Below are 217,101 nucleotides of genomic sequence, written 5' to 3'. Positions count from 1 at the left end.
TTTGTCTTTGTTGTTTTAATGTTTACTGGTTGTGTAGCACTTTGAGATTTGTTTGAAAATGTGAAGTACATTATAAAGAAAATGCATTATTAATATTATTAAACATAAACAGGAATCTTAAGCAGAGAGTGTTGGTCAATAACTTCTTAATAAAATAGGTAAATAACTGCTTTCCCCTCGGTTGTCACATTAAAAATTAACTATTGTGCAAACATGCGGCTACAGTGAGGTTGTTTCAGGACAGCATGAAAAAACACAGACCTCATTAAATGTAATAAAGGTAGGTTTGTTATTATTATATGTCAACGTTTGGTAATGGCATTTAGCAATATATTTTGAATACAATAAAAATAGGTCCAAATCTGGTAGGTCTCCATGCTTTTGTAAGAGAGTATGTGGCGTAACTTTCAGGCAATGCAGCCTTAAAACACCTGGTCTGTCTAGTATTTAATTTCACACCTGCATACCTCGTTTTAACTTTGTCACCACTTCAGCAGTTTGAAAATAAAGCTTTTTAAATTTTTTTTCATTTTTTGCTGAGTTCATGGGACGCGGACGCAGACAGCTGGCCTTTCTCCTCTCAGACAGTCAAAGAGCAGCTGTGCTTTTGTCTTGCATCCCTTCTCCTCCCGCTCCCCCGCACCTCTGCTACACAACCATGAAATCCTTTTAGGACCAAGGAGAGACAGGCATTCTTCTTCACGCGGTTGCCCCCATTGGCTTCCCCTCTCCTTGAAGCCTTTTCAATACAACCTGTAAAACTTCCACCTTCACCAACTGGAGTTAATTAGCAGCATGCAATGTTGTACTTGAGTTGGTCGGTAGCATTTATGGGGATAAGCAGGTTGTGCAGATGCATCAGAGCCTTACCAGCTGCTAAGGAGCTCCCACAAGTAGAAAGCACATTACTTATTACTTATTTACTGTATTTAAAATAATATTAGGTGTGCTATTTGTTTTGTTGACAAATACTACATATATTTAATTTCATGTCTTGCAGCTTATGTTATCATCAACATTCTCTGGGGGTGTGAAGCTAACTGAAAGCACTGCTCTGCTAGAAGCACTGTTACCCAAGGTTTTTTACTCGAGTTTTATTTTAACACAATCTGACCCAGAAACAGCTGACTTGGGTGGAATTATAACAGATGAGGTGATTTGTGTGCTCAAACAAGTCTCTCACGTGTAAAATTATTGTGTCAAGGTAGCTAGCAGTTTTTCAGTCAGTCACTCTCATCTTTTTTGTTAAAAATTAAACTCCTAAACAGAACAATGAACACTTGAATTTAAACAACACATTTTCAGGAGCCTGTGATCAATACATGTTATATATTTTTTCTTGAGTTTCCAAACTATATATAAACTTTTTTGGCAGTTTTTGCTAATTTGTGCATTGTGTCAGCATAGTAACTAGTACATGTAGGACACCCCCAGCATGATGCCACTGTAAAGTTTCAATATGTTGTTAAAATGTGAATACCAAACTGTACTTGGAGCAACAGTCTACCTATTTGTCCAGTTAGATCATAGACCTTAAAAATAAAGCTGGCATTATCAAATTCTTGCACTTAATAGGTACATACTATGGGACCATTTGTTTCCATACAGATGTTGGTGCTTTGCTTGAAATGTGACATTTAACTACATGTTAAATTGTACTACATACAATTCCAAGCAAACCAATAACATCACCATGGAGACAAACAGGTGCATAACCACGAAAGTTACATAGTGTATTTTAATCAGTCATTTCTCATGAAATGTATTGTGGCATGAGCAGTGTGGGGAGCATTGCACTTTTAACACCTGGCCTACATAAAAGTCCTTGAGTGATGCTTTGAATAATAACTAGCTCTTGCATAGCTTTAAGTGTCCTTACCCTAAGTGTCAAAAGATATCCAACATTACACTTAATAGTTTTCAATGTATGGGCACACTATTGGACAGTGTTGTTTTTATTTTTATTTAATTTTTGTGTCAGGGTACAAACCGTGCCTTGAAGCCATAATAATGATGATTAAGATGATATAACAAATCTCCAACCCATATTGCTATGTTGATAGGAACAATGTTGTATTTACATGTACATAGACTTACATGTGTTTTGATGGACCTGACTTACCTTTTAGATATTTGTTGAGAATGTATTGTAGTCCATAGAAGACTGTTTTCTCATATTTGACTTTTCTGTTCTTGCTTGGGTCTGTCCTCTTCTCACGACACTCAAAGTAGGAATATACTTTACTTGTGTTGGGAGGGTACTGTTTGTAATGGGTGACCTGCAAAATATAAAAATAAACAACAATGAGACAGGAAAGACAAGAAAATTTACAAATATGTATATGAAGAATGTATCCTGGCATTTCAGAACTCAACTCATCATTTCAGCCTCAACAAAGTATAGAACTAAAAAGATCTGTAAGTTGGGAGATCTGTTGAAATTTCTGGGTTGAAACAGAACTGCTCAATTTGAAAAGATCCTTGTTTCCAGCTCCCAGTTGCAACACGAGCTCCAGATTTCAATGTGCACCTTTTTGATAACACTATTCATGGTCAGTTTTTCAAAGGAATTTTATCTGCAATCAATGCAAACAGACCCATTTGAACAAAAGCCAGAGCATTTGACATTCACAAACCTGATCAACTCACTAAAATGTAACACTTGAGTAAATTCTGTTTGGTTTAAAATGACGATACCTGATTTTTTCCCCATGTATCTGGGAAAAATGTGTCCAGTACAGATATACCGTATAAGCAGGTCAAAATAAGTCTGCGGTGTACTGTCTGCATCTAATCTAAAGCAAACATTTTATTGTCTGATAATCAGAAAGTGAGCGTGAGCATGCTAGTTGTTTTTAGCTTTACTATCAAGAGCACACAACTTCTATTTTCCACATTTCTAAGACAGTTAAAGGTGCACTGTGTAACTTTTCTGGTGGAGGGTCCTCCCCCTGCTCGTCTCCATGGCGATATTACTGTTTTTGCCTTCCAGAGTATGATAACAAACTTGGTAATCATAATGGAGGCAGGTTGATGGTCAGATCGAAGGAGAAGGAAGCCTGCACTTGGTAAAAATTCATGTTTGTAAGGTATGTTTGACACCGGTAATTCAACAAATGCAAGGAAGACATGTTTAATGCCCTACTTTGGAACATTCCAGGCAAATAAATAAAGGAAGTAGCAAATCCTACACCTTAGAAGTTACATAGTGCACCTTTAAAATCTGCTACAGCACCTTTAATAGCGCTCTTCTAATCTGCTGTCAGATAGCTGATGCTGAAATAAACCAACTAGCAGTAAAACATGTTCAGGCATGTTACCGAGAGGGAAAAAAGTGGACACACATGCTTCTGTAATTCATGTACAGTCAACAGGAGCCTAACCCTATCAATTAAATGCCAGGAGTCGAGGGATTTCCACAGCAGCCACAGCAGCACAGAGGCATTTTAGGGCTGAGCTGTGATTACAGTAAACTCACTATTAAGTATAAGCGTGGAAAGTCCAGCCGACCAGATTCCAAATATGAAAGAAAAGCATTGTTTGTGAATAGTTGAGCTTAAAGGTGCATTGTGTAACTTTTCTGGTGGAGGGTCTATCAAATGCTTGTCTCTATGTCTATGGAGAGGTTAATGCTTAGTTTGGAAAGTTTCATGGCATTAAACGTTTCCATCTTCATAGAGACCAAACCAGACCAAGTCACAGGTCAGATCTGTGGAGAGGCAACACCGCTCACAGTAAGCTAGAGCTGTTTAATGTCAAACGGTGGGACATTCCAGGCAGATCAATGGCATATCCATAGAAACAAGTTATGTAAGTGTGAACCAAAATTAGAGCGGACTTGGGAAGAATTTATAAAACTTAGAGAAGCACTTAAAGAATGCAGATCTCTGCCAAGAAAATAACATGTCATGGTTCAAACAAGCAACGATTTTCAACATTCTTCACTGCATTTCTAAACAGACAAACCTATATTTCTAAAACATCTTCAGTTTTTCTTTTAGACAAGACATGTTTTAAACCAGGACTTCCCAGTTATAGTCTTTATCCTTCATTTAAACTCAAAACTTGTTTCATTAACATGTAATCTATACTTCAGTCATCAAACGTCACACTAATTAGACCACACCTTTTTGACAGGTACTGCAACATTTTTCTACTGTTAATTTAAGTTACTGGTCTAAAAGATCACGAACTCCAGGAGAGGTTTCATATTTTTCAATCCTGGAACTTTCTAATTGCTTCGACATTTACCTATATTACCTTATTTAAAAGGTGCATTTTGTAACTTTTTGGTTGGGGGTCTGTCACCTGCTTGTTTCTATGGATATGTCATTGCTCTGCTTGAAATGTTCCACAGTATAACATTAAACAGCTCCGCCTTACATTTATTCAATTACTGGTAGTTGTATAGCTCAAAAATTCCTACAAAAACAGACATTCTGACTGTGAGTGGGGTCGCCTCTCCACTGATCTGACCTGTAACTCTGGTTTGGGCTCCATGAAGATAGAAAAGTTTAATACCACACTGTGAAACATTCCAGACAAAGCAATTACATCTCTATGGAGACAAGCATTTGACGGAATCTCCACCAACAAAGTTACACAATGCGACTTTAATGTCTGTTTCATTGTTTAATTTTCAAACTGCATTTCTGCTAGAAGACAAACTACTTTAATCCAGTGTTTTCTATACAGCCTTGAATGGTGACTACTTTGGAATATTCAGCTAAAAATACCCAAAGAAAAAAGTAGTATGAGTCATGAAGCATTTGGAGTTGAAGAGAGAGAAATGTCAATGAACTTTTTCAGAGCTGTGACCCTGACGTGTCCTTTCCTTTGGGCTTTCGAGGACTCAAAATAGACTCCCAACATGACACTACGCTGTTCCACCACTCGTGTTTATGTGTATACACATTACACATTAGTAATACACAAGTACTGATAGTAACACTTGGCAGTAGGCACACACAGCTGGTATTTCAAATAGCACTATATAACGTTTGATGTCATTGCTTTGCTTGGAATGTTCCACAGTGTTGCATTAAACTTATCCATCTACTTAGAGACAAGCAGGTGACTCTACCAGACCAAACTACATGTCAGATCTGTGGAGAGGAGAGCCCATTCATAGTAAGAATGCATGATTTTGAAGGTATTTTTAGCAAGATAAACACTAGGGATGTAACAATAACCAAAATATCGTGATGTCGAATTGTCAAATGTCTCAATAATATCATGGGCCATCACAATATATCTGCTTAAAATTATTGCTATGGTGCAGCAACAGCTAAAAGAAACAGATGGGAACTGCATACACAATAATTCTTTGCTGTTTCATTCCAGTTTACATGACAAAATAACTGTTATTAAGCATTTTTCAATCTTAGTGCTTTGGTTTATGACAAAACCAATGGCTTGTCAAGGCATGTTCAAGGCAAAAGTAATATATTCACAATTTTGTCAGCCTCTACAAAATATCAAAATAAATATTGTACTATATCGTAGTAAACTGTTTTATATTGCACTGTTGAACATACCAGGAAAAACAAAAACGACTCATCATGATCAAGCAAAATTACAGTGTTTCACATATTACATGATGAGAACTACGGTCACACCCTTTTGTTTAATTTTGGTCATCATAGCCCAACAACAAGGTGAGCAACACGTTCAACTTTTGATTATTAATTAAACTATTAACTTCCTAAGCCATAAAACATGCTACAGAATAAATGAAGTCTGTATGTGACATTCAACGCACGCTCAGTAATGCTGTTAACAATGCGTGTGTGTTATACAGTGTAAATCTCCAGTCATAACCACGTATTCAGGGATGCCATCTATCTACTGTCCCTCCTGTTATTGTGCTGCATATATGACAGTCCCCTCACACTACAATGAACCAGTCACTGCATGTTTCCATACAGTGGCTTTGGGAATGGGCTCCTCTTTTCTATACAGACTCCAGCACAAAGCCAAAGAGGTGCACTTGTTTTTGGTATGTAAAGTGAACAAAGTACAGGCCCACGGGTCGGAGGGCTACTACCACAACAGAGATTATTACGCAGTCATGCATATTACGCCACGTTTTATTCATGCTCAGGTGGTCTTTGAGAAACAACAACAAGACGGCCAATGTAGTACAGAAATCAAAGATGTAAGCGTTCTGATTGTTAATTTATGAAAAGAACTGAAATGTATGAAATCAAAACAAATGATTGGGTGTTCCTTCTCCCAAATGAAAATGGGTGGAAAAACTAAGAATATGCAGATGTGATGATAACAGTGACAACAATACAGTATTTATCAGTTTACTGCAAAAACAGAATTAAATTAAAGATGCACTGTGCAATTTTGGGGTATGGGGTCCGCAAACTGCTTGTCTCTATGGAGATGTTTGCTTTGCTGTGGTTACACACTGTGACGTGCAACTTATTTAACATGCATTTATTCAATTTGATGTGTTTAAATAGCTAAGTGTTGCATTCTTCATATTGTTACATAACTTTGATGTCATACTAAAGATCATTCCAGAAAAAGCATTAACATCTCCATTAGGACAAGCAGATAGGGGGCCCTCCAACCACAAAAAATTATACTGTGCACCATTAAGAGTTAATTTATACTCATACAACGAATGAAAGTAACAGGGTATGTTCTGGTTCATTCACTTTACAGAAAAGGTGCTTTGAGTAAATGTAAAATGCATGAAATTGTTAATTATGTTAGTCTTATCTGTAGAGGATTCTTATGATGGATGCTTCTCCCACTAACCAAAATGTCTACATTTGTATTCGATACAGTCTCAAAAAAATTGTGTAACTACTTAGTTCATTAAGACAATGAATGCAGAAACAATACAGAAACAATACAGAAACCAGACAAAATGGTATGGTATAGTTTAAGGTTCATAATCATCTGGTTCGCCACTGAACTCCAGTTTACTGTACTGACACTCGCTGCTTTGCCTGCATCACTAATACTCAATTACTTTGTTTTGCAAATAAAGCAGCACGTGCAGCTGAGAATTTACTCGATATATAACATTACCGAGTCCTTGAGGCATTTTAGAGTTAAAGAAAAATATATGGTCTCCAATATAAGACAGAAAGAGAATTGACTGTGCTCTTTTAAAACTCCAATTTACGTGTCAAAATACCAACAAACAACAAAGAAAGACAGAAAACACCACCAGTGGTTCAAACAAATGTTACACTGGAGGATGTTAGATAAACAAGTGAAAAATAGGACTACTATTACTACTACTACTACTATTTTCAAGGCTACTATGTTACTGAGGCATAGAAATTTATCACAGAATTGTATGGCTGCCCATTCTTTACATGACATTTTTGTAAATGTAGTTGCAATGTAGCTAGATAATTTCTTACATAAACAAAAAATTGTTCACCTTCTCTTCTAGGCTTTACGATACATATAACCTATAGTCTTCATGTTATGTGTACTTACTAATTTGACAAAGAATAGACTAAATAAGCAAAGTATACACTACTCTACTATGACACTGACTGCATAGCTCTAATTTTGTAAGGGTGGCGCACAGAAGCAAAGCACTTCATTCCTTATCACGGGATGCACCAATACATTACTGGTATTGAATATCGTTGATACTGACAAATAAGCTGGATCGGGTATCAGTTCCATGATATCCTGGTTGGACCTATAATTGGATGTAATAAGAGGTATTTATTTACAGGCCTAGGATGTCTCTTAATGTTTGAACTTTTATTCAAATGAAGCTGGTCAATAGTGATGTGATGGATAAATAACAGTTGCATAACACAGCGAAATATCTTGTAATAGTGTTTTAAGGAAATAAGTGTCATTTTCCATCACTACACTGGTATTGTTTAACATCAGATATCGGTATATACTAGAGGTGTAACGATATCCATGTCTCACGATACGATATCGTCACAGTATGAATCTCACGGTACAATATTTATTGTGATATTGTTGGAAAGCTCACGCTATGGTGGGGAGGCTCACGATTAGGGATGTAACAATATCCAAATTTCTCAGTACAATATTTTCACAATATACATCTCATGGTACGATATTCATTGCAATATTTTGTGAAGGCTAACAAAAAAATGCTACTTTTTCCTCTTAAAATGCCTTGACAAAACTTAACCCAAAGAACTAAAACTTTAAAATGCTTAGAACTGTTATTTCTTCTTGTAGTCCACACTGAAATAGAGCAAAGGATCATGGTCTATGTAGTTCCTTCTGTCTTTTTTTTAGCTATTGCTGCACCATAACTCTTAATTTAAGCAAAGAGACTTGTAATTCGATATATTGTGATGGTCCACCATATTATTGTGAGAACTTTGACGATACGATATCGCGATATTTCGGCTATTGATACATCCCTAGTATATACGTAAAGTCAAAGTATCAATATTGGTATCGGAAATGAAAAAGCAGGATCAGTGCATCCCTATTTCATTCATTCATTTCATTCACAGTATCACATGACTATATTACATACATATACATTATTATTTTATAGGAGAACATACAATATATTTATATATTATGTCACTGAGTGCATGGTGCTAATTTTGTGTAAGGGTGGGACTTAAAAAAAGCATTTCATTCATTCAGCCTCATCCTTCTCATCTTCACAGCATCACATGACTTTATTACATGGCAACCGGCCCAGCAGCAAACACATCTACGTGCAAAAGGACACAAACCACAAGGCGGACTTTTAACTCCACTGGAATACCTTCACCTTTCCTTGTTAACCATCCGATACGCCTAATTTATCTCGCCTGACCGGTCAACTTCACTCAATACAGTGAACTAAAATAACCTAGCTGCGCGATCCAAGGCACGGAGTTTTTACTTTCGGTTTTGTTTTATGGTAAAACATGCGTAATAAGCTCCACTAGGGTGACTAGTAAAGTAAATGAATGAGTAAGACGGGATTTCCAAACATGTGCGGCGCAGTGTATAGATCCACCACTGAGCACTTGCTAGCAGCAGGCTAATATTAGCTTTTATAATATCAAGTCCCGTGTTGGTTGAGACTGCGAGCTAACAGGCTAGCCCATTCAGCTAGCAGGGCGCATAGCGGAGCCTTGGAGATGACTGGAGCCGCGGCGTGCTGCTATTAGCTAACCAAAATAGGGATGCTTTCGTTTTGAATGAACACCTCGCTTGGATCGTGTACTGCTAAAGCTCTCTCCTCCTCTTCCTCCAGCGCTTTAGGCCCCGCTTTCAGCCCACAGACACCGGTCACAGAGAGCGCACTGTGATGGCCTCAAGATACATGATGAAACCACCTTGACTTTTCTAAAACCATGTCCATCCATTCTCCTTCCGCCCAGCCAAAAAACGCAAAACAGACACATTTGTTACCTTGTATGAATCGGTCGCTAGCATTATATTGAAATCGGTGTCTCCGCGCTCCATCTTTCTCCTGTGGGTGCTGTGAGTCAGTCGCAGCTGTCAGTAGTGTGTTGTGTTGCGCGCCGTGCCACTGCTGCTGCCGGTGCTGGAGCGGGGCAGGGGGGAAGGACGAGGGGGACAAACCGGGAGGGGCGAGGGGCGGGCGGGCTGGCGTCATCCGCACCCCGGCCTCTTTTCGGACGCTGTCGGCTACTCTCGGCGAGCAGCCATGTGACCTACACGTGACTCCCACCAGCCAAACACAATGCAGTAAAGATCGTGTACATGCGTAAAGTTGGATAAACAGAGCGCAAAGTTAGACAATTAAAATCATCAGATACCGCAACACTTAAAAAAAAATAGCCAATCCACGTGTTACACCACTAATTATTATGTCGACTAATAACTTTATGGGTATTTTGCTGATCTCAAATCTGCAGTAAAACATTACATTGTTACACCTCTTCATTCCCTTCACCTGCGTTTGGAGACGCACAGTCTTGCACTTCGCAGTAATACCACGAAGAGGCAGTGTTGACTTGTTAATAAATTTAAATTTATCAATCATAGCAGGAGGAATTTATTTTCTGAGTAAAAACTTGAAAATATTAATACATTTATGTTATTATCTACTTATTTATCAGTTTGGGTTTGTTTTTGTACCACATAGCCAACATCTGATCGTGCGCATTGGCACTATGGTCATACCTGGTGCCAGAGAAGTGTGCAGAGATTTACCGGGGCGGTGTGAGATTCTTGGCCGCTCGAGTGATGTGTTTTTCGGCCAATGCGTCCGCGTACTGCCCCTGCGAGGGCGGGGCGAACCAAGAACTGTGAGACATTTCCGTGTGTAAATAAATTGAAGTTTTGGGGAGGTGTTTTTGTAGAGAAACAAGTGTGTTACTAGGCAGGATATATATGTACCACTCTCGGATCACATGATTTTCAGAAGACAAATGCAAGGCGGCACTTCTCATGGAGGAAGTACCAACTAAAGCCATGTCAAGTTGTGAGGACTTTTAAATGTACTTTTCTTTGCGATGTGTATGCGGGAAAAAGGAGCTAAACTGGAGTATACACGTATGCTGAAGTTAAAGCGAACTTTCGACCTGCACAGAGATGTGGTGTGTGATCTGCGCAAGAAAGAAGCGTCAGTCTGCAGAGTCAAAGGTGAGGCAGGTGTCCACTTGGATGGACAGCACACAACAGTAGCCTGCAGCCATTGTAGGTTAAATCTCTACTGACAATATGAATACTCTCTGCTCCTGCTTTGTGAACATACCTGGTGCATGCTTAGTTGGAATGTGTAGCTACTATTTCAAAGTCCTGTATTACACAAAATTAACTCTTGTGAGCTTTAAGCCATGTTACAATGGTGTTACCTCATCAAGAACATATCTGGAGTTGTGTTTTGTTTCATTCACACGTTTGAGTAATCCTTTATTAGTCTGTCTACATCTTTAAAACTCAAAATGCACTTTTCCACCTTGTGATGTCATGAAGCGGTAGTTTCCAAATTAACAGCTACCTTTTGCCTTTTGTTCAATTGGCAGTTCCAGATCTGAAATTGTCCAAATTGTCCAAATTATTCTAGTGAAGGTCTATGGGGTTTAAAAACACAGTGGAGCACAACCTGTATTAAAACATGACATCAGAAAAGTCAGAGTTCAGAGTTCTTGAGAGAAGAACTCTGAGCTAAATATGCAGGGTTTGTGTATTAAACATGTGTGAATGAAACAAAACACAACTCCAGATATATTTGTGATGAGGAAATATATAACTTAAATCAAAAAATAATTTATTGTGTCAGGCCTGGAAACCTTCAGTCTTGTCTGAGTACAATTTTGCTATTCCTCGTCTTGTCTATCACCTGCGGCATTTGAAACACAAAGTTAGTTAGAGTTAGTTGCAGTACGTTCTTATACTATAAAATCATTTTCCTCCAAGAAGTATGTGCTGTACAGTCATGCACCTGTGTTCATCTGTTATTGTTCCTCCACAGAATACTCTGGAGAGGTAGACGCGCGTATTCTAAACATTGAGTGTGATGGGGGCATCCTTTACTCCTGGAAGGTACGAACTAAAAATAATCTGTGTTACACCCTATTGGACACATTCCCTGATATGATAACACATGGTAGTGATGTTTTCAATAACCGTATTCGTACATACATTTCTTCTAATTTTCTGCTTGACTTAAACCTCTTTGACGTTGTAGAAATCCCTGGGCCCTCTGGTAGAGTATGAAATGCGCCCCATACAACTGCATCTTCTCCACGGCATACATTTTTAATGACAGAGCTGCATAAAATCTAGTTGTGGGTTTTAAAGGTTAAGTCCACAGATAGTCCTTTTTTTTAGTAAGCTGCAAACCAGCCATTTTTTGGTTTCAGTCCAAGTGGTGTCATTTTAAGGTCTGTAAGATGCATCAGAAAAGCAAAATAGCGTTAAAGGTACACTATGTGATTTTTCTGTTGGACAATCTGCTACCTGCTTGTTGCATGGAGATATTACTTTGCCTAAAATGCTCCACAGTATGGCATTACACTTGCTTAATTTTATTTATTGCTTAAAAATACCATGAAAAATTCCATTCCTACTATGGGTGGTGTCACCACAACATGGTGTCATCTAACATGCCTGGTGGTGTCACCTGCTTGTTTTTATTTCTGGGGAGAGATAAGTTTATTGCCATACTGTGGGATGTACCAGGCAAAGCAATATACTATATCCATGGAAACAAGCAGGTGGTTACATAGTTCACCTCTTTAATGCAAAGGATATCAGTAAAATTAGTAAAGATGTAAAAAACAAAAATGGCCGCTTATAATACATTTTACAGATAAATACTGTATTATACTGCAATTTCTTTTCTAAATAGCAAATCAACAAACCACATTTTGAAGAATAGAGTCCAAAACTGAAATAGACTCCAAAACTGAAAGGTTTGCTCTCAGAGTTTGAAAAGGTTTCATTTTATCATTGAAAAATTAGATGTCAAATGACTAACTTGAAGTGAAGCAGTTTAGGTTAATCAGGAAGGTCAAAGCAAGTAATGAACAGGTCAAGCATGACAATTTTCACATGCCACGGGAGCCCAAACACCATCAAAATTACGTGGGTTTTTTGTCTGTCTTGTTTAATCAGTTTAATGATTCATTATCTTTGAAAAAAATACCATTCATTTTCTACATGCTTGCAGGGAGCCACAGGAACCACCAGAGTTGGGAAATATGATCCCAAAACAAAACAAAACAAGGTATATTTATTAAACCATAATGTTCAATATGTTTTGCACAATGTTTATGTGGGAGTGTTTTAGTGAGACATACATCCTGGAGTGGTTGTTTTTGTTTTTCTCCACAGCTCTTGTATACCTTTGACAAGCAGGTGTGTGTAAGCAGCTGTTCCCTGAATAAGGAGGAGACACTGTTAGGTGAGTTTGCTAATATAGAAAATATAAACAGATTTTTGCATTCATTTAGCTTGATATTGTTATTTGCTACTTAATACAGTTATAAAACCTATTAAAGGTGCTCTATGTAACTTTTATATTCTAGTCTTATTCTTGTCTTTGCTTGGAATGTTCCATAGTTTGACATCAAAGGTTCACTGCGTAACATTTCTAGTGGAGGGTTCGCCACCTGTTTATCAGGTTAGCACCAGGAGGAGGCCCCGGGGAAGACCCAGGACACGCTGGAGGAGACTATGTCTCTGGTCTGACCCGGGAACGCCTCGGGGTCCCCCTGGAGGAGCTGGAGGAAGTGTCCAGGGTGAGGGAAGTCTGGGAGTCCCTCCTTAGACTGCTGCCCCCGCGACCTGGCCCCGGATAAGCGGAAGAAAATGGATGGATGGATGGTTTGCCACCTTTTTATCTCCATGGAAATGTTATTGCTTTATCTAGAATATTCCACAGTATAGATTAAACATATCTATCACGAGGGAGACAAGCAGGTCACAGCACTACGCCTTATTACAATCCAGATCTGTGGAGAGTCGCTCTTGTTCACAGAAGAAATTAATGTATTTTTGAGCAAAAGAAACACATGTAATGAATAAATAATAAATGGATATGTATAATGTCATAACATGGAACATTCCAGACAAAGCAATAAAAATCTCCATGGGCACAAGCAGGTGGTGGACCCTCCATCAGAAAAGTTGCACAGTGCACCTTTTAAGTATAGCAGATCTTTGGCAGTTTTTGACTTAACAACATGAAACTTGACACCACACACACCTGTCCTATTAGGATGACACCCCGAGTGGTTCAAGAGTTATGCTTGGAACAGACAGACAAACCAAGAGGAGGAGATACAGACAGACATTCCTTGCATTAATTGATAGATTTTGCTTTTCATTATGGTGTTTTTTATTGCTGAAAATGAAAAATCTTGAAAAAAAAAAAAGCATCCAGAGCGAGATGTGTCATTCAGATCTAACCTGAAACTTGAACTGGTGAGACTACCTGCTTTCCTCCATTTAAGTTTAATGCCATACTGAGGGTAATTTCATATATATATATATATATATATATATATATATATATATATATATATATATATATATATATATATATATATATATATATATATATATATATATATAGGCAAGGCAAGTTTATTTGTATAGCACAATTCGTACACAAAGTAATTCAAAGTGCTTTACAGAATAAGAAATACATTAAAATCATAATAAAAACAAATCAAAACATAAATAATCATGAAGATTAAAATTAAAAAAGAGAGACATAAATTGGAGAGAAGAGTGCGGAATGAAAACCTTTCAGTTATATGCACAGTTAAACAGAAATGTTTTGAGTCTGGATTTAAACAGCGTCACAGAAGAGTCTGTCTCACATGTTCAGGAAGACTGTTCCAGGTTTTAGCTGCATGAACCTGAAACGCTGACTCCCTTTGTTTAGTCCTGACTCTGGGCACCAGCAGGAGGCCGGTCCCTGAGGTCCTCAGAGTGCGAGATGGTTCATATGACACTAACATGTCACAGATGGACTTTGGTGCTCGGCCATGGAGAGACTTGTACACAAGCAGAGCTGCTTTATTCTCTGAGGCACAGGAAGCCAGTGCAGAGACCTGAGCACAGGACTTATGTGCTCGTACTTCCTAGTTCAAGTAAGGACCCGAGCTGCAGCATTCTGGATGTTCTGCAGCTGTCTCACAGCTCGTTTGGAGAGACCAGTGAGCAGACCATTACAGTAGTCTAACCTACTGGAGACAAACGCATGGATAAGTTTCTCCAAGTCTGCTTTAGACAGTAAACCTTTGATTTTTGCTATGTTTTTTAGATGGTAAAAGGCTGCAGATGTTATTATATATATTATTATATTATTATTATATATATATATATATATATATATATATATATATATATATAGATAGAGAGACAAGCAAGTTTTAGACCCTCAACCAGAAAAGTTGCATAGCGTGCCTTTAAATGAATACTATTATGTTTTTGTTTATAATTTTACATCTTATATAGCTTGTTTTCCAACCTTTAAAGGTGCAGTGTGTAACTTTTCTGGTAGAGCGTCCATCAAATGCTTTTCTCCATGGAGATGTGTGCTTTGCTTTGTCTGGAATGTTTCACAGTATGGCATTAAACCTTTCTATCTTCATAACGAGTAAACCAGACCAGATCTGTGGAGAGGCAACCCTGCTCATAGCCAGAATGCCTTTTTTTTCTAAGTATTTTTGAGCTATAAAACCACATGTAAATAAATAAATAAATAAATAAATATGTAAATGAACATAAAGTAGAGCAGTTTAATGTCATGCTGTGGAACATTCTAGGCAGAGCAGTGACATATCCATAGAAACGGTCGGACGGACCTCCAAGTTACACAGTGCACCTTTAAAAACACTGGAGTAAATATTGCTCTAAAACCAGGAGACTGGCAAAGAATTAAGCTACTTTGAGCACTTTTATGTACATAAACGTAAGAAAAAGTCTAATTTAATTGCAAAAATGTGATGGATTAGTGGAAACTAGCTGTAGACTGTTCTATAGCGGACTGTATTGAGCCTATTGATTAGTTAATTCTTCCCAGAGTGAGAGAGGAGAGGAGGAAAGTGTGAATGAATAAAATTAAACACAAACTGGAGTGTTTAAACAAGGAAAGAGCATTATTACGTACATCAGAACTTACAATACTGTGGCTCCAACATTATCTAGATACTGCAAACGTATAAAGGTGGCACCTGTCTGTATACATCATTTATTGTATTTTTTTTCCCATTCAGCTGTGAGTCTGGCACAAAATACAGCAGAAGTTGGCGGGATCAAACCAGGTACTATGTTGTCTCCATTAGGGCTGCACAATCAAATCGAAATTGCTGTTTGCGCTGGCAGAATTATCAACTTACAAAGGTAGCAATTAATTAGATAACAGTGTGTCCTCTGTAGAGAACAAAATATCCTGCATTTTTATTGGAACCTTCTAGTTTAGAGTTCTGCAAACCCATGGTAATGTATTATTAGTATTATGAGTTCACTTGTCTTTTCTCATGTGTTAATTCTGCTCGGGGTTGTTTACAATTTGCATTTCTACATTTCAAGGTGAGACACTGCAGGTGAAGAGGAAAAAATCTTAAATTTAGAGATGTCTGTTTGAAACTTTAACTGTTTATGCACAAATTGAGGGAAAATAATGTATTACACTTTGTCATAATGTAATGTTTTTATAAAAACGGCTAAAAAGTACAATTTTAGGGACATTTAAAACAGAAAGTTATATACAAAAAAAAAAAATAGACATAGGGGATTGTGGATATCTCATTTAATATTTGGAACTGAAAACTTGCCAACAAATTCTAATTTCACCTCACTTTAATAACTTAGACTTGGAATATGACATGAAAAAATTCTTCTGTACATTCCGTTCAAATCTTGTTAAGTACACGACTGTAAAGTTTGGTGCATGTACTGTAAGTGCTACTTTAAGGGGTGATCCTTGTGTCCCTACAGGGGGGAAATGCATTTTGAGAAAACGGCCTTTGAAGTTAAGATGTCCCATATAACTCTATGGCTGCAACTTGATTAAATTAAATATTAAAACATCTTTCAGCGCAGAGTGGGCGATTTGGTTGTTTCCACATGAAAGCTTTTATGCTAAGAGAAAAAAAGATCAAAAAACAAAAAATAATTGAAAAAAATGTTTTGCCTGTAGTGTTTCCACTTAAACATAAATCAGACATCTTAGTGCTATACTTGTCCAACAAATACTTTCATGTCTAAAAATGATATAACATTATGTATATTGCTGTTTCATTCAATTTTTCTTTGCAGTGGTCAAATGCCTCACCCTGCTCATAGAAATCCACCCCATCAACAACACAAAGGTCCTGAAGGCAGTGGACTGTAGGGTCAAAGTTCAGGTAAGCTTTGTATAAAATGGCTGCTCAAATTCACTGTTTTTATGACATCCACCAGCTGACGATGCAGTCTCGGACCGTCATGACTATAGAGTGTCATTCTGTATTTATTACAAGTTTAAAGTACAATAGCCTCAAGATGACATCAAATTTATTTTCTTCTTTTCTTCTTATTTATACAGGCTGTCTTCCCATGTTGTTTTATAGATTGTTTTAATGGTAAATGCAGGTTTTATTGAGCTAATCTAGAGAAGGGGGTCACCAGCTACTGCTCTGTGTCTCAAGCTTGAGCCCAGTTTAGTCTAGCTTGGTTTGGTTCTAGTCCTGGTTTAGCTTCGGTCTAGTCTAGTTTAACTTCCAGGTTTAGTCAAATTTTAGTCCCAATTTTTATGTGGTTTGTTTACAAGTGTTAAAGGGCCTATACTGTATTACACTATTTTCTGGTTTATACTATATTGTTGTTTCCTCATCACAAACGTACCTGGACACAAAACACTCTTTTCCACCTTGTGATGTCATGTGGTAATACAGAAAGTGCTCCTCTGTGTTTTTGAAACCCTTGGGCCTTAACTAGAATGATGTGAATAATTTCAGCCCTGGAATTTCCTCTTTTCTACTCAACTAAAGGTAAAAGGTAGCTGGAACAGAGCATTTTGAACTTTGGAAATGTCGACCGACTAATAATAAAGGGTAACTGAAATGTGTGAATGAAACAACAAACAACTCCAGATATGTGTTTGTGGAGGTAACAACATTCTGACATGGCTAAAAGCTCACAAGAATCAGTTTTGTATAATATAAGAGCTTTAACTCCTTTAACCTTGGAAGCATATTTGTTCAGGTAGACTCAAAAAGGGAAAAAAAATGCAAAGAAAGTTATTTATGAATCTGTACTGAACAAACCAAAAAATCTAAAGTTGGTTGAAAATTTTAGCTTGAAACTCATTCTTCTTGCAGCTTGGCAGGTAAATGAAAGAATCACTTTATATAGACCCACTGCACTAGCCTGATACGACTGTGTAACTCTTATTGACAGACACGCTACCGCACACTAGAAAATATACCAAATTTCCATATATTCCCACTTATCCTTTGCATACAAGCGCTTCAGTTTATTTGTAGACAGGCTTTAATGTACAAATCCTGTAAAGCTATATCACATTGCGTTTAATGATGCACAAATTGGCACGTGGATAGATATACCGCTTTAAAATGAGAGAATTAGCATAGCACACCCTCCATCTGCCAGCCCCAGCTCACCGCCAACTCATGTTCCCTTATGGCTCTGCACAGTTCCTCCATCAAGAAGAGGCTGACAGGAGATCAGTGCTGGAGAGCCACCTGCTGCTGCTCACTGAAGATGGCTGTAAGTCTATGTGGCCTTAACTTCTCATTGGGGTTCGGTGATGTGATGATTTAATAGGGTTCTGCGGTTCATGACATTTTAATTGAATCAAGAGCTGTTCTTTTTGAATTGTCACAGAGATGATTGGGACTTTTTGATTGACAAGTCTACAGCTAATCCTGTGGCAGTGAATGCATGCGGTTTAGAGCAGAGGTGAAACTTCAGATCAATACCTTGGGATTTACTATGTGTTAAATGGAGCTGCAGCGAGTTGTGATATAAATATAAAATAAAATATTGAATGAAAAAAAAAAACATTAGGATTTTGAGCCATATTACTCATCCCTAATATGAGGTATCTATTTAAAGGAACTGCATGTAGCCTTCACTCTTATTAAAAAATACTATAATCACAGCTAAACCTGTGTTGCCAGGGCCTAAATCTGCATACTGGTATATAGGATTAGTACATAATGAGCGTGGTACATGGAGGTACGTCGTCCACCCACTTCTCCCGACGTGAGATATAAAAAAACCCAAACAAATACAAAATAGCTACAACTTAAATGTCAAACAGGAGCTATTGGCAATGGTGAAAACAACCTGCATAGGCTCATGATATATACAGCACTGTCCTACAGTGACCTGCAACATGAGGGTCCAGGACTAAACCAGGACTAAACCAGGACTGAACCAGGACTAAACCCGGACTGAACCAGATCTAAACCAGACCTAAACCAGATCTAAACCAGGTCTAAACCAGGATTAAACCAGGATTAAACCAGGACTAAACCAGGACTGAGTATCGGGACAGGTCCGGAGGTGTGCTCGCATATACCGTCGGGTGACTGCAGGCGAAAGGACCGGCACAGAGCTCCGCGCCCCACGGGGCTATGTGCAGCTGTCGCCCAGTCGTGCTTTGTAGACACCATGCTCCGCGAGCTCGGGGTTCTCTCTCTCTCAAGTCCAAGATTAGTCCTGGTTTAGTCCTGTTTTAGACCCAATTTAGTCCTGGTTCAGTCCTGGTTCAGTCCTGGTTCAGTCTTGGTTCAATCATGGTTTAGTCCTGGTGTAGTCCTCATGCTTCAGTCACAAATCGCATACCCCCACTTAAAAAATCTCCACTACACCACTGTATGAGATGTATGCAAGTTTTTTTTTTTTTTTTTCTCAGTATATGGACATCAGGTTGCAGCAGTAGAGGCATGCATTAATGATTGACTGCAGGTCCTGGAGTTTATGTAGTCAAGATTCAGAGTCCTTTAAGGTTTTAAACCAAGTGAATTTCAACATACTGGCAACCCAAATGAGAGACTTACGTGTTCTCATTCTTACTGAATAATCATCTTTAGAACCTAAATATCAAATCATAACCTTAACCACATGGCCATAATGTCCAGTGTTTTTGTAATTAAGCATGACAGTTGTTATCAGTAAAAGCTATATTTTATTTGAACATGTTTATGCTTTATCTGAGGACACAGTTAGGTCATGTTTATTGAATTTAAAATAAAACACATCTTACTTAAAGTGGAAAGTGATTTTTTGTATCTTTCAGTTGTCTATCATTGACTTCCTCCATGTACTCCTCAGTGTAATAACCGCTTTTCTTCTGTTGTAGATGTAGACCTGTACCACATTTTGCTGACCAGGCAGGAGGGCTACAGAGTGGTGAGTCCAGGATCCCCAATACACAGTAGAAAATATGTTAGATTGAAGATATGATGAAGTTGTAACATTTTTAGAAATCTTTCCATCTATCTTTTCCCGAAGCAGTATCACATTGAACCCTATACCCCCACAGCTTAATCCCAGCTCACAGCAGAAATACAAATTACAGTTCGCAATCTGGCTCAGTTTTGTGCAAGTATTCCTGTCTCTTTTTACCAATAAAAATGTAATGCACAGGAGTGTAATGAACTGAATCAGGTTTTTATCCATTGGTTTAAGTGTACCCCAGTTACCCATTCAACTGTGTTTAATATGCTCATGTGCTATGTAGTATGTAACAGCGTATAAAGTAGACTGGCACCATTTTTGGCCCAATTAGCTGTCCGTCTGTTCTTTACAATGTTGCAATCTAGAGTTAACTACTGTATTGTTCGAAAAAGACAAGATAATCCAGTATAAATTATAATTTGAATGCATGTTTACTGTGTCAAAGTTATAGTTACAGAAATGTATTGACTCGGGTTTCGTAGTTGGCAACTTGGTGGTTCAATTTTAGCTCTGATTAGTGGATACTGTCCTTGTGTCCTTCTGCAAGACACTTCGCCCATCCTTATGAATCTAGTGTGTGACTGAATGGTTGGTGGTGATTTGAGATTGAAAGTTGTAACTATATTCTGCTTCCTCAAAACCACCATTCAGTGCTTTTTTCTTCTCTTAATCAGATCTCTTTATATCACCAAAAAAGTGTTTAAATAGTAGCATTGCTTTTATATTTAGGGTATGCAAGATTTTTATTTCAAATTTCATAAACATGACCTATCTGGTGACATGTTTAAATCAAATATAGCTTTTACTGATTACACTTCTAATGTTGATTTTCTTTAATTATGAAAATATATAACTGTATCATGTCAGTCAAGTTGCTGATGTTGAATTTAGTGTTTATCTAAATCTATCTTTGTCTAGTCAAGAAGTAGAATGAGTCTCACATGAGTCTCCCATTTGGGTTGGTTTTAGTGCTGAAATCCTGTTTATTTAACCTAAAAGGACTCACTACCTAAACCCCAGCAGCATTTGGTATTGCACTTTAGATCAAATATATTACACAATATTTGATGCTCTAAACATACTTTTGTTGTTTTCTATGACAATTACAGTAAAATATTCAATCTGGAAGCTCAGATCAATGATAAACTGAGAAACTCCAGCTTTAATATTTTTTTAGGATTATAGTTCCTTTTTTAAACCTGCAGTCATTTTTAAGAGTGCAGGCTGCATACCCTGCCCTTTAATAAACCCATAGTTCATTCGTGCATTGTTCCAAGTGCTAAATAACTACTTTGTGATGAGAGACTTGCGACATTTGTGAAGACATAACTTTCTTTAAACTTGCTCATCCCCAAGACTCTGTGGGTAAAACAATTGGTACTACAAAGTAATTCATCACAGGGCCCACAATGCTTTTATTCCCCACATCCAACTTTTAAAACTACAAAGCACCTTTTATCCTTGTGAGGACTTTGCATTAAACATTCAGAACGTCTGCAAACCTGAATTTGAATGTGTTTGCTCAACCCAGGTGATGGTGAGTCCCGAGAGACTGACCAGAACCGCAGAGAGGATTGTAGAGGACCTCTGCTGGGTCCAGTGGGATGGGCACACACAGAGACTGTACTATGTGACTCATAAGGTAAGACTGATTTTCAAAGACTTTAACCAGGTTATAATTGTTTCCCCTTCTTATTTACCCTCTTGAAGTTGTTTTTCGAACGATTCATGCTTGTTTGAGCAATCTTTATTTCTTTATTTTCAAGATGGCATATTGATAAAAAATAAAATAAAATAATAATAATAAAAAAAAAACATTAAAAAAAATAATAAAAAATAAAAAATTATAAAAATAACAACAGCACTCTTGGTCATTCAAGCTTAAAGGTCCAATATTACATGAATTTTACTGTTAGGCATGTTATGATGCTGTTACCTCATCAAAAACATACCTGGAGTTGTATTTTCTTTTATCCACACTCGAGTAACCCTTTATTTATAGTCTGTCTGCATCTCCAAAGCCCAAAATGCTCTGTTCCACCTTGTGATTAATTGATTGTGTTAACAGCTACCTTTTACCTTTTGTTCAGTAGAGATTGGCAATGGGAAGGCTGAAATCATCTAAGTGATTCTAGTGAAGGTGTATGGAGTTTAAAAACACAGTAGAGCACTTTCTGTGTTACCACATGACATCACAAGGTGGAACAGAGTATTTTCTGTTTGAGAAAAGCTCTAAATATGCAGGGTTTGTGTGTTAAACATGCTTGAATGGAACAAAAACAATATTAACTACATTATATCATAGATCAGAAAACCATGTACCCATAACATATGTCCTTTAAGTAGCTAATCTGTTTGTGCAAATTATATTCATTCATTTCATTCATAGTCTCATTGTTGTTGTTGTTTTTTTTTGCATTAGTTGTACTAGTATTATTAGAGTTGAGAATAACAGGAAATCTTCTTTGTGTCACAGGGCAAGTTCCTGCTGCGATGTGTGCAGTTCTATCCAAATCACTACTGTGAAACTGTGGTATGTCTCCAAGTTTTTTAATCAATTAATCATATTCTTTTGGGCAATGAAAGCACTGTTTTTTACAATAACATGGGTTAAATTATTTGAATTTCAAATATGGATTCAAGTCAGTTTATCTATGCTGCTATGAACTAAATGATTACTTAAATGATAACTTGTGTCATGACATTTTTACTGATTCTGAACTTTCTAGATAATTTCGATTAAGTACTCCATTAAAACTAAGTAAGCTTGAAATAAAAGCAAAGTATTGTATTGTTCAAAGCTAAATTGGGTAAAGATTATCATTCTGAATGCATTTAACACATCTGGGTAGATATGCAGCGCTTTTTTTCTGTTTAATTCATTGTGTTTTATTTCCATAGCTGGAGCTCCCATTGGAAATGCCGGCTAATTCATTCCCAGCAGTCAAGTAAGCCAATGCATACAGCACAAACAGAAAAACTGTAGTCTCAGCTTTCCCGCATTTCTCTGTATATTATTAATACCTTTGATTGGGCAAACACAAGTTAATCCCTATACATTTCCTCTGCGGTGTTGTTAAGTTTATTTTTGCAGGCTGCATTCATCATCATCATTCTCCCTTGTTTTGTTTATTTATGTATTTGGTCAACAGGTTTGTGAATCTGGGTTTCGACCATTATCACACAGCGAAACCAGAGCAGGAGCTTGTTAAAATGGAAGTGTTCACAGACAGAATAGGTAACATGTTTTCCCATACGCATAATGCATAAATAATGTGTCCCCAGGTTATGAACTGTGCTTCTACTGTACATCACTAATGTATATGTTATATGTTGTGTCATTTTTCTCCCTACAAACAAGAACGTAAGTCCACACTTTTTAAATGTAGAGTTGGTGTATTTTAAACAAGGTCATTCTTTTTCTATCAAAGGATCCATGTTAGGCTATTTTCTGATCTATGTTATAATGTTTCCTCATCAAAAACATACCCAGAGTTGTGTTTTGTTTCATTCATACATGTTTAACACACAAACAATGCATATGTAGGCTAAGTTCTTCTCTCAAACTGAAAATGTACTGTTCCACTTTGTGATGTGGTAGTACAGGAAGTGCTCCACTGGGTTTTAAAGTACTAGATTAAATTACTAGAATGTTTTGAATGATTTTAGCCCTGGAATTGATGTTCTGTACTGAACAAAAGGTAAAAGGTAGCTGTTAACTTGAAATATACCACTACATAACAAGGTAGAACAAAGCATTTTGAGCTTTGGAGATGTAGACAGACTAAGAATAAAGCATTACTCAAACGTGTGAATGAAACAAAACACAACTCCAGGTATGTTTTTGATGAGGTATCAACATTCTAACCTTTAAATGTATTAGGTAAAATGCTAAATTATGTATTGTGTTGGTATTGTGGTTCCTGTGTGATTTTTCTTATTGATACTTTGCAATGACATCACGCTGAGGGGGTTCTACATGTATGTCTATATCGTGGAATGTTCATGTACCACGGTCATGCTCACATTAGCAAACATCCTTAATTTTTGTTTTTAGATAATCTGAAATCTCAAGAAAAAATAGAAAAGGGTCAGGGAATGTTGATGAAATCAGCTGCAAAGTATCAATTTTGGTTAACAAGGAGTAATGAGTAAAACTAAAAGTGTTTTGGGTTGTTATAATCGATTAACTTCTTTGTGCAAGCCTTGTCCAAACTAAAGCACTTTGATTTGAATAGATGTAAGTGCAAGAAATTGGACATCCTTCCTTATTGAGAAACAAAACAGATCTTTTAAATATGCTCAAATCAAAATAACATGTAGAGTTTTTTCATGTTTTATTTTGGGCAAAACTTGCATTTAATCAGATGGAGATTATATGCTAATGTATTTAATTATCGAACGTACTTGAGAGGACTGGTTCGGTTGTTTTGCATTAATGACACACTTTGCTTTTCTCAGGAAGCATGTGCATCTGCTACAATCACCCTTTGAACAAAAACAGCAAAGAAGTGGTCTACACTCTGTCTCTTGTCCACAAAGGTAAAGGTATTCATGTAATTATATGTAGAATAAGTCTTATAACATTAATAACATTTTCATATACACTACCAGTCAAAAGTTTGGACTCACTCTCTCAATGTTGTTTTTTTCTATACGTTTACTACTTTCTTTTGATATGCATACAGATGACATCAAATATATGAAAAAAACATTGCATGAGAGGGTGAGTCCAAATTTTTCACTGGTGTAAAGTGTATATTATGAAGTTTGTAGTCTACATTTAATAATAGTAATGAATAGGTGAAAAAGTTCTGTCTGGACTGGCCTTCTGCAGGTGGATTTTATTCTGCACTCTTCTATTTTAAATTATTAATTTAAACATCATTAAAAAAGGATTACTTACTTTTGTATTTGCTTTTATAGTGATTTAATGCATTTTCTGTAAAGCACTTTGAATAACTTGAGTACAAATTGTGCTCTACAAAAAAAAACTTGCCTTGTCTACCATCCTTATTATGATTTTAGCCCAAATACAGCAGCATGAATTTCAGTGTATTCAGTAATAAATATATTCATTGACAGATGCATTCACTCATAATAAACAAATACATGTTCTCCTATCACTTGGTGTGTAAAAGTGTGTGTATTTTTTACACACTGTTTGTTTGACTTGTGTATCTCTGTTTTTTGGCCCTTCCACAGGCTGCAGTAAAACGTTTCATGTGTCTCTGGGCAGCGTGGAGTTACCGGAGAGAAGTGCTCAGCTTCATCCTCTCTTCATCCCCATAGGTTCAGAACAAACAGAAAAACATAGTAACACTCTCCCTTTCCATCTCTCTTTAGCTTTCTCCCTTTCTCTCTTTCGCTCTCTCTCCTTCTCACTTCCTCACTCTGTCTCGCTGTCTCCGTGTCTCTCTCGCTTTCTCTCTCCTTCAGTCTCTGTTTCTCTCCCTGTCTCTCTCTTTCTCTTTATTTTGCTGTCATTATCACTTTCTTTCTCACCCTCCCTCTCTCTTCCTCTCTCTCTTTCTCACATTGTTATGAATTCAACAAAGCGCTCAGTGTGGCTCTACCTCTCACTATGACACATGTAATTTGTTTTTGTATTCACAGTGAACACACACAACCAATAGTAATGAATGCCCAGAGTGTAGGAAATATTAAAACATGCAAGAGAAGTGTCCCCGCTGTTGCTGCACTCTTGTCTGTGGATTTCTATAGTTAAAGGCACACTATGTTTCTGGTGGAGAGCCTGTTGCCTGCTTGTCTCCATGAAAATAAGACTGAGATGTTTAATGCTATGCTGAGGAATTTTGAAGACAAAGTAAATATATCTTCATAAAGACAAAGCTGGGTATTATTATTCATTATAGACAAGCATATGGGGGACCACCAAAATGTAACATAGTGCATCTTTAAGCACTGTAAAAACACATTTAATTATGTTTCTTTTATGGACAATTGAAATGAACACATAAAGTCCATCAGAGTGTGCCCAAGCCAGGATGTATAAGCAGCAGCAAGGAGAGTTTAGTGAGGGAGTCAGCTGAAGATTTGGTATTTTTTAGTACTTTAGTACTAATGTAAAAATGTAGATTAAACATGAACAAACATAATTCAAACCCTGCATATTTAGGATGAGCTCTTCTCTCAAACAGAAAATGCTCTGTTCCAACTTGGGATATAATTCAGTAATACAGGAAGTGCTCCACTTGTTTTAAACTCCATACACTTTTGCTACAATCATTTGGATAATTTCAGTTCTGAAAGTGCCCGTCAAAAAGATGTAGACAGACTAAAAATAAAGGGTTACTCTAACATGTGTGAATGGAACAAAACACAACTCCAGGTATGTTTTTGAGGAAGTAACCACATTGTAACATAGTTAAAAGCTCACAAGAGTCAATTTTGCATAATATAGGACCTTTATGTCCCTATTCCATTCTCCTTTTTCTCCATGCAATAACAATAACCGATGAAGATACAATGTCTGACAATAATATCTGTTTTATTTTTTAGGTTACTACATTATGGTGTACGTGAAGGGCTATTTCCTACACCTCATAAACACAAGGCAGCAGGAGATGCTCTGCCACTCTCTGTTTCTCTCTGGTAACTCTGAGAACTCTCCATATTATAACTAAAGGCGACGGTGTAGTAGAGCTTTGACATTACTTTGTTAACTTTAAGGTCATGACGTGGACTTGGGTCTGCAGTGGGGAACGGTCGACGTCATGGTGGTGCATTCGGAGGAAAAGGCCAGTGTATCTCTGCTGGAGCTGAGCAGTGGGAGGGTCCACTCTGCAGAGCTCAGTGCTGCTCACCTGCTGCAGATACTCAGAGCTGACAAGGCTTTTAAGTAAGTTAGATTTATGCACCCTATACTGTACAAAACATAGCCTATAGGTAATGTCCATATGGGGATAAGGTAGAACAGTGTTTTTCAACCTTAACTGAGTCACTGCGCTTGTTTCTGTTGAGTTCATGTGACTGCACACCATCCACCGAATCACTATCACGTTATTAGTTCAAGAATTAGGTGTAATAATTAATGTCCATGTTGCTATGTCTGGCTCATTGGATTTTGCAATTGTAGTTTGCACATTTGCACATATAAAACTTTAATTTGGGACTAAAACTGATGCTAAACCAGAACTAGAACATATAACTACATTTGAACTAAACTCAATATTTTCTGATTCAAAAGCCCTGGACACTCCAAGATGCTCAAGTATCATATAATTGTTTGTTTGATACAGTAGAGTAAACTCAAAGTGGACATCTTTTCAATGCAAACCTGGCAATCCCCCAAGGCACACTAGAATTCCCTGGCACACTGGTTGAAAATAAAGGAGGCAGAATATACTGTGGTGCAATAATGATTCTTAGACTGTGGGGTGGGAAGCTTTGGAGGTCCACTGCTGTCTATGCTTATGCAATTATGATACATTTGATTCGCCTTTTCAGCCTTCTCTTTTTAAAATCATACATAGGGTTTGTACTATCATAGACCTTGATAAATTTTATTTAAGACCTATTTTAAACCCCTTTTTGCTGTTTTTTATTAGTTGAATCTTCATTTAGACCCGATTTAGTCCTTTTATAGATGTGGTTTAGATCTGGTGTTATGTAGAAAGCCAAATATTTTCCTGGTGTGGAAAGTATCCATGTGTAAACCATTGCTGTAGACTTATTTCTTTTGGGTTCTCAGTCTGCAGTGGAAAAGTGTTGAACCAGTGATAAGTAATCAGATGGTCCAGTCAACTATTAGAGTTGTCAAAAAAGTACCCTAGCTATATATTTTTAGGCTTAATATTTATCATTAGTGTATTAGTGTATAGTTTACAATAGTAAACATAATATTTGAGCTGTAGAGGGTTGAATAAGTAACTTCTTATTTGTTTCAACTCAAGCCTTTTAATGATACAGTTTATTTAAAATTGTTTACTGGGGTTATTCTGTTTTGTGTCAGTGGATAAAGTAGATTCAATATTATTGTTAACCTCAGTATTTCTTTGTAGCAATATATTGTGGTTTGTAATGTGTTATCTTGACAGGCCTAGTTAAACCTTACAAAAAGCTTGCATGCAAACATTCTGTATTTGTGTTTTTGTTAACACCAGTCAAGTTATGAAGGAATATACTACAGTATTTATGTGGGTGCATGCTACAATGTTTTGTGTAATAACTTTTTGAACACATAATTTTGAGCGTGGGGATATATTGATCAAACTGCTCTACCTCACAATGATTAATCTGTGTCTCTGGGCAACTCGCAACAACAGAAGATTTGTCGATACAATATTACTCTGATTCACATTTTGTTAGACACTAATAAAACAGGTCCCACATCACAGAAGTATGTGCAAATGTGAGGGCGGTTTAAACTCAAATTTACCAAGATAATTTTTCCCACAATGGTAAAACTAAACATAACAGCTGTGAATAACATTGTGTTAATGGTGAGTTTAATTAATAGAAAGTGGTCACTGGTTTGCCATAAAAATTAAAGGGCCCATGGTTTTCTCTTCAAAGACATACCTGGAGTTGTATAGTTCTTCTCTCAAACTGAAAACACTCTGTTCCACCTTGTGATGTCATGAGGCAATACAGGAAGTGCTCCACTGTGTTTTTAAGCTCCAAACAGTTTCACGAGAACCATTTGGATAATTTCAGCCCTGGAAATGTCAGTCTTTACTCAACTGAAGGTAAAAGGAGCTGTTAACATGAAAACTACAGCTTCATGACATCACAAGGTGGAACAGAGCTTTCTCAACTTTGGAGATGTGAACTTTGGAGATTACTCAAACATGTGTGAATGAAACAAAACACAAGTATGTTTTTGAGGGGGTAACAACATTATAACATTGTTTAAAGCTCAATTTTGCCTAATATAGTAAAACCTTTAAACTAATCCTCATAATACCTGGTGTTTACAAATTTGTTAAAAACGGTACAAAATACCCGACAACAAAAGTGGTTGTGAAAACTGTAATTGATCAACTTTTAATATACTTTTTATACTTTTCCTAACCTTTTGACAAATTAAATATTCATGAATCCAACCCAATGCATTTATATTGTGACTAACTAACTGCTTCCTGTTTGACACTATGAGAAGTCAATGAGCGCCCTAATCCTCAACGCTGCACACCATTTTGTTTAAGTGCTTAATTACCTTGATGTTTGATAAGGTTGTTAAGAAGTCAGTGGAGGTTAGAGTGTAATTAAAAACTTTTACTAACCAAAAATCTCTTTCTCGATCTAATGGGGCTTTTCTGTGTGGAGTTTGAATGTTGTCCCTGTGTTGTTGCAAATTAGAATGGATGCAATTAGCAAATCGCAAAGGCTGCAAATTCTGAAGTACCATAATTTCCTCCTCGAACAACAAAATATTCATCTTAAAACCTGCCAACACAGCAGTTTAAATCTGCACAAATATGTTCTGAAATGTGATTTATGTATTACTTTGTCAGTTCATATTTTTAGTATCTTTGTCAATTCTTCTGTTTGCTTTTATAATGTGAACTTTGAACAGAATCCTATTATTAAAACAAACTCTAATTCTACTCACAGTTCCAAAGCTTGTCAGACAAATTGCAATTAGATATTTTTTCTCAAATTATTCAGCCCTATCATCTGAATTTAATTGAAATGAATTATCTTTTATACATATATTTGTACCTGTTTGCCTTATTCCATTGGTACTCTTTTTGTACTTTTCTGAAACACTGAAATGTCTTAATTGCTGGACTAATTTCTAATTGTCAAGGGTCAACTTGGGTCTTTTTACACACAAGTTCTACAACCAGTCCTTTGTCAGTAGAAGTATATTTGTAGCAGAGTTCAGACTTTGGGGAAAAAAAATACATTTTTGTTGTTAAATGTCAATGATTTAAAGCAGGGGTGCCTGGAGATTTAAGGTGTGTTTATGTTTATGAAATTAATAGGCAAGGAAAGACAAGGGAACTTTATTTGTATAGCGCAGTTCATCCACAAAGTAATTCAAAGTGCTTTACAGAATAAGAAATACATTAATATCACAATAAAAACAAATCAAAACATAAATCTCCGTCATAAAATTAAAAACAGTGAGAGACATTAAATAAGAGAGAAGAGTGCAGAATGAAACCCTTTTTACATCATATGCACAGCTAAACAGAACCTGGATTTAAACAGAGTCAAAGTAGAGGCCTGTCTCACATCTTCAGGAAGACTCTTCCAGGTTTTAGCTGCATGAATATGAAACGCTGACTCCCCGTGTTTAGTCGTGACTCAGGGCACCAGCAGGAGGTCCCTGAGATTCTCAGAGTGTAAGATGGTTCATATGGCACTAACATGTCACAGATGTACTTTGGTAGCCTGATCAGTTGGTTTCACTTTGTGGAAACCGTCTGACCTCGCAGCATTAAGATTTGTTTGCTTGACAGTAGGCGGGTACTTTTTTAATTTAACTAATTGCTTCTATTTGGTCGTGACGTATGTAATGCGCCGGAACTCTCAGTGGTGTCCAAGTAATTGACGGCACAACAGCAAACAAAGCTGATTGGCTGGTGCGCGGTTTACAACTTCCAGGGTTCTTGCAAACAGTGTATTCCGATTCCTAACCTAGTCACTGGAGAAAAATGGAATTGAGCGGAGGCACTAGGTGGCGCCAGCCTGGCTATTAAATCCCAACACCTGCAGCGAATCTGGAGGTTCTGAGCTTTTACATTGATGCCAGCCTGGCTAGTACTTTGGTGCTAGGCCATGGAAAGACTTGTACACAAGCAAAGCCACTTTAAAGTCTATTCTCTGAGCCACAGGGGCCAGTGCAGACACCTGAGCGCAGGACTTATGTGCTCATACGTCCTGATTCGAGTCAGAAAGCGAATTTAATTTAGTTTTATTAAGACAAAATAAAATAGAAATGACAATTTTGATTGATCAGTATATTTTTTGTCATATCTCCCAGCCCGACATGGGGTTTTAGTGTGATTGCCCCCTTTCTTCTGACAGATCATTCTAGCTGCTTTGAAGGATGGGTCAAGTCCAGACTTCAAATCTCCCTACTAAGGCGAAAAAGTTGAGCTCAACCTTAACCTAACCATAACCTTATTTCTTATATTCCCTAAACTTTTAATGCACATATAGCTGAGTTCTTGACAACTGCCTTTCTCCCACACCATCTGTCTCTGCCGCACTCTTTCTTATATGCTTATGTGTTATAAATGTAAATTTTACTCTCTGTCCCATCACCCATCCAAGGTGTCCCGACTGTGAGCCTGACCCTGCGCGCCTGGCTGCCCTTCACTGCCTGCTGGTTTACATGGGAAACGACCCAAATCTGGAACTCAAGGTACACACTGAGAAGAGGGAGGGAAGTGGAAGAAGGGGGAGGCGGAGTCAGTGACATTTTAAGGAAATTTACTGCCAGTGGCCCGGGTCGTGGTGCCATCCTTAGTTTGTGTGCAGCTGAGTTCTTTTAACAAAGTTCGTCACAAGATCGATATGTTTTTGTTCATGGATCAAGGAGGACAGATGAAGCGGTTCTGCCTTTTCCCTCCAGGGTAATGATTTTACACACACATTGGATCTGATATGTGTGGTGATAATGACTAATGCTGTGCTCTGCCTGTAGTTCAGTGTGCAGCAAGTAGATGTCAGCGTTGAGTTCAAATTACAAAGAGTATGGGGTTTCAAGGATGAAGACTGATTTACCTTAAAGGTCCTATATTACACAAAATGGACTCTTATGACCTTTAAGCCATGTTATAATACTGTTACCTCCTCAAAAACAGGCCTGGAGTTGTGTTTTGTTTCATTCACACATGTTTGATTAACCCTATATTACCAATATGTTTACATCTCCAAAGCTCAAATTGCTCTGTACTCCCTTGTGATGCCATCAAGTCAACAGCTCCTCTTACCTTTAGTTCAGTAGAGATTGGCAATTCCAGGACTGAAATCATCCAAATGATTCTACTGAAGATGTATGGAGTTTAAAGACACAACAGAGCACTTCCTGTCTTACCACATGACATCACAAGGTGGAACAGTGAAGAATATGCAGGATTTGTGTGTTAAACATGTGTTAATGAAATGAAACAAAACACAACTGAAGGTATGTTTTGTGATGAGGAAACAATGTTATAACATAGATCAGAAAACTGTAATATGAGCCCTTTAATACAAAAAAAAAAAAAAAAAAAAAAAGAGTTCAAGTAGAAGTAAAATGTGTTTTGTCAGAAGAGACTCTGGTTAGCTTTGATGGGATACTGCTGGGAATACCACGTGCCACAGGGGGGCGGCAGTGGCTCTGGAGCATACTGTTGTGCCCTTAGGCAAGACATCTATAATCTTATATAAATGTTGCTGCAGTAGGGACATAGTATATTATCACCAACACTTATGGAGCGAATTAATAATGCGCACAATTTAAAGGGATTTGAGTGTCTGAAAAAAGTGCTTTATAAGATGAATGCATTATTATTTAGTAGCAGCAGCTTTTGTTATTGCAAATGCAGTAGTGGTGACAGTTATGATGAGTAATATTAAGCTGTGTACATACAAATTATTAGTAGATGGAATGTGAATAAACAATAGCAGCAAATCGACTGTCAACTAATGAAGAATAATTAGTTGACATTTGAGTGCTTTGAAGCCGATTCTCTGGGGGTGTGAAGCTAACGGCAAGCGCTGCTCAGTCTGAAGCTCTGTTATCCAAGTTAGACTTTAATCTGAGTTTTATTTTAACACAATCTGGCCAGAATCTTGGTTGGAACTACAGCAGGAGAGTTGATTTGTGCTGTTAAACAAGTCTCTCTCAAATAACATTCGCCAACAGTTTTAGCCACACTTTTTTTTTTTGTTGAAAATCAGGGACCTAAACAGGACCATGCTCCTGAAAATGTGTTGTTTAAATCCATTTCATGTTTTTTCTTGAGTTTTCAGACTTTAGACTTTTTTTTGTTGTCAGTGTTTACTAATGCATTATATTTATTTCCTCTTTGATTACTGGGTCTGATCTTCATTGTGGATGCTGCGGAGGTCAATGAGTTAGAAGCAGAGTTAAAAGTGTGAAGAATAAGACGTCTAGATATCAAACAGTCAAGCCAGGGAAGTTATTTCGTTGTCACAAACACATTATAAAAGAAACTAAGATGTTAGCGCTGCTTTGATTGTGCATATTTTCTTCTCTGAGAGGTCAAGTGAGTTGCCGCTCATATTAGTGCAGAAAGAATTGTGGAAATTGAACATCGAGTGTAGCTTTTTGTGTCCTTTGTATCAGCTCTAAATGAGGCCAGTGGCTAAAAATCAGTGACTTGAAAAGAAACAGGATTGCTACTGGCACATTTTGCTTTGTTCGCCAGATACTTGAAAACGCTGTGTAAATGAACCTCTCCAACTCACGCCTTTGCAGATTTACTTTTGCTTTTGATAGTATCCTCATTATGTCCACGGGGCTGACTTTAACTGCGTGTACTAAATGACTGTATCAGTAGCAAGGCTCAGTATCGGGTTGTTTGGGAAGAAGAAGTGAAACTAAACATTTTAATATTACATGAACAGGAATAAACTTTGTGGGTTGTCTTTTGTTTCAGGTCTAATTTCTTTACAGTTACTTATAGCCTTTTTTAACTTGAGGGCTAGGCAGGTAGTGAATGAGGTTCTTAGAGTAATTTAGTTATAGTATTCCTTATAACTACTAAATACAGTAAAAATAGTAGTAGTTGCAGTAGATGTATGGGCAAGTGCAAAGTACAATACTAATAGAAGTGGTAAAAATAAAAGTAGTAGTAGTTAGGATCAATGTACTTGGGTCTTTTTAATCAAGAGATCTACAGCAAATCAATGTGGTTTAGAGTTCAGACTATTGACTTTTTATTTTTACATAGCAATTATTAAAAGTCTGTCTTCTTTATGTTCAGGAAATTGATACTGAAAGCAATTTTTATTTGTTTTAATACAACAAACCGATAAATCATTAATGCATTTTTTTTTCATATCACCCAGTCCTAGTAGTTGCAGTTACTTTTTACGTAATTAAGTAGTAGTTAGTAGTCCCTTTTAACTATAATTGCTAGACTCCTTCATCTTCATTTGGCTGTAGCTGGATGCTATGGGTGTCACACTCCCTTAGTCCACTTCTTTCTTCACTCTATGGCCTGGACAGCAGCAGTTAAACTTGCTCGTCTGCTTCAGTTTGAATATTTTACAGTAACAAGATTGTCCTGTTCTGATTTGCACTTTGAGCAGCACTTCTTCCTCTGGCTCATAGAGAACACCATTAATCTTCCCAGTTAAACTATTAATGTATTTCTCTCCTCCAGATTATTGAATGGCTGTGCGACGGCGTGAGCACCTTCCAGTCTTTTGATCACATCCAGGAGTTCATTCTAGGTCAGTCCGAACAGGAGGCACACTATCCTCCGACTCTGTCTTTTTATCTCCGCATGTGTCTTACAACTTCACTGCACAACTTTATTCCACTACTGCCTTTGTTTGGCTCTTAAATTTCTCATCACCGACTCCACTCCAAAGAGGGTAGTTTAAAATGGAATTATTGTGGGGCCTTGAATACTTGTAAACAGATTGGATTATAACGGCTTATTTTATGCCTGCTGTGCCTGCCTAGCATTCCTAAAATGTGGGGAAAATATAGAAGAACTTACATTTGTGTTTAGTCCTTGTAGCAGAGTGGTTATCCCTCAAATGTAGGATGAAGCCAGGTTTGATTCCCAGGTTGAATGGGGCTTTTCTGTGTGGAGTTTACATCTTCGCTCCATGTCCAGTTTTCCCCATCAAACTAAAATATGCAAAATAGGGTAATTTTTCTGCTAGATACACTAGAGCATATTCAGCCTGATATTAAAGGTTGCATATTACTCTGTTTTCTGATCTATGTTATAATGTTATTTTCTCGTCAAAAATATACCTGGAGTTGTGTTTTGTTTCTTTCAAACATGTTTAACACACACTCCTTGCATATTTAGGCTTCTCTCAATCTGAAAACACTCTGTGGCGCCTTGTGATGTCATGTAGTGATACAGGAAGCGATCCACTGTGTTTTTAAACTCCATACACTTTCACTAAAATCATTTGGATACATTCAGCCCTGTAATTGATAATCTCTACTAAACAAAGGTTAAAAAAGTTAACAGCGAAAAGTTAACTTGATAACTACACTACTACATGACATCACAAGGTGGAATGGAGCATTTTGAGCACTGGATATGTAGACAGACAACTTTAAGTATGTTTTTGATGAGGCAACAACATTATAACATGGCTTAGAGCTCACGAGAGTCAATTTTACTGTACTGTTAAATTACTGTAATGTTATAGGACCTTTAAGTCCAGTATATCTCTTAAGTTCCAAAACCTCAAATCATAAGGTTCCAGCATGTTTTATATTTACAATCGTTTCTTGCAAACCACTTAACAACAGCCAGTCAAAGCAGCTAGATCCCTCTTAAACCTTAAAAATAGAGTAGAGAACACTGAGGTGGAGTTTTTCATTTATCATCATCGCTACAATAACTATAATAGGCTCCTTTCCTTCAAATCACATTGCAGAGTGCATTCAGTGCTTCTGTGGGACTTCACAAGCATTAATTCTTTATACTTTATACTTTAATTTTCACTGCAAATAAGCTTTTTTTCCCCCCATTAAGACACCCCCTTCTATCTCGTTATACTTTTGCAGTCGCATGAAGGGAGTACACATTGTGATATTATTGGCCATTCATTCTTCAACTGTAGGGAGTATTCTATTCTCTGATAGAGCTGTCCGCAAAGAAATGTCAACAAGAGCCGAGCTGGAGGTGCCCTTGGTACAGCAGTGCAGTGGAAAACTCATCGTCAGACACTGCTCACAATGAATCAGGTTCATGATCTGGAGATGGGCTCTGCTCTGTGGCTGCCCTCTGCTTCTTTCACATTGTCTCACAGGCATTGAAGGATACGAACGCAGAGGTCAAATATCCCTACAGGGCAATATATATAAATTAACCTTATTCCATGGTCAGTGTGGACTCTAATGCTAACGCTTTGCATTATTATTGTATAACTGCACAGTTCAGGCAACACTTAATCACAGTTTTATATCTCTACGCTGTGAGCATCACCATAGCAAAGGGTAAACAAATGAACATTTGCTCTGGTCATGTCCTGCAACATACAAATTCCAAAATAGTTTAATATGTGTATCCTTGGAAATACTATGTTGGAGATACTATCCAAATCCACTAGAAGGATTGTAGTTCTGGGGTTTATGTGAGCAAAAAGGATTATATTGATAAATTGAAAAGTACACAAATCAGACTGCTTTTACATTCACAACTGGATAAAATGTGCGACCACACTTACTGGTGATCCCTGTGGACGAATTAGTGATACATCACCAATAGATATAAAGTAAGAACTAAAAACAAAACTGACAAATTAAGAGAAGGATGGTTTTGTTTCCCTTTACAGATAATTCAAACAAATGATGTAAAATGTTTTAAAATCATTACTGCTCTCATGATGAAAAATCATTACTGCTATTATGATGAATAATATGTAATATAATAATGTAACCATGGAGAGCACTGCTGTAAGTAGTTTAATTCTTACTTATGCCATTTCTGGGAACTGGAAAACTTTATTTCTCGATAATAATCATGCAATTGACTACTCAGGGTGTACCCAGTAACTTCCTATAGCCACTTGCTGCAAAGACTTCAATCATATTAAACTTCTAAGAAGCATAAGATGAAATCGATGAATAATGCAAGAATTAGCTTGCTGCTCCCAAATTGTAGTATGCACATTAACATGATTTTGCGTTTTATGTAAAGACGTTTATGTTTGTTCTCATTAAAAATGCATTGCTTTTGCTTTTCTTACAATTGTTTAAATTGTCTGTCCTCTCCACCCACAGCCTCTTTGTACAGAATCTGTTATGAAAAATCTCTGAACCTGGACAAACTCCTGCCCTACTCCTCTGTGTCTGACAAGAAGGTACCTACAAACGTACATACCAAGCACCCAGATATCTATATAGAAAATATGGCCTTGAATACTGAAAAACTGCATGTATTTTTTATGGATGAGAGACCAATAGTATTGCTGTGTTGCAGGACATACCAAAGAGTTTGCTGGAGATCCCTGGAGTAAAATGCACCACGGAGCTGCATACAGAGACTATCTTCAATATCAAGGTAGCAACATCATCAATAATAAATGCCCATATTGTATTATTGAGTTGACTTACCTCGCTCATATTTTTCATCTAATTAGCAGTCACACTCACACAGCGGCGGAAGGAGTCGGGTTGGTGCTCCGTTAAAAGTCAAGTCAAAGCATGCTTATGTTTTTTTGATTAACCAGTGATACCTTCTGCACGTATTAGAAAGCAATGCATGCTAACCATTGAGTGCTAATCACATTTAAAATGATTGGTCATTGAATAACAAAGTTTGTAATGATTAGTTTACAGAAGTGGGCACCCATATTTTAAAAGTCAGAAATCTTCGTGACCCACATCAATAGACATTATTCGTAAATCACAAAATAAATTTGTGACCATTAATGAACATTAATGAGGATATTTTATTGTTGACTGAGTGATCGTGTCTTTCTGAAGTTAGTATTACTCAAGTTTTAAACAAAGAAAAACAGTAATCAGTGTTTTAGAAAATTGGTTAGGAAAGGCAGTGCTTCTGAAAAGTGAGGAGCGGGTTGGTGTGCAGAGACTCACCTGAGGGTTATGACCCAGTCTTTGGGAAACAATGATGTAGACACCCCCAGTGTGATGCCACTGCAGAGTGTCAATATTACACTTATTTAAAAGGCTAGAAAAAAGTCTCTGTCTAATCTTCCACACAAAAATATTAAGTTTTATTCCTGCACTTAGTGGTTAGCTTCAGCTCATTCACAATTTGCGCGATATATGAAACTCAACCAAACATGCAGGCCTACTTTTTAAAAACACATTTCTGATGGATTGCCATAATTTAGACAATAGACATAGACAGTCATTGATATGTTAGTGGAAATGGTGTAGCTGTAATGTTTTATTTATAATTAAGTGGGAGTTTTCTATTCTGGAAATCTTTTTAAGTGTGTTGTATTATTGAATCATGTTTTTATGAAAAAAAGTCTCCCAGTACCCAGAGGAGACCATATGTTGTTTAATTTATTGGACTATTTATTCCAGTAAGAATCTTGTGACTAACATCTACACAATTAGTAGCAATAGTTTGGTATTAAAGGTGCATTGCATAACTTTTCTGATGGATGGCATCAGTATAGCATAAAAAATATACAGTTTTTGCATTTAGAGTTTATACTGCTCAAAATACCTGACTTGTAACTTGACCTGGTTGTGTCATCTTCTCAACCAGTTTGCTTGATTTTAATATACTGTACTGTGGAATATTATAGGTGAAGCAATGTCCTCTTCAAGCAGGTAACATACGCTCCACCGGAAAAGTTATGTAATGCACCTTTCAAAAGAAGCAACTTCCCCTAATTTTCTATTGGCGATGTAGTACCCAACCCATGCCCAAAGTAACTGGTGTAGACTGGAGTCATTTGCAAAGTGAGTTGAATAAAACATAGGAACCAAATAGCATTTATAATTCTATGCATGTAATTTTCCTAATCTGTATAACAATTGCATATTCAGGCATGTTTGACTTGCTATATGAATCATTTAGCTAATCAGGCTGCTCTGTGTGTTTTACAATGATTTCGTAATTTCCCCCCTTTCTCAAATAACCAACACATTTAATTTGCATGGACTTTATGAAACAATACAGCAATATATAGTCAGCAGTGCGTTTTAATATGCCTCGAAGGTGCCTTTTGGGATAATGGCTGCAGCTTGTGCTATTTTAGAGTTCAAAAAAATGCACTCTTTAAGTAACAGTCCACTCTACAGATTTAATTACTCGTCATTGTTTTTGCAGCAGTGTCCTTGCTGTCACCGAGTTGTTTGTTTGTTTATCTTTCCCTTCCTCTCTCCCCCTCTCTCTTCTTTCACTCTCCCTCCTTCTGTTTTCTGTGATCTCTTGTACTGTCTCCATCTCTCCCTTTCTCCTTCTCTCTTTTTTCTTCCTTTCTTCTGTTCTCTATCTATCCCCTTCTCTCTCTCTGTCCCGTCCTGTTATCTCTCTCCATCTCGTTTGTCTCTATTTTTTTCTTTCCCTTTCACTCCCTCTTTTCCTCTTTCTCTCTCACTTCTCTCACTTCCTCTGTTTTCCTATTCTCTCTGTCTGTCGCTGTCCTCACTCTTTTTTCTCTCTATGCCTCTCTTTTTCTGCGTATTCTCTCTTTTTCTTCCAATGTTTCTCTTCTTCTCCCTTGTCCCTTAACCCTCTCTTTCTCACTCCTATTGTTTTATCTTCCTTCTCTTCCCTCTTCTCTCCATCTACACCCCTCTTTCCTCATCTCTCCCTTCCTCCTCCCGCCACTTGCTCTCTATCCCTCTCCTTTCACCTCTGCCATTTCTCTCTCCTCCTCTCTCCTTCTCTTTTTCTCTCCCTCCTCTCTCTCCTCCCTCTCTGTCTTTTTCTCCCATCCCTCCATCTCCCCTCCTCCTCCATCTCTTCCACCCTCCCTCCCTTCATCCCAGGCCAGCATCCTCTCAGGTTTTTGGTCCGAGCTGCAGTGGAACACGGAGAGGACAAAATACCTGGAGGCCGTCCCCAACCCCAGATACAGGACCTCACATGTCCGGGCCGAGTGGGACAGGCTGCTGGTTCGTGTCCTCATTTACCCCACTGTCATGGCGATACAGATCAAAATGTTTTACTGTTTGAATATGCTTTTGTCCTTGAAATTTAATTCACGGAGATATTATTGCCTCTAAGGTCTTAGATAAATATGTTATGCTTAATGGTGCATATTATGGCACAATGTAGTGTTTTATTTAATTAACCACAGAAGATTTTAACTCCCAAATGAAGCTGTTCTCATGTTCGTTTGTAAATGCATTTATAGAGGTTATCTACCTATTACTGAAGCTTTTACCCATGGGTTTTAGAGTTATAAAAAATCAGAGGCATTGACATGGCAATTAAGTACTCAAAACAAACTAGTATGTGTTTTGAAAAGTGTTCAAAATGTTGCCTAAGAAAAGGAAGCTGAAACACAACAGTACAAGGTAGAAGTGTAGAAGTGTAGAATTAGAATTGATGTCCATGCATGACTGTAAACAAACAAAGTTGGGGACTTGCAATTCGTGACTTGGACTCGAGTCAGACTTGAGTCACTATTTTGAGAATTTGAGACTTGACTTGATAAAATGGACTAAGACTTGGGACTTGACTTGGACTTGAAGGTCAGTGACTTGGGACTTGACTCAGACTTGAGGCCTGTGACTTGAGAAAACTTGAGAAGCACTTTTAAATCTGAATTCTTTCTATTCTAACTGTAATGATTCGCTTTAAGATCTTGTCAAGACATTTAAAAAGAAAAAATGCATTTCTAAAACTCTTACATATTCTATTATATATAGAGTATAGTATAGTATAATACTCACATGTAACTATACTATGACTTTATAAGTATAATTTATCTTAAAGTCATCAATTGCAAAAATCTAAACTGTATTTGGTACTTTGGTTTAAAGACTTGAAATGACTTGAAGCTCAAAGCAGACATCTTGGACTTGATTTGAACTTATGGGCCAGTGACTTGAGACTTGACTTGGACTTGGCTATAATTGACTTGGGACTTGACTCGGACTTGTGGTCAAAGACTTGAGACTTACTTGAGACTTGCAAAACGACGACTTGGTCCCACCTTTGGTAACAAATGTAACAATGTTGTCCTAAAACTGTCCTCCAAAAGGTGCAAAATGGCAAATTAATCAATGTCCTAGAATGCACAAGTGGTGAAAAACTGGGACTGTAGCCATGACAATTAGAATGATTTTGTTTTGAACTGCAATCACTCTCCAAAAGTCCTCAAAATGGCACCTATGAAAAACCTGAATAAGCTAAACACACTTGTTCACTAACTCTTAAGTCAAACTAGTTTATTTGGTGTTTATCTCAAACCAATAAGAGTCCATTTAAACACATGTACGGTGGTGCAGAACTTAGTACTATAGCCTCACAGTAAGAAGGTCCTGGATTGTGTGGAGTGTGCATATTCTCCCCATGTCTGCTATGTTTCCCCTACCTCTAAAACATCTTAAAACCTCAAAACATTAAACTTCCCTCTGGTCTGGACTGTCCTGGATAAATAACACATAATAAATATCTAATAATAAAAATATATCACATAAGAATATCATTTTGCATTTAGCTCATGACCGACCTTTTTCGTAACTGAAGTTTAATAAGAAATCAAATCTCACTAAACATTTGCACAATACTGCATATTTGACATTTTGAAACTCAAGTCAATATTGAAACTGTTCTCTTTTGTAAGTTTTATTTTGTAACTCCAGTCAATAACATTGTTGTTTGTTTCAGAAGTCAGAGCGGAGACCTTCAAGCCACACCAATCACATCGAGGAGAATACCAAGAAGTAGGTCTATACTACTACTATATACTCTCAGAGCTTTTTTAGGAGAAATATGATCAGTATAAAACTAAACAGTACTTTGCTTTGGTGTGTCTGTGCTAATGAGGAACCACTAGGAATATAACAATAACCAAAATATTGTGATATCGTGGACCATCACAATATATCGAATTACAAGTCTCTTTGCTTAAATTAAGAGTTATGGTGCTAAAAAAGACAGAGGGAACTACATAGACCATGATCCTTTGCTCCATTTCAGTGTAGACTACAAGAAGAAATAAATAAAATATCATATCATAAGACTTGGATATTGTTACACCCCTAGTAACCACCATAGACTGTACAAAGAAGTGGACTAAGGAAGTGTGACGTCAGCACCAGTCAAATGAAGCTCACGAGGCTCGCGGTTACATGGGCAAATTTGGAGTCCATATTAGGAATAGGACTTTATTTACGGACAAAATAGCAAAATAAAAAAGGATCATGTTGAGTCTCACTGCAGCAGTTACAAAGAAAGGGGTGACAATTTTCCAATGTAAAGTCAATTGGATCAGAGTGGATGGAGCCGGAGTTAGCTATATCCATTTATAGATACAGTCTATGGGAGCCTCAAAATATCATTATTATAGTTAAAAGTATGTCCCATAATTTTAACACCTCATAACAACTTTTTACAAGCTGATTTTGTGATTTGGGTGTATGAATTATGAACTGTAATGGAAACTATAGACTCGTAAATTGGTTGTTTTTGATCTGCTTTAGTACTTTGCTTCTAATTAAAACAGAAAATAGGTTTTCCAGCTTTCAGGTATACTGCACTAAAATGAACCTAAATCTCAACTAAACGATGGAAGACGTTTTATTTTCCCAGACATAAACCAGTAATACAGACTGTGCCAAGGCCCCAACAAATTATCCAATAAATGTTGCACAAAAAGAGGAAATAGTCCCGTAATGTTACTAAATATTTGTTGGGAGTCTTGTAAGTAACACTCCGGTAATCTCTCCATTTTTTTATAACCACAATAAAACAGGAAATTTAGAGTAATGTTTAAAATGTCCACATCAATAGAAATAACACAGAGCTAAATAGTTTAGGCTATAGTTACATGTACAGTCAAAATCTGATTATTATTGGATTTTTAAATTAATTAATTTATTTATTTTTATAATGACATTTAAACATCTTAACTATTTTATTATTTTATTATTTCTTTCTGACCATGGTCCCTCTCTGATAACTTACATCAGATTTTACAGTTTGCAGTTCATTTAAATTATCTTAATTATCCAATTTCTAGACCTTTATCAGATATAGATCTTCACAATAAACTGATAAATAGATATAAATTGTTATTATTATGTATTAATGTAAGTATAAGTATTATCTTGTTTTATTGTTGTATTATTTTGGTGTGCATGTAAATGAATCAAACTTTAATCACAAGCCATAAAAACTGTGCTTGTGTAAGGAAGGGCATCTGGCATGAAGATAAAAACATAATATGGATAATATTATAAACTACAGTAAACTGATTATATATTTTACTAATCTAATGAAAAAAATAACATGGTACCAGTGTATTCTTATATTTTTAAAGTAGAATTTTAATGTTGAAAGGACGTCCAAAATCCAATTATATTCTGTGCTATGAACTCCAGTCTAGTTTGTTCCTCCATCAAACCAAGTCTCACTGGATAATCCGCATCCTCCAGGCCATTCTACCTTTTGCACTTCTGATATATTTTCTGTGCTTTTGGAGAGTAGAGGGGCTTTGCATGCTCTGGGCTCAAGCATAAAAGTAAGGCTCTTATTTTAATACTGGCTGCAGGGACTGTACTCATCACAGATCTGTGTGCTTTTGTTTTCTAGAGTGCTATCAATGGTGGACACATGGAGTCTTGGTAAGAAAGCACTCACCACACACGGACAGTTTTGCTCGTCTTAAAGGTCCCATAATACACAAAATTGAACTTGTGAACTTTAAGCCATGTTATAATGTTTCCTCATCAAAAAGACCTGGAATTGTGTTTCTGTTTACATTTCCAAAACTCAAAATACTCTGTTCCACCTTGTGATGTCATGTAGTGGCAGTTTTACATTTTACCTTTAGTTTAGTAGTGGTGCTCAATTCCAGGATTGAAATTTAATCAAAAAACACAGTGGAGTCTTTTCCTAATACAGTCTAAATATGCAGAGTTTGTGTGTTAAACTTGTCTTAATGAAACAAAACACAACTTTGGCAATATTTCTGATGAGGAAACAATATTATAACATAGAACAGAAAATAGTGTAATATGGGCCCTTTAAACACATTAGGGTTGATTGTGTGACTTCCATCTCTAATAAGGATTTTTCTTAAGTCTTGTGATTGTTTTTAAATCACCTTGGAGACACATTTATATACGTTATAATAACGTCATATCACTTAAAACAGCTGATATTGAAATGCGCTAAATGCTGAAGTTCCATACTGTAGAAAATTATTAGCCTGATTCATGAGCCATTTTCACTTTGTCGAAACCGTCTGACCTTTTTTAACAGTAGTTTTTTTAAAGTGTGGCGTGTACCACTAAAAAGGTAACCCCAGACAGGTTTCTTCTCAGAAAAAGGTTTGACTTCGTCTACATCCACCGCTTTCTGTTGTGCTGTACCACATTCTTGACATCATGGCTTCACAGCTCTTTGCTGATCAGCCGGTGTGTGGTCTTCAGCATCTGGTGTTCTTGCAAACCGTCTAGTGTATTCTGATTCCTGACCCAGTCGCTGGAGAGAAATGAAATTGAGCAGAGGCACTAGGTGGTGCCAGCCTGGCTAGAAAATTATAGCCAAAGGAACATTTCCACTGAGACAAGCAGGAGGCAGGCCAAGTAAGAGTGAGGTTTGTGAAGATACAAAACCATAAATGAAAGTTACTGAATCATTAAACTCTGGTTTTATTTGATGTAAATGAATCTTGCATTTTAACATAAAAAAAAAAAAAAAAAAAAAAAAAAAAACTAAAAAAACAAATCATAATGGCATCCGTTTTTGGGTTTTCTTAAGCAGGCAATACTTTTCTTGTTAAATTTTGTGTGAAAATGGGTATATAGTAGATTTGAATGAGTTTTACAACACTACTTTGAATATTCAGTGCATAATATTGAACATCGATGCTGGTCGTCGTAATATGTCAGATCTGTGTGCAGCTGTCTGTTTTGCTCGCTCAGGTGCACGCTACAACACCACTTAATAAAGAATGGAGGATTGCCCTGGGACTGGCGCAGATAGGAGAGGCATGTTTGTGTTACGGGACTGTGCACTGTATTCGCTTTTATGTGATCTTCTGAGGTCGCATTCCTCTGGTCCACTGGAGAATTGGGCAGCACAAGGGCTCCACACTAATTTATCATAGAGAGAGAAAGGGAGAGGAGGGAGAGAGGTAAAGAGAGAGGGAGGAGTAGAGAGGAGGGAGGGAGAGGAGAGAGTGGAGTAGAGAGGAGGAAGGAGCAGGGAGGAGGGCGGGAGGGAGGGAGGGATGGAAGGGAGGAGCGTGGAGGAGGGAAGGAGAGAGGGTGGAGTAGAGAGGAGGGAGGGAGGAGAGGAGGAGTAGAGAGGAGGGAGGGAGGGAGAGAAAGAGGGATGAGCGGAGATGAAGGAAGGAGAGAGGGAGGAGTGGGGAGGAGTGAAGTAGAGTAGAGAGGAAGGAGGGAGTGGAGAGGAGGGAGGGAGAGAGAGAGAGGGAGGAGCAGAGAGGAGGGACGGAAAGAGGGAGGGAAGGAGGGTGAGGCAGGAAGGAGGGAAGGACAGGGAGGAGCAGAGAGGAGGGAGTGAGGGGAGGAGGGAGAGAGAGAGTTAGGAGTGGATAGGAGGAAAGGAGCGAGGGAAGAGAGGTGTGGATAGGAGGGAGGGAGAGAGGGAAGAGAGGAGAGAGTAGAAATGCAGTAAAACTAACTGAAAAATAGCGAAAAGGTGAGGATTATATAACACGTGCAGTTTGGTACTTCCCAGCACTCTCTCTCTTTCTGTTTCTCTTTCTCTTCTCTGTCTCTCTCTGTATGTTTTTCATTCTCTTTCTTTTTCTTTCTTTCTCTCTCTCTCTCTCTCTCTCTCTCTCTGTGTGCCTCTCTCTCCCTTTCTCTCTGTTGCCCCTGCTCTCTCTCTGTCTCTCTCTTCTCCCCTCTCTCCCTCTTAGCCCCTCTCTCTTTCTCTGCCTCCCTATCCCTCTCTCTCTCCCCTTTCTCCCTCTCAGCCTCTCTCTCTCTCTGCCTCGCTATCCCTCTCTCTTCTCCCCTCTCTCCCTCTTAGCCCCTCTCTCTTTCTCTGCCTCCCTATCCTCTCTCTCCCCTCTCTCCCTCTTAGGCCCTCTCTCTTTCTCTGCCTCCCTATCCCTCTCTCTTCTCCCCTTTCTCCCTCTTAGCCCCCCTCTCTCTCTCTGCCTTACTGTCCCTCTCTCTTCTCCCCTCTCTCCCTCTTAGCCCCTCTCTCTGCCGCTTCAAATCAGGCAAGAAATCTAGGGGTAATAATGGACTCAGACTTGAACTTTAACAGCCACATCAAATCAATAACATCTGCAGCCTTTTACCATCTAAAAAACATAGCAAAAATCAAAGGTTTACTGTCTAAAGCAGACTTGGAGAAACTTATCCATGCGTTTGTCTCCAGTAGATTAGACTACTGTAATGGTCTGCTCACTGGTCTCTCCAAACGAGCTGTGAGACGCTGCAGAACATCCAGAACATCCAGAATGCTGCAGCTCGGGTCCTTACTCGAACTAGGAAGTACGAGCACATAAGTCCTGTGCTCAGGTCTCTGCACTGGCTTCCTGTGCCTCAGAGAATAGACTTTAAAGCAGCTCTGCTTGTGTACAAGTCTCTCCATAGCCGAGCACCAAAGTACATCTGTGACATGTTAGTGTCATATGAACCATCTCGCACTCTGAGGACCTCAGGGACCGGCCTCCTGCTGGTGCCCAGAGTCAGGACTAAACAAGGGGAGTCAGCGTTTCAGGTTCATGCAGCTAAAACCTGGAACAGTCTTCCTGAACATGTGAGACAGACTCTTCTGTGACGCTGTTTAAATCCAGACTCAAAACATTTCTGTTTAACTGTGCATATAACTGAAAGGTTTTCATTCCGCACTCTTCTCTCCAATTTATGTCTCTCTTTTTTAATTTTAATCTTCATGATTATTTATGTTTTGATTTGTTTTTATTATGATTTTAATGTATTTCTTATTCTGTAAAGCACTTTGAATTACTTTGTGTACGAATTGTGCTATACAAATAAACTTGCCTTGCCTGCCTTGCCTTGCCTCTTTCTCTGCCTCCCTATCCCTCTCTCTTCTCCCCTCTCTCCCTCTTACCCCCCCCTCTCTCTCTGCCTCCCTATACCTCTCTTCTCCCCTTTCTCCCTCTTAGCCTCTCTCCCTCTCTCTGTCTCACTATCCCTCTCTCTTCTCCCCTCTCTCCCTCTTAGCCCCTCTCTCTCTCTGTCTTGCTATCCCTCTCTCTTCTTCTCTCTCTCTCTCTGCCTCACTGTCCCTCTCTCTTCTCCCCTCTCTCCCTCTTAGTCCCTCTCCCTCTGTCTCTCTCTGTCTTCCTATCCCTCTCTCTTCTCCCCTCTCTCCCTCTTAGCCCCTCTCCCTCTCTCTCTCTGTCTCCCTATCCCTCTCTCTTCTCCACTCTCTCCCTGTCTCTCTCATTCTCTTTCTCTCCATCTCTCTCGCCTACACTCTTTTCCTCTCTCCCTCTCTTTCCTTCTCCCTCTCGCTCTCTCTCTCTCTCCTGACTCCATTGCAGCTGTGTTACTGTTGGGTCAGCCTCTAAAACTTCATTCTCATGCATGATCTCACTGCTCAGACTCTTTCTCTTTTACTTCGTACTCAAAACAAAACTTGATCCCTTTGTTTCCCAGCCACAGCACCAGGACTAAATTACATCTGAACCAGGATTTAACCAGGACCGACCAATTACTGTGACACAATCAAAACTGGCTGTGTTTTCAGAATGAAAATTTGAGTTGTAAGACCCTTTTACGTTCTTTTCGAATCCAGAAGGGACAATAGAGTGTTAAAAACCTCTGTCCAAACTTAAGAGGACCGAACCACAGCCACTAATTTGTATCACATGAGCCTGAAGACTTACTAGACTTCGACAAAGTTTATTGATCCACAGGGGAAATTGTTAATTCTGCAAAAATCTAACCTGTTTCTCAGCCCTTTATGTTGTTTTTGTCACCTTTTTACCAATGTTTAATTTTGATGCGAACTAACCATGCGTCTCTCTGGTTGGTTAATGCACCTGTCAATCACGCCTTCTGAAATCAGGGGGACGGGATACAGCTCCAGATCCACTCGCCTTTGTAAAGTTTTCTCAAAGCCTGTGGTTCTGGCCTAACCAGTTTGGCGCTACCTAATGCCTCAGCTCAATTTAATTTCTCTCCAGCGACTAGGTCAGGACGGTTTGCAAGAACCTCGCAAGTTGTAGAGCTCACACCGGCCAGTCAGCGAAAAACTGTGAAGCGCCTGTCTGGGTCCCTTTTGTGGTACAGCACAACAGTAAACAAAGTGGTCGAGATGGATGTAGACGGAGCCATACATTCTGTGTTGGCAAAGATTCCCGAGATTGAGGATTTAAAGCTGGAACAAAGAAAATGTTTGGTGAATTTTATCAAGGGGGAAAGACATTATTGCCTTTCTTCCTACGGGATTTGGGAAAAGCTTAATATATCAGTTAGCCCCGTTAGTGGCGGATTACATGCGTCACGCCCAAATAGCAGCACTTGGTTAAATAAAAAAGTACCTGCCTACAGTTAAGTGAACGAATTCTAACACTGCGAGGTCAGACGGTCTCCACAAAGTGAAACTGGCTGATAAATATGGCTAGTTCTGGCCCGCCAGGTAATTGAAATACAAAAAAAAATTGGAGGAAAAGTTGAAAATTATAGGAAGTGGCGCTGAGTTCTAAAAACGAAAATCCTAGAAAAATGAGGGAAAACTAAGTGAGATTTGTAATAACTTCTTAAATACAAGTTAGTGGAATTACTCGTTTGCTTAAAGTCCCTTGATGGAGGATCCGTTACCTCCTTGTCTCTGTGGAGAAGTTGTTCTCCAGAATGCTCCACAGTATTGCATTAAATGTATGTAGTTTCATGGAGACAAAAATGGGACACTGCTGGGCCAAGTTACATGTCAGATCTGTGGGGAGGTGACCAGGCTCATGTTTTTTAAGCAACAAAAACACCTGCAATTGAATAAATACAAGATAGAAAAGTTTGATATTGCTGTGGAATATTTCAGACAAAGTAATAACATCTCCCTGGGAAAAAAATAAAAAATCTAATGACAGGTCCTCCACCAGAGAAGTTACGAAATGCCCCTGTAAGTATTTTTCATGATCTCATATCCACAGCCTCTCTCAGTTTAACTTCTGACTCAAAAACAATATTGTGCTTTCATCCCTTTGTTACACAGCCATGACAAATACAAAGCATCTCAATAAGCCAATACATATTGCTCAAACTTTTTATGTGTTTTTACTGCTCTGAAGATATTTATTTGTCTGAGCAGAGATCCCTGTAGAATTACACGGAGTCAATCGTACAGGGTGGAGCTGATCAGACACAATGTTCAGTGTTAGTATTTCTGTTGTTGTTTCCTCACCACAGTCAAACATGTTTAACACACAAATCCTCCATATTTAGGCTGAGTTCTTCTTTCAAACAGAACACTCTTTGTTTCACCTTGTGATGTCATGTGGTAATTCAATTCCACGGTGTTTTTAAACTCCAGACACCTTCACTAGATTTGGATGATTTCAGTACTGGAATTGCCTCTCTCTACTGAACAAAGGGTAAAAGACAGCTATCATAGGTATAAAAAAAACAAAACAACACTATCACTACCTATCACCTATCATCTAGTGACATCACAAGGTGGAACAGCGCATTTTGAGCTTTGGAGATATAGACAGACTACAGGTTACTCAAACGTGGGTGAATGAAATAAACACAGCTTCAGGTATGTTTTTGAGGGGGTAACAACATTTGACCTTGCACTAGTCTTGGTCAGGAGATTGGTTGGAGATTTCTTTTTGCCAATCACACATGTTGTAATTTCACTGTACAGTACTTTAGTTTTCACAGTAGAGCGCATGTGTTTGTTTGGACATTGGACTATAATTCTGTTTCTGCTGCAAGCCAGCAGAAATCCAAGGAATATGATTAAAGCTTTCAGAAGTGTTCCTCTTCAGATGGAGAGAACTGCAATTACCCGTGCAGTTATAGGGCTATACCGGCTTGTCAAAGCCTGATCCCGTCAGATCTCAGAAGCTAAACAAGGCCAGGCCTGGTTAGTTCTTGGATGGGAGACCCCTGGGAAAATCAGGTACCACAGTGGGGTATCGGTTCTGTCCTTCACCCACGTTGCCTAGTATCAAAGTGGTGTAATCTGTAAAAGTGTGTTTGTGACATATGTCTGTGAAAAGTGCTTTTAAACAAAAAAAACAAACAAAACAAAACTAACTTAACAATTTATGCACCACTGCTCTACCAACTGAGAGCTGCATACTGTAAAAAAAAAAAAGCAGTAGTTTTCAAGTTAACAGCTACCTTTTTACTTTTTGTTCAGTAGAAATGGATATTTCCAGGGCTGAAATTTCCTATTTTACCATATGACATTACACGGTGGAAGAGAGTGTTTTCTGTGTGAATGAAACAAATCACAACTCCAGGTATGTTTGTGATGAGGAAACAACATTATAACATAAATCAGAAAATGGCAAAATAAGGGCACTTTAACTTTAATATCTGATATCGGGCCATCAACATAACTGACATAAGATACTGAAATAAAATGTCTATAAAGTGATTTTCACATGTCCTAGTTTGTCTTCATGTCAGTAAACGCATCGTCAGTGCTCCCATATACCATGAGCATCAGCTAACTGTCAAAAACATGCAGTATCTTTGAACTGCTCTGTGCCGTCAGCTCCTTGATTTCTTTAAGATCTTTTTATATTTCAGGAAAAAAAAAAAAAAAACAGACTTGATTATAGCTTCAAACGATCCGTCTGGTGCATGTTGGCATAGAGAAAGTGATCAAAAGACGAGTATTTGTGGATCCAAGGGAGAAATGCATCGTCTGAAGTAAGCATGTTTTCTGTGACTGACGCTCCCACACGCATCCACTGCTAAAAATTTAAGATCTTTTCAACCTGAGATTTCGAGTGAATTCAAAAGCTGTCCCCAAAATACATCAAAAGGTGCTTTGTTTCTTATGTCTCTGAACATGTGAAGGTGCGCTGTGTAACTTTTCCAGTGGAATTCCGACATCTGCTCGTCTCCATGGGATGTTTCACAGTATGGTATTAAACTTTATTCATTTATTCATTTGCAGATGTTTTAATTGCAAAAATGAAAACACCTTCAAATACACACATTCTCACAGTGAGTGGGATTGCCGAGATAGATTAGTTAAATGCCATACTATGGAAAATCTAGGCAAAGTACTAACTATCAAAGATAATAAGGTAATAAAAGTGTTGATTTGACGATATGCAGATTTATAATATCACATATACTAGCACATCTACAAGAAAACTGTCAAAGAGAGACGATAAAAATAAAGAGAACAGAAACTTGATGTGTAATCTTCCTAACGCGGATAAAGTGATGTTTCTGCAATTTTGGGTTTAATTTTCCATTTCATCACTTTTTGGGCAGTGCTTTAAACAGGATATGTTTTTGTACATTTCTTATGGTTTGATCATATATTGTCTGATATTATGATTATTATTGTGATTATTATTAGTAGTAATTGTAGTAGTTGTAGTTGTCGTAGTAGTTGTAGTAGTAGTAGTTGTTGTTTTAGTAGTTGTTGTAGCAGTTGTAGTTGTAGTAGTAGTAGTAGTTGTAGTAGTAGTAGTAGTAGTAGTAGTAGTAGTAGTAGTAGTAGTAGTAGTAGTAGTAGTAGTAGTAGTAGTAGTAGTAGTAGTAGTAGTAGTAGTAGTTGTTGTTGTTGTTGTTGGAGTAGTTGTTGGAGTAGTTGTTGTAGTTGTAGTAGTAGTAGTAGTTGTTTAGTAGTTGTAGTAGTAGTTGTAGTAGTGTAGTAGTAGTAGTAGTAGTTAGTAGTAGTAGTAGTAGTAGTAGTAGTAGTAGTAGTAGTAGTAGTAGTAGTTAGTAGTAGTAGTTAGTTGTTGTTGTTGTTGTGTTGTTGGGTAGTAGTTGTAGTAGTTGTTGGAGTAGTTGTTGTAGTTGTAGTAGTAGTAGTTGTAGTAGTAGTAGTAGCAGTAGTAGTAGTTGTTGTTGTAGTGTAGTAGTAGTAGTAGTAGTAGTAGTTGTAGTTGTAGTTGTAGTTGTAGTAGTAGTTGTAGTTGTAGTTGTAGTTGTTGTTGTAGTTGTTGTAGTTGTAGTTGTTGTAGTTGTAGTAGTAGTTGTTGTAGTTGTAGTAGTAGTAGTTGTTGTAGTTGTTGTAGTTGTAGTAGTTGTTGTAGTAGTTGTAGTGTAGTTGTAGTAGTTGTAGTAGTAGTAGTTGTAGTTGTTGGAGTAGCAGTAGTAGCAGTAGTTGTAGTAGTTGTAGTAGTTGTAGTAGTTGTAGTTGTTGTTGTTGTTGTTGTAGTAGTTGTAGTAGTAGTAGTAGTAGCAGTAGTAGTAGTTGTTGTTGTTGTAGTAGTAGTAGTAGTAGTTGTAGTTGTAGTTGTAGTTGTAGTTGTAGTTGTAGTTGTAGTTAGTTGTAGTTGTAGTAGTAGTTGCTGTAGTTGTAGTAGTAGTAGTTGTTGTAGTTGTTGTTGTAGTAGTTGTTGTAGTAGTTGTTGTAGTTGTAGTAGTTGTAGTAGTAGTAGTTGTAGTTGTTGGAGTAGCAGTAGTAGCAGTAGTTGTAGTAGTTGTAGTAGTTGTAGTAGTTGTAGTTGTTGTTGTTGTTGTTGTTGTAGTAGTTGTTGTAGTAGTTGTAGTAGTAGTTGTAGTAGTTGTTGTTGTAGTAGTTGTTGTTGTAGTTGGAGTAGTTGTAGTAGTAGCAGTTGTAGTTGTCGGAGTAGTTGTTGTAGTTGTAGTTGTAGTTGTAGTAGTAGTAGTAGTAGTAGTAGTAGTAGTAGTAGCAGTAGTAGCAGTAGTAGCAGCAGTAGCAGCAGTAGCAGCAGTAGTAGCAGTAGTAGTAGTAGTAGTAGCAGTAGTAGTAGTTGTTGTTGTTTATTTATTTAATGAGACAGGGACAGTGCACAGTAAACATTAACCTTAACAGGAGAGAAGCTTTGTACCAGGTTGTGGCACCAGTGCTAATTTCCACCTGTCGTCCTTGGGCAGGTTGAATTGATTGGTTGAATTGATTATATTTAATGGACCTTTGCTATCAGCTATTGTTCCTGGAGACCTGTGCAACATGTTTGGGTTGTTGTTGTATTATTTCCCGCCCACAACACTCTGAAGATGTCTATGTCTCTGGAAACATTTCTAATGAATCCTACTTTACATTTTGTTAGTGCTGTAGTTTACACCCCTTTTGGCAAGTGATGAGTCCTTGCACTGTGTAACTTTTCTGGTGGAGGGCCAGTCAAATGCTTTTCTTCATGGAGATGTTATTGCTCTGTCTGGAATGTTTCACAGTATGGCATTAAACTTTTCTATCTTAACTGAGACCAGGCCAAAATTACAGGTCAGATCTGTGGTGAGACGACCCCGCTCACAGTCAAAATGTCAGTTTTTCTAGGTATTTTTGATCTATAAAATCACCTGTAATTGAATAAATGTAAGGTAGATCTGTTTAATATCATATTGTGGAGCATTCTCAGCAGAGCAATGAAACAAGAAGGTGACGTACTCTCAGCCGAAAAGTTACACAGGACACCTTTAATGCAAAATATCATCTTCTGAATCATAATAAGTCCTGAAAATAGTACCCATAACAGGAAGCTAAAATCCATGAACAGCAGTAACACTATATTTCAGTCATCTCCCAAGATTTTTTCCCAGACGTGTTCAACCATAATTCATTTGTATAATGTAGCCAGTTTTTAGATAAAATTTGACCCGAACGATGTTTTTCTTCATCATTTTTATGTATTATCTCCTTCAGACATGTGCTGTTTAATCTACCACACTGCACAGTCTCACTGCATCCTGCTGTGTTACAGATAAGAAGGTGGTGCCACTTTTCCAAGAAGAGGATGCTCAACAGAGGGCGCTAATCGGCCTGGTGAGTCACAGCCAGCACTGGTCTGACTAATGTTCCAGCTCCTTCACTCTTAGAAACCTCCATAGAAGATACTGAATCTTAAATGAGTGCATTGGCATTAGCGAGAGCAGCTTGAGAGGAGGACGGCCATCTTTTTCAAATGGGCCGCTGACCTTGTGCTCAAAGTCTTTCACAGTCATAAAGAAAATGTTTTTTTTCAATTGTGCTCTGGTGAACTTGACTCGCATGCTCATAAGCCTGGCGTCAATTATATCAAACAGCCACTGCGTGAATATCAATGCAGACACCGGGCTCGCGCTTCTGTCAAGTCCCATTAGCGGACAATACAAGATGACGGTAATATCAGAGAATGAGTCAAGGTTAGCTAATAGGCCACAAGGAGAGAGATGTTCATGAAAATAAGGATAACTATGACATGTGAAAATAGCCGAGGTCAGAGGAAGGGGCATGCAGAAATATTGTTGTCAGTTAAGAGCTTATAAAATGATAAGTTAACTTTTTGAGCTCTGAAGGCTATTTTTATAATGTTGCATCTTTATCGGAAACATGCCTGATGTGTTTCATTCACCGCATTATCTTAAGAGTTAAGAGAGAGCTTTCATTCAGTTCAGTCCTCTTAATCCTTAGGATTTTTGTAGTTTGTAGACTGAATAATGCCTTCAAGGATATGTTTATATGATGATGGTCTGAACAGAAGACGCAAAAATGGTGTTGCGTCTTCACTTTTTATTCTGTGTTTAGAAGAGTGTTTTTGAGAAGAAATTTGCGTGCATACAGTGATGCAAAAGTGTGTGGAATTCGATTGGGTATGCATGCCAGGTTTGTGTGTTCTGTATGTATGTGACATAAACGTGTACGACACGTGAGCAGATCTGACTAGAGTTTTGCTTCTTGGGCAGTGTGGAGGGTGGTTTCAGATTTTTGTATTTTTAAGCCCCAAAAAGGCACTTCCGATAAAATATTTTATCGTTTTTATCCGCAATCATTCTCTTGTAAACAGGCCTTAAATGTTCATTATATTCCCATATTACATTATTTTCTGATCTATGTTATGTTTCCTCATCAGAAACATACCTGGAGTTGTTTTTTTCCAGATATGTTTTATGAGGATGTAACAGTATTATAAAATGGCTTAAAGCTCATAAGAGTCAAGGCCCTTTAATAGAAAATAAGCTGTTATAAGGTGCTGCTTTCTACCTTTTTAAAGACACCCTGTTTATCATGATGTATTTGAAATATAAAAAATATTAACACTCCAACACTATACATTCATTTATGAATAAGAGCATTTTGAATACCATTAAAACATGAGATAGGCCCTATTTCTCCAACATTTTTCCTCCAGTAAGCTACTTTTACAAATGAAAATGCCAGAGAGCTACTAGTTTCAGCGGCCCCAAAAAACTAGAGAGCAGAGTATATAAAAGAGCTATGACAAGGCTTAGATAGGGAACAGTTAGTTGCTTAGGAATTAATTAATGAGCAGTTCATTAATCAAATTGTAGTTCTTCAGTACAATACATATAATTCAGAAATCCCATGGCGAGCTACTTGGAAGGGGATGGAGCGTGAGCTAGAGTTGATTCTTGGCAACTTTATGCAATACTCAATGCATTATTCTAATTATATGATTATACTGTATATTTTATAATTTTCCATTTAAGAAATATATTATATGAATTTTGAAATGGCTACAAACTCAATTACTGTCTCGACTGTGCACTGCCCAGTAGAAAAATATAATAAGGAAACATTTTATTAAAAGACATCAACAATCTTGTTTCATTATTAACCCAGAAGGGAGAATTTAAATCGCTTTTTTTGCTTTAAGTGAATGAATAATGGAAATATAAGGTGTTATTATTTAATGCTGAGAGCTGATATGCTAAAAAGTGCCAGTATCAATCTGATTAGTCACCCAGTATCTTTAGTCCGTTTCAAATCTATAGTTGTGTAGCTCCGTAGACTGCAGATGAGTGGTGAAATGATGAAACTGACACTAGAGATATTTGGTAGATTACAGCCTGAAGAGGAGACCAGGAAGGGGAACAAAACAGTGAAACTTTGTCTTGTAAAATGGCTCTTGTCAAACGGCCCATTCGTGTTGATCTAAAACACTGTGTGAGCTCCAGTCGTGGACAAATTTCACTTTCGCTCTGATCCATGGACCGCGGCGACTTAAACAAATGCTGACAACCGATTATTTCACCCGTGCTCCCAGGTGTAACGCTCCGAGATGCACTGTTAAAAACAACAGGGCATCTGCAGGTCTCTCTCTCTGTGTGTTAGATTTACAGTGTGTGTTTTTGATGGACAACTTTTTACAATTTATTTACTATTTGTGTATGTAAATATGACTGTCTGTGAAATAATGTAATATAATGTAATACCTGTGCCCGAAATAAATCAATCAATCAAAAATCTAAATCAATTTAGTTTTACCAATGGCATTTGGAATGAATTTGAACATGTAAAAGTTTCCTTAATGTCCCATATTATCCTATTTTGAGATATGTGTATATATTATAATGCTGTTTACTCATCAGTAGTGCACCTGGAGTTGTGTTTTGTTTTATTCACACATGCCTAATACGCCGACCCTGCAGTTTTTCTCTCAAACAGAATCCACATCCACCTTGTGATGTCATGTGGCAATACAGGAAGTGCTCCACTGTGTGTTTTAAACTCCATGCACCTTCACTAGAATCATCTCTAGGTTAAAGGTAGATGTTAACTTGAAAACTACAGATTCATGACAACACAAGGTAGAACAGAGCATTTTGAGCTTTGGAGACGTAGACAGAACAAAGGATTACTCAAACATGTGTCAGTAAAACAAAACGCAACTCCAGGTATGTTTTTGAGGAGGTAACAACATTCTGACATGTGTGAAGAATCCCTCAGTCGTCCAGGTAGAATCTATGGCAAGGAGAAATTCAGGATGAGCTGCGAAACGTCTTCAACCAAACTAACTTTTGTCCAGTCAATAAACTGAATTTCTCCTTGCCAACATTCTGACATGGCTTAAAGTTCACAAGAATCCATTTTGTGTAATATAAGACCTGCAAGAGACACAATAACGGTTTGCATCTGTCCACAACTACCAAATCAACAATCCTCTGCATTTTACCATAACATATTTTCCTTTTACTTGAGTATTTTTGACCATATAAACTACTTAGACACACATTTTCACTGCATGTCTAAGTTGGGAAGTCACTACTCTTCCCACCTCTGTTCCTATCGGCTTATACTAAAGACAGCATACTTAAAGAGCTTCAATTTAATAGAGTTCATTCTATTCTTAGGGCGACCCGGGCTTCTTGTCTCTGCATCTCTCCCTCCTTAAACTCCTCTGTTTCTTCTTTCCTTTCTACCTAAATTACATCGTCTTTTTGACACTTTATATCTCCAGGTTCACAAATCTCTTCCTCTCCCTCTTCTCGGCTTCTTTTCAGCTAATTTAGGGACACTTTTTAGTCACAGGAGAATTTCAAGATGAACTTAAGCTGACCTGCTGAGTGCACTGCAAAGTTACAAGCTATACACAAACTTAAAGTCACGCTAAAATAAAATAATGACGTTGCATTTTTATTTCTCTTCATTGTAGACGGTTGACAAGCTGCGAGATCATCTCAACAGGCACCTCCCTCGTTTGGGGAAGAAGAAAATTGACTCACTGGTAGTCAGCTATGTGGCCAAACTGGTAAGCGAGCAGTCCATTTTACAATCCAGACTTGAAGTAAAGTTCATGTAATAGTTCTAAGTGTCACTCAGTGTTTACAGTGACTGGGTAGAAAAACAGATGTCCACTTTTAGCTACTTCTAGTTCTGTAGACAGTAGATAAAAGAGTCCTGGGCAGATAAACTTTGTCGTCAGCTGTGTAGAAGAAGTTGAGGCTTTTGATTACCATATTTGGACAAAGTATGGGACTTTGTGGACATCAGACTGGAAAGTGACAACAACTTTTAGCTGATACTACTACTACTACTACTTACTGCTACCACTACTTACTACTACTACTGCTTACTACTACTATAGATACAAATGGTATTATTTAGTATCAAATTAATGTAGACGTCATTTTCACCCTTAATGTATTCAGTTTTCTTTTGTTGAATCCTTGCTTAGTTAAAAATATAATTTCAGTAGAATATACATGACAAAATTGAATAATATTACAGTAATGCCACAAAACACACATGCACAAAACAATTTTACGACGCACTTAAGAGACCACCCTATACTGCTTTTTTATGTGGCTTTGTGTGGCCCAGTAGTGGACCTATGTATAACAGGCTACAAAATCTGCAAATAATATGTTAATTATTCATTAGTATGAAGACTCAAAACAACAAAATACATACAAAATAACGAATCAAACTGGCTTTCTTACAGTAAATGGTGTTTCATAGTTTTGTAAAGAAGTTTTTACTCTACTGCAGCAATGTAGGCCTATAATTGCGCCAAATGTTTAAAGGTCCTATATCACGCAAAATTTACTTTTGTGAGTTTTTAGCCATGTTATAATCATTAAACTCATTAAAAACATACTCACATACTCACTCCACTTTGTGATGTCAAGAAGTGATAGTTTTCGAATTAACAACTACCTTTTACCTTTAGATCAACAGAAATGACCAATTCCAGGGCTGAAATCATCAAAATGATTCTAGTGAAGGTGTATGGAGTTTAAAAACACTGGAGCACTTCCTGTATTACCACATGACACCACAAGGTGGAGCTGAGTGTTTTCAGTTTTAGGGAAGAACTCAGCGTAAATATGAAGGGTACCTCCACCCTCGCGACCACACATGTTAAAGACCTGTAGTAACTGGCAAAGGCTATTGTTCTTCGTGGATTTCTTTCGCTCTTTTATTATTTTTCCTTGCAAACAATCATGAGTCTGAGGGTCTAAACATTGACGAAAACTCCCCAAAGTGAGCATCAGATCAACCAGTCCGGCGAAAAATTTAATAAAATGGGCATCGCGACAATGCCCAAAGTGACCCCACTCAACAGCACCCCCTGGAATTTCCTAAAAATTTAAAGTCTATGGGCAGCCGAAACGCATATTTTGTCGTAGGTAAACGAAATTTGGGACAGTGACAGAGAACAATGAGACAAGCCAAAAGATGAATTGGAGCATGCCTTTGTGATGAACAGGAAGTCGGCCATATTGGATTCAAGACCCTGGTGTTTGGTCCAATTGAGCTCAGATTTGAATCATTCACTTTTAAGAATTTTAAAGGTACAATATGTAACTTTTATAGAGGATGGTGTGTTTTAGTCTGACAGTGCTCTAGACCATAAAAGTCACGTGATCTATGGCTCTAGAATCAATCACATTTTCCAATATTAAAGCTACACTATGTAATTTTTCTGGTGGCTGTTGGTCTGGGCAGCTGTTGGGAAGAGAGAATGGCGTGCCCAGGCGGTTGCGAGTCCTGGGAGGTCGCGTGGGGTGGAGTGCGCACCGGGCAGGGCCATCATCGTCGCGAACGGCTTTAACATCTTATTTATTATTATTATGACTTTTCAATTGGATTTCTCAGTTCACGCATGATCCTGTTTCCTATTATTTTCCATGGATAAATACTACGTTCCCTCACCATTTTTGCTTTGTGTTGCATTCAGGCGTCACACACAGTAGGGATTTCAAACCAATCGGCGTGCGCATGTTTTATTTGTTCCCCCATAGAGCCGCTTGTGTTTTCTTCTTTAGTATTCTTGTTTGGTACAGAGCCCTTCACACTCCCAGCTACTGATGCAAAAAAGACACAGGGAACATATCAACACAACACGGTATTAAAACAGGCCAAGGGTGAGCTGGAGAGTGAATGGAAATTAGGATGCACTTTTGGGATTTCGTTGAATTGTAAATGGCAGAAAATACCAGACACCCCGATGTGGTGAAGCGCTCAGTGGATCAGATTGGTACAGCATGTCCCAAGGTTCAAAGGCAGAATTGAATGGAAATTATTATAAAATTATTCACCCAAACTTAATAAATCTGCTCATTGGAGGAAAGTTTCTGTTGCTTTGTTCTCCAGGCATTTTAATCAAGCTATTACTGTGAACGTGCTCGTATGGGGTTGTCAAGAAATTATGCCCAGAAAACTAGTATTGAAATGTGTTTGAGCAGAGCTTTTTCTGATGACCACTTGGTAAAAATTAAAATAGATCTGGGAAAATAATCAAATTCATTAAAGGTTCTATATTACGTAGAATGGAGTTTTATGTTACCTTGTCAAAAACATAAGTGAAAAAATGTATAGCACACTCAGATGGCCGATGTCCAAAAGATTTTTTATTTTTAAAATAATGTTTCGGCAAAAAAAGCTTTCATCAGATATTTGTCTTGCTTTGGACCACAGCACACATCTGAGTGTGCGATGCATTTTTTCACTTTTGTCTTGCTGCTCCTTGCATTTGCACCTCTACGAGAATTTTGATGTGCGTTTTTTGTTTCTTTTGATCTCCTCAAAAACATATCTGGCGATGTGCTTTGTTTATTTCACACGTGACTGAGTAATCCTTTATTATTAGTCTGTCTACAGCTCCAAAGCTCAAAATGCCCTGCTCCACCTTGTGATTTTACATAGTGGTAGTTTTAAAGAAATCAACATATAACAGATCAGAAAAAGACATACCGTATTTTTCGGGCTATAAGTCGCACTTTTTTTTCATGGTTTGGGTGGTCCTGTGACTTATACTCCAGTGCGGCTTATATATTAACAGCCTGACAGCTGCGAGAGGGCGCTCTAGGCTTGTGTGTCAGTATCTAGTACTACTTTTACTCCTGTACCACTGTCACTTCGCCCTCTACTGCACATGTCTCCTGTAGAAATAGCCGCTGTCTCGCTGCAAATAGTGAAATATTCAGCTGAAAACAATAATCGAGCAGCAGAAAGAAAGTTTGGAGCGAGCAAGAAACTTGTGAGGTACTGGTGGAAAGTGGGGATGGAGAGTACAGCTTCATGGCAACCGGCAGGGTGCGCCATGCAACTTTCCTGGAAGTCACTGGATGAATCGACAAAGCATGAACTTCAATGACGACTGAAACCATCCTGTTGGGATTCAGAAAGGCCGGAATAATTCTAACTGGAACTGATGCTGAGTGTGATGACAGCTACGCAGAAGAGGAAGCTGCACTCTGTTTACTTCATGGATTTATGGTTTATCTCCAGAGGTCATGCAGAAGTGACACCGAGGATGAAGAATTCAGTGGATTTAGTGATTTGGAGTGAGATTGTGAGTTTGGTAAACTTATGTTGTTTATGCTATAATTATCTGAATACCTGTTAATATGTTACATTAACATATTAACGCCTATCCAGTCTGTTGTTCTCTATTCTATTGTTTTTACTATAACTTGTGTTATAGTAAATTTATGTACTACTTATGTTAGTTCCTGGTCTCTGATTTTACAAAATACATTTCCCCAAAAAGTGCGACTTATAGTCCGGTGCGACTTATAGTCTGGAAAATACGGAAATATGTGCTCTTTAAACTGCGTTGCTCAGTCTATGCAGCTCCACGCCTCCATTGCTACTTGTTTTCCATGCCTATATTTTATTCTAAATGTTAAAATGGTGTCTAAAATACTTTACAAAGTCAGAATAATAAAATGACCTTCAAACACGAGGAGTAGAAAGGTTCAAAGAGGAGATTTATGGATGTAGTGAAAGAGGACATTAAGTCATTTGGTTTCAGGGCAGAGGATGCAGAGTAGCGTAATATGGAGCCAGATGATTTGCTCTCCGACAACTGAAAAGGAAATGGTATATTTTCTAAGTATTTCTGTATGTGGGGTCCCTGCTTATTGCTCATAATTAAAATAAATGTCTAAATTATAATACTTATCTCTTACATAATCTTGTTCAGCTCTAGTTTGTCAGGGGTCATTTTTTATGTCCAGCAGCTGCAGTTTCACAACTTTACACTTACACAGTCATCTGTCCTTGGGCAATGAAAACCATAATTGGAAACATGCCCAAATATTGAAAAGTCTTCATTCACAGATCATTAGTTTTATGTATGATGTTAGAATCAATATATCTTATAATGTATTCCCATCAGACAAATTATAGTCTCATAGAGTGTATTAAAGGGCCCATATTACGCTATTTTCTGATCTATGCTGCAATGAGTATGAAAACACTGTTCCCCTTTGTGATGTCATGTGGTAATACAGGACGTGCTCCACTGCATTTTTAAAATCCATACACCTTCACTTTTATCATCTTGATTTAATTCCTGTGTTAATTTCTAAGTGTTAATTCCGTAGATTCCGTGCACGGAGAAGACGTGAGGAGTGGGGAGGGGTGCGCAGAGATTCTGTACGACAACCGTAGTTTTGCAAGGATTCACGTGGTTTGGATGGACCTAGTCAAGGCGGGGGCCACTTGTTGTTGAGCCTTAACTATAAATTGTTGTGGGAAACACTGGTAAAAGACAACCGGTAACTTGAAATCCACTGCTTCATGACATCACAAGGTGGAACAGAGCATTTTGAACTTTAGAGATGTAAACAGCCTAACAATATTTCACAGTATGGTATTAAATCTTCACTGAGACCAAACCAGACTGAGTTACAGGTCAGATCTGTGGTGAGGCAACTCCAATCGCAGTCAGAATGCCTATTTTCCTAGGTATTTTTGAGCTATAAGTCTATGAAATGTAATAAATGTAATAAGGTAGAATTATTTAATGTCATACTGTGGAACATTCTAAGCAGAGCACTGATGTATCTGTAGAAATAAGCGGGTGACCTGGCAGATGGACCCTCCACCAGTGCTTTTCCGGCACTGGTGAAGGGTCTGTCTGTCTTTAAAGCTCACAAGAATAAATTTTGCATAATATTTTTAAATTACCATATTTTTATTAAACATCGTGAAGTATTTGTTTTTAAGAGGGCCTCACTTCCAACTGTAGCAAGCTTTAGTCTAAATGCCTCCATCCAAAGATTAAAGCCTAATTAAAAAACACTGAAGTGAAAAACATAATGCCGGTGCCTCCATCCTGTTTGTTAAACCCCTGAATTGTTGTGGACAAAGGCTCCTCTCTCCTCACATAAAGAACGTCTCCTCTTGTCACTGCTTATTGAGACTAATGGCTGCGTTGACACTGGGGAGAAGTTGGAGCTCAAACAGATTACAGCGTTTAAAAGCCAAGGAGGTTCTGCTGTGATAGATTGCACCTATACACTGCATTAACGTCATAGTAATGTATTCGCCTTTGCCAACCCCAGGTGCTGTGAGTGTTTTTAATTCAAGCCAGTGTGAGGGGATGTGTTTTATGGAATTGGCTTTTTGACCTTTTCTGTTGTGTTATTGTATCATGTTGGTACCTCATTGAAAACACAGCACTGTAGTTGTTTTGTTTCATTCACGCCTCCTTGAGTAAGAAGGTATTCTATGGCAATGTATTTCTGATAGCTTCAAATTACCTCCTCTTCAGAAAACACATAGTCATAACTCAATATTTTTATATCTAGAGAGCACTGTTAATAAAGGACTCACAATCTAACCTGAAATGCCTTAACCTGCATATTGAGGACACACACAGGTCTTTCTCATTCTCAGTATGGACAGGCCTGTATAATGTAAAAACTCAGAACTTCTGGATTTGCTGCAGGTGCTGGGATTTAATAGCCAGGCTGGGGCCACCTAGTGCCTCCACTCAATTTAATTTCTCTTCAGCAACTAGGTCAGGATTCGGAATACACTAGACGGTTCGCAAAAACCCCAGAAGTGTGAGTTCGGGCACCAACCATTCAGCAAAGAGCCATACATTCTGTGTTGGCAACGATTCCCGAGATCAAGGATTTAAAGCTGGAACAAAGAGAATGTTTGATGAATATTATCAAGGGGAAAGACGTTATTGCCCTTCTTCCTACGGGATTTGGGAAAAGTTTAATATACCAGTAACCCCCAGCTCATTACATAGGTCACGACCAAAGAGCAGCGATTGGTTAAATGAAAAAAAGTACAGCAAACAAATTCTGAAGCTGTGAGGTCAGATGGTTTCTACGAAGTGAAACCGACTGATGAATCAGTCTAGGAGTTTAAGTAATGATTGTAAGATAATTTAAGTAATTTATCTTCCACGTACATCTCAGTTTAACATTACTCATTAAAGCTATATACACCATGATCTTCCCTTGGCATACCATTGGCATACCATTATCTAAACTGTGGCATATTGCTGTCTAACTGGTGCCTACTGGCCTTCATAGTCTCACCACTTGCTTTATAAAACTCCTTCTCTGGAAGCAGAGTCAAGGGGCTTCAACACTCAAAGATCATACTATGTTCTCTTTTGAAATCAAACTATGTTGACTTTTCAAGTCCCCCCGGGCCCATATTATTGATAAAAATAAAGGTAAATAAGGTAAATATACTTCTCCACTTCTCCTGCATGAGACATCCAGTTGGTCTCCAGGCTTTTACTTCCACCCTTTCTTGGACAAACTGAAAACTTCGACAACAGTGATCATTCAGATCTAGAAGAAAATATTTACTTTGACAAATTTTTTTTATAATTTATAACATTAAAGTTGTATCCCATCACCATTTATGTAACTGAAGTTGTATTTGGGGTGATTCTTGCATGTTTAAAGAATCATTAATCGCTTATTTTCAAGATGCCATATTGACGATCAATCCCTATTTTCACTGACACCAGCGTACGCCCACTGCTCTACTTCGTTCTCCAACTTGCATCACGTCGCATATTTTGGGATATGAAAATAAATATGCTACTTTGTACTGTGCTGTACAGCTATCTATTGGAGTTGCAGAGTCTTTGTTCTAATGATTCCCATTGGGCACTGCAGTTTTCTAACACAGTCGTAATAAGTTGTGTGCTAAATGTGCTAAAATATAACATAGTATATCTAGAAGAGTGCTTCCCAAACTTTTTTTCTGGGAACCCATATTTTAGAAGTCACAAACCTTTGTGACTCAAATAGACATTATTCATATATCACAAAATAAAGGTGGATTTGCCCATTATTGAACAGTAAAGAGGATATTTTATTGTTGACTGAGTGATCAAGTCTCTCTGAATAATTAGAATGACTCAAGTTTTAAACAATAAAAAGCAGTAATTGAACCAGAAATAAAAGGGCTCCATAAGTCGCCTGTTTGGACAGTAAATGTAGCCCATTTCTTATTCTTTTCAACATTCAACTGAACCAGCAATATTGGAACAAAACAGTCAATAAAACAATTACAAAAAGATTAGAAACGATACAAAACATGTCTTAACATTTCAACATTTCCAATGGGATAGGTGGGCCTGTTTCTCTTTTTGTAGTGCATTCCAGTCCAGGGTGCAGGAGGAGAGCGCAACACACAGATCAGGCGCAGCATTCAGTCAGAAAATCCCAGCTCACACTTATATGTAGCAGTGAAAGGATAAGCATGGAAATACTGAGGATAGGATATTCTGATGAAATGCTGATCCAGAATGATGATAATGGCACAGATCCATGGATACAACTGTATACTGCAGATCTACATGCAGGTCATGACAAGGCAACCCATAAACAATCATAAAAAAAGTCCTTCCTACCATTCAGTCATCTACCCTTTTTTGCTATAAAATTGACAGAAGTAACAATTTCTACTCAAAGGGGCACAGAGAGTTGTTTATTTCGACTAGACTAGAGAATAAATTGACTTCATGTTCCTTTCATTCAGACAGAGGTTTAAAATGTGCCAAGCTCTTCTACTCCTGACCAAGTTTAAAATTGTTATAAAAAAATCCACTTTAATATTGAGCAACTGTAATTGAGAAGATGAATTAAAAACTACGCCCTGAATCAAAATGTGCAGATATAGTCTTAATTATGCAGCAGGAAAGTGATGCTGTAGCCAAGGTTGTTAAACTTCTTCTCTCAGCGGGGAACCTCTCTGAGTAAATCCAGTCTTTTGTCAGGACAAGGCTCATTAGGACAAATCGCTGAATCTGAGGTTTATTTTAATGGAACAACGCAAAGGGATTATGAGGTAGTGGCTGAAGAAGCACTTGTTTTGTTGCTTGTTCAGATTAAAATAATATTGAGATGTGGGTCCCTGGGATACATATACACTCTCCAGTACATTACAAAGATGACGCATGCTCCGCCCGTATCAAAACAAATATTGTTGTTTACGCAGGAAAACATCACGTTTTTGTTAAATGACAGATGGCCGATCAGTGAAAAACATACGAGATTGCACTGTCATATCATTTCATATTTGCCAGGCACGTAAATTTGGAAAATATTATCTTAAAGGTGCATTGTGTAACTTTTCTGGTGGAGGGTCCGTCAAATAATTTTCTCTATGGAGATGTCAATGCTTTGCCTGTAATGCCATAGCGTGCGGTGACTTTATGGGTAGGCAAGCAGACTTGGGGTGGACATTAATGTTTAGTCGATAACAATTTAATAACGCCACTTTTCAAGTATACTACTTTGCAAATGAGTGTATTTATTTTACTGACATATTAAATGCATATATACCGAGTCAAATGAGAGAGACCTAAACCTACATAGTTTATTAATATTTGTATATATTGGATATATTTGAAGAGTGAACAGAAGTGAAGGGAAAACTGGATTATTTGGCGATAATTTGAAACTATTTTATATACTTTCATTATACTTGTGACACATGACGACTTTAGATTTTATTGGGCAACCAGTGCTTGCCTTGATTGCTCTGACTACATGCCGCTGCTGGGCTCCCATTGGCCCAGTTTAAATAGAATTTTGAGATATCTTTCAATATTTTTTCTTGAGGTCTTCTCTCAGTTTTTTTAAGTTTTGGGAGGGCCTCAAGTCCTTGAAGAGTCTCGAGTCCTTGGATCTCCTAAAGTCCTGGGATCTCCTCAAGTCCCGGGATCTCCTCAAGTCCTGGGATCTCCTCAAGTCTTGGGATCTCCTCAAGTCCTGGGATCTCCTCAAGTCCTGGGATCTCCTCAAGTCTTGAGATCTCCGCCTTGACAGGAGCAGAATGAGTGCTCTCCACAGGGTGTGGGTCACACAGGACTTCACAGGAGACTACCTCAGTGAGGTTCGGGCTCTATGAGCTGCTCTGAAGTGACAATAAGTGTGTGCACAGAGCGTGTTCATAACATCCCAAGTCAGCATTAGTGCACTGGACTGTCACAGGACTGGATTTAAAGATCATACCAAAATTCAGAAGGGATTTGGCTTCCTCTTCATCTTCATCTGAACACAGATGTGACATGCATAATATCCACACTGAGCAGTTAGACAGTTAAACACCATTTTAAAACTTAATTTCAATTGTTCAAGTAAATTGAATCTTTTTTTTTTTTTTTTTTTTACAGAGGTTTAGATAATGGTGCCAATGCCTGTTTTTCTAGGTATTTTTGCGTTATGAAACCACTTGTAACTGAATAAATGTAAGGTAGAGTTGTTTAATGTCATACCGTGGAATATTCCAGGCAGAGCAATGACATATCCATAGAAACAAGCAGATGACAAGCACATGGTTAAGTTATAGTTTCATTTTTTTCACATTCAAAAGTGCACATCGTTTTCCCTTGTCGTAATAGATTTTTTTTTGTCAGTTCTGATGTTAAGAGTGAAGAAGATATTTGAATTAGGGGTGTCAAATTATCGCGTTAATTGCGATTAATTAATTACAGTCATATTTAGCGCGTTATGTTTTTTAATCGCGTTAATCTCATTTTTAATCTCTAATTTTACTGTTTCTGTATGCGAGTTGCTTTATTATAAAACCTGTTTTTATGTGTTGTTGGGACAACAACACACACACACACACACAAAAAAAAACCACATTTATAATTTTTTTTATTTCGGTAATTCCACTCATTGCCGGAAACCCACACAAAACGCGCGCAGTAAGAGCGATGTAAACATTATGTTAACGCTGGCGGCATCAGTCGCACAATGGACGAGGTCGAAGAGCCAGTAGAACAGAGGCAGCAGTGCACAGGTAAAAACACATTCGTGTCTTGGAAATTATTCTCCCGACGTGAAATATAAAAGAAAATAACAAATATAAAATCGCCTACAACTTAAATGTCACAGGTGAAAACAACCTGCATAGACTCATGATGTCTGCACTACTGTCCTATAGTGACCTGCCACATGAGGGGACACGCACACAAACACACACAAACACAAACAACACAAACAAACACACACCTTCATCATCGTCATTAACCTGAGAACGCGCGGACCACGTTTCCTTCCGTAGTTACTGCGCGGACACCGACGTGCTCCCGTGAGCCGCATGTGGACCGTGTTTTCTCGCGTACGCTGCGTAAACCGCGCTTCCTCCTGTGCGCCTCTAAACCAGAACTAACACCAAGACTAAAACCAGGACTAATCCAGTCCAGGACTAAACCAGGACTAAACCAGGACTAAACCAGTCCAGGACTAAACCAGGACTAAACCAGAACTAAAACCAGAACTAAAACCAGGTCTAAACCAGGTCTAAAACCAGGTCTAAACCAGGACTAAACCAGGACTAAACCAGAACTAAAACCAGAACTAAAACCAGGTCTAAACCAGGTCTAAACAGGACTAACACCAGGACTAAAACAGGATTAATCCATTCCAGGACTAAACTAGGACTAAAGCAGGTCTAAACCAGGACTGAAACAAGGACTAAAACCAGTGATCTCATATATAAAGTATTTCTCTATCAATAATATTTTTAATATGGTTAAGGAAAGACTGGACTTTTTATTGTCTTTAAGTAGACAAAAGTTATTATGTTCAGATTTCCTAGTCTTTGCTACTTTACAGCAAACAGTTTCTTATTCATGGAGACTTGGGCTTAACAGCCAATTTGGAGAGATTTGTTAAACAATAAATTACTTTATAAAGTCACTTTTTAAAATCTATATCAGTCTTTTGATCTGCCACAATAATGTAATAATGAATTTAAATGAAAATACCTCAAATTGAAGGCTTTTCTCAGCAATTTTTAGGTGAGATTAAAATGAGATTAATTAGATTAATTAATTACAGATCATAATTAATTAATCTCTCAATTTTTTTAATCGCATGACAGCACTAATTTGAATACCCACTCAGAGGTCAGGGGGAGGCAGACATGAATGGACAAGGTCTTTTCACTTTTATTCTGATGCAAGAGAAAATGCCACAGCTTAGATCTGGTACATTTTAGCCAAAAAAGATGACCTTAACTTTGTGGATCTCTATTGTAGTAGACCTGAATAAAGAGAAATGGCCAGTCTCTTATGAAAGCGACATGTCCTACTTTACTGCTGAATTTCAGATGACCTCACACTGTTTCATAGCTCAGTAATATTCAATACAGATGGGGCAACATAATTTTGTTCTTTTTTATTTATAATTTGTATTTAATAGACAAGAAATGAATGCAGATGTTGAAAACCATTAAAGTGGTCGCCCTGGTTAGGGTTGCATAACTTAAAATTGACATCAAATCAAAATTCAAATTGTCCCAATCATCAAAATGCAAAGGATGCGATTATTTATGCAGTGAAATGTCCTCTGCAAACACCAGTGTGTCTTTTTATATGAATAAAACGTGTTACCTGTGAAGATTAGACTTTCAGAAACATGTTCTGGCATGTGTGAGATTCATGTATTAGTTTTTTTTTTTTTTTTTTTTTTCATATTTTCATCTTCTCTCAAATTGAAAATCACTTTTGGATGGAACTCCAAACGCCTTGATTTCTAAAACATAGTCCACCTTTTTCTATTTTCTCTCAAATGTTTTTGCTCCTGGACTTTAATATGTGTGCTTTTTTGATTTGAAAACATGCATATAAAATCACAGTTTTAACACATTCATAGTTTGAGCAAAAAAAATAATAACTGCTAGAAAAAAATAGTTGATTCAGTTTTCTTTTGAACAAAATTCTGCACAAATCTTTATTAAAATCACTATATATGAAGCTTTATTAGACCTCAAAATCTGCGCAAAAGACTTTTTAAAAATGTACTTAAATATTTTTTGTACATTTCTCATGTGATATTTTTACTTTCACTTGAGTATTTTTTTTGCTTCAGCATCTGTACTTTTATTTAAGTGATAAAACTGACTACTTCCTCCACCACTGGGACTGGAGCAGACTTCGGAGGAAGAAATTTGACTAAACAGTAATGATTAATATAGCTTATGTTCAGAAAATCAATGCTGAAATCCATTGTTTTTGAAAAGAACATCACCCAGCCCTACTTATTTGTGAGTTTTATATGTGCTGCTTGCTGCACATTTTGGCATTGCTTCTATCTCTACTATTACATTATTGACTTTTTCAATCTCCCCACTGCTCCTTCTTTGCGAAAATAACTTGTGCTTTTCTCATTGCATGCCACCCTTTCACAGCAGAATCACCTAATCTCACATTTACCACTCACCCTTATGTTTTGTTTCTGTTTTGGAGATGCCTGTCTTTGAAGTGTGTAATCGTGCTGAACTATGGGTGCCATTTCAGTCTAATTGTGCATGTCTTTCCTAACCTCTCCCATGTGCTGCTGTTTTTAGCTGGAGCTCATAAGACACATGCTGGAGACCGTCTGGCTCAAATACAAGATGGGCCCACGTGCTTTGTGTCTGTAAGTGTGTACATATTACTATTGTTTATATAATGTTTTACTCGTAGACTGTATAAAGAAGTGGACTAAGGGAGTTTTTTTTTTTTCCTCCTTTGACATTAACTATTATCATTATTATTATTAATTTATTGTCTTGTCAGTTGTTGTACTTTAACCAAAACTGAACATGTCAAACCACTAAATTAATCACGGTGGACCCCATATATATGAGCTTCCCAGCTTCCTTGGGTGTCCATGTTTTTTTCACAGCTGACACTTATGGCCACACATAATGTATTTGTTATTTGTATGTACATGTTTGCATGTACGTGTGGATGTGTGCCTTGTGGGATTATGATTTGACACTGTGGAAAAAAATAAAATTGAATTTAATTGAACTGAATTGAGTGCGGTATCTCCCATAGCGTTCTGCTCCAGTCAAATGAAGCTCAATGAATTTGGAGCTTGTTTTAATAATGCTATGGAGATATTTAAGCATAAACCAGTTTAAAACATATCCTATATTATGCAAAATTGTCTCTTGTGAGCTTTAAACCACATTATAATGTTCTTGCCTCAAAAATATACCTGGAGTTGTGTTTTGTTTCATTCACACATGTTTGAGTAACCTTTTATTTACATCTTCAGAGCTCAAAATGCTCTGTTCTACCTTATGATGTCATGTAGTAGTTTACAAACTTTTACATTTTGTTTAGTAGAGATCGGCAATTCCAGAGCTGAAATGATTCAAATGGTTTAACACAGCTCATCCTAAATCTGCAGGATTTGCTTGTTAAACATGTGTCAGTGAAACAAAACACAACTCCAGGTGTGTTTTTGATGAGGAACAAACATTATAACGTAGATCAGAAAACAACATAATTTGGCTCCTTTAAAACTGAGCTGCAACCGAAATAGTGGTTGGTCCAAATAATAATCTGGTAGCATAATAAGATGGTGCATTCACAGTTTCCCTGGTTTGGTCATGATCTGAGCTCTGTTTAGTCCTGACATAGACTTGATTTAGTCCTGGGCCACTCCTGGTTTTTCCTCATCTAGTTTCCTGGTCTAAAGTATGAACTCCCCTTTAGTTTCCTAACACCTAACAAGATCTTCTACATGTTATTACCATCACTGTTTCATATCACAGATATAATATACCCCTTTTTAAATCTTCTCTGTTTTTTGCAGTTCCCAGCGGGGCAGTGAGGCAGACTGGTCCGTGTTTCATTTCATGTTTCGAATCCTTGAAGCTGCAGTTGGCCTGTGCCTGCCTCTGCCTCCTGGTACTGAGCACAATTTAACAGTTTTGGCTAAGTTTGTCCCCAGAATAATAATAAAATGTTTTCCTTTGTGGGCTTCCAGGCTTCCATACCCTGTTAGCGGTGTTGGCTGTGCGGTGCCTGCCTCACCACAGTTTCCTCCAGTACATTGACCACAAACTGCTACAGCTCACAGAGACATTCGTGGCTCGGCTAATGACGGGTGAGATTGTAATTATACTTTCATTATAATGATTGGTAATACTTAAAAACTATACCATTTGCATTCTTAATAAAGCATGAAAAAACTTAATTAAATCTTTCAAAGAATTCATAATTAAAGGGCCCATAATAATCTATTTTCTCATTTATTTTATAATGTTGTTTCCTCATCACAAACATACCTGCAGTTGTGTTTTCTTTCATTCACAAGTCAAATTCTAACTAAACTGTGCATAAACCTGGAACTAAACCAGGAACTAAACCTGGAACTAAACCTGGAACTAAACTGAGAACTAAACCAGGAATTAAATCTGCAACTAAACCTGGAACTAAACCAGGAAATAAATCGGGGACTAAATCGGGGACTAAACCGGGAACTAAACCGCTACTAAACCAGGAACTAAACCAGGGACTAAACCGGGGACTAAACCAGGAACTTAACCAGGAACTAAACCTGGAACTAAATCAGGAATTAAATCTGGACCTAAACCAGGAATTAAACAGGGGACTAAACCAGGAACTCAACCAGGAACTAAACCTGGAACTAAACCGGGAATTAAATCTGGAGCTAAACCGGGAACTAATCCTGGAACTAAACCAGGAACTAAACCAGGAACTAAACCAGGAACTAAACCGGGAACTAAACCTGGAACTAAGCAGGGAACTCAACCTGGAACTCAACCAGGAACTAAACTTGGAACTAAACCGGGAATTAAATCTGGAGCTAAACCGGGGACTAAACCAGGAACTTAACCAGGAACTAAACCTGGAACTAAACCGGGAACTAATCCTGGAACTAAACCAGGAACTAAACCGGGAACTAAACCGGGAACTAAACCTGGAACTAAACCGGGAATTAAACTGGGAACTAAACCGGGAACTAATCCTGGAACTAAACCAGGAACTAAACCGGGAACTAAACCTGGAACTAAGCAGGGAACTCAACCTGGAACTCAACCAGGAACTAAACTTGGAACTAAACCGGGAATTAAATCTGGAGCTAAACCGGGAATTAAACTGGGAACTAAACCAGGAACTAATCCTGGAACTAATCCAGGAACTAAACCGGGAACTAAACCTGGAACTAAGCAGGGAACTCAACCTGGAACTCAGCCAGGAACTAAACTTGGAACTAAACTGGGAATTAAACTGGGAACTAAACCGGGGACTAAACCTGGAACTAAGCAGGGAACTCAACCAGGAACTCAACCAGGAACTAAACCTGGAACTAAACCGGGAATTAAATCTGGAGCTAAACCGGGAACTAATCCTGGAACTAAACCAGGAACTAAACCGGGAACTAAACCTGGAACTAAGCAGGGAGCTCAACCTGGAACACAACCAGGAACTAAACTTGGAACTAAACCGGGAATTAAATCTGGAGCTAAACCGGGGACTAAACCAGGAACTTAACCAGGAACTAAACCTGGAACTAAATCAGGAATTAAATCTGGAACTAAACCGGGAACTAAACCGGGAACTAATCCTGGAACTAAACCAGGAACTAAACCTGAAACTAAACCGGGAATTAAACTGGAAACTAAACCGGGAACTAATCCTGGAACTAAACCAGGAACTAAACCGGGAACTAAACCTGGAACTAAGCAGGGAACTCAACCTGGAACTCAACCAGGAACTAAACTTGGAACTAAACCGGGAATTAAATTTGGAGCTAAACCGGAAATTAAACTGGGAACTAAACCAGGAACTAATCCTGGAACTAATCCAGGAACTAAACCTGGAACTAAGCAGGGAACTCAACCTGGAACTCAGCCAGGACCTAAACTTGGAACAAAACCGGGAATTAAATTGGGAACTAAACTGGGAACTAAACCTGGAACTAAGCAAGGAACTCAACCAGGAACTAAACCTGAAACTAAACCAGGAACTAACTGGGAACTAAACCTGGAACTACACAAGCGCACAAGAGTCAATTTTGTGCAATATAAGACCTTTAAATGTAAACGAGAACCAAACCAGGAAAGTGTGATCACGGTGAAGTCTGTATTTGATGACTTGCTTCTGTCTTGAATCCAGGACTATTACTGCAGCAGATCTGTCGCTTTGCACTGTCAAAAATGTGGTAGTTACACGACATTTTATAACCCACTTTGCAGCTCTGGGGAGATTAAAGCCGCGCTGTGGGACATGTCACTGCTGCACGTTTAAAGCAAGCCTCAACTGTCTACTCCCCTGACTTTCTACGCACAGGGTTTTCAAAGCTTAAAGACTGTCAACAACATTAACAGCTTATGTTAATATACAAGTGTGTTTATTTAATACACGGACAGAAGCTATTGTCCACAAGCTAAACATCGCTGCTAGCCAAATAGAAACAGGACCAAAATATTTACAGACGCTTGGTCAGTCTCTCATGAACGGGACAATTATAGAGGAAGATGGATTTTTTTCTTTTTTTTGTTAAAATGCCTTTAGACTTTAAAGTGTGGGTGTTTTGTTGATTTAAAATGCGCTGGAGCGTGCGTCACTTCACAATTCAGTCGTGAATCTAGACTAAATATTAGCAAGTGTGTTTGGAGCCAGTCCGATAACAGTCAGTAACGCGGTGCCTATTAAATACATTAGGTCTGTTACATAATATTAAACTATATGCTACATTGATTTGCCGATATTACGCTCTTTTCTGTCTCTGTTATAATGCTGTTCCTCAAAAATATACTTGGTGTTGTGTTTTGTTTAACGCACAAATCCTGCAAGTTTAGGCTTACTCCGTTCCACCTTGTGATGTCATGCAGTAATACAGGGAGTTCTCCACTGTGTTTTTTAACTCCATGAACTTTCATTAGAAGAATTTGGATCATTTCAGCCCTTCAATTGCCAATATCTACTAAACAAAATGTAAAATGTTTCACAGCCTCAGGTCTCCAGTTCTTTACCTTATTTTGGGTGTGATACAGGGACACAAAATCACTGCAGGCATTTTGTGTCCATGTCTCCGTTGTGTCTTTCTTTATGCTCCTACGTGTCTGACTTTGTGTGTGGTGAGACACTTGGTTTCCATTAGTTCAGTGTAGTTCTGTTTTGTTTCCTTTTTTTGTCACTTAATTCTGTTTGTGGGTTTATGGGACACTCACGATTTAGTTTTGTTTTATGTGTTGTTTAGTCACTCGTTTTTGTATAGATCTACGTGACCCACACAAAACTTGTTATATGTTAATCCTGTTATTTTGTTTCTTAGTTTAGGTTACTTTGTGTAAATATTTTAGATCCCTTTTGTTTAATTTACATTCCTGTTAATTCAATTATTACTTAAAGGTTGTATAGAGGATTTTCCAAGGAACGAGAAATCCAGCGACTGTTTGTCCTTTTTCAAATGTTGCGCATGCGTGAAACCACCCCCCCTCCCCTACAGCTCCCTACGTAGAAACGCCTCCTCCCGCCTCCTCCTTACGCCAGAAACAGGTTTGTTTACAGCTGGTGCGCTGCACATGACTTGTAAACAACTAACTACAGTGTTGGTTAGGCAAGGCGGAGAAGTGAGGAGCGGGGGGAGCGGGGTGCGCGGACATTTTGTGCGCGGACGAGAAGTGAGGAGCAGGGAGAAGAGTGGAGCAGGGAGCAGGAAGAGGAGAGAGGAGAGGGGAGCGGTGCGCGGAGATTCCGTGCCCGGAGAAGTGAGGAGCAGGGGGAAGAGCGGATCGGGCAGCGGGGACAGGAGCAGGAAAGGGGTGCAGAGAAGGGTGCGCAGGAGATTCCGTGCGAATGAACTAGCTACAACACGCAGCAGCAAGCGGACTCTTTCTTTGCCTTGAAAATTATGTTTTCAGACATAGGATACCGCTTTCGTGTCCTGAAAAACGTTTGTCTAGCTCTTGGAAATAAAGTACGTTTTCATAATAAGCAGAAGTGACCTGTCCAGGAGTAATTTGGCGACCAATGCGTCAGTCTTTAGACCCTGCGTCTGCTTCAGTCGCGCCATCGCTGGAATGAATCTATAAGAATCACCTTAGTTTGGCTTCGCTGCTTTTCCCCTTGTCTTCTTCTTTCAGCGACCTCAAAAACGGACTTTCTTTTTGCGGCTAACTGCTCCTGGATTCTTGTCTGCCATTGCAACAAACTTTGTGCTAACTGCGAGGAAGATATAGGTCAAAAAAAGCCGCTAAGAACTGTTGCGTTGGTGGAGTAAACAGCGTCTGTGCGTCTTGCGTCTGTGGACTGCGTGACAGGCGGACGTAAACCACGTACCGGCGGCGCGCAGGCAAGTCAGTTACGCTAGAAACGTAGGGAGATTGATTGACAGCCTGTCAGCTAACAGATAACGAGGCAGTGTCGTTATCTATTGGAAAATGTTTAGCCCCACCACGTCCAGAGTTGATGAATTTTTATTCTCTTTTTTTTGGTCATCATAATTACAAGGCTACTGCATCTCTATAATGCTATCATTGACAACTTGAAACAAAAAAAAATCCTCCATACAACCTTTAATTTATACCATTTTCCACCTTGGTTTTTGTTATTTCTCTGGCCCTAGCGTGCTGGGTCGTAAAAAAAAAGTATCTGTTAACTTCTAAAACTACTACTTCATGACATTAGGTGAAACAGAGCATTTTGAGCTTCTGAGACGTAGACTAATAATAAGGGTTACTCAAACGTGTGTGAATGAAACAAAACACAACTCAAAGTCTGTGTTTGATGAGGCAACAATGCTATTACATGGCTTAAAACTCACAAGAGTCAATTGGGCGTAATGTAGGACCTTTAAATCTATTTTTCTATCCATTAATAATGTATATTGTTTGGGGTAGGTTATCACATCCTCCAGGTATATTCAATGTACTGATGCTCACTTTTTCACAGGCTTCAATTCAGGCCCTTTTTTGTAAAGTTAACTTTTTCTGCCTTTGTCTAGGTGGGTCTCCTTTGGGTTCTCAAAATTCTACAGATACCAATTATTATTATGTGTTGGCGAAGATTAAATTAAATTATGCTTATGTTTTACACTGGTGCATATTGCGTCTTACACTGCCATGATGTGAGGTTTGGCATTTTGAGAGCTCTCAGAAGCAGCTGGAATGGTGTGAATTCACAGGAAGCAAGTTTAGAGACAAGACTGCACAAGTTAGTTAGCACCTCTGTCTCAAACTCCATAGCAAACAAAATGAAGACAACATTTAGTTTTTTACCGTGTTTTCTGAGCTTATTTTGTGTTGTTTTTTTTGCCTAGATTTGGACAACAGTGACGCCAATGAGAAACTGAAATTCAGCATCCTCAAGAGACTACCTCAGGTACCTCTGCAGTGTTCAAACAAGCTCATTTTACATCCACGGGAAATCCTAAACAAGATCTGGGATGTCTATGCACACACACTATCAGCAGTTATACAATATATGATGCTATTATAATGCTATCTATTTGTGGAGTTTGGAGCTTGCCCAAGTCCCCACACTGGTCCAATTAGTAGTTTGAAGTTATTTTCAGGCTCATCTCCCTGTAGCCCCCTGGAGCCCTCACAGAGCACTGGTGTAATTGGCTGCAGCGGGGAGAGGGTCTGGAGCTACTAGTCACTGTTTCTAGGCATATGTTACTGTACTGTTACTGCATGTAGTGGTAGTACTTTATTTAGAAGTAGAAGTAGTTGTAGACCTGAGTAGTTTTTATTTACTATGCATCATAAAATAACCATAGAAACAGTGTGTTACATACAAACCATACTGTTTAAAGTTATTTTATGATGGACTGGTAGTTCCCATTTGGTAAATTTATTAACACTGGACCATAAAATAATCACACAAACAATGTGTTAGAGTTGAAATATCAGTCCCATTTACAAAAGTAGAAGTTGGCAGCCACACAAGCTTGAGAATGTTCAGTCTCATTTGATCTTTGAAGCCGAGCAGGGTTGGGCCTGGTTAGTGCTTGGATGTGAGACCGCTAGGAATACCACGTGCCACAGTGGAACAGCAGAGGCTCTAGTGCATATTGTTGTTGTGTCCTTAGGCAAGACAGTTCACCCACATTGCAGTATCCTAGTATGAATATAGTGTGTGTGTGTGTGTGATTGGTGGTAGTCTGAGGGGCTGATGGCACAACTTGGCAGGCTTGTTTTTGTCAGTTTGCCCCAGGACAGCTGCGACTAAAGTAGTAGCTTACTTTCAAGTGTGGACTGAATGAAGAGTGCAGTATTAGGTGCTATTTAAGTACATGCATTATTGGCCTGATCCAGTAACAGAGTAACTGGTGATACCTGTTTTTCCCCCGTTTCTTTTTCTTTGTTATTTTTCCTCGCAAACGATCACAATTTTGAGGTCGACGAAAAGTCCCCAAACCAGGTATCGGATTGTGACAATACACAAAGTGACCAGACTCAACAGCGCAGCCTAGAATTGGACCCCTATGGGAGGCGGGACAAGCAAAGTCTGGTGAAGGCAAACAAAATTCAGAACAATTATAATGAACAATAAGACAAGATCGTGCTGAATTTTGAGTCACTGAGGCAGATCTCAGCCTGAATATAAAATACTATAAACCGTATGACAAGTGTAAACTGTAGCGCCCCCTAGCATAGACATGAAACGTCAACATTACGGACTTGCACCAAATTGGGGGATTAAATAAATCTATGAATGACTACCAGCAATAAAAAAATGTATTACAGACATGGGGCATTTTTCACGGTTGATCAGCAGGGGTGCAAATATAAAAAAAAATTAAAATAAAAAAAAACAATTTGTGTAATTTTTCTGTTGGAGGATCTGTGGATCGCTGTGGGCAGCTGTTGGGAAGGGACAATAGCATGCTGGGTGCTCACGTGGGTGCAGCTTACGCACCAGGGTGAGGACCATTATCTCTGCTGGTGGCTTTAATTAAAGCTATTTTGCTGTAAGAATGTTATTGTAAAGAGCTACTTTGTAAGAAGACAGACAAATACGTGTTCAGAAATGTCCTTGAATGTGAGTTATGTTTGGTTCATCATCATCTGCATTTGACCCAACCATTAACCCAGTCTTCGAGCAAACTGTCAGGAGCTGTGCTGCACCCGGGGACTCATTTAGAGCTAGTTTGGTCTGGATTAGCCTTCTGCGCTCCTAAAAAAATTTGTTCTTCTTTAGGTCAATCATTCTTAGGTTTAATTATTCTTTAGGTTTAGTCTTATGTACACTGCCAGCCAAAAGTTTCATTCAGTGTGTTTTTTTTACATGGACATCAAATATATGAGGCGAGATGTCTGGAATTGTAGCATGTAGCAAAGAAAAAAAGTGAGATAACTCAAATAAATATTTTTAAAATATATATTTTTCAATAAAATTCCTTAAAGTAGTCACCCTTTACAGCACTGCAAAGCCTTGGCCTCATCTCATTGATCTTCTTGATCAAGTCTCCTGAAATGATTTTCACTTCACAGCTGAGCCATGTCAGGGTCAAGAAATGCTAAAAGTGCAAACCAGGTTTCAAAGCAACAAGTTTGAGGTTATTTTGAGTTTATTTTTTGGTGTGCTACATTCCATATGTATTAATTCATATTTTTGATGCTTTCAGTGAGAATCTACAATGTCAATAATTGTGGAAATAAATGAGAAAATACATGAAAAAGTGTGTCCAAACTTTTGACTGGTAGTGTATTTAAGTTATTTCTTTGGTAAGGACAATGCGCATTAATGAGCATCTGTATTAAACAAATGTAAATGTAAATACAATTATAACTACCAAGCTAATTTACATTTGCAGGCCTAAGGCAGGGAACAAAACAAATACCACATACAAATAAGTTTAAGTTAGTACAACACAAGGAAATGGTAAAAAGCAAGTTTCTGACTCATGGTGACACATTTTAGACCAAGTTTAGTCCTATTAAAGTCTGGGTTTAAACCTAGTGATACTCAAAAAGCTGAATTATCCTAAGCCACTAAAGCAAAAGATAGTAAGATTGCAAAAATATAATTCAATAGTTTTGCCATAAATATTGTATTTTGTCCAACCTGCCTCTTCAGTCTTGTATGTGAGAGGAGTGTGTTTGTTTTGTTCACAGTGAGATCTGAAGAGTTTTAGCCTTTTCAGCTTCTGCCCATTAGCCTTTTGTTTGCTGGATTTGGCAGCAGCTCACTTTTATCTGGTACAATAAACAGTAGTGGCCCAGAACCTTCACTAAAAACTAAAAACTGGATTTTTCTCTATTTGTTTGTGTGGTGGCCCTGTAAGCGTAATCATTTGAAATAACTATAGAGGTGGCTGTGGCAAGAAAGCTTTTTTTATTACAGTAACCTTGGGAAAGAACTAGTCGCTTGTAGTGAGTGAATTTGAAAGCATCCATCAGTGGTTGTATTCATATTTGTCTTGGTTCCGTCCAGATTTGATTCCGGGTTTAGTTTCAGATGTAGTCCTAGTTTAGTCTCAGTATTAATGTGATATGTGCAACTGCGAACGTGTGTGTACAAGTTTGAGTTTCTCTTAAAAGGAAAAAATTAGTACAGAAAAAATAGTCCCCAAAAATGTAAAAACATATTATTACAATCTAGTGACATTTCATGTATTTTATTAAATACTGTTAATAATAGCATACTATTAGATATAAGCTGATATATCTGTTGGCTGATATTTGCACTTTCCAGCTCACTTTGCTTGGGCCGACCTACTGCGGAAAAAAAATATATGAAGCTGTATTTGGACACTTTATTGCAAAGAGATCACCGCACGAAATGTGACGACACAGCTACACAGCAGTACATTTTAATTACATAATTTGGGATGGCAAGTGAGAAATTTAATTCTGTCAACTGGACAAAAGTTTTTGGGGAACATTCATATAATATAATTTGGGGAAAATAATCAAAATCGACCCCATATATCTGCCCCAAAATATCGGCTGAGCTTATTTTTTATAATAAAGGTGCCTTATTCTCAAAACAAGAAGGAAACTGTTGGTTTTGAAAGCACTGTGACTATACTGCAATATCCCCAGAACATGTAATACACATCCTGATGTTAAGAAATCATACTGAAATGTGTGGTTAAAGAACAAGTCAGATGAGTGCAGAATGAAACCTTTTATAATGGAAAATATTCATATCACTTAAGATGCCTTCAATGAAAAGGGCAATTTAAGTAAATGTCTCTTTAACAACTTGACATTTTCATGGGGAAGGTTTAATATTTCATGACATTACCATTTATTCAAGAATGACCTAAGTACAACCTGAGCAGATTTAATGAAGCTAAATGAGGGGTCATAGATAATCCCTGTCAAACGTATTGAGTGCATAACTTTTGGGTTCTGATGTTAAAAATAAAGTCATTGTACATTTATTTAAAAAACAACACACACTGAATTATTTCCCATTATATTATTTAAAGAAAAAAGACATTTTGACAGAACATGACCCTTATGTGGTTGAAAAGAAGCAATTTTCCTTAAATTACTCAGTGACATTGAACTTTATTTAAAGGTGCACTATGTAACTTTTTGGTTGGAGGTCCGTCACCTGCTTTGTTTCTACGGATGTGTCATTGCGCTACCTGGAATGTTCCACAGAATGACATTAAACGGCTTTACTTTACAGTCATTCAATTACAGGTAGGTTTTGTAGCTCTATAAAATACCTGGCAAAACTGTGAGCAGGGCTTGGTCTAGTTTGGTCTCCATGAAGATAGAAAGGTTTAATGCCACACTGCGAAACATTCCAGACAAAGCAATCATATCTACACGGAGAAAAGCATTTGACGGCTCCTCCACCAGAAAAGTTCCTCAATGCACCTTTAAGAATGAATTTCTTACAGTTACAATCAACACAAATAGCAGAAAAATAGGTCATAGACAAGCTTTGACAAATAAGAATAGTAAAATTATGAACCCATAATATACATGTTGAAGGATTGAAGTTGTTTATTCTCCTCTACAGCTCAGATATTACATTATAACATAAAAAAATAAAAAAATCCCCCCACTATTGCAAGAAAAAGTGCCCACCATAAATATTAAACCCCAAATTACAGTATATTGTTCCAGCTGTCATACATGGAACGACAAGTCTCTGTAGTAAGTATCGTGGCCTATAAACCAGATCAACAAATCTACAAGGCAAATTCCAGTGTAGAGACCTGCCATCTAGCTTGGTTTTCAACATGGGCCTGTTTGAATGTTGTGAAGTTGCGTGAACCCACCGACTGCATTATTCACAGGAGCACAGTGCATCCTCACCACACTGAGCGGGCCTTTACCAGCGGGCTGTCATTAGCAGTCATCTCCATAACGTTGTTTCAGTGTTGAGCTTGGCTGCGCGTGAAGAGATGATCATATCTCTCTCCCTCTTTCTCTCACTTTTTCTCTCTCTCTCTCTCTCTCTACCTGTTTTTCTCTCTTTGTATCTCTATTTCTCTCTGTTTCTCTCTCTCTGCCCCCTCCTTTCCCTCTTTTGCACCCCCTTTCTCTCTCTGTCTTGTCCCTCTCATCTCTCTTATTTTCCCTCTCTATCTTCCTTTCTCTCTCTGCCTCTTCCTCTCTATGTCTGTCTCTCTCCCTGTGTTTCTTCCTCTCTCTCTGTCCCTCTTTTTCTCTCTGTCTCTCTCTTCCTCTCTCTGTCTGTCTGTCTCCCTCTCTCTCTTCTCCCTCTCTTACTCTGTCTCTCTCTCTTCTCCTCTCTCTCCCTGCCCCCCCGTCTCTCTCTCCCTCTCCCTCTCTCTCTCTCTCTCTCTCTCTCTCTCTCTCTCTCTCTCGTCTCTCTCTCTCTCTCTCTCTGTCTCTCGTCTCTCTCGTCTCTCTCTCTCTCTCTCTCTCTCTCTGTCTCTCTCTCTCTCTCTCTCTCTTACTTCTCTTCTCTCTCTCTCTCTCTCTCTCTCTCTCTTTCTCCCCCTCTGTGTCTCTTTCTCTCCCTCTCTTCCTGTCTCTCTCCCCCTCTCTCTCTCTCTCTCTCAGCCCATGAAGCAGACCATCGTTCACACGTGGGATCACCCCATCACCTCGGCCTCAATATCCAGAGACTATGTTCACACTCTGCTGGAGAAACACAACAAAACAAAGGTAAGAAAGCACCCTTACAATACACACAGAATGTACACTTAAAACACTACGCAAAATTATCCTGTATAATCTTTTCACTTTATATAAATCAACATTGTATTGATTCATGCATGTTTGAGTAATCTGTCTTCTGTCTTCTTCTGCATTCAAGGCTTCGGAAAAGTTAGACTCTAGGTCACACACAAATGTTCAAAAATGTTGCATGATCATTTTTTTTAATTAAACATGCCATAAAAGAAAATCTGCTCCTTGCTCTGGTGAAATGGCACGATGAAGAGGCAGGGTCCACAGAAGAGAATCACTTCTGGAATTAACCTTTTTCTATTATTAAGTCAGTTTAAATCAATATTACAGTTTACAAGGAACTAAATGTAAATTACCTACACATGCTGTAATGTATAAGAAAAAAATGATTAAAATGCATAAGAGTAAGTAATAATGCTATTGCCCTATCGAGACAGTACAGTAGCTCACTCTTTATGATCAATATAATTATAAAGTCAAATCAAGTGAACCTTCTGACGAGGACTGGGAAGTGTGAGGGAAATTACAGTACAATATACCGTATTATAACTATAAGGTGCATGGGATTATAAGGTGCATTAAGTGAAACGGACGACTCTTGAGACTCATCCCTTAGCCCAGGCAGCCACGATCCATTGATAGATCGCGGCGTAACTTGCCCGGCGTTGTCTTGGTGAATGTGTATGTGTATTTTCATTTCCTACGAGGAGGACTCAAATATACATTGAGTAATAATGTGTTTAATTCAGCTTTGCCACATTTATTTACGTTTTACAGAAACCAAACTTAAAACCACATGGCTAATTTGCATAAACTATAAGCACTGAAAAAAACTGTTGGCTCCTTGTGCACCAATGTGTTCAGACTTGCTCCACGAGGCTTCTGACTACGGTAGCCATAATGCTCCGACAATCCATCAAGCGGTGCGGCTTTGTAGCTTTTCAAAGTTGTACTAAAACATTCTGACAGATTTTTGAGCACCATGTACCACATAAAATCGGTTCAAGGTCAGTATGCACAACCACAATTAATATATAAGGCGTCCCAGATTATAAGGCGCATTATAAGGATTTTAATTGTGCCTTATAGTGCAAAAAATACGGTATACACCTCACAATACAGACAACTTTATCCAAATATATTACAAAATCACTGTAACACTTTATAATAACTACACCTCACTTAGCCTTAATAAAGCATGAACAAAGACTTAATTAATAATGAACAAAGATTTAATTAATAACAATTCACGCTTAGTAAATGCTTAATAAAGCATAATTTGTCTTCAGTTTAGAAAAGCTCTCAAGAAGACTTAACTAACAGCCTGAATTAATATTGCATTGCATTATTAGTAAATCATTCTCTCATAGCTTACAAATGATTAATAAATGCTCAAATGGTTAGTCCATGAGTAATTAAGTATGAAATAATTATGAGTAACTATTTACAGAACAGGCAAATTAAGTGCAAGTGCGAATTAAGGTAGTAATTAAGTAGTTACTAAGCGTGAATCATTATTAATTAAGTCTTTGTTCATTATTAACTAAGCCTTTGTTCATGCTTTATTAAGGCTAAATAAGGTGTAGTTATTATATAGTGTTACCCAAAATCACTACATAATAATAGTATTCATATTTTAAAGTACAGTATTTTTGCATCTGAATATTGTGTCTTATCTCACATCCATAGAGTGAATAAATGGACATTGCTAACCCACTAGCATTTGTGTTACAAATAGGAAGTGTTCATGGGGTCGCTTCTGGCTCCATCAACTCTTTTTCCAATTGACTTTACATTGGAAAGTCGTCTCCCCTCTCTCTAACAGCTGCAGTGAGCTTTGTCATTTTGGTCTTAAAATGTCCATATTAACCCGCTCCACATGATCCTGATGTTTTTATTTTGGTGTTTTGTGTGTGAATAAATTTGTGTTACTAATATGAAACTCGCTCCAAATTTGCTCTTGTAACTGCTTGCCTCGTGAGCTTCATTTGACTGGAACTGAATGCTAGACCACTTCCTTACACAGTCTATGCTCATATTGCTGTTTTTTTACATTTCTGAGAGTAACATTTGCTCATAAAACAACAGGATCTGAGATGGACAAAAACAATAATGAAAGTTCAAGTATTCAAGTATTGTTCTAAGATTATATTTTTTTTCTACAAATTGAAAACGATGCAATTAAATGAGATGGATTGGACAATGATGTTCATGTTGTTACTGCAGCAAAACAACAATTTAACCTCAAGATAGGTCTCAAGTGAATTTAAATTTAGATGATTGTTTTTATGCAATAACAGAGTGAATATTATAATACAAAACGCTAATGAAAATGGCTGTGGCACTGAACTAACGTAATTGTATGTTATTTAGTTGTTGGGAATTAAATATGACATTTCAGTAACTTATGTGAGAAAATGTTGACAAATGTTGAATTTTAAGCAAATCACTGAGCACTAATTAGCAAGAGATGTGCTGCAATGAAAGCTCTTTGTTAGACACAAACACAGTGACCTTTACAGTGTACCAAAAGCAGTACATTTTCTTTATAGGACATTGTTTCTGTGAGCGTATCGTCGCAGAAACCAGAGTATGTGACGAGAACCATAATCAAGTATAAATAGCTGTGAAAAGTTCCTGCAAAGTCGCCTAAGTGCTGGAAGTGTATTAAAAGTGGAGCTAGGGTGAATAGTTATGGGGGTTTTGCTGTAGATTTGTCTTGATGGAGTACATCCTTGAGGATTCATTGTGATATGCAGCGTTTCTGTGGTCCTCAGGGATTTGCACTGAGCGGCAGAGAGAGGCCTGGCTTCAGACCCGAGTTCCTCCCTCTCACCTACCTGGCAAAGATGCTCTCTGATATCGAGGAACAAGGTACGGTCCTGTGTGTGAAGGCAAGACTGAACTTTGTGTTTTTAGATGTTCGGATACATGCGCACCCACAGGGATTACTACAGAGATTTAGAACAAGTTTGGGAAAATGTCTAGGAATAAAAATTCTGTTTGTTGTTTCATCGATAAAACAAGATTCTGTTTTCAGGGATGGAAAAATAGTCAAAATATGCGTTCAAGGACTGCTACTTAAAAGTGAAAGTAACAGAGTTCACTTTAAATAAGTTTCTAAGAATGGTGTTTCTACTAGCTCCACATCACCACTATATTTTTAGTCCAAACTCTTAAAGAATTCATCACACAGTTAATCAAAAACAGATCCCTGATTAAACATAATTGTAAATAAATAAATTACGCTATTGAACAAATTGTTCATTAGGGTTGTCAAACGCAAAGTAAAAACTTAAAAAATCAGATACTAATCAATACTAAAACTAGTATCGAAACTAGACATTCATCTGAGCAGGTATTGATACTAAAAAAATCACAGGACATAAATAAACCTTTCCTGAATAGTTTTACCATGATCTTGGTCTGTATCAGAACAAATATAAGAGCACTTAGACTAGTATCATATTTTTCGGATTATAAATTGCCCCGGAGTATAAGTTGCACCAGCCAAAAAATGCGTAATGAAGAAGTAAAAACAATCTCACTGGACTATAAATCGCACTTTTTGGGGGAAATGTATTTTATAAAATCAGAGACCAGGAACTGACATTTCGACTTGAAAGGCAAGTTACAGTAATAATAATAGAATAGAACAGGCTGATAATGTCACATATGAACTGTTCTTCAGATAACTATAGCATAAACAACAGAACAGAACAAGTTTACTAATCTCTCAATCTCACTCCAAATCACTAAATCCATTGAATTCTTCATCCTTGGCGTCACTTCTGAGCAACCTGCAGAGGTAAACAGAGCGCTGCTACCTCTTCTACATAGCTGTCGTCAGACTCAGTATCAGTTCCAGTAAGAATTATTCCAGCCTTTCTGATTCCCGACAAGATGGTTTTTGTTGTCACTGAAGTCCAGGCTTTGTCGATCCATCCAATGACTCCCAGCAAAGTTGCATGGTGCATCCTCCGGGCTGCTGTGAAGCTGTATTCTCCATCCCCACGTTCCGCCAGTCCCTCACAAGTTTCGCGCTCACTACAAACTTTCTTTCTGCTGCTCAATTACCATTTTCGGCTGACCATTTCACTATTTGCAGCAGGACACATGCAGGAGACATGGGCAGTAGAGCGAAGTGACAGTGATACAGGAGTAATAGGAGCAGCAGATACTGGCACAAAAGCCTAGAGCGCCCTCTTGCAGCTGTCAGTGTCAAAATTTTAATATATAAGTCACACCGGAATATAAGTCCTAGGACCACCCAAACCATAACAAAAAGTGCAAATTATAGTTAAAAAAATATGGTATATGCCTATGGACCACTCTGGAACCTACCTGGACCACCGAGGGATTACGCAGACATACGGCAACATCGTAATATTAAAGAAAGTACTAATATTTAATGTTAAAGATCATATTCTATTGTCTTTTGTCTAAAAAAAAAAAATTGTATATTATCATTGTGGTATCAAAATTGGTATGAGCCTCAAGTCTATTTCTTAATATCGAGTTTGAAATTTTAGTATCATGACAACACTACTATCCATGAGTTTCTGAAATTTGCACTAGTGCCATGGCAATTAACAATTCAGTACTAAATATTCTATCTTTTGAAAGTTGAAAAGTGCTCAAAATTGTGCCTGTAGACAAACCAAGAACCTTCTGTAATTGAGAAAATATTGAACTCTTAAATATATACTTAGATTTTCTCAATAAACATTTTTGACTTTATTCCCTGAACAAAATCTTGTGCTTTTTTTCTAGGCACAAACCCATTTGAGGAACAAGAAAATGTGGACACCAGATTTGTGGAAGAGACCGCACTAAAACAGACATTCATTCTTCTCGGTTTTGAGGAAAACTGAGTAACAAATATGGCATCGGGGACGAGTCTGCGGCCGTGGAGCAGATGGAGAGATGGATGGACAGAAACAGCTCAAGGGGAAAATGTGTTTGAACGCGACGCCATCGACTTTGGGCCTGGAGGACAAGTAACGGCTGGAAGAATGACGGAAACCCAGGACCGAAAAGATGAATGCAGAGCGTCTAAAGGCACAGGGCCCATAAACAAGCTGTGACGATTAGATGACAAATTAAGGCGGGCTGCTTGGATAAATGGGACGTGAGGGGAGAATAGAAGTGGCAGGAAGATATATTTGGCCCAGACTGAAGAAAATACATCTAATTTTTGCAATGGATGCTGCTGCACAATGACCACAGTGCAAGGGGAGATGACAATTGTGGGGTGATTGTTTGTAAAATATGGTATATCAGTTAAATTGCGCTTGAACTATCATCTTTGTTACCATGGAGACACAATGCACACATTAGCGAACACCGGCAAGTACGATTTACGATTGAAAACTCAATGATAAATACACAATGGATTTAAACAACACGTTTTCAGGGGCCTGTGATCAGTATGAGCATTCACGGCCCTGTTTCTCTCCTGTTGTAGTTCCAGCTAAATCTGTTTTTATGGTGATTTTTTCATTCAGTTCAACTTCATGTACGTTTTTGGTAAGTTAACAACATTATAACATGGCTTAAAGCTCACAAGAATACATTTTGTGTTATACAGGACGTTTAATGAAGTAAGAGTTTCAGTAAATCAAATAAATAACTGTATGAAGAAATCAAAAAACACAATGTCCCCTACTTAAAGCCTCTCTTCACATACACTTTTAAACTCATAAACTGCAGTTTTATGAAATATATACTCCTCTACAATATCTTGTTTGCCTCTAATGACTAGATCTCTGTTTAATTTTTACTATGCCCTACAAGTAATAGCGGGACCACCTGGCAGTATCATCACAGTGCATATGCCCATTTACTTTATTATTACTGGGCCAATCAACAGAGGGCTGTTTATGGCTTTGTCTCTTCATTAGAACCTCATCATAAAGTAGCAGCCAGTGAGATGATGTGGAATGATATCTTAGCATCTTATTTTTACCATTGCCAGAGCGCCCTGATAAAACTAGGAGTCTACAAAATGCAGGACACTGTAATACACTTTTTTATATTACACAAAATTGACTCCTGTCAGTTTTAAGTCATGTTCAAATGTTGTTACGTCCTCAAAAACGTACCTGGAGTTGTGTTTTGTTTCATTCACACGTGTTTAGGCTGCCTACAAATCGAAAGCTCAGAATGCTCTGTTGCACCTTGTGATGTCATGCAGTGGTAGTTTTCAAGTTAAAAGCTACTTTTTACTAGCCAGGCTGGCACCAGGAATGGAATCGGAATACACTAGACAGTTTGCAAAAACCCTGGAAGTGTTCGGATACCAGCCAATCAGCGAAGAGCCATACGTTCTGTGTTGGCAACGATTCCCGAGATCGAGGATTTAAAGCCAGAACAAAGAGAATGTTTGGTGAATTTTATCAAGGGGAAAGATGTTATTGCCCTTCCTCCTACGGGATTTGGAAAAAGCTTAATATACCAGTTAGCCCCGTTAGCAGCACATTACATACATCACGACCAAATAGCAATGATTGGAAAAAAAAGTACCTGCCTGTCGTCGAGTGAACAAATTCTAATGTTGCAAGGTCAGATGGTTTCTATGAAATGAAATCGGCTGATGAATCAGGCTAACTTTTTACTTTTGTTTTGTAGAAAAGGGCAATTCCAAGGCTTATCCAAATGATGATAGTGGAGGTGTGTGGATTTTAACTTCCTGTATTACCATTTGACATCACAAGGTGGAACAGAGTGTTTTCTGTTTGGGAGAAGAACTCAGCCTCAATATGCAGGATTTATGTGCGAATGAAACAAAACAAAACTCTGGATATGTTGATGAGAAACAACATTATAACATAGATTAGAAAATAGCATAATATGGGCCCTTTAACAATTAAGAATAAGAAAATATATCATATAGGGATTACGAATCAAGCATTACTCAGGTAAACAATTGTGGCTGTTGGTATTTTTAATCCAAGTGTGCAAAGTGATTTTTAGGGATCATGATTATATCTATTGCGCTAAACATTTCCATAAAATAAAGCGAACAAAAATAAACTATGAAATTGTTCCGAATCATGTGGAAAGTCAACAAAAGTGAATTTTAAAACAGAGATTCACAGTAACATTATAAATATTTAATTATGTTTACTGTATCAACAAAAGCCATCTAAACTAATACGTTCCAAAAGTCTTTTACTCTAAACCTCTTATGCACCGTTCAAATACTCCACAACGTCCCGCAGCTTCTCCAGTAATTTATAGACACCGATGTCAAAAACGGCAGAGCATTATTATAAATCAAATGCACTTGTTTGTCCCTCTGTGCTTCCTGTAACTCTGCACCCCATCACTTTGATTACATGCTGACAAGAGCTTTGAACACACTGAACCCGATACAGACACTCAGCAGCGGCAGCCATTTTAAAATACTCGCATTCACTGGATTTACAAAGAGGTGAGATATTATATTATACAGTGACGTTGAGCTGAGAGTGGCTTTTGTGACAGCTAATACACCAAAAATACAACTCATCTGTTACAGAGACTCCTGTGAGATTCTGCTGAAAAAGGGTTTTGTTTGTATAACCTGGTCACCTAGTATTTTAGTCAGTGGACCTCTTTCTGTGGGACTTTAGTGATCATGCAGTAATTATCAATGAGAGAATTACATCTTAAAGCAGAACTATTATACAAAATAAACCTTTTAGATGTTAGTTGATAGTTGTTTCGCCTCACCATTTACCCACCCAAAGTTGTATTTGGAGTGATTGTTTGAGCAGTCTTTAACCGCTTAAATCGCCATTTTGTCATCACCACCAGCACAGGCCCATTGCTCTGTACAGTCGTCCCTCACTATATCACGGTTCCCCTTTTGCGGTCTCGCTGTTTCACAAATTTTTTTGTGTGCAATTTTCTTGAACGCGCATGGTGTTCCTCCCCTTGTGTCCTGATTGGCTAAGGAACTGTAGACCATTGTCAATCAAACTCCTCCGTGTCGTGTCTCTTGTACAGTACAGAATGCCTTCAGCTTGACAAATTGACATAAATGTTTGACCTGTAGCAGTGTGATTCTGAAGAGCTGTATGTTTGTGAGTTTTCACCTCGACGAAACGTTTTGACCCGACAAACGCTCCTGCGGTCGCACCCAAAAGGCAGAGGCAGATGTAACCATCGCACAAAAAGCTGGACCTTTGAACATGCTGAAGGAAGGTAGAAGTTATGTGGCTGTAGGGCGCCATTTCATAAATTAATCTTCAGTTCGTTACATAAAGAAGGAGGAAAATAACATAAGGACGACAGCAGCGATACTGTCCTGTCTGAAAAAAGTGTTTAAAGTGTGGGGTGAGGGGTTTTACAGCCTTAAAACATATATAATGATAAAGCTGACTATTTTGCGTATTTCGCCTATTGCGGGTTATTTTTAGAGCGTTACCCCCCGTGATAAACGAGGGACCACTGTACTTCATTCTCCAAGTGTAGGATTCGACAGTGTAGTCATTGTGGTTCAGATGGAAAATCTCGCCCTAGTTATGTTTAGGGTAACATCAGCTCCCTTTGTGCACAGCAGGTTTCTAGAGCGGAAGTCAGCGCACTTGTTTCAGAATAATATTACAATTTAAAATGTCCAAGTTTTAACATAATGATCCATGGATGTCATAGATTATAACTATACAGCAGACACAAGCACAGTAGGTCTTCTTTAAATGTCCCTTTTGTCAATGTTTATGACAATTACAATGTAGATATAAAATAATTTGTTAATGTAATACAATAATATCCAGTCACAAATTCTCAGCAAATACTCCTTTATGATATAGAGTTGTAATTGACTTTTAACTTGAATTTATTTTTTTAATAACATTGTGGTTATTATAATGCATATAATCCAACTATTAATTATAATATCTCCTCATTTAGCATTTCATTTAGATAAAAAATGTCCTTGTGTGCACTTATATTATAAAATAGTTTGCACGCAACAACACAGCAACTTCAGTAACTTCTTTCTCTCTCTTTTACATTTTGGAGTACACTTCGTTTTCACTTTTTCAGTTAATTTTTGTAAAGCCCAAACAGCAGTCGTCTTGCAGGGCTTAACAAGATCGTTGATTTAACCAACAGAACTTCAGTGAATCAGATGGCTTTGTTACGTCCCATTATGCATTTTTAAACAAGACAAAACAAGATGAAGAGTGGGAAATACTGCACATCTGCTCTGGTTTCATGCCCCATCTCAGTTATTTGGGGCTGTAGTAAAATGCATTTCAGTGAAACTGGGGCTGAGGAAAAATCTGTATTTTTATTTTATGGAACCAACTAATTTTCGGTCTAATGCTGCTCTTGCTAATTGTCAGTTTTAATTTTACTGGAAATCTGTCAGTCTGGAGTCTGCTGCTGCCTTTTATGAAACTGAATACCAAAAGTTTATTTGTGATGCTAAAAGGGAATTTTTAATCAACCATGTTTTGTTTTTACATATTAATGTAAAACATAAATAAAATATGTGCACAAACATTCTCAGCATTTCCTATTGTCATGTCAAGTATTAATATTAAGGTGCTCTATAACTTTGGCTCTATTGAGACTTTGTCTAGAATGTTCCACAGTATAACATTAAACTTATCTCCATGGAGTCAAGCGGGTGATGCAATTAGGCCAAGTTACAGGTCAGATATAAATGTGTAGAGACTTACAGAGAATGCATCTTTTTTGAGCATTAAAAGGCCAGCAATCAGATAAATGCAGATACGTTTATTTTAGTGATACTGTGGATTCCTAGTCTGATTCATCAGCCAGTTACACTTCGTGAAAATCATCTCAGCATTAGGATTCGTTCGCTCGACGGTAGGTTTAACCAATCGCTGCTGTTCGGTTGAAACGTATGTGGAGACAAACAAAAACGTACACAGTGGCTCTTTACAAAACTACCACACGTGTGAGTTCTGCTTCTTACCTAAAATAGTTAATTTGTTAAATACATAAACTCTGCCCACAACCTCATTTCAAATAAATAAATGCTAAATTAGTACCAGGCTGTATCTGGAGGATTAAAGGGGAGCAGAGGGGCTGGTCTGGATATATAAGGAACAGTGTGATTGGTCTAAAAAGTATTTGTTGTTATTTAGTCATTAGTAAGATCATCCAAGCATTTATAAAATAAGAAAAATGCAACTGAGATAAAAGGTGCACTTATTTGTGTTTGGACAGTTTTGAAGTAAAATAAATAGGCCTACATTTGACTACATTTTTTACTCACTGGTGAAACGGTGTAATAAGGCGGGTCTGGATGTGTACTACTCATCACTCATCAAGCGCTTTTATGAAATAGCATGAAAATGAGTGATTATAAAACTATTAATATTGGCGACAGTTGTGCCTCATTTGTTCAGGCGAGTATCACTGATGGAGATTTAGACCATATGCTGAGAGAGAGATTTTTACAGCCAGCTAACTGTATAAAGACATTGGTGTAAAACGGAATATTCAGGAGACTTTATATTTTATTTTAACACTGTCAAAATATTTACACAGTACAAATATTAAAACTACACAGAAGGTGGCATAATAATAGACAGTTGAAAGTACCGCCAGTCATTAAACTCAAGAAGAAGGAGGGGTGAAGGGTGAAGTGCGTCTGAAAGTGCTGTTTGTGGTGATTCCAAGGAACTTCTCATTGCAGGAGTCATCGCACGCTGACTCACCCGCAGTTTTTGGGGCCATATTACGGCATTTTATCAGCATATTACACAATCTTTGAACCTCCACTTCTCGCCAACTTGTTCCCCTAAATCCTCCCTTTTTCCTGGGAATTCCTCTTTCCTGTAAACACAACCAAATCCCTCATCTACTTTCTGTTATGCAGCTGGCGTTATGTAGTGAGCTAATTAGCACTGAACAGTCAGGGGCTAATTTAATCTGACAGTCAGATGATCACAGTCTTACACACTCTTACACACATGTTCTATCTATAGGAGGCTAGTGGATTTAACTACTGCTCCTGCCTCCTCCTCGTACCTTTTAAAAGCTTGACTTGCAGCACGACCAGACAACAGAGCAAATAGAAGCGGTGACCCCAATGTGAACCTCAACGCCAACTCACAATATTGGAAATGTGTGGCTCCGAACTAAAAAGAAAATGGATCACATTTTTAAAACACAAACAAGTCAGGTCAGATTGTACAACTGCTTAGGACTATTTATAGGAATACTTTTTCTTGATTATTATTAATAATTTATTACACAAAATTTGGCAGCATTACTTTTTATATGATCCATGAATGTGTGTTTAAAGTAGTAGCATCAAACCTAATGCCCTGTTTACTCTTAAAGGTTCTTCAGTATGGCATTTAATTTAACTATCTCCATGGAGACAAGCAGCTACAGCAACAGGCCAAGTTACAGTTCAGATCTGTGGAGAAGAGGGCCTGCTCACTGTAAGAATGTATGTTTTTGCGGTAGTTTTGAGAAACATAAAACTCGTGTAATTGAATAAATGCAAGATATATTTGATTAACGGAACATCCCAGGCAAAACAATAAGCAGATGGCGGACCCTCCACTTGAAAAGTTACGCAATGCACCTTTAATATGCGGCAGGTATTTTAAGTGGGCTACTTGTGGGCTGCATGTGAAACTTAGAATGTACTGTGCTGTGTATTTGACAATGCAATACAGGTTCACAGAGAAGCACTCATTTATCCATACCATTTCAATTGCGCATTTGAACAGAGCTTAGTGATATGGACAAACCTGTATATACCAATATTATGTTTCATATGTGCAATAAATATCTCTTTTTAATACAAGAACATTTTTATTTACAAGGCCTTGGCTGCTGAATACAAAGTAGACGTGTAAATCTGCATAGGAGCAGCTAGACTATGAGCACTAGCAACTATAGCTGGAATATAGCTTTAAATCAGAAATATACAAGGCCAAGACCACGACCAAACCAGGATCAATGAAAGTCAGTCAAAACTATAGTGACAAGAGGTTTCATAAGGTCATCTGGACTGTGTTTTAAAGTAGAGACTTTTGTACTCTCATCCAAAAAACTTTGTAAATCCTAAAATCCCAAACAGAATTTGATGTTTCCCACCACTGGGACTCACCACTGACTAAGAAAAATGACTAATTTTACACATTACTAATTACACACAAGTATCCATAGGAGAATTTCTGAATGATGAGAAATTGCCATAGTGATTAACAGTTTAAAGGCTTCATATTGCACTGTTCTCTAATCTATGTTATAAAGTTATTTCCACATTAAAAACATCCCCGGAGTTTTGTATCATGTCTAACACACACACCTTGCATATTAAGGCTGAGTTCTTCTCTCAAACAGAAAACACAACAGAGCCAACTTATGATGTCATATGGTAATACAGGAAGTGCTCCACTGTGTTTTTAAACTCCATACACCTTCACTAAAATCATTTGGATAATTTCAGTCCTGGAATTGCCAATTTCAACTGAACTGAATGTGAAAACTACCACTACATGGATGAATTTTTTTATGGAACAAACCATTCTGCTCTGGAGCACTGTAACACTTTATTTTGTAACAGTGTTTTTATACGTGTTATTGGACATAATGTGGATGAATGAATGAAATGTGAAATGTGGGACCTGCCTCTCAAACCTGCAAAACAAATTTACCTACAGATACAAATAAAGCAACCTAACCTAACCTAATATGACACCAAAAGATGCTGTGGAGATGTCAACAGACTAACAATAAAGGATTACTCAAACATGTGTGCATGAAACAAAACACAACTCCAGGTATGTTAATGATGCGATAACATTATACAGGTCCCCCGCAGGTCTTAAAAAGGTCTTAAATTTCATGTTCCTAAATTAAGGTCTTAAAAAGTCTTAAATTATGTTGTCCAATCTTATTTTTTTACAAAGGTCTTAAATTTCATTAGCCTTTTTATGTATGTTAAATGGAGGGAGGGAAAAAAAACAACGTGAAATCATGTAACGTGAATGAACGTCCAATTTGGAGTATGCGCAAACAGTGTTTTAGTTTCTGGCGCTGGTGGCAATGAGTAAACAATCAATACAGTGGAGAAAGATGTTGGATGGATCTTATGGAAGTGTAGGTTTAATCCACAGTGGCTCTTAGATTCTAGATATAGTAGTGGGTTGTCATTATTAGAATTTGGTGGATATGGTGTAGTGTAATGGGAGCGATACTGGTCTTAAAGTTCACAAGAGTCCATTTTGTGTAATATAGGACCTTTAAACAAAAGAGCATCTCTTCTGAATTCTAAAAAGTGAAAATGTTGCATATAATATATTCAAGATAAAACTCATGAATAGAGAATATCAGATTTGAGAGAACAAACCAAAGCAATGCTCCTCACATGGACCTCAAACACCAACACAGTAGCCCTTCTTTGCCCTCAAAAGCACTTAGAAATGCAGTCTTTTCCGGTCAGTGGTAACCAGCAGTAAACTCCGCAGCAGCGCCATATTTAGCCCTAACCCTTTCATGTGTTTGACTTCCTCTTCTGCTCACAGCCTGCTCTCCATTAAAATTCTCTCTTTGTCATTCTCTATGCTCTTTCATTGCCTTGCACACTCTCCCAATCTCTATTTACATTTACAGCCACTCTACGGCCTGGCTCAGAGCTTAAGTCCTCCACAATTTATTCACTCGAGGCAACATTATAAAAGCATGGCATAAATACATTAGTGTCCTTAAGGGGGTTGGGACACTTTGATTGGCAGGTTTCTGGGCAAAAAACAGGAATTTTTGGGGGAATTTTTTATGCTCTCTTACTCATAATCCTCCCAATACCCTTCTGGACTATTCAATTTGACTTTAAGTGTAAACAAACTCTTGCCAAGAATCAAACAAAAGGAATTAAAAACACACAACGCTCCCAAAACGTGTTCAAGAATTCACTTTTCTCACTAGGAGCAGAAAAAGTATGAAAAAGTCTCATTTCAACTTGTAAAAATAAAGTAAATACGTAGAAAAGCTGATGTTATTCTCACACACTTGCCATTTAAATGACACTAACTACCAACAGTGCAAAAATACACCGCCATAGAGGTAAGTAGCTGCAATTATGGGATCCCTCAAATAGTCCAAGTTGTTATTTCAGTTTTATTGTCTGGACAGCAAGCCTCACTTGTTCTGTTTGAGTATATACTTTTTAAAATCATACTTTCTGTACAAGGTCTGATACTAATAAAAACTGAAATAGAATATAGATTGACAGAACTAGAAGAGGATAATTTAATATAATGTGAAACAGTTTGACTGAAATTGCATCTGTGTTGTTCCCATTACAAGTTATAGCTAGTGCAATTTGTGAGATTACGACCAAATATTGTTAAACTGTGTTATCGTGTGCAAGATTTGATGACCAATTTAGTTTTCCCTTTGGAATTGGTCTCCATTTCTGGTATTCTGGTTAGTTAAGTAGGGTAGGATATTTTGTTTGTTCAGCAGTTAACATGGTGGCACAATGCACACATTAGCAAACACTGTCAAAAACAAGTTTTAAGGTAATCTGAAAACTCAAGAAAAAACACAAAATGGTTTAAACAACACATTTCCGGAGTCTGTGATCAATATGAGCGTTTATAGTCCTGTTAAGATGTCTGCTGCTCAACAGAAAACACAAATCATCTTTTTCTGGTCAGATTGCATTAAATTAAAACGCAGATTAAATTCTAATAAATTCTAATTTGAGTAACAGAGCTTCAGTGAATGTTGTTGTCATCAGCAGCTGTAATACAATATGTTTAACTACTTTACACTACTGATAATTGGACCTAAGTACAGTGTGTCATTTCTGTGTATTTTTTATACTGGAATAAATAATACAATTCAGATTCTCATTCTGATATTGGAGAAAGACAAAAGTACATGCAGTGAACTTTACTCAAACATGTCTTTGCTTCTCACACCTGTTACTTGTGTACATGTTCTTTATTATATCTCCAGAGGTTTGGGGGCCGGTTTGCGGATGTGCCTCATGCTGGCTCCGGAGGGCGTGGGTTTGAAGGGGGGCAGGGCACCGTAGGGTCTGGGCACAGGCAGCTCGGACCCCTCCGGGATGTAGGCATCTGGGCGGCGAGGGGCGGTGGTGAATGTTCCATTGGGTAACTCCTTCCACTCATTCTCTTGGGCCAACTGAAATAAGACAATAACAACAATTTTAGAAGACAATTTATGAGAAAGGTACCACATTTGAACATATTATATTTATTATTTCACAATTTAGAGCCAACCGGTCTTCATACTGCATTATTTTCTGATCTAGTATAATGTTGTTTCCTCATCACAAACATGGACTTTTGTTTTGTTTCATTCACACACGTTTAATATATAAACCCTGCATATTTAGGCTGAGTTCTTTCAAATAGGAAAAACTCCACCTTGTGATGTTATGTGGTAATACAGGAAGTGCTCCAATGTGTTTTAAAACTCTATACACCTTCTCTAGAATCATTTGGGTGATTTCAGATCTGGATTAGCAAATTTGTACTGCACAAAAGGAAAAAGGAGCTGCTCACTTGGAAACAACCGCTTCAAGACATCACAAGGTTGAGCTGTAGAGATGTAGACACACTAATAATGCAGGGTTATTGAAACGTGTGAATGAAACAAAACACAACCCCCGGTATGTTTTTGATGAGATAATAACATTTTAACATGAATAAAATCCTACCAGAGTCAGTTTTGCATAATATAGAACATTTTATAATTAGGGTTAAACATGTTTCAGACTTGTTGCAGAGCTAGTAGATTCTTAGTTTAAGACATTTTGGTGATACTTGTAAAGCAAAATATATTGTTCAAAAGAATTGGTTTTGTAATGCAAGATGTTAACATTGGGAAGATTATCAGTTCAAAATGAAATAAATGTTTGGCAGAAAAGCACGCAATCTTTTATTTTTTGTAGACCTCAGCACATTGCTTTCTTGAGTAATCATGTAAAAATGTTACATAAAGAGGAACAGGGTGGATATGTATTTTATTTCTGATTGAAAATAAAAACGTTAAAGAGATAAGCAGTAGAAAAGATAGAGTCAGACTTTGAAAAACATCTTGACAGAAAAAGCAGCGTCTGTCAGAGCAAAATCAAACTGGTATATGTCGTATCTCAATATTTCACAGTTCTTTTATAAGCTATGCAGAGAATGTCACTCTAAATCTGTACATGTGAACGATATTGTGGGATTTTCTTTCGAATTTCTCGTTTCTCATTTTCTCGCTTCAGTATTCTTTAGTAGCCTGGTTCATCGGTTTCCATGAAGTGAAATTTCTGACCTCGCAGCATTAGGATTCGTTTGCTCGACAGTAGGCAGGTACGTTTTTTTTATTTTACTAGTCGCTGCTATTGTGACATATGTAATGCGCCGAAACACTCAGTGGTGTCCAAGTAATTTCTGGCAAAACAGAAACAGCAACAAAGCAAAGAGTGAAAATCCTCAATCTCGGGAATCGTTGCCAACACAGAATGTATGGATTTGTCTACATCCATCTCAGTCGCTTTGTTTACTGTTGTGCTGTACCACAAATGGGACCCAGACAGAAGCTTGAGTTTGACATCATGGCTTCACAGCTCTTCGCTGATTGGCCGGTGCGCAGTCTACAACTTCCAGGGTTCTTGCAAATCATCTACTTTATTCCGATTCCTGACCTAGTCCCTGGAAAGAAATGAAATTGAGCGGAGGCACTAGGTGGCGACAACCTGGTTATTTCTTCAGCTAGACAATACGTAACTTCAAAGGTGCATTGTGTAACTTTTGAGGTCCACTACCATGGTGTGCACCTTTAAACAGAGTTGCATTATGACTCTAACAACTGTTTTATACAGCAAAATTGTCTGTAAGTATTTCGAGGTATTGAGAATCTACATAAATAATATTAACTAGTAAATGTTCTTTTCTACTTGTTGCTTTTGGTTTGCATTCTTTAGCATGCTGCACTCACAAAATATTCATGGGGGTTTCACTTTTCCCCATTCAAAAGATATAATATTTAGTTTTGAATTGTTTATAGCTATAGAAACAATCTTACTTTTTCATCATTCTGAAACCCACGGATAACTAGGAGACTATTCAAAAGCAATTCAATGCACAGAGCTTTTACCATTAGCAATATTTCACATTGCAAAGTCTCTTCCTCCAGTTAACACGTCCTGACTTCAATATGCAAGCTTATTTTTACTCCACGCCTTTATTCTTCATCATTTTCTGGGGGCTTGTCAAATCACAGCTGGTTTAACAATCCGCAGAGTAAAAAATAAACTTGTATGGTTTTAGCAGTCAGTCATTCAAGGGCAAATGGATGTCTACTAAATTATTACTGATGTGGATGGATGGATCTGGAGAGGCTGACGCAGGTGGAGCTCAGGATGACCGCAGGGCTCATCTAACTGTGAAACAAACTACAGAGCTATTTCTATATGTGTTTTAACATACCACTGTTTTACATGTTTTAAAATGCTAATGTATTCAGTTTTTTTTAAGGTGTGAATGCAATACTTGTCACCACTGACGTCACTTTCCCAGTGACTCGTGATTCACTTAATTCACTTTCACAATATGCAGTAGGGGTGGTAAGTGTGACTTCCAGGTTTACAGTTTCCTCTTTCTTTTTTTTTTTTAACGCAACGACACTTCTCACATTAAAAAGAAATTGAAGTTTTTTAAACTGCATGGAAAAAGCATGGATCTATGTTTGTTATTTATGTTAGTGTTCATCCACTGATCTGAAGGTTCGCAGTTTGATTCCCACTCTTGACATTGTTACAGCTGGCGGCCCGGCTCTGCCTCACCCGGCGCCCTCCATTTGTTTTACTGTTTGTGCCTTCTGTATATGCATATGCTGTGTGGTACCCGGCGCCTGATTGGTGGGGTGTGGTCCCGTCGCTGGCTCCAATGTTCATCATGCTGTGGTTGGAGGTTTGTCGTCCCGCTCCTCCAATCCCCTTCCTACACATCCCATCGCATCATCCAGTAAAAGTGCTGTGCACCCTCTGCATGGCTGGATTTCAGTTTCAGTTCGCCACTCTCATTGATAGACGTTTCTCTTGTTGAATTGTGTATTGTGACTGTAGACGTCGTTATTGACCTATAATTTTTGTTGTCTAATGGCCAGTTTTCCTTGACCCTTGGGCATTTGTATTTTCTTTGATTTATACTTAACCCAGTTGAGGTATTGTTTAGTTGTATTTGGTATTTTTGATTTATCTTATGTAAAAGATCTTGTTTTTGTTATTATACTTACTTACATTTACTTTATAAAAGCCACTTACATTACATCACATCTTGTTTGTGTTACTTTCCTTTGTCCGTAGCACTGGTTCGTAACAGACATTAACACCACTGGTCCGACTCACTGACCCACAGGTTGGCAGCGCAATTCCAGCTTCCACAGATGAATGCTGTCATTGTGTCCTTAGGCAAGACACTTAACCTGCCTCGCCCCAGTGTCTGTGTATGCTGGTGTATGAATGTGTGTGAGAATGGGTGAGTGCTTCCTTGATGTAAAGTGCTTTGAGTGCCTTGAAGGTGAAACAGCACTGTATAAACCATTTAGCATTTATGGTCACAATCCTATTCTATCTTCTCTTACATTAAATTATTACTACATTATTTGATACAATTTGTGGTCACATATACTTAAAGGGTAATTGTCTCTTGTTTGATGAATAAGGAATAAAAACAAAGCTACAAATCAATGGTGCAGTTTCTGTTTGAACCTGGAATTAACAAAACAGTGCTCTCCAAAATGTTTAAATTACATTATTTCAGCTTTTCCTTTGTATTTTCAACTGACAAGTTTATATGTGGTTTATGTAAAAACAATTAGAAAATAAAATAAATAAATGCTTTGTGTTGTCGCTGTTGTGTTGCATGACAGTCTCTGTAAGCATTAGCATTATCCAACAGAATGAAATCTAATAATTATTCTAACAGGGTGGGCTATTCAAAAATCAATTTTCAATCTAATGAAGCAGAATTTGGTGCCACAGAGATTCACACCCTACTGGCTGGAACAATTTGGAATATTTTCTGTTGGGTTCAAATCTAGTTTATTCATGAATACCACAGAGTCCACGGGAAAGCAATCAGATGATGCATAATTGAGATAAGGACTGACTCACTCATTGGTGTTCATTTTAGTCTAGTTTTGCCCAAACCAAAATAGAGAAACTTTTGAGGACATCTTGAAAACCTTATGTGATCCCAGTGTGTTTGATGGACCCATGTCGACGAACTGCTGTGAAAATAACGTCTGGAAATGTAGCGCTTTGCCTTTGACTTCCACCCCGCAACAGCATGCAAATGAAGTGTGGCTAAAGCACGCGCAGGCTTCAAAGAGGGGGCCGTTTTCTCATGCATATGAACAGTTTATCCACTGGCATGTGATCTGAGCACTGAGCACAACACAAATAATAATAGATCTTGAAAGCACAGAGAGGACGAGCGCATAAATAAACAACAAAATATGGATCTTCAGAAGCAACAGATTTGTGACAAGGAAAGAGATTAACATTTGTATTCAGTTTGATTTTGTGCAGACAGTTTTAGCAATGAGTGATTGGTCTGTGTTTACCACTTTAAGACAGGTAAGGAAACTGTTTTTAAGCACATTTCTATACTTCTGTCTTTTTACTTCACTTGTATACTTTTGTAAAACTATGAATTATGCACCAGTCTCTTGCTACTTATTTTGAATTTATTATTACCATTTATATTGTTGCCCTTTGTTATTATAATATAGTGTGATGTATGAGCTACTGTGTCCAAATCATTTCTCTAGTGGATCAATAAATTTTGTCAAAGTCTAAGTAAGTCTAAGCCCAGAGATATGTACATCTATAGCCACAAGGGGTCAGAAGGAAAAAAAATCATTACATTTGGAGTTTTGGCTCAAAACTGAGCAATTATACTTGACTTGAGGGTGTCCTATTTGGTCTTGGCTCTATAATGTTTCTGGAAGAGGGCCCAGCACCTACTTGTCTCCATGGAAATGATGGTGCTTAGTCTGGAATGTTCCACACTATGGTATTAAATGAAGCTATCTTGCATTTATTCAAGCATTTTTATTGCTAAACCTAAGTTCTTAAAGTGAGCGGCTTGCTTCTCCACAGATCTCACCTGTAACTTCCCCTGATGCTTCCATCTGCTTGTCTCCATGGAGAAAGATGTTTAATGCCATAGTGTGGAACTTTAGTAAAACCAGGAACATTTCTATGGAGACAAGCAGGTTGGAAACTCTGCACTTTAAATGTTTGGTCACTTTTCAATTAAATCTGTCTATGCTCTCACTCAATAAAAAATAAACAAGACAAGACCAAAAAAGACGCTGCCAACAAATGTGAAAAATGAGAAGCTTAAAACATTTGCATATGGAGATGATACCGTGGATACAGTTTCTATCCATGCATGTTTTGTATTAGAACCTTCTGACCACTTTGTCTTCACGGTCACACAAAATCAGTGCCATCACTTATAATGAAAACACAACAAGGCTAACTCAGGATACACGGCACCAATAACAACAAATAAAAATAAGGAGCTTAAAAAATTTGCATGACATCCTATTTCAATAAGGATTTGGGGCCACTGTTATCATCTTGTATGAGGTGCGTGCAGGGACTTGTTTGTGAACTGGAAGACGCATGTTGTGTGTTAGGACCAATGCCAAATAATTTATAAAGGTCCTATGTTACACAAAACTGACACTTGTGAGCTTTTAGCCGTGTTATAATGTTGTTATCTCATCAAAAACATACCTGGAGTTGTGTTTTGTTTCATTACAACACATGTTTGAGTAATCCTGAATTATTAGTCTGTCTACATCTCCAGACCTCAAAATGCTCTGGAAATATGGGGGAATACTTTAAAAAATTATAATAATAAAATAATAAAAAATAATAAAAATTAAAAATATTATAATACAAAAAAAGTACTCCAAAAGAAGGTTATCAGCATTATTAATCATGCGAATTACTATGCACCAACAAATGCTCTTTTTGTTAAGCTAAAATCACTTACATTTTTTGATTTTAGTTGACCGAAGTGATGTACAAGGCCTATGCTCATCTGCTTCCGCCTTGTTTACAGGAGTTATTTGAGCAGAGAGAGAGTCAGTATAACCTTAGAGGAACAGGTATCTTTAAAAAAATGAGAAGAACTAAGAAAAAACATAACTGTATTTCTGTTAGAGGGGTTAGTATATGGAATAACTTGAGTGATGATAAAAAAAAAAAAAAAGTCTAACACTGTAGAAGCCTTTGAAAAAAAAATATACAGCGTTATGTTTTGAAAGATATAGAGCTCTGGAATGAATGAATTATGCATTGAGTTTTGTTTATTTTAATTTATATTTTGTCTCTTATATATACAGTAAGTCATAAGTGAAATTGTAAATGTAAAAGCTGTTCATACGCTGTTTTTTCTTGGAATTCTGTTATTGTTTAATAGGATTAGGCATTATAAGTACCTTTAACTTCAGCCTAAACCCTTTCAGTCATGATCTATGGGATTGTAGTCTATGTTTGGTTTTGTTTGGTTTTGTAGTGCTGCAAAATGACCAAATAAACTACTACTACTACTACTACTACTTTGTTCCACCTTGTGATGTCATGAAGCTGTAGTTTTCCAGTACAGCTACCTTTTATTTTTTATTCAATAGATTGACATTTCCAGGGCTGAAATCATCCATCTGATTCTAGTGAAGGTGTATGGAGTTTAAAAACACAGTGGAGCATTTCCTGTATTACCACATGACATCAAAAGGTGGAACAAAAACAACATTTGTGCATGAAACAAAACACACAAATAGGTATGTTTCTGATGAGGAAACATTATGACATAGATCAGAAAGTAGCTTAGTATAGATCCTATAAATAAACAGAATAAACAGAAAACTTAACAACGATGTGCAGAATTGATTTGAGTGAAGAGGAGTATTCTGCCGTGTTTCGGGCAGGTGTGAGTGGAGATACGAGATAGGTGAGGAGGTACTGATCTGCATCTACATCTGTTTGTTTTCTACTCAGTCTGTCATGTGCCGTGTTATGTCTCAGTGCGTCTGCCCCTCCACTCCACTGATCGTGAACTACTCAAGGAGAAAACACCTCCATTTTGCGTCTTTATACTGAGGGCAATACAATAGTGCACCCAGTGTTTTAAACTTGTCATTTTTCTAAACAATTTAAAGAGGTTTACTCAGTGGTTTGCGGAGCAGATTTTCTTTTAGACTATGATTTCGCTGCTAAGTGAGCTTTCAGTTTCACAGAGCGTTGACCTATACCTGTGGTCAGTTACCACAGCAACTCAATCTGTGAACTTAACCTGGTCCTGTTGCCACTTTTAAATCTTTAATTTCATTTATAATTTCTAATATAACAATAATACTAATATAATATAATAATAATACTATATATAACTATAAACTACACAGTTAAATAAATAACAAAATCCTACTTTTTTAAACATGTATTGCTAATCTAATCACAATCGCAATACTTGTCAAAATTAAAAAAAAATGTACTTAGATTTTTCTTATAATCGTTCAGCACTACTCTGAAATAGGAGCCTGTTCTGGTTTAAAGAGAATCCTCTTTTCTTGGCTCCATTGTTTGCTCTCGGCTAAACTCAAGGTGAATAAACACAGAATGGTCTAACGGTGGTTTCTGAAACAGACAACTCTGAGTTGGTTCAGTCTAACTTTAGTTCAGCCTGCTTTGTAAAATATAATAGGGATAGATAGATCATGCGTTATTATCCTAAAGAAATTCATTTTGTCAGGCAGCAACATACATAATAATACATAATAATAATAATAAAAATAACATTAGTAAGCAATTCAGTTTATAGTGAAGCGTTGTGTAATCAAAACATAACTCAAACGACGTATGAAAGGACAATTAGGTCAGTCGCTATAATTACTGTATCAACTTATCGTTCATTATACAAAAGCTGGAACTATATATTTTGGGGCTCAGTATTTATCATGTGTACAATGTCTTTGCGATAGTGGGGAGATTTTTGCCATTTTTATGTAAGAAGGTAAGATTTGAGCTGTAAAGGGTTGAATAAGTAACTTCTATGGCTTATTCATTATTATTCATTCTGCTATTTATTTGTTGCAGCTCAGGCCTTTTAATGATACAGTACATTTAAAAATAGGTTTACTGGAATGATCTTGCTTTGTATCAGTGAAATAGTAGTTTCAATATTATCTTTTTATTGCAATATTTTTCTGTAGCAATACAGTATATCATCCTTCAAAATGTGTTATCATGACGGGTTTATGGAGAGTTTGAACTTTGAAATATACACAATACTGTTTGAATTCATCAAATAATTTTCCTGTAACGAATTGGGCTTAAAACATTACGCAGCAATTCTAGGACAACATAACATTTCAAGGACTCTTATCAGTCCCTTGGCTATTTCAATCTAAAAATGAATACAACTTTATTTCAGAACAAGCCGATATCAAGCGGGCAAGATTGTGAGTGCTATTTCCCATTTCCAAGATAAAACCCTTTTAGTCTAACACGTCTCAAATGTCCACTTACCCTCTCTCTCTCCTCTCTGTCCCTCTGCCTCCTCTTCTTGTCCCGTAGCATCCTCTTCCACTCCTCCTCCATCTCAGGGCAGAGGGGTAGGTCCTGCTCCAGCCGCCTCTGGCACCTGTCCATCTGAAAACCCACACGGGGCCAAAGAGAGACACAGCATTCACTTTGTATTCTCGTCACTGGGAGCTCTCCACACCACCACACAGGCCCACTTTATTTGTGTCTGCACTCCAAAAAACAGATGGTGGCATTAGTGCGGGACAGCAGGTGAAGTTATGTCTCTAAATGTGTTGGGTTTAGAGCGAGATGGAGCAGGCTGCAGGCAAACAGCACCTGCAGGGGGTCCTAGGGTTATACCACGAGTGAGCTGCAATATTTATGTGAGAGGAGGTGACCATAGGGACGAAATACTATATGTCACTGCTGCTAAAAGATTGTAATAACAAATATAGTTTAGTCTAGATACAATACTTCCATCTTTTGTGTAAAACAATGAAGGTATGACTATTAGAAGTATTAAAATTTATGGGTTTCGGGTTTCTATGCAATATTTCGAGGAGTTTTCCCATTCAAAAGATATTTTGTTGTTAATCGCTATGACAACGCTCTTAATTTCTCATCATTATGAACCCATGCTGCTAGAAAGATATGCCAAATGTCCATAAAAAGGTGAAACAACCTGATGAGCAGCTGGGTCACTACTGATTAATATATTTATCACTATATAGAGTCAGAATACTGAATGAAATCTGAATGAAAGCTAAATTTATCTTTTTTATCTTCTAGGTGACACAACCCCGGTCTCTGCTGAACTGACCTAAAGTTACTTTCTAAAAAACACGTTTCTTACTGCTGAAACTTTGTATCTATCATGAAGTTAAATTTTATTTTAGGTGTTATTATTTCATTTTGTTAAAAGAGCAAGTTGAAATGACAGAGTGTTATAAATAAAACATTGGGTCAAAGATTATTAACAATCAGTATTCCTTGTAACAACTTAATTAAAAGACAACATTAAATGAAGAAGCCTACCTTAGAATTCATCTGTAAATGCTGGTGTAGTGATAATTTCACTTTTATATCCAGAGTTATTTTAACATGCGCTATAATCAGACACTTAAGAGTTGTACATGGTTGTCATAGATACTACTATATATTTACTTACATTTAAAACTTGTCTTCATATGATAAGTATTTCTTAATTAGTACTCATTGTTTTTTTCTTTTTAATTGTCCCTGTGTGTATCATTACTTTTCATTCAATTACAGGCAAGAGATGAGGAACAATAACAAGACCACCAGAGATACATAAAAATAACAATAAAATTTGATTCAGTGTTTTGATGGGTTGTTTTACATTATCATTTAGATAGGTATATGGCCTGTAAAATTACTTAAGGTAATTCAGCTTTTACCTCTCAAGCCAATTTACACAGAATTTTTTAATCAACACAGGAAACACAACTCTGATTTAATTAGCTGTTTAAACCCATATTATTTTTCTTGAGTTTTCAGACCAAAACGGTTTTGTTGCTGCTGTCCTGTTTCCCATGTTTGTACAGTGTGTGTAGTGTGTTGTCATAGTTACTGACCCCCAGCAAAACAGAAAAGTTATCACTGAAAACCATTCATGGGTTCCTGCTTCCTGCTTTATGCAACTTTTTGAGGACTTAATTGTTCATCGCTATGGCAACCGTCCTAACTCATAACACTGGCATAAAACACCGCATCGACGTTCATGCGTGTAGTGTACCTGCAGCTCTTTGTCTTTGATCTCCTGCTGCAGACTGAGGACCAGAGCCTGCCTCATGGCCAGGAGAGCCGAGGTCGCCATCAGTTTGCGAGTAACGTTGAGGATGTTAGCTCGTATCTCATTCAACTGCAACAAAAACAAACACGGAGATATTAGCGGTAGATTTAATAGATTTTTAGAACTGCAAAAACTAACCAGACTGAACAAGGCTAATAAATTATTGAAGTAATCCTCAACTTAGTCATCAGCAATCGTTGGCTGAAGGGTACACAGATGATAAACCATCTTGTGTGCTTATAGAAAGAAGTTTTATTACCAACACAAGCAGCAACTGAGCCAGAACAGTACAAGAATAACAATTTTGTAGTTTTGATGAAAAATAAAAGCACTTGTCTAAAATATCAAGAAGTTGTCAGGGGTATAGGTTTAGCTTCGTGTGGTTCAAATTAATGAAAACTTCACATTCACAAGTCTTCAGTCGTACGTTTGAGACAGGCCTCTACTCTGACAATAAATTCAGGCTATAAACAATTCTGTGTCTATGATTGAAAGGTTTTTATTCTACACTCTTCTCTCTTAATGTTTTCTTTATGATAATTATTTATGTTTAGATTTGTTTGTATGGTGATTTTAAAGGTGTACTATGCAACTTTAAAGTGTGGAGTCTACAAACTGCTTGTTTCCATGGAGATGTAATTGCTTTGCTATGGAATGTTACACAGTGTAACATGAAACTTATCTATTAAGCATTTATTCATTTAGATGTGCTTAAATAGCTAAATATGTTGTATTTGAAGTCACCATTCCCAAGATCTGACCTGTAATAACTTGTTTCCATGGAGTTAGATAAGTTTAATGCCACATTGTAGTAGTCTGATTCACCATCCGATTTCACTTCGTGGATTTCCATTAAGGATTCACTCGACGGTAGGCGGGTACTTTTTTTTTATTTAACCAACCATCCCATAGGAAGAAGGGCAATAACGTCCTTCCCCTTGATAAAATTCACCAAACATTCTCTTTGTTCCGTCTTTAAATCCTCGATCTCGGGAATTGTTGCCAACACACAATGTATGGCTTCGTCTACGTCCATCTCGACCACTTTGTTTACTGTTGTGCTGTACCACAAAAGGGACCAGGACAGGTGCTTGAGTTTGACGTCATGGCTTCACAGCTCTTCACTTATTGGCTGGTGCGCGATCTACAACTTCCGAGTTTCTTGCAAACTGTCTAGTGTATTCTGATTCCTGGTCTAGTCGTTGGAGAGAAATGAAATTGAGCAGAGGCACTAGGTGGCGCCAGCCTGGCTAATATTGTAGATCATTCCAGGCAATACAGTAACATCTCCCTGGTGACAAGCAGATAACGGGCCCTCCACCTGAAAAGTTACACAGTGCACCTTTACAAATACAAGTAAAAACTTGCGTTACTTTATTTTTACTATCTCACTGTGTATTGATTAAATGAAAAAAATAATCAATACATCAGTTAATTTGCAAAAATAATGACTAGTTTGCAACAATAATAAATTGTAAATACTATGCAACAGAAAAGCAATAATTAATAATGTTTATTATAGTTAAATGTAGCCTATTAAAGGTGCATTGTGTAACTTTTCTGGCAGAGGGTCCATCAAATACCTGTCTCCATGGAGATGTAATTTCTTTGTCTAGAATGTTTGTTATGTATATATTTTATCTATCTTCTATCTTCATGGAAACCAAATTTACAGGTCAGATCTGTGGAGAGGCAACCCCACTCACAATCAGAATGCCTGTTTTTCAAGGTATTTTTGAGCAATAATGTAATTTAATACATTTAAGGTAAAGCTGTTGTCAGACTGTGGAACATTTTAGGCAGAACAATCACATCTCCATAGAAACAAGCAGGTGATGAAACCCCAACCAAAAGTTACACAGTGCAGCTTTAACAATAGAACAGGTGGCTAACCACCTGTACCTGTAGAGCTGCTCACTGCCACACTCACGTTTCTGCAGGAAGTTACATGTGCCATGTTTGAAGCTATTTATAGTCCAAGTAAAAGATAAGTGCAAATTCTTGTAATTTGTAATGCTCAGTGAACTCCTTAATGCCCGCTCTGCAGGGCTTCTCACATGGAGCTCAAAAGCTGCTGCTACAGATTTTGACTTTGACTTTGCAAAAGAATAAAATAAAAAGAAAAGAAGATCGAGAATGAACAAATGTCAGAAAGCTAATAGACCCTTCAGGAGTGACGTGTTTGGAATTGCTGCGCACACAGCTTGGATATTAACATTCTGTCCCATTCATTTCAATAAGACAGTGAAAGAAAAGTGGCTGTTATTTATGTGTTTGATACATTTGCCAAGGATTAAAGATGCAGTATGTAACTTTGTGGTTGGGAGTCTGTCACCTGCTTGTTTCTATGGATGTGTCATTACTCTGCCTGGAATGTTCCACAGTATGACATTAAACAGCTCCACCTTACATTATTTCAATTACAGGTGGTTTTATAATTCCAAAAATGAAGATAGGTTCAACACCATCTCTGTGGAGAAAAGCATTTGACGGACCCTCCACTAGAAAATTTACACAAAGCACCTTTAATTACAAAACTTCCAGCTCTAGTTTTAAAGTTCACTAATGTATGCAGGGTTTGTCGCGCTTGATGAAATAAAACAATATTTATAACAATTAAATATTTAAGAGTTTGTTCATGGTCTGTTATATTTTGGTGCATATTCATCAGCATAACATTGTATTTAAGAATTTGTGCTGCAGCCTAGTCCACTATACAATGTTGCAGCAAAAATGTCATTTGTTGTTTTACTTTTATTTGGCCTCAATCCCGCTCTCTCACAGGCCACAAGTACAACTCATCCCTGTGACAAACTGATGAAGGCCATATCATAATTCACATAATAAACATAATGTGGCCATACCAGCTTGTCAAAGCCTGAGCTCGTGAGATCTCAGAAGCAAAGCAAGGCCGGGCCTGGTTAGGACTTGGATGGAAGACCACTGGGAAAATCAAGTGCCACAGCGGGGCGCCAGTGGCAAAAATTGACATTGTGTCCTTAGGCAAGACACTTCATCCACATTGCCTAGTAAGAAAGTGGTGGGTGATATTGTAAAACTGTATCTCTTTTTTTTACTATTCTCCCAATAACGCTGGAAGAATCATTTTTTGACAATCTAACTGAATTCAAAAACTGGTCTTAAATGCATTAGCTGAGATTTAGGTATTGGACAAATGTGAAAGGACTGTGATGTGTGATGTTACCTACAAAATGCTGAAATATTATTCTTCACGCTTTGCAGCTGATGTCATTAACATTCCCTGAGGTTGTGATGCTAACTGGAGGCACTGCTCTGTCAGAAGCTCTATTATTATGTTATATCTTATTTTTAATTGGAATTACAACATGTCAGATGATTTGTGCTATTAAAAGTGTCTCACACATAAATTTACAGTCACAAGCTAGCAAGGTTTTCCAACAGGTTTTCTCCTAACACCTAAACACTTAAACACGCTCCTGTTTTTCTTGAGTTTTCAGACTATATTAAAACTTTTTGACAGATTTCCTAATGTGTGCATTGTGTCACCATGGCAACTGCCGAACATTCCCTCATACAGCTGCATGTAGAACAACCCTAGGCGATGTCAATGCAAAGTATCAATAGCCTTGGTTGAAAGATTACAACATAAGCTACAGTATTTGTTGCCAGGATTTATAACATTTTAAACTTTTGCTGTGGAACATCCCAGGCAAAGCAACAACAGCTCCGTGGAGAGAAGAAAAGTTACACAGTGCATGTTTAAACTTGAATTTCTTATTGAATATCTATCTTTCTAACCAATACATAACATTACCTTCTTAGCCAGTGTGAGTCCGTCCTCTCGGCAGTTGTCCATGCGCGCTCTCAGGGGCGTTATAAGGCGGCTCACTTGCTCCACGAGGAGTCCTTTTTCCAGGAACTGTCTCTCACGCTCGGCTAGCCTCACCTCCAGCTGCACGTGCACACGCAATCATTACTGTCTTGGATCACAGCTTTTAGGACAAAATGTTTTCTACTAAAATGCCAAAAATAAGTGTCCTGAATAACAAGCAGCTCAATGCGCAGTGTGTTTTACCTGCTCCATCTTCTTCACCAGTTCAGCTGCAGTGGGGTCTTTGCCTCTGAGCTCTTTGTAATCCACAGTTCGATCCAGGCCTTGCAGAGTCTTGTCTCGAGCTTCGGACAACTGAAAGACACATGCAAAAGTTACGTAAACATCAAAAAGCACAAGCACTCAGGAGCCCACAAAACCTCCAAGGCACCGCTCAAGTCTCATAGATATGAAATATGCAGGAGTGGACAGAACTGGTGATGGAGAGGCAAGTTCAAGCAATAATAATCTCCGTAAGAACGCACTATTGTTCTCTTGGTGTCTATTCACTCTGATACAATGAATATTTTGTTCTTTATGACCCCAACTAATATATCTATCATTGTATTCAAACAGAGCAGTGTAAAATGTGATATGTTATAACAATATAACCAATGTTGGGAAGTAATTGAATACATGTACTGAAAACACTGAATACTAATTTTGAGTAACTCTATTCTGGTACAGTTACTCTTTCATTCATTTAATTAGTAAGAAAAAAGAAAATACAGCTCTTGCAATGCGTGCGTGTACAGTTTTTTTCCCTCTCTAATGAATAGTAAACAGCAACAAAAATAAAGCAGGTTGTAATACTATGTAGTTATATTATTACAAAAATATAATGCAACTCGGTTTAAAAGTATTCCAAGTATTCAGAATACAATACTCTGATTGGACCATACATTACATTTAGGAGTGTAACGATATCCAAGTCTCACAATACGATATCGTCACGGTATGAACCTATTTATTGCGATATCTTGGGAAAGCTCAAGCTATAGTGGAGAGGCTCACGATTAGGGATGTAACAATATCCAAATCTCTCGGTACGATATTTTCAGGATATACATCTCACGGAACGATATTTATTGCGATATTTTGTGAAGGCTAACAAAACTGTTAATATACTACTACTTTTTCCTCTTAAAATGCCTTGACAAGACTTTATCCAAAGAACTAAGACTTAAAAGTGCTTAGAACTGTTATTTCTTCTTGTAATGTACACTGAAATGGAGCAAAGGATCATGGTCTATGTAGTTCCCTCTGTCTTTTTTTAGCTATTGCTGCACCATAACTCTTAATCTAAGCAAAAAGACTTGCAATTTGATATATTGTGATGGTCCACGGTCCATTATTGTGAGAACTTCGACGATACGATATCACGATATTTGGGTTATTATTATGTCCCTAATTACATTACATTACTAACACATTTCACTTTGGGTATTCAGCATTAAATACATTTGCAAAGTATTCTTCCATCACTGAATAAAACACAATACTATAAGTTGACAATTGCAAATTGAATGAGAACATTATGATACTTGCCAACATTATGAATGAAGTGATACAAGACAGAGTGGCTAGTGCTTAAAATGTCCGAAGTTTACTTACTATACTCCAGGTGCTCGACTTTCCTACATCGGCATGCAAAAGAGGCTGTTCCTCCACCTAAGCACTCGATGATCAAGAACTATCATCGAGATTTGGAAAGTGTCAGAAAACCATAAAAAAGAGACGAGGTTAAATCTGGACTAGGGCGATATGACATTTCTTTTCCTCATGCTGATGAGTTATGATTTTCAATTTGATTTTATTCTGTCTGTCTTAGAAGCAGTGAAATAGCTTTTTAATTTCGTGAACAAAGTTGGAAATCTGCTTCAAACCACATACGTTTATAGACTTGGCTGTAGACCTCTCGATTGTAATGATCCAAGCGCATCAGTCACTGACAATTTAGAAATGACTGAATCTCACTCTCATTTGAAATGTTATCAAATCCACTGGACCAAATGAGAAAACCCACAACTAATTCTGAAATATTAAAGTTTTACATTTCATTCTAAGGCTTATAGAGCAACTCAGAATAAGACTCAGAGTAAACTTTCCAACTATTGATGAACCAAACTGCTGTGGCAAAAGTAACTGCATTTTTATAGTTGTCATTTCAAAGCCAGACTGCCTTAATGAAAACAATACAGGTAATTTCCCATAGGACGCATGACATAACAAGATGAGTAAATAATATCAGTGCAGGAGCAGAGCTGTAGAATTAGTCTGCCTCTGTCGGCCTTGCCCTGCGGTTGTCTCAGATACGAATTACACTGGGGATTAAAAAAATGCCTAACCCATTTCTCAGCAAAATGTACTGCCTATAAGAGCTACTGCAAGGTGACAAGTCCCTGGCAAAGTGTGATAAGAGAAAGCAAAAATTCAAAACGCCACTGGAACCCTCCGAGACACGAGGTTTTGGGGGTACTTCCAGACATGTAGAAGTAGAGTTGAAGGTACAAAGTCAGAGGAAAATACTATTGAGACAAAAAGTATTAAAATTCAGGGCCTTCGCTTGCACACACACGGCTAAACAGCAACAGTGTGTACGGGGCTTAAGGGCTTACTCATTTTGATAGCGTCTTTGATGGACATAATTTACACTGGCTCAACAGAAAGCCAATGCGCTGATGGGAAATATGGGTCACTTACAAAACTACAGCACGTCGCTTTAGTGCCCTCAAGCCAATTTAAGGAATAAAAGCGGCCGGGTTAAGCAAAGAAAATGGAGAGCAAGGACCAACAAGAATAAAGTGTCTCTGACTATTTCCACTCCCTGGAAGGATAGGTACCTGAAAAGCACTGGGCCATAAAATGCATCGCTCTAAATAAAGGTCCTTCAATAAAGAGCGTTTACAAATAGGTCTACACAGTGTTCAGTCTTCTAACTCCACCTGGGGTATTCTAAACCTGTGCATTTTACACTCTTACTTAAAGGCGCTGTACCTGATTATTACCATCTAAAAACGTGAAAAACAAAACTTAACTTTAAATGGTTTGCAGTGGTCCAAAGTTATTCCTCACTCACTTCATGCATATCCTAATTATTCACTACACTAACCGTATAAACACTTCTCAGAACTTTCAGAGACTAGAGCAGAGTTTTCCTGTCACAAAGCTAACAACAACTAGTATGCTAAAGTGCATTTCCTGATCATTGGACAATAAAACACTGTATTAAATGAAGCAGCAGGAAGCAGACCTGACTTTGACCTCAAGAGCTGCTTATACAATACATCTGTAGCATATATCTGTACTGGGACAAGGTACATTTTGCTCAAATACATGGGGTAAAATTGGATACAGGGCCTTGGATTTAACAAGAACATAACTTCCCGAGTAATAACCACAACATTAGCAGCTTACAAGAAAATTAACCTTTGACCTTTCTGAAATAAAAGATTACTACGCCTCTGTTTTATCACTCCACACATAAAACTGTATTATGGCTTACAAGGTCGTTGTGGCTGCGACCTTGGCCTTTCATTGTCCACATGCAAAAAAAAAAAAGAAAAAAAAAAGAAAAGAAAAATCAAAAACATAAAAATCATACAGGAAATAAAGCAGAGTTTATAGATCAACACAGCTATGTTACTATGTGGAAATTACTATGAAAAAGTCCTATCTAAGTCATATCTTTATGGGGAGCGACTTGGCTCAAGGGCAGAGTAGACAACAGTATGGGTGGAACATTTTGAGATTGGATCGCTGTACTTCCCTTCGCCTTTCTAGGACACCTGTTCATCCCAATGGGAGTCCTGCATAGGCTGGACTAAACTTCCATTTTTCACTGCATTTAGAGCCATCTTGTCCTTCACATGCCATGAAATAAGAATAGCATGGTTATTATGACATGAGTGTAAGAAAGAATTAGTTTGTGAAATCAAGGTGCATTGCATAACTTTTCTGGTGGAGGGTCTGTCAAATGCTTGTCTCCATGGAGATGTTATTGCATTGTGTGGACTGTTTCATAGTACAGTATAAACCTTACTATTTTCATGACAACCAAACCAAATCAAATTGCAGGTCAGGTCTGCGTAGAGGCGACCCCGCTCACAGTCAGAATGCTTGTTTTTTCTAGGTATTTTTGAGCTATAAAACCATCTGTGATTGAATGTAAGGCAGAGCTGTTTACTGTCATATTTTTGAGCACTCCAAGCAAAGCAATGACATATCCATAGAAACAAGCAGGTGACAGAACCTACACCATAAAAGTTACACAATGCACCTTTAAGTTGGCTGGTATAAGTGAAACGAAGGTTTGACTTTGACTTGGTGAATGAAGACGTAACCTTGGTTTGACCTGATGCTTTCCTACCTGGCCTTCACTTTTTCCAGTCAGGACTAGAGCTCAAATACGATACACAATACAGCACACATTCACGGACGCCTGAAATCACTACAGCTTGTTAGCAGCTTGTTTCCTCTCAGTTTTGGCTTGACACGGTTGAATTGCTAATCTAGTCTCGCTTTCCAGTCAGTGCTCTCGGCAGATTGTACTGTGTGTGTAAAAGTGTTTACTATCACACTCATCACCCATGATGAACAACAACGACACTGGGTTTAGGTTTGGTCTTTGGTAGTACGAATGAGCACACACCCACCACCTGTTTGTCTGCTCAGCTTTGAAGTCAGAAATCTCGCAATGTCTTTTATGATCAAACATGCCTCACAAGTAAAATTTATATATTTGCTGGGTAGCAGAGTAAAGTCATCTCTATGTTTACACCCTCCTTTATGACTAGAGAAAGAAAGCTCAGGATGCAAAACAAAGACCGTAAGATTGTGTTGTTAACAGGTCCATAATTTTCTGATCTATGATATAATGGTGTTTCCTCATCACAAACAAACCTGGAGTTTTGTTTTGTTTCATTTACACATGTTTAGCACACAAAACCTGCATAAAACATTCTGTTCCCCCTTGTGATGTAATGTTGTAATAGAGAAAGTGCAGCTCCACTGTGTTATTAAACTCCATACATCTTCAATAAAAGCATTTCGATAATTTCAGCAACGGAATTTCCAGTGTTAGCTGAGCAAAAGGTAAAAGGTAGCTGCTCACAGGATTTACTTTTGCGTTATGTGGGTGCTTTAACTACAATGGCTCAATATTAGAGCTGCAAAATTAAATTGCAATTCAATCAAAATCACAATTATAGTTGCAATTATCTTAACACAAAGGTTGCAATTATTTTGATAAAAAGTTGGTAACATGCTCTACAAACAACTAAATATCCAGTTTTTTTTTAATGTAAACCGACTTGCCAAGAAGCAGCAGTAGTAGTAGTAGTAGTAGTAGAGGTTGATTTGACCTTCACAAACATATTCTGAAATGTAATGTAAATGTAAATGTAAATTCATGTCAAAAGTGAAACGCGTGACCTACCTGGCAAAAACACTAATTTAAAACAAAGCATACACTTGAATAAAACAGTTGAAGCTTCTCGTTATCTCAAAGAAAAAAGACAATCTTTCCTGGTGGCCCCATTACTGCAAAACAACGCACAGCAGTCTCATTTAAAAGTATATGTCTGCGCCGTGATCAAATGCTCACAGAAAGTGTAGAGATAAAACAGAAGTCAGGGAGGGCACTAAAATAGGAAATATTAATAGATGTTTAAAAACGTAAACAAAGACTCTGAGCTAGGAAGCATGTGGGGGTAGCTCAGGTGCAGTTTATTACTCAATACCATTTTTCTGGCCTTAAATGACCTGTGTTACGAAATCCTGTCTCTTCTCATCCACATGTGTGAGTTCAGGAGTCAAAGACAGCGTAGAACAAAGTGATGTTTCCCATTTGGCTCTGGCGTTCATGGATGAGATTATGCAAACGGGCAGCAGGCTTAATTAGAGGAGACAGAGGGTTCCGCTCATTCAGACTTCCGAACTCATGTCATGTGATTTCAGCTTTAAACAAGTCATGGGGCAAAGTGAGGAAGAGACGCCGGTGATGAAGGGTAGGTTTAGAACTAATGTCATGATATAGAAAAGGCTCTATACCAATTTTCATACTTTAATTACAATTAAAAACACCTTTTATAGGACAATAGAATCAAATTTTCAATACAACATAATAGTAGTTATTGAGATAATACCATGTAATCTTATTTCTGATATAGACTGAAACACCTAAAACTATTCAGGAAATGTCCAACTTATCTTCTTATTATAGGGGTGGGCAAACTTTTTGGCTCATGGGCCACATAGGGTCCTAAAATTTGACTGAAGGGCCAGACAGAAGACAAAACATGACGTGTTAAGAGCTCAGCTCCATTGCATTCATATTTACGCTCATGTAGGACACAGGACTGTCCCACAGACACAGGACTTTCACACAGGAACAGGACTGTCCCACAGACACAGGACTGTCTCAAAGGACACAGGACTGTCCCAGAGGACACAGGACTGTCCAGAGACACAGGACTGTCACACAGACACAGGACAGTCCCACAGACACAGTACTGTCCCAGAGGACACAGGACTGTCCCAGAGGACATGGGACTGTCACACAGACACAAGACTGTCACACAGACACAAGACTGTCACACAGGCAGAGGACTGTCACACAGACAGAGGACTGCCCCAAAGGACACAGGACTGTCCCACAGACACAGGACTGTCCCAGAGGACACAGGACTGTCCAGAGACACAGGACTGTCCAGAGGACACAGGACTGTCCAGAAACACAGGACTCTCACACAGACACAGGACTGTCCAGAACACAGGACTGTCACACAGACACAGACTGTCCCAGAGACACAGACACACAGGACTGTCACACAGACACAGGACTGTCCCAGAGACACAGGACTGTCACACAGACACAGGACTGTCCCAGAGACACAGGACTGTCCAGAGACACAGGACTGTCACACAGACACAGGACTGTCCACAGACACAGGACTGTCACACAGACACAGGACTGTCCCAGAGACACAGGACTGTCACACAGACACAGGACTGTCCCAGAGACACAGGACTGTCACACAGACACAGGACTGTCCCAGAGACACAGGACTGTCACACAGACACAGGACTGTCACACAGACACAGGACTGTCACACAGACACAGGACTGTCCCAGAGGACACGGGACTGTCACACAGAGGCAGGACTTTCACATAGACACAGGACTGTCCCAGTCCTGTGTCTGTGTGACCGGAGGCTCAGAGCCCAAGGCAGGGCTGGAGCTCGAAGCTGAGGCTCGGACCCCGCGGAGGCTTGGAGTCAAAGCTCGGAGTCCGCCCTTGTCCCGCTCTGGTCCTGCCATGAATAACTGTTAATATGTTACGTTAACATATTAACGCCTATTCAGTGTGTTGTTCTCTGTTCTATTGTTATTACTATAACTTGCCTTTCAAGATGAAATGTTGGTTCCTGGTCTCTGATTTTATAAAATACATTTCCCCAAAAGTGCGACTTATAGTCTGATGCAACTTATATATGTTTTTTTCTTCTGGCTGGTGCAATTTATACTCCAGAGCGACTTATAGTCTGAAAAATATGGTATTTAAATGTTAATGTTTGCAGTTCAAGCTGGGGTGGAGCCAAGATAATGATAGCCAAGGTATACTTCATTACATGACACCATTCTTTATTCTAAAAGGATTGTCATATTTTTTTCTCAACCTAATATATATATATATATATATATATATATATATATATATATATATATATATATATATTAGGGGTGTCAAATTATCGCGTTAATTGCGATTAATTAATTACAGTCATATTTAGCGCGTTATGTTTTTTAATCGCGTTAATCTCATTTTTAATCTCTAACTCTGTATGCGAGTTGCTTTATTATAAAACCTGTTTTTATGTGTTGTTGGGACAACAACAACACAAACACACACACAAAAAACACATTTATACATTTTTTTATTTCGGTAATTCCACTCATTGCCGGAAACCCGCACAAAACGTGCGCAGTAGAGCGATGTAAACGTCATGTAACGTTGGCGGTGTCAGTCGCACAGTGGACGCGGTCGAAGAGCCAGTAGAACAGAGGCAGCAGTGCACAGGTAAAAACGCATTCGTGTCTTGGAAATTATTCTCCCGACGTGAAATATAAAAGAAAATAACAAATATAATATCGCCTACAACTTAAATGTCACAGGTGAAAACAACCTGCATAGGCTCATGATGTCTGTACTACTGTCCTATAGTGACCTGCCACATGAGGGGACACGCACACAGACAAACAAACACAAACAAACACACACAAACACACTCCTTCATCATCGTCATTAACCTGAGAACGCGCGGACCACGTTTCCTTCCGTAGTTAATGCGCGGACACCGACGTGCTCCCGTGAGCCGCGTGTGGATCGTGTTTTCTCGCGTACGCGGCGTAAACCGCGCTTCGTCCTGTGAGCCTCTAAACCAGAACTAACACCAAGACTAAAACCAGGACTAATCCAGTCCAGGACTAAACCAGAACTAAAACCAGAACTAAAACCAGGTCTAAACCAGGTCTAAACCAGGACTAAAACCAGGTCTAAACCAGGACTAAACCAGAACTAACACCAGGACTAAACTAGGACTAAACTAAGGACTAAAGCAGGTCTAAACCAGGACTAAAACAAGGACTAAAACCAGTGATCTCATATATAAAGCATTTCTCTATTAATAATATTTTTATTTATTTATTTTTGGTTAAGGAAAGACTGGACTTTTTATTGTCTTTAAGTAGACAAAAGTTGTTATGTTCAGATTTCCTCGTCTTTGCTACTTTACAGCAAACAGTTTCTTATTCATGGAGACTTGGGCTCAACAGCCAATTTGGAGAGATTTGTTAAACAATAAATGACTTTATAAAGTCACTTTTTAAAATCTATATCAGTCTTTTGCTCTGCCACAATAATGTAATAATGAATTTAAATGAAAATACCTCAAATTGAAGGCTTTTCTCAGCAATTTTTAGGTGAGATTAAAATGAGATTAATTAGATTAATTAATTACAGATCATAATTAATTAATCTCTCAATTTTTTTAATCGCATGACAGCACTAATATATATAAATATATATATATATATATATATATATATATATATATATATATATATATATATATATATATATATATATGTATGTATATATATACACACACACACAGATTATCACTTCACGAGCTCTGAGCAACTTTACACAAAACCTTCACAGTCTACCACTGTATAATCACTCTGAAGGAAATGTGCCGGAAACTGGACCTTAAACCCAATGGGCACCTCTTCGAAGTGGCCCAGGCGAACGGGTGGGGGTTTCCAAGGTACATGCTGTCGGACTCCAAGAGAGTCCCCTGGGGCTGGCTCTTCACCATGAAGGTGTCAGTCCACGGTGTGGAGGCGGTCGCGACAGGCCCCACCTCAAAAGCTGCCAAACACAACGCAGCAGCCAAAATGTTGGAGGTACTGGGATTTGAGTGCCCCAGCTACAACCCCCTGCTTGATAAAAAGGACAACGTCTCAACAACTCCACAGGTACAAAGACACAGGTGTACTTTTATGACACAAACATTATATCTGTAAAGCTTAAATATCTATGAATACAAACTGCTTATCCCACATTTGAACGCCATTAATAATATGTTAATTTCACTTATATTTCAGGCGAACCTGGTTAATAAGGAGCAGGTGGAGGAAGAGGACCTGATGAAGAACACGACTTTCTTAAATTCTGAATCATGTTTGAGTCAGGCTCATCAGGATCTCTGTAGCTCTCCCAATATCATTATAGAGGAGTTTGTAGAATACCTCGATGACGCCTCGGTCCCATGTGAGACAGAAGCTGTTGTGGACTCCATAAGTCTGTGTGACATTCTCCTCGAGATCCAGACTGGATCAGAGGAGCAGGGTCTGTGTGAGACCCGAGACAAAGACACAGATCCAGACACAGATCCAGAGACAGAGACTAATCTGACACCTGAGATTGTTGGACTTGAGATGTGCAGGTAAAATGTCTTTCAAATATTAACAAAAACATCTATTCTTATAGAAACACAGTGCTATCTAAACTTATTACTTACTGTTGCTGTTAGAATTGCACTTAATCATGATTCTCTTACAGTGAACCAGAGGATGAAATGGAGGATGTTCCACCAGAGGAAGAGACTGAGGTGTTAGAAAACATGACAACCCCAGGATCTGACCAAAATCACACATCTGAACAGGACCTGGGCATGAGTGAAGCCAATATCTCCAGGTAAAAAAAACTATATTTTTTTTTCATTCATGATTTATATGTGACGTTCATCACCAGTACTGTTTGAATATAAATGATATTGCAATAATAATAAAGTGATTTTTATGCCTTACAGTCAAAAAGAGCCCACCAGTTCTCAGATTCTGGAAGGACCTCCTGTGGCCTGCTTTATCATCAGAGCCCTAGTCCGAAAACTGGTCCAAAAATCCATCTGCAAACCAGAAGACCAAGCAGAAGGGGTCAGGTTGTTGCTTGAAAAGACCAAAGACAAAATTCTCAATCAGGACGTCCCTATCTCTGTCACAAACATGAGGGCTGTGGGCAAAGCTGCAGCCAAAGACCTCCTAAAAGAAATTAAACTGCAGGGGGGGCAGATCAGCACAGAAGATGAGGCCTTCCAGGAAGCCATGGTGAAACACATCAACAATCACCTGAGAAACTTCCTGTTTGGTCCCAAGAAGGACGGGACTGTCTCGGCTGTGTGCAGCTGTGGGCAGATTCTTCTGTGCCCAATGAACTTACTCACTACAATTCAAATAAATCATATGAAAAAGCATTATGTTTTTGTTTTCTGTATGTCTTTTATGGGTAGTAGTAATAGTAGTAGTAGCAGTAGACTGATTAAGTCCATTGCCTTAACCACTCGGCCACCCTGGTACAGACACATGAGGTTCATTCACATTATTTGCATCAATCAGACAGTTATAGAATCAACAGTTATGTAATCGATTATGTAATCAAGACAGTTATGTAATCAACACATCACATGTGTTGATTTCATGTGTAGGATTTGGGCTGAACGTGTGAAAAATCAAATGTCCAAAACTTTAATTTGATAAACTTTTCTAACCATTCACAATCATTGTTGAAAATCTTGACTTTTCACAGTCTGGTCTTGGAATGTGTAACTTAGTAAACTTAATGAACTGGACAAAACAGGAACCAGACCAGAATCAGATCAGACCCTGAGACTGGACTCTGCACAATCTAGAGTTTGTATATTTGATATTATATGGAAGCATGTGCATTATATTTTAAACATTTAGGTTAGTCTGTGATATCCAAATAATACAAAGTCTTACCAAATAAAAACAAGATGACAGAAGCGCCATAGCCTCTGTGCCCCGGCTGCCCCCACTCCCCTGCACCGCCACCACATGCACAAACCCACAGCAGAGCGCGCACTGCAACATCGGTCCCACCACTCAATAGACACTTCATGCCGCTGTTCCCACCCTCTCCGCCAAAAGTTCCACTGCGCAACATGCACACAAACAGCGCTGAGCAACAGCGTGAACACAGGCCACAGAACCACAGACAACAGCGCCTGAGCACCGCACGGCCCAAAAGTCCCAGCGTAAGTGCTCCTCTAGTACAGCAGGCGCTTGGGACAGACAGTAGCACTAACTGGATGTCCCTGAGCAAATCCTGCGCCTCAATTAAAAACAAACAAACAAAAAAAAAAAACTGTTGTATGTCCTGCATGCCACTATACCTATTTTATTTATCCGATACCTGATCAGAACATAATGTCTGAGTCCAGATCAAGTCCACAGTCACGTGATCATGTGATCAGATCAGGAAAACCCTAGTTCCTACTTAATCTTAAATCAAACACCTTTACCACACCAGCATCCTGGTACACATACAGTCACAATTCTTTTTTTTTTTTTTAGCTTTATATTATATGAATTTACTATTTGTTATAGATATTCAGACAATGATATATCAACAAAGTGCTCCCCTTTTGAATTGTATAGTTCAAACCTCATGGGTTCAAACTACCAGGAGTGGGATGTAAACCCATGAGGGCTTCTGTCTGTTGGATCTTAAGTCCAACGCTTTAACCGCTCGGGCATCCTGGTGCTGTGAATGAAAAAGCTGTGATCAGTATGACAGTTCATGGTCCTTTTTCAACAGAAAGGTGAGAGGTGACTAACTGAAAAACACAAATCACAAATCATCTCACCTGTTGCAGTTTCATCTTAGTCGCTTCTTTCTGGTCAGATTGTGTTAAATTAAAGCTCAGATTAAGGTCTAACTTGAGCAACAGATCTTCAGACAGAGCAGAGCTACATTCACATCACACCCCAAGAGAATGTTGATGACAACAGCCACAAAGTATCAATTAAATAAATGCCAGTTATGCTGTGAACCTTTAAATATTTAAATCACGCCCAAAGATCTCTTTCTGTTCTGGTTTTTGTTTTGTTGTTGTGTTTATACTTGGACTGGACAAAAAAGTATCACGTGTTGGCATCTCTGACAGTTCACAAAAGCAATATTAGAATCAAAACAGAAATATGAAATCAAACAAACATTTTTTTTCTCCTTCTCATGGGTCCAATCTTGTATTTCGTCTCGTCTTGGGAAAAGTGTGTCTCATCTCATCTCCAGTGGAGCCTATCACCATCCAGGGCCATGAGGTGGAAATTTTGGACTGCTACAAATACCTTGGCATCCAGGTGAACAAGAGACTGGATTTGAGGGACATCTGTAATGCTCTGTACAAAAAGAACATGAGTAGACTCAACTTCCTGACAGAGCTCAGGTCTTTCAATGTGTGCAGCAAATTTGTGGAGATGTTCTACCAGTCTGTGGTGTCCAGCGCCCTGATCTTCTCTGTGGTCTGCTGAGGGGACAGCACCAGGAAAAGAGACATTGGGCGGATTGACAAACTGATTTGTAAATCTGGTCATGTGATCGGGACATTTGTCACAGTGAGGGACACAAGGACACTGGACAAACTGCTCTCCATCATGAACCCTACTGCTCACCCACTGCACCAGACTATAGAGCAGGGGTGGGCAAACTTTTTGGCTCATGGGCCACATAGGGTCCTAAAATTTGACTGAAGGGCCAGACAGAGGACACGACATGACGTGTTAAGAGCTCGGCTCCATTGCATTCGTATTTACGCTCATGTAGGACGTGCAATATGCGCTACAACTTTGACGCTTAAGATTCAGAACACATGAAAAGTGAATAGATCTGCTCCACTGCACACCACAGGCGAACGTGAGTCTTGAGTGGTTAGGTCTCATTGAGAAACAGAGCCCATGCTGCAAACTTGTGCACGTAAACACCTACACATGCAATATAACCAAACTCTTACAACATTCCACGAGTTACGATTTGTAATACAGCATCTATAGCTCTTTCATCTATGCTTTCTACCCACTCAAAATGGAAACACTGAAGCCTTATGTCTTGAACACTCCTACCTCACTCATGGTCCGAATACACTGCCTGAAAATGACTCCTGTAAGAATACTTTCCCATAAAGCATTGCAGCCAACATAATACGCAGCACCTCAGTGTATTTATATAGGGTGCCATCTACTGGGAAGTGCTGGAAATTATTGCGCCATCTACTGGGAAACGCCGGAAATACAGGAAAACTAAAACATGAACAAGGTTTATTATTGTACTTTATTCCAGTTCGGTGGGCCGGATTAAAAGGTTGAAAGGGCTGCATATGGCCCCCAGGCCGTAGTTTGCCCACCCCTGATCTAGGTTCTATGCTAAGTTTTTTAGATTAGATTTATGTATTTATTTTGGGCAAGTAAGAAATTTATATTCTTTTACAATGGAACATATAACATTAATAAAATCATAGCAGAAATAACAACAAAAAATAAAAAAGTGGCCCCAAAAGGAGTGAGAAGAGGAAAACTTATTTAATCCCACCCCCCTCTTCTAATCTAAAACAAAGAGCTTCCTTTCGAATAAGGACACCAACAACGGTAAGGAAAATTAAAGATACCAACAATGGTAACGGACAGCACATATCAGCAACAAACATAAACCAGCACTACAGAAGGCAGTATTGTTATAAAATCATTAGACACTCTCTATCCAGTGTAACCAGACCATATGTTTGAATAACAACTTGAATTTATGGATATTTTGGCATTGATTGAGATGTGTATCCAGACTGTTCCAGTTTTACATCACATATGGACAGACAGAAAATTTTACGAATAGTTCGAACATTGGACAGTTTGAAATTTCCATGCCCTCTAATGAAAGAATTCTCTCTCTCATTTTGAGCAAGCTTTGAAGATTACTTGGTAGTAAATTGTTGAATGTTCTAAATAAAATTACCAGTGTATAATATTTTACAACGTCAGGAATCTTTAGGAGCTTGGATTGAATAAAAAGATCATGGGTGTGTTCTAAAAATCCAACTTTATGGATAATTCTCAAAGCTCGTTTCTGTAATATAATCAATGGATTACCGTAAGTGTACATTGGTAAGTGTTCCCCCACACTTCAACACAATATGTGAAAGAAGGGAGAACCAATGAACAGTATAATGAACGAAGAGCATTTTGATCAAGGTCATTTTTCATTTTGTTTACTACAGCATATTGATTGGTATCCGGTATCTTAAGAATACCCAGAAACTAGTTTTTGTTTACATAAAAAATAACACATAAAAACCTGACTGGAAAAATTATTTGAAAGAAGTTTTAAAAAACATTTATGACATATGTTTACCATGACCTAATAAGTGATAAAAATATATAGCAGCTATTGATACTTGGCAGTGACTTGGGCGTGTCCTACATGTATCTCTAATGGTGGAATGTTTAGGAGTTACCACGGTGACACAGTGCACACATTAACAAACACTGTCAAAAAAGTTCAAAAGATCATCTGATAGCTCGTGAAAAATACAAAATGGATTTAAGCAACACGTTTTCACAAAGTTCACGGCCTTATTTAGGTGTTTGATTTTCAACAAAAAAGGTGAAAGTGACAAACTGAAAAACTGTTGTTTAAACTGCTTGCTATCTTGTGAGTCTAATTTTGTATGCGAGACACTTGTTCAACAGCACCAATCAACTCACATGTTGTAGTTTCAGCAAAGTCAGTCCTTAATGGTTAAAATGTGTCCAAATAAAGCACAGTCTGAAGTCTAATAAAGCCTCAGACAAAGCAGAGCCTACAGTTAGCATTACACTTACAAATGATGACATAAGCTGCAAAGTATCAATTAGTAAATTTGATCCTTGATATGTCTTTGTAATAGTGTAGTAGAGTACCAATTATGAACAAAAATGAACAATGTTTGGAGGAAAAGTGCACTAAGATATTAAATAGGCAAAGGGCCAAACATATCAAGCTTGTTTAGATATAATTCAAAATAACAAACTTAGAAATTGAACATTTGTAAATTTCAACACAGCAGGCCAACCTCTCCAAAACAAGCTAACAAGCTGGGTGGAAAAATGGGCACAAAAGATTTACAAGCAAAATAATTGAGCCACTGCTGGTTTGCAACATTTCCACCAAATCACAATATTGGGTTGAATTCATTTGGGTTCAGTTCCGATTTGAAATTCACCAAACAAACAACTTTAAAAATAACCAATAGTTCAGTCCCAAAGCACTAAATCAATGCATAGTGGTAATTTCATTTGTCAAAGGAGTCCAAAAACATGACAAGCCTGAACTTTCTTACTCATCAATAATATGGACCTCAGTCTAAAGTTCACAGTGAGACCTGCATGACTCTGCTCCATTTATCCCCATCAGCACTTATACAAGGCATGTTGGCGATTTTATATTATAAGATCATTTTCTGCTGACCACACAACTTTTTCATGTATTTGAGCCAAATTTGTCTTGCCCCAGTTTAGATATATTGTATAAACACCTCTAGAGGTCCAAATAAGTCTGCTGTGTGCTGTCTGCATCTAAGCTAAAGCCTTTTCTTGTCTGGGATTCAGGAAGCGAGTGTTTATAACAAGCTAGTTGTTGTTAATTAATGTGATGATAAACTCCTGCTCCACTCTCTCTGAAAGTGAAAACCAAGGGCGTAGGTTTGTTCTCAGCTTTGGTGGGGACATTACCACCTAACCCCCCCGTCCCATATGTTTTATGAATTCTTTCCAAAAACACACAGAGTCTGGGCATAAGTGAGAGGTGAGAGGTCATTTTTCAGTGAGCAAAATGTACAGTTTGTGTCCATTGCACTTCTAAGATTATTCTTTATTGGATAACAGCGATGTAGAAGTTTGTAGCAGATTTCCCTTTACTTGTTGGTGATGAGATGTTTGTAAAGTAATGTCCATACTTTTTTTCATGGAATATTGTCAATAGAGTCCGGCTGCTAACAATGCACGAGTAGGGCTCCGTTTGGAGGTGCACTTGTGGCAACAGTCACTCTTTTTCCGTGGCGACTCATTATAAGGCAAATTTAATTGAAGATGAAGTCGAGTAAGTTCCTTTTGAAAAGTTTTTCAAAGTTTGGTGTGCAGTGTCTTCACTCATGCCTGCTCAAGCTGCCATCTTCAGGTGTTGGCACTGTTCTGCCACTTCCCCAGTTTAGGCTCCTGGCTCCACTAATGACATCACTCTGCTGCAGCCAATGAAATAGCAACAGGGGGAACCCTGTCATCATATCAATGAATACATCTCAAAACATCTAATAAACAAAATGTGAACTAAAACGTGTTACATTAATACTACTGAGTTTGGAAAAATATCAGAATAAATTTATATTTTTGTTTATTAAAATAAAATGGCAAATATTGGTAGGGACTATTTTGTCTTCCCCAAATATTGGTTGTGACATGTCCCCAATGTCCCTATGCAAACCTACACTCTTGGTGAAAACTGGTTATAAACTCATCATGGTGACTATTTAGGATGCTCAGAATGTATTATGGAAGGGAGGAATAATTTTGGACTACTTCAAACCATTTAAAATGTTTCAAGATTTTTTTTTAGACATTTTATTATTTATTTATTGTTTATTTTAATATGGACAGATACAGCATTCATAAATGAACAAACTGTTGCAGGTATCAGTGTTTATAGCCTAGGCTAATTTGCAACACTGGTCCCCAGAAGAGCTGTCGACAGTTCACTAAAAAGCAGTGGGATTATTTGTAGAAAAAGAAATAAACAGTGAATTTGTCAAGAGGATAAAAAAGTATAAAAATATTACACACGTACACACTCACATTTCACTCTTTCTCAGCCCCCTCTACCCCCGCTGCCCTCCCATACCCTCTCTTTCACACACACAATCTATACATTATCAGCTCTCAGGTATAGCAGCTTTAAGTTTGATAACTCAAAATGATCACTTCACTTCTCAACTCTTCCGCTTTGCTCCTTTCTATTCTCCAAACGACTTCCCCCTTGATAAGAACTACAAGTCTATCTATACCGGAGCTTCCTCTGTACTTCCTTCTTCCTCCTCTCTCTCATGACAATCCTAAACCATTTTAACTGCTCGTGATGGATGGGCTACAGTGCGTCTTTGTCACTCTCTCTCCCTTTTCCACTTCTCAATCAATCTCTTTCACCCATCTTTTGTGTCTGCGGCTGTTGCGTTCTTGTTGTCGTCCCTCTTTCCTTCCTCCTTTCTCCGAGTTGTTTGTCGTTTTTTTGTAGCCATCCGTCTCCGTGACAACTTGTGTGTTCTACCTCGGCTCACTTCATCCGACAATCTCAAAGAATGCCTGCTTTCTTGCCTCATGGACCCCATAAAAGTAAAAAAACAAAACAAAAAACGCCATCCTCGGCATCCTCACAAGAATAACATTTGCATAATTGAATACACTTTGCATAATTTCACCTCACTTATTAGCGGCTTAACAGCTTATTAGAGAGAAGGGAATCATAATAAAGAGAAATTATGACCTTATTTGTGTAACGGTTTTTAAAAGAAGGTTAAAAAGTGCTCGCCAATTAAAGGACATGAAAGAGTGGGACAGATCGGTAAAGCAGAAAGGTTAATACACCAAGAGTAATAATAAGGTTATCCAAGGTAATTATCAGAGCATGTCAATAAAGAAGATGAAGTGTTTTCTTGCCAATGTCGAAAACAGGGATGAGTCACACGTCTTCACAAAAACATGTCATATTTTGGTTGTGTAAAAAAAAAAAAAAGAAAAGTAAAATAGTGAAAGTAATTTAAGTTTGGGGTAAAGGTAGGACACACTGTTCCTGTTCCTTAGACAAAAATTCACTAGACTTAAAGTTGCAAACAACAAGAGATTTTGAGTTGAGTCCATTTAAGTCTCCAGACAAAAAAATAATGTTCCCTTTTATAAGACATGTTTCAAGCATTTGTTGTTATACTGATTAGTCATGTCAAAAGATGGCATTTTTCTCCATAAGGTTCAAGTTATGTAACTATTTTCAGAAGGTATTAATAGCACCCTGAACATACAAGTAGTAGCTGAAGCAAGTATTAATTTTAATGATCAGTTTCTGAATTTGAAGTGTAGAGAATTGTGCATTTGGCCTTGTTTTGTTACAGAGAACATCAGTTTTAGAAGCCTGGCCAGAATGCCCCCCCACCAGCACAGCCATGTGTCCACACTCTGTAGAAATGATTTTAATAAAGCCATCGCCGTCCAAATGGATACCTGAGGGGAATACACTACTTCTGTTGAAAGTGTTCTTACACAAAGGAACGAAGGGCCAGAGAGTCAAACAGGAAGGACACATGTCCTCAAAAAAGATTATATCCCCAAGAGCTGTCCTTGAATGACCACAATCGCACAAAAAGAGAATTATCAAAAAGAAAGAGACATCTGCACAGCTACTTCTTCTAATTTCCATTTGTTGATAGTTTATTTTCTCTCATTCCAATTTCAAGGATGATCCACTAATTAATAACAATGAAAAAACAAACTAACATACACTGAACACAAAAAATACATTTATTGCATTATTTTTCTTACTTTTTATTTCCAGATAGCAGATATTGCTCTTATTTTTTGCATTCTTTTAGACTGTAAAGTTTATTTTTCACTTTTGCTGTCTTGCTGTCATGGTTCTGGCTCTATACCATTTTGACCACCACTTTATAATAACTTTATAAACATTTTAACTAAATATACTTAATGAAGCATGAACAAAAATGTTATTCATATTGAACAAGTCATTTATTAAGAATGATTCAGGCTTAGTAACTAATAAGATGGTCAGAAGTTAGCATATACATTAAATAGTCCCTAAGTCCCTGATTTTGTTCATTATGAATTAACTCTTTCTTTGTGCTTTGTTAAGGTCCTTAAGAGTATCTATTATAAAGTGGAGTACTCTTCTAACTTCAACAGTCAATCACTGGTACTGAATTGTATTGTGAGTGGTTTTTCCTGTGTATTGTGTGTGGATTGTAAACAGACTGGACCAGGATTTCAGATATGGACAGACACACAATGACTCACTGCCTTTGGGACAGTGCCGAATGTCACCATCTCCGCCTGGTTATAAATCTCCAAAGCTGTGAAGTGTAAAGTCTAAAAATATATGTGTGTCTGACTGTGCAGGCGATACTGAGCTAGCTCTAACATTTGGCACAAGTAGTCATTAGAGGGCTGTTTGAATAACATTATACCAGCTTCAACCTGCTCACGTGCCCAAGGTGCCAATGTGCCAGCCACTCATAGACACGGTAAAGCTAACAACAAGCATGCTAACGTGCACTTCCTGATTATTGGACAATAAAACTGTTAATAATTAGACAGTACGTAGCTGATTTAGTTTGACCTAAACTGCTGCTTATATAATACTGCATATCTGCACTGGGGCAAGACAGTTTTTCTTAAATACATAGAGAAAAATTGGGTACAGGCCCTTTAACAAGATAACATCTACCATATTTTTCGGACTATAAGTCGCTCCGGAGTATAAGTCGCACCAGCCAAAAAATGCGTAATGAAGAAGAAAAAAACATATACATGAACATAAACATAAACATAAAGTTGCACTTTTTGGGGGAAATTTATTTTATAAAATCAGGGACCAGGAGCCGACATTTCAACTTGAAAGGCAAGTTACAGTAAAAACAATAGAATAGAGAACAATAGGCTGTTAACGTCACATATTAACAGTTATAGATAACTATAGCATAAACAAGAGAACAGAACAAGTTTACCAAACTCACAATCTCGCTTTGTCGATCTATCCAATGACTTCCAGGAAAGTTGCCCTGTGGACCCTCCCGATTACCATGAAGCTGTGTTCTCCATCCCCGCTTTCCACCACAAGTTTCTCGCTGACTCCAAACTTTCTTTCTGCTTCCCGATTACCGTTTTTGGCTGCATATTTCACTACTTGCAGCAGGACAGCGGCTTTTTGTGCAGGACGCATGTGCAGTAGAGGTCGAAGTGACAGTGGTACAGTAGTAGCAGATACTGGCATGCAAGCCTACTCTCTACCCTCTCACAGCTGTCAGTGTGAAAATTTTAATATATAGGTCGCACTGGAGTATAAGTTGCAAGACTACCCACACCATGAAAAAAAGTGTGACTTATAGTCCGAAAAATATGGTAAAAACTCTGACTTCATTGGGTCTCATTATGTACGTAACATACTAACCCCGTAGTTTAGGTTTCCACAAACTTTAACATTGCATGAATAGTTTTTAGCTGTTAATAGTTCAGTCTTGTGCACTATGAACTACATTACACATAAAAAATTTAAACTCAAAATCACAACTCAAAAGTCTAACATCTAAAAATATACGTGCGTCTGACTGGGCGGGCAATACTGAGCTAGCACTGACATTTGGCACAAGTAGTCATTGGAGGGTTGTTTGAATAACATTATACCAGCTTCACCCTGCGCACGTGCCCAAGGTGCCAATGTGCCAGCCACTCGTAAACAGGTACTAAAATCAGAATCCAACTGCAGTTTATTTGTGAGCAATTAAAATTCCTCTGAGCAAATGAAAGCCTCCGAGTATATTGAACTTCAATAGTCTCACAGATGGCGCGATCCGTCTTTGTCAAAAATTCCCATCAAAGGAAGGGGGGAGCTGTGTCTGCTATGAACAGATAAACCGGTCACAGATGAATACAGATACACAATATATATGATAAATCGACAGCAAGACAGTAGCACAGAGATTGAATTTCGCATAGAGAATGAATTTGCGGAGTGAATGAAGTTGGCAAGCCCTGTGCATAAGGGCAGACCCGTGCGATTCACTTTTGGCGCCCAGGGGAGCAACATGGCAGCGCGCAGAAAAACAACTCATTTGGCAGATGATTTGCAATTTACACAGAGAGGAAAAGAGAGAAATTTGGAGCGACAGGGTAAACGAGTGGATGGAGGGATGGATGGATAACATAATGCACTAATAGCGAATGCAAGCAAGAGTTTCCTCAAAGGTTCTAAATGAGAGGCAGATCCAAAAAAGTAATGCCATAAGGGAGGAATTTACAGTACCGAATGTTCAGCCAATTGTACGGTCAATCGCGGAGAAAGAGAGAGAGAGATGTGAGCGCAGACACAAGCAGAAAAGTGGAAATGGAAAAGGGAGATTGAAGGGGCATCCAAGAAATAGATGAAGTTAGTGCTGCTGTAACAAAAATGACAGAAGTGTGACACCGAGGAAGATAGAAAAATGTCAGACAAAAGAGAAAACCTCGTGTATCAAATTCCACGAAAGGCTTTCTGTTATCTCTACACTAAGTTTTATTATCTATCCAAAAGCTTCACATTAATATGGGTATTTTAGTATTAACTTTGAGCGCATGCAAAGAAGCTTAAAAAGACATGAAGGACACTTGATACTTTGCAGTGACATAACGCGGGGGAATGTTCAGAAGTTACTACGCTGACACAATGTACACATTAGTATGTCAAAAAAGGCTTAAGATTATTTGAAAACTCAAGAAAAAATGTAAAACAGATTCAAATAACACATTTTCAGAAGCTTCAGAACAATACGAGCCTTCGTGGTCCTGTTTGGGTGTTTGATTTTCAACAAAAAAGGTGAGAGTGACTAACTGAAAAACAAGCTTGTGACTGTAATTTAACATGTGAGAAACTTGTAAAACAGCACAAATCATCTCATCTGATGCAGTTCCAGCTAAGTCAACTCTTTCTGATCACACTGCGTTTAAATAAAACTCAGAACAAAGTCTAACAAAGCTTCAAACAGAGCAGTCCCTAAGTTAGCTTCACACCCCCAAGAACATCAGCTGCAAAGTATGAAAGCAGCCTGTATAACTAACAAAACTGAGATGACTGCTGGATAATATTGGCTTTATCGTGCACGTTGTCTGATAAGAGGGATGAACTCACAATCATTCAAACTGACAACTTTATCAATTTGAAGTGGCAAATTAAGCTACGCAAGTGACTACATCAAGTAGAAGGAAAGGGGTATTTGGGTCAAACAGCTTTAAACGTCTTTAAAATTCTTCTTATGCCTAAAAAATAAAACTGAGGAAAGTTTGTGCTCTCACTTGAAGGTTAATTACAGCTATAAATATGATAATGGCTGAGAAGCACGAAACCACTATTAATATTTTACATTTTTAATTAATAAGTGATTACTTTCTCCCCTTACACATCAATGTCAATATTTGTAGTATAAGTATAATAGCACATTTCACAGCACAGTTAAATTAGTCAAAAGAAAATCCAAATTTTGTATAATAAATGTGAAAAACAAGTTATTTCTCAGTTTATGAGTTCTGAGCATCCTAATTTTTCACTGTGATGAGTTTTTAAGTGCTTTTCATAACTCTCGGAGACCATAGTGGGGTTTTGCCATCACGGTAAAGTTAACAGCGAGCAAGCTAAGGCGCACTTCCTGATTATCGGACAATAAAACTGTTTATAATTAGATGCAGACAGTGTGCAGGTTACTTATTTTGACCTGAAGTGTGGCTTATATAATAAATCTGTGCTGGACAAGACAATTTTTGCTTAAATTTTTGTTTAAAATTGGGTTCCAGCCTCTTTACAAAATAACACCTACAAACTCTAAACTTCATTGGAACTTATGTACATAACATTCTAACCCCGTAGTTTAGGTTTCCACAGACTTGTTTAAAATTGTATGTTTAGTTTTTAGCTATTAATAATTCAGTCTTCAATTGTTGATGCTCCTGAGTGGGTAAAATGTGCAAGTGTATAGTAATGTATAGTAAGCCCCGAACTAGAAAATGTCTTGCTTAAAGGTCCTAAATTATGCAAAACTGACTCCTGTGAGCTTTAACCCAGGCTGTTACTCTCTCAAAAACAAACTTAGAGTTGTGTTTTGTTTAATTCATACATGTTTGAGTAATCTTTCATTATTAGTCTGTCTACATCTCAAAAGGTTAAAATGCTCTTTTCCACTTTGTGATGTCATGAAGCTGTAGTATTCATGTTACCATTTACATTTTACCTTTTGTTTAGTAGAAATTGGCAACTCCAGAGTTGAAATTATCCAAATGATTCTAGTGGAGGTGTATGAAGCCTAAATATGCAGGTTTTGTGTGTTAAACATGTGTAAATGAAACAAAACACAACTCCAGGTATGTTTTATGATGAGGAAACAACTCTCACTCTTTAACTAACAGTCTACATTTTTATCATTACAAGCTGTGGACTCCCACCTACTACAATCCTCCCCATATCTCTGTATCACTGCCTACACTTTAGTACCAAAACCGTACCACTCACCCGCACAGTAAATCTATGTGGGAACAACATGCACCACTTAGGTCTATTGTTACAAACTCCAGCCGTAGAAGACAGACAGATGGAGGAAGAGGAACTTTTCAAAGCAGCACACGGAGCAGTGAGTCCCAACACTGAGTTTATCCGAAGACTTCCAGGATACAAGGCCAACACAGCACCACACAGCCAGTCTGCTCCACACCCAATCCCCGGGCGGCATCACTGGCAGACAACCCAGCTATGTGTTCAAATATGTCTCTATTCTCGCCTTTTCCATCTGTCACTGTCTCTCTGCAATACAAAGTGGTTTATGTTTTTATTTTATGTAATTTATTTGTGGGTATCATGTGAAGTTAGTTTCAGGTTAGTTGAAGCTGTTTGTGTTTTTTTTTTTTCCTCCTGCAGTCAGTTCATCTCAAGAAAATGGTGCAAAATGAAGCTTAGAAATGGGCTGCGTTTGATGAGTGATCAAAGCTCACTTACAGACACAACAGTGTAGCATCCACAAAAACGTTCCTTTTAAATTTAGCAGCTTTGGATATACGTTATGTCCTGCCAGTGTTTTTTAGCTCGAGGGGGGCTTTTGTATCATGTCAAAACAGAACGCTGTAAAGTAAATGCACAGCTCCTGTACCTGCATTCTAACTTAAAGGTGCTCTATGTAACTTTTTGGTTAGTGGTCTGTCATTTGCTTGTTTTTAAGGATATGTCATTGCTCTGCCTAGAATGTTCCACAGTATAACCTTAAACAACTCTACCTTACTTTTTTTTTTTTTTTCAATTACAGGTGGTTTTATAGCTCAGAAGTCTCCACAGATCTGACCTGTAACTTGGCCAGGTTTGGTCTCCATAATGATAGAAAGTAGGAGTGTAACGATATCCAAGTCTCACGATACGATATTGTCATGGTATGAACTAGGGCTGGGCGATATGGATCAAAAAATATATCTCAATATATTTTGCTATATCTCAATATACGATATATATCTCGATATATGTTCAAGAAAAAATAACCCCCTAAAACTGAAAACTGCAAAAACAAATCTGCCAAATTCCACAAGGTCCTTTTTTTTTTATTGAAGTGTAAGAGGTCGGCAGTTCATATAGGAACATTTAAGATTACAAAAAACCCTAATTACATAAATAATAATTTAACTGTAAAATAAAAGAAATAATACATATTTCCTTCTTTTCATTCATAATAAACCAACTCAACACAAGCTCATCTTTGTATTAACTCTGTTATCCAAACCAGAACCAGAACCGTGAGCTCATTTAGTAGAAGAAGCTCAGGATGTTCCTTATTTCAATAGATCCATGTTCTTATCCAGCAGTAAGGAGCTCTGAGGTTTCCCACAATCCACTGCAGACCAAACCCAATGTTTCCAAACACTATTGTACAAGTGACACTGCAGCAGATTATTAATTAAAATCTTCTGCATAAATAAACTTTACATTGCTAAACTTTACAATATATAAAGCATAACGACTCTAGAGCCACATCAGCCCGTTTGCGATAATAATGTGTTTAATGCAGTTTTGCGCACGTGTGTTTACATTTTACAGAAACGAAACTTAAGTGCATGGCTCATTTGCATAAACAGCGCACTTCTCATGCAGCTCAGCTCGTTTAGCTTCTTTCGGGCTAAAGGACGCGACTCGGTGGAATATGAGGATGTGCTGCTGATGGTTTTTGTCTGTAAATGGTGGAAAAGGTTCGTGGTGCTTGAAGCTTTTCACTGGCACCAACTTTCGGCGTTCACGGCGATAGTGAGGAGTGAATGAGACACGAGCGAACAAAATCAGGGAGGCGGGGGCGCGCGGGCGACCAGAGAGAAGGTAAACAAGTGAAGCGGCGAAATCAGAATTGAATATAAGCATTATATCGATATATACGATATGTCAGAATTCATATCGAGTTTAAAAACTATCTCGATATATTTAAAATATCGATATATCGCCCACCCCTAGTATGAACCTCACAGTACGATATTTATTGTGATACCGTGGGAAAGCTCACGATATGGTGGGGTGGCTCACGATTAGAAGTAACAATATCCAAATCTCGGTACGATTTTTTCAGAACTGTTAATATGCTACTTTTTCCTCTTAAAATGCCTTGACAAAACTTAATCCAAAGAACTGAGACTTAAACATGCTTAAAACCGTTATTTCTTCATGTAGTCTACACTGAAATGGAGCAAAGGATTAGCTATTGCTGCACCATAACTCTTAATTTAAGGAAAGAGACATGTAATCTGATATATTATGGTCCACGAAATTAGTTATTGTTACATCCCTAATAGAAAGGTTTAATGCCATACTGTGAAACATTCCAGACAAAGCAATAACATGCACATGGAGACAAGTATATCACGGACCCTCCACCAGAAAAGTTACACAGTGCACCTTTAAAATTAATGCTTAAAATAGGTTACTTGAGTTTAACCTTTGCCACTTTGTACTTCATTTATTTAATAATGCATGATGAGATGGGAATACATTTAAACTGAAATGAATAGAAACGCATTTGACATTGAGAAAATTCATATAAAAATAATCCAGAGTTAGAGTTCAGCTTGTGCTTGTTCATTGTTATTGGAAAACCATGCTGCCCAGGGGGTGCAATGTCCACAGAAAAACAAACTGACAAATAAGGAAATGAATTCAATCTCTGTCTGAGAAAACAAATTCATAATTGGTTGCATACCAAAAATGAATAGAAATCTTTTGGATAGACACATGCCTTTTTGTCTAACTTGAGGTCTACTCTTTAATCTAGAAATATGTTGAAGATTATGAGGTTTAATCATAGCGACATTCTCATACGCGTCGTGTGTACTCAAATCTACACTGCCTTTAGGAAAACATAAAGTTCAATTCTATGTTTTTTAATACACAGACCCTTTAAAGTTGGTAAACACATTGCACATTGTAAATTCAAGAATCGTAGCAACAGAGTTTGAAGTGGAACATTTTGTGATTTCAACAGAAAAATTGGGGATTAACCACAGAATACAGAAAACACAAAATATGAAAAATCTATAGAGGTTTGGCAAAATATATCCATTCACATAGGTTTATGTGATATCAGAGCATGGTTTGAAGACATTCACAATTGCATTTTACATTATTTGATTATGGTATAAGAGATTATCAAAGAGTGAGTAAGTTTGGGTTTTACTACACAACATTATTATTTTCAGTTATCCACAAATATGTTACAACTTTCAACACATGTTTTTGTTTCTGTGAAGCTCAAATTGGGCTTTGAAAAGAGTCTGTTTTCATCCTTTGCAATAGAAAAGCAAAGAAAAGAGCATTTCTACTCTGAAAAATCCCTGTTGCTTATTTTTGCTATAAAGACTTCAAATCATTATCATTTAGATCTGATGTCAGTTTGTAATTGAACATGTTTTATGCTCGACTTCATTTTGCCTCCAGTTGTTTCCATTAAAGAAATTTGAACGCATAGCTTTCAGAGTGATGGAAAATTGCCACTGTTGCTATAGCAATCAACATTCCACAAAAAATGTTGTTCATATTGTGAAAAGGTTCTCAAAATGGCACCTATAAGCAGGAAGCTAAAATCAGTGAATACTCGACAGATGCATTGTGATGTGGTAGATCCTGTCCATCGTGGAAGTGTATTCTTCCTGGGGCCTTGTAATTTTCTATTTTCTAATTTAATCAAAGAGTTGCAAAACAAGTATTGCTGCCTTATGCATTATGCGGTGATCTTTGAAACAACTGCTGTGTTATCGGATTATGCAAAATAAATGTCTAGTATTAAAAAAATGTCTTTCTTTTGGGGCTCTGACTGACATCAAGATGAACACTGGAGTACAACGCCCCGGACTGGAGTGCACAGCATCAAGAGCCTGTCCCTCTGAGATGTACGCTGCGAATTCAAATAATAAATCACATAAATGTCTGAAATGATAGCAGAGGAACTACAGGGACACTCACAGTTGGACAATAGCCTGGAGCACTTTTGGACAATCGCACTAGCTGTCATGCATACAAAAAATGGACCCACACAAGCTGCCAAAAATACTCTAAAACTTTGTCTAACTTGTTGTGGCCAGATGTGTACCATTACATCCGAGCAGCAGGAGGCCCTAAATGACAGCGCTAAATACTTGAGTAGATTTTACGACTCCCTATGGACAGGCCCTTATGCGATGGTGAGGATGTGGACAGTAATTGGTCGATGTCACAACATTCTAGTGTTAGATTAATATCAGATGGAGGGCAGGAGCCTGTTACAAACTGTGCGGGAGAGTCAGGGTTTGAAAGTAGGACATAACAAATTTTTCAGCACAATATGTTGCTACAGATAAATATTATGATAGACGATTGAAACTAGTTTATTCCTCTGACATAAGAAAAATAAAGCTGGATAATCTCAGTACACCATTTTTAAATATACAATATCATGAAAAGGCAAATAAATAGCAGAATGAACTAGTAATTAGACACAGAAGTGACTTATTCAGCTGTCTACAGAGCAAATCTTATCGTGTTACAGCAAAAATAACAAAAATCTCCTCACTTTTGCAAAGAAAATGTACCCACAATAAATACTGAGCCCCAAAATATCCATCTTATCTCTCAGTATATGAAAGCTAATACATGAAAGCTATATCCTGCTTTCATATATTGAGAGATAAGTATATAGTGAATAAATATAGTAATTATTGTGACAGGCCTGTTTGAAAGAAACATCCACATAGCCACATATATTGAACCTTATTATTTTTTAGGTATTTGGTTCACAAATTTGCAATGTTAGTGTTAAGTCCTTTCAACTTACAACATATTTATGATTGAACACTGCTCCCACTTTTTGAAACTACTTAAAAAAATAATGTCCCCTTAGTTCTTTTGTACAGAGGCAATGTAGAACGTTTTGTTTCATGTGGATAAGCCGAATAGTTAAACAGATATTGGTCATATTCCAGGTCAAAAACTCAATACTTTCAAAATCAAAAGAGAATATGAAAAAAGTAAAATATAAAAAAAAAAATTCTAAGTAGCCCTCCAGTGCCAAACACAACATATTAGTTACTGTTTTTGTTAGGGTATTCAAGTGGAACGAAAAAAAATAAATCATTAAGACTTTTAATATGTACTACTTTGAAAAGATACTATAAGATAAGCACACTGCAATATTTGAATGAAGGATTAAAAATATTTCTAAAAATGTAATTTGTTTGTATGAGCTTGCCTGTTGTGCACCAATGCTTTACTTTGCCACTTGATAATAATGAGTAAAAGCATGCGGTTTTCAAAGCATATTTGGATATGTGCCTTTGGGGAACTAATATATTCATTATAATAGGCAAAAATATAACACTGAAACTCTTTGCTCTTGATTTCTTGCCAAGAAAGTGAGAATGCGTTAAAAGAAGTGGGTGTTATCCAGACCGCTGCTGTGTCACTGTTTATCCAGCATAACTGAACACATTTTAATGAAGGATTTCCACCCGACATGTCTCACACTGACTGGAGTTAAAGAAAATCATTACCTAAAGTGCAGACACATCGTTACGCCCACAACTTTTACAAGTAATTACTGCTCCGGCCTGGAAGTTTGTAGTACTTTTGGGCTGTGGAGTTTGTTGCTACTGTTATAGAAGGTACTATACGATGTGATGTGAATATATTACTGTGAGATGCTCCCACCTGTATTTGTAGCATGGTAATCTCCTCCTCCAGCTGTTTTCTGAGAGGCACCTCCTTCAGTCTCAGCTCCACTAAACGCTTCTCCTCTTTAATCTGCAACTCCAAGTCCATCCTCTCCTTCTCCACTGCTTCTATGGCCATGTTCCCTTTGTTAATGTCTGCCTCTTGTACATTAACCTTTTCATAGTAGCCCAGAAGCACCTCGTCATGCTCCAGCAGCTCGATGCCCCTGAGGAGGGAGGCATATTTATTACAGAACAATCAACAATGCCCTGTTTAGACCTAATTACAGGCGGTAACTCAACACACAGTGAATCGCGGCGCTGAACAGCCGATTCATGGCTCTTGCTGAGCTCTAGAAATGCTTTTTCCTGGAGGTTGATCGATTGTGTGAGTTTCACCAGTTCCAGTTTGTTGTTGTCAAACTCGTGATTGATTTGCTGAAGCTTCCAGGCAATCTAAAATATATAAAAATGAAACAACATTTGGTTATATGAGATATTCTTTTGCTTTCAATTGTTTTTTTGTTTGTTATTTGGAACCAAAGGGTTGGAGATATTGACAAAAATTAAAGAACAATTCTTTCCTTTTTTAACATTTCGAGAACAATAAATCAGATATTTTAGCAATCGAACAGATTGCAGCTAAAGAATGTCTTTAAATGTACTATTTGGATTTTAAATATGAGACAAATGTGAAGCAAAATTACTATACTACAAATACCACAAATGTGCAGAAATAAAGACAAATTTTTAGCTTTTTGCATAATTTTGAGATACATTTAATTAATACAATATTTACTTGGTATCACAATTTTGCAAAACTTCTAAACATCATTGACAGCATTATCAATGATCCCATAGCTCTTTATGTAGCTCACTGTAAAAAAATGCCTGCATTTTCAATGGATTTGTACAGCTCTAAGGCAGTCAAATGAGCACCATTCTTTTGAACACTACACTTGGTCTAAGCCAGATAATCACGGGATAAATGGTTGCTCAAACAAGTGCCACACTCAGTTAAAATGTCAGTCAGTAAGTGTTAAAAATGTCATGAATATATTATCACACAAGCAATTTGGCAAAAGTTAATCAGAGCTGCAATAAGTCTGAGGAGTGCACTGCATTTGCATATTGTGTAGGAAATCACTTGCATATTTATCCGTTGAACCTCGCCAATACTTTGAATTAAATACGCATATTAGCAATTAGCGATAAATTATAAAGCAGCCTATTATGCTTCATTGTGTAGACTTTCTGCATGACTTCTCAATTATTTATTATTTATTATCGTATTTATAAAAGTCAGTTTTTTTGAATGTGTACCTTGGAGATGTCATTGCATAACTTGTCTCTCACTTTGGAGCTATGGGAAATCTTCATGCGTGCTTTTGTGACCAACCTGAATCAACAAAAACAAAACAGTCAAAGACAAACAATCGTTTTTACAAGGCTTCATCGGCACTTTCTCTAAATTAATTTGCTGACATGTTTGTTTGAACAGAAATCAAAGGCACACACGAATCACGCACCTGTCTTTGCTGATGACGATTGTGCGTTGAATCTCTGTCTCATTTTCCAGGACTTTAAACTGCTCCTTCAGCTCTGTGATTGTTTGTGAAGTCGCCTGCTTCAGTCTGATGTACTTATTTCGCTCCTCCATGATCGTATCACACAATTTTCTGTACTGTGAAATTCTAGAAACAAAAGCAACACCCAAGCATCTGTCATGTACGTACCTGTTTACTTGACAATTGGAGCTGTTAACATCACTTAACCAGCCTTAATAAAACTTGGGATTATGTTGTAAACTTCAGATCTTGTTTGAAGTGGAACTAAATCCACTTTACTTGTGTACATTGTATAGCGTATATACTGTCTGGATAATTTTTAATACAAACTAGGTAAATGTGCAGCTTTCTTGTTAAAAACATCTAAGTGTGTGCTGCCTTCATTGGCCTCTGCAACATCAAGAAGCTAGTGACATCACACAAAACTGCCCTGAGGTGTTTTTGATTACAAACATTTGGCTGCGGGAGCACAGTCTGAAATGTGGATCAGATCACACTTCACAATCCCACTGCTCCTCCTATGTCCAGACCCCGCCTCCCTTACACCCTCACTCTTGTTTTTTAAGTCAGCAGGCATGGCTTAGTTTAGCAGCTCTATTTGAAATGTGGTTCTGGGTGGAGTTTAGGTGTTTTTTCTTACTCCCACATGACATGATGCAGAACTCTATCTAATTCTGAGAATAGATAAAGCCTTGTGAAAGGGTTTTAGTAAAGGTCAAAGCCCTGCAATTCATGAGAAAAAACTAGGACAGTTCCCACCACGAATAGCAATTCAAAATAAATTACTACATGTATTAAATGGCCAAAGGTCCCCAAAATGGCGCCTATTCACAAGAGTTTCAAGCAAATAATACTTTCCTGCTTTGTTTTCTGTTGAGGTATATACCCAATACAAAGGACATAATATTTTAATTTGATTGGCTTATGGCGACGGAGCATTGTTGGAGCACTGCAATAGCTTGAAACCCACGAATAAAGTTGTGGGTAACTTGAGAGCCTTTTTGTATGGTAATGATTAAGCTTAGAGCCTTGTTGTAGGCTGGGGGTTAGAGTCTTGTTATGTTATTTTGAAAAAAGTTACTTAGCGGTGCAATTATGGTTTAAATTAGCCTCAAAATGACAGTGGGTGTTACAGATGTACTAACAGGGCAGTGAGAACATATAATCCTTTTTGAAAACATTTTCTGAAACACTAGGTGAAATAGAGCTTTGGGAAGATGGTAAGTACTGCCCTAAAGAAGAATGAGTCAACCAAAGAGAAGAAGGTGTTAAAATAATATAAATACATGATTGATACTTTGCAGTGATATCACACTGGGGGTGTTGTTCATCGTTACCATGGATTTAAAACAAAACATTTTCAGGAGCCTGTGGTCAAAACGAGCGTTCATTGTCCTAGTTAGTTGTTGACTAATGCTAAATAGTTTGAGATGTTTGTGTGTAATGTTACTTGAGAGTGATTTATTTAACAGCACAAAGCAGCTTACCTCTTGCAGTACCAACTAAGTCAGCTCTTTATGACCAGATTGTGTTAAAATGAAGCTCAGAATGGTGTAACAGGGCTTCAGACAGAGACGTGCTTTCAGTTAGCTTCACACCCGCAGGGAATGTAGATGACATCAGCTGCAAAGTATCTAACACTGACCTTTAGGTACGAATCTACACGCACTTTCAATTCTACATATTTCATTTGTCACTTGGATTGCTCCTGGGAGATAAAATATTCTAGTCACAGTCTGTCTACGGTTTATGCGTGAGGTACCAGACACATTAGGCTACATTCGAACACTGAAGTATGACCAATTAACAAGACAAGGTTTCCTGCCCAGACAACATTTGCAGATTAAATGTTTTCCCAGCTGCTACACGCACAGATGTGACAGGGACCAAGGAAACAACAAGAGGATTGACGATTAGCAAACGTGAAAATGGTCTGAGCAGTGGATTGTGTGCAAATGCAGGAAATGCAGAAATAAAAAGGCACCTGCGCTGTAGCATAGTGTTGAGCTTGTTGTGGTCCATGATGATAAGCTCTTTCTCTTTCAGTTCCTGGTCCATGTGGTGTTTCATGTGCTGTGGAGTGTGGATAGAGTTGCATTAGTTATTGTCAGAGGTTGTGCAATAAATAAACATCATGACTGCAGGTAATAACTAGAAGCACCATTTGAATTCATAGGGACATTGCCAAGTGCTTACAATAACAAACATGGCGTGTGCAAGTTACTAATATTCTAGTTTCAGGAAATGACTTCTCTTCAGAAAATAGATATATAATTATTATTAGTTATGTTTGCTACTTATTTGAATTTATTTTTACCATTAATAGTTTTGCTCTTTGTTATTATAATATATTGCAGTGGGTGAGCTACTGTGTCCAAATAATTTCCCTTGTGGATCAATACAGTTTATAGTCTATATAATTTGCTGTATAATTTCTATTTACACTTTACCTTCCAATTAAAATAACTGCCTTTAAAGACGCAGTATGGAACTTTTCTGTGTGCCAGACAAGTCAAGTGCAAGTACAAGTATTAGTACAAGTATTTTGTTAAAAAATGCTATGAAAAACAGTTAGGGTTGGCTGAATTTTGCTTCATAGTTATTGTTCTAAATTTTCAAGGTAATTTATCTGTGTCCATTTATAACAGATTAAAAAATACCTTCCCACATAATTTTTTGAACCTTTTGAAATTGAAGCACACAGTGAAGAAGGCTGCTAAAAATACATCCACAATCAAATCCATACTTTGACACTGGGGAGAGTTAGGTCTTACAACCTTCGTCGGTGTTTCCAAGTATTTATAGTGTGTAATATGTCACAATCCATCCAAAGCTCACAACAAAGTATGGCTAAGTGTGTATTGTTATCTGGTGCACCTCGGCTCGGAGCATCTCTCTGTGCTTCTGGCCCCTCTCCTCGGCTTTAATCTGGGTCAGACATCTTAGGTTGTGCAGTTCCTCTCTCAGGCTGTTTGATTCCTGCACCAAGTCTTCTACCACCGCATACTGCTGCCTCTTGTGGCTCTCCTCCGCACTGGTTAATTGCTGTGGAGAAGTCCCATTACACCTCAGGGCTGACAATCTATAAAAAAGCTTGAATGTATTTGCTTTAGCTATTTCAACACAAACAATACAATGAGGAACGCTTGAATCTATTGCCTCTGTAGTGGAGCTCTTTTAAAGTTCAGAGTTGCACCTGTTTTTCAAAGCTGACTTTCAGAGCATCCACTTCTGTCTGAAGATCCATCCGCTGTTGAATACAAGCCTCTCTCTTTGGCACCGCGTCCAACTGGAACGAAAATCAAACGCAACAAAGTAAAAATCCTATAGTGTAATTTAAATAATTCTTTTTCATAAAACGCTGTCAGTGCTTTCCACTTTTGTCAATTGTGGTGCGTCAGATTTCACCGATAAATGAAAAAAAAGAACACGTAAAACTGAGGCAAAGATGAGCCAGCCTTGTATAGAATCAGAGCATATTCAGTCCTATATTAAACATTGATGGGGAAATAATTAATACTATATATCAGGGTTTTCCTCTAGGGATTGAACATTGGGTGACGCTGAGCCTGTTCAGTGAAACTAATTAAAAATGTATGGCTGTAGGCACTGGGATCGCCCCTCTCCACGGGCCTGCCAGTCCGGTGCTGTGAACTGTGCCGCGAGAAGTCACGTCGCTCCTATAATTGGAACTAGATGTGAGCAATAATGATCATTACAGCTTGTAATTAAAGCAAGGCAGATTTCAAGTGCGAAATATACACACTTGTATTATTCAGAATCTTAGGCTCCCATACTGACTTAAGTTTGAACGAAACAGTGTGAATCAAACAACATCGCAGTCATCTATCAAACTATGGGAAAGATAAATGTTGGCAAAATGTACATCAATCAAATCTTTGTACATCACTATGAATAACAGCTTTTATTACAAATGTTTTATTGTGCAATAATTAATCAAATTGTCTGATGCCTTTAAATTATGAAATAGGCCAATTCCCTTGAGTGTCATTATGGTTTTCATTTGTATTGTAAATTTGTGAGATATGCTGACGCGCTTCCCGAAAAGGAAAAAGGAAGTTTAGTGTCACTACTTTCCAATGAAACACGTGTACAACAATAAAAAATGTAGGAACACATCAAAACGTGAAGCACATTCCACTGTACTGAACACTAACAGAATTCTAAGTAATCTAAATAGTGGAACTAGCCTGAAAAGAATGTTAAACTTTTACACATTGCGTCAGTACAGATTTTAGTCAGCAGTGCCAGGCTTAAACACGTCCAGCTCTCTCCTCCTACCTGTGCCTTTAGCTCATTGTAGATTGATTGCGTGTGCTTGAGCTGCTCAGTAGCTATGGCCAGTCCATGCTCCGTTCTCTTGAGGTATTGCATCTGCCTGGGAACAAGCACGAAGCCTTCTTAAATATTTATAATATCATGATAAGGCCCGGATTACACTTTTCAGCTCCACTGCTTCTAGGAATTATTGGTCAGGGCTAATTACATATGGATTTCTGAGTTCCTGTCAAATTATGCAAGCTTCGGAACATATCTTTTAGCAAGTGTGACTATTTATTTGATAGATTTCTGCAAACCCAAAGTGGACATCCTTCCTCATTCACAGAAGCTAATAACTCCTTGCATGCAGAGATCTGTATTTGCATGTTAGCAAGATTTACTAGAATGTTTTATTTTTTATTTTATAAATATTAACCATCTGTGTGTACTCTGAAGCATACATACTTAGAATTCAAATGTTTTACTTTATGTGAAATCAGAAAAATAATGAGCTAATGAGTTTGCTAGATTCTTGAGTGATTGTGTCTTATATATAGAGCATATACACAGTAGGTATTGACAGCTAATGACATCCCATGTTGAGTTGTGACAGTAGTACGTTTTTCGGTAATGTATGCTACATACATTATTTTTATTATTTATTATTTACTATTTTATAATACAATTACATTGTCAAATGGATTATAATTTATAGTAGGCCCCTTCAAATGGTACCTATGTATTTCTTTTTGCTGAGCAGCTTGGCATTTGTACAGTTGTTTTCTGTCAGCCATGATGTTCTGGAACTTCATTTCCAAGATACCTCTGCAAATGACAAAAACATATTCTGAATAACTTCAATGGAGGACTCAGATTGGCATAAACATTTTTTTTTTAAAAGGCCATGTCTACCTTTTCCCAGTGAGCTCCATCTGCTCCTCCTTCAGGAGCTCTTGCTCTTTCAGCTTCTGTCTGTACTTCCTTTGACTGGCTTCTACTTGGCCCCGAACAATCTCCAATTCTTTCATTACCTTCTTCTTCTCCATCAAAAGAGAGGAGTTGTGCTCGTCCACCTCTTTCACTTGCTGCCCCATTATGGATATTTCTGCATTTAGGGACTCCATCTTCTGCAGTGCGGCTCTGGGGTGGAACACGTACAGGGATTATGGGTAAAAAATAAGACATATACAGTAAGAGTGTAATTATATGACCGGGAGAGGCTCATAACTGTAACCTTGCACTGCACCGGCATAACACCACAACCATCTATCTTTTACACACAGCCAGCAGTACCCTCTCTGCTTTGTGAATTCCAAATTAGCAGTCCTCCTAGCTCTTGTGGCTACAGAAGATTTCCGCAACATTGCTTCTATGTCAAATATTAATCTGAAGTAAACATTAAAGAGACTGCACTAAAGCCAAAAGCAAGATATTCCCATGGTGAGAAGGGTTATTTGAATACATGAATAATGGCGGATACTCTGTAGCTTAGGTCTGTGGTCATCATTTGTGTTGGAAAGATTTTTGCAGTCATTTCGTGCGAACAGAAGCATCTCAAATAAACTTCCTTTTTTGCTGCAAAAGTTTGATTTGCATAGCACCAGAAAGTCTGCTGTAAATAACAAGAAGAAGTAGACCAGAAACATAACTAGAAGATGCGAAACCAAGCAACAAGTGAAAATGTGTTTTAACAAAAATGGAAAATTATAATTAGTCTACCCCCAGGTTTCTCGCTCATTTTTGTAGCTGCTTGCTGAGGTTTAACCAAGGTTTACCCTGAGACAAATTAAAGAAGGTAGTTGCCATTGCTTGATGTATTATGAAAACTTTTCTATTTTAAATGAGATCATATCCTCTTAAATTCACAACCCCACGTGAAGGAAGAGATCACAGCTAGATTTTGCAGCTGTACGAGAACACATTTGCAAATCAAAGGGCACTTTAACTTTGAAAAGTAGTTGATACCTTCTTGCTTAACTAACTTCTTCAATCTCCAGGTTTCTCTTCCTTTTTTAAAAATGAAACTTATTATGTAAAAATCTACATTTAGGAGCTTTTAACCATGGTATAACAATGTTCCATCCCCGTAAGCTTAAAGTAGTGTTTTGATCGAGTCATATCTTTGTCCTGACATTCGAGGCTTGAGTGCTCAGAAAATGTCTGTATCCACGTAATCCCTATCCATCCCCAATTTATTATTCTTACTTCTGATTATTTAAGTAATTTAGAAATTCAACCCTGGGTCATACAAAATGTCTCTAAACTATCTTCCAACAATAAAAAGAAGTAATTATAAGTCTACTGCTTGTTGCGATGAAATGTCACTATGAAGAGGGCTTTTCAGTTCAGCAGTTTTGAACAGGAAATCAATAGATCTGTTTCTATCATTAAGCCACGATTTCCAAAGAACAAAATGTAAAATAATAATCTGTGTATCTTACAGATTCATACTCAACACCTGAGAAAAAGTATAATATGTCTTAAAATCTGAATATACTCACTCCTTTTTGGCATGTTTTCTTTCCATCTCCTTAAAAATCTGGTCAGGTACGTTGATGAGTTGTGCTTTCTCAGCCTGGCGAGACACACAAACATGACTGACATAAATGTGTGAAACCAGATGATTTGTTACTTTATTGATGATGTGCTTTGAGCCACGTCCTCTCCACACACACACACACAGACACAGACAATACACACATACTGTACACGCACACACGCACACACACATTCCCACCTCTATGAGCTCTAAGATCTCCTTTGTGTCCTCCAGCTCTTTCTGTTCTTTCGCTATCTGCATTTCATGGTTAGACACATCCTCCATCAGACTTCTGTGGGGGGAGGCAAAGGAGACGCATTCACCGGGAGCATGATTGACAGTACAAAATGTTTCTGCCGGAGTAAAAGCCCATATAAAAAAACTGCCTAACATTGCGCACATCCAAGGACAACACAATACCTGATTTCAAGTTGTCTTTCAGCGAGCTCTTTTCTCAGATTGTCAGTTTTATCCTGAAGGGCTTTGCTACGCTCTTCTATCTCCTGCAATAGGACAGACGAGATGAAATATTAGCATAGTAAGACATTGTTTAGCATTACTTGCGTGGGTTGTGAGTTTCTTTCACTATTTCAGACTCTTTTGTGAGTCTACTGATAATATAAATGTTTCTTAACTCATCATTGTAAGATGGCATAGGCCCATATTGTTGTGGATTGCTTGGTTGGTGTTGTTGTTGTTTTGATCTTTTCATTTCTCTCGCAGGTATAAAATCGAAAGAACAATTGGATTTGGTTTCCTCCCACCAGCTAGAGCTTTTGTTTCTTTGTAAACAGTTGGTAAAGAATTCTTATCACTGACTTCTGCAAAAAGTAAACTGTTTTATGTTAGGGTTGCTTTAAGCTTATGTAAACATAGCAGGTGGTGAATGTATTTTAATATGAAAAGTAAAGAAATAAGGGCATCATTTAGTTACATAAGAGTCAAGCAAGTTTCTCAAGTCACTTTTAAATGTACTTGAAATGTACAGTACAAGTAAATGTGAGCGATTCAACGATGCCATTATGTTATATTATAGCATAGGCTTATGATAGAATAAAATAAAAATATGCATTCATCTTATATCCATCCCTTCAAAGTTCAAAGTACTTCTTCATTCTTCACTCCTATTGTTTTATTGAGGGTTTTAGTTACTTTGGCCTGCACAATACACTGTTGTCTCTTTTCAGACACAGAGTGAATGAATGAATGGGATGACTCACTGCAAAACAAAATTTACCAAAAAAGTGACATTGAATCTATCGTAGCCACAGCTGCCTTTTTTCTATTAATCTAACAAGAAATGTGTTTACAAATACATACAAAGGACCTGGGGAAGAGTGGTTGATTTGATTGACAGTTATGTTATATGGATCTGCATTTAAACAATGGTGGAGACCTACATCTGGTACAAGATAACATAAAGAAGATAAGTAAAGTAGTGCCACAAACATAATCTCAGACTTACTCTGTTTGCGCTCAGGGATTTGACTTTGTTGCTACTATTTATTAATGTGCACATGGATAATTAAGCTTTACAATCTTCCTAAAGAATAAATAACAGACTGCTACATGTTGTTGTCTTAATAATAGATGTATGTATTCTTTATATAATTGATTTGTGTGAGTTAAAATGCCACAAGAGTGACAGTTGCGAGAACATGTGTTGTTGCTCTAATTAAAGAACAGGGACAAAATGTTTCCAAAACGGTGAGTAACAGGGTGCATTTTAAACAGCTGAACTTGTGACCCAGAGCTGTAATTATAACACAATTCAAATTCTGTTCATTTGGTCAGTGCTAAATGCATAGCTCCTGAGGACTGTCATTTGGTCCTGATTTATGGCCAAGAACAGGCTTTTATGCCTAGAAATGTTCAACTAGTAATTACTTGCTTATTGCTTTTTGCTCATGTAACTGTTGACTGCTCAAGCTTTACCGTGTTGTGGCAAACTCCTGACAGGGTGATTATAAAACTTACTCAATTTTAAAAATGCCCTGCAGATTTATTTACAACATTAAAATGTCTTTTCAAAGCAACATTCATCAAATTTATTACGATGGCTATACATTTATGCTTTAGCCATAGTGTAGAAGAGAGAGGCTTGCCTATGGTGTACAATTAGACTTCCATTTCGCTGAGCGGGTTCAAATGTTCCGATTTTTAATTACAATGACATGAATAATTTAGGAAGTAATTTGGGAAATAGTGAAGTATGTAAAAGCACGTTTTTTGATTAGTAGCTTTGATCTTGTATCACTCAGTCCTTCCCTGCTGATTTGGGATCATTATTCATTTCTGCCTGATATTTTAGCTTCACCCAGTGTACAAAGAAACCAGAGTACTAAGTAAATTGGTAAAATCCGTTGTAGCACTTCAGTTTGAGTGCATGTTTGTTTTGTCTGTCTATGCCTCTTTAGTCCAGACACCAGCTATAGCCACTTGACCAACCAACATATGTTTTTATAGAAATACACTGCACAGAAATTGTACATTTGCATTCTATTTTAGTGGATGAAAATATGAGCAGTTTAATTAATACTTTGCAGCTAAGGTCATCAATATTCCCTGGGGGTGTGATGCTTACTGTAAGCACTGCTCTGTCTGAGGCTTGTTACACTTCAATCTGAGCTTTATTTTAATGTAGTCTGACCAGAAAGAACTGACTTAGTTGGAACTACAACAAGTGAGCTCATTTGTGCAGTTAAACAAGTCTGTCATATAACATTTACAGTCCAAAAGTAGCTAGCCTTTGCCAAAGGTTTTTCAGTTAGTCTCTCTCTCCTTTTATGTCGAAAATCAAACTCCTAAACAGGACCATGGACACTTCTATTGATCATAGGCTAGTGAAAGTGTGCTGTTTAAATCCATTTTGTATTTTTTTCTTGAGTTTTCAGGCAACTTAAAAACTTATTTGGCAGTGTTTGCTAATGTGTGGACTGTCTCCATGGTAACTTGTGAACATTCCTCCATTCCTATAAATAAATTATATTTAGTCAGTACTGATTTTACATTACAACTAGAATTAGAGTTATTTAACAAAAAAACATAACATAAAAACTATGATGAAATATAATAGCTGATAAGATTCACTTGGGAAATGGGAGTTTTTCCATGTTACATTTTAGAGCCATCAAACTGCAAACGGCAAGTCTCGGTGGATTAGACCTGAAGGCTTAAAATGGAGCTCATATTTATCCTCTTTGAAGGCAGAGGCTGCAGTTTTAATCCGTGCCTCTGAAACCAGACCTGGATGGAGCAGCGGTGATGAACTTACACCAGGTTTGGTCTGGAGCTGGATCTCTCGCTGCAAACTCCGCCTCTCCTCCAGGAGCCTGCACAGAAGGTGAGCTGAGGTTAGGGACAGGAAGACAAAACATGTTGGGTAGGTAGGGTGCAAAAAGATTAGAAATGTGTTCGTGAGAAAAGAATATATAGGAAGCAATATCTTATAAAGTTTCCCAGAACATATGTATCATTAAACTTTCTATTCAGTATTAAAAGATAAAAAACTTGTGACTTTTCCCAAAAACTAAGACAAAAGTGCTAATAAATCCCACTAACAAATATCTTTACCATAATGTTTTTAGAATTTAAAGGTGTACCATGTAACCTTTCTTGTCTCTATGGAGATGTTATTGCCTGTAATGCATGATAGTATTTATTTCACTGGTGGGTTCATTGCTCAAAAATAGCTTGAAAAATATGTATTCTAACTTGCTGCCTCTCCAGAGATCTGACTTGTAAGAAAGAAGTAACATTGTGTACCTTTAAATAAGTGTATAATTCAACAAAGAAAAGCTTGAAAACATACAGTGGTAAATATATTCGTAATACTGCTACTATGAATGCCCAAGTAACATATGTATCAATCATTCAATGAATATTTAAAATCCCTGTAGCAAACATTTTTGAGCAGCCTATTAAGACATGCATGAAACAATTTTTATTTTGCTTCGTCTCAGTGAAAAATGTTATCAGACCTCACTAGCTGCATACTATTCCATACAGTAAATGATATTAATCTTCCTGACAAGTTGATATATTGGATATTAAGTCATATACAGGCAAAACTGCATGAATGCTAAAAGCTGTGTGTGGCAAAAAGTGCTGAATTCCCTTGTATCTATTTGGCCGCAGATAAGGGAGGCGCAGATTTCAAACAGCATATTTGCAGGGTAGCATCTGCTTGTCATGTGCAAACCTCGATTCATTCACTAACAAGAAAAGAAAGGCAAAATAAGTGCATGGAGAATATAGAAGCATTAAAACAGTTACAGTTTAAAGACTAGAGAATTGTCAGGTCTAATATGCGCGTTCACTGTCAAAAACTGTCCATACCGCATCTTGGGAGATTGCTATGTAAGTGATTTCAATGTAATATTTCAATTACTTCTGCTTTCAATGCTGTGTGTGCGGTGCAAAATGGCAGTGTCCTACAGATCATATCACTGGTGTACAGTTGTGGCTTTATCTGCTGAGTAGCTCCATATTGCAGAGGCAGTTCAGAGCAAGATGCAATGCAGGCGAGCAAAGAGTGCTTTAAAGACCATTGAAGTATTGTAGTATTGAGTAAATGGGGTCTAATAGGAACAATAAAGATGTTTACAAAGCTTTCCGTCTCTCTTCTGATGCTTTGTGCAACATCCATCCCTCCAGACTGTCAAATTGTCAGCCTATTCACTTCCTCCTCCTATTTGATTTGATGTTTTCACAAGCCTGGTCGCAGTTATGAGAGTTTAACATAATCAGATACGCTCAAAAGCTCATTAGATAATCCAAGTGTTGGTTAAGTGGTACTCAAATCGCTAGGCACAATGTACCATACAGAACTGAAAATTGTAAAAATCTAAATACCAGGATCAAAGACTGTAACTTGAACACATATACTACTGTGATTGTTACATCTAGCTTTAAGCCCCTCATAAACTTCATATCTGATTGTGCTTGAGTCTGCTATAATCTATGACATCCTTAGATCATTATGTTATAATATGTACTATTAAAATTGCAATATTCATGTAAAACTACTTAATAAAAGTTTGCTGACATTGCCGCAACAAAGAGTCTGCCCCTCCAATGGATAGCTCTAAGTCTAGATCATGCTAGCATGCAGCAGGTTCTTTTTCATTTGCACCAAAATTAATAATTAAGAAAATAAAATTGGAGAATGAAGTGAGAAGAGAACAGTAGGCGTATACCAGTTGCGGGGAAAACTGAGATTGATCGGCAATACGGCATGTTGAAAATAAATTCAAACATGCACACATCACTCCAAATATAACTTCAGATGAGTAAATGGTGAGAAAAAAATAACTATAACATGGTTAAAAGCATTAAAAATACAATTTTGTGTAATAGGTCTGCTTTAACTTTATTTACATAGAGAAAATTTTGTCTGACCATTTATTAGAAATTACCAATTGGTAAAAAAAACAGTTTTACATGTTAACTGAGTATGAGTCAGTGATCAAGTATTTTGAATTAGATTTTGTAAGGTAATGTTACTATGTGTTATTGTGTTTCTTAACAGCCCTGCTCTGACCTTCCCGTAACCTTAGTGTACCGTGAGGAGGGAAACAGTACTTTCCGTTCTGCAGGGCGTGTTTCAGTTTTGGACACTCTGTCTGCTGGTGTAGTTTTTTCTTTTATTTTCAGAACTTTCCACAACCATCAACAGATTACATGTCTCTGCTTCCCCATAACAGTTATCAGGCCATTTTTAGACAGATGGGAAAGCACTGTGTTGTACCACAATCATTATTAAGCAAAATTGTAAATCTCTGTTAAAATCTGAGCAGCATCAAGCTGATTATGTATACATAATTATTTGGTTTGAATAAAAAAAATAACATGACTCATATTAATTTATATGTAGACTAAAAATGGAGTTTGTTGTAGAGTCACTGCTCCTCCTGACGTGCCTCCTTTGGGTGCCTGTTTAATGCCATGGAGAGGAGCAATGGTCTCTCTCATTGAATATTGGTGTTTTTTCTGTTTTGAAAACGTAGTGAATATGTTGTGAAACCTGTGACTTATTACCCCCTAAAATTACTTAACTCTTGTATAGTTGTAGTAGAAGTAGAGTATTTTAGATGTGATACAGAGTAGAAAAGTTTGCTTAGCTTCCTAGCTTTAAGATGTTTCATTCCTCATACATGAGATTTCATCAGTTCAGTATTTTTATTGAATTTCTGCTATAAAAACAACGTAGTCCGAACGAAATACTGCCTCTCAAGCCACAGTGGAAAAGACTGTGTTTGTGTCTTGTGCTCCTTCACCTTCACCCGTCTCCCAAACGCCCTCCGCCGTCGATAGTATCTGTGCAGAGATGCTGCCTCGCTCAGCTCACTGCTCAGCGTTAGGTCCCCGATGTGGCTATTTACTGGCACGTCTCTCCTGTATGTGTGTGTCCCTGCTTACATCACTATAATACACAGCACAATTTCTTATCTTTACGTGCTTAGCTTTACCTTACCTTGTCCTTCTTTCTGATGTACAGTATATAAGAAGTGTAGGGATAAGCAGAAATATACATTAGAATGGTATTAAACATACTGTACCTGATTGTTACTTAAATGTGAAAAACAAAAACTGTTAGTAATCCAAAGTTACGCCTCACTTTGTCAACACATTCCTTGCATCCTAATTGTTCACAGTGATTAGTGCTTCAAGATCCTATATTGAACATAATTGACTCTTGAGAGCTTTAAGTCATGTACTACCTCCTCAAAATCATGCTACCTCCTCAAAAACAAACCTGGAGTTTGATTATATTTCATTCGCATGTTTGAGTACTCCTTTATTATCTGTGTACATCGCTAAAGCTGAAAAATGTTCTGTTCCACCTTGTGATGTCATGTAGAGGTACTTTTCAAGTTACCAGCTCCCTTCTCTTACCAACTCCTGAAATTATCCAAATGATTCTAGTGAAGCTGTATGGAGTTGTAAAACACAGTGGAGCACCTGTATTACCACATGACATCACAAGGTGGAACAGAGTGTTTTCTGTTTGAGAGAAGAACTCAACCTAAACATGCAGAGTTTGTGTGTTAAACATGTGTGAATGAAACAAAACACAACAATACAAATATATGTTTTTGATGAGGCATGTATGTTTTTCATTAAGACACAAAATTAAATCAAACTCACAAGCAGCCTGCCTGAAGCATCTAAGTTATACATAATATTATGGAACCTATTAGTATTTTTCCTTGTTTTTTTTTTTTTTTTAAAGTCAAATATTAATTCCCCCAAACCAATATCTGTCTGGAAATAGGGGAGTGATGGCGATAACGCTATCAGTTAATGAACAAAACTGAGGAACTGAACACAAAGTATATTTCTCACCACTGCAGATCACATTGTGTGCGGTAATCTCTGTCCTCCGCTGCTTTGACGTCACTGTACACTTGAAGAATCTCTTGTTTCAGCTTGATGACCTCACTGTTGGACTCCTCAGCGATGCCGGGCTCCTCAGTGCCCTCTACACTGACCTGCAGTCTCTCCAGCTCAGCACGAGAACACTTGGCCTGTCCAAGGAGCGCAGCCTCGGCTTCCTGTGCACTATAACCCAGCACATGTAGGTCAAGATAAGGTCAAACTACTATAGTGAGATCTGGGCATGACAAATGTAAATGGAGATTTCCTCCACAAACAAAAATCTAAATATATTAGACTGGTATCAAATAAGGCACAATTATATAAACGTATAGGTACAAGTAAAAATAAAATAAAACAGAAATAAATTAGTAGTTAGTAAGTTAGTAAGATAATAGTCTTATTTTATATAAAATCTGCTAACCCTTTAGTTTATCTGTACAAACATGCTCTGAAATATGATTCAGCACTAGTTTGACAGGTCATATTTCAGTCTTTTTGTAGATTCTTCTGGGCGCAGTTAAGTGTGAACACTGAACAGAATCCAATTCATAAAATATAAATAGCAAATGTAATCGCTATCTCAATGCTTGTCTGAAAAATTGCAATTATTAGATAATTTCCCATTTTTCCCAAATTCTTTTATAATAGATCTTTACCAGGTTTCATTGACACAGGGCTTGTACAACATCTGAATAAAGCTAAGCCATATTTTCATTGTATTGGTTAAGATGCCATTGACATGCACATTCAAAGAAAATACACTGAACAGAAAATGAATACAGCAGTACACAAAGCCTGTCCCATTTTAGATGTGCTATAATTGTTTTGTGTGATTAATTTCATGCAAATGCGTTTGTATGGGAGTGGGTCCAGATCTTTTTCAATACAAAAGTGAATAGGACAGGCTGCCAGGCTGTATTTGTATGGCAGCAGCAGTGATAAGAGAAAGTATTACCTTTTAAGAGCTTCTTGAAGCTGCTTGAAAGTGTTTGTTATTTTGGACCCTTCATTCTTGTTGATTTTACCTGATGACAAAAGCTGAAAAGCACAAAGAAAAACATTATCATTACACAGGAGAACCACTTTTACCCCAGAATATTTCAGAATGAATGAGAATTGTGAGGAATAAATGGCCCCATGTTAGACAGAAGATCTAGAAGTGTTTTTATGAGCCAACATTTGTAAAGCGTTATCAGTATAGTACTGACAAATGCAATTTATTATCCACATTTCCACCATTCATCAGCTGTCCTTCAAGCTTTCTTAGACGTACAGTATGTGCATTCAAATACATTTTCAGCAGATCTCCTCTCTTACTACGGTTTAGGGTTGTCAAAAAATATGCAGATATCAAGCAATAGTAAAAATGGAGGGGAAAATAATAAAAAATAGATAAATAAATACAATAAATACTGCTACCATACAGTGTTTGGGGAACCATATGCATAATTGTGAGCTAGACCTGAATTGTTTTGATCTACACCAAAACTAGTACAAGGCCACATGTTTTTTCTCATTACTGTGGTATCAGATTTATGTTGAGTGATTGGTATTTTGTATTGTACCAGCTCTACTACTGTTTCAATATATTCTTCAGATACACAGCTGTCATTGTGGAAACAGAAATACAGAAAACCCACGGCCTTAGAATCGGCTTTTTCATTTTTCAGGAAGTACAACTATTCAATAAGCAGGTACAGCTATAGGTGTGATTCTGACCAGTAAGCATTTTAGTGTGATATTGTTGAGAGGCAAAATTAAGTTCCAGGAGTTGAAAACTAAATCACCAGAGACCCTAAAAAGAATTTGAGATTATTAAGAGTCTAAAGTTTGTGACAAATAATAGCTTTGTTTTACTCTAATGTACTTTTGGACTTAAATTGTAACAAATGGTAAAGTGTGCTGGCATGCAGCACAACTCAACTCCCAGATGTCCCAGATGTCCTCTAAAACCATCCAAAGTTATGCTGAATAATCCCTACCTCATATCACCCTATCGGAACACCTTATCATTGAAAAACAGTGCATGTATCTACAATATAAACAGTACAAAAACAAGTCAAAAAGTGAATGAATGAACCAATGAGAAACAGCAGTAAAATAACTTTAGAGGTACCATTTCATAATAACTATATAAATAGTTGATTAAGAATAACTGACTATGTAACTTTTCAGGAAGAGGGCCTGTTTGTCTCCATGGATATACTATTGCTTTGTCTGGAATGTTTCACAGTATGGCATTAAATGTTTCTAACAGTTGATTCCTCCAGCCAATGTCACAGGTAAACTCACAGTAAGAATCCATGTTCAAATGTGTTTTTAGTAATGGAAATGTTGGTAACTGAATGAATGCAAGGTAGATTTGTTAAATGCTGTACTGTGGAACATTCCAGGCATTATTAAAGGGACAGTCTGGAATTTTGGACATAGTATGTCATTTCCTAGTTAGCCAGAGTGTTGGAGATGTGTGGAGACACCTTTTAAAATATTCCATCCAGTCCTTGTATTTGCAGAGGTAGCTGGTTCTAGGCTAGTGCATGTCAATGGCCATAGTTATCCACCATAGTTACACCAGACTGTCGATGTGAATGTCTGTGTTGATATAATAATTTCAGAAGTAAAACCAACCTTGCATATGAAGAATTTATGTCTGAGCAGCAGCAGCGAGTTGTACTTAATGACAGAAAGCTTGGCAGTGGTGGATGGATATCACGTAGTACCTAGCTTATTGGCTGTTGTGAAAATAGTCCCTTCATTCACATCGACAGTCTGGTGTAATAACAGAGTTGCTTCGGGTGCTTTGTGGAGTGGGTAAGACTGTTTTTAGCGGGAGGCTAACTATGGCCATTGACATGCACTAGCCTAGCACAAGCGACCTCTGCAAATACAAGGACTGTATCGAATAATTTAAAAAGTGTCTTCACACGTCTCCAGCACACTGGCTAACTAGCAAATGAGGTCCTATGTCCAAAATTCCAGACTGTCCCTTTAATAAGTTGCTACGCTTGAATCATTCTGTCATTCTGTTCATGCTTTAAGAAGGTTAGAAGGTTAAAAGTGTTGTGACAATGTATACAGTGTACCTAGTTTAGCTGCAGTCATTGGGGTTTAAAGTATTAGGGAATATAGATAAAAAACATGGTAAAGAGTAAAGCAGACAGGGCAAGGAACAGGTCAGAGGCTTTGAAAGAGGGGAAATTACGTCTGGGGTTGTTTTCGGATTCCTCTGGCCTGGCGAGTAGTTTAGTTTGTGGGGTTTGTCTGTGATAGAAGTAGAGGACAGGTGTTGTTCCCTTCTTATCTTCAGAGGCAGGGCACTGGAGTGGGGGAGAAGTAATGAGGAATAGGCTTGTCTGTATCACCAGCTGCAGCCTTTCGGGATATCTAGGGTCACGTTGTGTAGCAGGTAATCTAATGGCAGTGAACACACACACCAGCATATATGTTGGGTTTCTATCCTTTTTGGGGACATTATATTCCTTGGTTTACACTCATTTCCTTGAGACTGGACTTAATCATAACTAGTTACTACTTGTCTAACCTTAAAAGCACCGTACCTGATTTTTACTGTCTTAAAAATGGTTTGCAAAGTGGTCCAAAGTTATTCCTCACTTTGCAATTTCTAGCATCATAATTACTCACCGCGATGAGTTTATGAACATGTTTCACAACTTTCCGTGGCCAGGTAGGAGTTTTGCCATCACGGTTTGTGTAACAACAACTAGCATGCTAACAGAGACAGAGAACTTGTTGATTTTCTGATGTATTTTATGATGTTGCTTCCCCATCAAAAACATACTTAAAGGTGTGTTTTGTTTTATTCACACGTTTAATGCACAAACCCTGCATATTTAGGCTAAGTTCTTCTCAAAGTGAAAACACTCTGTTCCACCATGCGATGTCATATGGTAATACAGCAAGTGCTCCTTTATGTTTTTAAACTCCATACACCTTCACTAGAATAATTTGGATAATTTCAGTCCTGGAATTGCCAATCTAGCCTGATCCATCAGACAGTTTCACTTCATGGAATCCATCTGACCTGGCAGCATTAGGATTCGTTCGCTTGAGGGTAAGCGGGAACTTTTTTTTATTTAACCAACTGCTGCTATTTGGTCGTGACATATGTAATGTGTCGCTAACAGGGCTAAATGGTATATTAAGCTTTTCCTAAATCCCATAGGAAGAAGGGTGATAATGTCTTTCCCCTTGATAAAATTCACCTAACATTGTCTTTGTTCCGACTTTAAATCCTCGGGAATTGTTGCCAACGTAGAATATATGACTCTTCGCTGATTGGCCGATGCATGATCTGCAGTTTCCGGGTTTTTGCGAACCGTCTGGTGTATTCCGATTCCTGTCCTAGTTGCTGGAGAAAAATGAAATTGAGCGGAGGCACTAGGTGCCACCAGCCTGGCTAGCCAATCTCTGGACAAAGGGTAAAAAGTAGCTGTTAACTTGAAAGCTACATGACCTCAGGTGGAATAGAGCTTAATAAAGATTTCCTCAAACATGTGTGAATGAAACACAACTCTGGGTATGTTTTTTGACAAGATAACAACATTCTTTCATGGCTTAAAGCTCACAGGAATCAATTTTGCATAATATAGGACCTTTAACCTCTTAATTTCAAACCATGTTGTTGATATTAAAGGATTTACGTCATGGGGACAAGATTTTTGTTCGCACAAAGGATGCCACTCCCCATAATGTGAGTGTGTACAGATTTAGTCCTCACATTGTGATGAATATCCGCCCTATGATTAGATGCACATGCACATATGGTGGCTGTATCTCTGCCCAGCTTCAAACATGTTTTTTTGGTGCGATTCTGTTTTCAGATTTAGGCCATTATTCTGTTTATCTGGCTATTGTTTCAAATAACTGCGCAAGCCTGGCACGTCCCAAGGGCTGAAAGGGACGGAGATATGACTGCGGTGAATGATGTAGATTACAGTGGTTGTTAATGTGATTTATTCTAATGTTTTCAGTAAGTGTGCATTAGCATTCACCCGTGGTCACACAGCAACAACAAAATGTGTGATTATCTCTTAAGTGCATCTTGGAAGAGCCTCGTCAACTATAATTAATACTTGGGGCTAAATAATTAATACTTGAGGCGGACTGGTGCATTCAAATAAGTCTGTAATGTAAAGTAATGGGAGGTGTGATTGGCAGATTTGAGCAACATTTGGTAAAGCCGACACTTACTAACTCTAACATGATTGTACAGTAAAAAATGGTAAGAGAAGAGATGTTTTTGTTTATTGTTGTTTATGTTTATGTTGTTGTTTATGTGAAGTAGGGCTGTAATAGGCCTTTAGTCTATTAATTGGCCAATGGTGTCTTGCTTGACTAACATTATTATTACTGACAATTATTGACAACTGTTTAATTCATTATCAACAGCTGAAAGGAGAAGGTATGGAGTGAGGTAGCTGAAGTTTTGGGAGTAAACCATGACATAAGTTTTTGTTTTGTTTTTACAATGAGATGGTGTTTAGTAAGTACTATATACATGGTTATTATTGTGTCTTATGCATGCTGTTCAGATCAGATGCATAGTCAGATCATCATATATTCATATAAGAATATAGTAAATTGTTTTGGAAGTTAGCACTAAGTTAGTCAGTTCGCATGCCATGTCTTCAGCCAAACCACAATCTATTTAGTCAACTAGCAGCGCTAATGTTGTTAATTATGTACTCAAAATATCAACGTAGTCATAATCAATAATCAATACTTTTGTTTTGATTGATGATTTGTTATATTTTTTACACAGGCTGATAACAGTCTGGCCCCCACGCCCTCTGTTGTGTCTCAGTCCCGGTCAAACGTCATTGTGCAATCAGATTTGTTTTTTTTTCAATGACACCTGTTAAACAAAGGAGCTCATTGGCCACTAATTATTTACAAATAAAATCAACTTTATCTCACCTCATATTAATCGAGTTTAGTGCTTTGTGCATTGATTCTGCACAAATCAGCAATGTTATTCAGTCCTTTCATATTTTTTGTTTCCTTTCATTTTTTTCCGATACAATGGACTTCGCGTGTCCCTGAATGGTTAATCCACCTGTCAATCATGCCCATCTGAAAACTGAGAGATCCACTGGTGACCAGTCTGACATCTTCGTAAAGTATTGAAGAAGTATGTATTCTGGATCCCAGGCAAGCTGACAAGTGCATTAAGGCTTAACCTGCTGAGCTGAGGAAGTGAGTCATTCATAAATCCCATGTGTTCAGGGCAGTGTGAACCTTAAAATTCCAGTGGTTTTTGTAAATGTGTGTGATAAAAAACATCTATTCAGTGCACTTTTTTATTTTATTTTTTTAGGGAAAGGCAAGTATTGGGACATGTATTGCACAGTGGACCCGATATCGATGTATTGTAACTTGCAATACCAAGCCCTATGTTAACTGTATTTAATAATCTTAATGCTTAACACTCATTGCAATTTATCTTACAATGTATGCATGATTTTACATGTACGGTAGATTTTTTTTTTTAAGTAATGCACATTTCATTTTTGTATTTTCGTCAAACATAGATGTCAAACCAAACCACTGTGATGGACATTTTGCTAGAATTTATCCAACTCAAACTTTAAAACTCGTCTCACAGTCTCCAAAGCTTCACCAAAATATTTCAGGCGGAAACTTCAGTCAGAGAGCAGCCTGTATTTTATATGTGATACGGACACAATCATTGGAAGGTGTGGACCACAACAGGAGCAGAGGGAGCATACACACCTGTCTTACTGCCTCAAGCGCTGGTGTAAAATATTAGCACTGCAGACCTGTGCATAAAATATGTGAAGGGTGGGCCGAGCAGCAGCTGTAGACTTTAATACCCTGCACCTCGGGGAGAAAAATAATGACTGGCTCTCTGTATAGGACGCAGGGTGCACTGTGTGATGGAGAGGACCGCCACCGCTCTTTGTATGTGTTCATGTCCTCATATTGACTGCTGGAATTGAAGTTGAGCCAACAGCGAGATTGAATCGCTTTGTTATGGGAGGTTTTTGTGTCTCTGTATTTTCTTTTGTGGCGGATTCCTCCATCAGGGCACACAGCCACTTGTGAGGATGAGATCAATTATCTGAAACTCTGCTGCTTCTCTGGAAATATGACTCAAGATGTCAGAGAAATTCTGTCAATGAAATATTAACCATCTACAGTTGGTTATGAAAGTAAAGATTTGCTGGTGTCTATCAGAGGTAGGAAATTATGGAATATCCTGTCAGAACAAATCAAAGTCTGTGGCAACTGTTCAACCTTTACAAAGTTATTAAAAATGTGTTGAAAATGAATTAGGGCTGTAGTCTAATGTAGTCGATGGAGCCTTAGTTGACCAAAACTTGTATTAGTCAACTAAATGTTTATTTATTAGTAATTTTATTTAGAATATAAAGATTTATATGCACATAGCAGAAAAGAGAAAGTAGGGAGAGGATTATCTGAAGATTCTGGAGTAAATCCTGTGTTTAATCTGCTATGTAAATACACTTTCTTAGTACTTTTCAGTATAATAGTTGTTTTTCCATGAACTTCTACTATTTTGAGTGCAATTACAAGGTCAGATCATAGAGATAATGAATTGTTTTGACAGCTTTTTTAGGAAATGACAGTCCTAAAATGAACCAGTAAGAACAGCAGATCTTCTGCTTTTGGGGCCTTTAAACTTCTGGCTGCTGTTTTTACTGTAATAATGTCTGTTTACCTTCTGATGGTTTAGATCATGTTATGTTATGTCATGTGTGCGGTTGTCTATTAAATGTTGAAATATTGAAAGTGTTTCTTGTTTTTTTATTGTGCATATTTTTTTCCCTTAAGATAATGAATGCTATTGTGTTATCCCAAATTTATGTTGAAACTGCTTGCTGACATATTGATTAATAAGCACTGTCCTAATTCAAATGAATAAAGTCCAAGTTAATATGAGCAGAATAATGTATAGCTTTTGTTCACCATGATTAACTGCACGTCTGTTGTAATAAGCGGAAGCCTCTGAGCACATTATAAAGCCACTGGCAAGACCACACTTGCATCATGTGTGTGTAATGTATTTCGTTAATATTGACTGGTAGTATTGACTAATTATCTATTTCAACACAAACATAACTGAAATGGAAAATTTATCACAGTTTAAATCCCATTAAACACTTGGCTAAACAAAACCACAATTACTGTACTATTAGTAATCACAGGAGCCATGAATAACAGCATTGTAATCATCCACAAGGTCAATTTATTGTTTCCTGTTTAAATTGGATGTTTTTTTCTATCTCCTATTAGGTCCAGAGATATGACAAATGTGCAGGGCAGGCATCCGGAAGAAAGACTTACTTCTTACTTTGATCACAGTATGTAGCTGGTTAAGACAGGAAGGGCATCCGTGCAAAAGTTAAAAAAAATATATATATATATATATTTTTTTTATGAAAGGCAACTGCATAAAAGAGCCGCAAAATGCTTATTGGCCACTGTCTTATGAATTTCCAATATGGAATCTGAATGTGTATTGGATTTTATCATATTAAAATACTGTGTTGAAATACTGTTAAAAATAAGCTTCCATCAACCAAATATATGGCAAAGTGACATGCTTTCTCCTCTGTTGTAGTCACTGTGCTGCATTGATTTATAGTGCCTCCCTCTTGTCTAACCTACTGTTGCTCAGTATAGTTCATAGCTCATCTGGTTAAGGTCATACAACAGAGAACCACCAAACCACAAAAACAGGAAAGAGATGAAGCACGTTGCCCAAGCGCTGTGGAGTGGAGAGTTCCAGTGAACAGAATCATTTGAGGGAAATGAGCAGCGAGGCACCTGACTGCAGCGGGTGCACCTCTCCCCCTCTCTCTCCCCTCTCCTCCCTCTCCCCCTTTCTCCCCTCTCACATAATCTGCCTGCATCTCCATGTTTTCTGGGGATATGGTGTTTTGCATTACGCAATAGTTGTGCCCCTCCCTTCCACAGCACCATACCTCCCTCCCTCCCTGCCTCTCTCTCTCCTCCTGATATTAATGACACAGCTATCTGAGGCAGCGGCAGTTCCCCAGCGCGCTCTGCCTCCTGCAGACTGCTCTCTGCGCGCTCTCTCTCTCTTAAACATACGGACAGTGGACTTACATCCCTACGCTTTCAGACTCACACTTCTTACAACATTGCAGAGACGTTTTTGGAGATTGTTTAACTTTTACACAATCGGCAAAAGAAAATGAGGACACTTGTGCTCTGCATCTTTGCCACAGTCTTGGTGACAGCCGCACTGGTCCCAGGCAGCAGCCGGGCAGCAGACTTCCCTCTCAATGGGCACCAGAGATGGGACGTACGGGGAGCATACGAGTCTGGGACTTCAGCATCTTGTCCCATTAAAATACGCCCCTCGAGCCAGTGTGGGACCACCGAGGACCAGGAGGACTGTCCCTATCACCTCACCTTGCCTCCTCTCACCATCCAGATGCCTAAGCAGTTCAAACTACTGGAGAAAACTATGAAGGAGCTGCAGAGCCTCAAAGAGCAGGTGAACAAACTGAAGAGCAGCTGCCAGGAGTGCCGCGGTGCTCGGGTCCATCATCGAGTTGAGCAGGGGCAGGAGCAGGTCGAGGTCCAGAGGGATGCAGAGGAGGTGCACAGAGTGGATTTGTCAGGACAGGACCTGTTCACAGGGTCCAGCCAAGAGGAGCGCGGAGACGGGACCATCCCTGGAGCACAGGATGTCACCGGAGCTGGACAAGTCCCAATATTCAGCAAAATGACACCCAGCCCAAGCTCTCTGCTGGAAATGCAGGTAAGAGGATTTTTTTCATAACTGAATAATGAGAATATTCTTGGTGAAACACTCAAGAAAATGCCTTAAAGCTGACAAACCCCCCCCCAAAAAAAAAACAAAACATCTAGGATCTTATTATTTATTTTAAAATAATCATTTGTTTTTGGTAAATGGACACCATGACAATGGACAATGAAAGAGAATTTTCATAAAAATTACTTACTTAAATAATTGACTTTTTAAAAAGTAATAATTATAATACATAATAAATACTATAATAGTAATAAATAGTAATAAATAATACATTATACAATAATGAAAAATGAAAGAAATGTGTGCAACAATGCCAACAGCAGGATTGCACAACTGTGTCTACTTAGATTTAGGCCATGTATAACTGCATTAATGTCATACCTATAATTGTGGAGGCTGGTTATGTAAACAAAATGTGAAATGTGCTTTATAAACAATGTGCAAAGTTACATAAATATGTCTATTCAGATGTAGTCATCTGGAATGTGCACTGAGCAGATGCAAAGAGCTCTAAAGTCCTCCATGGCACGGTCCTGGGGGGAACATTCCTGGTTCTGTAAACAGGGCGGGAATCACTATCTCACTGCACTCAAATGAAGGTCCATTTTCGCTGGGGTTGGTGAGCGCGTCGCCTCTCAGCACTACTTTGGCCGGCAGCCAGGCATCACTCAGCCTTGTTTCTCTTCTAAATTCTTAATTGAAACAATGAAGAGGCTGGCGGCTCGAGTAATCTACCTGCTTTATATTCTGCACGCAGAGATGACTTCCTTCCCTTTGCTGTGGTCCTTTCCAGGTGAAGCTCAATCGGATGTCTGCCAGCCTGCGCAACGCCAGGAGCCAGATCTCTGCTCTACAGGGGCGCCTCGAGGTGCTCAACCTGCTCAACATGGAGAATGTGCAGGCCATGGTGGACCAGCGTGTGGAGAACATTACGGGAGTGGTCAACAAGCTCAGCACCTCCTGCAACACTCCGTGCCCCGCACAGACCAGCCCCCAATGTAAGCATGGATTTAATGATTTAATGCACAGTATTAGTTCATCATTATGTCATATATTTAAATTATTATACTGATTTTCACAAAACCTTATCTGTTGACCAAAAATGTTTCTCAGCACCCTATATCACTTTCTAGAGCATTTTTATCTTTGTTTAATTCATCTTTATTGATTGCCAGTACAGTGAGGCATGTTAGATGAATCACATAGATATAACTTCTCAGAAACATTCCAACAGGGTGGTCTGTTGAAACAGCGGGTGGAACTTTGTGATTGAGAGAGTGTGGGCGACCTTGTGTGTTAGTAATATTCTATTGACAAGGCAAACACAGGTTTTGGAGATGGGAAAAACAAGGATTTTCAGGTATTGCATAATAAGAGCAAGCACAGGCAATTTAACCTTGACTCAAGTGATACTAATGTGTGAGGGCAGAGAATCAAGCGTGGACGGTATCCTTAATATCCTTATTGTGAAATAGCTTTACAATGAAGTCAGAAACCAATACTACCTCTGTCAAAAACTAATTGAAATTGCACCTTACATAACCTATTCAAGGACCCCTGACCATGAAATTCTTCTGGTCCATATGGAGAAACTCACATTTAGGGAGGGGAAGACAGATTCTTGGCTTGTTTAAAAATGTTTATCATGTCAAAATTGGCTAAACAAAAGATTCCATGCTTTTCTCTGAAGCATTGCAGCAAGTTCTGTGAAAGCGAATAGAATTTTGATCCAGCAGCATAAATGTAAAATGTGGTGGATTTTGATGGGAGCTTATTTCTTCTAAGTAGATTATGGGGGGCACTGGTGTGAAGGGAAACCCAGTGTTGTGTCTCTTCTCCTCCCTAAACGTTCCGACAAACGGCCCTTCAGTTCTGCTTTGTCCCTGATCCTCCTCTTACCTTCTCTCTCTCTGTCTGCTGTTAATCCACTTTTCCCAAGTCGTGCGTCTACCTCTCCTCTCTTCCTCCATCCTTTTGTCTGTAGGTCATGCTCTTGAGGGTTCTTCCTTGCATAAAAACAACTATTCCTCATTATCTCTCACCAAAACAATGTAGGCAGACTTTGGTCACAGGGGCAATCAGGGTCAACAACACATGTCTTTGTATATTAATGAGTTTCAAACAGTTACACATGCTAGAGTGCGCTTCATGTTACCTTATCGTTTATTCCTGATGATGCCTGAAGTGAATCCAAAAGAAAGAGATAACGGCTGCTGTTTCCATGGAAATAAACAAACTACTGCAAAGAGACTACAGCGAAGTCAAAACAAGTAAAAAAAACAACAAAAAAAAAACACTTGAATTACTTAACACATCAACTGCAGTCCTGTTTTAGCTATGGAATATTGTATAAAGTACAATGAAGAATGTGTGTGTAGAGCCAGCAACTAAATAACATTAGAAGTGAAGAAAATTATATGTTGAATGTCAGTTTATCCGGTTCAATGTAGACTACAAGGGCATTTTACAAAACATGCTTCACTACAGATAAAAACATGTGATTAATAATGAAGGTCGATCGATAACTTCAACAGCTCAAAGACCAAACTTGGAGCTACAAACTTTTCACTCCAAGCACCACCAAAGAAAATATTTGGCCTTGTTAGTAGTAGTGAATAAGGTAGTTCTAGACTGTATAAACCCAAACAGGGACAGACATATATAGATTTGTCTCAAAATATAACAAATACTCAAACTGCAGAGTGCCCTGCATTCCACCAGAGGCATCCTGTGTACCACTAGTTTGCGAAGCCCTATAAAATATACAGAAATGGTGATGGTGTGTACAGTTATGCCTTGCAGGAAGCTTTAAATTCAAAGACAAGAATAGCCCAATTTACTGCTATTCTTACATAATTTTATGCAGTATTTTCTACCACAACACTCCCTTACAGCCAATAAAACTAGTCGTCTACTGCAACCACATACAATAAAGCCACAAGCCAAAGTTTTTCACTCTACTTTCCTAGAAGATTTCATGGCCAAATCAGATCTGACTGTTTGGGGGATGCTGACAGCTTGTCACTCACTGAGTCCCACAGAGCACAGCATAGGAAGTTGGGCCAACACACTCCAGCCTCCCTCGTCAACAATCAGTATGACAGGCAAAAACCGCCAACACCAACCAGCTTCAACTTCATTGTTAAAACACCAAATTAAATTGTTATCCAACTCAATAAACAATACTGTAAATACCTTCTTACATGCACATAAATCTATACATGTATACAGGTTAATAAAATCTGTGACGTCAATATGTCAGAAAAATATTAAAATAATTTAATTCTAAGGATCCCTGTGGATTTTAGTGATTTATGATGCAGCTAACTCCAAAATTCAAAATCATGAATAGCTTAAAGTTGAGTTATAATTCAATAGCACAGAATTCCTGAAAGCTAAATGAGAGGCCAGTGGGAACTGAAACTGTGTGAGCAAGATTATGCTTATATATGCAGAACTAGGGCTGTCTTTTGGTTTCGATGTGAAGCGGACTTTCACCTTCAAGCTGAATCTGAGGAGCTCTTGTCAAGCACAGTCAAAATGCTCCGCGCTGCTCGCATTTATTTTCAACCTATTGTCAAACCCCATCCACGCACCTCTCCTCTCTTCTCTCTCGCTCACTCCCCCGAGACATATGAGGGCCTTGAGGTGAATGGACAGCAATTCATGTTACAGTTCAGCTACATTAACTCAATTCAGGCAAAGAGAATGGATGTGCAGTTGTGTGCTGCCTCATCAGGAAATGTCTCTGCACTGTGGCAACGCACTGTTTTCCAAGAGGAAGTCTGGGAGCTTTTCATGAGTTCTATGCCATTAAATTTTATTGTGTATCTCGAAGTGCACCCTCATTTCTGGTCTCTGGCTTATCTATATACATGCCTGCACATTGGGTACTGTGTTGTATGTAGATAGGAGAGTTGACTTCCAATTAATGCCAGTCACTTACGGGCAAGGCTGTGAAGAGAGAATCATTGATCCTATAGGTATAAAAGTAGTATGCAGAATATCTACTTGTAAGATGTAAAAATCACATTCAAAAATTATTTGGTCAAGTAAATGTTTGGAAATAATATTACTTTTAAGAATTAATTAACAAAATGTGAAAAAAGCAATAATGAACAGATTCTGATATTTCCAAAAAATACGACATCAATTAGACAAAATAAATTGAGTATAATGATATCTGAAAGTAAGCTGGTTTTGTCACTTAAAGATTTACTCACAATGAGAAGAGAAACCTTTTGTTTTCTAAAAATAAGACTTTCTCTTCAAAAATATTACTCAAGCAGAAGTAAAAGTTTGGTGTCAGAAACTAACTTTTCTGGTGGAGGGCCTGTCACATGCTTTTCTCTATGGAGATCTTATTGCTCTGTCTGGAATGTTTCACAGTATGGCATTATTTAATCCTTCTATCTTCACGGAGACCAAACCAGGCCAATTTACAGGTCAGATCTGCGGAGAGGCGGCCCTGCTCACAGTCAGAGCATTGTTTTTCTAGGTATTTTTGAGCAATAAAATCACCTTTAATTGAATAAGATTATAACTCAACCCATCCCCGCTTATAAGTTAAGTGCATGCACTCTGACAGAGTGTTGGAAGCCATTTATTAAACCTTATCACTCGATCTGTCGTCTTGGCCATCACAGAAGTTATTAGGCAAGGGCATATCCAGGCAGGCCGGCCCCTCACCAGTGGGACAGCCAATCAGCAAACATCTGGGCATCAGTAAGAGGCACATATTAAAGTTATTTGGGTCAGGCGCTGTGCCCAAGGTAATGAGATGTGATGGCTCTTCTTGTCTGGCCGAGGGACACCAGGCCGACAGATGACAAATAAGAGAGTGGAGAGTGAAGTGCAGAACCATAGTCATCAACTTCAAGTGTAGGAGATATAAAAACAATTTCATAGGCCAAAACTTGTGATGAGGGTCAAAGCTGAGCTAAAAGATATAGCAATTTGTCTGAAAAGTATTGCCTGTTGGAATGAGTTTGGAATTCTTTTTAAACAAAATTCACATTCACAGTGCATATCTACAAATCTGCGATATTTGAGAAAAGATGAAACTGTGATCTACTAAACTAATACAAAAATCATATTTCGAAACTGTAGAGGTCAAAACTACAGGGATAGTAAGTTTTGTAGCCAAGCAAGTTTGGGCAATTCAACGTGATTTATTTTCCTTATTGAGATAATATTACAACAATGCATCCAAAAGTGTAGCCCAAAACGTGAACGGACTACACAAAAAAGCCGAAATATTTAAATTAAAGGCCTCTACATTTAGTTGCATTAGACTGTATGTTAGCTAAAGATTTGCTGCTTTTGAATTTAGCCAATTGTTCCCTCTCAAATTGCAGTTTCTTATAAACTATCCAGCCATTCATCATACTGGACAGAATAATTAATGTTAAGTAACCTGGATATGACGACTGCTCCGCTCACACTACGCATCACTGCAGTTCCCTTTAAGCTCAGTTTCCAAAAGGGATTAAGCAGTGGGATGTCTGGAGAAGTGCGCGAGGGTCCACACGAAGCTTGCCCTGTGTCAGAATGATTTGAGCAGGAGGTCCAAAACTCGCAACAAGGGGGAAGGCCTGCTTAATCCAATTTCACACTCACTTTTGTTTTTCTTGTTTTTTGGGACTCCTCTCTGTGTTTTAAAATGCAAACTGACAAAGCTCACTCCACCTGGGTTTTGGATGGGGTCAGTGCAGTGGAGGAAGTTATGGTATCAAACCGTGCAACTCAGCAGGCGAGAAAGAGGGAGGGGTGAAAGAGAGAGGAGAGAGAGTGAGGGAATAGAAAGAAAGAGAGTGACAAAAAGGAAAGAGGAAAGAAATAGGAAGAAAAAGAAGTGGGACAGTGAAAGAGAGAGAGAGAAGAGAAGGAGAAAGAGAGGGAGACAAAGCAGAAAAAGAGAGAGGGAGAGGGAGCAAGAGGGGGAGGAGAGAGAGTTTTGAGCTGCACTGTATGAAATGTGACCATAGTGCATTAGACTGTTATCGATTGACACTGGCCTTTGTCCTTGGACTCTCTGTGCAGGTGGAAGTCTTTTCCTTCACACTGTATTAAAAAGCAGAGACAGGTGCATTTAGGGATTAATACAAGACTTGGCAACCCATGTTCCCTACAATCATAGACAGGCATAACACTTAGCTCTAAATAACACCATTAGCGATATACTCTTTATTCAGACACATTTCTCTAGGGAATACTAAAAATGTCCACAGTTTGAGCAATACAGGAACTCATTGACTGGAGTAGCGCACCTGTCCATCACCTGTCACCAGTTCAGCTCTATTTCCTTTTTGGATTACTTTTGACTAAACTGTCCATTGCTGACCAGAAACATCCCACAAGAGTTGGCCTTTTGAAGATGCTCTAACACCGTCATCCAGTATTGTCAAAACCATTCAAATGTGACACTTTACTGCTTTTTCTTGTGGCAAAATGTTGACCGTCTGTTTAACATTTGTGAGTCTCCTCTTCTCGCTTTTGTACTATCATGCGCAAGATGATTAAACAAAAAAAAGAAAAAGAAAAACACTATCCAGAATATAATTCATAGCAGAACGAGTATTGAAACTATATACTCATTTTTATAGTGAAAACTGGTACAAATACCTCATTACCACATTCTATATTATAAAAAAGTATGTGTTTATAATCAAGTATTGCATTGCCTTGATGTGTTCAAATTTAATAATGCAACAACTCTATGCAAGACAAGTTCCACTGGGGCAATAAAGGTTTCAATCATCTATAGTTGACCGGCGTCTGGCCATTTCCATTGTAAACATTTACCAAGAAATATTTGTACAAAACTAAAAAGTGAAACTTGGCTTGCCTGCCCAGATAGCACTCTCTCATTCTCATATACTTTCTCCTGTCTGCGCCTAAGGGATTGTTGGTTTTACAGTCCCTTGGTTTAGCAGCGAGAAAATGCCAGAGAAAAATGAAAACGCATTCAGAGCGCAGTCTCTTTAAACTGCTTTGCCTTTTTGTTTTCAGTCGGCCTGCCAACAGTCGTCCTGGCCCCGAGGGACTGCTCCGACTTCGTGCTGCAGGAGAGGAAGAACGGAGTTTACAGAGTCACTCCTGATCCTCGCAACGGGACATTTGAGGTCTTCTGTGAAATGGAGTCCTACGGAGGGGGGTGGACCGTGATCCAGCAGAGACTAAACGGCTCTGTCAGCTTCAACCGGACCTGGGCCGAGTACAAAAAGGGCTTTGGAAATCTAAGGTATAGCCATAATATTTTGGTGTGATTTGGGTTATGGTTGTGCAGTTAATCAAATCGTCTATGATGTGGTTGGGTTTTTTAATCCAGAGATCTACAGCCAATCCTCTGTCAGTAAAGGATTTGGTTTAGACTTTACTGATCCAGAATAGAAATTATTTGAATAATTTCCCTTGTGGATCAATAAAGCTCATCTAAATCTAAGTTTGGAGAACACCTTTATTGGTTTAAACTTATAGAAAAATGCCTTCCTTGTGCATAAATTGTCCTTGCATTCGGGATGGAATTTTTGGTATTGATGGCGCAAGTAGAGAGATTCCGATTTGTAACGACTTCCTACTTTCTGTATTTTTGTACTTTTTTCTCAACTTTTTCCACAAACTGACACTTCACTGATGTAAAAAAAAATCCACAAGTACAAACTAAGCAATAATTAGAAAAACATGAAAAAGTCATATGCACTTAACTCATAAAGTCAATTGTTTTTCAATATATAGAAAAAAACTGTCGTCCCAGTGGTATATTAAGATGAAACCCATTAGCGTGTGTGCATGGCGAGTAATATACGAAAAAGCTATGCATGCCTCCCCTCCAATTTACCACTAGAACAGGCCCATCAAACTGGAACCGGCCATCTGCTTGGGACCCAGCTAAAATGATTGCAAAAAATTAGACGATAAGAAAAACACTGCATAAAAGAAAAGTTAGCTTCAATTTTGCTGATGGCCCAATGTAATTATGGGCTGATATGCATTTTAATGGGGCCACAACAAAATGTCATTTGCTGCCCAAAAAAATAATAGGCTAATTCTCTATTTCCAGTACATAACAAGCTGCAGTCGCTTGTTGCACCAAGGGATTAATTATGTGTCTCAATTCTACTTTCTATGGAGTCTAGTATGGCCAGTAGGCAACACATAATGTACTACCAAAGGTAGCGGCTGACAAATTAAGTAAGAGCCAAATTCATATTCCCACTGACAGGTACAAAAATACTTTTATCATTTTTGGCTTAACATTTTAGGCTGAAATGGATTCTGTAGGCCAATATTCTTTAATACAGATGAGGGCAGCTAAAATGAATATTGTTACAATGCTGAATTTCCTTTTGAATGGAGTCTAGTCTCTAGTCAATAGCAGAAATGATTAGGTTCAACATTTATGCAATTGCCTTTTGGATATTTCAGAGCAAAGTATAGTGTAAATAGACAAACAGTAATAAAAAGTAATAAAAATAATGGTTTTCAGATTCTCTCAACTTCCCCAGTGAACACTGAATTTTGCCATGAAATATCCAAAAGTTAAATAAATAAATGTTGAAGCTGGCCAACAAAAAATCTATATTTTACCCATATTAATTTTAAATGATATTGGCCTATAAAATGTTGTAATGTTATCTGAATCTCAGCTATAACGTCTATGTAATCCAATTTCATATCTATCATTGTGAGAAGGGAACCCCATTCACAAATGTAAAGTAAACAGATGTCAACAGTGTAGACAGTTTACGCTCAGGAGACAAAGTCCTTGCATTCGTCTTTATATTCATTGCACTTGTGGATGTCTTGACTTCTGTAGTGCTTCTAGTTATACTAATGTAAAATTCACTGTGTTTGGCCAGGCAGTGAACCCATTTTAGGATGCAACAAGCACTCGATATTGGCTGCTCACGATGCTTGACATGCCCACACTTGATTCAGTATAAAATATATCGTATTTCTCCTTCTGCAGGGGTGAGTTCTGGCTGGGGAATGACCACATCCATTTGCTGACCAAAGCTAGAGATATGGTGCTGCGCATAGACCTGGAGGACTTTGAGGGAGTGAGGGAGTATGCAAAGTTTGATGAGTTCTACCTGGCCAATGAATTCCTTCGCTATCGGCTGTCCATCAGTGGATACAGGTAAAGAATTCAGTGTTTATCATACTTATTTAATTGTATAGTTGCTATTTTGTTCTAATTATTGATAGATTTTGTCATGTCAATGTGCTATACCTGATTTTTACTGTCTTAAAAACAGAACAGTTACCAATCCAAAGTTATTCCTCACTTACCCAATTATTCGTCGTGACGATTATATAAGCAATTTTATAACTCTCAGAGACCAGAGTGGAGTTTTGCTGTGATGTTAATGCCAACAATGAGCATGTTAATGTGCACTCCTGATTATCAGACAATTAGTGCTTTCTAATTAGATGCGGATAGTAAACAGTAGACTTATTTTGACTTCAAGAGCTGCTTATACATATCTTTACTGGGGCATGACAAATTTTGCTCAAATACATGGGAGAAAATTGGGTACAGGGCCAGTTCAGCAGTGCAGTTGTTGTATGGGGGAGAATTATCCATGGTGTGAGAATGATGGAAAAACTAATGATCATTGCCATAACAATTTAAAACAAAATATGCTATCTGAATGATGAAAAGTCCTCAAAATCTTGCTCATAACAAGGAGCTAAAACCCATGATTAGACTAAGAAAGGCCACCATAATCGCCTGTATTAATGGAAAACACTGGTGTCTGTGTAAGGTGGAAGATTAAGTATTTATGAACATGTATAAATTTCTCATTGCAGTGGGACAGCTGGGAACGCCATGAGCTTCAACAAACACTTCAACCATGACCAGAAGTTCTTCTCCACTCCAGACCGTGACAATGACATGTACCCCTCTGGAAACTGCGGCGCATACTACAGCTCGGGATGGTGGTTTGACGCCTGCATGTCAGCCAACCTCAATGGGAAGTACTATCACAAGAGATACAAGGGAGTCAGGAATGGCATTTTCTGGGGCACTTGGCACAACATGTCATCGGAGTACTACCCGACCAACTACAGACAGGCCTTCAAGACTGTCAGGATGATGATAAGGCCCAAAAACTATGCACCCTAAATATATTCACCAGAAAAATGTTGAAAGTTAAACAGATAAACATGGGAAGAAATTATGTGTTATACTTTGTACATGCACATACCATGCACACACAACAGAACAAGCCCCGTGGACACATTGAATGCAGTACAGACCCTTTAAAATGTAATCAGAAAGTTCAAAATTCTGAAATGGAGCTGACAAGAGGCAAATTATAATTGTGAATGTCTTTAAACCCCGCTCTAATATCACATCTCAGAAGTTATCATTTGCCAACTCCCCAGGAGATTTCAGTTTATTCAGAGGCTAGTCCAAGTTTCTTCACTGAAATCATATTATGTCCCACTTCACACTTTCATGCAGTTGCCTCCATTCCAGAATATAGAATGTATCTGATTACAAACCTTTACACAGTGATGGTCCAATATGGATTTTGGAGCAGTTACCAATATCTAATATATTGATATTTTCTGATACGAATATTTAGCCTTCAAATCTATAGCAATGCCCAAAATGTATCTTAATGTATCTTGGATTAAAGATCACAAACTTTCCACTTTTCTTAAAATAATAACAAAATGTATTTATCTGGGATATGAAATTTTGTTGCATGATAGTGGTAACAAACAGGCATACTTTTAGTCTACTAATTGCTCTTCTATTTCCATGTTTACTCAAAATCTCAAAAAAACAAGTCTGATGCACTGTAGACAAACTGAGAACAATACATGGGCACATAGAAACTGTGAGTGCAGAAGAAATTTGGCACTGAATATCTTAAAACTGGTATCAACTGATACATTTTCACCCGTACCTACTTCTAAACAGTCAATAGTCAAAGTCAGTAATAATATTTTTCTCCAATTCAAGAGAACAGCCATGAATGTAACAACGTATGTAACAAAATATTTCAGAAAAACATAAAAATCCAACAGGCGTTTTTGGAGTGTCTTTTTTAGGAGCCATAATAACACATGGAGGGTTTCCATGTGATATGTCTCTCATATCCCTCCATGTTCAAGTCCTGTCATAAAGTCAGCAGCAGAGACACAGGCCAGCACACAATCCCACTAAAAACTAATGAGCTATCATTTTCCCTGCTCTAAATGGCTCCTTAATTAACAGCAAGCACTCATGTGAGGTATATGAGCGCTGATCAAACTGTTTCCAGTCAGTGTCAAATTCATGGCTAAGACCACATGCAGGGCTTATCAAGTTTAGCAGTTTTATTAAAAATCAAAGCCATGATTCACAGCACCCAGAAGACAGTGTGCTTCTGTGTGGATTCTGTGATGCTGATGAAACGCATCATCATCCTCTGCCATAGACCCAAGAATGAAATTAGTTTGGGGACAGTGCCAAGAACATTTCACTTTATTGACATTTTGCTTACTGCTCTTGACAGTGAATACATTTGACTTGTTCCACAACACTGGGAGCACTGAATAACTGCACAACTGTAGTTTTAGAAAAGCAGTTCAGATTCCCCACTTGTACAATACTGCAGCCTAATGTTAGAAACATGTATAGCACCACCTAACAAGTGTACACACTGTGAATGAGAAATGGAATGTTTATGGACGTGTACAGTATTTATTTTCTTCAGAGTGCTATGAAAGCTTTTATAAATATGAAATGTGTCAGGTCTTGAGTGTTGATATTTGAGCTTTATCGATATCATTCATATAGTGATATTATGTGTATTTAGGATTCTCTGTATGTAAAACATTGACCTTTTCTATCATTCATTATCAATATCATGCCAAAAATATGCACTTTTTATACAAAACTGTTCAGTCTCACCCTACAGCTGTGTATACTGCAATGCTCTCAGAAATCATAATGCCTGCTTAATTTTTTAAGCTTTTTTGTATTTTAGGCACCTTAAAAATGTATACATCGAGTGTACATAAGGCATGAAAATACATTTTGAAAAAGTAGTCTGCAGTGCACTGAAGTCTTGCATTTACAGCTTTCGAGGGACAAATGTCTGAGCCAAGATTCTGTTTGATACGGCTGTGAAAGATTGGACATTGGTGTCAGTGATGTTGCTGTCTGTTAATGTAAGTGATACTCAATAAAATGTATCAATCACTGTCAAGTACTGGAAAATACTAGTGATTCTCATGGTTTTCTATGGTGACACCTGTAACACCTGTCCTTAAAATATAAATATAAATATAAATAAATATATAAATATAAATATATATATATATATATATATATATATATATATATATATATATATATATATATATATTATTTTAGACCAATCTTCAGGGGGTAGAATTTGGCCTGCGATTGTTTGCTGAGATTTGTAAGACGTGTCAGGGCTGATTCAAATTCTCCTCTAGAAGAAAAAGTCTGTTGGAAGAAAGACCAAAAAATCTATTCACCTTATTCAGGAAGTTTCCACAGCAACCATTTTATCTGTGGCTCTTTTTCCAGTTGGATGATTTTAGGGCTGCCAATATGGACAGTTATAATTATTCTACTACAACACCATTTTCAAGCCTCACAGAGAACGGGGGCATTGTTGACTTATTGGTGCTCATGAACTTTTAACATTTTACACAAATCAACTTATTTTATATCATTTTTAGTATGTATTCTAGAATTTAAAGTGGAAATGCCAAAAAAGTCTGTAAAGTCAGTAGCAATCAGAAGTGGGCCTGGCAGAAAAAGGTAGGCCTAAAGAGTTTAATAATAAAGGTAATTTAATCCCTTTCTATAAAAAATACACTCTTCACATGCAAAACATTGTGATGCCCTCATTTCACAAAAAAACTATTAATTATGGCCAAATGAGAAAAAAAGTTTGGGTAACCTTGGTTAAGATTATAGGAGCTATACAAACACATGCATAAAACATAGTCTCCTCACTCGTTTGTTAAATGTTTTGTGCTTTTACAACATTTACACTTGCGTTGCCTTACCTCATCCAGATACTGTAGAGCAGTGCTAGCAGAGCCGTCAGTGCAGGTAGAGGGCTGCTCCTGTTCCTGTGGTGGAGAGCCGTCAGGTGTAATGGCCACTAGAGGCCTGTCCTCCATTCTCTGCTCTGCCTCCGTCTGTTCCTCCTCCTCCTCCTCTTCATCCTCCACGCTGGGAGCCCGGCTGCCCTGCTCATCCTCAAATAGATTCATACTGCTGCAGACACAGGTGCGGGATCACTGTGACAAGACAAAAGAAGAAGTGGAAACATGCAGGAGTTACCCTCATTTTCTGACTGCACGTCTATTCATTAACATTACAGGCATGAGAATTAGCTAGCTAAAATATCCATGCGGTGTCGCTAGCTGGAGTGATTGAGGAAAATCTACCTAGCAGTTTAACAAGTAACAAGTAAGCTAATGGCAACCTTCACGATCTATCACTCTTAAACTTTAAAATAATAAAAATACCAACACAAAGAACTGTTAGCTAGCGTTAGCACTGCGGAATAAGCAAAAGTTAGCAAAAAAAGTAAAGTTAGCATTGGTTTGCCCGATTTAACACGCACATATTTAATATTTAATGAAGTAAAACTTATATATTGCAACATAAAACACGTTGCAAAAGTCCCACTTACAGGTAATCAAATGTTGATATGATTTTGTACGCGATTATGAGTTTTCAAGCAAAAAAGTAAGGTCGAAAAATCACGGGCTCTGCTCCACTTTCAGCGTGTGGTGGTTACTATGGCAACGGTAACACGCACACACGCGCACACGCCAACACACACACACACACACAGACACACACAGAGAGAACACGCACACAAACACACACACATTCACACAGAGAGAGAAAACACACAAACACACATTCACACAGAGAGAGAAAACACACAAACACACACACAGAACACACATACACACACGGAGAACACACACAGAACACACAAGCACTCACGCGCCATGGATCTATAATAAGAACACACACACAGAATTAGCATTTTTTTTCCCTTATCAGTGGAAAAATAATTAGATTTATAACAATTAACCCAATTCATGACTCCTAATTACTTATTTTTACCATGTTTATTCAAATGTTTAAAAATTGTATTGGTCATTACAGTCACATCTTTCAGTGATTGTCCAGCAGGTGGCAGGATTTTGCCTTTTCTGGGTGAATAGCTTCTAATCTGCTGCACATTCTTACATTTAGGGCCAGATGAAAGAAAAAAAAAAGCACCAGAAATGATACAGCCATGAAAGAACAAAAACGAAACTAGATTCAGTCACTCACTTGAATGCAAGGTAAAAACTGTGAAAAGTGATGCAACATCACAGTTCACTTTTAAAAACTCTTTCCCACAATAAACACTTAGAGCTGTTGGCATGATTCATTTTATCCCCCACAACAGCTGGCGGCAGGAATATTCTCTTCATAGCATAGGCTGTAGGCACGCCAGCGTCCTTGAACACATTATAGAAGACTTCAGCTGATATCCTATATGCAATACTGGCTACTGAGGAAATGTCAGGGTTTTAGATTTATATGGAAATATAAAAGAATGTCCAAATAAGTCTGCCTTTTCAGGCTGCTGGTTTATTCACTTGGGAAACAGCAAACGTCCAGGTTAAACTACATGAGACCGAAGAAACAAAAATAAAAAAACTTAACTTTTATCACTAAAGTAAACAAATACTGAAGCCGAAATCACTTAACGAGGAATAACTAATATGCAGCATATAGCCTAATAGCCAGTATCTTTAGCAATAACGAAATAGCAAATTTAGCAAAAACATAATTAGCTAAATATGAAGTGAACATAAATTACCAAAATAGCTTCAACATTGTTAATTAGAGCTTGTGTGTTTATTTATAAAACTGGAGAGACAGTGATCATTAGAGGAAACCATTAGCCTATTTGTTGTTGATGGCTGGTCAAATGCATCCATCTTCTCTTTTTATCATGGGATCTACTCAGGAGGAGGATTCTTAAAAAGGTGCTTGAGCTACATATGTGCAAATTTTATAAGCAATATAGTATGCCGAGGTTCCAGTAATCCTGTCTTTGTCTCATTGCCATTTATTACATGTATATATTATTTACAAGTTCTGTTTGACCACTGATCCTGAGACTTGTCTACAAACTTTTTTTTTTTTTTCCCAGCTTCTCTACAGAATTCTTCCTGATCAATGAAGATGCTTCATTGGCTAGACTGACTTTCTTTGGTAACACTAATTTTACCTGAAGTCCACATCAGATTAAGTCACCATTATCAAGGTCAGATGTTTTGTAGATATAAATGGTCATGTCTGCACTTGTAGATAGCTATACAACAAACCAAAAAGCCCCTACATCGTGCAATTAAAGTGATTTTATGTGTTTGAGTAAACACCGTTTGGTTTCTCATCAAAGTGAAAATGCCCTGACTCATTTTACGAACAGATGTTTCATGCCTTTATAATCAAAATCAAACTGAATCAGCGGTGCTCTTTTTGATGCAAACGTGGCTCTTAAAAAGACTGACAAGAGCTTTCAGTGCTTTTCTGTTTTATATAAATAAGATATCGAAGTTCATAAATGCCACTGTCAAATCAACTGACATCCTGACTAGTTATATTCTGTATAGGTTGCACCATAAAGTTTTATTTTGTGATGACTGCATGTGGGATCCTGGGAGTCTGAAGTCATTCCGCTAGATCTGTGTGAGATTTCAGCCAAATTTTGTGACATATTTCCACACAGTGTCTTTGAACAAACCAGAGTCTTCGAGGGAATAAACTGCCATATGTGCAAAGACTCCCCTGAAGCTTCAACCACTGTGTGTGTGCACGCCAAACAAAAAGGAAAAAAACTTACTAAATATGACTAAATATGACTGTGCTTTGAGAGAAAAAAAAAAAGTTTTGATTAAAAGCAGATTGAGAACTTAGACTTATTTTGAAAAGTAGCCTAATTCGGCATGAAATTTTATCTTGATGAAGTAGATTATATTCCTGGCTGCATGTTTTTTCAGAATAATTTTTAAAACGTCAATTTATGAATGAACTGAAGTCATGATGTAATCTGTGCTAATTTTATTTATTTTTTAAACTATGATAAATCACATGGACCAGAATGTTTTCCCTAAACGAAAATGGCCTTACTTAACAGCAGACCAAGTTTTGTATAAATCTTTGCTACTAAATTAATGGTGATATGCTATGTAAGATAAGAAACCTTAATGATGTAATGTCAGCATAGTTTTCTGACATGCCAAGTGTTTTCTAGCTGTTTGTATCAATGAGTTATTATGAAAGACTTCTGTTGTTTTAGTTTGATGTATTCTGCATTTGAAAAGACATATTCCACTGTTTCTCAAGTGTTCACACGTTTTAATGAACACATGGCACTTCACATGTAGCAGGTAACTAATCATGTGTGGTTACACCGTGTGTGCACCAAGCTAAGGGCCTATAAAATAGAACAAATTGCCAACATATGCCTAGACCTACGTTTACAGTGAAGCTGGGAAAAATACAAGGCCTTGAAAACAATCTATAAGCGCTTTAATTTTAATAGAAAATATAAACCTAATGCTCTTCAAATGCACTAATGAACAAGCATGCAGACCCTATGTCGAGCATGTGTATGTTTATGAAACTACTCTAATTGCAAAAATCCTTGCTGATGTGGCTTGAAAATGTCCCCATTGTATTCAGTAATAAACGTTTATTACTCATTTATCCAAAAAGTTTTCATTCTATTGTATATACAGCCAAGTTTGAAAAGGACTCATTAGACTTTATGCTCATTGTAGGGCCTGGGGAGACTCTTTCTAGAGGGAGTCAATAGGAAAAAGCTTGTGGGTGCAGATCTGTTGGTGACGCAGTGTTACTGGTAAGCACTTCCAGGTGTGTGACTGTCTTTGACCTTTGAGGGGGAATATATCCAAGGACAAACTCCAAAAGTCCTCAGGGTTAGCTAAAATAACCAACACTATTCCCGTGATGTGGGAGGAGATACTAATTTCAGCTTAGAGTCCTTTTATGGATTTCATGGTTGGAGATTTTTGGGCTTGAAGCTAAATCCCGGGGTCAAAAGGTCAGTCTGTGTTAAAAATGAGATACAAATCTAAGCTGACATGGTTTGTTTTTGCTAATCTGTTTCCTAAGCCAAATCACTCAAAACAGATGCAAAGTACTTACAGCTCAGCGTAGTAGACAGGCTCGTATTACGTAAACATATTTTTCTTTGATTTTATTTACAAAAGTTCGGACCAGGTGCAGCTGAACACATATTGTACTGATGCCAAGCCTGTTCTGTTGCAATCTTTTAGGTCAGACAAAATCAAAGCTATTCCCATGATCCTTGGGCATCTCCTTCACTCTCATTTTTTCTTATCTTTACTACAAAGCGGCAAGCATCAAAACATCAAAAAATCGTCATTTCATGTGATTAATTATACCATGCTTTTGAGGTTTCACTCTGTAAAGAAAAAAAAATTATGGGGAAATACATGTGTCATCATCTTGTAAGTGCGTAAATCCCCAACTCACAGATGTTAGTGACCCATCCTTTGAAGGTATTAAGGACTTCTCTATGGGCACTGATGAATACTTGAAAAGACAAATGACTGGCCAAAAATAAGCCTTGCGTTGTGTGGCAGTAAATAATAGATTTTTCAAGAGCTGCTTAAAACTCTTGCAGAAAAATGTGGAAGCAATTTTCATCATCTGTGCACCAGACAAAGAGGATAGCCCTATTTGCATACGTGAGACTATAGAGTGTGTGTTATTTCAGCATAGACATGCTTCCTCCACTTTCATTCATGCAGAATCCAAGCAAAAGTATTCCTTTCATTGTTAAAATAACTACAGCATAAGGTATTTCTTCCAGTAACATCTGCGATATATTGAAATGTGCTATAGTGATACTGGTAAATCTATGACTGGTTATCCACGGAAATCCACTTTTAACCAAGATTAATATGGCAACTTTATGAGTTACAAATAATGATAAGGTTCAACATCTGTGGATTATAAATATGGATATTTCTGTCAAAAACTGTGAATCTCCCATCTGAAATTATAACATCATCAAAGTCTAGAACGTGAAAGTAACCTATTTATTTATTTACCCACTAAAGTGCAGACATCTCCAGCCCCTCTCAAGGAGATGGGTTCCAGAACCCAAAGTCCACCCAGTAGGGGACACAGGAAGTAAGGGATGCCGTCGGGCTGAAGAAGGAGTCCTAATGGGCCTTGTTGGCTCATGGGACTCCTGAGGCAGATGACGGGTACTGACGAGCCAAACATGCTACAGCCCGTGCGATCTCAGAGGCAAAAAATTGGAGCTGGGAGGAGTTCAGGGAGATGATGGAGGAGGACTATTGGACAGCCTCAAAGAGATTCTGGTAAACTGTCCAGCGCCTCAGGAGGGGGAAGCAGGGCTTCACCAACACTGTTTACAGTGCGGTGGGAGAGCTGTTGACCTCGACTGGGGATGTTGTCAGGCAGTGGAAGGAATACTTTGAGGATCTCCTCAATCCCACCGTCACGTCTTCCAAGGAGGAAGCCAAGGCTGGGGACTCGGGAGCGGACTCGTGCATCACCCTGGCTGAAGTCACTGAGGTGGTTGGCAAGCTCCTTGGTGACAAGGCTCTGGGGGTGGATGAGATCCATCCTGAGTATGAGATGAGATGAGATCCGGCTGTCTTGGCTGACACATCTCTACAAGATCTCGTGGTGGTCGGGGACAGTACCTCTGGATTGGCAATTGAAAATATAATAGGCCTATAAGTAATCTAGTCTCTGTATGTGTTTCAAATTGTGCTATGCGCACGTTTTTGTCTGCTTTTTTACTGTCTATATTTTACGAGCTAAAATAACCATACAGTTTCTGTCAACATTGTGTCTCTATGCAGTCCAAACATGCACAGACATCTGTTAAACATGCACCCCCTTCACCACTAATCACTAATAAGTGCTTTGATTTTACGAGTAAAGCAGACATTTCATATTTTTGGCCCCAGGTTTCTAAGGGACTTAATTCTGATGTTGTATCTTTTCCAGTTGAGAAATTAATGATCAGAGTGGGGATTTGTGTACTTGTGTTCTGACCAGTGACTGCTCTCCATTAAATTCAACATATGTCCATAATATTACGGTCAGTAGACATGAGAGGTTCACAGAATATTGGGTGAGACTGCCAAGTTCTCGTTAGCTAAGAAGAAAACTGTCCAAAATCTTAGCAATTTCTGTTGTGATATAGACAGATAAGAGATAATTGATTCTTGTAGGCTGGGCTGTTGGAGAATTATTAAACATATTACCACATCCAAACAAACTGAGATATAACTACAAAATAGAACATTTGCTATTTCCAAGATTCCAAGATTCCGTGTGTAACTTTTCTTGTCAGGGCTTGTCTCCATGGAGAACACCTGTAATTGAATAAATGCCAATAACTGATAAAATTAATGTCATACTAAGCAGTGACATCTCCATTGAGTCAAGCAAGTTACATTGTTTACTATCTTGAATGGCAGTGCTCTAACATTATGTTCACTTAGCCTTAGAATTCTTTGTCTTTTTGTGTTTTTAGCAAATATAAATTAAAAGTGACTGTCTTTTGATACATTTTGTTTTTCAATATAAGAACCACAATCTCAAACTGTAATTTTCCATGGGCACTTGCGCCATCCTAAAAATGCAGTTAATTTTCGTAGCATGATCTCCTCTCACAGACTTATTCTGGTCTTTTTCCTGTCTGTGGTGAGGGCTGTTTCTGTTCCGTACGGAGAAATTTCTGTTTGGTTTTCAAAGAATGGCGTACAACCCAAAACCAAAATTATAGACTTCTGAGCTGGGACTTAAGTCATGGATGGGAACAAAATAATAGTACAATACAAAATGTACACCAAATTCATTTCAAAGATGGAAAAGAAAATACAGGAATAATGTGATGGGAAGACATGTTAGAATGTTGTTACTTCATCAGAAACATACCTGGAGTTGTGTTTTGTTTCATTCACACGTTTGAGTAAACCTTTATTAAAAAAAGCTCAGAATGCTCTGTTCCACCTTATGATGTGATGAACTTAGTTTTAACAGCTACCTTTTACCTTTTGTTATTAGAGATGGTCAGTTCCAGGGCTGAAATCATCCAAATGATTCTAGTGAAGATGTATGAAGTTTAAAAACACAGTGGAGCACTTCTATACAACATGACACAGTGTTTTCCGTTTGAGAGAAGAACTCAATGTAAATATGCATATTTAACTTAAACAAAAACAAATGTGTGCAAAGCTGCATTAAACACATTATTACTCAATGCATACTGAAAGAAAGGAAAGCGGAGTACAGTAAATGTATGTAGAGCAACAACGCGAAGTTAGAAAATTTCGGAGGTACTCGTGGGCCCAGTCCACCTGGCATTTCAAAATTAGCTCAGCAGATGTTGCACACAACGCCAGTGGCTGTATTGATGGGCATAGTCTAAACTGTATTATTTTGCCTTAATAATGAAACAAATAATGTGTGACAAGTTGATACAAAATGTCAGTTTGGGACGAATTTGTATGATATTCATCATATTTTTTGGACTATAAGTCTCACTTTTTTCCATGGGTGGCGACTTAAATAAGTCACACCAGAGTATATTAAAATGTTCACATTGACAGCCATGAGAGGGCGCTCTAGGCTTGTGTGCCAGTATCTGCTACTATTACTCCTGTACCACTGTCACTTGGCGCTCTACTGCGCATGTCTCCTGCAGAGCCGCTCTGTCTGGTATCATGCCATTTGACTGCACTATTACTTCTGTTCCACTGAAAATTTTAAACGGTAATTGAGAGCAGCAGAAAGAAAGTTTGGATTGAGCGAGAAATTTGTGAGGGATTGGTGAAAGGCAGGGAACACAGCTTCACAGCAGCCCAGAGGGTGTGCTATGCAACTTTCCTGGAAGTCATTGGATGGCTCGACAAAGCCTGGACTTTAGTAACAGCCGAAACCATCCTGTCGGGATTCAGAAAGGCCGGAATAATTCTAACTGGAAGTGATGCTGAGTCTGACGACAGCTAAGCAGCAGAGGAAGTGGCGCTCCATTTACCTCCGCAGGTCGTGGAGTTGCTCAGTAGCGACACAGAGGAAGAACTCAATGGATTTAGATTTAAGGATTTTAGTTGTTCTGTTATGTTTTTTATACTATAGTTATCTGAATAACTGTTCATATGTTATGTTAACAGCCTGTTGTTCTCTGTTCTATTCTTTTTACTATAACTATAACTTGCCTTTCAAGATGAAATGACCTGGTACCAGGTCCTGGTATCTGATTTTATAAAATAAATTTCCCCCAAAAAATGCGATTTATAGTCCGGAGCGACCTATAGCCCGAAAAATACACTACGTAAGGCCTAAATGGGCTCCAAAAAATGAACAAAAACAACTGCAGTTATTTGTGATGAATCGTCTTGTCCTGGGATTTGATTCATGTCATTTTCAGGGAATAAAAACCCTAGTATGAAACTCTCTCAGGAAAGAGGACGTGACTCATGTCTAGCTTCGTCCTTTACAGCTGACCATAAAAATGCTTTTCAATTTACAGAAACTGCACAACTTAGTAACTAGTTTTGTGAAGTCTTAAGTGGCTCCAAGTATAAACAAAACTAATAAAAATGCTGGTGGTCCACAAACTTGGCTGTTACAGAAATGCTACTGAAGCCATGAGTCAAACAAACTATTCTGCATTTTCTTTTGTAAAACAGGACATGACATTTATTTTAACCATCGAGTTAACACAAGGCTGAGACGACAAGCAGGCGGGTTATTATGGGATGAGATCATAGTGAGGATATGCAACTAAAGGTTCAGCTATGGGTTTTTAGTTTGACCTTTAACCCCCGTTAGGATAGTTGAGACAGCAAGTCACTGTCTGAGCATGTCAGTACTAGGGATAATGGATGTATTTTAAGGATTGTATTGCAATGCAGACATGCTTTTTGCATCAGGAAAGGAAAGTGGTTTCTTAAGGTGACACAGCATAAGACTTCTGGCTCACAGTAATAAGGTTCTAGGTTTGATTCCTGGACCAAATTGGACCTTTCAGTGTGAGGTTTGCGTGTCCAGTTTCCTCTATATCCCTAAGCATACAGAGCAGGCTGGGCCGTAGTGCATTTTTCATTTGAAGTCCATAATTTGATTGTGCAACTTGAATGTCCAAGCATTTCCTTAGAATACCAGCTATTTACAATAAATAGAAATACAGATTAAATGGGGGGACCAATTTACAACATAGATTTAACATATAACATGATCTTTAAGTGAAACAGTTTTAAGTGGAAGGTCTTCTTGGGCCTTCTTGGAGATATTGTTTTGACTGCAGTTTTTGACAAAATGGCTTACAAATTGGCAATCTCAATGGAGACATGCGGGTGACTTCATCAAACCAAGTATGTATTGGCAATAAATAGAGATGCACTGATCCAGCTTTTTCTATTCAATATCAATATCAAAACTTTGATTTGTATCTGCTGCTGATACCCAATATTAACCAATATTACTGTACAGATGGAAAATGGCACTTATTTTCTTCAAACACAGTTAACTTATTAAACAAGAGATCCAATTGTATTATGCATCTATTATTTTATTCTTCAAATGACTACAGAAAGTCTTCATGAGAATAAAATTTCAAACATTATGACACATACTAGACAATTTCCCTACAGGGATAATAAGAAACACTACCAAAAAAAAAATAAAATAAAATAAAAAATCCAATTTAAGGCCCAACCAGGGTATCTATTGAACCAGTATCATAGGACTGATACTAGCAATTTTTTTCCATATCGGCCATTCCATGTAACAGCAAAGCAATAAAAGCAAAGCAAAAGCAGGTGACAGACCTTCCACCAAAAACTTACATATTAACAGAACCAGAACCTACTGTTACCATAGGATTCACACATCTGCCACAAGTCGGACATGCTGTTGAAATCATGCCAGTACCCCATGTCCTTTGCTCACTTGGCTGCAGGCATGTATATTTTTACACATGTTACATCGGTTACATTATGTGGAAACCTGTTGACATCAATGGGACTTCTTCTAGTCTGGAATCTTTAATGGAGTGTAGTCAGAACTGTACTGTGAGTGATTGTGTTTTTCCTCTGACCCTGAATGCTCTTCCTCTGGTTCCCCTGCAGGTTTGGCTAACGGGCCGGTCCCTCCACATCGGAGAGACCTGCAGGAATCAGTATAGATTTAACACACTATAAAACACTGCAGTTTGAAAACATTTTACAAAGAAAAGTGAAAATGAAGAAACCATGTGAGTTCAAACTTAAATGCCCTATCAATGGAGCCATAAAGCCTTTGTATCAGCATTTCAGAGTTAGTTAGCACAATTAATTAACAATTCTAAGCCAACTATTCTATCTTTTGAATGATGAAAGGCTAATGTCTACGTACTAAATAATTTTCCTAATGTACGTACATTTAAAAATATCATATTTCTTATCTATCTTACTTGTTTCTTATCTGTCTCCATGAAGTTACATGTTAGATCTGTGGAGAGGTGATCCTCTTATGCAATAAAAATACATTTGAATGGATTGAAATGTAATGAATGACAGATATGTCATACCATGTAACATTCCTGGCAAAGCAATGTTTCCTTGGAGACAAGCAGATGGCGAACCCCCTTCACAAGAAAAACATGATACTTTTAAGTCCAATTACGCACAGTCAAACAAAATAAAACTGGCAAAACTTTCTGGAAACACAAAAGTGAGGTTTTGAATGATTTCTCATTTGTGCTGTGTTCTACTGCTCTGTGTTCTGCCAGTGGACAGCAGATGCTCAAATGTGAGCCTCTCTTTAAAAAGTAAATCATTGATCTACACACTTGAGCACAGAGTCATGTGACCCATCTGCTCAGAACCACATTGATCACAACAGACTGCCTCCAAAAACGAAGTCTGTTCTGGCATCATGAAAAAGGATCATTAGTTTTCTTCAGAGCACAGTCCGTCAGTGCGATGGCATTTTGTGCTGAAAGGCCTGACAAGGTGTTGGTATTTGAGGTAAAGCCAGTACTAATACTTTTTACGTTTCTTTTACGTTTCTGATCCATTATACTGAGGTTTGTTTGTTTTATTTTATTTTAGGTATGCATGTAGATATGTATATACTATGTATGTATGTATATATGTATTTATGTATGTTTACATGCATTTACTTATTTATTTGCAGGGTTTGTGGCATTATAAAAGCAAAAGACTTATCTTATTGTGCTGACTTTTCAAATAGTCTAGTGCAAAAACATGATTACAAATATTTGTGTGTTAAATTATGCAACTTACAGTGTTGCAATATGCTTTCACACTATTTTTGGCTAATACTGAAAGTCAGTTTAGTTTAGTTTCATGCATAATTTAATACTTTAATCTATTAAATTCCCGTCAACTTTTTTTGTGCAGCGTATGACAACATGGTGCCTGTTTTGACATACCAGAATGCCAAGATCATCTGCACGAGCTTGATCAACCAGAGGGGACATGGGCTGTGAGCCATGCTAGTGACAATTTATGTGTTTGTTCCATTACAGTATGACAGCTGCTGTAAACAGCTGGGGCACATAGCATCAAAGCAGCATGACACTACACAGCTCCTATTAGCTGCTTTTAGAGGCCGAGCTTTATGATACTGCCATCTCTTTTAATGGTTTATCACTGTATTAAAAAGCTAATTAAAATAACATGGAGTGGAGATACAGTGAAGAGTTTATGAGGCATGGAGACTGGTGCTATTGAAAGACATTGAAGAGAAAGTCTGTTTGAAAGTTGAAGGGCGCAAAAATTATCATGGAATGAAAATTTCTATTGATAATTCTGTAGGACCTATAGTAGTGTGCATTGCTGCAAAAGCTCTTTTAACAGCTTGTGTTTAATGAAATATGGTTGTCTGATTGCAACACAATATGGGGTATGTATCATAAAGGGAACCTTTTGTATAGTTTTTAGATTTTATGACAGACATGGTCAAATCAAATATAGTTTTTTACAGTTCTAATGTTGATCTGTTCTTAATTACAAAAACATTGGACATTATAGCCAAGTTGTTTATGTTTTAATTTGGTGTTTGGTGTCAGAAAGCACAATGAGCCTCACATAAGTCTTTCGTTTGGGTTGTCTATCTGTGAATGAATTCTAGAGGTTCTGAGTTTTCAAATGAGGTATGGCCTTTCTATATACTAAGAATGAGAAAAAAACGTATATGTATCCTCTTACAGGTTAACGCACTGGCAACCCAGGTTAAGTTGTGACAATAGTTGATGTTTTTTAGTACTTACAGAAGTGCAAATGCAAGGAAAAGCAACAAGTGTAGGCTGTACTGTACCTTTGAACCCTTTCGATGACATAATTAATGGACTATATTCAAATCTTATGCATCGTTTGTATACACACATAATGTCTGTCTGGCATTGTGACATCAATACAGCATCTGTGTTCCTCTCTTTCTTTGGCAGAGACACTGAGGAGGCTGGTGACGCAACTGTTTGGATCTTGTTTTTGGACTCAAACCATCTCTGCTCCAGAACAAAGACAAGCGGAAGTGAAAAGGATACCGGAACAAAGGGAAGCGACTTTGGCTGTGGTGAGTGCTGATTTATCATTGGCCTTTGGATAGATCCTTCAGTAATGGCAACAGATAGCAAAAAATAAATGCTTTTTGTTCCAAGTGTATTTCCTCATGTATGGTTTTGATTTGAGTATCTCCTTTTAGGTTATTATTTCTTTACAATATTAAAACAACACACACAAACAAAGATGCAAGTTCCTGTAGTTTTCCATAATAATTCGTCTTTTAAGCAGCTCTATTATTCAAAATTGACTTTTTAGAGCTTTTAACCATATTATCTATTTGGAGTGATTTGTGCAATCTTTGTTCTTAGAGCAGTCTTTAATTCCTTTATTTTCAAGGCGCCATATTGCTGATCAATCCCTGTTTTCACAGCTCCCAGCATACTCCCACTGCTCTATACTTACTTTGTTCTCCAATTTTATTTTATTAATCCGTGATACATGCAGGATTCGGCAGTGTTGCTGTATAGTTACGAAAAAAAGGAAAAAACTATATATATATATATATATATATATATATATATATATATATATATAATATATAAATAAAAATAATAAAAAAATATATATATATATATATACACACACACACACACACACACACATATATATATATATATATATAAATAAATAAAATACAGATATATAGGGTCAAAATTTCATTCATTTTCTATTTTGAACAACTCTCAATATGACTTTTTTGTTTTTTGTTTGATCCAAGTTTTATTGCATGCCTCTTTAAAATTTGCAGCGTACTTGAAAAACATACAATGCATGTTATCCATATAGATTCCTTCAACTCATAATGATTATTGTGACTTGACTGAAATTCCAAAATCATAACCAGTAGTTGGCTTAAGTCTGGCTAAACAAACAAGCTCACACAGGCAACAATGTCCAACTGCTGGTACCAGACACAGTTTATATAGTGGATGTGTCCAGTACAAGAATAATTAGCTCAATGTTTGCTGAAGAAGACTAAACTAGCCCGTCTTTCAGGTCTAATTAAATGTGGTGTGCCCCTGATATTCCACACAGCCTTAGAGCACATTCTACTGCCTCTGTGAGTGAACCCAGACAGGTTTGGCAAGAAAACATTTCCTGAAAAATATCCTGTAAGTAAACTTTATTTAATTCTGCAGATTTAATCAAGTCTTTTGGAAATTTCTAATTGAAATGTGAAGTAGGAGAAAGAAATAACAAATATAAAGTTGATTAAAGGGCCCATATTATGTTATTTTCTGATCTATGTTATAATAGTGTATCCTCATCAAAAACACACTCAGAGTTCTACTTTGTTTCATTTACACATGTTTAACTCACAAATCCTGCACATTTAGGCTCCTTCTTTCAAACAGAAATACAGGATGTTCTCCACTGTGTTTTAAAACTCCATATACCTTCACTAGAATCATTAAGATTTCAGCCTGGAATTGCCAATTTATACTGAACAAAAGGTAAAAGGTAGCTGTTAACATGGAAACTACCACCACATGACATCCACTGTTGGGCAAGTTACTTTGAAACTGTAATGCGTTATTTATTACCCATTACTGTAATTTCAAAGTAATTTGTTACATTACAATATTACTGCATTTAAAATGTAAGGCATTACATTACTATTGCATTACTTTAAGTTACTCTCACCAAAATAACTTTTGCGCTGTAAATGGACTGAACCAGGGCTAAACCAGGTCTAAACCAGGACTAAACCAGAACTGAACTAGGACTAAAACAGGACTCACTGTAGGGACGGGCTCGAAGGTGAACGCAGGGGAAAGGAGCGGCTCTGCTCCGCACCTCATGGAGGTAAGAGCGGCTGTCACCCGATCGCTCTTTATGGACCCTGCTGCTCGGGCTCGCGGCCCTGATTTCAGCAACTATTTGCAGGTACCCGAGCCGGTGCAAGAGTCTGTTACAGCGAGTAACTTCTACCTTCCTTCAGCATGTCCAGAAGTCCAACTTTTTGTGTGATGGTTAGCAGTGTTGTGCATGAACGAGTTCAAAAGAACGCGTTCATTGAACATGTTCATTTTTCAGTGAACTTTGAACTGAACGCAACACTTTTGTAAATCAAGAACTTGAACGTGAATTTGTTCAAATTATGTGTGATGAACGACGTACGTCACTGTTGGGCTTCAGTTAAACGTCGGAATTAGTTTTCACCTGACGAGTGACGATCTGCTCGCACTTCACCTCGCGAAACCACAGCCGCGTGTCAACGCGAAGGCGACTCCACCGGCAGCTTTAGCGGAACGTACGGGCTCTTGTGTCTCTCAATGGGAAGTCAATCAAACTTGACTGGGCGCGTTTAGCTGCTTGTATTTACCTTCTGTACAGGCTGACCACGGCAAACGCAAGGATTTCAAAAGTAAATTTCAAAGCACTAATTAACAGTGTATGTGGATCTGGGCTCTTTCACATGATACACAACTGCCCAGGGAGCACAATGTGCTGATGGTAAATGCACAATACAACAATAGATACATGCTCTCTGTGTATTTTGACGGAGATACGCGCCTACGCTCGTGTAGAGCGTCAAAAAATAGAATGGATCCTATTTTCTGAAATCTACACGCACAGGACGTGCTGCTCCGCGCGTGTTATTTTACTTGGTACATATGTCAGTAACGCGCGTCACAATGCTTTTTTAACCTGGATTGAAATGGTGGGTTTTTTGTTTTTCTTCATACAAATTTGCTAAAATCACCACGATATCAGCAGCGGTGAAACGCCGGAGGTGCGCCCGCGTAGACCGTGATCCTGAGCGAAAGGACCGACGCAGCTGACGCCCGATCGCACTCGGGGTTCTCTCAGGGGCGGTCCTAAATTCCAAGTTCTAGTCCAGGATTAGTCCTGGTTTGGTCCTGGTTTAGTCTTGGTTTAGTCCTGGTTTAGTCCTGGTTCAGTTCTGGTTTAGACCTGGTTTAGTCCTGGTTCAGTTCTGGTTTAGTCCTGGTTCAGTCCTGGTTCAATCCTGGTTTAGACCTGGTTCAGTTCTGGTTCAGTCCTGGTTTAGTCTTGGTTTATTCCTGGTTTAGACCTGGTTCAGTCCTGGTTCAGTCCTGGTTTAGACCTGGTTCAATTCTGGTTCAGTCCTGGTTTAGTCTTGGTTTATTCCTGGTTTAGACCTGGTTCAGTCCTGGTTCAGTTCTGGTTTAGTCCTGGTTTAGTCCTGGTTTAGACCTGGTTTAGACCTGGTTTAGTCCTGGTTTAGACCTGGTTCAGTTCTGGTTTAGTCCTGGTTTAGACCTGGTTTAGTCCTGGTTTAGACCTGGTTTAGTCCTGGTTTGGACCTGGTTCAGTTCTGGTTTAGTCCTGGTTTAGACCTGGTTTAGACCTGGTTTAGACCTGGTTCAGTCCATATACGGCGCAAAAGTTCAGCATCTTAACAGTTCTTTTGGTGAGAGTAAATTAAAAGTGCTGCAATAGTCGTGTAATGTTTTACATTTTAAATACAGTAATATTGTAATGTAACAAATGACTTTGAAATGACAGTAACAAGTCATAAATAACACATTACAGTTTTAAAGTCACTTGTCCAACAGTGTATCTTGTAAAGTTGTTGTAAACTAGAAGTCAGTTTGAAAAATAAATGCAGCCTTTCATTTACAGATCTCATCTAAATATAAAATGAACTGAACTTTGAACTAGTTCAAAATTAAAATTGTGAACTATGAACGTGAACTATTCACTTTGAACAAGTGTGAACTAAACTTTGAACTAGTTCATGAAAAGTGTGAACTTGCACAACACTGATGGTTTGCATCTTCCTCTGCCTTTTGGGTGTGAGCGCAGGAGCCTTTGTCGGTGCAGAACGTTTCGTTGACGTTGTGGGTTTCGTCGGGGAGAAAACTTGCAACCGTACAGCACTTCAGAATCACACTGCTAGAGACTGAACATGTATTTAAATTTGGCAGCTGAACACATTCTGTACTGTACTGTACAGGAGACAGGAGTCCCTTGGCCAGTCAGGACGCAGCGGGAGGAACGCAATACGCATTCATACAATGTAAAGAGAAAAAAAGGCATGCAAAATTGCGCAAAAAAAATAAATAAAAAAAAATTTAAAAAAATCTGCGAGACCGCGAAAAGTGAACTGCAATAGAGGGAGGGACGAGTGTAAACCAGGTCTAAACCAGAACTGACCCGGGTCTAAACCAGGTCTAAACAGCGTGGAGTTCTTTGTCAGTCCTTTCGCCCGCGGTTACCTGAAGGTCTATGAGGGCGCATCTCCGGCGTTTCACCGCTGCTGATATCGAGGTGATTTTAGCGAATTTGTATGAAGAAAAACCCACCACTTCAATCCAGATTAAAAAAACATTGTAACGCGCGTTCCTCACATTTGTACCGAGTAAAATATTACTATTTTTTCCCCTGTAATGCCTTACATTACTGCATTACAGCAAAAAGTAATGCATTACTGTAATTCGTTACTTTTATAACGCGTTACTCCCAACACTGATGACATCACAAGGTAGAACAGGGCATTCTAAGCACTGGAGATGGACAGGTTTTTATAACATTATAACATGGCTTAAAGCTCAAGTGAGTTTGGGGTAATATAGGACCTTTAACTGTATAAAACTGTTGATGGATTATTTGGGGTTTTGTTGTGTTGATATGTTAAAAATAAGAAGCTGCATGAGAGGAAAAATAAAGCTTAAGTGCTTTATAATTGCATTCACAATATGCTGCTCCTTGTGGTTGCATCTTGAGACAAGTTTATTTTGTGTCCCACCAAAACTATTCTATTTTAAGAAGATTATGTGCAGCTGTTGTCACTGACTCCACTGCTCTTTAAATATACTATTAAATGTTTATTTTGGACAATTCAATATTTGTAGTAGTGTGCCAAGCAAGTTATATTTTCTTTCTTGAGTATATTAAATTTATAGTTTCTTATTATCTTCTTCTTATATTTTTTGAGTATTTGGGGACCACAGGATCTCATCTCTGCTTTTTGCAAATGATGTTGTCCTGATGGATTCATCAAACCAGGGCCTCCAACATGCAATGGGGCAGTTTGCAGCCTGGGCAGCTGGGATGAAAATCATCTCCTCCAAATCCGAGGCCATGGTTCTCAACCAGAAAAAAGTGGCTTGCCCTCTGCAGGTAGGTGGAGAGTCCCTACCTCAATTAGAAGAGTTCCAGTATCTCGGGGTCTTGTTCACAAGTGAGGGGAGGATGGAGCGTGAGATTGACAGGCTGACCGATGCAGCATCTGCAGTGATGCGGTTGCTGTATCGAACTGTTGTGGTGAAGAGGGAGCTGAGCTAAAAGGCAAAGCTCTCGATTTACCGGTCAATCTACGTTCCTACCCTCACCTATGGTCATGAGATTTGGGTAATGACTGAAAGGACAAGATCGCAGATAGAAGCGGCTGAAATGAGTTTCCTCCATAGAGTGGCTGGGCGCTTCCTTGAAGATAGGGTGAGGAACTCAGTCACACTGGAGGAACTTGGAGAAGAGCCGCTGCTCCTCAATGTCGAGAGGAGCCAACTGAGGTGGCTCGGGAATCTGTTCTGGATGCCTCCTGGGTGCTTCCCTGAGGAGGTGTTCCAGACATGTCCTGGGGAAGAGCCAGGACACGTTGAAGGAACTATGTCTTTCGGCTGGCCTAGGAACGTCTCTGGATCCCCCTGGAAGAACTGGAGAAAGTGTGGAGAGGGGGCCACCTTGCTCAGACTACTGCCCCCACGACCTGGCCTGAGATAAAGTGGAAGAAAATGGATGGATGGAGCATATTGAATTTATTTTATTATTTGGTAAGGTGAATTATAATTCTGTATACCCTTATTAATTCCAAATTCCTTTGTTTAGCTGGGTTTGCACACAAACAAATGCACACCTGTTGTTCAATATTTGAAATATTTATTATTTGGAAACACATGAAGTGGTCTAAGGGAGTGCGACGTCACCCACAGCATTCGAGCTCCAGTCTAATGAAGCTCACAGAGGCTGGCAATTATGGGGCAAATTTGGAGCCGAATTCCTTAATAGAAATAGGAATTGATTTATTGACCAAAATGAGGACCCTGACAGCAGCCGTTACAGAGAAAGGCGTGATGTTTTTTCAGTATTAAGTGAACTGGAAACTTTCTGTTAGGAATGCGACAGCTAGCAGGTTAGCTATGGCCATTTACATATACAGTGTATGGGAGCCACGCATTCATTTAATTCTATATTCGATATAATGAAAAAAATATTCACATAGAGATAAACCATAAAACCACAGAAGGGTTTCTTTGTGTGGGGAAAGTTGAATTTAAAAATAGTATAACTCTAAAGTGAAACAATTATATCATAGTTTAGTTATGCACTTAATATAATGTGTTCATTTGTTAATGTCCCAACTCCCACTCTTAACCCAGTTTCATTTAATACTGACCCAAAGTACATTGCTGGAAGGTGCTTATAAATCACCAGGGTAACTCTTAGAAACAGTGAAATAGACATTTATCATTTTGACTCGTTCTTGAGTTAAAAGGCACATATTACGATATTTTCTGATCTGTGTTGTTTTGTTTCATTCATACATGTTTAACACACAAACCCATGCATATTTAGACTGAGTTCTTCTCTCAAGCACTTGCTGTTGCACCTTGTGATGCCATGTGGCAATACAGGAAGTGCTCCATTGTGTTACACACTTTCACTAGAATCATTTGAATAATTTCAGCTCTTGCAATGTCTTTACTGTAAGGTAGATTGCCGAAAGATTATTACTTTACTCTCAAGAGAATCCATGTTTAAGGCTTCTTCTGATGAACAGAACATTTTTATCACCCTAATGCCAACTTATCTTTTACAGATGACTTGGACTTTATTATGGAGTTCTGTTATCTCACTTTTAGGAGAGTTCTGGCTCTTAAGGTGACTCACTTGTTTCTGGTTGTAGGTGAAACCTGGATGGAAAGTGTGCACAGACATGGAGAGGACATGCAAACAGAAAGCCCCCACACTGGTCAAGGAATCATCCATTTTGCAGAGAGACAGAAGTGGTAACCACCACCATATTGTAAGTTATGCCATAAGACTTGTATGCATGTATTTGTATAGCTGTATATTCAGATTCAGAAAACTTTATTGGTCCCAGACGGCATTTCATTTGGAGCATTCTTAGAGCAGGTTTCACATACAAATGAATACACAGTGAGTCGGTGCATTAGAAGTGAAACAAAATAATATATTACAAATCAAATAACCTCATAAAACACAACCATTAGTGTTGAGAAATTTGATAGAAGGCATGAAAGAATTACAGAAGCAGTTTGTTCATTAATGGGTTTGAATTCCTGGTATAGGCAACTTGGACTTTTGCCCTTTCAGATGATATAATATTTAGTCATTTAAGTGCCATTTGCACAGTTCATCATATTATTCATTCTGAAACCCATGGATAGAAAGTGGCATAGATGAACCACTGTTGTTATATTGTTGTATATTGGAGTCACAGTGCACAACTCCTTACCCACACAGAAGATATGTGACCGACTTTTTTTATTGTCCAAACTTGTTCTAAGAATAACACTAACTCATCACAACTCCCTTGGCTCCCACTCTGTTGGACTTCTCACTGTTAAACATAAATATTAGCCAACGTCATCTGAATGCTTATGCTTATTTCTAATGTGAAAAATGTTTAATATTACTGGCGATAGACCGGCCTACAAATCAGTTACCGGTATATTTGGATGAAACTACAGTGCAAAGATTCAAGCTTGTACAGATTATTTCTATGGCCAGAAAACACACCTGGTCTGAGCCCTCACATCTGTTTTCAGAAATTGTACAGGAATGAAGCAGCATGGGTCCAACACAGATTTAGAGAGTTATTCTAACCTGAAAACACTTAAAACTAGAAAAGCAGACACCATTCACTTAAGATTTAAATAAGGGAATAGCACTGGTAGCAAATGCATCCTAATTACAGAGTAGGGTCTTGTGTTTACATAACATGCTGCCAAAACCAATAATTTGAGCCAATAAACATGACAATTGAGTGTATTCTCTACCTCCCAGAAGGCTTATTTTTGAGTCTCATGTTGACAAAGTAAAAATCTTAGTAACACTTTCTTTAGGGTGCACTAATTTGCATAGATGGAATTGATTAATTTGGTGTTAAAGAAGACCTATTGTGCTTGTGTCTGCTGTATAGTTATAATCTATGACACCACTGGATTATTACGGTATAATTCACACATTTTAAATCAATTTAAATTATAATAAAAGAAGCAAGTCCCCTTTTTTACACAAAAATGCACACTCCATCACTCCAAATACAACTCTGGGTGAAAGAGAAATGAAGAAATGGTGAGGAGAAACAACTATAACTAACTAACAACTTTTAATTATAAGATCAAGTTGATTTTGCAGAATAGGTCTCTTTTAATTATTTATTCAGCCCTACTGCATAACTTTATTTGGCTCCTAAGAAAACATTACTAACACTTTATTATTAATAAACATGTTACATATAGATTAAGATATATTTATTAAGGATTAGTAATAAGCATACATAAAAACAGCATTTTTGTGGTATGTATGCAACATAGCAGCTAGTTATTTATAACTGTAGATATTTATAACTGTGTCCTAAAAGTAATAAAGTGTTACCAAAGCCTTGTGTATTGATGCAACTAATAGGGAGCTGTATTCAAAACATTCTAAATCTTTCCAACTTTAAGCTAACAACCTCTGGTTTGTACATGATCCAAAACAGACCAAATAAGTGCACTTTAATGTTTGTTTTGCAATTTTCCTATTTTATCTGTTATCGTTGGAGACTGCTGCCTGTCCACTCCTGACTTTATAGCCACTGGGTCTCCACTCTGGCCCCTCCCACTCAGTGAAAACAGTTACAAGTGCCTACAAGCTGTTTGAAGTGTAAGCAGTAAACAGAACGTTCAGGACAGTACAGAGGGCTGGTCCTAATATGGAGGCTCTGAGTGGAGATGGGTGCGAGAGGTTCAGCTGTATTTTGATTTTTGTAAAGTGACACCAAATACTTGTTACGACAGATAGTATAATTCTTGTGGGAGTGGCTGTAAGTCAAAGAGCAACTGGTTTGTGTCAGTAACAAGTGGTGATAGTGTCTGTGGTCCCTGTGGAAATGTGCAGTGTGTAAATATATGGACGAACTGCAGAGCCAAGTGATAACACAGAAGGTGTCTGGACATAGTGAAAATAAACCAATCTAGAGAATAGTTTTAGATTTATGTAATAGAATATACTATATAGTGGAGGGATGTAACAGTAACTGAAATATCATGATATCGTATCGCCAGTAGTCTCACAATAATACCGTGGGGCAAAGCAAAATATTGAATTACAAAATCCTTCAATGCATTTTTTTATAGTAGCAATAGCTAATAAACACCAGGACCTCCATATCCCTCGATGCATTTCAGCGCAGACAACATGAAATAATATGTTTTTTACTTGGATTCTTGGGATTATGACAGTAATAATTCACACCAAAACCTCGTCAGGGTATTTTAAAAGCAAAAAAGTGTCCCATCTGCAATTATATCAGCCTCTCCAAAATATCGCAGTAAATAAAGTACCGAGAGATTTGGATCGTTACATCCCTAATATAGTATTATACCACATTTAAAATTCAGATTTAAAAAATAAATTGAATACAGAACCAATTAATTTTTGTCCCATGGATTGTATAGTTAGTGTAGTAGTTGGGCTTGGCAATTAGTAGTTAATAACTGAGATTTAAAAAAATTGCTAAATCATGAAATTGAGGATTATTATGATATTCTTGCAAAGCAGGGTTTCAGTTTCTTAAATAACAGTATATGATATGAGTGAAAATGTAAAAAGCTTCCCCTGTGTGAAAGACAAGCTTATTAAAATTGATTAAAATTATAATTGTCCAGGGTGTGCAAATAAACCGGGGTTTTATTTTTTAGCCACATCGCCCAGCCCTAGAAAAAAGTTTCGTTTTTTGCAGGTATAGCTTTGCACGAGTGGAATATTTAAATAAAGAGCCAAGAGGCAAAATCTACAACAGCTTACTGAGCAACTTGGAAACATGCAGACTTTATACTATAGACATATCCTAAAGCTGTTATCAAAGGCAGATGTTGGGACTGCATTAGAAGCTGTATTTTGCCAGTGCATGTTTCTGCTCTTTCTTGTGTTGATAGTTGACCAGCCTTTGCCACTGCCAGCCACCCAGTTCATTAACACAATACATCTTCTTTTTTCCTCCCAGTCTCGTGGTCTGCAGTTGGAGGAAGTGCACTCATTTATTACACAGGGGGCTCGAGCGGGGGTGCAGCCCTGCCTTCTGCATGTGAGGAGCGTAAAAGTGTAATTCTAAACCAGACTCAGGCTTGGAGCTCCCGAGAGAATCTACTTTTTACTTATAGCTCCCACTTTTTTGCCTATCTCTTGCAGCGTGATCCAGATGAGTGGGTGAGAAGCAAAGGAGAAAGAGGAAAGCAAGGAGAGAAAGAGGCAGAAAGAGGAGAAGAGAGAGAGGGAGAGAGGGAGGGAGAGATTGGAGCAGAAGCAGTTGTTCGTCCCTCACTCCTGGCTGGCTCTTTTAGTTTACAGGCAGCCAGGCAGAGTTTCTTGGCGTGCACACAGCTCTCATGACAGGACTAAGAGTTGGGGACGCGGGACCAACCGGAGATCTGCAGGTCCAAGCCAGATTCTCTTCCTGTGCAGGTAAGAGCCTAAAAAACTACTTCTTTTGACAATACATAATCAGAGTTAACAAAGGGATTTTAGTCTGCTGCACGATTAGGGAATATGCAAGCTTGCCACACGCACGAGCCAAGAACAGTTTTGGCATAGCACTGAAGAATAACATTGCAAGACATGCCTATTCTGATCTCAGTGTGAAACAGGATAAAAATTTGAAACTTTGACTGAAGATTTGAAAATAATATGCAAAAAAAATGTCTCTTTGTTTATAAATACTTAAATGAAAGTGGAGAATATGTTTTTTGGAGTTGGAATGGTTTTTTGGAGTTGGAATGGTAGTAGCTCATGTAGAGTTGAGTTTTTTAATTGTGGTCATAGCCTAGAAATAACATTCACCAGAAGGTCGTAAAGATAACATGCAATCCTTCATTCATTCATTGTTTGACCAAGGAGTAACTTATCACTCAGTATCCACACACTTCTGCAAATGTTTTTGTTGAGGCTGGCACTTAAAGCAGGATTCATCTTAATTTCCTTTCAAAATAGCCAAAGAAAACAACCACTCTATATGTTTTCCGTATGTTATCGTTACATAACTGGCCGGTGGTCTCATGCATCAAACTTTGAAAATCCTACAACTACGGACTGCCATGTTTACAGATGGAGTTTCCTGTCTAGTCCAATGGATGGCCCCCACCACACACACCAAGGAGGGATTCATTTCTTATTTATTTGAGACTTTGTCCCTGTCATAAACATGAATGAGAGGTAGTTGTAGTCAGAAACCTCTAGGCTTAGATGAGGTAATTTGAGTGGAACTTTTTGTTCTGATTAATGAAGTTCCTGACTCTTGTTAAAGAACTTGTTTAGTCCTGGTTTAGTTCTAGTTAAATCCTGGTTTACCACAGGGTGTGTTTATGCTTGCCCTTGCTTGGTTTTGGTCTAGTCCATGTTTGGCTTTGTCTGAATTTTTATGTGGTGAACGCACCCTTAAATTTACCCAAGTTAAAGGTACGCTATGTAACCTTTCTAGTGGAGGATCTGTCACCTGCTTGTCTCCTTGGAGATGTTATTGCCTGTATTTAACTCTCCATGAAGACAAGCAGGTGATGCTTTCAGGCCAAGTTACAGGTCAGATCTGTGGAAAGGTGACCCATGATTCATGAAACACCTGTAATTGAATTAATGCAAGCTAGATATGTTTAATGCCACATTATGGAACATTCCAGGCAAAGCATTAACATCTCCATGGAGACAGATAGCAGACCTCCACCAGATATCATACAAAATGTGCTGTTAAGTCCTTAGTTAAGCCTGTATTTGCTTATTGGTTGGACCTGTTGACTTTGAGTCAGTTTCCTTGAAATTTGATCTAATCTAATTAAAGATAGAATCTTCCATGAAAACCAAATATTTAGTGAAATAATATTTGGTGTGAGAAGGTTAACTACTGGTTTTAAATTACAACCAAATTTATGTGCCCCAGCTGTACACACCAGCACATATGTTTGACCGTAAGCATGAAGCAGGACATGCCTCTCTTTGCGTTTTAGTAGAATTCCAGTCTCTGTGGAGCGCAGTGTGGAGTTTCACTGAGGAATTCTCCCTGAAAGAACGGACTTTTCTCGATTATCATTACAGTGCGCAGGGGACCCATCAGCCTGTGTTTGTGCTGGTTTTACTCGCCACAGTCAGGTCTGAGTGGAGCTCTTTGTAGTGAGAGGAAAGGTGCGTGAGTGTATGTTTGAGGTAGAGAGGTGTCTGGCACTCATCCAACTCAATCAGCAAAAAGAACAGACTGGGTCACAAGCTGAATCAGGGAGCTGTTATGACCATTTCAAATGTCAACTTCTGGATAAACAAAATCGTAGACAATTATTGAACAGCTTGGATTTTTGAAAACACATAATTACAACATAAAATAGGTTATGGTTTCACAAAACTGAATTCACTGGTGTCCTCTTTTGAATAGTTGGTTTTCTTTGTATCTAAATGTAAATGGCATTGCATGTATTTTGCCTAGTTGGATGAAAGTATATCACATTTGCAATAGTAGAAAACTTACTAGGTTTTAATGACATGGTGACATGTTTTTTTAATCTTTCAGTGAAAAGTACATCTGTTGACTTTGACTTTAACTTTAAAACAGTTTTTATGTTATTAGTGGTACACTGTGCTGCACTTTTTAGATCCTATATTATGCAAAATTGACTTAAGCCATGTTAGAATGGTGTTACCTCATCAAAAACATACCCGGAATTGTGTTTTGTTTCATTCACACATGTTTGAGTAATCCTTTATTTCTAGTCTGTCAGCACATCCACAATGCTCTGAAGCAATGCCAGTACCCCAAAAGGGCAATAAACAAAGGAAAACAATAGGTCAGAGAGAAAGAAAAACAGAACTAGAAAAACAAAAATAAAACTGAAAAAAAAAAAAAAAAAGAGTGCAATCATGGTAACATTACTGTACATCAGGGGCATAACAGACAAAAGTGCAGAGTGCAATGAGAAAACAGAATATCAACACACCAGTGAAACCGTACAGAAAACTCAGGCAATTACTCGTCCACACAAAAGATAAAATAGAACCGGAGCATAAATGTAATGTCATATACGAAATTTCCTGCATGTCCTGCTATAAAACATACATCAGGGAAACAGGGAGGGCGTTCAGCACACAAAAAAGAAATGTAGGACAGAATGCGAGAAGGAAACAGCGAAGACGTGCACACGATCAACAACACACAAAGCAGAACAGGAACAACTCAAATCGTCCATTTCTGACCAATGTAAAAGACAGAACCACATTATGGACAGGGATGGAGCAAACATCATTGGGACAGAAGACAACAAACATTGTCGCTGGATTAAAGAGGCAATTGAAATACGGAAACGTGCCGACGGGACTATAAACCAGGACGAGGGGGCTTTTTTACTCTCACACATCTGGAATACAGTCCTGAGGAGGTCGGACTGCAGATGGTGCTGTGATCCTGCCTCCATCAGTAGGAAGACAGCGCCAGAACCTGTTTAAATGAGCTGACCGGACACGTTTCTGAGGAAGACCGCTAGTGAGCAGTCGAAACTGTCAGGTATGAAAACAAACTCTGTCTGAAAAAAGAACTTAGTAACATATGATTCTAGTGATGGTGTATGGAATTTAAAAACACACTGGAGCACTTCCTGTATTACCACAGCATCACAACGTGGATGTGTTTTCACTTAGAAAGAAAATTTCAGCTTAAATATACAGAGTCTGTGTGTTAAACATATGGGAATATAAGAAAACTTGACTCCAGGTATGTTTTCATGAGGAAACAACATTATAACAGATCAGAAAATAACGTAATATGAACCCTTTAAATGTGCAGATGTTTCTATTTTTTGGAGCATATGGAATTCCTGAGGCAGCATAACACACATTGTATGGTTGGGCTTAGTACAGAGAGCCAATTACTGCCAGAATTCAATTACATCAATTGCACAAAATTCAAACAGGATAATAGTGATACTGGCAGAACAGATTTTGTTTCTTTTCTTCTTACTTATTGGATTCCGAATTTGATCAAACTGATTTCCCAAAGGACATAAAGGAACACAAATGCAGTCACTTCCAGCCTGGAGTTTTTCTTTAATCTTAACTATTTTGGGTTCACCACCACTTTTCTGTCTGTCTCTAGCCTCTGCTCCTCTGTACGGGCCAGTGAACGTGTCTGTTTTCAATTAGGTTCTCATGGATGCCAGAGAGAGTTCCCCTTGTATCTCCTGCCTTTCTCTCTACATGAATATATGTTTATCTCTCCCCCTTTGGCATTTTTAGACTGTGGTTTGACTTTTTTCCACCATTTTTGCTGTGTCAGTCTTTCCTTGTACAGTATACTCACTATGTGTCATTGTTAAGGCTGCATGTAAGATGGGAGCCAGCTAAAGACCACTGGGCACACACTCAAAGGAAATAAAGTATTCGTTTGTTGAAATGGAGGGCTATTTGAAATATAAAACCCACCTTGGTAACACTTTATAATAATGGTACGCTTTCCAAGTGACTGACTGGCTTCTCTGGCTACTTTATCCACGCTTAGAAGGTGAATTTTTGAGATTTTTCAGGCAGCAGAAGGCCTATTCGACACATGTTTTCACAGACTCTCCTTCTTGTTCTTGTTTGACTGTAACAGAGGTGGCCTTGTGTTTCTTCTTGAGGTGTTTCCATTAAAACTGCCGTGTACAGTGTAATTAGAGCATGCAGGGGCTAACCACCAGTGAGGCCAACAACTGCGCAACCGTCTCTATGTGGGAGACTTTGGAATTGTCTCTGCTGAATGAATGCTTTTCTCTCCATCCAGGAGTTATCATTGTAGCATCTTATTCCTGAAAAGTAAACAAATTGATGTCTTGTAGTTAGTTTTGCTGTGTCATACTGTGCAGTGACTTTTTGACAGTTTGTTTTGGGTGGTTTACAGATTCTGGAGTGTGTTGATGTCAGCTCGCAGATGGGGGACAAGTTTTTCCTATGAATTACATTTGCTTTGCCATGAAATATCCCAAAGGTAAATTCACAAATGTTGAACCTGATTATTTCTATTATTCACTAGACCTAGATTTTTTTTTTTAGTGTAGATGTATTACATATTAAAAATGTTTCCCTATATAGAATACTGTGATATAGTGGCGGAGTTAGCAATTTGGGGGCCCTAGGCAAACTTGAGTTTGGGGCCCTCACTATAATGCACCATTTTTTGTTTTTTTAATATATTTATTGTCTGTTTTTCCCCATTGTTCTTGAGACACGCACATCTCTATTTAATTTAACCCTCTCCAGGCAGGTGTTGCAGATTTACAACAGCTAAATTCCAATTACCTACTTACTCTAAATCCATATTTTATGAGCTTTTTTACTCAGGAGCCTTTTCTCCCATCCATGCTGATAAACGTGAGCGATGCAGACTGTGCAAGAATGGCTACACACAAACTGCCAGAAGTGCAAAATACTTTTTTTGTTTACAAAGGATAAAAAAGTCAGGATTGTATATTACTACCCCATATTATAATTTTCCCCAAATATCAGATTTTTCCTGATACTAAAAATTCATTTGAGCCTGAGAGGGTTAATCATAGTGGCTTGTCTTATTTGTTATGTCGCCTACTAGATAACCAGAGCTAAAAGTAGTTTTATTTTTTTGCTATTATAATTACATTTTTGTTTACATCCATTACATATGATTATTAATATTTTTCTTATGATTACTGTTTAAAAGCAAACCACTCTCATTTAATGTCATATTGAGAGCAAATCCAATTGCTCTGAGGCCTTGGTCATTAGTGGCACTGAGGGCAGTTGTTTGGGGGCCCCTCCAGGTTTAGGGGCCCTAAGCAGCCAGCTACTTTTGCCTAATGCTAACACCGCCTTTGCTGTGATGTAATCTGAAACCCAGCAATATATCAGAAAATTCAGTGTGATGGAAAATTAGGACTGTTGTCATAGCAATTAACAATTTCAATCAAAATATTGAATTTTTTGCATGTGAAAAGGTCAGTAGGAGTCTGTTGTCACTGGGTTGCTATAGGTTATCACATAGGGTTACAATTAAAGGCCCTGGATATGTGTAATACCTATTTTTTTAACATGTTGTGCTTGGACATAATATATATTATATTTTTAACTTTTCCCTCAAAATATTAACCCCATTTAAGGCTCGGCCTGATTGGTACTTTCATGGGAATACCAAGTCCCACAGTGGGGCAGTAGTAGAAATAGATGTTGTGTGCTTAGGCAACTAAGACTAACTAAGACTTCACCTACATTGCCTAGTCTGAATGTGGTGTGTGCGTAAGTGCTGATGAACCACTGGAATGATCTAATGTTATGTTTCAGTGGTTTTGTTAGGGCAAGTGAATTGTTTTTATTGTAGTATCTATCAGAATGCTGAAAGATTAGGATCAATCCTATAGCAATTAACAATTTAAAACAAAGAATTATATCTTTTGAATAATGAAAAGTCTTCAAAATGTCATGAACAGCCTTCGTGGAAGATTGGAAACTCATGAGGGAGAACCAAATAGAACATGCAAGTCCACACAGTCTGTAATTCAGACACAGGAACTTCATACTTAGAGGCAAAAAGCTAACCACATTACCACTGTTACTGTTATGTAATGTCCCACAAAAGCAGAGAAAGTGCAGAGTCAATTTTCATTAGTTTAACTTTTATTACTGTGTCTAGAATTTAAACTTGAATTGGCTCATTGTTCAGTATTCACAGCCAACATTGTAACATTAGATGGTCTCTCTTATTTATATATACATAGGCCCTTTCTCCACTTGGTCAGAATGTTATTGTTGACAATAGCAGCGACACCTAAAACCAAATTATTCTCAATTATCCTGAGCTAATTTCCACTGTATTTACAGTCACTTTCACCCATGCAAATCTGTGGAAAATAAACTGTGTTACTTTATTGCATAAGATTTCTTTTTTGTTTAAAGAGGCACTACGTAACTGTTCTGGTAGAGGGTCCACTTCCTACTTGTCTCTATGAAGGTGCTATCGCTTGGCCTGAAATGTTCTGCAGTGTAGCCTTAAACTTATAACTCCACTGAGGCAAGTAGGTAGTGCCACCAAATTACAGTTAACATCTGTGGAGAGGAAAGCGAGCAAGAATGCATGTTTAGTAGTTTTTGTAACTGTAATTGATATTTTGCTATGATATCACACTAGGGGTGTTTGTATGTGTATTTGCAGAATGTTCAGTTACCATGGACACAGCATGCACACATTAGCAAACAGAAAAATACCAAATAGATTTAGGCGATGTTTACACATAGGGAGGTATGTTGAGAAACAAATATTTCCCTCCCTCCATTTTCCAAAATAACATCATGCACATAGCGTTTAAAAAAAAAAGTTTTCATTTACATCAACCCGCATAAATACGCCATTGAGCGCATTATAACTATGCCAAACCTATGGGTGGCACCTGTATTATATTCATACCTGTAGCATTTTTTTCATTACAGTTGTAAGTATTATTCAAATACCTTGAAAAATGTTCATTACTGAGCAGGCTTGCTTTTCCACAAATATGTTAGAGAAGTGGCAAAATTGCTGAGCTCCAAGCCTCATTCATCTCTGGTCATGGATATGATACATCAGCTGTGTGTGCAAATACAAACACGTGAAAAGTGTTTGCACCAGAAGAAATGCGACTGCTCCTCTGAATGCTTCATGATCATCATCAGAGCAAAAGGAAAACATCGGTCACATTTTCGGCGTGTCAGCTGCCTAACACTCAGTTTATCTGACTTTACGCACAAACACCAAACCGTAGTTTTCCAGAATCTCCACTCTAGGAGTTTTTAGAAAGATTTGTTATCAGCTCTTGACTGTAATGTTACTCATCAGATTGTGCTAAAATAAAGTGCAGATTAAAGTCTAAAAGAGCTTCTGACAGAGGAGTGTCTACAGTTATCATCACACCACAAAAAGATTCATTTACTGTCTGGAAAACTGAAACATTCAAGACAAAGTGATTTACATTACCACGGAAAAGGTCAGTCAACAGAAAAGTTAACACCTTTAAGGAAGCTGATCAAGCTTTGTTCCTGCACTTCAGTGAATCTTTTGTCTCACGCTATTTTTAAGAAACCATAGACTTCTTGGTCTGCTAATGCCAAATGACCCATAAGTCAGAGGACTGGTTTTAAACAGCGCTGTAGTTAATGTGTGCTTTTATACAGGTTTGCTCTGACCTCTGGCTTTCTTACGGACCAATACAACATCCTTCTAAATGACTCCACTGATGCCATGCCAGAATGTCTACTTGAGTTATACTTTTCCCCAATTCCATAAATGATTTTGTGTGAGCGTTGCTACTGAACTTTTTCCACAGGCATACCTATAACTTAAATTTATTGTCCCCACTTATAAACCAGGTCAAAGTAAATAGCCAGGTATCCAAGAAATTCCCACAACCTTCTTCCTATAACAAACTCTCATTATGTTTTGGCTCTTAAAGGTGCACTGTGTAACTTTTCTGCAGGGGTGTATAGCACAGAATCATCTTGGTGGGCCCACACTACATGTTGTTGGATGAAAAATGCACTTTAAACCTATGTTCATGAAAAAGCCCACTCACAGAAACAAAGCCTGTTTTTCTAGTCATTTTTAGCAGTTATAAAAATGCTTCACCAGTGTTTTGACCAAATGCAAGATAGATAACTGCAATACTGTTGGGACCTACCTGGCAAAGCAATAACATCTCCATGGAGAAGGACTGAAATGCTACATAGTGCACCTTTAAAGTTCACATTCACTTTGTCTCAAGATTTCTTGCATTTTGATTAATTCTGTAAACAGTTTTGGATCAAATATACATCTTAAATGGATTTGGAGCCATTGTTTTTTCCACTTGCTCAGCACTTGCAGACACAGTAGCAGTCAGTTAGAGTTTAGCCCATTGTTTAGTTTTACACAGCTGACAACATGGCCAAGCAGATTGGCAGGAATCACATTTTGGAGTTCTTTTATTGCACTTTTACTGCACCTTTACTGCACTTTTACTGTTAGTATTAAACACTTAAAATACACATAGACAAAAAGTAATAAAATACAGTAAACATAGTATCTCACTTGGTGTTAGAATACATGGATATTTTAACAAACAGTGAATCTGACCAGGCTTGTAGTATATAAATATCCTCCTGAGACCCAGCCCATTCATTTGTGTCCTTTATAGTGGACACTGAGTTAAACAGTCAATCTTGTAAGTGTTTTGAGATAGACTATTTATGGAGGGACTAGGTTCCTCTGCCTAAATAAGGCTGCGGGATTATAGGACGCTATCATGTCTAGGATTAAAAGCATAGGAGTTGATTTGTGGCTGCACTATGATAAAAAAGAATAAATAAAATAAAAAATGTATAAAAGGGAGTCTTAAAACTTGAGGTAACTGAATAGCTTGTCAGAGATGTTGGTCATCAAAGAAGTTGTTGTTGTTAGGTTAACGTCGCATGGATTTAACACCAAAATGTATCCGGCGTCCATTACAAAGGCCATGTTACAAAATTATAAATAAAAATAAAATTAACAAAATCTAAATGCTAAGATGTTCATTTACCTCCAAATAGATAGAAAAATCACAAAAAATATATACACTTTTTTTCTTTGGGTCCCAGGAGGATATGCCCCGATGAAGATATTACCTGTGTTATTACCGATAAAGATTACACATTTACATTTATCTCAGGTGTTGAATTCCATGTTTCACTGTAAATTTTTGGTCTGGAGACTATGGAGATCTGTATTGTCCATAACCAGTTTGTGAAATTGGTTTATGTGATTATAGTTATTAAGACTTGTTTATTTTATGCAACATGGCATTTTCCTGGAATCCATTAAACTTTCCCTTAAAAATGTCACCAGCTCAAAACTGAAACATACTGCTGCCACATTTCATAACTACACCAAACTTTGAACTGGTTTTGGGCTCAGGGCATGTCACGGTCTGTCTCGTATTCTAAACTATAACTCATAGGAAAAACAGTGGAAGATCATTCAGAGTATTAAGTTGTGTGGTCAATGGAATAAATTATTGGCCGATTAAAGACATGCTTCGCTGATTCACCAGTCGACTAAGAGGAAAGTGGCATGAAACTGGCAAAAGTTCCAGTCTGTTTAGTATCTGAGGGATCTCACAATATCTGCATTCACTAGACTCCAACCGCACAGGAGTTCACTCATGCAAAAAACAAGTACTTAAAAAGAAAACTTCTAGGAAACAGATAATTTATAGGTAAAAAGGAATATTAAAGGCCCCATGTTCCCCCCATGTTTTCAAGTAAAATTTGTTTTATTCCAAAAAAAAGATGTTGTATAAGTAGCTCTTGAGATCGAAACATGTCTACTGTGTGTTGTGAGCATCTAATTAGAACATATTTTTTGTCTGATAAGTCAGTAGTGCACATTAGCATGCTAGTTCTTGTCAGCTTTAGTGTTATGGTCTCTTGAGAGCTTGGGATGCTCAGAATGCAAGGAATGAAAAGTAAATGAGAGATAACTTTGGACCACTGCAAACCATGCAAACTCGAAATACTCTAATTCTGTTTTTCACATATTTAAGACAATAAAAATCAAGTACAGCGCCTTTAAATTCATGATTTACTTCAATTCCTTAGCTGTCTCACTAACTGCTTTCTCCTTTCTGCTGTTGCCCTTTATAAACCCAATAATAAAAACAATAGTCAACACATGAAGAGTTAATTTGCAAAAACATTTAAGTGCATTTGAAAAAGTAATCGGAGGTTTGTAGTTAACTCTAGTATTTTCAAAAGCCAAATGTGTTTTAGTACTATCAAAATATTATTCTATCCCTTCCTGATGAAATCCACAAAACATTGTTGTTACTGATAATATCTCTAGAAGATGATAACAAAAAGAAGAAGAAAAACCTACAATTTGGGCCATTTTTCAAAACAGAGATAGCTGTTTTTGCTATTGAACTCTTCAAATACAAATTTTGGTGTACAGTTTCATCGACAAAAGGCTGATAGATTAATTCAAAAGGATGTTTACATTGGACTTCCATATCTGTTTGACTTCCATAGACTGGACAGAATGGGTGGTATTGTAGTCACAGTCTATTGTTGATCTAAGGAGCTGAAGGGGCACCACAGGGAGGGCCTCTGCTGAGTGCGGTTGTTATATTTACAGCTGGACAGGGCAGTTTTCAAGAAGGACTTTTCCGTCTCTGCAGCTGTGATGTGGCCCAGATCTAAGCAGCAGTCTGTTGACCAAACAACTGAAAATAAACCAAGCATCAAATGGTTTATTAAAGATCTTAAAAAAGAAGATGAGTCATGCTGTGAACCTGCCTTCAATTTATTTGAGCTAGCACAACAAAGCTTCCTGTTGCCATTTGCTCCCACTTTTATTTTGAAGTGGACTTGGTTTGGTCCTGTTATAGTCGTGGTTTGGCCCTGATCTATAGTCCAGGTTTAGTCCTGCTTTTGCTGTGGTGAGTGTGCAATTTTTAACTAGCCCAGGGTTTATTAGTAACCACATAGGGTCCATTTTATGCCACTCCCAGATAAATGAAAAGGAATGGATTATTGTATTTGGCATGTAAAAACTGATTTAATTATTATATCAAAGTTTGAAAAAAAATGACAACAATGTTGAAGCTATCTGAAAATCAATCATTTATATAAAGTTTTATTAATAGTTTACATTTCCATGCAAACCTAATTAAAGTCTAAAGTTCTAATCGTATTAATCAACAGCCTATATTTTTGATCTGAATGTATTTAAGTGGATATGATTGGATTCTCAACCTTTTATTTTACTGTTGCCTTAGTCTTAAGAAACTAGACTAAAAATTTTAAGAAAAATATTATCAACATTATCACCATTTGTACAAGTCCTCCATACATATTTGGCATGTAAAAATTCAAATTTAATTACTCTAGCAACATCTAAAAAAAAAAAGTAGTATGTAAAGTATTTATGTAAAGTTTTATTAATAGATTAAATAATATATTATTAAACTCTAATTCTGCAAAATATTTGACGGACAATATTTTAGTTAGTCAGTTGGAGCCTTTAATTTTATATTTGAGTGTATTAAGTGGCTATTACTTCTCAACTTTTTATTTTACTGTAGCCTTAGTCTTAAGAACCTGAATTAAAATCAAAGAAAATTATTATTAACATTTGTTGACAAACTGATCTCTTGGACTAGCAGATGCAGTGCCAGCTTGTATTAAATCATTGTGGTGCAGTTTCACACAGGCTGCTGTTTTTTCCATGCAGTTGTCACACACCCAACCTAACATTTAACTAAATTAGGTCTGTTTAAGAGGATGCGGCTTCACAGCGGAGAATGTTTACTATAAGATGAGGCCATAAACTCAACTACAGAAGTGCCATTAGCTCAAATCGTAGTGGAGCTACGTTGTATAAACCAATCCAAGAATTACAAGCCCAAGAAAGTGCAGATGGATCTTCTTAATTTGGTCGTTTTTCACCTCATGGTCTGAGTCTGTTTAAACTGGCACCACTCTAAGACATGTCCCTCAGCACACGCCATTACTATTCAGACTTGCATAGACAAAACACAGACTAAATTAAAGGTGCACTATGCAGCTTGGAACACGAGTCGCCACCTGTTTGTCTCCATGAGGCTCTTACTGCCTTGCCTATAATGTTCCACAGTAGGACATTAAAGGGCCCACATTACGCTGATTTCAGTTTTATGTTATAATGTTGGTTCCTCAACAAAAACATACCTGGAGTTGCGTTTTGTTGTTTCGTTCACACGTTTAACACACAAACCCTGCATATTTAGGTTGAGTTCTTTTATCAAACAGAAAACACTCAGTTCTACCTTCTGATGCCATGTAGTAATACAGGAAGTGCTTCACTGTGTTTTTAATTTCATACACCTTCCCTAGAATCATTTGGATAATTTAAGCCCTAGAATTGCCACTCTCTACTGAACAAAAGGTAAAAGCTGTTAACTTAAAAACTACCTATGGAAGTACAGATGTGCCAGAAGTTTTGAATTAGAATATTTCATGATGTATGAAATAACCTGAATAAAAAATAGCTGAAATGGAAATCAAGTTGAGAAATTCAAGTTGAGAAATTCAGGTCAAAGTTCACCGCACATTCTGTTACTATGGGAATTTGCTAACACCAGGGGGCACCATGTTCAGAGAGGCCAAAAAGAAGAAGACCATCCATCGATTTTCTTTCGCTTATCCAGGGCCGAGTCGTGGGGGCAGCAGTCTAAGCAGGGACTCCCAGACTTCCTTCACCCCCGACACTTCCTCCAGCTTCTCTGGGGGGACCCCGAGGCGTTCCCAGGCCAGCCCAGAGACATAGTCCCTCCAGCGTGTCCTGGGTCTTCCCCAGGGTCTCCTCACGGTGGGACATGTCCAGAACACCTCCCGAGGGAGAAAGCAGAAGACATTCAACATTTTCGCACACCATGAACAACCAAGCGAAAAGTATTTTCTAAAATGACAGTGTTACTTATGGTTTACGGGTTTATGTTTTCATAGCATAGCAAATTTTTTGTTAGGCTACCTCAGTTATGAAAATAGGTATCTTTAGCAATGTTGGGTATAGCTAAGCCAGTTCAGTCTAACAGAAAGAATATTGCCTAGAGATCAGTGTTAATGTTTTGGCTTTTTGGAGCCTGTTTCCGTGACTTAAACTGCGATGCTGGACTTTTGCGCCACATACGGACTGGTCCCAGGACTAAAACAGGTCTAAACCTGGTCTAAACCGGGACTGAACCAGTACTAAACCGGGCTCAATCCTGGTCATAAATAACACAGTCATTTAAAAAAATACTTACCTTTTGGTTGTTCATGGTGTGCAAGAATGTTGAATGTCTTCTGCTTTTTGGCCTCTCTGAGCCTGGTGTTAGCAATTTCCCATAATAACAGAATGTGCGGTGAACTATGACCTGAATGTTTTTGACCTGAATGTTTTTGACCTGAACTTCTCAACTTGAATTTCTCAACTTGAATTTTGTCAGCCTGAATTAAAAATGCTGAAAAGTAATGTAAAATCCTACCCACCTATCACATGTTAATGCCTTTTTTTTTTTTTTTCAATTATTTCCATTTCAACTATTTTTTATTCAAGTTATTTCATTCATCATGAAATATTCTAATTAAGAACTTCTGACACATCTGTACTTCCATAACTACCACTACACTTAACAGGGTGGAACGGAGCATTTTGAGCTTTGGAGATGTAGACAGACTAATAATGCAGGATTACTCAAACGTGTAATTGAAACAAAGCACAACTCCAGGTATGTTTTTGAGAAAAAACTCAAAAGAATCAACTGTGCGTAATACAGGACTTTTAAACACATCTACCTTCTTAGAAAAGCAGGGGATTCCATAAGTTACAGTCCATATTTATGGAGAGGCAACTTTGCTTATAATAAAGATGCA

The 217,101-nt window shown here is 37.9% G+C and overlaps 3 protein-coding genes across 4 annotated transcripts; 2 read left to right on the top strand and 1 right to left on the bottom strand.

The window, feature by feature from the left end:
• The first annotated feature begins 10,179 nt into the window (after positions 1-10,179).
• gsap (gamma-secretase activating protein) lies at positions 10,180-91,511 on the top strand. Of its 2 annotated transcripts, XM_055153654.1 has the most exons (33): positions 10,180-10,587; positions 11,420-11,490; positions 12,620-12,676; positions 12,784-12,853; positions 15,678-15,725; positions 16,723-16,811; positions 18,102-18,174; positions 19,775-19,824; positions 21,404-21,514; positions 22,349-22,405; positions 22,774-22,820; positions 23,025-23,110; positions 24,334-24,414; positions 25,078-25,164; positions 26,395-26,487; positions 26,566-26,734; positions 31,123-31,213; positions 34,188-34,257; positions 36,782-36,861; positions 36,981-37,061; positions 37,141-37,173; positions 39,479-39,604; positions 41,328-41,383; positions 43,254-43,285; positions 53,488-53,549; positions 57,160-57,255; positions 70,083-70,153; positions 71,324-71,418; positions 71,498-71,617; positions 76,802-76,863; positions 82,485-82,589; positions 85,391-85,487; positions 87,387-91,511. In XM_055153654.1, exons 1-33 carry the CDS (start codon positions 10,458-10,460, stop codon positions 87,485-87,487), a joined length of 2,697 nt encoding a protein of 898 aa, XP_055009629.1. In that variant the 5' UTR covers positions 10,180-10,457; the 3' UTR covers positions 87,488-91,511. The 2 variants fall into 2 exon arrangements, with proteins under 2 accessions (XP_055009629.1, XP_055009630.1); XM_055153655.1 differs by lacking the exon at positions 37,141-37,173 and having other exon boundaries at positions 10,183-10,587.
• A 5,871-nt stretch (positions 91,512-97,382) lies between these two features.
• On the bottom strand, positions 97,383-159,288 carry ccdc146 (coiled-coil domain containing 146). The gene is made up of 22 exons (XM_055153943.1): positions 159,276-159,288; positions 158,009-158,021; positions 156,951-157,166; positions 152,878-152,935; positions 150,024-150,106; positions 149,802-149,895; positions 149,566-149,639; positions 147,977-148,204; positions 147,800-147,889; positions 147,086-147,182; positions 145,980-146,072; positions 145,661-145,828; positions 144,768-144,856; positions 142,745-142,909; positions 142,539-142,614; positions 141,523-141,671; positions 141,214-141,442; positions 112,035-112,145; positions 111,774-111,911; positions 107,921-108,046; positions 106,168-106,290; positions 97,383-97,751 (listed from the first exon to the last, which is right to left on the bottom strand). The coding sequence occupies exons 1-22, from the start codon at positions 159,286-159,288 to the stop codon at positions 97,551-97,553; spliced, it is 2,634 nt and encodes an 877-aa protein (XP_055009918.1). The 3' UTR covers positions 97,383-97,550.
• A 6,727-nt stretch (positions 159,289-166,015) lies between these two features.
• On the top strand, positions 166,016-179,006 carry fgl2a (fibrinogen-like 2a). The gene is made up of 5 exons (XM_020926344.2): positions 166,016-166,779; positions 167,588-167,792; positions 173,806-174,037; positions 175,766-175,936; positions 176,611-179,006. The coding sequence occupies exons 1-5, from the start codon at positions 166,207-166,209 to the stop codon at positions 176,924-176,926; spliced, it is 1,497 nt and encodes a 498-aa protein (XP_020782003.1). The 5' UTR covers positions 166,016-166,206; the 3' UTR covers positions 176,927-179,006.
• The last annotated feature ends 38,095 nt before the right edge of the window (positions 179,007-217,101 follow it).

The sequence above is a fragment of the Boleophthalmus pectinirostris genome, unplaced genomic scaffold (assembly GCF_026225935.1).
Source record: "Boleophthalmus pectinirostris isolate CB_2022bp ecotype Guang Dong unplaced genomic scaffold, ASM2622593v1 HiC_scaffold_18, whole genome shotgun sequence".
NCBI classification, from domain to species: domain Eukaryota; kingdom Metazoa; phylum Chordata; class Actinopteri; order Gobiiformes; family Gobiidae; genus Boleophthalmus; species Boleophthalmus pectinirostris.
This window is presented reverse-complemented; position numbering and strand designations above follow the sequence as displayed.

Bases quoted from the DNA above. Each gene is read 5' to 3' on its own strand.
- fgl2a (XM_020926344.2), top strand. From the start codon at position 166,207: ATGAGGACACTTGTGCTCTGCATCTTTGCCACAGTCTTGGTGACAGCC. The intron at 167,793-173,805 runs GTAAGCATGGAT...TTTTGTTTTCAG, and splicing joins CGCACAGACCAGCCCCCAAT to TCGGCCTGCCAACAGTCGTC. The intron at 175,937-176,610 runs GTAAAGAATTCA...TTCTCATTGCAG, and splicing joins CTGTCCATCAGTGGATACAG to TGGGACAGCTGGGAACGCCA.
- ccdc146 (XM_055153943.1), bottom strand. The intron at 150,107-152,877 runs GTAAGTTCATCA...GTCCTATTGCAG, and splicing joins AGCTCCAGACCAAACCTGGT to GAGATAGAAGAGCGTAGCAA. The intron at 106,291-107,920 runs GTACACTACACG...GTGGGTTTTCAG, and splicing joins TCAAAGACAAAGAGCTGCAG to ATGGACAGGTGCCAGAGGCG.
- gsap (XM_055153654.1), top strand. From the start codon at position 10,458: ATGTGTATGCGGGAAAAAGGAGCTAAACTGGAGTATACACGTATGCTG. The intron at 10,588-11,419 runs GTGAGGCAGGTG...GTTCCTCCACAG, and splicing joins GTCAGTCTGCAGAGTCAAAG to AATACTCTGGAGAGGTAGAC. The intron at 19,825-21,403 runs GTGAGTCCAGGA...TGCTCAACCCAG, and splicing joins GGCAGGAGGGCTACAGAGTG to GTGATGGTGAGTCCCGAGAG.